This window comes from Acipenser ruthenus, chromosome 11 (assembly GCF_902713425.1).
Source record: "Acipenser ruthenus chromosome 11, fAciRut3.2 maternal haplotype, whole genome shotgun sequence".
Lineage (NCBI taxonomy): Eukaryota > Metazoa > Chordata > Actinopteri > Acipenseriformes > Acipenseridae > Acipenser > Acipenser ruthenus.
In genome coordinates, this window is record NC_081199.1 from 180,862 (window position 1) to 469,219 (window position 288,358).

Below are 288,358 nucleotides of genomic sequence, written 5' to 3' on the forward strand. Positions count from 1 at the left end.
AAACCTGCACAGGGCGCTGACCACAGCTGCTCCTAATAACTAGACTGGCACAGCTGTCAGCTGCCTTGAGCCAGTAATAATGGGGCTTGCTCCTCACTGGTGGTAATAAACATATCAAGAAATATATGGTGCAGTGCTGAGGCTGAACATGTTCAGATTTGTGTTGAAATGTTGCTGCAATATATAACTGTTTGTTATGGTCTTTTCCAGACTTAAACCTAGACGTATCCCACAATACAAAGCCACAGGAGACAATTTTATTGCATTTTTTTAATTGCACAAGTAGCTTAACTATCACATGAAGAAAGCATCCCCTGAAAACAATCATGAGAAATCAACAGCAGTTACAGAGTAAAGTCACATGAAATAAAAAAACACACACAGGACACAGACAAACATGTATGCTTTATACATGCTAAACTAAAGATTGAATTGACAGATCAGGGTATAGTGCTGGACAGCATAAGCAACTCAAGAGGGGACATTACACAAAACAAACCGTAATAAATAGTTGTTTCATTCCATATAGATGTGTCCGCAGGACTTATAAAAATGGACGGGACACTTACTCACTTAAAAATAATTCTCATTTATCTTTCCTTTTGGACTTGTAACATTTGCTTCTCTACTAATTTCAAGCTTTGGGAAACATTCTTACAACCCATACAGAAAGCTAGACTAACATCTGCTTCTTAAGGCTAAACAATGTGATCACTCCCAACTTAAAGTGGGCGATTCTTGAATCTGCGAGAAATAATCAAGGACTCTTATTTACAGTGTAATGGGGTTGGGATACCACCCCTGTCTGACACCTTCACAAATTATGAAGTTGCTGTCAACAAAAAAGGCAGATCTTGTTTTTGAAACGTTAAGACTTTATACAAGACTATTCCTTTTGGGTCGGTTGTCATTTCAAACACTGATTAACTGAGGAAAGAGTTCATTGGCAAACGCATCCTCCCACGAGCCATCTGAGCACAGCGGGGAGGACATGTTACTGAAGGGGGAAGGGGACCTCTCATAGCCCGAGTCGCTGTAAGCATCCAACATGTAGCCTGATTTGTCATGATCGCTTTGGGGAGCAGGAGGAGGTGCAGAGGACAGGAAGTCATCAACTCTCATGCCAGGGATCAGAGCCACATCAGTGGGCTCCTCCTTCACACAGACTGACAAGACCTCCTCCATCTTCACTACTGTGACACTTTCTTCACCCTGCTCAGCGCACACCACCTCATCAGCCAGGGGCTTGGTATAGATGTGGTCAAAGTGGATCAGTTCATTAATGGCTTCCAGCTTAACTGGTGGGGTCCCCAGAGACGGAGATGGGGAGGCAAATACTGAATCTCGTGCGCCCCCAACTCCTGGCAGCTCCTTAGGCTCTGAGTTGTGATACTTGAGAAACATTTCTGGGTCAAGGATGTCCAGAAGGCTAAACAAGAGATCAGACTGTGGAAAGAGAGAGATGGGGCACATTCAGTAACTTACCAAGCGACTATCATTTAACACTGAAAGAATGAGAAATTCAAATGGTTTCAAAATACAGATGTTCGGTAATCTTTAATACAACAGGCAAGCAATTGCTGTGGTCCAATTATCACTACTGTATAGGCTCTCCTACAGCTTACTATGCAACACAGTATGCCAAAATTGATTCATTGACCCTACCCTCACACACAGAAGGCTTGGTTCACAGACATCTGCCATTCTGCCCTGCTGCAAGCTGCTAATTTACTTGAGCTGCTCTCCACAACATTCTGCTCTACAATCCTCTATGGAATTGCTGATGGTTGCAGTAGACTACAAGACACTTGTGAATCCTATTAGCCTGCAAGTAATATTCTTCAATTGTAAAATGTAGACCCTGCACATACCCGTGTAGTTCAGCATGTGCAAGACAATATGTACAACAGTAGCACAGCGGGATGCTGTGTCCTGTACGCAAGCAGTAAGAGTAAAGGCAGCTCACCTCAGGGCCTGAAGAGTCAGGAATGTCAGCACCCATGTGGACTTCTTCAGGCTTGATGACATCTGGGCCTGCACCTGCTGCGGAGGCACACGTAGCCTGAGTACTGCAGACTCAGAAGACCCGCTCACCAAACTGACATCATCCACACAGGACTGCATCCGCTGGAGCTGCTCCAACTGAAGCTGCAGGGACAAGAACACACGGATCACTTCTACACATGAAAGGACCAAGGGCACTCCATACACAATCTATGTGCTTATAGTACAAGAACAATCCAATACATTTTTACATTGCTGGTCTGTCTGAGGCAACGTGCTGGTGAACAGGTTAACAGAACTGATGGAGTATTTGGAACCTTACTTTCAGACACATGCCAATGTCAGTGAATAAACACAGCCTTTATCTAAACCCATCCAGCACCTCAGCCATTGAATTACTGAAAGAAATTAGTGTGGTTACCTTTGTCTCTTTCTCTTCTACTTGCAGGGTATCCAAACCCAACCTTTGACGCAGTTCCTCATTCTCTGCCTGAAGACCCTCTGCCTTCTCAAGTAGAAGTTGATTTTCAATGAGAAGTTTATCATTCTAGAAGAGGAGGGGTAGAATGTAACACATTATTCAACATCTTAAGTTGCACAGCACTTCCCCCTTGTAATGCATACTGCATGATGCGTTAGCAATGTCCAATTAAAACCGTTAGTTACCTTGTAAAAAACGACATCTATATCTAAATATGCAAAAGTGAAAGACACCCTTCTTACCTCAATCTCCAGCTCTATAACTTGTTGTTCCAATTCACCCATTTTTGCTTTCTTTCTGTCTCTAGCAGTCTGTGCTGCTACTCTGTTTTTTAATTTCCTATTGAGGGAAACAGAATGACAAGGATCAGCGAGGGATACACAGGAAGAGCAGCGAGGCTGCCCTAATGGGTTTATTTGAATGTCGGCCAGTGAGCCAGTCAGAGTTCAGGAGGATATTGCGTAACCACACAGCCATCTTGCCACGCAGGCAGACAGACCAGGATGTGAATCCTGGAATTTATGAAAACGCAACTGTGTGGTTGCTAATCAGGAAATGCTGTTCCTACCGGTCTAACGTATTTAACACACACGGAAAAGCATACACATTTAAAATGAGTACCCTAACGATTCCTGCAATACGAAGAACTGACAATGAAACTCACAATGCAGTATGTGTTATAATATTGTTACCGGTAGGCATTACAAAAATACATTCTTAATGTTAACTATTTCTAAATCTATTTTATATTCATGAAATACATGACGATTGTCTGAAGAGATGTCCAGCACATTATAATAAGAGATACGAAGTAGATTCCACCGGCCTTACCTTCTAAGTGATTTCTCTTCCGGGCTCAAGTGTGTGAGCCTCTGTCGTTTGCGGAGAGGCTGTCCGGATCCATTTGAATCTGAATCCGATGAAACCTGAGAAGCCGACGGCAGCACCACAGAGATGGACCGGTTAAACCCACCCTGTGCTCCGGCTGCTGTGCCAGCCTGTTTCCCGGAGATCAAAAGCACTTTATGGGCTAAACCTGCCCCAGTACCTACGACAACCATTCTGTATTCCTGTTTGGGTCTGAATTAACCCTAATTTGAGGGAAATTCTGAGGGATTATAATTTAATAGACCGTAATCTAAAAACCCCAGCGCCTTCCCTGTTGTCAATTTCTGTCTGTTCTGATGAATTTCCTGTTGCGTTCAATTTCTACTATCGTGTTCCGAAGCGATTGGCCAATGAGCGCTCTGACATCGAGGGGATCTCTGATCCTATTGGTCGCGGAGCTGATGTAATTTACGTCAGAAATGGAATCAGACGGTGTTTACCTGAAAGACTAGGCGTGTTTGTTTAGAATGGTAATGATGGTGGTCTGTCTGGCAGTCTAAAAAATCTTACTTTTTGAAACTACGCCAGTAATAATTGTCTCAAAGGCCATACTTAACATACCTGTTTATAGTATATAGCACAAACCCTTTAATATAATGACTAACTGTGTAGCTTTTGAAACGGCTAATTATATATCTTGGATAAGCTAGGCTTTGAAAAACAACGTCGTCTTGCGTCAACAGTGTTAATTTCCATTGTGATTTGAAGGGAGTTTTAGTTTCAGTGCGGTGGTCGGCAACATCTGAATTTTTAAAGCTTTCGGGTATACATCTGCTTCTCCTTGCAGTTTCAGGGCTAATTTTAAAGCTTCACGGCCCATTATTTTGCTTAAAAATAACTTCACATGAAATGTGTGAGTTGCAGTTTCATGTTCTTTACATATCAGTATTGGTAAGTTCAGATTCTGAATGTGCACGGAACTCAATGTAATGCAGTTAAGTTTATCTCAGTGCTTTTAAGACACACGATACCACGCAGTGTTCGTAATCAAGGCATGTTTTAAAAGATGTATTATTATGGGATGCCTATATCGCTGTACCATAGTACTGATGAAAGGTCAACCCCATTGTATTTAAAATACTTCAAACCCGTAATTAAAACGACTCGAACAACGTCTTGTCTCACTGTTGGGTTTGTAAATCTTCTCTGATGCAACTTCGTGAAACCTGTCAGTTGATGCTTACCACGAGCTTATCTGGACAGCAGTCCGGATTTCATCATCTCTTTATTAACTGACTCGCTCGCAGCCTGTGCTAACAACAGATAATGTGCTATAAAAATAAATCAGATGCCTGTGGTTTTATGTTTTTTGCCCCTTACCTAGTGTTTAGAGTTGAGGTATCAGTGACACAAATGAAACATTTCATCACCTATAACAATGTTTTAATGGTAGTGTTGCAGTTTACTTTGCCTAACATAAGCAATATTTTACCTATACTTGGACATGCTTTAACTTGAGCCTTTTGATAGGCACGATTTAGCAGTTCTACCCATTCACAGAACAAGCCTGTATCCTGGTCTTCTTCTGCATTACTGTGGTGCTTTACATTAAGCAGATCCGCCCATATAGTAAATATTGACAAGTCTGGCAAACAGGATTTACCACAATGCTGTTCCTGATTTGCATGTATGTCTTTGTATTTTGAGGGGCTGCTTCCACCCCTTAAACACACCCCCACCCCCACACCCACACCCACACACGCACACACGCACTCACACACATGCACATGCACACCCCTGCACAATTCCTTATCATTTTTTATTTGAATTCCTCCTTGAATACATGACCTTACTCCCGTCCTCTCTACTTTAAAGTTGACATTTACATGAACAAAAGAAGCATCATATAATGAAATGCTAACCCTTTCAGGCGCTTGATTGTTGGAGACCGTGTTTCAAACCCATTACTTACCAGCTAGCAGGCATTACAACCTTTTCATTATTGACCTGAACTTTGTCCAAACGCTGTTTATGTCAGTACTGATACTAAGCAGAGAATGACTGCAATGCAAGGTTGAGAGAATAAAGTGACCCATTCAACCCCCTTACCTCCTGCATTTAGGATCACTCAGCCCCAAGTTATCCATATACAAAGAATGATCCAAAGTGATCGTGGGATGTCACACTATATCTGCTATGAAATGTCATTTACATCACAGTTTAGTTTTAGTACAGATTTAGCTAGATGATTAAACGTGGGTACTCCCATAGGCAAATGCAGTGTGAATGCAGTATAATTATATGACCTTTGTGCATTGTGTTACTTAAATATACGCTACAGTCTTCAAGCTAAACATTAAAGCAAAGCATTCAGTACATTAAGTATAGGGTGTCTTGCAAGGGACACACAAGTAGACAACAATACAATCAGGTGCATTACATGCTTGACTTGTATAGCAGCTGGTATGTGCTAGTATGCACAACATCTTGAACCAGAGCAATCTTGGCTGTGCCCAGCAGTCAGCCTGACTCCTTTTTATCTTGAGGCATGGGACAGAGTTCCAAAGGTTAGGGTATACAAATGAAAAGCCCCTCCCCCATTGCAGTCACACATGTGTGATAGATAACATGCAGTCTCATATCTGAAGGTTCCAGGAATGGCCTGGGGTGTATGCAAACAGCAAGTCATAAAGACAGCCAGGGCAACAACCTTACAGGACACTAGGGTACTGGATTTAAAAGTAAGATTTTATAACGCAATCTTGCTTTCTCATCTACACAGCTTCTACACTCCTACTCTCAGCTCCCTGCTGCTGTAACTCAGTCAGAGATACTTTACAGGATGACACAGGGGACGTTTTAAACTGCGTAACGCAAAGAAAAACAAGTTATCAACCAAGATCCTGTAGAAAAGGAAATTAAACAGCATCCCCAAACGCACGCACGCACACAGACACACACTCACACAGAGACACACAGAGACACACGCACACAGACACACACAGAGACACACGCACACACACAGATACACACAGAGACACACACACACACACACAGAGACACACACACTCACAGACACACACAGAGACACACAGATACACACACACACAGAGACACACACACAGACACACGCACACACGCACACACACACACACACAGAGACACACACACTCACAGACACACACAGAGACACACACAGACACACGCACACACACAGAGACACATACACTCACAGACACAGAGACACACACACACAGTCACAGACACAGAGACACACACACACAGAGGCACACACAGACACAGAGACACACACGCACACACAGAGACTGGCTGCTCCTAGTGTATTGTGTTCCTGTATGGGTACTGCACAGTACATGTGCCTTGGAATAATCTTGCCTTTTCTTCTGTTGTCAGTTGAAATAGTCGATATGAAGAGGAATTGTTGTGTAAGAAGATGGTTGTTATCACATCATTTGCATGTTGTATTGGTCGCCTGGTCGTTTACTTTCTTCTGTTTTTTGGTTAGATGGTAGAGATATCAATCAGCCCCACACCAGGGGGGCAATCTAATTCTAGGTGAGGTTCATTTCTCTAAGTATAATGCATTTTACCCAGGGCTAAATGTGATCCTTATCTGAAACATAAAGAGTGTCAACGCTACACAGCTGGAAACTAAAGGAACAATATGCATACTGTAAAATGCTTTCAATTACGATTCTGAGTCGTTTATAGAAATAACAGGTTAAAAAGGGGCTTTATTTAAAACAAAAACAAATAACACAGCTTTGTGACTACACTGGGTCTTGTAGCAGCTTCCAGCACGCTATTGCACTGGGTCTTGTAGCAGCTTCCAGCACGCTATTGCACTGGGTCTTGTAGCAGCTTCCAGCACGCTATTGCACTGGGTCTTGTAGCAGCTTCCAGCACGCTATTGCACTGGGTCTTGTAGCAGCTTCCAGCACGCTATTGCACTGGGTCTTGTAGCAGCTTCCAGCACGCTATTGCACTGGGTCTTGTAGCAGCTTCCAGCACGCTATTGCACTGGGTCTTGTAGCAGCTTCCAGCACGCTATTGCACTGGGTCTTGTTCAGTGCTGAAGGTTTCTTTGGTCTGGGACGCTGTGTTGCTTGTCACTGAGAGAGAGTCTGTAACTGACCAGGAAGAGTGCAGTGACAGAAAGAGAGAGAGTCATTAAACTGACCAGGAAGAGTACAGTGACAGAAGGAGAGAGTCTGTAACATTAAAGAAGCGCTGTGAAATTAAACAGAGCTTTGTCTTAATGAGGGCATGCTAAGATCTAGGCCCTGCGTATGTTATGCTGACCTTGGCTAGTGGAGTGTACATATTTATTTATCCATGGAAAATTCAGTGGGCTGGTGCTTCAATTAGAAAGATAAGCGAAGCAGGTGCTGAATGTCACCTGTATTAAGGACAAAATAGACATGCTTATGTGCTGCTCATTTTCAGAGCTGTTTTAGCTACAAATACTGGTAACAAAATCAAAGTTACAACACCCATTATGGCTTTCCTCTGTTATACCATGGTGTAATGCATAGGGAAATATAGTATAACAACTTAATAACTTTATTCTGTAACATTGCTATAACCATGCAACTCATTTATTAAAGTAAAATAATAGAAGCCAACATTCTTAAAACACAGCATACATATAGATAGAGCAGATCCAGCATACATACATACACACACACACACACATACACACACACACACACACCCACACACACACACATACATATTCACAGGGCTCCTGTTTAACCCCGTGTATTTGTTTAATTGAGTACCATTCCTTGAATAACAAACTGCTTCCCTCATCTAATTTCTTTGTAAGATCACACAGTAATGTGGACATTGCTCATTAAGCTGGTGTAATAAAGGCGCTGGCAAACACGTCCAGGATCCCCTGCCCCTGTAGCTGAGGGGAGGGGTGTGAGAAAAGCAGCTGGGACTTTATCCAGCCAGCAGTGGGGTGCAGGGCCCGGTCCATGCTGATTCAGGGGCAAATCTCCCAGGCCCAGAGAGTGTTTACCCAGCCTTGTTCTTTCCCACCCTCTCCATTCAGGGAGGGATTATCACAAGTACATTTACACACAGGGTACAAACCTGAAGTGTAACTCTCCTCAATGAGGCCATCCTGGTTTGAAAACGTTAGCCCTCCTGCTATGTTTCGAATGAGGTTCCCATTTAACACCTTCGCCAGCAGTATAACCGTTCTGCATGACACTGTGAGTGCCTCTGCTGATCATATTCTACAGGGCTGCTATATTTATTCTTGGGTTTTCTAGATTTGAAACCCCATTGATTCACATGCCTGGAATACCTGAAAAACAACCTTAGTGCAAAACCAATAAAGAATGCAGAGCACATGAGACTTGCAGATTGCTTTTCCCATTTTCAAAATTCTCAGAGAGAGATAGATAGATAATTACCTTTTGCATTCAAAGAATGTGTGGTGGTGTGTGCAGGCTTTTACTTAAAGGGAATAACAGCGATGGCATTGAAACGAGCTTGTTTGAAGTGATATGTAAAACACTGTGGTCAGGCAGGTTAGACACGGTGGTGTCCCCTGCAGCAATGTCCCGGAGCAGGGCGGGGAAATACAAACAGCTCTATTGTTCCTTTACCAAAAGAGCATGTACCAAGTTTCTCAGAAATGAAAAGTGGTCATTCCCATATTACATGTGGAGGACAATAACGAAGAGCTATTGATAGCGCAGGGCACCTCCTCTTCTTTTTACTTTTTTAGATTGTTTTTTAATTAGTTTTTGCCAAGGCTTGAGCTTTTATGGACAATATGAATGTACCGAGAGTAAGAGTCTATGCTGAGAATTGTAAAGCCTAGGCTTCTAACAGCTGAATGTTCTGCACTCCATATGGGGTGTGTAGAGATGAGTAGCTCAGCCTCTGCAGACCTTCTCACTTACATATAGAGGGATCAGATTACAGAAATGACCAAGGCAGGGGCTTATACGTGGTTTTATAACTGATCAGCAAAACTGAAAATGTATTTAGCATTCAAATGGACTCCCCAGTCCCGTTTAATTTTGCAGAGGTGGTGGAGGGGGTGTGAAGGAGCAGCAAGAAAATACAGACAAAGGGTCAGGCTCAACCTGGGGATACACAAGGGAGCCCAATTATTATTACTAAAGGGAGGAGCCATTGCTCCACCTGCCAAACTGCGGCAAGACTTCCAAAGACATTCCAGCAACAATGGTGCACATTTAGCCCCCTTCAATACTTTTTTTTTTTTTTTTTACAAATATTTCTGATTGAGTTTTGCATATACCACAGTGCCCCCCTGGTTGCCAAAGGCAGTAATGGCAGTTAATTTGATTGAACCTTGGGGCACAATTGCAGCAGGTGGACAGATATTGAAAAAGCTGGACGGTCTTTTGCAAGAAAGTCAAATTGTTTTTAGGTGTTTTCGGCACTCCAAGATATTAAAGAGAGTGGAATATTTCCGTCGGAATGGTACCCTCTTATGACATCACTTTACAAAGCGTAGTGTGGTGCAGGAGTCAGTGCCCTTGGGAACTGCTCAGCCTATCAGACGTTGTATTGTGTGCTCAATGAGTGACTGTTACGGTAAGTGCGGTCTCTCTTCCTGTTTGCTTTGAACCTCGTCCAGATTGGAATTGCAGAACAGCAGCACTTTGCAGAGAGAAAACACTGATAGGGGTCTGGCAGAGAGCCACTGTTTCTTTAACACAGGCTACCAGTAACCCACGACAGCTTTTAAACAGAGTGCTCGGGAACTTGTAAAGCTACTCTTTCTCTGTATGGACTGAAACATGCCTGAGCATGGTTGTCATTAGACATCTGGTAGCCTCCATTATCTTCTTTTAACATCTACAGAAAGTTGCTCGGCTGTTAAGAGACATTCCTTCCCCCAGACAGACTGAGGTGTTTTAGTTCAGGTTTCAGTTACATTCCCTGGTTGGCTGCTGCAGCTCGCTGTGGTTTCTCTGCCAGTTCTCTTAGGAAGCTGGTGCTGAACCCATCAGACCAGTCGAACAATAATGACATGTTTCATTGTGCAGTAAACAAGTGCATGCCATGCAAACTATAATGAGAGAAAGCCCTTTAAAAGCCTGGTCTGTTAGTAACATACATATTCTCTTACCAGTGGGTTAACAACACGCAGTCCAGTACAGCATGTCTCAGTGAATTTAAGCACATGCTTTTGAAGAATACACAGCTTTCATGAAGCCTAGCCACCATGACCTAAATAACAATCCCCTAATTAACATGTGCTAAGAAAAGTCCATACCAGTGTGAGCTCAGTTAGAGAAGCTCTTCTCATGGTGATCTGGCTAACGCTGTGACTAGCGTGTGCATGTGCAGACACTGTATCAAGTTGCCTGGGATATTCATCACCTGTGGGCATGGTTAGCAGCTGTCAGCGTTAGTGGGCGCTGAAGCACAGTTTCAGCAAAAGTATAGGGTTATTTTAATGGAAAAGTCCCAGAGTCCTTCTTGTTATTTTTCTTTATTGGAAATCCACTGGAGGCCATTGGAGGTAGGCAGACATGCATCGCTCCTCGTTGAAAAACTAAAACAGTTGTGTGGTGAATTTGTAGACAGACCCTCAGTGAAGTGCTATTTACTGTCAATCTGTCTACAATGGCTGGTGCTCAGTAGCAACAGAACATGTAGTTAACTGGCTAGCCCCTGCTTTGTGTGAAGATCCGCTGACAGAACATTTCATTTGTTTAATGGGGATTGCTCACATATTATTTGCAAGCTGTGATGAAAATGCCACACACATTTACAGCTAAAAGGATTTGGGACAAAGGTGCATTCATCTGATCAGAAATAACAGCTTTGCAATCCAGTAGCCTACTCATCTCTTTCACTTCTCAAGCTTCAGTCCTGAGAATCTTATATATATATATTAAAAAAATAACATGGATTCAAAAGTGAAGTACGTTAGTCTGACCAGACACAGCCTCTTTTTCACTTTAGCACAGATCATGCTTGTAAATAGCAGATCTGCATGAGGAAGCCTGTAGGGGCTACAGAGGGAGGGCCCTGCTTAGCTGATGGTTCACTAGAATAGAGGAAGCACAATGAAGTCTATGAATAAAACGTGTTATGAAACAGGGTGGGGAGGACAGGTTGGGCAAGAGACAGAATTGGGTATATTGTGACGATGAATACATTAAAAAGATCGGGGCCGATCAAATTCAATTAGACAAACTGATACAGGCTTTAGGCAAACGTTTGTCATCTTTTTTTAAGTGGTTCTATGCTTTTGTTGGAACGTATTGCTATCCCTGGAAATCCTATTACTACCTTGCTGGGACATGGATCATTGTTGGAATATCCACGGTTACAGTTACTGAATAGCCCATCAATCAGTGAAGCATGACGGCTCATTCAAAGCGTTTACTGGCATGTACCTGTGTGGGTTTAAACCACTATTAATCTGCCAAGTGTTTAACCTGTAGTACTTTGTATTTAATCATATCCTGATGTAACTATCACTATTTAATCATATCCTGATGTAACTATCACTATTATCTGCTGTATTATTGAATTGTGGTTTGTCACACTTGTACTTTGCTTGAACAAAAGTTATTGTATTTCTTGCTCTTATTGTATTACTTGTATTGTAACACTTGAAATGTATTTGCTTACGATTGTAAGTCACCCTGGATAAGGGCGTCTGCTAAGAAATAAATAATAATAATAATAATATTACAAGCTGCAGTGTTATGCAATTAATAAGTATTGGAAGACAAGGTGACATGTATACAGTGTATATACCCTTCCAAACATGTCTTTAACAGCTAAGCTGTATTTAGATGAGGGTTGTCTTGTTGTGCCTCTCTGATATGCAGTCTTGAGCTGTTTCTCAATCTCTAACACATTGTCATGACAGCACGTGACTCAGCTTCAAACCGTAATTGCAGGAAATGTGTCGTTTTAAGACTTTTATATTGTAAATCACTCCGGCATTATCTGGTCTTGCTGAGCCATTCCCAGGATTGTATAAACTGCACTGCTACACGCTTGCCTGCATTGTAATCCCTGAGAAACGTTTGCATGGATCAGATACTGTAGTGAAGTTACATTCACAGAGGCTTGAGACGAGAGCAGACTTGGAATTGAGCTGGTATACGTTGTACAAAGTGCTTTGAGATACAACACAGGTCCAGGACCTTTCAAACCTTCCACATTCACACACAGAACCAGAAGAAGCTGTTCCTCCAGGACAGTATGACACTGCTTTCCCAAGCTTTTCCAAGCGCACTGTAATGGAAAATGGTGTTATTTGCTGCTGAGATGTGAGCAGGTTCATGCCAGATTGCTTACACACACACCCCCCCCCCCCCCCTCCCCCTCCCCCTGCTGTTACTATTCAAGGTCTATGACAGGTTACACTCGTTCAAATAATGCAAACACTGCATTCTTTCCATGCACTTTAGCAGACTCTTTCCCCCCCTCAGTAAAACTCAGTAAACATTTCTACAGGTGTAACTCTTGAGCCTCTCCACTGCCACTTATTTTATTACTTCCCAGTCGCTAATCCTCTCAGGTTGTTTTTTTTAGGAAGTCCTGATCCCTTTCTTAATCTGGAGGTGTCTAAACAGCTAAACAGAGACCCCGGGCAAAACAATAGCCTCCAGCCTCCAGCCTCCACCCGAAATAAAAACATTTACAAAGCAAATGAGGCAGATCCCGCTGGTGTAGTCTATCAAGTATACCAGTATGTATACTTATACCGGTGTGCACATGTTCTCACCTACCTTTGAGTATTTTACAGCATGCTTACTTACTGTCACTCACTGGTGCTAGTGGTGCCATACAGTTTGAAACAGGACTGTCTTGTCCACTGTACTCCCATGCAGAAAAGCACAGGTCAGAGACATCAGAGTCGGTTCTATAGATGGCGTGGGGAACGTTTTCAATAGTTTTACTATAGCACACACACGTGTTCCAGTGCATGCAGTGGAAATGCCTGTGCAATTGTAGATTGCTTGTTGCTGGCCTCCTCAGCACTACATTGTAAAGGAGTGAGTCTCAGCCGTGCTGGGGTATGACTGGCAGTCTGTTTATTAAAGCACTGCCTGTGGACTGTGGGCAGCAGAGAGATGGGTATATAAGTGCTGAGAGAGGTCCTCAGCTTTGTGCAGATAGATAGCAGGGATAGAGAGCACTCATTAACAGGCTTGGTAAGATCTGCTTCGCCCTCTGTCTTTGCCTCAGGTATTCATTGTCTATCTGGAGGGCTGCAGTAGTGATCCCTAAAGTTTAGAGTCTAAGCAAATGCCTCTGTTTAAAAGATCAACTCATTACAGCACCACTGAATTTACTGAATACACTGAGAAACCCCAGTCACAGACCAGGGGTAGCACATGAAACAGGATGTGGGAAACTGTTTTGCAGCAAAACATTTGCAGAATTAATGACAGAGACTATTCCTGAAGCTCAGAGCACTATATGAATGTGCGCTGAAGGCAATGCAGATTTCACAGGAATATTTAGATTGGACTGGTGATCTTCACGAACATCCAGAATCGACACCCCTGCAGGAAAGAAAGACCAGTCAAACTGTTTAAAAATACAAACACAATGTATACGATTGGGCTGCCAAATACTGTCTGTTCGTATCTTCATCACAAAACAGAAGACAGGGAGGCAGTGTGTATTTCAAGCTTTTATAACTAAGCACATATTGCCCTCCTGTGGTCAATTATAGGTACTGCATGAGTAACTATTCTATAGAGTTGTGGTATGTCAGCCATAGTAAATCAAAGTTAATCACAATGACTGTCATTACTAATTAAATGAGTTTTTATATATAGTTATCACATGGTCACAGTATTGAGATGCAGGTTCTATATATCATATTTGTAAAGCAAATGACATGGATTTTTGCTGTCTGTTTCAAAGAGCTCCAGGCTGTATAACGCCGCTCTGAAAGAACAAACTGAGCAGGTTACACAAATGTCACAGTGCTTACAAGCACAATGTTCTGTGATTTAAAAAAGAGAGAACAAGCCGAGATCAAATATAAAATACTTTTTAAACTCAGAATCAACAGCTGAGGTTCATTCAGAGTGCATCTCATTTAATTACCTTTAATTTGAAAATCATATTGCCCAATATTCAGATACATGATGATCATGATTCAACATCATAGAAACAAGCTTAATAGAATATAAAGGGACTATTCAGATACATGATGGTCATGATTCAACATCATAAAACAAGCTTCATATAATAATGATGTTCAGAAAACCAGATCAAAGCTCAAGCCAAAGAATTGGACTCCACAGGAGCAGTGGCTGACTCCCAGCCAGCCATATCGTTTCCATTTCAAACTGGGAGCCTCCCAGAGCTCATGCGTTTGTAACTGGGCCAGTCAGCTCCACACACTACTGATGTGGATCCTGAAATGGGGTTGACACTAAAGAGGAATAAATAAGAAAGCTGATGCTGCATTTCAACCAAACTTGTGTGTTGCTTTTGGGCCAAAAGATTTATTGGTTATGATAAAAACAAATTAAAAAAAATTCTTCAGGCTTGGAGTTTGCATTAGGACTGTATACATAAAGGATTGCAGTGCAGGCACAGTATATTGCAGTGCAGGTACAGTATGTTGCAGTGCAGGCACAGTATATTGCAGTGCAGGTACAGTATATTGCAGTGCTGATATAGTATATTGCAGTGCAGGCACAGTATATTGCAGTGCAGGCACAGTATATTGCAGTGCTGGTACAGTATATTGCAGTGCTGATATAGTATATTGTAGTGCAGACACAGCATATTGCAGTGCAGGCACCATATATTGCAGTGCAGGCACAGTATATTGCAGTGCTGGTACAGTATATATATATATATTTATTTACAGTGTGCAATTCCTCTTCTCTCCACTTGATGGAGACATACTGTAATCCAACTGTAATTGTCAATCTTAGCAATACCTCAGCCTCTCCTAATTCAAGATGCATTCAAGTCAACACATGACTTAACTATAAAATAAAATAAAAAGAACACATTTAAAGCACACAGCTACGTTAAATTGCTTAATGTAAAGAAATATATATATATATATATACAAGCGGCGCCCCTCAGTTAATGCAATAACATGTACAGCAGTTCATTGGCTGCATTAAAAAGACAAACTAGACAGATTTTTCGTCCCTATAATACGCCAGTTTCGTTACTATAATAGCTTCTCTTCAGTGCACCCCAGCAATAATATATACGAACTCATGTATCACTTCCCATTTGTTTTCAGTGCTTTTAAGGATTAACTGAGCAAACATGATAATGAAGCCTCCAGATCACTTCCCCAGTGCCTGGGAATTCATGACAGCTGTTAATGCAACACTCACTCCACCAGAGCCCAAATAAACGCTTCACTTTAAACTTGCATTGTTTATATTTTCCATCAGTCCCTAAGTGAGTTTATAGAGCGCTGCTGCCTTGCAATGCCCGCGGTTCATCTCATACAGAACACTCGCCTTCACCCCAGACGTGACTCATTCCCCTGTTTGACAGAAGCTGCAGATTTCCCTTTCTCACCTCTCAGACTCGCGTTCTGTCTCATTTCATACTCTGTTGGGTGTTTTACTGAAACACTGCCAGGTGCCAGCACATGCCATGTTTTGTCAACACAACGAGAAACGGCAATGTTATTCAGCCTGCAGAATTTTAAACAAGATGCAAGCAAGTCTGTCTGGAAATGCTTCTGTTATGATGTTTCAATCAGGACTCACTGAGCAGATGGCTTAATGTATCTTAGACTAGGTGGCTGAATTGCTTGCTTGAGCATGCATCCCTAAGAGCATTAAATTATGACAGGGTAAAACTGCATGCATACGAAAATATATGTAAAATGTATTGTTCCTTCTATTATATAAAAAAAGGAAACAAAACTAAAATCGCTCATCAGGTTTCCATTCACCATGAAGTGTTTTGTGCTCCTCGCGGTAGTGCTTTTATAAGATGGACTACCAGGGACCCAAGTGCTTGCAAACTCTGTGGATTTGCTGTGTTTCCAAGGTAGCAACCTATGTGGGAAACCAGTAATGATACAGTAACATATTCAATGGAACACTAATAACAATGTCTGTCCATAAACCTGCCGCAGAATTGCACATTATGCTGAATGATTATTTCATGGTTGTTGTTTGATGGCGAGTGGGATCCAGACTGAAGAGCAGCTGGTTTGTATGGAGTCTGCGTTTGCTTGGAAAACCTCTACTGAAAACCCCCTTGCACCTGAGCCTCTGAAGAGTACGGGTTTGACTCTGGGCTGTCTGCAGTCACCCCATTGCGGGTCCTTCAGATCTCACAGGCGTGATCTGGGATCTGTCCTCGTCAGCATAGATCCCGAGGAGCTCAGGAGCTGAAGGAAGATGAGATGGTGAGTATGAGCAACACTAGGACAATATTAAGGAAAGCATCAACACCTGTGTGCTTGAGCTGGGATTTTAACAATGATAACCCTGGGAGACTTGTATTTAACACCAGTTGAGACATTTTCAAAAAGTTATTAAACAAAAGGAGGGCTCCAGAAATCTGCAGGGGAATGGGTTAAAAACGTCTTTGCACAGTTAGCTCTTTCTCCCTGTTTAGATTGTGCAGCAGTTCCAAGAACAAGTGAAAGCATTTTTCAAGTGTTGCTGGTGGTGCAACAGGGCGACTTTGATCCAGACTTCCTTTGAAGTGGTGATCCTCACTGGCAACACTACACAGGGCGTGCTGCGCAGAACCACCTGCCCTGTATCACGAGCCACCAGGGAACTCGAGAAGAGTTTCACTTTTTCTCTTTACCCTTTACTGCTCTTGGAATGCAGCTATGCAAACGAGTTTAATGATGGAGCCTGGGCATTGCTGGGGCATGTTTAAAAGAACATCAATTTGGATTTGAAAAGAGAAAGTTAGACTGCTATTCTCACGCACTGATCTCCAGGGTTTTTTTTTTTCTGTTCCCAGGATAATGTTTCCCCACACCCTTTCCTGGTATGTTACTCAACTTTAAAGAAACATGAACAATGTAGCTCTTTTTATTTATTTACAGAAGCACTTAAAAGGAAGGATTCTAATGTTATTTAAGCATGGTATCTGCAATGACACATTGCTCCCAGTAGGGGTTGCTGTTGAGTAAGGTATACATCTTTCTCACAAGCCAGGCTGGTGTCCTGCAAACCCCAATTTCCACTGACAAAGAGCTTCTCCAGCCACCACAGTAAGGACATTGTGTGCCTATAAAGGCAACAGCATGTGCTGAACTCACAGCATATAACCCTATGAAAACACATCACTCATAGCTCTGTTAATCGAATTTCATAGTATTAAACAGAGTTTAATGTAATTAAAGAACACTATGTGTGAACATAATGATAATGGGCTTCAGCACATTGCACATAGATGTGATGACAATTACGGCTACAATCTTTCATTATTTATTTGTTTTGCATCACTGATGTGGAAGGACATGGTCACCCGTGCATTATATTTGTCACTCTTATTCTGTGGAGCTGCTGAAGGACACAGAGGTGTGGCAGCTATATCTCCATTGCCAGATTACATTAGAAGCAACCAAGCCTCATTAATATTAGAAAACTATGGAGGTTACTGAAGTTTATCATGTGATTCCAAAGTACAAAATTAATGTACCTCAGCGTACAGAACCAAAGTTGGGGTGTGAAAAGAGGTGGTCTATGGGAACAACTAGGAGAGTTTCAACATCTGGGGTGTTCAAATCTGGGGTGTTAAAATCTGGGGTGTGTTGGACCTGATGGCCATTCTGATCTTGTTTGAAGGCTTGTAGAACAGCAACTATTCCTTCTACCATCTCATACACACTGCTGGTGTCCAAACGATGGGGGGGGGGCACTCTCCCTAATGGCAAGCTTCTACTGCTCCAGAACTCAAGAGTTCAAACACACTCCAGACTGCTCCAGAACTCAAGAGTTCAAACACACTCCAGACTGCTCCAGAACTCAAGAGTTCAAACACACTCCAGACTGCTCCAGAACTCAATGGTTCAAACACACTCCAGACTGCTCCAGAACTCAATGGTTCAAACACACTCTAGACTGCTCCAGAACTCAATGGTTCAAACACACTCCAGACTGCTCCAGAACTCAAGAGTTCAAACACACTCCAGACTGCTCCAGAACTCAATGGTTCAAACACACTCCAGACTGCTCCAGAACTCAACAGTTCAAACACACTCTAGACTGGTCCAGAACTCAATGGTTCAAACACACTCCAGACTGCTCCAGAACTCAATGGTTCAAACACACTCCATATCATTTGTGCGGTGCTTACCTGTGCACTTCTGCATTAATTGATTTAAGAGACTCTTTGCAGGCAGAGACTTTCCTACTGAATTGTAAAGTAGGGAAGAGCTGGGATCATCAATGCAGGGTTACTAGCAAAGTGCCCACATCGAAACTGCAGTCAGCTGACACTGGGGGCATTCAGTTCTGTGGAAGGCCCTCGCTAATGACATCAGCATTGCAATGCCTCCCTTTCACCACACAGAATCTAACCAAGCTTTTAAACTGTTGTTACCACTGCTCTTTTTATCTCATGCACAGAACCTGGGCTTTAGAAAGCATTGATTGATTGAGCTCCCCACACAGGAGCATAGGTCAAGTGCAAGATTTAAAATAATGGTGCTTTGAGGGGGTATTCCCATGTCTTACCATTGCATGCTGCCCTTAACTTGTATAACAGTGCACACTGTTGTTTTGAGGCACACCACATGGAACCCCTAATCCCCACACCTCCCCACCAGCCCACAATATCCCACAGTGACTTGCTAGAAACCGAGCTGAATACAGTACTAGCACAGTGGTGTGAAGACTGCACTGGGCAACACCATACCTCCCTCCCCTTCCCAACCTGTTTGCAATAGACTGCTGGATTACAGACAATCTCCTGCAAAACTACTCCCCCCCCAGTTCTCAAAGGATATACAAACACTAATCTGTACCATTATATTCTTTTGTGATGCTGCATAGAGGTTTATGGGTTAAGCTGTCAAGAATATTTGCCTGAGGTAAGACTATTGAGTACAGTCAGTCAGGAAGAGCATTGAGTTTCCTTATTCTCTGGAAATGTACCTGCCCTTGCGTGCTACAAAGTAAGACATAACCCACCCACAGTAAAGGCTTGCTCTTCAAAACCGCTAGTTCCCAAGGGTAGTATTTGAACAAGGGTGGGGTGTATTCTGCAAAATTAGCATTTTAGGTTTCAGATCTTTAATATAATAATTATAACACTTTTTTAATAAACTTATAATAATGGAAAAGTTATTACGTGAACAATTCTTTGTTTGCTGAGATTCTTGTTTTTATGCAATGCACAGGTCAAATCTGTCCGTCTGTCTGTCACACAGCTGCGATGGATTTCCACGAAACCTCCTATTTTAGACTGAAGATTTTATACTAAGCTTACAAACACTGCAGAGATCATGGGTCCCTGCTGCACAGGGTTACCAGGTTTACAGAGTGAAAAAACAGCACCTTTTCTTTTCTTCAAATCAGCTCTGAAGCAGTTCAAAGAAGTATATAATAACACAATCGTAATTTAAAAATGAAACATTGAGGGTCTATTTACAGCAAAATAGCAAAATCTGGACGACTTAACAATGCTACTGTTTCTAAGCTGGAAACAGGGACAATCCCAGTTTTCAAAACCTGGATGACTTAACAATGCTACTGTTTCTGAGCTGGACAGGGACAATCCCAGTTTTCAAAACCTGGACGACTTAACAATGCTACTGTTTCTAAGCTGGAAACAGGGACAATCCCAGTTTTCAAAACCTGGATGACTTAACAATGCTACTGTTTCTGAGCTGGAAATAGGGACAATCCCAGTTTTCCTGGGACGTCTGGTAGCCCCCTGCTGTGGGGAGCTCTGATTATTGTATTAGCTGTTAGTAGTCACCAGTCAGAGGGTCCCTCTGGAACCCAATGCAGTCACAAACTATCTGTGCTTATCTGTAAATCTAAAAGACCTCTAGAACTACGTTTCTTCAAGAAGACTTAAAAGACATCACAGAGATTGTCAGGAGATAAACTGACAGCCTCACAAAGAAACCTGGGTTGAATTATCACAGAAACTGAAGTACCTTTGAACCAATTTCACAGGCGCTCCTTCAGGTCTGAACTGAAGTGCTGCTCGGACATGGTGAGTGATATTACCTGGTGAAAGACATTACAGGCATGCAACTACTTTACCTGGACTGCGGATAGACAAAGGGCTTTTGTTGGGTATGCTATTCGTACTAAAACTTGAATAAATACCAACCAGCTAAATTCCTTTCATAACATTAAAAAATGACAGCTTATCATCTTTTGTTTTTAATTTACATTAAAAATGATGAACACGTGTGAGAAACAAGTCAAATAAGTATGTTATTAAAAATGTTGCATCTACTAATGGACATCTGCTGCATGGTTATTGATAACAAATCCGGCTTTAACATAAAATGCAGCTGAAAGAAAAACTGCAGTCCACTTCGTGTCTCTCTGGTTGGTTATGTGGCTGTATTGAATTTAATTTGTTTTTCATATTCATGTCACATTATACAAACCACTGGAACCCTGCGCTGATCTGTTATACAAACCACTGGAACCCTGCACTGATCTGATATACAAACCACTGGAACCCTGCACTGGTCTGTTATACAAACCACTGGAACCCTGCGCTGATCTGTTATACAAACCACTGGAACCCTGCACTGATCTGATATACAAACCACTGGAACCCTGCGCTGATCTGTTATACAAACCACTGGAACCCTGCGCTGATCTGTTATACAAACCACTGGAACCCTGCACTGATCTGATATACAAACCACTGGAACCCTGCACTGGTCTGTTATACAAACCACTGGAACCCTGCTCTGATCTGTTATACAAACCCAGCAGTTAAGAGGCCCAGCCCCCTGATTGTGAATGTTTTCCCCGGGACACAATGAAAGATAACTGCTTGACTTCAGGACAAGTAAAGCTGGCTGAGGTGCACTTTTTAATTGTACATAATGTTGAATTACTGTGTCGGTTTCAGAAAGAATGTTCTCTTTGAAATAAAGGGATTTTTCATGGTTAAGAACTTGGGTGTGTACGCCTTTGAGGTCTGGTTTAAAAACTGTTCCTAAAGATTATGTGTAGCACAATACAGATTCCTAAGAGCACAGGATCAATGGTATTGATAATATCTGGGCTGGTGCCAGCCTCACAATGCTAGGCTGACACCAAGGGAATGTATCCAGGGCTGGGCAGGGAGACAAGCAGCGGGGTTCAGACAGGACGGGTGATGCTTCTTCTTAAAGTCAGTAAGAAGACAAGCCATAGGCACAGAACTATAGGAACCTAACCCTGATTGCACAAAGGCATGAATCATTACCCCAGCTGGGGTGTCAGACAAACAGTCTAACAGATTCAACGTGCCTGAATACAAAGATGGATTAGATGCTGCTGCCTGTCCCCCAGTCATTGCATTGAATCATTTTGGACCATGGGGTGGGCTTCACAGGCCAGCAAGAACATACATGTTCCTAGTAAAGTTTGAGGTAGGAGCTACGAAATAATGGTATTCAAATGAGCTGTGTGTATATATACAACACACCTTGATATATACTGTATGCATATAGGTTTCTAAAATCTCACGCCCTTCTGAAAACAGAAGCAAGTGTGGTGAGTCACAGATCCTGTAAGTGTGGTACAGCATGCTATTAATATTATTATCATTTCCTCTATATCTGCCATGACTGAAGGATCTGTGTCCTTTCTTGTTTTTGAAACGCAGGGATAGAAGTGAGAAATACAGTTTTTCCCCCTAAGGGGTTGTAGGACACAACAGGGATTGTCAGTGATTTGTCATCACAAACGAAGCTGTTGCTAGGGATTGATTCAGCCTGCCTCTCAGGAGGAATACCCTGGTTGAGAGGTGTGCAGATGTTATTCTAAACCAATGGGACTGAATATTCAAGAGCCCAGTGATCCATGCTGTTTGTAGAAAAGTGTACATTTGTATCCTGTTCTTTTCTATCTCTGTCCTGATAAAATCATCTCCATGCTGAGCTCTGTTAGTGCTCTTTCTTTATGGGATTCAAAAATGTGCCCAGATTCTCCAGTTCTCAAAAACAACTTTTTAAAATGTTAAAATAAGGTTCAAATGAAGTTCATTGTTTTTTTCTTACTGTGATATATTTTTTTTAATGCTTCTTGAATTATAATATTTGAATCAACTGAGCTTCAGAACAAAATCCCATCTAAAGGCATCTGTATCCAGAAGTGGATAGAAATTATAAACATGTCAGAGAGCTCAGGGTCTGATCATAATTCTCCTTTGTAACCCCAAGGAGCAGCAAGCCATTCATTTAAAACCTGGTTCACTCAACATTGTATCCACTGTTTAGATAGTGCTTTTGTCAAGCTTTGACGATCATATTTACAGCTTGCTGAAAAATCTGTCGAGTGTCTAATTACTTGCTCCTGATATTACACTGAAACTGTCATGTAAATTGCAGATTCACTAGACATGTGCAGAAAATACCAAACTGAATTTCCTTTTTAACCTTTACAGAACCTGAGAGCATGCATCCTGCTCTACAATAGCAAGGCTGCTGACTCTTCACTAATCACTGCAGAGCACAGAAAAGAATAAAGGGAAAGCCCACAATCAATATCATCTCCTGGTATAATAAGAAATCTCTGCACCTCACTGATCTCTTCCAGTATTCAGCACCTGGCTTCATTCTTCTTACTGAGACAGTCATTAGTCTCTCAAGCCTGCTTATGGATGTCAATGATGCTTCTCTCTCAAATGGATCAAGTCGCCTTCTCATGGCAGCCTGCTTAGGGATCGTCTTTATATGAAGCATGAGTGCACTGGTCAATCCATTACAGCCCATGCATTTACTGATGTGCTAATGCTGTGTGGAGATCGATTTATTCTCGAATAAATATACAGAGTCGGATTCACATTGGAGAAAATGGAATGCAGCCTAACAGATTCAAATTAAAAAACACGCAATAGAAGATACCGTTGTGCCGGTAAGTGGAAGTAAACACTACTGCAACACAACGACACTAATATAAACAGCATGAACACTTGCACTAAAATCACTAGATGCAGTGCATTTATACACCAGACAGGATCTCTGTGTATGAAAGTGAAGGGTTAAAAACGGCCAGATACCTTCTTACAAGCACCACTCTGCTCTCTCTCTCTCTCTTCAGTGGCACCACTGAGCATGACATGTGGGCGTGGTCAATTACTGATGACTGGGCAAATCAAAGCCATGCCTCTGCCAGAGCCTGCGTATTGCTAATCTTTATTAATCATCAAAGCACAGGGGCTGATTCCATTGACCTGAGTGTTAACTAAAGCATCTCCGTCGGTTCCTCGAGCACTGCTGCCCAAAAGGACCCCTGTTATCACTGGAATCCCATCACTCAGTCTTTGGAATGATGGACTCTGGGAAGAACGTTCTTGGTTACAAGACCAATCTCAGGGCTCTATATGCCTTGAACATTTATATACAGTGCCTCATCATGTGCAGACCTGCACATCAAGGTGCTTTGCACAGTTTTTAAAAAAATACAGTCTTTAAAAGAGAAATAAACAAACCAATCATAAAATCAGGACAAAAACCAGATTTGGCCATAAAAGCTTCTCAAGGGCCTTAACCAAATTCAAGACCAAACAGATAAGTCTTAAGACCTTTTCTAAATCTATCAACTGACTGGCCGTTCCTGATGTCAACGGGGAGGTCAATCCATAGCACAGGAGCCAGGTGGCTAAAGGAACAACCAGTGAGACCAACCCGTTTCACATCAGGAACAACCAGCGGGCCAGCCTGGGAGGATCTAAGGGTATGAACCGGCTGGTAAGGGCAAAGTAATTCAGTGAGGTAAGCAGGACCAGAGCATTGAGTGAGCGATACATCAGGAGAAGTAGTTTAAAAGAGATTCGATACTTGATAGGAAGCCACTGAAGTTCAGCCAGGACTGGTGTAATGTGGTGGTACTTTTTCATCAGTGAGAGAGAGAAAACGTTGAACTTTGGCAATCTTCCGTCAATGGAAAAAAGATTATTTGACAACAGAAAGAAACATGTGCCTCAGAAGACATTGTGGCGTCTAAGTGTACCCCAAGGCTTTTTACAGACGCTGGAGGCTGCAGTAGATAGGTACCATAACTAAGCTGAAAAGAAGTGAAAGATTTCAATTGAGCAATATCAATTAGAGGTCTCTTCAATTGAGCAATATCAATTAGAGGTCTCTTCAGCACTCTCAAGTTGTTCATTTCTAATTTTTGTGACATTAATGTTTTTTTCTCTTTTTCAAAATTTAGCAGTAAATTAAAGACTGGACCTTTGAAAATAAATTCCAACAGCCAAGCGAGTATGAAACAGACGTCCTGGTGTAACCTTAGTGGTAAAGCTTTAGGAATGCTCAGAGACCGCTGGAACATGTCCTTGTGCAGAGTGTTCAAGGTCCTGTGAATTTCAGGGGTAGAGCTGAGACCATGCACTCGGTTTTTGGCAGAGTGTTCAAGGTCCTGTGAATTTCAGGGATAGAGCTGAGACCATGCACTCGGTTTTTGGCAGTGTGTTCAAGGTCCTGTGAATTTCAGGAGTAGAGCTGAGACCATGCACATGGTTTTTGGCAGAGTGTTCAAGGTCCTGTGAATTTCAGGGGTAGAGCTGAGACCATGCACATGGTTTTTGGCAGTGTGTTCAAGGTCCTGTGAATTTCAGGGGTAGAGCTGAGACCATGCACATGGTTTTTGGCAGAGTGTTCAAGGTCCTGTGAATTTCAGGGGTAGAGCTGAGACCATGCACTTGGTTTTTGGCAGTGTGTTCAAGGTCCTGTGAATTTGACCATGCATGTGGTTTTTTTTAATTTCCTTTGTTCCCGAACTTCTTTTATTTGTATGTTATTTGTGTTACTCCAGTGTTTCTGTACGTGTCTGTCTCTCTGTTTGATTATTTGTATGTTATTTGTGTTACTCCAGTGTTTCTGTACGTGTCTGTCTCTCTGTTTGATTATTTGCATGTTATTTGTGTTACTCCAGTGTTTCTGTATGTGTCTGTCTCTCTGTTTGATTATTTGCATGTTATTTGTGTTACTCCAGTGTTTCTGTACGTGTCTGTCTCTCTGTTTGATTATTTGCATGTTATTTGTGTTACTCCAGTGTTTCTGTATGTGTCTGTCTCTCTGTTTGATTATTTGCATGTTATTTGTGTTACTCCAGTGTTTCTGTACGTGTCTGTCTCTCTGTTTGATTATTTGTATGTTATTTGTGTTACTCCAGTGTTTCTGTATGTGTCTGTCTCTCTGTTTGATTATTTGTATGTTATTTGTGTTACTCCAGTGTTTCTGTACGTGTCTGTCTCTCTGTTTGATTATTTGCATGTTATTTGTGTTACTCCAGTGTTTCTGTATGTGTCTGTCTCTCTGTTTGATTTGTTATGTGATGAAAAACAGATGTGTCTGTGACTGAAAACAAAAATCCACATGAATAACCAGCAAGCTTTATTTCAGTCCGAAGCTCTGGCCGCACTTCTCATCCCATGGGCCTGTTTTAAACGGCCTTGGCCATCGTGGCAGGTTGTCATTCATTTACTCTAAAGACATAAAAAGTGATGTATTAATGTCAGTTTTGACAGCTAACTGAAATTGTTGTGGTCTGCCTCCTTCTCCGCTAATAATCCTAAGAATTAAGGTGCAAGGAAACGAAACCTTTTTATAATCTATTTGCATCTGTCACATTTATTTAAGGGAATGCAATGAGGGCCCAGTGTGTGACTGTCAGTCTTGTTTCAGAGCGCCCCCAGTTCTGCTGTGTATGAATTCCCAATTACAGTCTGCCAAGTTCAATCATCTGGATGTTACCGATTCCTATGCGCTACATTCTCTAGAGATCAGTATCATTAGCAGTGTATTTGTGCTGTCTTTCTGCATGTGATCTATTATAGTCCTGGACACTGTATATCTGTGCATTGCAGCTCCCCATTCTATAACCTGTTCAGCCCACAACAATGAAGCAATACCAAGTCCCTGGGGTTCATGTATTTAGGCACTGAAAATGTACTTGCAAAACTGAGTATGGTTGTAAAACAAACATATGTAATTATTGTTGCAGTTTAAACTATCATCTTTTTGATAGTCGGTCGGTTTCTTTGATGGTTGTATTTACTAAATGCGACATGCATCCAAATACCAGGCAGTGCCAGTAATCCCTCTAACTGCCACTAGAGGGCGAAGTGCATCGAATCCTCCATGGGCTTGACTGGTACCACTGCTTATTTTACCTTAGGGAAAGACAGTTTACAGTGATTCCGTTTTCAGTTGTGTAAAAAGAAGGCCACAAAGATAAACACCCATGTTGGAATTAATGTGGACAGTTTCAGACAGTGTCTAAACATTCCCAGCGTGCATTGTAGGGTTTGTAAGAAGACAGTCGTAACTCTAGGGATGACAGGGGGACGTCATTGTCTCTTCAGACCAAGTGTTTTATTCACTGGATCTGCCTGAAGCTAAGGAGGTCTTTAGCTTCCCAAGTCATTCATTTTATTAACAGATCATTTCTTCTCATACCTCACAGCTATACTACATCCTATTGCCATGTTCTTTTCTATCAACACGATAGATTTCCACAGCAAACATAATAATACATAATACTATATGCTATTTTAATAATGCATGGAAAAGTAAGTGTACTGAAAAAAATATTTAGTGTACCATGACTGTAGTTATACCTATGGTACACATCTTTAACTAGTTTTAATAGCCATTCTGCAGATATACTCTCATTACAATGAGCATTAATCCAGGGTGGCAGCCATTCCCAGTTCCAACCCCCAGATAGGTCTGCAAAATCACTATCAACTGCCTTCTACCATAGGTAGTTTCTGAGGCCCCTCAGTTTGATAACGCCCTAAATGTGTCGTCTTTTGTAGTATTATTGTTATTGTATTGCTCTGTTACCGTTTCACTGTTACTGTTTTGCTTGTTTTTTAAAATGGGTTTTAAACACTAACCCCATTGGCCCTGCAGAAGATCCACTACTGCTGGGCAGGCAGCTCACCACCAGTCAGCAGCTACTGACAGCAGCCCCCTTGAAGAATGCACCTCATGCCAGGGTTTGGTGTGCTGTTCCACCCTGGGACTCTGTCACTAGGATGTGGTGCATTATTATTATTATTATTATTATTATTATTATTATTATTATTATTATTATTATTATTTTTTTTTTTTATTATTATTATTATTATTATTATTATTATTATTATTATTATTATTATTATTATTATTATTTATTTTATTTTTTTTATTATTATTATTATTATTATTATTATTATTATTATTATTATTATTCAATAAGATGCTAATGTTCTACAGATCTGGCATCAGCATTGCTCCACTGTACTGTGGCAAAAAATGGAAAGTTTAATTTAAATATAGAAGCCAAAAGAAAAAAAAAGCAAAAGACATTGAATTTTAAACTCTCCCACATAAAGCTTTCAAAAGGATTCATTCCGTTTTCCAAAAACAGGCTTTGAGGAATTAGTTTCATAATTTCCTCTTCGTGTATACCCACATAAAATGCATGTGTATGAGTCATATGCTTTTGGTGACTTTATAAGAGTAGGCAGAGCTAACTAAATTATAAAAGGAAATTAAAAAGTGGTTGTTTGCCAACTGTTCTGTATTTGTTTTGCTTTATTTTCGAGACAGTTAGATGGAGGGTCATGCCTGTCACCAAACTGCTGTTAACTGTGTCCCACAACCCCTTGGGGGGAAATGCTGTGTTTACTTCTGATCACTAAGTAAAGCAACCATCTTGATTGAAATGGATAAATGTTTCTAGTTTAGACCAGAATCTGTAATGATATAACAGGGATCCCCCATCTTCTAAATAAAACGACCTGTACAGGTCAGTCATACATGATGCATAATGCTTTATTTTACTGCCTGCCATCTTTAAACAAATGCAATATCTCTTCAGGAATCGGGTGCCTTAAAATAGTCATTTTCACATGCTGTAAATGTTTCAATAGCAGTGTGTGAAGGGACACATGGATCTGATCATGGTCCAGAACTCGATGATATCACTGAAACATGACCTGCAAATAACTGACGTGCTGCAGGCGCTGAGTCCCTGCTTCAAATTCTGCTTGCCTTTTCTAAATGCTTTGCTTAACTTAGCGTTCCCAGCAGAAACATATGGGTACTATTTGCAAACTCCTCTACCATTTATTTTTTTTAAGACAATTGCATTCTTGAGCTAAATAAGACCAGCTATTGTCCTGTCCAAATAGCTGCAGAATGAATCAAACTGATTCTAATGGGAGTCTCATGGATGCTGCTAAACTTTTCAAAATAGATGTCTAATATATAGCCCCCCCATGCCAGAGTTGTTGAGCGGGGATCCAGGGGTTCATGGGACCATGGAAGATCCTGGACTATTTAGCTTGCATGTGAACCTAGGGAAGGTTCTAGTAATGAATGGTTGCAGATTAAATAATAAATGGTGTCTGTTTATGATGTGCTGTTCTATTACACGCTGTTTGAAGTGTTTGCTTTCTAACACAATCCTCTGTGTTCTTCAGAAACAGACAGGCACTGTGATTCAGAAGCAGACTGTACCAGGACTAAAGAAACACACAGCACTCACAGTAAGAGGCACTGCTTGGTAACTAAGAACACAGGGACACAGGATCTACTTTAATGATCGAAACAGTGGCAGGTTTAATACTAACACTACATGTATACACCTATTGTGTAGACCTCTTTCCAGTGTCTTTAGTGGTGTTAGCAAGGGGGGGCAGCAACATACCACTGATAGAAAACCTCTGCTATAAAACAATACTTGTGTGCTGGTATGAAGACATGTGCTGTTCAGATCTTTAAAATAGCCCCCTTTCACCAATGTTGCACCCATATGTGATGAAACCCTGTAACAACTAAGTGTATTAATCACACAACAATACTGTGAACTGTGGTGTATAGTAAAGGGCTGGACTTTATTAAGATATTGTGAGGGCTGGTATATCTAGGAGCCCAAATGATTTCTCTTCGTGTTATTAACATGTAATAATACAACATGTGGTAACACTGTGGCACTGTATGGTGCTTTCTATGTAGTCTCGCTCATGTAGCTCGGGTACAGGTGTCCATAATAACAATTGACAACAGTGTGAGAGCATAGCGTGCAGTTTCTACACTTGGGTTCGCTAATGAAGAACTGCCCCATCTACTTCTAACCAATCAGAAAACAGAAAAAAAGCAAGTCACTCGTAACTTTATTAGAATATTCTGACCCAGTAACAAAACAGTGCAAATACAGCAGTTTAACACAGCACGTTTCATTTGAGAGAAAACGTTGTGTTGTTTTTTTTTTCTTGTTTAGAGACAGCACTTGTTTGTTTTGCCTAGTCGGACATGAAACACACATTGTGTATTATTTATTTATTTTGTGTTATTATTTAAACATTTTGTTTAATTTTTACCCGTGTTTTTTTAAGTGCATAAACGATTTTGTATTACCGACACAATGTATCAAGAGAAGGTGCTACTTTGTATGCGTTTAAGGTCGAAGGCGTGTGCTCCCGTTGATTTATATTGTTACATTAGGAATCTCTTTACAATTAATCCATCGTTATAGCCACCATAGTACAGGACCGGTATTTAAATCGAGTGCATACAGGAAGCGTGCATCTCACAAAATCTTATCTAGGGCTGCAAGAATTATTATTATGATTATGATTATGATTATGATTATTATTATTATTATTATTATTATTATTATTATTATTCAAAATAGAATATTTTGGCTGCTGCATTCAACAGCAAAAGTACGAGTTTGTGCTCGTTTCTGACACTGTTCAAAATGTGAAACTCATCTAAAAATGATTTAGTTGGATTACGTTACCTTATCGGACTGTGAGTTTGAAATATCACTGCGTCTTTATGCGTGCTTTTTAGAAAGATTCTTAAATACATCGGGGATGCTTTGAAGCTCGTTAAATATCTTGGGGCTGTGCATCTAAGCTTTAGCAACTGTAACCATGGTAAAGTGATCTCGTTGATTAAAGACGAGCTCCCTTGGATATATTTGGCAGACAGTTAAAAGACGCAAGCGATGCAAAGGCAGATCTTCGGACAGCGTTAGAAAAGTTTTGCTGGTGAAACTGACTACATTGTTTTGTAAAGGGATACGGTACATTTAAGATAGACCGTGTCAAAACAAAAATCCACACAGCCCCCCCCCCCCCCCCCCCCGGGTTAAACAAGAAAACCGTTATTAAATATTTAAAAACATTTGTTTAAAATAGCAAATTATGATTTAAATAGTACACCGCTATTATGCTTTAGTATAATTGTTTATCAGAATACAAACCCCAAACATGAAATGTATCGGTAGTTATCGATCACAATAACGTTAAAAATCGAAAATCCATTCTCGCTGGAAATAGTCATTCAAGCTGTGAAATATTTATAGAAAAATATCATGGCAACACAGATTTGATGTCTTTCTACCCGCAGCTGAACTGAAACTGTACAACCCTCCTTAACAGCGGAATGCATCTGTGATCTGGGAGTGGCGAGTGGAGGGGCAGGAAGATCAGTGGGTGGGGATAACCCTTTTGAAAAAAAAATCACGTGTTGGGAGATCAAAGGAGATCCGCTTTGTAGCGCTGGAAAGAGAGAAAGAGAGAGAGCGAGCGAGCGAGAGAGAGAGAGAGAGAGAGTGGGGAGCGCAGAGCGCAGAGCAGAGCCCAGAGCTTTGTAATTGACAAGGCTGCAATGGTGAAATAAACACGTTCGGTCCACGATGATGAGCTCTCTCGCTGCACAATCAACATACTAACAAGATCTGCAAACAGCCAATCAACTTTATTTGTTGGGGATTTTCTTTGTAAAATCAAACAAGAGCTTTATCCCCCCCCCCCTCCCCCCTCCCCTAAAAAAACAACAACTGGAAATTATGTTCCAATCGGCGCGGATCCAGCCGGCAAGATGATGATTTCACCGAGGAGTGGGGTACACTGCGTAACGGATTCGGTGGCGGTGGTGGTATTTCTCGTGGCTGCTTCTTTGGGGACTGTCTTGGCCAAGGATACTGCTTTTGTGGAAGTGGTGCTGTTCGAGTCCAGTCCCAATGGAGATTATACGACTTACACGACTGGTTTGCAAGGACGATTCGCAAAGGCTGGAGCCGTTATCAGCGCAGAAGGCGAGATTGTGCAGGTAAGGGGTGTGTGTATAAAGTTTGTGTAACTCAGGATTCTTGCTGTACCTGGTCTGTTTCCTTTGATCGTGCCCTGCATGAACTTTGCTGGGTCGGAGTTGCAGAAGTTGTGAAGAGAGGATGGTTTATGTGATCACAAGATGGCTCCTATGTAGAAGTCTAGTAGTGGGGAGTTGAGTGGACTTCAATTCACAATAAAACATGCACGTTGAAACTTTCTATTTGTTTGTATTGCAAGTAGGCGAGTTGGCTGCAGCTTGGTTTGTTTTGTTGAAGTTTGCCATGAATTCAAAGAGATGCCTTGGGTCAGCTCCAGGGACGCCAAATGTGTGAATGAAACAGTGTACCAGGAGCGGGAGTCCTCCTTTAACTTTAAAACGTGTATTGTTATTGTCCATAATAAGTTGGAAGACTGGTTTTAATTTCATTTGAAGTTGATCGCAGCAAGAAGGTTGTTCAGGTTACTGAGAACTCCGTTACATACCGCAGGGTAGAGCTGCATTCTGTGGTGCGGAAAGTTAAAAAAAAGATCGCTGTATTTCACAATCTAGTTTTTTTCATCTTCTTTTAGAGCTCGCTTTTCTTTTGGTTTTATCAAGACGCATCGTTTATTTACCCATTGTTTATTTACAAGAAAACGTGTTTCATCGTTAAGACACTTAGACAAGATGGGGCAGCAGTGTGGAGTAGTGGTTAGGGCACTGGACTCTTGACCGGAGGGTTGTGGGTTCAATCCCCAGTGGGGGACACTGCTGTTGTACCCTTGAGCAAGGTACTTTACCTAGATTGCTCCAGTAAAAACCCAACTGTATAAATGGGCAATTGTATGTAAAAAAAAAAAATGTGATAACTGTATAATGTGAAATAATGTATAATGTGATATCTTGTAACAATTGTAAGTCGCCCTGGATAAGGGCGTCTGCTAAGAAATGAATAATAATAAGAGTGAAAATCCGTGTTAGCTGTCATGTGGCATGCTTGTTTAGAAACGTCTAAAATACTTTGACAGACACATTCTCAACCTGTTGTAAAACCAGCGGTTACTATCTGCACTACATATATCATATTCTCATGTAAAGTTTCACATGCAATTTGTTTTAATTGACAATTACTTTTCAAATGTATATCGCCTATAATCAGATTATATTTTCTAAGCACTTTATTTGTTTTCTGAAAATTGCCATCAGATAAAGATTAATCCCCCCCCCCCCCCCCCCCCCCCCCCCGGGCTATAGTTTAATAAGCATCTTGGTGCATTTAGAACGGCCTTCTTGTTGTGCCTTCAAAGGATTTGACTAAATCCGGTTTGTCTAGACGAGTTACGAAGTAATCCTAATTCAAACATCAAAGCGAAAGAGAGATTTTTTTAAAAAAAGCTTTTCTTTTAACTCCGTCGCTTTGCGTTACTGTTGTACTGGGTGTGACATGCACCTTTAGTTTATAGCACCCCTCACCCCCGCCCCTGATACATGCACGCTGTGATAACATAGGCAACGCTACAATATTGCGCTTGAATCCGGGGAAAGAGGGAATGTAATGGAGGGGGGGACTGTGAGTCTGCCATCATTAAAAGGAGCGACGGGAGGAGAATTCGTTCACAAAAGCATTTGCCTCCAAGATAAAAGTTGAATTGTTAACTAGCAAACGTGTGCTGCATGAAGTGGGAGAGCTTAGTTAGGGGTTGAGGATTTTCAAGGTCAGCTTGTTATTTTAACACCAGAAAGCCTGTTTATATGTGATCTGTTAAAATAATCCATTCGGTTTGTCTCTGATCAGGAGTTAGTGTTTGAAGTTAGCATTCAGGGATAGTCCTCCTCGGCTCACACAGCCACTTTCTAACGCTCGGTTCTGACGACCCTGCACGCACTTGTCGTTAATTCTGCCTTTTTGTTTGTCGGCTTCCTTAATCAGCGACACAGGGATTTTTCTTTTAAAAGAAAAAAAAGTCTGAGGTGTGCTCACAACATTTGGTTTTCTGTGCTTTTTCTGCATGTCATGTGAACCCATTCTTGTGAAAATGACCTAAAATGACACTGCAAATTAGGAGACAACAGGCAAAAACTAAAATATATCTTAATAATATATAATATATTTATGGGTTGGGTTTCTTTATTTCCTACTCTCACAAAAAAAAACACACAAAGTATAATTGACGTTTAAAAGATGGTGCAAGAACACTGTTTCTAATCAAGTTCACAGCAATCCATTTACCAGATGAACCACAATAACACAATGCTGAAAAATAGGGACTTTCTCAATATTAACACTCAGCCCTAGCTATCATGTTGTCAGTAAAATGTTAAATAGTCAAAAGTCCCTGTTAGAAATGCTCTTATTTTTTTGACTGAGCAGTTATGTGTCAGAAAAGAGAGTTCAGGATGTTCCTTATGGGACCATATTGTTCCTTTTGGGCTTTCTCTGGGCCCGCATACCTTCTCTTTGTTATAAAAGGTTTCTGGAAATGTTGAAGGAAGCATGTGGTTCAATGCCCAGGAACCATTGTTAATAATGTATTCAAAGATAACTGTTGTGGTAAACCATGCTTATAGCTTATGTATATGGCTTTGGGTAAAAACAAACCGAAGTTCTGGAGAACACTTACAGCACACTGAACATCTTGTATATTCCTTTCCTTCTCTGAGTGTGTACACAGCACAGCATGAAATCCTGCTAACTTGAAATCAATCAGTGGATTTCTTTGTATTCTTTAACCTGTATCCAGACAGCTTTCATAGAATCTGGTACAGAGCCTAGCGTAGTTCCCTGGAAAAGGGAAGAATGGACTTTAATTTGACCCCCCCTTTCCCCTTTTGCACACGTGTGAAAACTGAAGAGGGAAGCGGAGCCAAAATAAATAAATTAACTTCATTTTCAACTCCCTTTACATTACATGAAAGCGCAATGACTTATTTTGGCAAGTACACAAGTCTTTTTTTTTTTTTTTGGCAAATCCTCTAATTGATTCTAACTGTGCTTCATAAATGACTGGGGATATCTATTTTCTTTTAACATCACTGATGTACTTCTCTGCTGTTTGCTTCAGATACACGTCTCATTTGTTGAGTTGTATGGAACGTTATCCTGACCCAACTCCCCATTACACTGGTGCCATGTGGCACAGCGGGTTTGTCCTCCGAGAGCTCCTTGGTGCATCCATGCAGTTTCTTTTCTGTTCTGCAGTATTCATGTGGATGAGGGGATCAGTGACTTATTCTCTGCTCATTCACACATTTCAAAACAAAGTTTCCATCTTGAAAGTCCTGTTTCATTGGTGGACTTCAGAGAGTATCGGAGCAGCTGTGTGAAATCCCCCCATGAGCTTTCGGGACTTTCCTGATTGCTTTAGGTATCATTTTATTCAAAAGCTGATGCTTAGCCCCTGGTAATAAAATATTATATTAAACACCAGCGAAGTGCTGAACTAGTTAGTGTTCTTAAACAGCTGTTTGGAGTCATTAGGGTATAATTCTATACTACTGCAATGTCTGCTGCCCAAACTAACCATTTCAGCGAATTGCATTTGGTGATTGCTAAGCCAATGATCTAACTGATGCTCCCCTTTTGAAATGCAAATGATTGCAGATTACAAGAAATTGATTAGCAGCGCCATGTGAACATATGAATAGTAAATTGGTACGCTAATCCCTGCGTTGCTGTCCCCGTACCGTAGCCTAGAAAACTGGGGATGCTGCTAATCCATTTAATATAAGGGATCTGTTCATTTACATTTGAATGATTGTGCAAGAACTCTGTTTCTCAATCAAGTCCCTGAGATGCACTTTATAATGTTTCATTTGCAATGGGATTTTCCACCATAGCACAATGAAACACAGAACAGTTTTAAAAGTTGTTTTCACAGGTGGTGGAGCCAGCAGAGTGGAAGTTGTAGTATTACCTGGCTTCTCAAGAAGACAACCCAGTGTGCTTCAAGTCAAGCTTGTTACAAACAGGGCTTGTGCTGTGATGATGAACACTGTGAGTGAAAGTGTGAGAATCAGTACTTTCTAGGTGTTGCCTCAGTCATTAGCGATTAGGAAGAGTGGGGACAGCGGTGTGTTAATCACCTGCCAGCTGCTCGTTTTAACAGGAAAGCTGTCAAAGTGGGAAAGTGACGGCTTGAGGCGGCTTGTTTGTGAGGTTCAGAAAACTGGGGAAAGCATTCTGTTACAAGACAATATATTTCTTACAACTGAGTAAGACCAAGACATTTACCTGTAAATTTAGCTGCAGACATGACCCCTTTTAACAGAGGAACTCAGCCACTCTGTTTTCTAGCTCTTATTAAAAAGGAGCGCGATCGATGGCTTCTCTTTTCGCTTGTTCCTGGAAGAGCCGCATGTTGGTGCTGGAAGCGCTAGAGGCTACTTTCGGAATATATGACAGCGTTTATAATTTAACAGGACCAGCTTTGATGTTTAAAGGCAGTTCCAGCTCCCTCCACTCCTTTTATTCATATATATATATATATATATATATATATATATATATATATATATATATATATATATATATATATATATATATAATCTATCTATCTATCTATCTATCTATATATATCCCCTTCTCCCCTTCTCCTTGGACTTATATTGATTTGTTGTCAAGTCAGAGTCAAATAATATGTGCTCATCCTGTGGGCTGAAAATGCTTCCTACAGGTCACAGCCACAGTGTTTGTCAAGGTAGGAGCCATGTTAGGTGAATTGATTTCAGGAGACCTTCGCTACACCTTGATGGATCACATTTCCTTTCAGCTGAAAATACTCAAGCCATTATCAAGCCGTGTCCGCTCATGTAAAACAAACACAAACAAGTTTTAAATACAAGTTTAACGAGCTGCAGACTGTCCTCCCAGTATGGAAGGGATGCAACAGCCAGGTCAGTGTGTAGTGATGGGCTATTTAATGATACTGTAACATTGCTTTAATCCATAATGTTCACTTGCACTTGTGTTCTTATGGTAAAGCAGAACACATGTTGCAGGTCTATTTATATGCTATAATATATATATATATATATATATATATATATATATATATATATATATAAATACTGTGTATATATATATGCATGCTAATGTAATTCAATGTTAACACTACTAGCTGCGAACATGCTGTTCTAGCTGTTAACCTGAGCTGGTACTGTGCAGTCTATCCTGTCTCCTCCTGTTTCAAATCAGACCCAGCTCCAGAGGAAACTTGTTTTTGAACTGCCCAGTGTGCACTTTGTCCTCCTTGAATGGTCGGCAGGCAATTTGAGTGTTAAAAACAATTGATTGTGTTTGTGCAATTCATTTAAACTTTGAAGCAAAGTTATAAGTAAATGACTTAAAAGCCTACCTTCCATTTCTTTTCATCCTTTCTCTCTTTTTTTGTTTAACTTTTAGTGCCATGGCTTGAAATCGGCATGTGTACCTAACATTGAAGAACAGACTGTATTGTTGTTTAGGGTGAGGTGTTGCAGCGTGGTGCACTTTGAGTGAATCAGGATGCTTTATTTCAGGGTCTGCTGTGCTTTTTGCAGTGCAATATATTTATGGTAGAATTCCTCAAGTAAAAGGAGTTACTCACATACTTCATTGGTCATTCTCTTTATAGTAATGTACAATACATACACCTAGTCTGATACACTGTACTAAAAAAGACTAGAAAAAAGACTACTTGAGCTGCAGGTAATGAAAATGCGTTTCCTTTAATGAACCCCAGTGCTGTTTGTTTTAAAGGCCCTATTCTGTCTCTGTAAAAGAAAACAGGGAGCATGTTATCTTCAGCTGAGCTCTGTGGAAGGGGTGAAGTCTACTTTAAAGGCAGCTGGCCAGTTTACTCCTCTTCTTTACACCCATTGCCATGCTTTACAAAAATCCTCCTCTTTTGAAATGTTCAGCAGCACTGCGGCTGGAGCCAAAACACGGAGAGCTGCGGATTCCGGACTGGATCAACATTGTCAGGATTCCAGACTAAACACACAGCATTGTGGAGCTGGGCCTTTCTGGTGATTCATACACTGGCTGTGCGGTGTGGCTCCTCCTCTTCGGGAAATGAAAGAAACAGGCGTTTTATGATATTTTTTAATCAAAGTGCATTGATGTCAAGCTTTTAATGACTTGAGTAGAAGAGATAAATGCTGTAGCGGTTAACCTGAAGCTACATTATTATTATTATTATTATTATTATTATTATTATTATTATTATTATTATTATTATTATTTCTTTATTTCTTAGAAGACACACTTATCCAGGGTGATTTGCAATTGTTACAGAATATCACAGATAAAAGCAGTTATAAAGTACAGTGTATTACTTGTATTGTAACACTTGAAATGTATTTGCTTACGATTGTAAGTCGCCCTGGATAAGGGTGTCTGCTAAGAAATAAATAATAATAATAATAATAATAATAATAATAATAATAATAATAATAATAATAATAATAATAATAATAATAATAAAATCAGTAGAAAAGAAAAAAGAATGAAAATAGCATATGTATCAACAATATACATTGAACAGAGTATTAAGTCTTCTGTCTTCTGAGATCAATCAGCTGCTAAGAACTGGATGAGCTTAGCTGGGCCGAATGGTACATGTTCTTATTATGTCTTTGGAGAGACTGCTGTTCTTATTGTTATTATTGAAGTGGTTTATGAGCAGCATTGAGGGAGGGGACTGTGTTGCTTGCAGAACAGTTCCACACAGCTCACAAAGAGACGCTAATATGTTCCGCATTGATAAATTCCTTCATCGCGGTTAATTAAAAAGCCCCCGCCCCCAATAAAAACCAGTTCTAAAGAAAGTTCTGGCATAACTGTGCCTTCCAGTAGCAGGGTCAGGGGACGGCATGCATTGGTGTCGGTCTGGAATGTGCTGAATAACGGCACATGCTGTCCAAAATGCGGGCTGCTTGTTGCTGTGATGAGCAGAATGGGGCTGAAACTAGGTGAGGCCCAACCAGTGAGGGGGCTCTGGATAACACAAGCTGGATTGGAGCCTGCAGGGTTACCTGACTATCCAGTTAGGAAGCTCTGGAAGTTGACATGTGTGCATTTTATGTGCAGTGTACATCCACAACCATCAGAAAGGATGAGATATTATTTCAAGCCCTGAAAAGCACCGGGTCAGGGGCCAGCTGACTGAGGCTTTTATTACCTGTCCGTTTCCAAGTCTTTCTGAGAGCTTCTTCCTAATGCTTCCTAAAGGAGGCTGCAGGTTATCGCAAAGCTGCAGGATGATAAATCGCTGTATCCTTCTTCTTTGCGCTTAATTCTCTAGTGATGACATAGAAATGAATAGCAGCTTCCAACACATTCATATGCATCAGTCATCAGTTAGGAAAATGAGATCCTTTTCCTTCAGGCACTATAGTCTCCTCCTCTGTATTCCCAATGAAGCAATCTCTCAATAGGTGGCATGTATTAATCAGGAGGTGCCAATCAGTGTTTCTGAGCGTAGTGTAAGCTCTGTGCTTTACACAAACCTATCAGTGCTTCTGAGCGTAGTGTAAGCTCTGTGCTTTACACAAACCTATCAGTGCTTCTGAGCGTAGTGTAAGCTCTGTGCTTTACACAAACCTATCAGTGCTTCTGAGCATAGTGTAGGCTCTGTGCTTTACACAAACCTTGCTGCGGTAAAGATTAACAATATATTGAGTGGTATTTCTCATCAGCTTAATTTTCAGTGCAATTTCTCAGTCAAGGAAGCGTAATAATTCTGCACTTCGATAATCCACGCCGTGTTGATTAATTCAGATGTGACCGATGTACTTTTCCATGAGACAAGGAATTGTTGTGATCTTTGCAGTAGCATCCAGATTTACAGGTTCAGGAGCTCTGGACCTGCAGTATTTAATACTGAGTGGATCATTGCTTTAGGTGGTGTTTAAAAAATAATAATAATACATTCAGTAAAAAGGTGTGTGTTATTAATACTGTATAATCAGTGTAGGAAACAGTAATGCCAATGATTTATTACAATGCAACATGTCAGTAAGTGGGTTAGGACTCTAACCAAACTGCAGTAAATTCTTTTTTTTTTCTGCCTATAGACAAGTGCAGCCAGTCAGTAGAACACATTGCTAACACTTTTTAATGTTGAGATATTTCAAGTTAATGCCTGGGAGTTCTTCATGGTGTGTTCTCTGTGCCTCACAGTGCTAAAGCTGCAGCCAAGTGAGTGAGGATTTGAACTGGATTCTAAAAGTGATGCTTCTCACAGTCCCATTATTAGATTTGTTTTGGTTTATTTGAGTCGATCACAAATTGATTATATTTAGCCATCTCGTCTATCTAAAGCTTCATTTATATAGAATAATAGTATACATAAAAATCCATATCAAGCGCCCCCCTTCTCTTTAATCCCGAGCCGCAGAATTCTTCCCGTTTTAAACGCGCTGGCAGGGATGGGCTAGGCATGAATGGGTGCAGGAATCCTGCCGCAGGGCACCACCCCAGTGTGCACAATCAGTAGATATTATCACCTGGCCCTGAGGCTCCACAGTGCACAGATCAAAGGAAAAGCACAGCCAGTGAGGCTCTTCAAAGTAACATTTGAGCACTGCATGATTGATGCAGAATGCTCCAAACTGCTGGTGATGTAATCATATCCTTCAAGAAAAACACAGCTTAGACAAAGGCTGCTGGTGTGCATTGAGTAGGTGGAAAAATCCTTTTTAAACTATGGATTATTTTTCTCTTTCGCAGCGTGTTTACAAATTGTTCCTCTCTTTTTGTGTGGGGGATGGGGGGATGGGGGGGTGGGAGCTGCTTTTACAGACGGGTAATAACAGTGGGCGTCGCCAAACAATACAGCAGGTGAAGAAAGTTGACTGCCTCCTGTATAAAGTTTATACAGGCTTCTTGTTTGCACTGTAGCTGTGCTGAATGCACTGCAGATACAGGACTCAGATAAGCACTGCTCTGTACCAGCGCTTTTATTGTTGTAATGTACCCAATGTGTATTGGTGTGTCTACACACTTAGCAATACAAGAACTAAACGAAATGCACCGTTTCTGTAAATGCCTGAACTGCCGACCAACTCTAGAGCATAGGAACCCCGAAGGCAAGGGGGGGGGGCGCACACAATGGAAGCAAAGAAGCAATACACATTGTGAGAGTCATCTGCAAAGGCCAGTAAAGATCTGTCTTCAAATCGAATGCCTTCCTGTATGATGACAGATTGAATCAACGTGCCTAACATTTTACAGAAGCACTGCATAGTGTTTGGTGCTGATATTTAAGTCTTGATATTTTCAGGTTAGTTTTAAATTTATGCTTTTTGAAGCATTTGATATTCTGACCTTTAAGTTCAGTGCCAGAAGTTTAGCTGTGAGAATTCAGAAGGATGGATTACTGTTGTGTATGCCAGGTCGAGTAAGGCACAGTGAGTCGGGGATTACTCTTTAGAGAATGAGGAATCTGGCTTGCCTCTGTGTGGTATGACTGTAAATGTGACATGAGGATAGTTGTGACATTCTGTTACCTGGATGCCGCCTTCTCATCCCAGAGATGAGATCTGAGCCATTGCTGGTGTAAATGCCAGTGCCATTCACATGCTTGGAGGGGCTCCACCCGCCTTTCTTCCTTGACAAAACTGTTATTGAGGCCATTTGGAATAGCTATACACTAATGTGCAAAACAAAAAGGCAATACGCAGAATTGTAAAGTCTGGCAGTGTTTGTGGAAAGCGGCAGTATTATACTGTAATCAGCGTGGTGTGGACTGTATTCAAAGTTGTGCCCTCCAGTCTTCCACATGTAGCTCACACAGTTTTGAATGTACATTTAAGGACAATGCTTTGGAGGCATCCTCTGATCCAGGAGTTAAAATTTGTGCTTGTTTGTTTTCTGGAACCCTGCACAAAGCTGTGAGGGATGAATCCGCCCAGTGTGTGCAACACATCAGGAGTAATACTTGATAGGTCTCGCTTCTTAACAGCCAGCATGCAGATTTAACAGCAAGCAGGGACACATCTGCTCAGCTCAGTGGCTGCTAGTATTATACTTGATTTGAAGGAACAGTCAGACAAGTCAAATCCCTGCAGAGTTCTGTTATCCCTGGGAATGAGCTTCGGATTACAAAGGAAGGTGTGAAATTGGGTGATCCGGTGGCCTGATCCGACTTGAATGAAATTGTCATCCTGTATGTAGCTAAAGCCTAATAATGTGATTGTGTTTGTTAAAAATTGAACACCTTTGTAAGCTGGTGGAAATGAGTTGGCTGTTCATGTTCTTGCTCAAGTTATGAAGGTACATCCGTAAGGATCAGTGGCTTGCTTGCAGTGCTTTTGCTGCTTCAGTGTCTGTATTTCTGCAGTTTAAAGGTAGACGCGGCACTGCTATACATACTGTCTTACTGCGGGTGCTTGTTTAAAGGTAGACCTGGCACTGCTATACATACTGTCTTACTGCGGGTGCTTGTTTAAAGGTAGACCCGGCACTGCTATACATACTGCCTTACTGCGGGTGCTTGTTTAAAGGTAGACACGGCACTGCTATACATACTGTCTTACTGCGGGTGCTTGTTTAAAGGTAGACTCGGCACTGCTATACATACTGTCTTACTGCGGGTGCTTGTTTAAAGGTAGACTCGGCACTGCTATACATACTGTCTTACTGCGGGTGCTTGTTTAAAGGTAGACTCGGCACTGCTATACATACTGTCTTACTGCGGGTGCTTGTTTAAAGGTAGACTCGGCACTGCTATACATACTGTCTTACTGCGGGTGCTTGTTTAAAGGTAGACTCGGCACTGCTATACATACTGTCTTACTGCGGGTGCTTGTTTAAAGGTAGACGCTGCACTGCTATACATACTGTCTTACTGCGGGTGCTTGTTTAAAGGTAGACCCGGCACTGCTATACATACTGTCTTACTGCGGGTGCTTGTTTAAAGGTAGACCCGGCACTGCTATACATACTGTCTTACTGCGGGTGCTTGTTTAAAGGTAGACGCTGCACTGCTATACATACTGTCTTACTGCGGGTGCTTGTTTAAAGGTAGACCCGGCACTGCTATACATACTGTCTTACTGCGGGTGCTTGTTTAAAGGTAGACCCGGCACTGCTATACATACTGTCTTACTGCGGGTGCTTGTTTAAAGGTAGACGCTGCACTGCTATACATACTGTCTTACTGCGGGTGCTTGTTTAAAGGTAGACACGGCACTGCTATACATACTGTCTTACTGCGGGTGCTTGTTTAAAGGTAGACCCGGCACTGCTATACATACTGTCTTACTGCGGGTGCTTGTTTAAAGGTAGACTCGGCACTGCTATACATACTGTCTTACTGCGGGTGCTTGTTTAAAGGTAGACACGGCACTGCTATACATACTGTCTTACTGTGGGTGCTTGTTTAAAGGTAGACACGGCACTGCTATACATACTGTCTTACTGCGGGTGCTTGTTTAAAGGTAGACGCTGCACTGCTATACATACTGCCTTACTGCCGGTGCTTGTTTAAAGGTAGACTCGGCACTGCTATACATACTGTCTTACTGCGGGTGCTTGTTTAAAGGTAGACGCTGCACTGCTATACATACTGTCTTACTGCGGGTGCTTGTTTAAAGGTAGACACGGCACTGCTATACATACTGTCTTACTGCGAGTGCTTGTTTAAAGGTAGACTCGGCACTGCTATACATACTGTCTTACTGCGGGTGCTTGTTTAAAGGTAGACACGGCACTGCTATACATACTGTCTTACTGCCGGTGCTTGTTTAAAGGTAGACTCGGCACTGCTATACATACTGTCTTACTGTGGGTGCTTGTTTAAAGGTAGACTCGGCACTGCTATACATACTGTCTTACTGCGGGTGCTTGTTTAAAGGTAGACCTGGCACTGCTATACATACTGCCTTACTGCGGGTGCTTGTTTAAAGGTAGACACGGCACTGCTATACATACTGTCTTACTGCGGGTGCTTGTTTAAAGGTAGACTCGGCACTGCTATACATACTGCGGGTGCTTGTTTAAAGGTAGACTCGGCACTGCTATACATACTGCCTTACTGCGGGTGCTTGTTTAAAGGTAGACACGGCACTGCTATACATACTGTCTTACTGCGGGTGCTTGTTTAAAGGTAGACGCTGCACTGCTATACATACTGTCTTACTGCGGGTGCTTGTTTAAAGGTAGACACGGCACTGCTATACATACTGTCTTACTGCGGGTGCTTGTTTAAAGGTAGACGCTGCACTGCTATACATACTGTCTTACTGCGGGTGCTTGTTTAAAGGTAGACCCGGCACTGCTATACATACTGTCTTACTGCGGGTGCTTGTTTAAAGGTAGACGCTGCACTGCTATACATACTGTCTTACTGCGGGTGCTTGTTTAAAGGTAGACACGGCACTGCTATACATACTGTCTTACTGCGAGTGCTTGTTTAAAGGTAGACTCGGCACTGCTATACATACTGTCTTACTGCGGGTGCTTGTTTAAAGGTAGACACGGCACTGCTATACATACTGTCTTACTGCCGGTGCTTGTTTAAAGGTAGACTCGGCACTGCTATACATACTGTCTTACTGTGGGTGCTTGTTTAAAGGTAGACACGGCACTGCTATACATACTGTCTTACTGCGGGTGCTTGTTTAAAGGTAGACCTGGCACTGCTATACATACTGTCTTACTGCGGGTGCTTGTTTAAAGGTAGACACGGCACTGCTATACATACTGTCTTACTGCGGGTGCTTGTTTAAAGGTAGACTCGGCACTGCTATACATACTGCGGGTGCTTGTTTAAAGGTAGACTCGGCACTGCTATACATACTGCCTTACTGCGGGTGCTTGTTTAAAGGTAGACACGGCACTGCTATACATACTGTCTTACTGCGGGTGCTTGTTTAAAGGTAGACGCTGCACTGCTATACATACTGTCTTACTGCGGGTGTTTGTTTAAAGGTAAACCCGGCACTGCTATACATACTGTCTTACTGCGGGTGCTTGTTTAAAGGTAGACTCGGCACTGCTATACATACTGTCTTACTGCGGGTGCTTGTTTAAAGGTAGACGCTGCACTGCTATACATACTGTCTTACTGCGGGTGCTTGTTTAAAGGTAGACCTGGCACTGCTATACATACTGTCTTACTGCGGGTGCTTGTTTAAAGGTAGACTCGGCACTGCTATACATACTGTCTTACTGCGGGTGCTTGTTTAAAGGTAGACGCTGCACTGCTATACATACTGCCTTACTGCGGGTGCTTGTTTAAAGGTAGACCCGGCACTGCTATACATACTGTCTTACTGCGGGTGCTTGTTTAAAGGTAGACCTGGCACTGCTATACATACTGTCTTACTGCGGGTGCTTGTTTAAAGGTAGACTCGGCACTGCTATACATACTGTCTTACTGCGGGTGCTTGTTTAAAGGTAGACCCGGCACTGCTATACATACTGTCTTACTGCGGGTGCTTGTTTGTGTACAGCATGTTCCATTGGAAAGCATTTAGTTTTGGGGTGTCTTGTTATACAAGTGCCTCAGGTAGGTGTGCTTCTTTCTTTCAGGTCTCCTCTCACCTCATAGTAAATCTATTTGCATTCTGATGTTTGTATTTGTCTGGGTTGGGGACTGGTCTTGTCTCCGCAGTAGATCCAGTGCATCTGTGAACCGATGACATCTTCAGTAGCTACAGCAAGGCTTTACAATATGTGCTGGTGCCAAAGCTCAGCAAAAAGATGGGGGGAAAAAGTCCCTTTTGGATGATGTAAAATTGGCTTTAGGTATGGTTTTGCTTTGAAGAAAGCTGCAGTCTACCAAGTTTTGTGTAAGGGCCAATCCACAGCTGATTGGAGGTCAGTTTGAGTTGATGCTCTGCAGTATAACGGCTCCTCATGCTCAGCTGCTGGAAGTGCTGCTTGAGGCATGTTCTGTGTCCAAATTCTACTTTACCCAGAAGGGACACGTCTGCCGGCCAGGTAACAGAGCACCTGCTTCATAGTGCTAGCTGTGGATACAGTCATGAATTCACTCATCAGGACCCCAAAAACAGTGCAATCTGATCTGTGTGCCTCTGGAAAGTTTAAACTGGGGCGCTCCGCACTGCAGGGAGATACTTTGTGAATATAATGTGAGCGCGTATACTTTAGAAGCATCCTTGTCATCATTGCAAAATGCTTCTTCAGGGTGAGCTTTTTGTTTTATTATTTTATTTTATTTGCAATGGTTTTGTGCCACTCAAGCTCTCCATTTAAAAAAATAAAAATGGTATCGCTGAATGTTTCACTGTATGGTGTATGTAATACAATCGGTATAGAAATGATATCAGAAACAGTGAAATGGTCATGCAAGTAAAGGCTTTCCCCTGTAGTTCTGAAGAGGAAGGCGGTGATAGCAATGTTTGAGGAGCTGAAGCTCTGTGTTTAATTGTAGCTGGAGGAGGATGATTGAGTTCACATGGTTTACCAGCTCATTTCCTTTACAGAATTGCAGAAGGCTGTTTTTTTGGTTAACCCTTTTTATGTTTACAAAATAGTTACATGATGACATAATGAGGCAATCTTTTGTTTTATTCTACGAAGAGATGCCTCTGTTTCCTGTAGAGCTGCGTTTAGTGACAAACTATACCGTCTTTCCTTGTTTCTTTTTTATTGTTGTTTGTTTTAAATATTTATGCTTTAAAAATATGTCCAGCAGATAAGCATGCTATACATGTCCATATCTTTAAGGATGGACTAGGTTGATAATAATGGATATATAGCACTGCATCATTATAATTATGGATGTATAACACTGCATCATTATAATTATGGCTCTATAACACTGCATCATTTGGTTGCAATGCGTACTTATAGATAAGGCTGCATAGTTACAAACTTACACAAAATGGCGTGTAAATCTTGAAAACCATGCAGTTATCAGTTGTGAAGAGCTTTTATTGTAGTGATAAGCACCTGTGGCATATAGTTCAGTCTATCATATACATTTTTTATATGCTTTTCTCTTGCAGTCTGCTGGTTAGCATCATTTTGCTTCTCAGCTCAAACCTTTTAAGCTTGATCTCTTGGAGGGAGCAAACCCCTTGTCTCCTCCGGAGCTGCAGCATTAAGAGTTGCTGTCTGGCAAGCTGTGTTCCTCATCACAGTTTGTATTTGCTCTTGTCTGCATTCCCTTTATGGGAGCCCTGCACACATGCCCTGAGCCCTGAGACTGATGCTATCACGGGCAGGGTATTTGCAGCAGAGCATGCAGTCTTTGGCACATCAAAGGGCCCCGTCCTCGCCCAGCAAAGCAAAGCAAAGCAAAGCAAAGAGGGGCGCCAACTGCAGCCCAGTGCGCTGCCTGCATTCTGCATGATCGGAGGCAACGGACTCGGGCTTGGCTTGTGTGGGAGGAAAAACAAAGGCTGCCCCCCCACATATTTATAAAAAGTGAAGGGAATAGACAGAGGGTGCAGTGAAGTAAAGATGTGAGATAAGCAGAGACAGGGAATGAATACAAAAGCCAGAATGAGATCTCCTGCACAGATCTGATTGGAGGGATGCTTTGGATAGCTTGGTGTACACTCTCCTCTTTGTCCTGGGCAGTCTGAACTGAAGGTCCAGTTTGATGAGGGGTGGTGGTGGGAGTAGAGTTGACTGGGACTGCCTTGAAATGTATTTAGAAATAGCAGGGAGCTGTAGGGGTGGTTTGTGGGGATTCCTCTACATGGAGTTGTTGGGATCCTTTTTGTAAGGAATGTTTCTTTTAATGTAGCAAGGCAATAAAAAGTTAGCCTTTTTTCCCCCCAGAGCTAGCATTACATACACTATGCACAGACTGTTGGGTGGAGTCTATGTGTGGAAGCAGGACATATTTTCTGCTATACCTCACATGCTTTAAATATTTAAACCTTTTCTTTTGCTTATATTCTAGGGGCTGTTGAGCTACATAAAAACCCTTTCTAGAATTCAATGTGTTTCCATGGAACATGTTTTCTTACTGTGAATTTTGGGTCGTTTTTCTTCTTCCTAACACACAATGCTGTTTAATATAGAGACCTGTCCTGCAGATTAAAATGTGCACTGGCCTTTTTTTATTTTTCTCTCCATGACTGAAAATGAAGTGGTGCTGCTAATATTTGACATTCTTGCAGGGTTTTCTAGGCCAGCTTGTTAAAACGTTAAGCACCTGTTAATTATGAAAGCATCTCTAGGTTCTGAGCTACAGGTTAATGAAAGCTTTTAGGTTGCTTGCCAAAATGTGTTTTTTTTTTTCCTCCTCATTACATGCAAATGGTTTGTGCAAGTGTTTTGAAGTTCATTTTGTCTGGTTGAAATGCAAATGACTATGCAAATGCAGGCATTTCTTTCCTTGTTATGTCGAGCTAATTGATTTGAAGTCAATATTCATTTTAACGTGTGTTTTTTAATAATTGTCCCTGGTTTTTGTTTGGTTTGTTGCAGGGTGACAGCAGTAAGCGAGCCCTGATTAAACAGAAATATTTCCTTTAGTTCTGCAGGTGGTGAAACGTTTCTCTGGCAGCACGTCGAGTGGTTATCTGTGGATTCTTCAGCTCTATATAGATCGTCTGTCTGGGGTGTAACCCTTAGCTGTTGAGTCACTCCAGGTTTTAATGCTGGCTCAATAAGACACATCTGAGATTGTAAGCCATGAAGGGTGTCTAATTGAGTACATGGAAAAACCTGGAAGGTCTCAAACTTCTTTGTGTTTTTGTATGTCTGTTCTGTGCCAGAGCCTCGAATGTTTACTAACTGGCCATTGACTCTTATCAACAGTCCTTTCTTAATTTCACTTCTTATGATTCACTTCGTAGTCAAGTACCTAAGACTGTGCTTTGTAAAGTGATTCACTTCCTAAAGGCCTACACGTTGTCAGCAGCACAGAACCCTTCTTGTTACACCAGCTCTCAGTCTAGTGGGTAGTGGGCTTCTATCGAAAGAACAAATCTGTCTTTTATAGAATACTATACAAGGTAATGGAATTATTTCCACACCAATTAAAATTTCTGTCTGTGCTACCATTCATCCATTGGTTTTGTTTGCTTAGGAACTCTAGGGTGCCATGAGCATATTTAATAATTAGTCTTGTGTCACATTTCATAGCAAATATACTGAATTCTGAACGATTTTATTAGTGGTCGTGGAAATTTTAAAAGTGTGTGTTTTGTAAAAGGGTTCTGTCAACTCCAGAAATGCTGTAGTTGTGTAGGTCACTACATTGACTAAAGGTTTGTGGTGTTGAGTGCTGAGTGCTGACCACTTGTTGCTGCAGTCCCACCTACAAGAAGGAACACAAGATAATAAAGCTGTATCGAACCCTATTCTGCAGACTTGTCCTTGAAATCTGCTTGAGCTTCTACTGACAGCAGTAGATAGTGAGTTAAACCCCACATTCAAGGAAGTGAAGTACAGTAAACAAGAACCCTAAAGCTTCGGACAGTCACAATTTAAAATCGCCTTGTTTGATTTGAAAAGTCGTTTTTGATGTTCAGTGCTCTCCAGAGCCCAGCAGCTTTTATTTTGTCGTTGTTGTTCTCAGTTATTTCTTTGGCCTTCATTTGGTAGCACGCTTTGGGATTCATCATAACTGCCTGACAAACAAGCTTAATTCCTCAGTGCTGCGACTGGGCTAGGTCACTGATGAAGCCTCACATTGAAATAACCCTTTTTCATGCAGTTCAGCTCAGCTGACCCAACACAGTGGGAGGGCGTTCTCTGTTAGAGCTGATTTATGGATGTTGCAAACTAAACAACAGAGATGGAGCCTTTGATTTTTTTTTTTTTTCCCTGACTCTAATTCAGATGTATGACAACCAAAAGAGGCCTGGGAGATGGAAGCTGATTTAATAAATTGCCTGGAATCCATTCCAATCGTGTCATAAAACCTGCCTGCCTGCCTTATACTGTAGAGAGTGCTGGGCCCGAGGCTGGCCAAATGTAACATGCATCTCAAACGACCCATTAAAGAACTTCTAGAGGCTCGAAGCAGCAGGGCGAGATCCTCTGGGCAGGGTTTCTTTTCAAAGTCTGATTTATTTGACACTGTTTAAAATGTTTTGATTCGCTTTTGTTTGTTTTTTTGCTGTTGTGAAGTGTTTATTTTACATCTTATTTTAATGTATTTAATTGTTATTGTAATGTTTTTGCTGTATCGCTGCCACTATTTAAGATTAAGGGGGCAATTGCTTCAAGCAGGACTGAAAGCTGAACAAACAGCACTCGTACCCCAGCCCTGTCCTCCTGTACCCCAGCCCTGTCCCCCTGTACCCCAGGCCAGCACCTTTCTCACTTTTATCTTCCCGTTGACAGAGCGTGGATGAATCAGGAATTGTTTCCCTCTGGTGTGCTTTGCGGTTGAACAGTAGCTGCAGTCGTCTGTGTCCCGGGAACAGTGTTTCTTGATTTCTTTCTTTTTGGTTGGGGGTTAAGGCTGTGCTACATTGAGGGAAGAGGGGGAAGGGGGGTTGGTCGCCTGTCTTCCTTCCTGCTTTTATCTCACAATTCAAAGACTTCACATTCTACTGGCCAGCTGCCTGCCAGCTCCTTTCATTGTCCACTTTATGACCCCAGGCGCAATGAAACTGCACCTCCACTGGGCTCTGCCAGCCGCTTGATGTGGACATTGTTACTGCCCTGTCTCTCCCTCACCCCGGCAACCAGGCCCTTTTGTCCAGTAGCCCTGGCTGTCTGCCTGCAGTCTCTTTCTCTTCCCGCGTTATGGATGAGTCGAGTGTTTGCCGGTTGCTGGCAGGCCCGGAATGGAGTTCCCAGCTCCTCATCTCGTGTTTGATCACTGCAGGGAGATGCATTGCGGACTGGGCTTTGATTCGCTGTCTTCCCAGCTGTTGCACTTGGACACAGCTGTGGGCTCTTTAGGAAAAGGTCATGCATTCATTAAATGTGTGTGGCTTTTTTAAATTTATTATTATTTAAGTAGGGAGAACATTTGGGATTGTAACGCAACAGTGTTTTACCTTGAACACTTACAACTAGTAAGCAAAGTTTCACATTTTGGAATATTAATGAGGAAACCAATTGAACCCAACAGGTATATGTTGGTGTTTAAGAAGCACCACAGCCACCCAAGTGTACACCAGTGTGCAGACACAGGCCTCATCAAAATAACTGAAGTCTCCTTTCATAACGAAAGCTTTTAGTTTTACTGAATATGCGATGCTGCAGTTCAGCTTTATCTGATTTGCCACCAATGGCAGTGACACATACACTTTGTATAATCCGCCACAAATCTCTTGTTTCTTTGGTGCAAGTTCAGTTTTGTACATTTATTATTTCATCTATTTTCAGAAGGTTTATAAAAATGAATCAGAGATGTCTCCATGAAGAAGGGAGACGCATGGCTTGACTTGAATGCAGTTCCTGAACATTATTCTGTATTATAGCAATATAAAGTCCTTGCATATCATTTGTGATGTTAATACCTGTGACATGCCATCTCAGATAAGAGCACATACGCCTTGAAATAATAACAGAACAGCAGAGACAATGCATAATCCTCATATATATATATATATATATATATATATATATATATATATATATATATATATATATATATATATATATACACACACACACATATACACAGTACTGTGCAAAAGTTTTAGGCAGGTGTGAAAAAATGCTGTAAAGTAAGAATGCTTTCAAAAATAGACATGTTAATAGTTTATATTTATCAATTAACAAAATGCAAAGTGAGTGAACAGAAGAAAAATCTACATCAAATCAATGTTTGGTGTGACCACCCTTTGCCTTCAAGACAGCATGAATTCTTCTAGGTACACTTGCACACAGTTTTTGAAGGAACTCGGCAGGTAGGTTGGCCCAAACATCTTGGAGAACTAACCACAGTTCTTCTGTGGATTTAGGCAGCCTCAGTTGCTTCTCTCTCTTCATATAAACCCAGACAGACTCGATGATGTTGAAATCAGGGCTCTGTGGGAGCCATACCATCACTTCCAGGACTCCTTGTTCTTCTTTACGCTGAAGATAGTTCTTTATGACTTTCGCTGTATGTTTGGGGTCATTGGCATGCTGCAGAATAAATTTGGGGCCAATCATTTTCCTCCCTGATGGTATTGCATGATGGATAAGTATCTGCCTGTACTTCTCAGCATTGAGGAGACCATTAATTCTGACCAAATCCCCAACTCCATTTGCAGAAATGCGGCCCCAAACTTGCAAGGAACCTCCACCATGCTTCACTGTTGCCTGCAGACACTCATTCGTGTACCGCTCTCCAGCCCTTCGGCGAACAAACTGCCTTCTGCTACAGCCAAATATTTCAAATTTTGACTCATCACTCCAGAGCACCTGCTGCCATTTTTCTGCACCCCAGTTCCTGTGTTTTCGTGCATAGTTGAGTCGCTTGGCCTTGTTTCCACGGCGGAGGTATGGCTTTTTGGCCGCAAGTCTTCCATGAAGGCCACTTCTGACCAGACTTCTCCGGACAGTAGATGGGTGTACCAGGGTCCCACTGTTTTCTGCCAATTCTGAGCTGATGGCACTGTTGGACATCTTCCGATTGCGAAGGGAAGTAAGCATGATGTGTCTTTCATCTGCTGCAGTAAGTTTCCTTGGCCGACCACTGCGTCTACGGTCCTCAACGTTGCCCGTTTCTTTGTGCTTCTTCAAAAGAGCTTGGACAGCACATCTGGAAACCCCTGTCTGCCTTGAAATTTCTGCCTGGGAGAGACCTTGCTGATGCAGTATAACTACCTTGTGTCTTGTTGCTGTGCTCAGTCTTGCCATGGTGTATGACTTATGACTAGCTGAGTTTGGCTGTACCTCACCCAGTTTTATTCCTCCTACACAGCTGTTTCTGTTTCAGTTAATGATTGTGTTTCAACCTACATATTGAATTGATGATCATTAGCACTTGTTTGGTATAATTGTTTAATCATACACCTGACTATATGCCTACAAAATCCCTGACTGTGTGCAAGTGTACCTAGAAGAATTGATGCTGTTTTGAAGGCAAAGGGTGGTCACACCAAATATGGATTTGATTTAGATTTTTCTTCTGTTCACTCTCACTTTGCAATTAGTTAATTGATAAATATAATCTATTAACATGTCTAACATGCCTATTTTTGACAGCATTTTTTCACACCTGCCTAAAACTTTTGCACAGTACTGTATGTATGTGTGTGTGTATATATATATATATATATATATATATATATATATATATATATATATATATATATATATATATATAATATATATAATAAATAAATAAATATTGTAATATTCTCCTCCTTTGATATCTGTAGCCATCTGTTACAGACAGCATCATGTCCCTAAACAATAATAGTGAATGCATTTCTGTATGCCGTTTTGGATAATACTTTCTATTTCTAACTTGGTTGGTTCACAGGACGTCCAGTCAAGAAAGAGGCACAATTTCAGTTCCCACCATCTCAACGTTCTTTCTATCAAGGTTTCGAGCTGCATTGCATCCAGAAATGTTGCTTACAGATGTGGAACCATTTCCTCTGACCTGGGCTGCTTTGCTGTGCTCCGCTGCTCAGCTCTCTAATTAGCTGCTGGAATATAACCCTGATCGGCAGTTTCCCTGAGCGCTGACGACAGTCCTGCCGGGAATAGCTGTGGTTTTACTCCTGACCTCTGGTTTTCTGGCTGTGGTTAGGAGAGTGCTGCAGGGTACAGGGAGAAGGGAAGGGGTGAACAAGGTCAGCTGCAGATGGACCAAAGAATGTCATCCTTACTAGTGTACAAAACCATGAGCTTGTAGAAAGAATGCAGTGTTTTTTGATTGTTTGCTTTGCTGTGTTCACCTCACTATATTGTAAGTGACTTTGTGGGTTGAGGTGAGACATGAGAGCTGGGAAATGGGGGGGTCAGCATTGTAAACCCAGAAAATAGCTGGAACAGTATTTGCTGATATTCACATAGACCTGACATTTCCTTTACATGATTACACATTCATTATTTAGTACTTTTAGCAGTTGTGGGATTCCTGCCAATGCAGTGTGTCTCCTTGAAAGACTCCCTTTGTAACAGTAGCACGTATTTCAGACGGTTCGAACACCTGACCTGACGGCAGCATCGATGGTAGTGATGACGACTATGTTGAAATCAATATAATAATAGTTTGCACGTTGTGTTCTGTGTTTGGGTGGAGTCTGTTATTAGTGTTTCTACATATGCATTGTACAGCGTTATAATGGGATTCAGTCTCCTGTATTTCCAGCTGTGCAAGCCCCAGTCCCTGCAGATAGGAGATTAATGGCCCACTCTATTGCTGGGCACAGCAAACTAAACTCCCGACCGGTGGGTAAACACTGATGAGTCATGCGCTTTGTGAGGCGCTCATTGCTATTCTAATCCAGGTTTTGCCCTTTTAGGAAAGAGGGCTTTACTTTTTGTCTCTGAAGGGAATCGTGCCTCAGTAATTCCGACCTCCCGGGTACATTGTGGGGTGCAGGAGTGACTGCAGTTCAATGACGTTTTCCATCAGGCGTGTCCTCGGTTAATGCAGTTTACTGAGAGTTATTATAATCAGTAGTGCCGCAGGGTGGTTGACTGGTTCAAATCTCCGATTTTTATTAACCTGTTTTTAATTCCATGTCCTCTCTTTCTCTGTTCAGTCATGCTAAATACAATCTTGATTAGGAGGACACGCGCACTATAATACATCTATAATGCACTTCAATACATCTGTTCAGAGTTTAAAAGAAATGAGCACGCATTTTAAATGCTTATGTAAAGTTATTTTCCACCCCTGATTTTAGGGGTACTGTTTTGTCTCCTGATTTAAGATTTATTGGAGGTTTAATGCATTAAACTGTAGCTGTTGCTACTTTTTAAGTAGCATTGTAATAATTTGTTCTGAAAAATGTGTTTTGAATGAATTAACACTGCGGGTCCCTTATCTTTAGCAACAAAGAATTTCTTAAGTAAACTATAAATTTGTTTTCATTCCAATCAGGATTAAGGCGCGGTGTGCTGAAAGCGTATTCGTCAGGTGAAATACTGAACAAAGTCATTGTAAGCTTTGACTTGTCCATACTGTACTGTAGTTGTTGGCAGCTCATTTTGTAATAATGTTTTCTGGCATTAGCTGGGATTGATTGAGTCCCATTGGAAGAATAGTGAGTTGACATCTGCTTGTTTTGTATCTGGTCATTTTAGATGGCCAAAGTGATTTGGCCACAAGCTATCTCCTCGCTTTCCAATAGCTTTGATTTCCTTGAGTGGACGAGAGGGAAGGATTTAAATTTGAACTGCAAGTCATCTCATGAGCTGAATTACTGTGTAAAACCAAACCAAACCCCAGGATAAGTGTACTGTACATTTATACAGATGGAGAGCACACATATAGTGTGATGTAACATGCACGAGAGGTGTAGTGCAGGGTTGGTGTGTGTGAATAAAGCTGTTGCGCGAGTCTTTTTATCTCTATGGTGTACCTCCCAAAAACAGTGAATTTGGAATCCAGAGTCTTTACTGCTACCTGTTTCTGTACGTACAGATCTGGAAGTTCGATTTATGAAAAATTATCTTTTAATTTGTCTCAGTGGTTGCATAATAAATAAAGAATAATGTCAGGTTTGGCACACAAAGTCTTTCCTGCGAAGGGTTTGACATTAACCATGGCTCCACGGCCCGGGGCTGCTAGGGATCGCAGTTTATTATAGTTATGAAGCACCACAGGCCCAGCTGGGCCAGTAACATTTTTTAACTGTATAATGTGTATATTGTACAGTGCACATGGCTTTGGTACCGTACACATTACTGAACATACGGAAATAAAAACCATCAGGAAAGAATATGCATGCGAGCGAAAGACACCCCCCCCCCCCCCCCCTTTCGGGTTTTTTCAGGACCGAGTCAGTTTGTGTTCACAATGCAGTTTGCAAGTGCACTCGGCTCGTTCTTATGGTGTGTGAACCAGATGTTTACAATATCCTGCAGGCATATTGAAAGATGGCAGCTATTGATGTATTGCTCCGGTTTTTGCGTGTTTTAGATTCTTGCATATTGCTGTAGAAGAAAGCTCTGCTGGAGCACTTCACTAATTTAATGAATACATTTCTTGAATGCCTACAGCAGGAGAATGCAGTTTACAAAATTCTGCATGGTTCTTCTAATGTCGGCATTAAACAAAGTAATAGGAAAAAAGATTGAATATATTTTGTGAGTTTTGCAAGATTTTGGTGTCTGACCAAAATTTCTACCAGAACTTCAGTTTCTTGCCCTATCCATGTAGTTTAGGATTACCAGGTTTCCACAGTGGAAAAACAGCAAGGTGTTGTTTTTGTTTTGTTTTGGGGTTTTTTTTGCCAAAAATAACATTTATATAAAATAACACTAATATTTTAAAAATTAAACATTGAGTGACTTTATTGCAGATATATTGTCATCTAGTCAAAATATGTTCAATGTACAAAATGTCAGATTTAAAAAATAGATCAGCTGTTACCTTTTAAACATATAGTATACACATAATCAGAATGGCTAAACAAATAATCCATAAGATTGTTTGTTTGTTTGTTTGTTTGTTTGTTTGTTTGTTTGTTTGTTTTATTTTTGAATGGCGCTAACACACAACCGAATACATTACTCTGCTATTAGCTTACAGTTTTGTACTTATTATTGGGCCAGTTAAAATTGTATCCAGGCCAGTAAAAACACTACCTCAGTGGCCCAAGGGGCCAGCAGTAAAAAATCTAAATGTAGAGCCCTGCAGCGCCAAGCACAAAAGAAACATTTAACCCTGTAGATCCCTTGAAGCATCAGAGGCCTGCTTTAGAACAAGTGGCTGCTGGGTAAGATCAGGGCTGGCCAATCCGGGAGCAGAGGGCAGGCTCTGCTGGGCGCTGCAACTTAACCTGGTCGATAGATGGGATCTTTTTTTGCTTTTGAAGATGGTCATGGCATTGGCTTAACTGCTTAGCTTTGAAGAAAAACTCTATTACCTGCTAATTCTGGGAGGAAAAAGTTCAAATTGAAATCCCTGGCGAGGATTTTGCTAGTGACAGAATGTAGCATGGACACACAGCGTCGTCCAGTATATTGGCTCTTACTTCATTCATTGTTAAGGGTTGCTCTGTGTATTCACAGCAGTATTTTTATTTGATTGTTTTCCTCTGGATCTGAGTAACAGCACTTCCAGTTTTGAAGTACTTCCACACAGTTTCCGGAGTTCCTGGTCGTGTTGTCCAAGGTTCTCCCTGAAGGAATAGAACCCACTTCCCTGCTGCCTCCATCTGGAATTCCAGACAATCGCTTTGCTCTGTTTATTCCCATTCCCATTTCCTCTTCAATATCCTTAGTGAAATTGGAGCCCCCTGTTTTCGTGATAATGCCGTCGAGGGTTTTGTCTTGGATGAGCTGTGGAAGGAGGTTTCCCCGTGCAGTGTGTTGCAGCAGGCTGTGATTAGTCTGTGGATGAATTGGGACCCCTTGGACCACCATTGCTGAGAAGCAGTGTTCTCCAGAAACACGACGGATACGAGGAACGCTGGAACAGCTCTGTAGACGGGCCGGGCTCTCCTCATACTCCAATCGCTTCATGCTGTTCTGTATTTTTCACATTATTGTTTAATGCTATATTTTTTCTGCTGCTTTACAATTGCAATATTGCATCCTAGCAGAACTTTGCTATTTTCAATAACTGCATTCTTCTGAGCGTGCAGTTTAATTTTCTGATTCAAAGCTTTGTGTAATGTATTTGCTTGTAAAACAGTGTTTCAGCTGAATTTAGGGTGGATCAGTTTTAGTCTAGATTCTCCCAAGCTAGCTAACACTTTGTAAACAACACAAGTCAAACTGGATTCCCTGCTGTAATCTTCCATTGCAAACCCTGCTTGACCTTCTAGGTTTTAACAAGGCAATGGGGACTGAGAAATGAGGTGCAGTCCCTACAGAGGATGATGCAGCTTCTACTGACATTCAGACTTCACATATCTTCACATCTCGAAAGTGTTACTGTAGCATCCTCTCAAAGCTGCCACAAGGATCTAGGGACTGGAACCTCATTACACACACATTTTCTTCATATTGAGTTTCCCCTCCCCCCCCCGGACTGCTTATAGTTTCATATTCTCTTAATCACACACTGTTGCATTTTATGGAATGAATGTGAATCCATTAGGAATACTTCCTGCAGTTTACATAACACATGCGCACACAAACACACAGGGTCAAAATCACAACGCATGTAGCTCTGTGCTAAAACCAAAACCAAACCTATAACTAGCAAGAAACATGAATGCAGTGCATACTGTGGAAGAGCCTAGGTTATTGGTCTGAAGCTTTTTAGCTCTTTTTGGGAATAGCATGCAAATATGGCATTTATGCTGTTTGTTGCAAGGATGGCGGTGTCTGAATATGTGAGTTTTTTATTTAATAGAATAATAGACAAAGGTCAAGCTCAGTTTTAATAGTGCTGCAGGTGGGGTGAGCCGCTGTAGCGCTGGCTCTGAGTGATGTTTATACTCTGTCAGCTGGAGCTGTGCTTGGATCAGCCTCGCTCTGTCACAGATACCATGACAAAATGACAGGCGAGCAGGAGGGAGAGCAGCTGGAAGGAAGATACACGGACGCATCTTTAGTACTCCAATGTGGAGCCGGTGCTGTAAAAACCGTATGATATAAATTGCTGAAATGTGTCATGTAGGTTAGCTGAAGACATGAGAACTTGTAACACTGGAAACCGTGACGATCGGCCTAGAAGGCATGATTTTTGATGTGATTTTTTTTAAGCAGCTAAAGAGGAAAATGGTCACCTGAAAGGGTTAAAGGAAAAACAGTCAATATTATTTTCCTGAAGAAAGAGGATTGTAAAATATGAAACGCTGCGCTTTCCAGCAGACATTGTGTCCTGCCATTGCAGCTCACCACTTCTTAAAGAAGTGCAGCGGCGTGACCTTAGTAGGGCAGACAGGAAGTGAGGCAGGTGAATGTTTCTTCCTCTGCAACACCAGCACCAGTTAGTGTTTCCTAAAGAAAACAAGCGTGGGAGCTGTGAAACCTGAGCTCTGCGGTAATCAGACTGCCAGCTCACATTCAGCTCCGGGCAGTCGGAGGCCAGCTTTCCTTAAAGACAAAAAGGGCTCGGGTCTTGTGTGCAAAGCCTGTATCTGTCCCAATCTTGAATGATACAGTGAAGGTGTTGTATTGGTGTTTGAGTCGGAAATCAAACCTTTTTAAACTTGTCCTGTCAGGGTGTGTTGCTTCCCAATTTCTAACCTTAAAGCCTGGAAAGACAACGCTTGGCAAGGCCTGCAAATAATAATAATAATAATAATATCTTTATTTTTATGTAGCGCCTTTCATAGTGAACCACCATCACAAAGCGCTTTAGAGGTAGGCTATGAACTGTGCATTATATGCAGAGTCACTTACAATAGGACATTGATTTAACATCTCATCTGCAGGATGGAACACAAGGAGGTTAAGTGACTTGCTCAAGGTCACACAGTGAGTCAGTCAGTGGCAGAGGTGGGATTTGAACCAGTGACCTTCTGGTTACAAGCCCTGGACTTTAACCACTGGAACACACTGCCTCAAACCTCAAACCCCTGAGTCTGTCAAAGGCCTCAGTTTTATCATTTGAGGAACATTTCCACATTGAGACCTGTTCCATCTGATAACGATGCTGGGATGTTGGTTTATGATTTTTGTTAGTTGTCTGTTAGATCACTGCAATGCTTTGTTTGCAGACCCGTACCCGATTTTACGTCCTGTTTTTGAACTGGTTCAAAATGCTGCAGCCAGAGTGCTGACTCCCACACGTCGTTCACAACACATTACTCCGGTTCTTAAATCACTGCGCTGGCCTCCTGTTTAAATCAGGATTCATTTTCATATAATGCTTACTACTGTACTTCTAAGGCCCTTGATGGTTTGGGGTCTTTATATTTACAGGAGATGTTGGTACCGCGTGCTCCTCGTCACACCTCAGGATCAAGTGAACGCTGAACTTCTGATGGTTCCTAGAAGCCGTCTACAATCAGGAGGAGCGAGGGCCTTCAGGTGCTCTGCTCCCTGCCTGTGGAACTCCATCCCAGGGCATGTCAGGAATGCTGGCACTGTCAAATCTTTAGAATCAAATTTAAAAACAGATTTGTTTGGTTTAGGTTATTGGTGAGCTGTGTTGATTGGCCGATGGATTTAAAAAACAAAACAAAAAAAGGTTTGATTGTGAAGTGCCCTGGGATGCTCTGCATGAAGAGAGCTACATAAAAGCAAACTGTATTGTATTGTATTGTATTGTATTGTATTGTATTGTATTGTATTGTATTGTATTGTCTGATGGGTCTCAAGCCATCCTAGCTGCTTCCACTGATATGTTAACCTATGTGCTGAAACGTCTTCAGATTAGGCACGGGATGGGTCTCTGCTGCTGTGCAGTTACAGCTGTCACTGTGAGCTCTCTGAGGGGGAGGGATGTCCGGGTCTTCAGACACATATTTGTCTTGGGTATGGTTTTTATTTAATAAGCAAAAGGGGGGGGGGGGGGTTCAGAACCAGCTTAGTTCAAACAATCAGTACATTATTAATGTATAATTTATGAAATATTGCAAAACTCTTTCAGGAGGAAGGGTAAAGTTGTATCATTCATCATGGTCCTGTTTATTTTTAAATTTGTAAACTGAATTCAAATTCCAAGGCCATAGGGGTTCCAGATTTCTCAGAACTGCAGCAATCCTCTAGGAAGTTTCAGAGGTGTAAACAAAGTCAAGTGGAGTGTAAATAGTTGTAGAGTGGATCAGGGCAGTATCCAGTAATCGCTAGAAACACATCATTGAGTCTGATGCTCTCTAGCGTGGGGGGTTTCACAATGAAAGCATAACTGCTGCATATGCTGGCCGTTTGGAAGAGACCGTTTCGACATGTACTGCATGCAGTGATCTGTTTAAAATCCAGTGCTGGCACATCAAAACAAGCCTGCAAAGCTCATGACAAACACCAAGGATTTGGAAGTGACTTTGAAGTGAGGCAGTAAGCAATATCACTCTAGATTGGCAATAACAACTGCTTTGGATTGGTTGAATATACATTCTGGGAGAGGTTTGTTTGTGTTCAATGTTCAGCATTCACAGAAAGATTGGTCTGTGCATACCTTGTGACAGCCGCTTGAGAACTAAATGTCTGGTGTTATTTCTCAGGGTGAGACGCAGGGCAGAAGAAGGCTTTTGCCGTGGTCATTTGGAACCATTTGGAATTTGTGAGCTCCAGCGAGTCAGTAATGTCCTTTTACTTTTCCTTTAATGCTGGTGCCCAGGCTTTTCATTCCTGGACCCAGAAGAACCCCCAGTGGGGCTGTGTTCTAATCGCATTCCGAAAGGCTAGGCAGCAGCTTGTGCCACATTCCACAATTCTGGGGGCTTTCCAAGAGACGAAGGGATGGATTTCTCCTAGCAGCAATGTTCAAAGGGAGGGAGACTTCAAAGGGGATTCAGAAGCGAGGTGTTGATGACTTCTGTCCTCCAGGGTACCGATTTAGCTCGTTCTGGACTTCAAGTCATTTTGTAGATCTCTCCCAGCCTTTGCCTTCCTATGGCATTACTCACATCCTATTAATGCAGACTTTAGCTTTGTTTTACACTGGCCGATTAGGCTTCTTTCCGTTTGTGCTAAAAAAGCAGAGCAGTGAAATTGCAAAGAAGCTTGATTTTATATTTTATCAATAAGAAATGGTTTTGTTAAGCTTGACGATATAAAATGTGAGTAGGCTGCCATGAATACTGTATTAGGCCGACCAAAACAGTAGGAGCAGCTGCTATCCCTGCATCCCGTTGTCAGCCCCTCTCACTCTTTTTTTAGTGACACCTGCAGGCATTATTTCTGTCATGCAGAGAGAAGGCAAGATTTACAATTAGAATTAATTTATCAGAGCTCAGATAATAAAACGTGTGTGTGTTTTTTTTGTTTGTTTGTTTTTTTAAACTCGGTATAACAGACGATTTCCTTGTGTATGTAAATCACCTGCAGTGTGTTTTGAATAAGGTAAATGACATCCCGTCTGTGGAGGAAGGAAGTGGCTTCATTAGTTATTGTTAATTAAGTGCTTGTGGGAAACCTTTCATGGGTAATGAGGGTGTTTTATCAGAAAGGGCTGTTTATTTGTTAATTTGCACCACTTTGAGGAAAGGAGCAGATGGTCGGAAAAACACAAAAGGAATTTTGCAATTCCCATTTCTGCCAGACAGTCTTGTTCACTGAACACGCTTGCTTAACAAGCCTGCTGAACTTTCGACAGTAAAGTTACCGTTGTGGTGCATAAAGCTCTGTGAAGCTGCTTTGTAGAGCAAACGCAATTCTTAAATATACATTTACCATAAGCACGGCCCAACCTAATGATAAACAACGGGAAGAACTCTTGTCAACTCTGGGGGGGGGGGTTGCACTGGCCCACTTCCATTCATAAACCGTTGCGCCCTAATATTGTTTTCTTAACATTTTGTTTGGCATAAACTAGTAGCATAGGTCACTTTGGCAATATCTGCATGTTTATTGGTTGGGTACTCTATGTTTTGAATAGAGTTCTAGATTTCTAATGATTTGCAACCTGTTTAATAGTATTAGTCACCTACGATGAATACATATTAACACCTATTTTACACAGATCTCTTGGTATTCAAAGCCATGGAAAGTGTAATGCATGCTAATAACATATGATTGTTCTGTTTATTGTTGCTGTGGAGCCAGAAAGTACTGGATTTCAAACTAGCAAGCACCACAAATGTTTCCTTGATGGATACAACCGAGCGCTCTCTTTTTGAACTTGCTGTACACGATCCACACAGGATGTCCTGTACTTCTGTTTGAAGTGCAATATAAAACCTTGTTTAGTGTTTCCACAGCACCCTGCCAAAGTATACATGACGGCACCCCTAGATCTGCCTGAGCCTGGGCACTGGGCTCTCTTCTGATAACCCATTGCTTTAGAGAATTGTCTCCTCCCTGCATTTCTTTTCCATAAATCTTGCTTTTAGGAGTAGCTATGGGTTTCCTATTGGCAGCTATTCTCAGTCTAGCTGCTTTCAATGTCTGCATGTGTATTGTGATTTCCTACAAGAAATAGCCTTCTGTTGATGTAATACAATTTTTTTAAACACAGATTGAGTTTTTAGAAGTTGTTTAAGGTGCCCAATTAAAGCACAGAGTGGTCTAACATTTTCACACACAAGTGCCTATTGTTTCTATATCACTGATTACTGACCGAAAGTTGAAATGCTCACACCTGTAGGTGTTCATGCAGGTAGGATAGGATATAAATGATCATTCATGAGGTGTTCTAATAGATTTGCACACTGCTGTATGTTGTGTGTGACATGGAAATTCCTAAAATCCAATCCCAGCTTTCAAGAAGACCTGCGTGAGGCTCTGAAACTGTCGACTGCAAGCCCAGCAATATATATTGACATATTTCAGGGATATTAAGTGTCCATTCGAAGTGTCTGCTTGCAGTATTGAAATCGCAGCAGTGTTTGCTTACATGGTTACCATGAGGACAGCGTCCAGTTGTAATTTCACTGAAGGCTGCGTCAGGGCAACAAACCTCCAGATGACAGGTTACTTGTGAGATTATGTTAACAACACCATTTTCCACATTTCTTGCGCTCATATTTGATTCCTAAATATGTCTTAATGTACGCCTCCCATGGTGTAATTCATAATTTGTATGTTTGAAAAAAATGTAGTGGTGATTTTAAAAGAATAAAAAAAAAAAAAAAAAAAACATCAGATCTAATGCGTGTTTTTCCAGGTAACCATTGTGATCTGATGAAGACAGGTAGTGATTTTTAAACAGCCAGAGAACATCCCTGTCGCTGCCAGTAGGGGGGGTAAGTGGAGTAAAGTCCCCCCTCTGTACAGTAAATAAAACACAGTGGCTATTAAGTTTAGAAAAAGCCCCAGTTCCTACGAGCAGAAATGCTGTGAATGCTTTTCACTTTTGTCACTGTGCCATCCTATCTGTTCTGTTGCGAGGACAAAAGAGAGGAAGTTTTGTTTTCTCTTTCTTTCTTTTGTTTTACTCAACGGAACCTTTCTGAGATAATATTACAGAGGGAATGCTGCTTCCACCTGTGCGGCTCTCCCAGCTGCGTTCTGTAACAGTAGCTGTGCCGTTCAAGGACACGCCGCCCTTTTCAACTTATTTCCACCACTTGGGGACCAGGCAGAGAGATCCTGTAACTGGGAAAGTCCAGCTCCACCCTGCCTACATTTCCATTTGTGCAGTTCAAACACTACAGTGCTTCCCCTTTATAAGGAGACCTTTTATACCACAGGTTTTGGCTCCCATTAGCCCCATAATTACGTTTCATTCCCATTATAAGGTGGAACACAAGCAGCATGGTCTGGTAACTAGCGAAAGCAACAATGGTGTGGTTTTTTTTTGTGTCCTAAGCTTGATCAAGGGTGGAGAGAGAGTGATCTCCCTTCTGTACAATCAACTGTTCAATCGTCTCTCTTACGAATTTGGATTTTCGGTGGGCTCTTTTAACAAAGCAGCCACAATTTCAAAGAGCTCAACACGCTGTCAGCCCGGGAGCTTCAGAAAGACAGCTTGGGTTTGCTTGGCAGGGGACACTTCACTCTTTGCCTGAACATGTTCAAGCTACTGGGCTCCCTGCTATCTGGGGGATGTGCTTCAAGCAGTAAGGGTGCACAGTTGTTCAAATAAAATATGTATGATCAATTTGACAGTGTGTCTGTTGTTAAGTTAACATAACATTGAATGTGTAATGAGCCATCCTATAAACCGATATTGCTGTAGTTTGTTGTCATCGTCTTTTACTTTGGAGAGAATATACTGCTGTCTCAAAACTGTAAAAAACCAAACAAAACACACACAAACTGTGTAAAGCACTACAGCTATTGCATCACCCTATAGAATGAACAAATTGTGCTATCATTTTTTATTTTATTTATTTGTTTATTTAATTCTGTATCAATCCTAAAATTCTAGGTGATGCAAAACGTTTGGTCATAGCTGTCTGTCCTTTTCAGTGACATGAGCACTGTTGTGAAGGGGATGTGATAGATTAAGCTGCTACAAGGCTAGTGGCATCCAGCACCACCCTCTCTGTAGCACCACTCTCCCAGTAAGTCTCTTGTGGCAGTTCTTCTAGAACACGGACCCTGTTTTCCACACAGTGCTGTGTTTTGCTTGTGGTTTTCTACAGCTGCTCATATCAAATGATTTTTTATTTCCTGATAGCGCAACGGGAATGCAGATACGAGACATTTTCTTTCATATCATTTTCCAAGCTGCCACAATGGCTGGCAGTGTGTCCCAGGGGGACTGTTTGCTCTCAGCGCTGTGCTGTTTGTTCAGTGTGTTATCATTTTTTATTTTTTTTTACACACAAGGAAGTGTTAAAATAGGTATGTTGCCTTTCAAGACTCGCAGATTCACAGCTGAACTATGTGCAGGCATCTCAGGTTAACCTAAACAGAGGACAGTAAATACTTACTTTAAAATACCTGGGCAAACAACGGCTGAGGGGCCAGTTTATAGTGACCAACCCTTCACGTGGGAAGGCCCTCCATGAGATTGGGAGTTGGGGTTTTATTGCACCTGACCTGTTTGTAAATCGTTTAAGTTACAGGCCTTGAGTTTTTGGCCAAATCTCCAGCTGCATCAAATTCTAAGACAGTGTTGTGTAAAATGAAAATGTTTTGGGGCCAGGACTTGACACCAGGATAACCCCTTGGTAACGATTTAATTCCAATGTAATATTGTTTTAATATCAATGGGTTAGGAGTTACCTACTGTATCATTTCTCTCATCAAGCTGTGGTATAACCTCAACAGAATGTGCTGGAAACTAGTCGTGACAAGCTGAACTTATTTAGCTTTTCTCCTTTTTTTTTGTAAAAAAAAAAGAAAAAAATGTGCTCAAATGCTGCAGTGCGTATTTCTGTATTTATGATTAGCTCCCTCAAACAAACAAAACCCAGTTTGTTAAGTCATAGAGGTACAAATAGAGTTTTGGCTGATGGAAATGTAGAGGAGTTTGAAAGAAAGAATATAAAGTGGTTGTGGCAGAGAGCATCAGAGTGGCAGGGGATTGTAGACGTGACAAAGAATAAGGGACTGGGTGGTGTGGCTTGCATTCTGATTCACTCCCAGAGGAAAACTCCAAAGGATCTCTATAGGCATGTTCTGAATCCCTTAAGAAGGACAGTCAGGTTAATCCTATGGGATGATGTATTTTTTATTTTTCTTGGTCCCAAAGGTTTGCTCCTTTTTATTCCTTCTAAGGAATCTGAAAAAAGGTCACCTCCTCCCGATGTAGCTCCCGTTTTATATTTTGTTTTACAGCTTTGGTGTGACACATTAAGAACTGTTTTAATAGTTAAAACCTTGGATACACACACCTTTTAGCTTTCCCAGTGACTGACTGATCGGATGTTGTGTCCTGTTCTTTCGCTTGGCGTGTTCCTCTGTTAGAAATCCAATTGCAAGCCTCCTTTGGAACCAGTGCCAGCTCTTAGACGGGGATACTGGGAGGATGGAAGGTCTCCTCTAGAGTGTCAGGAATGGTCTCAAAACCACGGGACAGGCGAGGGAGACTGCTCCTCAGTGAGCAGCTTGTGGGGCCTTATTGGGAAGGGGGGGGCGGCATTTATCAGAACAAAAGAGGTTGTGCAGCAGCAGGCATCGAGTAGAGAATGAACAGAAAGCAGCACCCGGGTCCAAAGCATTCCCCCATCTACGATGGGCTGTTCCCCTTTATAATCCCAGGGGCCAAAACATAGAGCAGTGATCCAATGACCAGTGCAATAACCAGCTTCTAAAAAAAAACAAAAAAAAAAACGAATTCTATGTAAGTGAAGGCGAGCACAATGGGGCAGTGTGTGGAGACCAGGGTGACAGGCGGAGCTCTGACATTCTGTTAGACTCCAAGCCAGAGATCACAGCACTATTTACTTCCTGTCCTTCTTTCCATTGGCCAACAGGCTTTTCAGTGTTTATTTGATCCCCCCCAACTCCCAGCCACCACCCTGCTTTGGATATTCAGAATGAAATGGGTTTAATCTTTGTCTGACTCGCCCTAGCTCTGTTCCAATATGCAATATATAATAGACTGTTCAACAGGTTCTAGAAACATTTGATTTTGTGAGTGCTGTGTAGCCTCGTGTTTTAAAAAAGTTTTTTTTTGTAAACGCATAGTCAACCTTTTTAGGACGGTAAGCGTAGGCGGGTAAGCAAATACATTTTAGCATAGTCTGCAGAGCCATGAGGTTTATAGCAGCATATCGCTGATGGCTGTTTCATTTACCAGCACAAGGATTCCACAAGATGGCAGGGATCCTGCATCTTTATCTAGGTTCTGGTCTATTAACGTTAGAGACATTGCTGTAGAGATAGGTGTATACTTTACTGCATGTTAGAGAACGGTGAGGAGGGCTGTTGGTATCAGTGGAAGTCTCTCGTGACTCTGCATCTCAGCTCATGTTGAAGGGGGTGATGCGCTGTTGGTACGCGTGTCTGTGCTTCACATTGCCTCTCCTCTATGAGGACGACTCAAATCCTTTGCTTGTGTCTCTGAGGGGATCGGTACCTCCAGGCGTGTCTGCACTGGGGATTTATACAAGAAAGATTACACGGCAGAGAGTTGGAACTGTCCTGATGAAAGCTGTTGAGATATTCTCTCTGAAATATTTTCAATTCAATCAATCAACCCCCAAGCAACAATATTAAAATGAATTGCAGATGCTTTAAAAGATTGGATCACACTTTGGTACAGTAGGAGACATTCCACTTCTGATAAAAGGCAGTGGATCAATCACTACAGTAAAGAGATGTTAATATTGATATTAATGAACAAAATGTACTCTCTGCAGATATTAAGCCAGGATGGCAGCTGGTGCACTTGCACAGAATTCATATCCAGAATGTTTTGGTTAGAAGTCTGAGATACTAGGGAGTTTCCTACGACAATGCAGTGAATAGCCCTGCATGTTCATGGTTGCCATGTGTTATCACAGTTTAGTTTTTTTTTTAAAGATGAAAATTGCAGCTAGATCTTGGCTCTCGTATGTTTTAATATTTAAAATGGCTAGACAGGAGTTCATGTGATGATAATGAGCTCTAGTGTAACAAACTCTCAGACAGGCTGCACTTGTTCTAGTCGGGAATGCCTGGTTTTGATGGAAGATAATCGAATACCTGAACTTGTCTTTTGAATTGGGGATGTTTTTGTTATCCTCTAGCTGGAGGTATGGTGTTTATTCCCCCTTTTTTATTGAAGCTAGCAGAAATGTCTGTCAATTCTACAAGCATGCACAGAACTTGTTTTGTTGGGTGGAGAATTTCTTGTACCACCCTTTGAGAAGTTTTAAAGTAAAAACCTCTTCTATAAAGAAACTTAAAGCTAAATAGCTTCATCACAGTGTTCTCTTCCCCAGTAAGGAAAATATACATTCCTGGGGCAATGCAAATGCTACACTGGTATGCACACCTGTTGCAGTACCATCAGTGGGTTCTTGAAAATCTTTAAAAGACTAAATTGTGGGAATCTCAAGACCGTACCATAAAGCCAAGGCGTTCCAGGATGTAAGACAAACACTCCAACACTATGCCATGGGCAAGGAGGTCATGCAGAATATCTTGTAGCCCAACAAGAGAGAAAGAGTGCAGGGCTCAGAAAGAGAGAGGGCACCTGGGTCATCCCTGCCCGGAGGCTGCAGCCATGTGTTGGCGCCAGAGTTTCAAAGCTGGTTTATTGTAGGGGTTGGGGATTGTTTGGTCACTGGACTAATAGGATCAATTGGGCCAGGTCATCATCTTGGCAAGTTTCATGCAGATGTGCGGTAACGTTTTGTGGTCTTAAACCAGGGAGAAGGAAATCTGGGAACAGAAGGCAGCTTTAGCCATTAATCTGCTTTAGAATTAACAGAGTATTTAATACAATTTGTTTCATTAGTTGGATTTTTTTTTTTTTTGTACCAGCTGGTAATTAGAGAATGTTTTTATTTATATTGTTTGTTTGTTTATTGAGTATGGCAGATGTATACATTTTTCTTCTTCTCTGAGATGATACAGTTTTCTTAATGTCTGAGCGTATGTAGCTTCTAACAGCACCTACAATGCATCTGTTAATAATGCACACAATGTGGTGCTCCCCAGTCTGTTTGCATCACACTGGATGCTGCCCTGGAGAATATGCTACAGTTCAGCCTTGCTTTAAATAATTTATACAAATCCTGTGTTCTTCAAAGCTAGAAGTTACTGAGGAGTATCAAAGGCAGGATCCCATTTATTACATAGCAATGGTGTTTTTGTTTTACATTCACGACAGGGTACTGCAGTTGCCATCCTCCCTGTTCAGTGTCATTGTATCGGGTTGGTACAAGTTTGAGGTCTGGAGTAAAGTGCTGCTCCTGTAGCTGGGAATGAAGTTAATGCAGTTCTTCCATCATCTCCATGTCCCTAAGATTCAGTTTACTACCCGTTTTTAACATCCTGCTAAACCTCCATTGTTTCAGCTTGGATCAATGTTTCCCATGCTTCAGAACAATTACTGAAAAAAACATCATCTTCTGACAGACTCTTCAAGCCTGATTGTGGGGGAATGGCTTTGACAATGAACCACTGGAAGAGTCTCCTGTCCAAGAAACCACTCCCCTTCTTACTTAATGTACCATGCAACAAAATTACAAGGAACTAGATATATATATATATATATATATATATATATATATATATATATACTGTATATGTGTGTGTGTGTGCATAATTTTATTTTTATATATAATTAAAGCTGTTCTCTAATTGTGTCTTTATTAAAATACATCTGCCCATCACGAGTCTCCTCAATTCAGGTCAGTGGTCATTCTTTAGGTACCATGTCATAAACAGCCCTGCTTACAGAGTCCTGTATTGAGTTTGGGGGAGTGCATTGGATTGTACATTGTGTGTAAAGCCCTGATTGCAGAGGAGGGAAAAACATTGTGTTATTGGCAACGGTCTACCCTTCCAAAAAGATTTGGGGAATAACAAATCAGTTGCATTACTTAACTGCATTGCAGGTATTTCTCTAACATTTCATGTATAAATGCAGAGGAAAAAAATCTTATTATTATTATTATTTATTATTATTATTATTATTATTATTATTATTATTATTATTATTATTATTATTATTTGGCGAAAGAGAAATCAAGCCGTCATCCTTTGTTGTGCCCAAAATCATTATTTTCCTTACGGTTAAACCAATGTGGAAAATGATCGAGAAGCGCAGAACATGTTGATGTAACTCTTCTGCTTTGCCATTGGGCAACGCTCCAAATAAGCGCCACTCTACACTTTGGGAGAAGCGACTTGCTGTTGTTAATCATTTTAAAGTTGAATATTCAAAAGGATTTCAATCTATTGTAAAAGCATCTTGACTTCCTTGTTTTTTTTAAAAGCGGGTTGTTTTAGATTGCATTCCCAGTCACTTTGTTTATCACATCTGACAAGCTGGGTTTGTATTTAATCAATCCAAGGTAATCCTGATGATGATGATGATCCCATTATTTGCAGTTTTGCTATTGATGAGATGATGTTCTAAGTACCGCTATTGCTGATTTTTTGTTTTCTAAGCCTTTTGTAGAACATGTTGATTTGAGTGTGGTATGACACCCCCTCCAGGGTATAAATAATATGTTCATTTGTGACAGCACTGTGACTGCGATGTTAACTCTGTGTGCTCTGCCTTGTTTCAGATGCACCCTCTGGGACTCTGTAACAACAACGATGAAGAGGATCTCTACGAGTACGGCTGGGTGGGCGTGGTCAAGCTGGAGCAGCCCGAGCTGGACCCCAGCTGTCTCACGGTTCTGGGGAAGGTAAGAAGCACTGGACACTGGGCTGGGGCTGGGCAGCAGCACACCATGGCGAGCTCAATTTAATCCTCCTTGCACAGCACACTGCTTCTCATCGGAAGTCATGGGAGTGATCATTGCAGCCACAGGTCTCTTGTAAACACGTATGCCTTCAGGGAAGCATGGCATGACACAGGATTGAAAACCACGCCTTTTTTTTTTCTTTTAACAGAATTCAGTCTGGTTTTAAAGTTATAGCAAAAGTAAGTGAGGATGAGTTAATGAGCTGACGGTGGTGCCAGAGGGATTGCTAAGGGGATTTCTAGAGGGATTCATGTTGATAGCTGCCTTTGTAATCGGATTGGACAGTGGAGAAGATATGTCATTGTAATATGATCTAGAGTTAGCATGTAATTCCTTTTGTAAAATGAACAAATACATCAACCATGCATTGCAGTTTAAAGTGATTCTAGTTAATGAAGTAATTCCATAAATCTTTCCTGTCTTTCCCGTTTGCTATAACGTGCTTATTTTTTATTTTATTTTTTTTTCAAACCTACATGGCGTGCAGGACAGGTAAGATGTATGGAATCCTTCCATTAGCTTTAACACAGTTTAATGGAATAGTCACAAGAAATCAAGGCTTAATGGAAGGGTTGTCCGGACACACAGATTGGTGTCTAAACTTGCTTGCAAGTCAGATGCTAAGAGTGAAGCTGAATATTTCCACAGCCATGCAAGGCATTTGTTTTAAGCTGTGCAGCAAAGGGACCTTGAAAAGCACAATTCCTGGAGTGCCTCAATGCACAGCTGGTATGTGCTTCATTAGTCAGTATAAATGAAAGAAGTGCCATTCAGTCTGAAAGAATGTGTCTGCGCAGGGTAACTGCAGGTGGGAAGGCAGGTGGGATTTGCTTGTGTGCTCCAGGAAGCCATTCATTCATTTCATTAATTGCCTCTTAATCTAATTGAAGTCTAGTTTCCTGGTAACAGATTGATGACCAAGACTTTAATGCAGGTTTTGAAGAATGATACCTTCTCAGTGTGTCGATCATATCTGTCCTGCTAGTATTATTTTGTTCACGTTGTCAGCAATTAAGATATTCTATATATAACTATATAAAAAGATGTGAATGTATTTTGAGACGCTACTCTGTTTTAGGCTCCTCATTTACAATATACACTGACATGGATCATACTGAATAAATATGAAGTGGATGGTTTGCAAACTGTGGTAAAATACGCAATCCCTGAATCAGGTATTTATCTCTCCCAAACAGTTTAATACGGTACCATTTGAAAGCAAAAAAAGTCATTCTAATCCCTAACCTCCTGAGCAGGGCCATCTTGCTGTTCCGGGGATCTTCGACTGTGTAGCATCGGAATTCCGGTACAAATGAATAAAGCACACTCCCTCGCTTCCTCTTGTTCTCACTGATGTAAGGCATCTTTAGCGACCTGCTTTTAGATGCGTTTGAAAATGATCTTCATTACGCCACCAGCCTCATTAGAACAGACAAAACGGTTTCCTTTTTTTAGGACAGTGCTATAATTAGAGTGGAATTCGCTGTCACATCTTGACAATCCCAGGCTGGGACCCACACAGCTGGGGGCTCTTTTCCCAGGCACATTTGCCAGATGCCCTAATCTGCCCCTGCCAGACTTGAATAAAGCTCCACTACGCCAATCAAACTCGGGGGGGCTACTGTAGCTAGTGCCCCTTTCCTGAACTTTCACCAGCGTTTTCAGGGGCAAACAGTGAAATAGCAGCGTGTTCTAAAAGTAGAACATGGATTTCAGTCATTTCAAGTGAGAAGTGCAATGAAGCAGCGAGCCAAAAGATGCCGTACTGTACAAAGCAGAGTTTCAGCTTTTGAATCATTCAGTCAGAATAACAGCACACCACTAGTCAATTAGCTTGCTGTGCCAATATTGTTTTTCAGTAGCTTGCTTGTTGTCTTCTTTACTGGCTTTTGCTTACATCCCAGTTTATGATCTGATGAGAAATATTAGCATATGCACAAAGTGATATGGATTAGAAAATGATCTACAGTTCCTGTTTTTTATTGACTTATCATAAGATGGGAGTCTAGCATCAATACACATGCTAAGAAAGAAGATTTTTGATTCCTGCTGAATCAAAAATTTGATTCCTGCTGAACAGCAGTGATTGCCTATCTACGGTACCATGGTGTTAGATTGAGAGTTGACACTTTTAATTCTGTACACCTCCCACCAGGCAAGGAGAACTCGGGAACACTGTATGAGAGATTTTAAAGCTCGGAATTGACGTATTGCAGCAAGATTTCAACCTCATATACGTTGTGCAGTGTAGACCCCCTGTGAGTGACCTTGTATGTACAGTAGTTATCTTACACAGAACGTGAGTCGGAATGGTAGTGCAGCTCTTCTGCTTTCTTCGTTCATGCTGTCAGAGTGGTGTGGTTTCTTCCAATGGTTTCACTGTAGTGTAACTGGCACGCAAGACAGCGACCTCGATCTGGAATACTTTTCCTGAAATGTGTCCCGTACATTTCTAATTACACTTGCAACTCATGATGACAGGACATATGTGTCAGTATGTGGGGATGGGGTTGTTAGTGTTAATCAATGTGAGCACAGCACAGCTGCACTGGGCCCTGGCCGGCACACTGTGGACAGTAGCATCCCCAGCAGCAGCAGCAGGGACTGGTGATCTCCGTTGTTCCCATGTGAATTTGCAGGGTTCCAGGCAGCTGTGTTAAGAATGCCTTTCAGGATGCCCTGAGGATTTCCATGCTCTCTGGCGGGGCCATCTGAGGCCATCAGAGCTATTCATCAATCACTATTAATTATAGATCATGTACTTGCCTGCTTCTGAGGGTAAGCGCCTCTGTACAGTGTGATGCATGTCACGGTGAACTCGGCGTGTCTAATGAGGAGGAAAAGCAAACAGCTGCTCCTTTTCATAACCAAGTGGCTTTCAGATCGTGATCTCTTTTGGCACAAAAGAGCAGAGACAGCAGTACAATAAATAAATACATACATACATATATACAGAACTAAAGGAGATGTCTAGTACAAGCTCCAAGGAATCTGGTTGGCCACATGTTGCATTTTACACAAAAGACTGCTTCACTTCTTTATTTCACATTGCTCTTTTGAACCAGAAGGCAGAAAACTCCACAGTGGACTTTCTACTCTATCTCCAAAGTGCGAACTTGTGAAGTGTGCTGGTTTTTAATTTTTAAAAGTTTATTTAATAATGAATGCCGGATAGCTCTAGCATGTAATCATGCATTATTAGGGAGCCGTTTGGTGGACTACAGGTTGCTATGTAGGGTGTCCTCTATTCTGATCCTTCATCACAGTTTCATACTGTATATCATGTAAAGGAAGCATCCTGGTTCATGGGTACACGGTTGAGAAAGAACCAGTCCCTGTCTATAAGCGGTAGGAAGTTCACACCTAGAAGTGTATTTACAGTAATCAAGGCCCTCTTCATCCACTCTGTGTTTACATCTCTGCATGACACAAGTCTCATTCTGGTCTTTACCAACCCAAGCCCTTTTAAAGTTATCTTTCAAAATGTTTGGCTCTCCAGAACTATAATTAACCAGAGTCTATTTTCCAAATCTAATCTCTCTGCCCCCCCCCCCCCATCCCATCCCACTCCCATCTATAAAGCTTTCTAATCATCCATCATGACAACCGTGACTCTATAATGACTTGCTATGAAGGCCAAATGCCATCTTGTAAAAATAAAGAGATGCTTTTCTAATGGTGCAGACAAGAAGAGTGTGTTCTTAAAACTTTACTGTGGCAAGCTGCCGACCAATATACTCACCCTATTTCTTGGATGTCTCCCAGTCTTCCCTAACTGGGCCTAGTGGATTTATTGGGGGAATAAAACTAGTAGAATCTCAGCAATGGAGGGGAAATGCATGTCTGTAAATTACAAAGCTTTGGGCTGGCAAGTCTGCATGTAAATGTATAGCAGTTTTCACTAGGACTAAAATTCTGCGAGATTTCCCATTTTTTATTCTACATGTGTTTATATTTGAAACCGTTTGAACAAGCGCTCGATTCCTTGTGTACATGAAGGGGATATAAACCCTGCTGCAGCCTCTTTAGGCTTCCATGGGTCTGGGAATGGGAACTCCTCCTGGGTTTCGATGGGACTTCAAAGCTGCCAGCATGTTATCATGGAAGATGGATTTATTAATATCTTTTATGTAATTCATTCCTTTGTAATGCTAATGGATGGTCTTAATGGTTGAGTCTGGAAATGTATTTCTTTAACCTTACTGGGTTCATTGTTGGTTAAGTGGGATAATGATGATGTTAAAGGTAGATTTTTATATTTTATATTTTTTGGTGGGAATAATCTGCTGTGATTCAGGGACCTCAACCTTGCGTTTATTTACAATTTGGTTTAAAATGTATTTACCATGAATGTCCCAAATAGAAACATCTAAGCCTCCCATTCTTTGTGGTGTGTAGTGATGTTAAACTAGTAATGCTCAAGGTCGTGTACGTCCCAGTTTGGCCTCTTTTAAAAAGGCAGCTTGACCTCCAGATGTATTTATCTGATGAGCTTTTGAATAGGTCCGTGGGTATCCGGACAAAAGAAGAGGTAGAAATCTGAAAACCCCAAAGCAAAGGATCTAAGGAGGGAGCCGTGCCTCTTGGGCTTTCCTTTCACATTTGTGTGCGCCTGAACGCTGCGATATTATCTCGCCGGATTTTCCTAGCAGGGTGTCATCCATTTTCTTGCCAGGCTGAGGCTCTCCCCATAGGCCGCGTTTTGTCCGCGCGGCCCTGTGTATGAAATCATGGGTTCCCAGGCTGGGAACCCACTGAGCCTGTTGCCATGGTCACTGGGAAGCTCCCAATGTCATGTGGCTCAAAGTGAGCCGCCCCCCTAGTAGAATTACTCCGCTTTCAATGGGAAGCACAATGGCCATTATTATACCTCGCCGCCCGGGCCTCAGCATAAAAAGAAACCATGGGGCTTAAAAAAATAAGAGCGGGGTGAGAAAAGAATAAAAAATGAAAAAGCACAACATGCTGCTACTGAGGTAAACTTTTTAAAGATAAAAAAAAAGTCTTCAAATGACTGGTGCACACAGATACTGTTTAGTTTATAGAATGATCCGATATATTCACACACGTCTTTGTCTCATTTATGGTCTTCTGAAGTGCAAAAGCAACAGGATTTTACTGGAAGATCTGCAGGAGGCCTTTATTAAAATATTTAACGTGCCTTCCTTTCTTCAAACTCTCTCTGAAGCACATTGGCTCAGAGATCTGGTAGCTGCCCTCAGAATGGACGCATACACACTTGGAAGATGTCTCACTGAGAGCTCGTCCGGCTGTAAATGATATCAGAGAGATGGAAAGAGCTTTGATGAAGCAGCGAGCGCACAGGTGGGGGAGTGAGATGGGGGGCAAGGCAATAAAGAGAGAAGTTTAATCCATCTTCAGTTCAGTCGCGGGAGATGCTTTCAGCACAGGCCAGAGCTTTGTCTTCCCCCCGACTCCCTTGCTGTGAATCCCTGTCGCGTTGCCTCATTCATCCCGAGTCCTGGTCCGTGCAAACCTGCTTCACAGGGATGGATTCCCCAGGGGAAGAGGGCCTGTTTTTTAAGCCCCTCTTTGTGATGCAGAGGGGAGTGGGCAGGCCAGCTGTGACCTGGGAGCCTGAGCTCATGGAGGAAGAGAACATTGAAGGATAAAGCGCAAGCACACCTGGCATAGTGGAGAAACTGGGATTTCTTTATTTGGGGTCCCACGATGGAGGGAGGGGCCATGGTACAGCACATCACCCGATTGTCTCTTTGGGGAATGAGCTTTTTACTTAGGAAAAGGAGGGGGGAGCATATTATAATATACTGGTGTCTGTTTCATTAGTGTAAGGATCTCCAAGCCTAAAACAGTACTTAAGAGGGAACTAAAATTTCCTGCGCAGGTTCACAGGTTGAGGTTACAACGCCTCTGCCAGCCTTCACCCCATTATTTTAGTTTTTTTTAACCATGCTAGCCATTCCTCTGTAAACTGTGTAACACCACACCAGGGGTAAATGTTTTTTGTTTTTGTTTTCCATACTCTGATCTGCTGCCTTTGAAGCTGTTTTCATATTCTATGTGGATCCTGCTTGAGGTAGCAGTGCCTCAGGGGTATCTCCAGCAGTTCATTCCAATTGGAACCCACAGATTCCTCACGTAACTGTTTATTGTTGCTGTAATAAAGTGTTCTGATGCTGGGGAGACCATAAAACCTTTGTGCGCACTCCTAGATATAAGAACACCTGTGGTGATCTCCCAGATCACTTATCTTGCTGTTGAAAGGTCAGGCGGAGCTGAGATAACAACTACGGCAAGGCAACCTCAGTGGATTGTGGTAAACACGGTGTGTTTGGCTTACCTGAAGAATAAGTCTCCTTTGCCAAGCTTTTAATTAAGAAGGTGATGGATCTGTTTGGCCCTCGTCCATCCTCACTTACATAAGCATGTAGAGATTTGCATCCGTGTTTTTAAATTAACCTGATTTAAAGCAATATAATGTTGGCTCAACTCGTTTTCCCATCTAGTTTTAAGAACAGTGATGCTCCACCTGTTTGGTATTCCTGTCTCCTTATTATTTCTGGTACTTTTAAATTAAAATGTTTACCCCACATTCTTTGATCATTAGATCTCATTGTCTCCTTTTTATATGTTGTTGCCTCCATGATGAACTCATGCCAGCTGCAAAATAGACATGAAACAAGATGTTTTTTTAAAAGATCTATAGCGATCCATTGAAACTGTCTGGATTGTGGAAAAAAAAACCCACACACCTCCACCACCACATTGCCCCCTCTATTGAATTGCTCTGACTATGTCCATAGCGATACATTGTATACGTGTTATTTAGACTCCATTCTGTGCTAGATAAACAAACAGATGTTAAACCGATAATAGTTTGACGCAGTTTTTACAGAAAAAAAAGAATTACATTTAAGCGTTCAAGTTGTATAATTGTAGCAGGCAATTTGGAGCCCCTAATTAAAGGGGGATACAGCCTGCCGCCTTCTTCTCCTAATCTTCTCCCCTGGAGCAGTCCAGGGCGCTCTGTCTGTGCTTGCATGAAAGAGGCTCCATGTCCTTTGTAATGGAATCCGCTCCTGGGAGGGAGGGCTCTTCCTGGGCTCTCAGCAGCTGGCCAGGACGCTGCCTCTGGAAGTGTCCTCTTTCCTGGGAGCTGTTAACTCCTGAGGGGCCGCATACATCTCAATAAGGAACCCTGTCACTTTTACAGCAGAGTAGACAACAATCCTGTCTAAAAGAGGGTTTACTATCTGTCTCCATAAACATTCGGACATGTGTAAGCCTCTCATAGAGACATTTGTATTAGTTTCATTCTGCATGTATTCAAGATTGCTGGGAGTCTTCTGTAGTACCTGAAATTGTTCCCTCTACATCTTTAAACACATATACAGGTCAGTTCAGTCTACTGCCGCCACCGTTTCATATATTAAAATACACTTTGAGAGATGCTGCTTTGTCAAAGTTCCCCTTCTTTTAAATCATGGCTGTACTGTATGTCATCCTGTGGCCGTTTTGGTTAAACTGAATCTCTGTCTTTTTACATCATCTTAATGGTTCATTCTTTTTGCAATACTCTATCAGTTTTAAATCCTGCATCCCTGAGCTGTTTTGTAGATTTATAATGTTGTTTTATGATGACATTGCATTAGAATTAAACAGTATCCAAGAGTCAGATTAATAGGATTCACGCTGGTAGGGAGCGTTCATTAAAAGCAGTGAAACTATACTGTAATGCGGCTGGAGTCCACTGGCACTGCTGTCAAGACTTAAAGAAAAAACACAAACAAGTGCAGTCTTTGATGTGATTTAAGATCTGTATTAAAGAGCCTCTCTGTTATGTTATACGTTGCCTGCTGAAGGTAACCCTTCCCAGCTGTGAATTGCAGTTGCTCGGGGATTTTCTTTATGTTGCTGGGTTTGTGAATTGGAAATGGGATTGTAATCTCAGCCTGGATCGATGTTGGCACAGTAGCTTCTGAACTGTACATTAACAGGTGAAAGTCCCTGATCTGTTAATAAGACACTTCTCCAGTTAATGCAGGGACATTGGAGGCAACACACACCTTTACAAAGCTGGCCTTTTTAATTTGTATTTATTTTTCAAATGAAAGTTGACATGATCTCTCAGGTTTCTGTGCACGGTTGTTTTAGCGGTCCAGGGCTAAATATCTGTTTTTCAGGAGAGATTTTTTTCTAATAACAGGAATGATTGAAAAGCATTCTTACTTGGTTGTGGCTCTGCTGGTGTAATGTTAATTGCAGTGCAAGCAATGCTCTTCTTTTTGAACAGAAAAGGGTTTTGAAAACGCTGCTATCAAGCACATTCCAGTAGATTATGTGCTTATTTGATGTGCACATTTAATCACATCACAGGGTTTGCCCAAAAGGCATCTCTCGCAGTTCAAAGTATCGTTGCTGGCTGAATTGCATGAAGAGTTTATTCATTCCTGTAAGGTGATCTTTTGGTTGTATGGAGAAGACTAGTCTTGCTTAACAATTTACTGAGGCCATCTTTTTACTGGGAATTCATTCCAGTCTGCTGTAGGCAAATGATTTTATACTGATGAGGAAATGTATTCTTGATGAGTTTTCTTATTAAAGAAAAGGGATAAGAGCATTATTTTTATTATTTATTGATTTTTTCTTATTTTTTGGGGGGGTTAAAAAGTTTCAAAGTGTTTCCCAGTTGTCAATGTGTTTTAAAATCATTCCTAAACCCTTTGTTCATAGTTAAAGAGTATGAGTAATCTGTTTAAGGTGGAGCAGGTCTGTCCGTTATCATAAAGAAACAAACAGGAAGAGCTTGTTTGGTCCTTGAACACGGGGTGGTGGTGGGGGGGGGGGGCCTCCAGAAACACAAGAGGAAATTTAATTAGCAGTTGTCCATTACCGGCTGTCTAGTTTCCATCAGGCCTCATCAATTACCAGTTTAAGGTCTCTGCCCAGCCTGATTAGCAATTGTTTTGGAATCTCGGATTGGGATAGAGGGGGGTGAGGGGGTGCTGCGGCTTATTTTTATATTCTTCTTATATCCAGTTTGAACAGAGGAGGACAAAACAAGACTCCTTTACTCACTCACCCACACACCCACACACACACACACACACACCCACTCCATAAACACACTGGAACCGCCCTCTCGTATGTAAATTATTTAAGTAACTGTTTACTTCTCTTGTGCTCAGTCATGCATAAGAAACAGGGTTGAACTTTTAACACAGCCCACAGAGTGCACGGTGGGTGACGGCTCCGAGAGGCATTTTCTTGGCTCCAGTGTGAATCCCCCTCCCATGAAAACACATTCCAGCACCTTTAATTAATGTAGTGCTGCCTGAGCCACAGAACGGGGCTTCATCGAGCGAGACAACGGCAGATTTTATTTGGTTCTACAAAAAAACAACAACACATAAACGGCTTATTTAAAGCGAATCTCTCAGAAATCCCTGTTTCTAAATGGCCTTGTGCTGTCAATTGATTTTTAGCTGTTCTGCAAGCTTGCCTAATATGGGTGGCATCTACATATTGAGTGTAATCGTTCATTCCTTCTTTTCCCTCAATCATGAATTTATTATTTCCTTTGTCTGTAATCAATGTTCTGCACCTTATTTCTCAGCATGGTATTCTAGCGAGTGCCATTTTCATAGAGGTGGGGAGGGTAAAATCTAAAATGAACGAGATGCTAGTCTTGCTCTTACACTGAAAAGATGATTAATAAGAAGTTAAATCGTACATGTGCTGTCGCTTATGGTGCAAGGTCGCCTTATTACAACAAAGACTGAACCGGGCACATTGCCATCCACTCATATAAACAAGAAGAAACATGGTCCGCGTGCAGCTTCTCTCCAGCAGGAGTGTATTCTCACTGTAAAGACTTCAGAAACGTGGTCAGCGTGCAGCTTCTCTCTAATAGGAGTGTATTCTCATTGTAAAGACTTCAGAAACGTGGTCAGCGTGCAGCTTCTCTCAAGTAGGAGTGTATTCTCACTGTAAAGACTTCAGAAACGTGGTCAGCGTGCAGCTTCTCTCCAGTAGGAGTGAATTCTTACTGTAAAGACTTCAGAAACGTGGTCAGCATGCAGCTTCTCTCCAGTAGGAGTGTATTCTCACTGTAAAGACTTCAGAAACGTGGTCAGCATGCAGCTTCTCTCCAGTAGGAGTGTATTCTCACTGTAAAGACTTCAGAAACGTGGTCAGCGTGCAGCTTCTCTCAAGTAGGAGTGTATTCTCACTGTAAAGACTTCAGAAACGTGGTCAGCGTGCAGCTTCTCTCCAGTAGGAGTGTATTCTCACTGTAAAGACTTCAGAAACGTGGTCAGCGTGCAGCTTCTCTCCAGTAGGAGTGTATTCTCACTGTAAAGACTTCAGAAACGTGGTCCGCGTGCAGCTTCTCTCCAGTAGGAGTGTATTCTCATTGTAAAGACTTCAGAAACGTGGACGTACTTTGTTACTGTGTCATACCCATGCCATGTGTCTGAGAAATCTGGTAAGTAGAGTTCTAAAGTCATGGCTGTTGGATCCGTTCCTGGGTCCACTTTTTTTAATGACTCTTTGCTTGCCAATAGCCCTCGCTGATGCCCCTACTGCACATGCAGGGTGAAATTGAATGGTATGATTGTTGATTATACAACTGCAGTTGAATAGCAACATTACATGGTGTGCTTGGGCCATGGCAAGGAGAGGAGCCATGCCACTATTGAAGGCTGCATCAGAGCCCTCCTGTGGTCAGCCATGTGTCCACAGCAGCCCAGGCAGTGCCCTGGGAAATGTAGGGCAAGTCGCTGGGCAGTTGTAAATAATTACTCCAGCATTCCTCAGATTCTTTTTAGTCCAACCTTTTTTCTAAATAAAAAAAAAAAACACAATAATTTGTTTTGTGAAGCTTGCTGATTTAACAAGCCAATGCAGAGGAACAAACTGGTAAACATTTAGTACTGCTGATAAGAAAAGTGCAGTTTTCTTTCTTTTTTCTTTTGTTTAATGTCTTTAAAACAATTGTTATCTGTCACTTGGTTCAATTTCTGACGGAAGACAAATCCACTGCCCTCCTCCCCACTTGTAAATGCATTAACGCATCTCCAATAAAAGAAAAAGAGAAGAAAAAACCCTTTTTGGCTAAATGAGTGCCCCCTGTCCCCCCTGCAGGACTTTCCAAGCTTGTCATATCCTCCTGTCAGAGTGGAAATGTGACACTTCTAAAAGCGCCTGATATGATGAACAGCCGGTCCCTCCCCTCGGAATGCATTCATCTCTCTCCCTGTGGAGGGGGGAAAGCTGGAAGAGTCTTTCATTAATAAATTCCTTGTGCTTTTGATGGCGAGCAGCATTTCCCTTCAAGCTCTTTGTTGTATTCACAACACGTACAGTATCCCTCTCAATGCCAGGGCTTTGTGACAGCTTTTTATTTAATAATGTAAATCTTCAAGGGTCTGTTTAGCCATGACGGCTGGTAGTCCACGCTGGCATTAGGACTTGCTCCACAGCTCTCTGGTTAAAGTCTTGGTGCTTGGCCAGTAATTATTGTTCATTATTTCTGCACTACTTCACAAGGCTCCAGCGTGATTGGCACCTCATTTGGATGTGTCAACAAGTGTAACAGGCCAGTGGGATGAGCAAGATTAGAAATAACTTTTATAAATGTAATACGATGCCTCAAAGAACTACTTCAGCAGTCCTGGCGAAATGTATGAGGACGTGTTGCCATGTTTTGTCATTTGTTTTTGTTAACATATTTCCCATTTAATATTTTTTTTTAAGAAAATAAATAGGATGAGCTTCATAGTTTTGTTTGTTTGTTTGTTTGTTTGTTTGTTTGTTTGTTTTACCTGCATCCCTCTTTTCTTCACCTCTGTGGGGGAAAAGGCTAAAAAAAACCCTCCTGTCACGTTTTGTAAGCGATGTCACCCCACTGTATCCATTGATAGTGACATGGCTGCCCTTCACAGATAGTGTTCCATTCTGCTGTGTTACACAAATCGGGGAGAATCACTATCAAACTACGTCATGGCTTTTTTCCTTTTTACAGCTTTTTAAAGAGCCAGCAGGGCCCTTTTTTTTCGAAGGGGGGGGGGGGGGGCTGAGGGGGGGAGGAGTTGATTCAGCACAATGAAACTTGCATTGCTGTGAATCCACAAATCAAGGGCTGGATCTTTTGCATTTAGGAGCCATGTGTGGAATGACTGTGATTGTGCTGCAGGTGCAGAGCGCATGTGTGGAATGACTGTGATTGTGCTGCAGGTGCAGAGCGCATGTGTGGAATGACTGTGATTGTGCTGCAGGTGCAGAGCGCATGTGTGGAATGACTGTGATTGTGCTGCAGGTGCAGAGAGCATGTGTGGAATGACTGTGATTGTGCTGCAGGTGCAGAGCGCATGTGTAACTGATTGAGCATCGCAGTCATGTCATTCTGATCACATTAGGTCGGCTGGTGGCTGTCAGATATATAATTTTTTTTTTTTCTCTGAGCATCATTGTTATTGTGCCTTTTCATCACAGCACACCAATCTGTTTTATAAGCTTCGTTCCAATCAGCAGTCATATTTTAAGGTGATTTGAGTAGGTGATTTGAGTAGGTGTGTTCCCTGTAGAAATCATCAGTTACTTTGGCAGCTCAAAGGAGTTCTGGTGTTCCTGGCTGTGGCCCTACAGAACAGGTGTCCACCAACACAAACTCCTATCACTTTTGGCACAAATCAACTTGCTTGTTTGACCAGGGCTGGATGAGCATGGAGACTGACCAAGTCCAGAGTCTGTACAGAGCTTGATGTTTAAAGAGCCTCTGCTGGAGAAATGACAATGCTTTGAACCCCTTCTGATTTCCACACTGCATACTGAACCTCATGCTTCTCTTCCAGAGCACGGGTCCCATAAGAAACCATGGAATAGCCACTATTCTGTACAGCGCTTGCTGTACTATGCAGACGCACAAGCCTTTACAGAGATTGGATGGTTACAGCTCTGTTCTGCACAGATGGTTGTGTCACAAGTGGTTGTAGGTTTAGAGGTTAATGGGAGCTTAGCCACGCCATGGAGCACTACCAAACAGTCAAAGGGACCAGCCCCTCTTTATATTATTAGCTTAATCTTGCTGAATCCAAGGCCACTCAAAGTCCAGGTGGTTGTACTTGCTATTGCATCAGAGAGTAAACTCATTCTGTTCTTAATACTTTATTATAAACCAAACCGAAATGAAACAAATAATAGCAATGCAGCTTTCATGAAATATCGCCCCTTGCTCATAAAGAGATTCGAGGTATTTCTCTCTCTCAGCATTATGCTCTGCAAAACCATTATAGTTCAATAAATAGAAATGTTAAGGCAGACCTGGGACTGGGACCAGTTGACATGTCCGCTGTGTTGAGCGGAGTTATTTTTAAACTGTATTCCTTTACAAACGTCTCTCTGTTTCCCTGGGTGCAAGAAGCTGGAGGATCGAGAAGCCTCGTTAGCAAGGTTCTAAATGGAATATTTAAGTTACATGGCTGTATCTACTCTGACAGTTCTGCGCAACCTTTTAAGTGGTATAAAAATGTACGAGGGGGGAGGAAGGGAGTAAGGTAGGTAGGTGGGGAGGGAGGGAGGGAGGGAGGGAAGGAGGGAGTAAGGTGGGGAGGGGGTTGTATTGGTCCAAGAGGGGGGACTCCATGCAACCTTAAAGAATGTCTACCCCTGTCCATTATGTCCTAACCCTCAATTTCACTAACAGTACTAACCAATGCAATGGAGTTTATTAAGCACTATTTAATAATGGCTGTACATGCGTGTGGAGCCTGCGAGTTCTGTAGTGAGCCAGCATAGTGTGTAGCAATAGGCGCTGAAGCAGTGGCCTACTGTAGGTACTGTGTGTGCAGCACAGCACTGACTGCACTAGTCCAGGGTTTTTTTTATTGGATTTTGATAGTTCAGCCTTTGGGGACACATTCAGATACTGTGCAGATTAGTGTTCTTACTGGATTTGAGGGCTTTCTTACTTCTCTAATGCCCAAAACTTTATAAAGTGGTTACAATGACACTAAAAAGCAAATCTCTCAAAATCATCTTGCTCTATTTATTCTTAAACTTTAACATCATTAAAAATTGAGCGATTTTGAAAAAATGTGGTCAGCAGTCAGAAGGTTTTTGTTTTTCTAACTAAAATTGTAAAAGTTTTGTGTGTCAAAAGAAAGTCTGGTTGGGCTGCTTGTCCCCACACCTAAGTCTAATTAAAGTCGAGTCATACGAGGGTAACAAGTTTCATCCTGTGTCTGAGAAAAACCTTTTTATTACGAAAAAACTAAACATGAGAGAAAAGGGTTAATTACAACGCTGTAAGCATTGTTTATTCACAGCGGGAGAATGTAAATAATACCCCGGCCCCTATATGTGTATATTTACAGTATAATATATCAAACCCTCATAGATAAGACGTGACTTATACAAGTTCACCTTCATCTTTTAATACACAGAACAGCCAGGAGGCAATATATAATCACAGCTTAATGCCCTCATTATACCAGTGGATAGAGAGTGAGAGAGAGCTGGATTTTAAAAGCATGCTTGTGTGACTAGAAGCTGAGTGGTGGAGGTGGAGGGGGGGGGGGGGGAGGAGTGGTGGAACAGTCCATTATTGTGGTGTGAAAGGAATGTGCCGTATGGCACAGCCTAGCAGACTCCCCCTCCTCCTCCCCCTTTCTGCAGGTGTGTTTATACGCAGCTAGTTTTCGGTGTGCGAGATTAAAAAGCACTTCAAGTGCACAGGCTGTGGCCTGCTCGGTTTTCTGAAAGAAGGGGTGTGTGTTTTTAAAGAGTGTGTGTGTGCGCGCGTGCGTGTGCAGAGGGGGAGGGGAGTTGACTGCATTCTGTAGTGAGTGAGTTTGCAGTTTAACCGCTTTGATCTCCTGCCAAGAAAACCTGGAAGGTCAGCTCCGGCTGGAACAAAAGCATGGAGAGAGAGTGAGAGGGACACAGCCTTTGGATTCATGTCATTCTGAGCTGGGTGAGAGAGGAAATGTTGCAGCTCATATGCGCTCAAGACACAGTGTCATAAACAGGATCCCTCAACTTCATGGTACTGGATATGAGCTGTGGTGTAGTGTTACTACTGCAAACTTTACAACCCCCCCAAGAACCCCTGCCTACACATGCATGTACATACATTATTATTAGTGTCAGTAGTAGTAGTAGTATTGTTATTTTAAGGAGTCATTTTCTATACAAAAGTGTATGGTTACACCTGTGTTGCAGATACAAAGAGTAGTACAGAATCCTAAATGAATGTAACAATGCACAGGTTAAAGTAACTTCTCATCAGATCGTCCATTTGCCTTGTACAGGGCAGCTTGGACTTGGAACTCTGACTAACTCTTTCCACTCTGCCGAAAAATATTGATTTGCTTACAAAATGGTACCCGTCCCTGAACCCTCTCCCCAAGCACATCTCCACACAATCCCTCCATTGGAAAGGTGTTGGTGAAGGAACGAGCCAGAAAAAAGCAATGGGTGGCCTGGTAGGTGCCTTCAGGGAAATTGTTGCTGTCATTCGGCAAGTCCCTGCATCAAGGGGCTGCCTGAAAGTGGATTTTCTGTAAGATCTTACCAAGAGCTATTCATTATTAACCAAGAGAGCAGACATGCAAGGGAAGTGGACAGGCAGTGCTCGCTGGCCTCCAGCAGGGTAAAAGAGACATACTGTAGAGAGGCTCTCTCCCTGCTTATTAATTATCATTACGTATATCAAATACAAATAAGAAGAGTGGAGCAAACATTCATTCTTTATGATGATAGCTTATTCAATACAACCGTTTGCCTAACTTTGAACCACTAGCGTCAGTGCTGTGGTTTTTCAGAGCCGACCTTTTTAAAATCTCTTACTGATGTATTTCTATTGCCGTCTCCTCATGTCAGGTCTTGTTGGGAGGATGGAAGTCACAAAGCCTCCCCAGTACAGTTGCACTCCCTGTAGCTCCGCCCCCTCTCCTTCACTTCGGATGTCTAATCCCGCTGAGATTATTGACATATCTGAGGTCTCTGTGGTTATTATTATTTTTATTCTTATCGTTCTACCAGCTAGATGCAGTCTGCTCAGCCAGAGAGCGTTGGTATCTCTGCATTGTGACATTTTAAAGGAATTATTCATGAAAAGCTGCACTACACATTAAAGCATATTTCCATCCTGCCTGACATTTCAGAAGCTGGGCTAAAGAACCAAACCACATGGGATGGGGAACCACAGTCTCAAACACTAAGAGCAAAACTCTATTGAACAGGCACAAAAATACACTCAATTAGCATCTTGACAGTGCTGGAGTGTTACGGCTGCAATTCCTTATTCAAGCAGCAAATGAAACGTCAGTCCTGGAAATCTGCACTACGTATTGCCTGCTAATTTCGAAGGCATGCTGTAACAAATCCATTATAAAATCTGCCTCCTGACAGACACAACTCATCATCCGAGTGATAAGAGAATGAAGGCTCTTTGAACTGGAAACTACAGTGTGTAGGTCTGCTAGGTCTGAGCAATGAAAAGAAGCTGTGCTTTAATAGTTTTTATTGCATTGTGTTCCTCTTTGCACTCTCTTTATTACACTTTTTGTTGCGAAGAGTAAAAGTAGAATTTAATGAACGAGTCTGGATGGAGTGACTTAGTTTGAAAAAAGCAAAGAGTGACCCCTAGTGGATAAGATTGGGACGTGTTTACCTCAAAAACTTTGGGCCAAAACTTGCAGACAGTAACACTGGTTTACTTTTTCTGCAGTCTATAATTACGAATGGCATACAGATCATACTTCCTGACCTGATGCTTTGAGACCAGTATCTTCTTACCCGTCGCCTTGACTTCATTTGAATATTGCAAAGCAGCGCAGTTCTCACATAGCATGGTATGCAGCAATGTATCTGCATGGCTTTGAAGTGCCAGCCTGAATGTATCGTAGAGAATGCTGACTCTGAATCTGAATAAGTAAACTGGAGAGAGCAGCAGGAACGTTTCATGTTTTAAGTCTTTGTGCTGAACTGGACTGTGCTGTTACTGAACTATGGGATTTCCACTGTGTACTGCAACCTTCACTATTACTATTGCACCACCAAATTTTTACTTTATTTTCTGCAGGCAAAAAGAGCAGTCCAAAGAGGAGCCACTGCAGTGATCTTCGATGTCTCTGAAAACCCTGATGCGATTGATCAGGTGAGCTTCTGCACCGCGTGCTTGCGTGCTTGTCTGTGTGTGTGTCAGTCTAGTAAATTCAGCATGCCTGGTCTGACCTGTTGTTCATTATGGTTTAGTTATGCAAACATGATACTTGTCTCTTGGGGCATCCTGTACAATAGGAGCACAGTGTCTGGAGGCAGGTTTAACACAGCACTATATGGATCTGCATCATTCACAAGGGGATATCCAGGGACGCTCAAGTAGTTTTCTTTCGTGTTTTGTGATTCCTTGCATGTAAATTAAACAGTTTATTGTGTACACATAGTAGACTGTGATACAACACAAGCACTATTTTACCTCTTGATTGGCTTTTCAAACGATCCCTCTGACAGCCACATATTGATAGTTCTTATGTTCTGTGTACTACAGAATGTGACTACGCTTCGTGGATATACACACGCAGTACACGCTAACCCCATGCAGTATGTAATTACATGTGGAGACACGCCATTGCTTGAGAAAATATCAGTCCACTAAGGAAAATCTATTTGCCCTTTTTGCAGATTTGGTTTTGTTAATCCATCTTGGCTGAAGCTCAGCTGTGGGAAGGCGTAACAAATCTAGAAATGAAATGCCCTGCAATACAATGACTAAATGCCCTTGACAAGTTAGTGCTGCAGCAGCTGTGTGATGATAACCTACAGAGATACCCCAGAGCCAGAAAGAGCTTGGCTCCTGTGATAAAGTAATATGCATAGAGGAGAGGAATGTTTTGAAACAGTTTACATTTTCAAAGGCAGCATTGTTAACATATATTTAAAAGATGAATAAACGGAGACAAGCTTTTTTTCTAGTCAAAATGTTATGTAAAAGAAACAAGCAATATTAACTGGTGGCTGTAATTTCTTCTTATTTTTTTTTGGAAGGAAGATGAATTTGAATGAAGAGTTTTTGCTCAGATCGTATATTCAATCCTGACTACCCCTGCTATCCAGTCCTTGGCCTTTGCCATTGCGTCTCTTCTGAATTGTATTGTGGTATTGCAATGTTGAATATTGAACCGTGTGAAAGCATCTTGCCAGGTTCGAATGTGCCTCCCAGCCCCCTTTCCAGTCCAGTTTCAAATGAACATATAAAGCCTTGTAAACAAATCGTTGAACTGTGCCTGAATCTTTTTTTCAACTCTACTTTTGTTTTTCTTTATTAACTTAAACTTTAGTTGCTGTTAATTTTAGTGGGCCAAGTCCAGGCAAGTGAAATGTTGGGAGCGGTACTAATTAAACACCCAGAATCATTCTTCCAGCCCGCTCCAAACACTGGTACAGCTGAAAACACACAGAGCAGACTGTCATTAGCTGTGTGAGGCTTGCCTTCACAGCTCTTCCGGGAGCGGCCCTTTTATTTCCAGAGAAGCGAACTCACTTAAACCCACTAAACAGGTACAGCATGAACAAAGCAAGCAGGAGAGAGAGAAAGTGAGAGAATTACAACAATGTGTTGAAATAGAAACCCAGCCATTGAAAAGCCTGCGTTTCCTTGATATTTTCCCTGGGGTTGTTTAATTACAGACCTTGCTGCAAGACTCGGCAGAAGCTTCTGTTTCTCATTGCAGAAAATGTGCTTATGTGCAGACTCCGTGTCCGCGTTGTGTCTGTCGGAGAATCCATCCCCTTTATTCAGAGCGGAGTACCGTTTACTAAACGGTCTGTCAGAGAATCCATCCCCTTTATTCAGAGCGGAGTACAGTTTATCAGAGCTTGTTTATTATAGTGTTATAATCAAGGAAGCAGCATGGCTCTGCCAGTTCAATCTGTACCGTGATAATGTCTTGAGGTGGTACTAGCTGAACTTATTCATTTATAAAAATGTTACAACTTTATGGAAAGTAAATGAACGTCCATGTGTCTCTCGGTCAGTAGAAAGAATGACTCGGGTGAAGCTGTAAAGCAATACCGAGTGCTTCTTTCCTTTGATAAGTGTGGACACTGCTTCACAATGTGGAGCAGCACCAGTTACTGGTGCACAGTCCAGTGCAGCTTGCTCTGCTCACACAGCTGTTTGTTTCGATGCTCCTTCTAACATCCTGCCCTTTGCTCTGCAGTTGAACCAAGGCTCAGAGGATCCACTCAAGAGGCCTGTGGTGTATGTGAAAGGAGTGGATGCCGTGAAGCTCATGAACATTGTGAACAAGCAGAAAGTGGCGAGAGCGAGGATCCAGCACCGGCCGCCTCAGGTAAGAACTGGACTGTGCACAGTGATCACAAGTGATCCGGTACCAGCAACTGCTCATCTATAGAGATCTGCACATTGCATATGAACTGGACTGTGCACAGTGATCCCAAGCGATCCGGTACCAGCAACTACTCATCTATTGAGATCTGCACACTGCATTGCTTCAAACATCCAGGAATAAAGGAAAGATTAGGGTTCCTGTTCAGAAGTTTAGAACCTTAAAAAAAAAAGTGCTTTTATTAGCTTCCTTTTTTAATACTGTGCTCCTTCAATTATTTCATTATTTGCTAGATCATGAATTCACGGTTAGTCCATATTAACAATAACTTGCATATAGTTAGTTGAAATCTGACAGGTAGACTGGCATCTGCAGGCTTTTTGTTTCTTGTTTTGCTCATTTAAAGAGAGTCGGCTCCCTGGGAATCATGGGAAAGGGCGCCCTGTGGGGAGGTGTTGCCGGGGGCGACGTTCAGCTTGCAAAACAAACGGAACGAACAAACAAACACACACAGGCTCTTTGATGCTGCTGGAAGGCCGCATGCTAGTTTAAGTCATCTCTCAGGGTACGCGGTCTAGAAGGGGTCAGCAATCGCTGTCTAGAAGGGGTCAGCAGTGTTTGTAAAACCAGGGAATGTGGAAAGAAAAGAAGGCAACGGGGAGAAGGAAATTGTAGAAGAACCCCAAAACTTTGAGACCAATATTTGCCCCCTGTCACAGCAAGGTTAGAATAAAATAAAAGTAGGTAACAGTTAAAGCATGCTAAAACATCTTCTTTTTAATGGTCTAGCTTCAGATAAAAATGTCTGAATGTTAATTCTGGTGGTGTTTTCCCCCCTGTATTTTATTTTTTTTATTTTTCAGTGATCTAGCTCTTTTTTTTTTGTGGTTTCATTTCTGCAGACCCTTTTTCGTAGAGAGCGGATTGATCCTTTGTTTCCTGGCCAGGCTATAGAAGTTGTGAAAGTGTGTTCTTCTTTTTTGTTCCTTTTTTTATTATTAAATCCAATCGTGTCTGGATAGCTGTGGTTTTCTTTTTGCCATGGGCCCTGTTGCCCCCTCTGTTTGATTTGATAAGAAGGATTGAAGATGAAAAGAATCCTTTTCAAAGTAGTGGTTTGGAACAGACATGAATTGCCTGTGCAAGCTTTGCAGTGCGCTCAGAGAGAGAACCTTGACACTCTGAAAGGGGAGGGGCCCCCAGCGCCTCCTTTGACTGGTCTGGAACAAGCAGGAATTGGAATGCTCACATACGTTTGGGGGCATCCGATTGGACAGGATCATGAGACACACATATGGGCACTTTACTAAATTGTGAGACAATCAGGCCAATTTGGAATCACGCTTTTAATCGATTTTAAAGGGATTTCTCATCCTGGATTCCTCTAACATGATAGATTTTTTTCTCTCCTTAAACCCATATGTTGTGTAAGTATTGTTTCCACACGTGTAGGTGTAGGAATGTACACGACATTTGTTGCTGTTGATCGGTTGTAAAACATCCAGTTTATTGACCACAGACCCAGTGAAGCCCTTCTCTATATAGACAGTGCAGGGCTCTGAAAGGAACAGTAAAAATAGGCAGAGCTTGTGAGCTCCAGTAATGCTGATCCCACAATCCTATTTCTCGGCTTGCAGTTGTTTCATCTCCCATGGGGTGCAAACAAGATTGCAGCGTTCATGTTCTGGATGTATAGGGTTCTACTATTTCATGGTGCTCCGGTATTTGGAGAGTGTGTCTTTGATGGGGGATATATGATAATGCATAAACCCAATGGCCACAGCCAAGTACACACAGTGAATAAAATAGAGAAAACACAAGCCTTCATAGGGAGATGCAGATTAGTCTCTTCTGGCGTTTGCTGACGGATCTGAAATCATATTTACAACAGCATCACTCATGTAGTATAAAATCTATAGCATACAGGTTATTACATTACCCTGCAGTTAGACAGAGACAGATACACATTATCGGGAGGGCCTGGCAGCTACGTCTCACTTGTTGTTTCAGACAGTGTGAAAAATTCACACACACTGACAGTAGATTTATATGGAAATTGGTTTCCCACCTGGAACGCAGAAATAAACGGCTGTGACAACAAGTGAAGCGTGTTGATGACAGCGTGATCATCTGCTAATCTTATGCAGGTGTCTGGTGTAGCTACAAACTGTATTTGAAAGCCTCTCTTTTATTACTTGTACATCATTCCTGGGCCAGCGTTACAGTGTTCTAGCAAGTAAAAGCATTGCTGTCGCCGCTGTTGTTGTTCAGTTCATTTTTTTAGCAGGCTCACAGGGAGCACATTAGCTGGATTAGCTTGACAAATCCGATTTTTAAGAAACTTTTTATTTCTAAGCTATTTGCTGGCCACTGTTAATATAGAATTTATTATTAAGCCTCTAAGTCCAACAGCTTTGAATTGAACACACACACACACATGACTCCAGAATGAATGTGACTTCTCTCCACTGTGGTTGCAGCACACGCACTCCAACAGGCACGAGGGACTGAGTGTATAATAATAAAACCGTATTAATAAATCCTGCAATCTTTACTCCTCCCCCAGTGATCTGGCTGCCTGTTTGGTGATGAGTGGATTAATGCACTTGCCTTTACCTGTGGGTTAAAATCCTGCACATTGCAGGTCACACCAATCAGCACTACACAAGCCCTTCCAAAGCACCACACCGTTCAACCCACTTTGCTACTCTTTGTCGTAGACTGACCAACAGACTGGCCACTAGACTGACCAGTAGTGAGGTCCTCAGGCCTGGATTGTGCTGCAGTGGCATCAGTTTTGTGAGTGCTGCATTACTCCCCCCACTGTTCTTCCCTGATCTTGACCCCTTGTATTTTGTGAGCTCTGAATTCATAAACACCTGACGTGAAAGACCAGAGCAGCAAATGAAGCAGTCCCCTGTTCTCTTCACCAGCAACCCACAGAGTATTTCGACATGGGGATCTTCCTGGCCTTCTTCGTGGTGGTGTCCCTGGTCTGCCTCATTCTCCTCATCAAGATCAAGATCAAGCAGCGTCGGAGTCAGGTAAGGCTTCTGAAGACCATCAAGAACATGAATGTGTATATTACTGTCAAGACGTGGCTTGGGTGCAAATGTAGCCCGCTCTTTGAGTTTAATTGTATAAAGGAACCGTAGCGTCAGCTTTGAAGAACGTTGATAATCCTGATTCTCATCCACACACCGTCTCTGCTGATTTTGCTCCTGTAGTTTCAGATGTTTCTGCACAGGAGTGTGGAACACAAACAGTATTTGCGACAAACCTTGAAAGGATGCTTAGCTTATAATGAAATAATATTGTAAGTTGGAGGGTTTTTTTAACCAGTGTTTGAATGTTTGTTTTGTTTTATGATGCAGAGTTCCATGAACAGAATGGCTATCCAGGCGCTAGAAAAGATGGAAACAAGAAAGTTCAAGTCAAAGAGCAAAGTTCATCGAGAGGGTAGCTGCAGCGCCTCGGACACACTGAACAGCAGCTCCACTGCCGACTGTGCCATCTGCCTGGAGAAATACATTGACGGAGAGGTAGGGAGGACATGTACTATTCTACAAGACATTGAGAACCTGAACCCATCACCTGTCCATTTGAATTCTGAGCAGCAAGACCCTGGGGCCCAGAGCTTGTGATTTAATAACAGAAAACAAGAGCAGGTTGATCATTACATCCCTCTCTTTTAGAGAAAGCAGAGCAGCAAAGACACAGTAGAAGGATTACGTTGTATTTGCAGATCCTTTGAGCTGGCTGTTTAACACTGCATCCTTACTCTGGGGGTGTGATAAGTATATAGCAGTCTAGCTCTGTAAGTGCGATGTGTGTGTGACATAGAGACACAGTTCATTGTCTAGATGGCTTGTGTGTTGACATTACGTTTTTTCTAAATGTTCCCAGCAATCATCTTTGAAATACAACCGTTAAAGTGATAATAACTGGTAAAAGCAGTGTATGTATGATGACGTTGGCCCATAAACGGAATATCCCACCGTGGGCCGGTTTGATGGCCAGACAGCCATGGTTCATAGAACTCAGTTTCTTTTTGTGGTCTGGTGTTGTCATGGTCAAAATTTTAAAAAGCAACAACAAAGAAAAGGAAAGCAACAGCAGAGAGGAAACATAAAAGGAACGAATAGCATCAAAGAGCTAAAAAAAAAAAAATAAAAAAAAATTACAACAGGAAGATGCGATGAGTCGTTCAGTGGGTCTCTGAGCCTCTAGAAACCACACTGGCAAGCTCTGAAGTTGGCTCCGTGTTTTCAGAGGAGAACTGCCACATCCCAAAGAGCTGCTTTCGGCTGTGCTCAATCTGTTTTCCCTTGAAAGCAGAGGAAAGTTCACGTTCAGATGCCCTGTCTTCTCACATTATTTGAGGGGCATGTTACACTGTCACATGCTAGTAAATAGACATTATCTCTATCTCCCCTCCCCTTTCACATCTGCACACCCTTCGTTGAGACAGTGTTACAGTGTAATACTGAATAACTCTTCATACCATTAGAGGTAAGCTACTTACTATTGCTTGGGCATCCTCAAGCTGTAAAAGGAACACACTGAAAATCTAAGTAAAGAGTTGCAGTCAGTTTTTCCAGCCTTCTGAAGTGAGGAAGAATACCACTTACTTGACAGCATTGTTTTCCTAAATACATACTAAAAACTGTATTTTACTTTTTAACTTGTTTCTTTCGTTATCCAGACTCTAAACCAGTTTCCATGGAAACCTGACTAAATCCAAGTAGATATAAAGGAAATCCCCCCCCCCCCACCACCACACATTCACAATGAAACGATTCTAGCAGCATTCGAGGGATTAAATTCACTTGTTTTTGTTAATTCACATTCAGTCTTTGGATCTTGTGAAGCACAAAGAAAAAGAGCACAATGTTGAAGCTTGCGTGAGGAAATCTGGGTTTAAACTTCTAGAAGTCAGGAGAGACTCTGACTGATCGGATTCCTGTAAATAATAAAGAGATGGACACAAACACCTCAAGGGACTGCTAACCAAGGAGCCACGTTCTTACCTTACTTATTTGCACTAGCAATATTCATCTTAAAAGCTTTCACATAGATTACTATCCAGTGCCTCTTGTAAAATCCTGTTATTACACCATATCTGAAGTGGCATGGCTCATGGATAAACCTCTATTAGTTGTTATATGGTTGCATCGCAGCACAGACCATTCTGTGATGGTTACATCTCAAAGCGCATTTCCCAAGAGAAAGACCTGAGCTCCAGAGTTTGTTGAATTTGTTCTTTGGCCTCGTGCTGTGATCACTAGCCTGCAGCTTTAGAAGTAATGAATACACGAGATATAAATATGATTGAACAAAGGAAATATGAAAATAGAACGGGTGTGGATGAAACGGCGTGCTTCAGAACGTCTGTGTGGGCTTTTGAACTTAAAAGTCAAATTTGGAAACACTAGCTTTTAATTCATTCTGAGCCACAGAAACATTTTAAGTACTTTCTTTTATTTGTATTGTGGAGTGACATTTAAAACAAAAAGCAAGCACCAGGATGAAAGGGAGAGAAAGTGGCTGTGGTGAGCTTGCGGGCTTGTCCCTTGAACCTCGAGCCAAACACTGTCTCTACCAGGGCAGTGTCTACAGCGGCAGTTTGACTGGTCTGTGAACCAGAATGCCAGCACTAGAAAAGCACATCTTTGAGCTTTCTCTTTCTGTATTATTATGGATGACTTGGATCCTAATGCCACTTTCAAATGAACTGAAGCCATCTGAGTGAGTAATAAAAAGAAACAAAGTGTTTAAGAACATTTCAATTAAACAGAAAGAATGCTGGGGTGTTTTTTTTTCGTTTGATTCAACACTTTGATAAGAAAGCCAAATAAAAAATAAAAAAACATTCTTTATTTCTTAAACCCCTTTTCCTCAGTACATCGAATCAGACCCAAGGAACGAAAACCTCTGTTCTGAGGAGTTTGATTCTCTGACTTTTACAAGACAAGCCCTGCGCTCACACTGCTAGATCATTTGCTACATGTTTAGAATGCTGCTTGATTCTCGGACTTTTACAAGACAAGCCCTGCGCTCACACTGCTACATGTTTAGAATGCCATTCAGCAATAGCATTTTGGGAAGTGTCCTGTGTGCAATACGAGGGCTCGGCTATCAAGTACCAAGTTCACATAGTTATTTTTTCTGACTGGAATTGATCCACTCTGCTCCAGAAGCAATCCGTAGAGGAGCACTTGGCACACAAGTGTAAAAGATCTTGTGTCATTCCCAGGAAATTCGCTAATTTAGGAAACGGCAGATGGCTTGAGAGCCTGTGGTAACCATGCTAAGCCAGAAGTATGCTAAGAAATGAGACAGGAGTGCTGCGGAGGGTTCCCGGGATGGGATAGAGGAAAGATAGGACTGCCATGTTTCTCATCTCGTTGCTGTTGTGTTTGACAGGAGCTCCGAGTCATCCCCTGCGCTCACAGGTTTCATAAGAAGTGTGTGGATCCATGGCTGGTGCAGCATCACACCTGCCCGCACTGCAGACACAATATCATTGGTGAGTCCACTTAGTTACACACGCAGCATTTACTGAAGAGCTGCACACATTGGCTTAGTTTGCTTGTTTTCTGGGAATCGTGTTGTTTAGGTGATTTAATTAGCTAAATTTAAACCAACTTCAATGTTCGATAAATCAACTATCCCAAGATTCGACGTACGCATTCTTCTATTTTATTGAATTGAGCCGTATTAATAAAATGCTGGTGTGTTGCAGTGGTGTTATTAAATCTTTATCTCTGTTCACAGAACAGAAAAAGGGAAACCCTGGACCCATCTGTGTGGAGCCTGGCAATCCTCCCCACAGCCGGCAGCAGAGGGTTGTTCTTCCGGTCCACTACCCCGGGCGAGTGCACAGGACCGGCCCGATCGCCTACCCAACCCGGACCAGCATGGATCCCCACGGAAACCCCATCACTGTCCTGACAGTGGACCAGCACAGGGAGCAGAACCTGTACCCGGCACAGTCCTCCGGCTTCGTCCAGAGCTACCCACCCATCCATCTGGACCGCTCTATGAACCCCCACCACTGCAGCGGGGAGCACCGGCCCGCCTACCCCCAGCCCCACACCTTCAAGAGGCGCAACTTCTCTCGGCCTGCCTGCTTCTCGCAGTACGAGACCATGTACCAGCACTACTTCTTCCAGGGCCTGAGCTACCCGCAGACTGAGGGTCAACCAGGAACCGGACCACACAAGGGCCCCGCCCAGGCTTTCCAGCAGGGCATGCTGTTCCCCACGGTGGTCCACATGGCCCCCGCCACATCTTCCCACCTCGGGGAGAGAGGCAGCACCTCCAGCTTCAGCTGCTACCACGGGCACCGCTCGGTGTGCAGTGGCTACCTGGCGGACTGCCCTGGCAGTGACAGCAGCAGCAGCAGCTCGGGGCAGTGCCACTGCTCCTCCAGCGACTCCATGCTGGACTGCACCGAGGTGAGCAACCAGGGGGTCTATGGGAGCTGCTCCACCTTCCGCAGCTCACTGAGCAGCGATTACGACCCCTACGTGTACCGGAGCAGGAGCCCCTGCCGGGGGGCGGCTAGTGAGGCTGGGACTGGCTGCCCACCCGCTCCACAGGACGATCCTTCTGCCTCTTCCAGCCATGACTGCCTCCGGCCCCCACCCCGGGCTACATTTTTCTCAGGGGACCAGCTGTCCGGCTGTAGCCTGGAGCCCAACTATAGCAGCCTCTCTTCTCTGGAACCCAGGGAAACCAATACCACTACCTCAAACAGTGCCCTTGAGGGCGTTGAGCCAGAGCTCCAAGGCTGGAAGAAAGGGGCTGAAGAAGGGCAGCAGGGGCCAACCTGTAGCTGCTGTTTCGAGATCCCACCCACTGCTGCTGCTGCGGCCGCCTCAGAGAGCAAAGGGATGGAGGTGGGCAGGGCCTTGTTTGTAGACGGGGCTCGTTGCAGCCGGGGGGTGGAGCCCAGGACCCATTTAGGTTCCGCCCCTCAGAACTTGTACAGCGTTAACATGGACCACTTGTGTCGGGCAGAGCCGGGGAGTTCTGAAGGGCTGCCTTGCTGTTTCTATGAGGAGACAAGCGTTCACCGGAACAATGGGGGCTGTTACACAGAGGACTTTGCCATGAGTGTCCAGTACCCACGGACTGACGTGGAGCCCGCCTCCTCACAGAGCCAGCGCATACCCATCATCCCAGAGGACACGGACTGTGAACTGGGTCAGGGACCTGCTCAGGCAGGAGAGGGCAGGACAGGGGCCCGAGGCGATCCCAGAGAACTTTACTTCCCCTCTGAGACATTCGGCAGCCGGATGTGCCCCCTTGAGGAAGAGGAGAGGGCTCTTTTTCACAACAACCGTCACAGTTTCCATGAAGCACAGGGGAATGCTGCAGGTGAGAGCTGAGCCTCATGGGGACTCAGACTCGGGGGAGCTGCGCAGATTACAGTAACCACGAGGGTCTCCTGACCTTTATGGAGGTCACACTTATAAACATGTTTCAGCTTTTCAGCAAGCTAACTCCCATCCACATGATAGTCAATCACCTTTAACACAATGAATGCACTTAGCTATTGCCATTCTGTAGGGGAAATAGCAGGGACAACCAGTGCACTTGAAACAAAACTTTCATTAAGCAGTCAATGTGTTATTCTATTCCACAGGTCCAAGGTCAGTTCACTCCAGCGCACCCACAGTAACCATTTAGCCATTAGGTTGGGAGTTTGCTGCTGCATTGATCCTTTGCTCCTATACTATACATGCTGCTAGTCTGACAAGTGATGCTTTAACAGATATGCTTTGACAGATACCAGATATATATTGTGCAGCAGTTGACGGATTGTCTGGTCCTTCCTAATTAATCATGGTCTCATTTGAGGGGGTGGGTGCTGGGTAACTGCTTTTTAACTTTCCTTGGATTGATTGCTTTAACATTGTTTGACCACAAGGCGGCACACATGCTTTGCTAAAAACTTTTTTAGAGAAACTGCAGTTCTTAGATACTGCCACAAGGTGGTGCCTAAGAGTCCATGGAGTTTCCTACCACTTTTTTTTGTACCAGACTGAACACATTTTTGAATGTTTGATTTAGTGTTTCAAGTTCTAGTGACTAAAATGCAGCTTTAAAGCAATTATACCCATACTACGGAAACTGAGTGTGTTTAGCTACAGACAAAGATCATTTATCACTGTAAAGTTCTGTGTTCTGTGTTGCTGGATCCCAGTCCAAGGAATAATCCACTCCTGTGCATTCTGCAGGGCGTCGCAGCCTATCAAAGTAACTGAAAAGGGAGACCGCACAGGAAAGGTTTGAGAAGGACTGGTCTGGGAGGTGCTTTCTTCTATTGACCTCCCTTTTCCTTTGCTTTCAGGGTCATTAACATCACACCCATTGGAGGAAGAGTGCCCAGCAGCTCCCACCCTGTGAAAGTGCAAGTTCACTCATACAAGATGCTTTCAATTTTTTAATAAGACTCCAGCTCTTAGGGTTTATATTTTTGTTTTTGTTTTTTGTTTTGTTTTTTAGCTTTGAAAAAAAACAAAAAAAAGTGGTAATATGGAGAATTTCCAAAATCTCCCTTCAGCCCGAAACTGTGCTCCCATCTGTCCTCGTTTCTGTCCTCCGTCCCGAAACTGTGCTCCCATCTGTCCTCCGTCCCAAAACTGGGCTCCCATCTGTCCTCGTTTCTGTTTTCTGTCCCGAAACTGTGCTCCCATCTGTCCTCGTTTCTGTCTTCCGTGGCTTCTAGGAGACCAAGTCGTACCGATGTGCTCTCCTCGTTTCAGAGGGAAACTGAACTGCGAGATGAAAAAAGGACCAGGCCAGGACTTCAAACTTCAGGCTTCAGGCTTTCTTCAGAGAGTCTGGGCCTTCCCATGTACACTCAGGGCTACAGTGGCCTTAGTAGCTAACCAGCAATTCATATTGTACACACAGAGATGTGGAATAGTCTAGTTCTGTTAGGGTCCTCTCCATGTGAACTGAACAAGCTCTCTGAGCTAGGTGCTTTCACTGGTCTGATTGGGGATGGTCAATAATAATAATAATAATAATAATAATAATAATAATAATAGACTATATATATATATTTTTTGTAAGTGTGATTGCAGAATAACATCTTTCTGATATTTTCTAAACCAATGGAGCCTGCTGCCCCCAATCTCCCTCCTTCTTTATGTATGTTTTGTGCTGTTGTAATAAATAGGAACGCAACTTTGGATCTGTGTGTGTTGGAAAAAGGGACACAGTTAAAGAAATGATGTAAACGGTAAGAAAGATGAGAACAAACGCTGGCTTGATCAAGAAAGAGAACAAACGCTGGCTTGATCAAGAAAGATGAGAACGAACGCTGGCTTGAGCAAGAAAGATGAGAACGAACGCTGGCTTGATCAAGAAAGAGGAGAACGAACGCTGGCTTGAGCAAGAAAGATGAGAACGAACGCTGACTTGATCAAGAAAGAGGAGAACGAATGCTGGCTTGATCAAGAAAGAGGAGAACGAACGCTGGCTTGATCAAGAAAGAGGAGAACGAACGCTGGCTTGATCAAGAAAGAGGAGAATGAACGCTGGCTTGATCAAGAAAGAGGAGAACGAACGCTGGCTTGATCAAGAAAGAGAACGAACGCTGGCTTGAGCAAGAAAGAGGAGAACGAACGCTGGCTTGATCAAGAAAGAGGAGAACAAACGCTGGCTTGAGCAAGAAAGAGAACGAACGCTGGCTTGATCAAGAAAGAGGAGAACGAACACTGGCTTGATCAAGAAAGAGGAGAACGAACACTGGCTTGATCAAGAAAGAGGAAAACGAACGCTGGCTTGAGCTAGAAAGAGAACGAACGCTGGCTTGATCAAGAAAGAGGAGAACAAACGCTGGCTTGATCAAGAAAGAGGAGAACGAACACTGGCTTGAGCAAGAAAGAGAACGAGCACTGGCTTGATCCCCAAAAGTGGATTTAGAAAACAGTGTCTCTCTGAAATGCTTGTCAGTGTTAATACTGTTGTCTGCTTATGCCTTTCTTGTTTGTTCTGCAGACTTGTATACTGTTTCTATGAAATGTATCCAAGCTGCAAAGAGATAAGCAGTGAAATCCCCCTATTTAAGTGACCTGGAATTCACTAGTATATCGTTTTCTCCCTGGCTAAACCTGATCTCACCTGTTGCTTATCCTTCCTGCTAGATAATATACAGTTCTGTTGGGTTCTTGAGGCACCATTTCATTTTTATTTCTTTTCTTTTTTTTATTTGTAGCACTTAAAGGATTGTATAAAAAAAATGGTGTACAAAAAAGTTATTTTATTTTCTCCTTCATTACCATTTTTTGTGTTTTATGAAAGGCTAGAAAATCAATGTGTGTATATTTGTGTATATGTATAACAGCACATTTCATTTCTGGAAATATGTTCTCGGAATATTTATTATTTACTAATATATTTATCTTTAAGCCATGTCTTATGTTGAGAGTGTATGAGCGTTATTGAAATCATTTTATCTTTAAGCCATGTCTTATGTTGAGAGTGTATGAGCGTTATTGAAATCATTTTTTTTTTTTTTAATGAGAAATCACTATCATGAGACTTTGTAAATACATAATAATTGCACACAAAGATTAAATATTCTCTGACCAAAAAACTGATTTTTAAATTTTAGTACTATACAGTTTTGTAACAAAGTGTACAAAGGTCTGTAAAAATACAGTTTTATTCAAGTAAAACCAAGTGTGGGCTCTTTCCTTTTATCTTTCCTTGTACTAGAGTGCAGATTACATTTTGAAGCAAAAGTTTGCCCAGTTTATCACTGAAAAAACATTCTTTTAAAACTAGAAAGAAAACAGCTTGGTTTTTTCTTGCTCTCCGGTTGTGTTTTCACATATCCAAGCCCTTTTGGGCTCAGATTCCGATCTCATGCTGTTTGAATCCGGGATCATTAAACCAGAATGCTTTTAGTCACCAGCAGAGATCTACAGTGGTCGCGTTTGATCTGTTTGAGATATATATATATATATATATATATATATATATATATATATATATATATTGCACATTGCCCTGTAAAAGGATTAACAACTAAAGCAATAAGCTCTGTTTTAAGGAATGCTTTTGTTAATATTGTACCACTACATGTGATCCACAAGGTGTCAGTGTTTGCACATTTGTATCTGTCAATTGAAGCATTACCCACATTCCTTGCATTTGTTCATGTTATAAAATAATAACCAAAAACAAATGATCACAAATACAGAGCATGCCTGACTTGATGGAACCTGCCCGAGTCTAGACTTTTATTAGACAGTGAACATTCCCATGGATATTATTCAATGAAATGAGACTTTAAATAAATAAAGTTAAAGCATTGTGACAGTAATTCACGCTGTCATGTCATTACTGCAAGGTGATTGGATTAATATGATTTTTTTTTTTTTTTTTTGGTTGAAAGCCAAACTGTTGGCACCCCTGACCTCTAACGTGGGTGTGTGCTGTACTGCACTTCAGTCTATGGACAGCAATGGCGATGTTTAAACTAAAGCTTACTCTCTGGGTGCTTTGCATGTCGTGACAGATGCCTTTGAACCCGCGCCTGGCCGTACAGCTAGGGGAGGAATATGATGGCTCGTCTTGATTTGATTTCAATGTGTTCTAACTTGCGATGCTCCTGTCATGAGAAGGACTAGATCCAAACCAGCCAGCTCTGACAAAGACCCGATCGGCTTGTAGTGCACAAGTTGGTTTCTGGTTCGCCTCTACATTCAGGCTAACAGCTGTCCCTGATGATGCTAATAGGTAATGCTAAGAGGTAAATGTGTGCCTGGCTTTGAGCTGGACAATGTATTTGTGGGAGTGGTGTTATTGTTATAGCACTGTTACCCACTATATTCAATGTGTGCTTGATGGCAAGGTGTGGCACCTACACATTAACAGACAGTTTTAACAGTGTGGGTTACAAATGTCCCTCCACAATCAACTGCACTCACCCTTTATTTTGTTATTAAGTTCTGCTCATTCATGTTTGAATTGTGCTTTTCTGTGTGTATTTTAAGCCAATACTGTTTGACTTTTATAAAATACCCCCTGTCAACATCTCCTTTGTGCTCACACTTTGCATGAGGACTTTTTTTTGGTGTTTTGTGCATGATTTGTTGCTCATTAAGAAGTCATTTGTAAGATTTACTTGTTTGTCTTGGTGGTTAATTATATTTGGACATTGTTACCACAAAGAAAATAAATGATCCCTCTGTCATGAGTAATTGCTGACAGAATACTTACCTTGAAATGCTATGCCTCCACTGAGCTGGCATTGTATTTAAGGTAATCAAACGGATATTGTTAACATTCGTGCAACTCCTGCAAAGCCAAGACATTGAGGCTCTTGTGCTGCTTTGCTCCCCAGCGCCTGAGTGCTTGCTGGCAGCAGCGCTAGCTTTGCCTGTTGAAGGATAGGCGCTCCTGTTGGTTCATCAGTAATAATGAATTAGTGGAGACAGTACAGTGCTAGGGGGGGTGAAAGTTTACATCAGAATAGAAGCTTTGCACAAAGTCAACCTGCTAGAAGTGGAATCATTTCTGCTGCGCAGCTTCAGATTCCACAGCTTGACACAATATAAAAAACAAGGTGGGGGTGTTGCTGCCTGAGATAAGAGGAAGGTGGCAAACTGTACGTTTCCACCACTTGCAATTCTCTTTTTAAAATAATTGTTTGCCTCTTCCCTCAGGCAGCAACACGTTGACCTCCCACTCTCCTCCCTGCTGGGGGGGCTTTGTTTCGTTTGTGACTTGAACTGGATTCAAAGCAAAACTTATACGTCTATAAGGTACATGAAACAATATGTTTGAAAATGAGACCAAGCTGCTTAACTCCCTTGTAAAATGCCAACCAGTACTTGAATTAATTCTTTGTACCATGTGTAGGGGCAGATTGAGGCTGGATAGTAGTTTTAACACACAAGCCAGGGCCTGAACCACAACTCTGGTGTTAATTTATCAATTTCTTGCTTTTGTTTGTATCTCTTAAGCAGAGAAAATCAGTTGTGTTGAGCGTTTGTGTTGTTCTGGTTGCATGTATTTGTTCCGATTCCTTCCTGGCTATTTGCTTCCAGAACTTGACACATTTCAGTGCAGAAGATGTTCTGTTACTGTCCACTAGGTGTTGCTCATTCACAGTTTTATATTCCCATAAAAACGTGAGTGCTGCTCTTCTAAACAGCAAACCCAAGAGGCAAGACAGTACTTTAACATACAGAGTTGTGCTCTTGATGAAGCAAAATGCACTTGAGGCTAAGCAAGCTGTCTGCTCTTTCATTTGGGCACAGCGTATGCAATTTCTTGCTTTCCCACAACACTCTGTTTGGCAAGGTGGCAGATGTTTACCTTGTATAACTCCAGCCACGTCCATAAAGTTATTAGAAAAAACAAACCAAGCATTATTATAAACAGCATTTTCAGTGCATTCCTGCATAGAACCCGTTTCTCCACTAGGGTGTATATCGAGTACATCCTGTCAATATTGTGTGAAAGCCTTCTCCTCAGAGGTACACTTTCTACAACAAAATTCAAAGAACAATAGGACACTATCCTGTGGCTTTAGAATACTTTGAAACATTAGGGAACCCTTGAATTCCTAGAACCAACTTCCTGCTTTGGACTTCAATCCACAAAGCTCATGGAATTAGCTATATTGTTGCAACTGCAGAGCCTTTGTCAGGTACACTGTCCTTGAAGCGCAATGCTTAGGTGATACTACAGAGCTCCAATTAGGTTTCATTTCCAAGCACAGAAAAGAGGTCTGACAGTGTGAGCTGAAGTCCTCATCGCCTCCGCATGATCTGGCAAGCTTTGTTCCCCACTGTGATGTGATTGGCTGCCCTCAAACTCCCCTGTTGACACCAGAAACCAGGTGTATTGTGGAGTTAATCATGTTGCGTTTTATTCCGGCACGGAGAGCTGTGCTCAGAGCTTTGAGAATCTTGGGTTTCTCTGTGGAGGACAGAAGGATGATTGATCATTGCTGTCCCTGGGGAGAGATATTGTACCTGCTGCCCTTGGTTGGGGAAGCAAATGTCCCACAGTTCTCAGAGTTCCAGGTATTCATGATTGCAGGCCGAAGGGCTCGGGTTACAAGCTTGGTGCCTGGCTGCTTTCACCTCTATTGCAGGCAATATCACCTTTGGACATAGTGTGGGAATTAGAGAGCAGGGCTTGTGCTCATTCCTCTGAGGGTCTGATTTGTTCAGAATTGAAGGGGTGCTTGATAAGATGCAGCAGATTCTACAGTATAGAATGGCAGATAGGATTCCGGTTCTGAGGGTCTTTTTTTTTTTTTTTTTTTTCAGGCTATAACATCAAAGTCAGGTTTCAGGAGTCCACGTCTCTTTCATCTTATCAAAGGTAGCCAGGCTTACTGAAAACCAATTTAAACCCATGTAATCTAGAGCTGGTTGATATAGAGAAGCAGGTGAGGCTACCTGCTCAATTTAACCATCAGGATAAGGTGATTGTGTGCTTTCTTGACTCAAATATAGATTGCATTTTAATGATCTTCGGTGTTATTTATTTCATTTTTTTTGGTGTTGAATGAGAGCTTAAAGGGGAAGCCAGATTCAGATCCCCCCCCCCCCCCCCCCCCCCCCCCCCCCCCCCCCCCCCCCCCCCCCCCCCGGCATGTATTCCCATTCCCACCTGAGTATCTGCACAGGTAGAGACAGGTAAAGAGGTGGGACACCAGCACTTAGCCCTCCACCCCCCCAGCAGGTGCTGAGGTGCTGAGGTGTGGCACAGCGAGGATCTCTGGATTAACAGGGCCCTGCAGGGGATATTATTCACCCATCTCCCATTACTAGAAAAGTAATCGGATTGAAAATAATACAAAAATAACCACTCAGAGGAGTTGCATCTGTTTCTACAGGGGGGCAGCTGGAGCAAGGTGTTCAAACTCAGAAATGTGTTAATGAGATTCACATGCCAGTAAGAGGCAGACAGGGATCCATACACAAGATGAACCAGGAGGGTTTTAATAAAATAGGCAAAACACATAGAAAAATGCAATCCTTATAAAACATGCATATTTATTTTACAGTCACATTAAATAAATCTACATTTTAACTTAACTCGTATATAATGTCCCATTCACATCCAAAATAACTGAATAATTTACTGTATAAATTAAAATTCTCACTAATTCTATATATACAATTCGGTCAAAAATAATAATAATAATAATGATAATACAAGCTTTATGAACTCAAATTTCTACATTTGTTCCTCGCAAAATCTGTACATCTAATCACACCTGCAATCGGTATGAAAGAGCATGACTGCTGTTTAACCAGGATCAAAAGCACAGGGGGCCTCATGTTGAAGTGTAATCCTATCTGAACTGAGGAGGGCTTGGATTGTAGTCAGTGTGCAAGCTAAACTCCGTGACCTAATCAGGACCGCACTGCTTTCTATGCATACATAACAGTCCACATGAAGAACTAGCTGACAAACAGTTAAAATGCAACCACATGCCTCCACACAGTGATACGTTTGCTGTACAGCAACATTGCTCGACTCACTGAAGAAGACAGTATGACATCACAGACAGAATGGACAGGTGTAGTGAGGTCACAAGGACAGCAGTGTATGGATCCGTGCAGTAAGCAAAAAGAAGTTTGAAATCACGCTATTTAAAAATAACAATCTGCTCCCTCTTATGTTTCATTGTACCAAACCAGTATTTTAAAAACACACTCTTCAAAAGACAGGGTCTAATTTGACATGCAAGCACTGTGCTGGACTTCTGGACAGTGCTAATAGATAGAAGTGACTAGTAAGTGCATTTGTATTGCTATATTCATGTTTTATATGTACAGTATCAATATAAGTACCACAATGGGGGCAAGGTTTCCAAAGTCACCATGCTGTGGGGAGAATGTTTTCACTCTGGTCACTGAGCCTTTTTGTTTTTAAAACGTTCATTTATGGAGGAACGTGCTGTTACTGACTTGGAATGATGCTCAATTTAATGTCCAAAGAGATATGAATGAACACGATAACTGGCTACATCAAACTGAAAAGACAATACCTATGGTGTTTATAGAAGTCCTCTACAGATGATGAAGCTAGTCAGAAAGTGTTCTCTATCTAAAGTGATTAAGCCCCAGGATTTGGGGAATGCTCTGCTCTTTGTATTTACAGCACATACAAATGGTTTCAAGAAGTCAGCAGACTAATCCGGCACTACATGCTCATGGAAGCGGTTGCATATTTAAAAAATCTGAATATCCTTGAAAGTGTGTCCTGTTGAGAATCCTTCTGTAGTAAATCTTTCTTTTATTGCTGCAATAGCTGTTGGAAACTCACATGCATGGTGAGCACAGGGTCACATGCACGTCTTCTTACCCTCCGTTTGAGGGTTCATTGAACTAGTAATGCCCTCTGTTGCACCCGCTCTACAAGCTGTTTGATGTGACTCTCAAAAGCTGGTTATACAAAACCCAAGAAGCATTTTCCAAAGTATGTGCATTCCTGTCTCGTCATGTTGGGTATTTCTCCCGGGAAATACTGTGGCGTTTACCTTCACACCAGTGACTGCAATGAACTAGCAGTGCACCAGACAGTGTGACTATAAAACTAGCACGACACCACGAGGAGGAGCAGTTCACTTACTGTTCTTGCTTGCTTTATACCTTTCAAATTATTATAGTTTCTTTCTGAAAATGTACAGTTTCTTGAAAATAGGACCCATTAGTGTTTCTTTGCTTGAAAACAGGTCTTGATTACTTCAGGTTTTATCAGCCTTTAAAGCTTAGCATGGGTTTGTGAGCTTTTACAGAGGTGATCTGAGTCTGAAATTCTCCTCTTTTCATAGCTTGTGGCTGGATCTCATTATTGATGGTATCAGTGAGATCTACATGGTTTCTACCAGGAATAAGAAATCGTTCATCCTAAATGAGATCCTGTTGGACTTTCCTTGTTGTTTTACCCTTTCCAGGGCAGTAATATTACCCTTGGGAACAATGACATATTATACTGTCCTGTTTTGTTTGTCAATGCAATTCAGCACCTTGTTGACTTTCTCCAGCTATTTACAAAAAAATATATATATATCAACAATTTTGTATTGCAAAATAAAACTGCAGACTATTGGACTGTGTTTAAAATGCAGTCCTTGTGATGTCACAGTGCAGACACAGTATAAGTGCTGGAAAAGAGAAACGTGTTACTGTGTGTGAATAAACTATCAGAGTGGTTTTAACTACAGTGTTCGCCTTGTTTAGATTCACTGTTTGTATAATTTTCAGTCATCACATCCCCTGTAGTCTCAACATACCTCTCGTAATCAAGTCTAACCTCCAAGAACGCCTGGAGTGTGACCTTTAACCCCCTGTGACACTCTAGTGGATGTAAGAGGTATTACACAAGCCTGACCCACATGTAACTAAAAATGAGTTTATAAAGAAGGTGCCTCGGAATTCAGACCTCAGTGAAATGTAGTCCCGTGCCAATCGTCCGTTTCTTTTTATCCCCGATCATTTTCTCAGAGGTCCTGTCGTTGTAGTCCCGTGCCAATCGACAGCGTCGGTGGCATGTTAGAATTGATATCAGCATTTCTGGGGTATTCGCCTCAAAGCAATACCAGCCTTTACAATAATGAAGCATTTGAAGGTATACATGGAAATGCATATCAGTCAACGGATGACGTGGTTATTTGACATCATCACGGCGCTGATGACCTTTGGAAAAGAAGGTACAGTGAAATAAAAAGTCACTCTGTGGTACGATTTGTTCTTCCTCCATCTTGCAGAAGTTATTTACAAATCATGCACAAAAGCGCCCTCTCTGGCCACAGCATCGCATTTCATTTTGAATTTACAGACTTTCCTTGAAGAATACTAGTCCACGTCTTGGAGGTTACGAGATGTACTTTGCCTTTGACCAACTCTGAGGACACCTCGTTTTGAGTCCCGTGCGAATCATGCTATAGATGCACTACGTAATTGTATTTTTCTTACATCCACTAGAGTCTTTTTCTTAATTGAAATGGATTTTGCAGATCAACTGCATTTGATTTTTGACTGACGTGATGACCAAGTTTTGCAGTCCTTGGCTTTTGAGACACAAATTAAAGGGAAGCTCCCTAAAACCCCACCGTGTATTATAGTTGAAGCTGTTTCCTCTCTGGTACTGTCTGTTTTATTATTATCCTCAAGGCACTTGAAGGAGTTTAAGCAAAATGCTTACACTTCCCAGCAGTTACAAAGAAAGAATGGAATGTGTCTAGATAAGATCTAAGGTTGTTCTAAACGTCAGTCACTTAAATAAAGACCCCCCCCCCCCCCCCACACACACACACACACCATGGTCACGTACATTGTCTGTAGTTCCAGAGAGGGGAAAAGCTTGTTATTTGTTGAGAATTCTCTAATTGTATCCATTTGGCACTACAGTCTGTGCCCAGCTGAGATAATAGGCATTTGCTGCTGCTAAACTACTGGCCCTATAACAAATAAGAACAAACCAAACATTTGGATTTTTGGGTAACAACAATGGCAATGACCTTTGTGTTGTCCTCTGATCCCGACTTGCTGTTGTTAAGTATGCTGTTTTAATGGATCCCAGCTCTTTCTGTTTTCTTGTTTCCTGGAGTGCTGTGTGCGATCGGCTGTACGATACACTGTGAGAAGTTCTGTTGCTATGGGAAGATTTCTCTCTTAACTGCTCTGTTCAAACCCATCGGCCTCTGGTGTATTGGGTAAGTGCTCCGTTTGACCCTGGGAAACCATGCATGTCCCTCATGAGTTTAAGGCACAGAAGTTCAAAGGCAACTGTAATAAAGGAAGCATGAAGTCTAGCAGTGATGCCACCACTGTAACAACTGCCTGTGTTCCAGAAAACACTGTTGAGAACCGATTCCCACATGTTTTTTGGACCAAAGATTGTTCAGTCATTCAGTTGATTGGGTGTACGGTTGATGCTGATGGCTACCAGTCTGGTAGATCTGTCCTTGATTCTCTCAAAAGTCTTAACATGGTGGGCCTGTGCTGTCTCTTTCCTCGTGGAGAGCATTTCTCCAGGTTTCTCCAGCGCTTAGTTGCCGACGAGGGGACTGAGATCTCCATGGTGGTTCTTTAGCTTTTTCTTGAAGAAGGAGATGGTGGAGGGCCTGTAAAAGATGATCCAGGGTTCGGATGATGTATTTTGGTTGCAGTCTTCAGAGCTGGTGATTGGTGGTGATCTGAAACACAGAAGCCCAATGGTTAAATAATAGTGGCAAGGAACAGTTTAACACAGATTTGTACATTATAAACGATGAATTGAATCAATTAAATATGAACATGCAGACCAGATGGCACAGCTAATGGATAGATTTTATGAGGGACCGGCTGCCTAAAAAATTCTCATTACCGTTGGGTTGAAACAGAAACACAATTTCTTGCCTTCTCTCATATGGGGATACTTTACTTCTTTATAATAAAACAAAAGTCTGTATGTAATATTCTGTACACCATTTTTCAGCCAAGCAACTGAAAACCCTGCACTTAAAAAAACCTAAAGACTCCTCACTCGTAGAAATGTGTGTTTAGTTGCCATAGCTATCCACTTGGAAACGTATCTGGCAGTGTCAATACTTACTTAACAGTTACATGTAGAAGCATCTTTGCAACCATCGCTATGACAGTCAGGATTAGAAGTGTAGCCAAGGCATAGATAGTCCACACTGCAGCAACAATAAAAAAAAAATATATATATATATATATATATATATATATAACCCATAATACATCTATCAGAACGTAATATATCAGCAAACAATGTCATAACAAAGAGATGCTGAATCTTGCACCTGTCTTATCTGACTTACTTCATGCTTCCCTTTAAGGATTGCAGCAAATACCCAGCAAGTATGGAGTTTTTGCTGCCCAGCGTGGCCAGGAACCGTTATGTTTAACCCTGTATAAAACGTAGTGTCTGTAATACAAACCCCCTGTTAGCACAGCTTGCAGGAGCAGCAACTAACCTGGCATGGGGTGATCCTGTTTGCTGGGGCTGGAAGTAATGACATAAAAGATCTGTGAGGATCTTCCAGAATTCAAACTCAGATTGGAGCCCTCGGTTATCACTTCCGACTCGGGTTCAGTGTGATTGATCTTCTCCTCGATCACGTTCGGTGCCTGAGCCTTCATAGCTGTCAACACAAGACAAGGTTTGAAATACAATACAAACTGGGCTCTGTCTTGACAGTATGGTCAACAGAGAGGACAACTGTCCATCACTTTCATTGACTACCCCTTATCAACTCTTGATTTGTACAGATCCTTAAACTAAAATGTTGAATAAGAAACCCTATTTTCAACCATAACCCAAGGACATTTGTGAAAGGGAAGCTATGAATTCAGCTGAAGAGTGATGATTTAGAAGACTGAACCAACTGAATCTCAAACCTACACAAGGACAACTTAAAACATCAGCTATCACTGGTGTGGACAACAACTCCTCAGATCCGACTGCCACCCACATGCAAGGATACATCCTACCAGTGCTTTCATCGATCGGTTCATTGTAGTCCACAATTCTTTTTTGAGTTCATAAGAAGTATGCTCAAGCAAACCTTTTTTGAGAATGAGTCTTTACTTCACAGAGTTGAAACGAATCTGAAAATAATTTGATACAATGGTTGATTGCATTCCCATGGTTCTCCACCATCTGTATGCACTGCCCTGTAACACACAAACATGTGCGTTCTCAAAATCCTAATTCGAGGGGTGCAATTAGAGTAATTGAAGTGCAAGTTCTGGCATTCCCATGAAAGAAGTAAAAGCATGTTAAATATTTAGCTTAATGACACAGATACACTGACTTGTTTTTATCGGTGATCACTGCTGGCGGGCATATGCCAGGTCTTTAAAGTTGGTATTTATACTTTTCAAACATTTATTTGTACTAGGAATTCTATCCACAGCACTTTAACTAGAAAGAACCTAGACAATTTAGAAACCAAAATGTCTAATGAGATTATAAATTACTGATTTCTATCCAAATCATATTATTCCCTAAAAGCCTGATAAATCTTTAAGTGGGTTCATTTCTTTATGCTTCAGTGAATGGGCTTACCATTATCCTTTACATTGACAAGAATGATCCTCAATGACGTAAACAGTCCCACATTCATAATTAACAATACCCTGCTAATCCATACTAATTCTTGTATACATTACAGAGTTTTTATTCACTGTTGTTTCGACCGCGGGGAGGTACTGTAGTACAGCTCTGGACAAAGGTTTTGCATCACCTAGAATTTTAGGATTGAAACCTAGTGGTCTTGTTGTTGTACAGTATTTAACACCATCATAACAACAACATATTAGAAATTTTGACAAACTGCCTGAACTCAAGAGTGCAATTTTCCTATAGACTATTGGATTGATCTATACTAAAGTGGCTCATAACCTTAGTACACAAATATCTAAACAGTAACGACATCTTGCAGATCCCAGAGATTGCTATTCAATCAAACAAGGCTTACCTTGGTATAACATTGCAAATCCCTGGGCATGGTTGATCCGATCAGAGTAAAAGTACAAGATGACGAAGTCGGATGAAACGTTGACGGCGCGCTGGGGGGGATTGCTGCCGTCGAACCGAGCCTCCACCTGATTGGTGTACCCATCCAGCAGCTCCACCATGTCCGAGGGGTCCCTGACATCAAAGAACGTGAAGTTGAAGAGGATCAGCGATGAACCCGGAACCTGGATGGTCCAGTAGCACACCCGACTGCTCCCGTAGTTATCCGGGAAATCCGGGGAGTAAATCACTCCTGTCTGGCTGGTATAGTTTCCTCCACAAGCTCCTACTAGTGCTGAGAAACAAGCAGACCAAGACAAATACGACCGTTTTTAAAACACTGACTACCAGTGAACATTTCACACTTGAGAAGGGCAACCGATGTCACGTTTTTATGGTTTTTTTTTACAACAGATCAACTAACAAGGCAACAATGCCTGAACATTTTTTTTTATTATTAAAGTACAGCTCGTTAGGTTTGTAAAATGTGTGTCAGCACGTATGTGGGAATGTATATTCGAGCACGGCTCTAATGTTTTATGACCCACGGCAGTGAATGAGGAGTCGAGGGGTGTCGGTGTTCGAGACTCACTGTCGAAGATGATGACTCTCCCATCTCCTCCGCAGGGCTGGGTATGATCCCCGAAGCACACGTGATTGCATTCCGTGCTGGCAGCCTCCCCTTGTCGCTGGTAGTCTGGATTGTTCCCACAGAAACAGGCATAGCCGGACTCCATCCCTGCAAGCTGCAGCAAGTCACATTCACATCACCACCATCAGGTGGAAACACACAGTGAAAGCTAACACAGTAAGTTATTGTTCTATAAAATAAGCTATATTATAATATTTATAAAAATATAAATATTATTTGTTTAGAACAGCCAGACACTTGCATTCTTCTAGCTGTCTGTTGAGGTTCAGGGACATTTTTAAACTGACTAGTGACTGAAGTCTACCCACATAGCGAGTATTGTGCAGTTCATTCCTCTCAGCTTAACCACTAGGTTACAGTGAACGTCTGGATACCATATGCTTGTTTTTTACCATATAAAAGCCTGCAAATTCATGAACACTTAAAGCTGTTACAGTGGGAGGTCTGTGAAGGTTAACAGTTGCATTGTTTTTTTCTAGTTACCTTGTATCTTTTGCTTCTGCAGAAACTGATGCAGTTCTGAATGGTGAGTTTGTTTGAAGTCTCGCTGCTGCCTGTCAGTGCAGGAGGGTCCCCACTGTCCTTGAAGCAGCCCAGGTTTCCTGGCACTAAGAAAAGAAGTGGAAAGGAACGCGTTAGTATTATTATTGTTGTTGTTGTTGCATGATATATTTTTGTAATGCTAATACAGGGCCACTCTAGTGTGCTGTAAGTCTGTTGTTTATTATTATTTGTCATATTTAAATATCTGTATTAGAGACTACTCCAGTTGTCAAGTGACCCAGTGCCTCCTTGTTATATTCTTAAGGGGGCTGCATTATCTGCAGCCACCTGTGCCCACCTTTTTGGGGACTGTGTAGATTTTTTTTTTTAATAATAAACACAAAACAAATCAGTCAGACAACCCATTTGTACAGTAAAAATCACCAGTACAGGACTACACACAAAACAAGACAAACCACCTGCACTGCAAACATCACCAGCGCAGGACTGCACACAAAACAAGACAAACCACCTGCAATGCAAACATCACCAGCGCAGGACTGCACACAAAACAAGACAAACCACCTCCACTGCAAACATCACCAGCGCAGGACTGCACACAAAACAAGACAAACCACCTGCACTGCAAACATCACCAGCGCAGGACTGCACACAAAACAAGACAAACCACCTGCACTGCAAACATCACCAGCGCAGGACTGCACACAAAACAAGACAAACCACCTGCACTGCAAACATCACCAGCGCAGGACTACACACAGAACAAGACAAACCACCTGCACTGCAAACATCACCCGCGCAGGACTGCACACAAAACAAGACAAACCACCTGCACTGCAAACATCACCAGCGCAGGACTGCACACAAAACAAGAAAAACCACCTGCACTGCAAACATCACCAGCGCAGGACTGCACACAAAACAAGACAAACCACCTGCAATGCAAACATCACCAGCGCAGGACTGCACACAAAACAAGACAAACCACCTCCACTGCAAACATCACCCGCGCAGGACTGCACACAAAACAAGACAAACCACCTGCACTGCAAACATCACCAGCGCAGGACTGCACACAAAACAAGACAAACCACCTCCACTGCAAACATCACCAGCGCAGGACTGCACACAAAACAAGACAAACCACCTGCAATGCAAACATCACCAGCGCAGGACTGCACACAAAACAAGACAAACCACCTCCACTGCAAACATCACCCGCGCAGGACTGCACACAAAACAAGACAAACCACCTGCACTGCAAACATCACCAGCGCAGGACTGCACACAAAACAAGACAAACCACCTGCACTGCAAACATCACCCGCGCAGGACTGCACACAAAACAAGACAAACCACCTGCACTGCAAACATCACCAGCGCAGGACTGCACACAAAACAAGACAAACCACCTGCACTGCAAACATCACTAGAGAAAGAAAACCGATTCTTTATTTATTTTTCTCTTTAAACAAAGGATGTGATAAAAGGCAGAGAGAAAAAAAAACAACAGTGAAATTCAAACTAAAAATAAAAAGGGCAGAACAACAAAGAGATTGTGCGCTCTCACTCCTCAAATGGCACGAAAGCCCACAGCCTGTTTTAATTGCTTGCCCCTCCCCCGCTCTGCACAAGGTTTCAACTAATTTAATTTTTCAAAGTAAAAGGAAGGAAAACGAAATACAAATGCCTTTAAAGTCAAAATAAATTGTAATGAAATAAAGTGTGTTTAAAAAGAGAAACAAATAAAATAAAACACAGAGAACACAGAAATGTCCCTCCTGCACTTGCAAACAAGCTGGGAGAGAACAAAAGAAAAAGACAAAAACTAACTAAATCAAATATTTTTTGACAAAAAAAGGGGCACTGCTACTTTAGAAAACAAAAATATACCAAAAGATTTTAAAAATAAAAAAAAAGTTTAAAAACGACTGTTTTTCTTTGGCTGGGTAGCACCAAAAACATTTGACCTCCCAGTAGTATTATTTGATCATTTTGAAGAAAGCACATGGATTAAAGAATATGGCTTTTGAACCAGACTTCTATGCTGACAAAGGAAAGCTCCAGTCTTTCCCTTGCATATGCAGTCAGATGGACACAAGAAGCCACCAGATGGACGCTGCAGACAGAACTCATGGACTGCCAAGCAGCACTCCAGCCATGGCTTTGCTGCCTATAGCAAGAGCAATATTGATAAGCTTTGAGTGATGCTGAGCGCATCTCTGCTGGCTGGCTCCTCTAAAGGAAAGACATGTGACGCACAGAGAAGCCCAGCGCTCATACAAGAAGGGGGATTACTAACTAACACAGAGAAATACTCACAAAACAATGCACAAAAGAACATACAGTAACTGCTCGAGACTTTGAGGCTTGGTAAAGCACAACCTCACGTCGTAGTGACATTGAGAAAAAAACAAAAAAGCCAGAATCGACACGGTGACCAGCAAGCCACATTCAGCCGCGCTTCATGCATGTTTGGCTAGAGAAAAAGGAAATGGGTGAATCCACAATCTTTATCAAGTCACACCTTCAATTTATGAGCAAACAAAGCAGCGTTTTGACCTTTGAGTTAAGAGTGATTGCAAAATGGCAGTGATTGCATCTGGATGTAAAAAAAAACACTTCCAGGTAGAAACCACTGACAAAGAACATGCTGTTTATTGTAATGGTGTTATTTACACTCTCAGAATATGCAAACCCAGTATCGGGTGTGTAAACGCCAGCTGGCACCGCAGTGCGGGATTGGGTTCTATCAATCACCCTCCACTGCATGTGAAACATATTAGTTGTTTCTCTTAGAGTGTTTATACAGCTTCCTATAAAGGCCTCACATGTGCTAATTGCCACTTTGCCAATGCAAACTATTGGCTTATACAATGCATTCTTTAAGTAAATAATACAGACTGCAGTCCATTCAGTTGTGTAAGCTGTGTAAGAGGAATGGTTGGAGGAGTGTACTGTTGGTAGCAGACTGGACGTGGTTTGCTTACCTGGTTTATGAGAAAGCCAGTCTAAGACAGCTACCTTCAGAGAATCGCAACCTTATTAGTATGCACCTATTGAACTCTTTAACTATGAACCTTCAAGCATTGGCAAGACTACAGACAAGTGCAGTATGGTTAGCAAGCACCAACCCAGAGAAATGATTCGCTACCAGAATAGAATGGTATCACACGAGGGGACCGAACACCAGGAAAATAAGGACCAGCGCCAAGACTAGGCCTTCTTAAAACCAAAAACACACAAAGAAAGCACAAGCCGGAAAACAAACACGACAACATCAGAAAGGGCCGGCTTGGCAAGCATGGCGGTGCTTCTGGCAGCATTACTGGCCTAACATGTCTGCAGTCAGCCTCCTCTGTATTATTAAAAAGAAAAAAGGTAATTACAGACCTAAATTCTGTTGACATCTGGAGAGAGTTCTGCGGAAGACTGTGGGCGTTTCTCTTTTAAAATACATTTCGCTAAGCAGGCGGCTTCTCAAGAGTCACACCCAGGTTGGGCTGGCAGGGCTCAACACATTTTTTGTAAAGAAAAAAAAGGAAGAGGAAGAAGAAAAGAAAAGAAAAAAAAACTTGTTTCTGTATTTTCTCTTATCTCGGCAAAATATCAGCAGTGAATTTGTATGCAAGTCCGTACTGTAAATGTGTAGTTTGTCTACTGCACTGTATGCTCATCTCTTTGTTATATTTACTGCCAATGGAACTTGACCAGCTTTGAAGAGGAATAAGCCTCGTCAGGTGGTTAGTGCAGAGGTTCAGAGCCAGTCTGAATAACATAACAAATAAGAGTCAAAACTTTGTAGATATTCTAGTTGAGGATTTTTCTGTTTTTTTGTTTACGTTGTGCAAATTTCAGTCTGTAACAATGATACTAATCTTGTCTCAAATAAGACAAAAGAAACGTAAAGGATTGCTGGGTTGGGTGTGGCAGTCGCACTCTCCTTATTGGGATGTAATAAGTGTTGTGGAACAACGTGCATGTCGAGGGTGGCAAACAGACAGATCTACATTTTAAATGGATTCATCATATTCATATTGTCCTAACACCATTAATAAACTCTGCAGAGGTACCGAGCTGCCATTGCAGTCAATGATCTATCCAGAATACCTTATCATTGTATCAGAGAGACCAGTATCCTGCTTAATTCACTTCCTAAACACTGACTCATTGTTGTGATGTATTCAATTCACATAATGCAGGGTAACATGGTGAAGAATGCTCTTATTTTATATAACTCGGCTCAGTCAGGTCATGTTGTCAGATTATTTTCCTTGCTTCGGGGGATTCCGTGAATGACTAAGTGTTTAATTTGAAAATGAATTATTAGACAAAGCGACAGAGCAAGGGAGTAAAGAAAGAAAGAAAAAGAAAGAAAGTGCATTTTCAGTTTTGAAACTGTGGTCTCCCGATTTGTGTCAGAGGAATTTAAGTCTGGTCTGCTAACGATCAGCTGCTCCTTTTTGAATTCCGGTCTCAACAAAAGGGATTTACTCTCTGTTTCATAATGACTTTTCAATCCCTTCCACCTGCTTTGAGGAACTGTCACAACTTGATGTATTTAAGATCTCTGCTGCAGGATAGACAGACCCCTCTGAGGTACCAACACATTGTTTTAAAGAGGGTCTCTGTGTCAGAGAAGGGGCTGCCAGGAAGACAAAACAGTCACCTTTATATCATGAATAGAAAAACCACCCACCAGTTCAGCTTTTATAAACTAGTGCTTTTCTTTTTTCTTTCAGCTTTTGACATCATATGATATTAAACTCAGCACAGTTGCACTTTGTAAATTCAGACAAGTGCAGTAAGTGGTCAAATGTGGGGCTGTTTTCACCTTGTGGTGCAGCAGCTGTTCAAAGGGACTGCATCAAATGAACCCAATTCAACAAGCACTACACACACTCTAACCCTAATCTCAGTCTACCACATCCATCTCTGCACTGGAGAAAAACATCTACACAAACATCTGTAGAGAGCATCCAGTTTGGCTAAAGCAGTCACAGCTTGCAGCTTTCTATTTACTTAGTTAGCCCATCGTCGTGGCTAATCTGTATACAAACAGCTCTTCACATTACAACACACAGCCCTTTCAAGTGTTTTAACCACAAGATTTACTTTTAATGCCACATCTACCCAATTTCTGTGACCTTTGTTAACGTCTCTGCTTAGATTATATCCTGCCCTTCCCCATAGGCACTGAAATAACAAAGGAGGCACAAAAAATAAACATCACAGCGTAACAGACTAACGGGCGTTGGGTCGTTTCTCCTTTCAACAACGAGTCTCTTTGATCAGGGAGACGTGTGGCATGCCTGTGCACTTACTGCCTTCATAGACGAGCCTTGACTCAACCTGCCCATTGTCTTCTTGGGAATACTTAACCACACAAAAGGGATCAGCCCTTAATGCAATGAACCCTTCACTGCTCTGCACTGCGTTTCCATGCAACCCTTCCATGTATCCGTGTTTCTTATTTCTGAATGCCCCTTTGAGCAGATACTGTGGGTGTTTGAAGACACTCTCAAAAACCCCAAGGAGGACACAGATCGGATGGGCATGAGGGAGACTCTACAATCTCGACCCAATATGGAGCTCCCTCTGGGGCAGGCTTGAGTCACGATCACGGGGCTCTGAGGTAAGCTCAAATGTAAAAGTGAATCATGCCAACAAAAACAGCAAACAAAAAATAAACCAAAAGGGTATTTGCGGATCCCTGCCTACTAGGATCATTTTAAGACCAAATCATTTTCTTTACTGCTTCATATGAAATCATGTTACAGCTAAGCCCCCCCCCCCAGTTCCCCGTCCTTTCCTTCACAAAATAAGCCTTCCTTTGTATCGGTATGTAAACAGTCAGACATTTCAGTGCTAGCTCTGTAGTTTTAGGTTATGAGGTTCTGTTTGAAATCCCTACATGCACCACCACCTAGTTGCTTATCCAATCCCCAGCCTCCATGCAAATGTCCTCAACATCCCAGAAGGGTGTAGATGGATGTGTACTTACTTCTGAGCTAGCAAGGAGGACCCTTGTGAATACGGCACATTCCGAAAATGATCTATTCAGAAAAAAGCGATACACAGTAGCTCCACTACACTGTGTCTTACGTTACAATACATTAGTATAAACACTTTGAATGTATAACATGCATGTTAGAATACCGAATGCCAACACAAAAAGGTAGAAGACGCTAAAGGTTAATGCAGTTTGTGTAACGGAGAATTGTATGACTTCAGGGCAGAGAATTTTCAACAGTGTGGGGGGAAAAAAAAAAAAAGAAAATGTACAAAAACATTTAAACAGCAACTCAGTGATGACTTCAGAACTGTCTTTTACATGTATTTATAGACACACACACACAGGGTGATTAGAAAGTAAGTAAGCATGGTGCTTTGATGTCGTAAACTTTCTAATCACCCTGTATATATATTTTACATTGCAAGACATTACAGAAATAGTATTATATTTAATCATAAAGATTTAAGAAGCATTTGGAAATATTACTTTTTTTATTTCTATTTTTTTATGTCTATAATTTCTTATTACTGAAGTGTATATGAATATAAATATAAGTTTGAAGACACAAACCCAAATACAACTTCTGCCTTTTCCAGTCTAGTCTATACAGTAATGTGACAAAGACAGAAAGAAAAGGCTTCTTAGTCAACATAGGGACTTGTTCAAAGTAAGGGGTGAAACCAGATTTCTTTCTTGCACAGATTTCACCTCCTTGTGTTTTACAGCCAGTATAAAACCCGAAGGGTCCATTCATTGCATTCCTGGTTTTCGTTTTTTCTTTTCTTGTCGGTCCTGTTGTCTCTTGTTGTTGTTTCATTAGTCTGCTCATACTTGCAGAGTCTTCCAATACCTGAGGCAAGGAACCTGATCTCACACGACCTGTTCACTGCCAGTGACACAGTGCTAGGTAATGATTCCTTTAAAGAAGAGGCAGAGAATGTATTCAATAAGGCTGGCCTTTTTATGAATGAAGATTCATGAAAGTAAGTGAGGAGCTAAAGAGTGCAGACTGGTAGGTAGGTTTTAAAACACCAAAAGCCAGAAAACCCATTACATAAACTAAGAACGAAGAGGGTTTAACTGTTAGATCACAGTGGTATACCAAACAAGACCAGAGAAGCTGTGACTCAAAAGGCGAAGGACAGTCCAAGCTGCGGAACAGATTCAATTCGTAAGCAGACACAGTTCCAATGGACCTCTAATTAGAGAAGCTGTCTTATAGATTGAAGGCAGTCATACAGTAGTATATTAGGGAATGAAACCTGCAGATGGATTGTAACTGATGGTCCACGCTGTTAGAAAAGAGTCATGGGATGGCTGCAGCTCAGGACAATAAGAGCACTTGAGTTTGTTAAGAGGATAATAAAAAGTAAACGAGAGACCATAAAAACAGACGACCGTGGTAGAACATACAGGGGTGTATCACTTCTATCAGTGGCCTTCACTTGATGACACAAGTCTTGCACTACAAAGACAGTTTATGATACCCATGACGTACAATAGAAGGTTGGTGTAGCCACAGAAGAGTCTCTGGTGGGGCTGTGGCATGAGAAGAAACCACAATTAGAGAGGAACGCTGAAGGAACCAGGGATAGCCTCCTGCACTTCAAACTGCGGTCCAGACACAAGGATGTAAGAGATACCTCCAGAACAGAACCGGGGAATACCAGAGGAAGCATGGCAGTGCAGCCAGCGTGCTGTGAATCTGAGGACAGACCACAGACAATGGGACTGGTTTCTACTAAAACACGCAACAGCAGCAGAAATATCACCCTGCTATATCTCCTGCATGGGGCTAATCTCACAGTTTCAACAAACATGGGGATCTGATAACCAAAAATGAAAAAGGGCACTTGCGTGTGCGAAGTAGGTCAATTGTAACTGTAATTAAAAATGAAAAATTGGCCCCAATACATTTGAAATCCTCATTAATGATTGCGTGGCTGCACGGATGCCAGCTGGTGCAGCGCTGATAACAATAGCAATGCAATCTCTGTCCAGTTCAGATCACTGAGTCTGCAACAGTGCCTTCCTTAGCAAAGGGCTGGCACAGATTCCTCTTGGAATGAGAAGAGCGCAATGCTGACAGCAGACAAAGAGTGGGACCCCCAGCTTTACAAAACCACAACAACCGGGACCCTTTTCTTAGTGTGATGTGGCTGTCCAGGGATAATGCTGTATTTTCCACTAAGGGTGGGTGGGTGATTGGGACACTAATTTGAAGTTAATTGGTTTTGCGAACTTGAAGTAAGGAATCAAGTTCACACACAGCATTCAATGGGGGCTAGGCTACAAGGTATCCCTGCCCAAACAGTAGTTTATTTTATTGGGGTTACAGCTAATGCTTCAAACTTCATGATATAACAGTTTGAGAGGATAAGTGCGCGCATTTTGTTCGACTGAGTGCTATCCTCCTTGAGAATCATCACACGGGGGTTGAAATAAAGGGGTGTTGTGGTTGACACTTACTCTGGCATGTGGGAATGTCACAGTACTTCCAGTAAACACTGTCCTCGTGATCGGCGATGTAACACCAGGGCCTGACGTCTCCGTCTGGGTTTCTGGGAATGGAGAAATTTTAAAAAGTTAACAAAAAGAAAATTCTTTATCTAGCGCAATACCCTGTTTTTTTTGTTTTGGTTTTTGTTTCATTTTCTCCTGGACGGTCCTCTTCTCTTCCTCTTTTAAACCCTCTCCTCCCGGCTCTTGGGTGCCCAGTCATCCGTGTCCACCTCAGAAAGAGCAGCCCAGAGAAAAGGCCCTTACAGCCAGCTGGGAGCGTCTTTGTCAGCAGCATCAGGGGAGGCGAGGATTACAATCAGAGCGTCAAAGGGGCCTTTGAGTTTTCTAGTATCCTTAACCCTTCTGTTCATTGCTAATCATGAACCCTTCTCTGCTCAGTCCTAGTTTCAGGTCCAGACTATTCATGACCTATAGTCTGCAGCTTGGGGTTTATCTTTGATCAGCAAATCCTTCACTTTTGTCCTGAGCTACTGAAGCCAAAGCTGCAAGGTGAAAGGCTACTACTTGAATGTGCTGCTTTACGGTGGGGATCTTTTGTAGTGCAAGCATGAGCAGGTAGACAGTAGATTAGGAAAGCTGTTCATGACCCTGGGCTGAGAGAAGCAGTTTGAATGATAGTAGGGAAAAGCTCGGGTAAACTCCACTGATTCTGTTAGTGCATGAATATAAAACACTGCTGTCATCTACCTTAATCCCTCAATAAAGGAAGACAACCAGGTTCTAGGTTGAGTTTCAGAGGAGGGATTATGTTATCTCTGGAGGTATATTTAAAGAAGGAGGTAATGGATCTGGACAGAAGGCTTGCCAGGTCTCTACTTTTTTAAAGGACGGTGTCTGTTTCCCAAGAATTCATTCAGCAGGATTTAGGACATTTGGTTACCTCAGTCTAATCAGGTTGAACCGGCGCTGCTCAGACCAGGAAGCTTGTTCATCAGTCAGTCAAAAACACAATTGATGTTCCAGCTACTTTTGCAAAGTAGATCAAAACTTGCTTTAAAACCTGGAGAACCAGAAACCAGCTGCTTTGAATCAATTTCTCAACAGCAATTTCCATATAGATGTATTTGTTTTATTTTGCGGTTATCCCCACTTTTTGCTCCCTTGAATGTTGTAGCATTTACAGACTTTTTTGGCTTTATGTATTTTATGACATGCAATAAAAATAAACTATGAAGGCTATTATTGTTTTTCTTTCAAGTCAAACAGCTTGAGGCAAGCCAACAATAGCACTGCGATCTCAATGCTCCCCCAGGAGATTTTCAGTCGTATTCTTGCAATAAACACCAAGGCTAGCTCCTGCCTCTGCAGATTTACACCTGTGAAGGGATCTTGGGTTTTGTGCTGCCGTAATCAAACAGAATTGTTGGGACTTCATTCGGGGCTAAACAGCTGTACTCCCATTCTTACAGAATATATTATTTAAAGGAACTTTAAAAGCTATGTTATATTGCTATATTTGCTACACACACAATACAGAAAGTGTTGAATCATGTGCTGAGATATATTCATTGTATTGTTTCTCTGTATACACTTGCATCAATACGCTGCCCAGTGGCTCCTCTCCCAGGAGAGTATCATTAATATCCTCCTTTTTAAAGGGTGGATGCGCAGTGGGAACGCTCTGCCTTTTTCAGCTGTGGTTTGATACAGGGCTGTGATGCAGTGCGAGGGCCTCAGCTCATGACCTCATGTTGTCCTGTGCTGAGCCCCACACCGACTCATCTCATTGTCTGTCCACCATTCAGACTCTTTCATTTCCATCATATTTATTCTGCGCTATTTTCTCTAAATCCAAGCCTGTGAAAACACCAGGGTGCCGCACTCCCATTTTAACGTTATGGAAATAACAAGTGCCAAATGATTTAAAAAAAAAAAAAAAAAAAACAGCTCTCCATCTGGGCCCCAGCTTCACATTCATCAGACGGCTATGCAGTGTTTTTTTTTTTTTTTGGATTACATGGTCACTAGTCAGAAACTGAAAAGATGTATTGCTAAAATAAATCCTCCAGCAGTCACCTGCTGTGCTGGATATTGCTTCCTGTTGGGAGGGGCTTGTTTTAATGTTCATTGTTTTGCAGCAGGTATAAATCAATAAGAAAAAGCATTGCTGCCAAGCAGGGCAATGGTTAACGGTGTTGGAATTAAACAGCCTCTTTTACACTGAGCTTCAATACAGAGTCACACAAAATATCATTTCCTATAGAAATGTTACCGCTCGGAATCTTAATTTACCAGAATCGGGACAGTTTATTTCAATGCCTTTTACAGCATCCTTAAAGGGGACTACGTGAGCTGCTGTAGGTTTGAGTCCTCTCTCATATAAATAACGGCAGCCTCTCCAGATAAGTGTCTACAAACGATGTTTAGAGGTTTTACACAGAGCAGATACAAATCAAATTTCTCTCCAATATTATCCACTGAAGTTCACTAAATCAGCTAATCTGCGAGCCATTCAGGTCTGGAATCCCCCCTGCTTTACACAGGTTATAAACTTGCATACCTGGCTGAAAAAGCTTTGGGCTGAACCGAGCTCTGTTTAACTTTGACAGTTCTGGTCATCAGTCAAGTGGCCTGTTCTTGTATATTTTGCTCAAGCAAATCTCTTCTATTATCAATGAAAGTAGATACAGCAGGGAGCTAACTATAAATACACCTGCCTAGGTGTACATTGTGAACAAAGACGTGCTGTTGACTATTCCAGTAATTTGTTTAGATGCAATTATTTATCACATTTGTATTAACAGCCAATTATTAAGTAATAAAAGTCCTAAAGCTTTGCATCATGATGAGTTTAAACTTGCGGCGAATCCTCTGAATAAAGTAGCTAGTTTCAATGCCTGTGGGTCTGTTTAAATGAGCTCCAGCATTTCACACCTTACTGGATATTCTGAATTTGCATTCTGCACTCTTCAGAACACAATATGGACGATCTGAAGGGAACACATGGGTAATCCAAAACCACTGGGCTCAGCTTCCTCCTGTGTATGCAGTTTACTGAAATCCTGTTATGTACTGAATAGATCCAGTATCAAATGACCAGAAAAAATGCAAATATTTACAAAATAGGAAGACATATTTACTATCTAATTCACTCATATTCACAAGCCCTGAAACATGACACACTGCTCCTCTGGACTGGCTTTCTGTGCAAAAATAATGAACCCTTTCCAGGCAATGAAACTTGTGTCGTGCCGTATACAGTAAAGACTGCTTATTCATATGAATTCCCTTTCGTGAGGCACGGAACGGGTCTGAATTGCACTGAATTACCTGCAGTAGTTGTGTTTCCCAAGCCCACCCTCTCCGTTGGGGTATTTCATTGTGTTGTAGGGATGTTGGAAGGTCTCATTCCAGTACAGACAGGGCTTCCCTCCTTGAAGACAGGTCTGGTTCTGCTTGCCTCTGTAATCTTCTCCATTCGCCGTGTAACACTCTGCAGAACAAGGTGCATGCAGCACAGGTCATTAACCTGCCATGCAATGACAATGCAATGTGTGGAAAGGTGTGGGTCGGGGATCACTTAAAGAAAATAAGGAAACACTGGGGTTGCAAAACCAAAAGAGAAGCACACATTATCAGACCGATGCACATGTCTGTACTGTAGCAATACATATACAACCTCATAGATTATACTGTAGAACACCAAATACATTTATTTAAATAGATTTTAATAGATACTGTATGTTCATATAAGGCTGATTTATATATTTTTTTATCTTTTCACCAACCACGCATCATACAGACATTCATCTCCCCCACATTAGTTTCCACCATAACCAAGCTAAAAAAAAATAAAAGAAAACATCAAAAATGAAAGCAGCATGTAATGCAAGACTGAACTCTTCAAAAGAATGGAACTACAAACATATGGGAACTTGATAGCGCTTCAATCCATTCCACCCAATACCTGGTTTAAAATGAGATCCACTGCAAAGCAAGAAGCCAGTCAAGCTCATAAAATACACACATCCCAGCACAACAAAACGCTAATTACACACAAACAGTGTTTGAAGACAGTTCACTGCGCTTGGTGCTTTTAAAGGACTGCGTAGGAGTTTGTTACAGACCAAGGCATGAGAAATCTCTTGTGCTGTAACAGACTCACTGTGGCAGAAAACAACAGAAGTTTCTTCTTATGTCACAAAGTCTGACTTAGATCTTTGAAAATCAGATCAGATCGTTGAGAAAACGATATCTCCAAGCTGCTTAGCTGCATTTCCTTTGAAGGCTGAGGAAGTTAATCAGTAAAAGACAGGCTTCAGGGTTTTTTGGCTATGCGATTATTTTACAGATTGCAAAGCAACATATTTTCTACTAAATCAAAAACAGTTTGCCTCCCCGCTCAATCCAATAATCTGCTCATGGTATGAATCAGAATTCCACAAGCATGTGCTCTACCACACAAACAAATTGCTTACTATCATATGAAGTTTACATTTCTATAGTTCAAGAGCTTGTTTGCACTTGAGTGCCACTTTAGAGAGAGTGAGATGGCATGATTACTAAAACCTAAGCACTGTCTTTATTTGGGTGCTTAATAATCTCGGTTCCAACAAAGTCTTGCTTAATAACAGTCTAACAGCTGAAAAGACCATGATCAGCACAAAGCAAGTGGAGGAACCAGGACAGGACCGTGATCAGCACAAAGCAAGTGGAGGAACCAGGACAGGACCGTGATCAGCACAAAACAAGTGGAGGAAAAAGGTCTCAGACCTAAGAACTTCCGGCTCTGGATCAGTTGTTTACTGTGATCATTTAAGATGATTTTATACCAAAACTAACACTGCACTTGCACTAGAAAAACAAAACGACCTCCATGGTTTGAGGATTCCAGTAGCATGACTCACAAATCCTTCAAGAAGCCACAGGTTCAGGACTCGTACCTAGAGGGTATTTACAGCTTTCCTGAAGAGTTCAGAATCGAGATGGTCTGGCAGCCAACACACATCAATCCTCTGTCATTCTTCGAGCCAATGCCTTTTTTATTCCTTAAGCCAAGCTTTGCTTTCTGTCTGCAGACTGCCTGAGGAAGCGCTTGTTAGTTGCCTTGCCACCCCCTCTGAAAGAGCAAGCAGGACTGCTTGTTTGAAGTCCTATCACAGGTTAACCCTTTGAGCTTGATAATGATTTAAACATGGGTCTCTATCTCCAAGCCAGAGTTAGGTAAGTGAGGAATATGATCAAAAGGTCTGAGGTCATTACCCCAGTTCATCTTTATTATATAATTCTTGAGAAGGCTCCATCCGAGTTGGGTGCGTTATTTAAAGGACAGTAGCTCTTTCTGCAGCGCATGGGCTCCTAATTACATTCAAGGAAAATGAGAATACCTGACGGCTCTTCTACAAAATCCATAATCACAGCCACCAATTCATACGAGTTCAAGTGAATTACTAGAAGGATGTTTGTTTAGCATGTAAAATCAAGCCAATGTATATATAAGAATATATACACAATGCCAATAAATGCATAAGGAATTCAACGTGAATAGCATCGTGTTGAATTCATTATGCAAAAAAAGAAATAATAAAGTGCAATGCAGCCTAAGAACTTATATAAAAAAGTGGAACTGTTCTATACATTTAGATGACATAAACTATCACCATTTAATATGAACACATAATGCCACTGATGTTTGATGTCACTCTTCTTGAGACGCCATGCAGAGTGCTGCCTACTGAACCTTTGACATCTCATCGTTGGAAGAGCTGAGAGCCCTAATTAAAGTACCAGTGATTCAGCCTCTTCACAGTCATGACTCTCAACTCCTGACAGGTACTTCTCTGCAATCCATCACCAATGCACAGATATTAAGTTTCAATAATTGCAGTCTGCTAACATCAAACAAACCGTCACCCTCCCCTGACAATTTACAGTCTCCTCTAAAAACAACAGCTTATGTTGCCTGATGTGTTTTATTAGGACTTCAGGCCTGCATCTGCTCCCCCTCCCAACTGTCTATTCAAAGTGTTTATTATTTACTTGTGGCATGGATAGTTCCCTGTCTATGAGTTCAGAAGTCTTGTACATGGAGCTGAAGCTGGAATTCAACCCTCATCTGTCCTCTCTTGTCAGAATGTGCACAGTACTGCCATAGTGAACCATTACTTTATGCATTATTATACAAATGAACGATGGCCATTACATCTTCTGCATGGTAAGAGGCGGCCAATATTAATCTTACCAATGCTGAGCATGCTGAGTGTTAATGGTCTGGATCTAATGGTGCCAATCCAAAGCTCACTTGCTTGCTGCAGCAGTGGTTGACTCAGTACATGCCGTGACTTGCCTTGATTTGGGGACAGTGCAAGCCAATGTGGTTTCATTGTGGTGAAGGAGAATCAGCAAAAAAAAAAACAACAATGTGTGGAATAAGTATTTAGCCTCCCAATCCCCACACACAAGGTGTTTTTTTTTTTTTTTTGGGCTCTGTTTGCAATAACTCTGCCTCCGATTATTCCCTTCTATCATAATGTGATGGCTTTGTTGTGGTTTGATCAGAGGCCTTGATTGAAAACAGAACTACCACCGCATGAAGGGCAAAATCCCTCTGAAGCATTTAAAACTACAAGCAGCAAAGATCAAAGATGAAGCACCAGATATCTACAACCAAGCCGATCAAATGAAGTGGATTCTTCCTTTGCATCTAATCGCCTGTAATTATTTTCTTGGGATTACAGCTAATTATTGCCATATTATAGTGTTGTTTTTAAATTGGTTTCTTGAGTGAAGTATGGGGGGGTAGTTGCTGTCCTTGTCAGGTTCTTGCAAGATCAAACAAACAAACTAAATAAAAGCTCTTGCCTGCAGCTAATTGCAGAATACTGTATGCTTCCCCATGCTAAATAACTGCCATGCTAAATAACTGACAAACAAAGGAATCAGAGGCCTCTCCTCAGTCTGCAGCAGGATGCCAATTGAAGGAATGCCAGTAGTCCCAAGTTGCCAGTCAATGAGTTACTGAATTCACTCACTGGCAAGCATTGCTGGTACTGCGTAAGGAATATGAAAATGTTTTGTTGTCAAACACAATTATTGTGTTCTCGTTGATGAGCACCAGTTTGTTCTAAGAATTTAGAATTTAGAACACGGCCCCCCGGCCAGACTGCAGTTTGAGAAGGATGTGCAATGAACATCAACCACTTGTATCCAACTGCAGCAAAAACAAGAACATCAAGTAAACTGTTTTTCTTTTAAATAAACATCCCTGATCTGAGGTGCCTGCCAACGATGGAACATTTTAATTTCCATTTCTTTTTGTAAAGGAGAAAACAAATCAAAATAAATAACATTCTGTGAAAGCTGATAAAAAGGAACTTCAAATAAATATGAGAGGTGAGCGTGACGGGTGACTTCAGCTTTTTAAACCCCATTTGAAAAAGCCTTTGTAGTAAAGCTCTTAGAAAGCACTTTTAAAATGGGGCTGGTGGCTGTGGCAGCAGTCAAGTTATTACAGCGGTTATTGGGCATGTGGGTGCTGTGGTAAAAGATATGGGTGTAATGTGGCTAATGGGTACTAATGCAGTGGATGTGGGTGCTGCAATGGGGGCCCTGCAGTGATTAAGCAAATGGTCTATGAGACAAAAGATAAAGATGGCAGCAAAATTGAAATTCTCTGGCTAGACCCCTGTCATTTATATATTGATGTCTGTAGTATCCAATTGTTGTGGTGTTAAGTTTCACTACAATTAATAACATACCGTTTCGCCCTTGGTAGGTATTGTTCCAGACCTTTATAACAAGTTGGGCTGCATGTGTTCTCCCTGAAGCTGAGCTGTTTGTCAGCTGAAGAGGCAGTTCAAATCCATTTTTCATGTGTTTCTTTGTTTTAAGAGAAGTCATGTTCTTGACCTTTGCACTGTATGTAGCATCTCCCTGCAGCACATTCAAAAAGCCTGGTATGGAGGAAGAGAAACAATGCCTGGTTTCATAACAAATGCATTGCATGACAGAGGCTTGCTTTTTATAAACTCCGGGACAGTTTTGGTTTAGTGTCAGTAATTCAAATAAAATTATGTATGAACTAACACGCCTCCTATTCGTAAATTCTGGGTAAGTTCAATTGGTGATATTTTAAAACGCATGCTTATCAGTCATGAATTAATGTTAGCATTACGGTTCTGAATGAATTGTGGTTTGCTTCATTTGAATCCAATAGTAAAGATTATGCTGAGACCTCTTTGTGTGGTAAGTAACAACACAACCCTATTCACCTGAAGCAAGAATGCAATATCCAGGGCATTCTGCTCACACCTGGTTTCAATATTTTCAACAGTGTTTTGGCGTGATAGGAATTCAACCTGACCATGGCTTCAGGCTACTCAGGAGGCAATGTTTTAGTAACTGACAGGCCCTCTAATTGTAAGAAAGGAGGGCCCTCCAGTTAAGGGAGATCATTTTTAGGTCTACTGTGATCTGTGGACAAACAGATGGCTTCAGTCAACAGGGCTGTCATCATATTACCTTTCATGAGGACTGCATCAATTAGAAAGATGCAATGAATAGAAATGTATTCTGTTACACGCAGTCATGGGCATCTTCCCATCCTCATTCAGTAGCAGTTCAAAACATGACCAGTTTGCACAGCATATTCTCCACAGATGACAGTGAGATCTTGATCTAAGCAGATCCACTGGAGAAACGGTACCCTGAAAATGATATGCTGTGTGGTCAGGTCAGATAATTAGGAAGCACGGTGCATGCTGTTGATACAGACAGTGTAAATCCCTCTGCATTGCCCTGCTCAATACAGTGCGCTCACTACATGCATTCCAGCTTTTTAAAGACATGCGAATTCATCATTATTCACCAGTGTCTTATCAGTTCACAGTGAAACGCCTACAAAGCAAGTCCTTTCCCAACAAATGAGCTCCTCCTGTTTGTTTTGTCTATCTCTATAAACTACCCGTAAAGATAGCTATCACTGGACTGAGCCATCTACAAACCATCAGAATTCCTTGCTGCCATCAGATTGCACCCAGCTATCATCTTAAAAAGTATTTTCTTCATATCGAAAAAAGAGTGTTTATCTCATGTGATGTGTAGCATTATTGTGACAGTCCTGAAGGCTGATTGCAGGGCAGCGTATTGAAGGAAACTGCACTGATATGCTGAAGGCTGATTGCAGGGCAGCATATTGAAGGAAACTGCACTGATATGCTGAAGGCTGACCCCTGCGCGCTAATTAACAGTACCGCCTTGTTTGAACTGAGAATCCATACCTATTCTTCACCTCAGGCAGCACAGGGGTAAGTACGGGAGCTGCTCTTGTCAATATATCTGCATGTCTTGTGATAACTCGATTACTTGAGAAGGACTGACAATAATAACAGGCTCAAATAATAATTAAAAAATATGTCTATGATAAAGAAATGAGAAGCCAGAGGATACCCAAAGGATCTTCCCCCCTAACCTCAGGGTCCCTTACTTCAGATCTGCTGCCACAGACTTCTTTTTTATCACTCTGAAAAGGGAAGGCGACAATTTGCTTCTGAAACCACAAAGTGGTTCTGTACTCTTATCAAGAATGAAAAATTGTAGCAAAGTGGCTTTTTTATGTTTTGAGGCCACCTCAACAGCATAACGTAGTGACTTTGTGAACTCAGCAACTTTTGTACATCTATTCAGAAACAAAATTGCACTCATTGCAGCTTTGTTATTTATCTACAAGTTTTAGGTTAATAGAGAACTAATACTAAATGGAAAGCTTACTCCTGCCAGACCAGACCTGTCACTTGCTATATTATAACGGATCCTGAAACTACATAATCTTATATACACTAGGATGTACGTTTAGTACATTCTGAATGATGTAACTATGAATTAAAACCAGACTGTTCCATCCAGGAGGCTAATTCTGTCCCATAAATACTGAGATAATTACATTTGGGAAGCAGGGTAAGGAGATTGTCAGTTCCCATGTACTAAACACATGATGATGACCTCTTTAATGATAGTCTCATGTAAACTGTCATACCTTCTAGAGTAAACCAAGAACCATATGGATGTTTGTTTTGTAGACAGTAACATACGCTGGCATGCATTAAACATTCATGCTCGTCTCATATGCAGCACAGCAGATAAGCGGTTCTGCTTGCCAGCCAGCTCTGCTTTGACAACAGGTGGGGGAAACTCTATCTGTTGAAACTGGGGGACTTAAAAGTGATGAAAACCAATCACTCTACCCTAATAGGGGTGTAGTGTTTGATCCCACAGTCATGGGATTCTTATTCGCAGTACTCCAGTATTACTAAGCCCCGAGGTCTAGCTGGCAAGGTGAAGCAGTACGGATAAGCCTTTCAAATCATGGTTAGGTCTCAAGTGAATTGAGGGGGATGATCCCGATTTGGCCCCCAGTGGTCAGTCCATAATATAAAACCACCTGAACAGGGAAACTGGACTGACAAGAGGGTGGATAACACACAGATCAGTGCTTACATCTAAACTGCACATATCGCTATGGGATATATACATTCATTTAGACTTTCTTAACATGAAATTTCTTACCTGCGTAACTTCATAACTTTAACAACATCTGTTTACTATTGTAACAGGGGAGATCTGGACTGACTGTCTGGCACATCCGTATTACTGCAGGTAGAGGGCAGCAGTCTCGTGGGATCCGCCTGTCGGTCATGGCAATGACACGGAGAGGTGGGGAAGAGGGTGTGTGTGCTTTCCCTCTCTCTGAGTGGCTGAGGGGCGGGCCTTGGGAGACTGCTCGGCCCATAAGATCTGGTTTGGTTGGGTGCTCGGGTGGCCGTGTTTGGGGAATACCCAGTGACACTGACGAAAGACGTCAGTTTTAAAATAAAACGAGGCCAAACTGGCTGAGAGAAACAGCCGGCCTTAAAATAATTTATCGAAAAAGACATAACAGAAATCACCACGTACCCGAGGGGACGTGCTTAGTTGTACGGGGAACTCCGGCCATCCCAGTGTATAGAGGGTAATTGAGCGTAGGACGGAGGCCCGTTCTGACCGGCTTAGCGGCAGTGGGGGCACTGCGTAAGCAGCACTTTTTGTTTGTAGTTTTATTACTGTGTTTTATTTTCCCTTTTTCTTTCGCCTTTGGTTTTCATTATTATTTGCGAGCACTTGTTGTGCCTATACCTGTATTGGTAAACGCCGTGATTCTGGTTACTGTTGTCAGTATCCAGAACACGGACAACAGCGCCATCTACTGCATCAAATAAATCAGTACGCCTGAGCGGCGCTACAAATAAAGTACTGTCTCCTTGTGTCAGTGAATTGCCCACCACCCTTCCACACGTGGTGTCAGAAGTGGGATTCACTGGCACTGCCCACATAAAGCAGTGCAAAATCAGGGAGCAGAATGGATCCCCAGCAGTTCACCACCTTAATGGATCTCCTGCGGGAAACCCTTACTGCGGTGGTGCAGGAGAGTGCAAGAGCTGCGGGGCCAGACCCATGGCTACAGCAGCCCACGAAAATGACGGCAGAGGACCGACCAGAAGCATACCTGGAGGTATTTGAGGCGATGGCGATCTCTGCCGGGTGGGCCCGCGAGCAGTGGGCTAGCTACCTCCTGCCCCAGCTGACAGGGGAGGCACAAGCGGCGGCGAGGACCCTGGATCCGGCGGCAATGATGGAGTACCCCACGCTGAAAGCTGCCATCCTCAACCGCGTGGGTGCGACTCCGGAGGGCTACCGCCGCAAGTTCAGGGAGGAGAACTTCTCGGCAGAGGAACACCCCAGGGTCATCGCGCATCGTTTGCAGGATTACGCGCGGGGATGGTTGAACCCGGGAGCCACCACCACTGCCAGGCTGGTGGAGGTAGTGGTGGTCGAGCGGTTCCTGCAGTGCTTGCCTCCGGAACCGCGGGTGTGGGTGCAACGGCAGGCACCCGCCACCCTAGAGTTGGCGATCCAACTGGCAGAGCAATACCAGGCAGCGGAACCAACGCCCGCTAAGCTGCCTGGAAACCGTGCTACACCAGCATCACCCCCTCTACTGGCCCCATGGAGGGCGAAGGGACTGGGGGGAAGGGGTAGCAAAGTCTTTGGACGGAGTGTGGCGGTGGGAGCTCCCGGCCCGAGAACTGGGGCAGAGTGGGGTCACCCACGGGCTGCTGCGGTGTTGGACCGGGGTCTCGCGCGGCCACCCTACCGTCGATCCCCTTTGATGGGTCCTGTGTTTCGACCTCCTGCTGAAGCTTCATGGCGAGAAACTAGTTCACTGATGTGTGGAACAAGCTGGGAGGTGAGCCACATCGACCGGGATTGCCCCGCTATGGGATGTGACGTCATTCGACCAGGTAAGACTGTTCCATTACATCAGTCACTCCAGCAGACGGGTTTTGTGATTCCTGTGTCAGTGGATGATACACAAACCCAGGCTCTCTTAGATTCAGGGTGTAGTCAGTCCCTGATACAAGAGAGCTTAATCTCACCGGGGCATAAGCAAATAACGGGACAGGTGCATATAAAATGTATTCATGGGGATGTGCGCACTTACCCCAAAATGTACGTAAATCTGAAAATTGGCCAGCAGGTGACGCGAGTGCAATTGGGTTTGTGTCCTCGGTTGCCGGTACCGGTAGTTCTGGGACGGGACTGCGAGCAGTTTAAAAATTGGTTGGCTGCTGTGGCGGCCCCGTCCTCCTTATTGGCTAAGAAAGAGGAAGTAATTGGCGAGATCTTTCCCTTTCGTGACCCGGATTGCTATTGCCACAGATTTAGACCCCGCAAAACTAAACGGGAACGCCGGGCCGCTAAGAATGAGGGCTGGCAATGGAGGGAGTCCGAGAAGTTTCAGGTGGGGGCGATTGGTGAAGAGACTGGGGGGGAGGCCGCGGAGTCAGCGCAGGGGACTGGCTCTGCTGCCTCCGCTCAGGACCGACCTGATCCCGAGCTGGAAGCCATGGGAGCTGATTTTCTAGCTCGTTCCCGTGACTTCCGACTCGAGCAAGGGCGTGACGACGTGCTGGGCAGGCTCTTTGACCAAGCAGCGGTGGTTAATGGTCGTGTGGTCGAGCCCAGACGCGCCGCCACGTACCCTCACTTTGAAATTGATCGAGACCTGTTGTACCGTGTTGAAAAATTACCCAGGACGGGGGAAGTGCGTCACCAGTTGCTCATTCCTCAGCCCTTTAAGGAGGATTTGTTGCAGCTTGCCCACGCTATTCCCCTGTCTGGTCATTTGGGAAGGGACAAGACTAAAGCGAGGCTTGTGACACGGTTCTATTGGCTGGGGCTGGATGGTGACGTCAGACGTTTTTGCGAACGCTGTGGGGAGTGTCAGAAAGCTAGCCCTAGAGCCGTCCCACGAGCCCCACTGGTGCCATTGCCCCTAGTGGAAGCTCCGTTTGAGCGTATTGGAGTAGATATAGTGGGACCGTTAGAAAGGAGTGCGGCGGGATACACACACCTATTGGTCATTTTGGATTATGCTACCCGTTATCCAGAGGCCATTCCCCTCCGATCTGCGTCTGCTAAATCTGTTGCCAACGAGCTCGTGAAGGTTTTCTCCCGGGTGGGGATCCCCAAGGAAATACTGACCGACCAAGGCACCAACTTTATGTCCCGGCTAGTCCGCGGAACATGTAAACTTTTGGGGATTAAGACCATTAGGACCTCGGTTTTTCACCCCCAGACTGATGGTCTTGTGGAGCGCTTTAATAAGACCCTCAAAAACATGTTGCGCAGATTTATTAGTAGTGACGTGCGTTACTGGGACCAGCTGATTCCTCCCCTTCTCTTTGCGATCAGAGAGGTACCCCAGGCTTCCACGGGTTTTTCGCCATTCGAGTTGCTGTATGGTCGGAGACCCCGGGGTGTGCTCGATCTGGTCAGAGAGATGTGGGAGGAACAGCAGGACAATTCGACCAATACTGTCCGGTATGTGTTGGACCTGCGCAAACGTCTTGAGTCTGTGGGAAAATGGGCGCATGACAATTTGCAGCAGGCTCAGCACAGACAGGAGACCCAATATAACAGGGGGGCTCGGTTGCGCACGTTTCAGCCGGGGGATAAAGTGCTTCTATTGTTACCCAGCTCTGAGTCCAAACTTCTGGCGAAGTGGCAAGGACCGTTTGAGGTTACACGCCGGGTTGGGACGGTGGATTATGAGATCTGCCAGCCGGAGCGACGGAGAGAAAAGCACATTTACCATGTAAACCTGCTGAAGCCTTGGTTACAGCAGGAGGCTTTGTTAGCGGCGCCAGCAGATGACGTCACCGACCTGGGACCTGATCTTTCTGTGTTGGCGAAACAAGGGTCGGTACAGATTGCAGATAATCTGACACCAACACAGAAATGTCAGGCGCGGGCGCTGGTGGCGGAATTTCCTGATGTGTTTTCTCCCGTCCCGGGGCAGACTCGAGTAGCCCACCATCACATTGAGACTGAGCCGGGGGCGCTAGTTCGCCAGAGGCCGTACCGCATACCTGAGCGCAAAAGGCAGGTAGTAAAAGCGGAGATTGACGAGATGCTCAGACTGGGGGTAATAGAGGAGTCCCAAAGTGACTGGAACAGTCCGATTGTTTTAGTGGATAAGCCGGACGGGTCAACTCGATTTTGCATTGACTTCAGGCGGGTTAATGAAAAATCGAAGTTTGACGCTTATCCCATGCCTCGGGTAGATGAGTTACTGGAGCGTCTGGGCACGGCTCATTTTATGACGACACTGGATTTAACGAAGGGGTACTGGCAGATACCCCTGACCCCGGAATCCAGAGAGAGGACGGCGTTTTCGACTCCCTTCGGGTTGTACCAATTTAGGACCATGCCCTTTGGGTTGCACGGAGCACCAGCCACTTTCCAGCGGATGATGGATCGCATTTTGCGGCCCCATCAGCAGTACGCCGCTGCTTACATAGATGACGTGGTTATCCACAGTGAGGACTGGCCGAGTCATCTGTGTAAGGTAGCGGCGGTGCTGCAATCCTTGCGGGAGGCTGGGCTCACTGCTAACCCAAAGAAATGTGCCATTGGGAAGAGTGAGTCGGAGTATTTGGGGTATCGAGTAGGGAGCGGCCAGATCAGACCGCTGATTGCTAAGGTGAAAGCCTTGGCTGACTGGCCGGTCCCTACGACCAAAACCCAGGTGCGCTCTTTCTTGGGACTAGCGGGCTATTACAGGAAGTTCATCCCGAGCTTCGCCACGCTCGCTGCTCCCTTGACAGACCTCACCCGGAAGGCTGCCCCAAATACGGTTCAGTGGACGGAGCCGTGCCAGAGGGCCTTTCTCGCTCTGAAGCGAAGGCTGTGTAGCAAGCCAGTGCTATGCAGTCCTGATTTTAGTAGGAGGTTCACCCTGCAGACGGATGCGTCAGAGACAGGTCTCGGGGCAGTGTTGTCTCAGGAGGTGCGGGGAAGCGAGCACCCGGTCCTGTACATCAGCAGGAAGCTCCTTCCCCGCGAGAAAAACTATAGTACCATCGAGAAGGAGTGTCTCGCAGTAAAATGGGCAGTCGAGTCACTCCGGTACTACCTCCTGGGGCGACACTTCACCCTGATTACGGATCATGCCCCCTTAGCATGGCTTCACCGGATGAAGGATAACAACGCCAGAATCACGCGGTGGTACTTGGCCCTGCAGCCCTATGCCTTCAGGGTAATCCACCGAGCAGGGAAACTGCATCAAAACGCAGATTTTTTCTCTCGGGAAGGCATGGGGTTGTAGGATTTTCGAATGGACCGGTGGTGCCATTCTGAGGGGGAGGATGTGTAACAGGGGAGATCTGGACTGACTGTCTGGCACATCCGTATTACTGCAGGTAGAGGGCAGCAGTCTCGTGGGATCCGCCTGTCGGTCATGGCAATGACACGGAGAGGTGGGGAAGAGGGTGTGTGTGCTTTCCCTCTCTCTGAGTGGCTGAGGGGCGGGCCTTGGGAGACTGCTCGGCCCATAAGATCTGGTTTGGTTGGGTGCTCGGGTGGCCGTGTTTGGGGAATACCCAGTGACACTGACGAAAGACGTCAGTTTTAAAATAAAACGAGGCCAAACTGGCTGAGAGAAACAGCCGGCCTTAAAATAATTTATCGAAAAAGACATAACAGAAATCACCACGTACCCGAGGGGACGTGCTTAGTTGTACGGGGAACTCCGGCCATCCCAGTGTATAGAGGGTAATTGAGCGTAGGACGGAGGCCCGTTCTGACCGGCTTAGCGGCAGTGGGGGCACTGCGTAAGCAGCACTTTTTGTTTGTAGTTTTATTACTGTGTTTTATTTTCCCTTTTTCTTTCGCCTTTGGTTTTCATTATTATTTGCGAGCACTTGTTGTGCCTATACCTGTATTGGTAAACGCCGTGATTCTGGTTACTGTTGTCAGTATCCAGAACACGGACAACAGCGCCATCTACTGCATCAAATAAATCAGTACGCCTGAGCGGCGCTACAAATAAAGTACTGTCTCCTTGTGTCAGTGAATTGCCCACCACCCTTCCACAACTATCTATTCCTGAAAAGTCTTTTGAAGGCTGATTTGCTGGAGTGAGGTAGGCAGGTACTGCAGGGAGCCTGTGCAACACTGATCTGCCTCCTCAAAAGAAAACATAGCATTGAGGAGTCTTTTCAGAAGCAGGCTTTGCCAGGTATGATCACAGCAGAAACAACAGTAGAGAATCGTAGGGAACACTGGATTTCAAACATGAAACTCAACATCAGGAAAGTGCATCCTGTAAAGGGTCAGGTTTCCGAGACAATTTTGGGGAAAGCTTGTTCCTCACAATGAATAACAGAGAGCATTTCTGCTTCCAGTGCTGCTAATCCAGAACCTTTTTAACTGAGAATTCAAATCCATCTCTAAAATCTAAATGTGACAGCCCTGACACAGACGTGACTCCAGAAACCCCAGCACATGGTTCGTATGAGAGAGAAGACGGGCACACATGAGCAGCAGACCCTCTCCTTCCTCTGAGATCTCTGCCCTGTCTCCACTGGAAGCAGTCCTTCCTAGTCCTGAACCTTTACTCACAGTCTGTGCACACATTAATGTGAAATGGCCTGTGATTATCTTCCAGAGATCTGTCATCTCTGAAACAAAGATGCCTCTGTTTCCATTACCCAGAATCGGCAGGAGGACATCCGTAAATAAAACAGGCTTGTAATTTAAAACAGAGATCTATAATCGAAGACAGATTCTGTGGATTAAACGCGGAGCAGCATATCAATCCAAACAGCCAATGGTCCTGAGACTAAATTGGGTCAATGCACTTATTGTATGGTGCGTACTCCTTGGCCTCCTTCATAGGTGCATGTACTGTAAGGGTGTTTCTGTGAAGATACTGGATACTGTCACGGCTTAGCTCTCCGATCCCTGATTAGCAAGCAGGATTCTGCAGTTTTCTTAACAAATTAGAATAGGAAATAACATGGGTCTTAAGTGTTGTATATTGAGACTGAATCCATCGCCTCCAGGCACACAACCTGCTGCATACCTCCCTAGATGAAGACGGAAATCTCAGTTCAAATTAATCCTACCTGAACCTCAGTCCAATAGACTTAACAAGACTGAAAAGGGGCTGCCAGATATACAGAGTAATATTAACCACAAACTCCCTTGCTACTGCTACAAATGCAGTCATCATGTTTCTCTGTCGGTTCAGGTTCTATGGGAGCTGTACTTGATGACACGCTTCCCTTCTTCTGCTCTGGATGAGTTATGGTGAAACGGGACAGGTTCAAAGACAATCCTGGTCTTTCAGATACAGAGCAGAAGGAAAAGCACCCTGGAGGAAGAACACGTGCTCCCGCCTGTGCTCCCCCGGACCGGGAGTTTCAAAGCACTCTGGAGGAAGAACACGTGCTCCTGTCTGTGCTCCCCCGGACCGGGAGTTTCAAAGCACTCTGGAGGAAGAACACGTGCTCCCGTCTGTGCTCCCCCGGACCGGGAGTTTCAAAGCACTCTGGAGGAAGAACACGTGCTCCCGTCTGTGCTCCCCGGACCGGGAGTTTCAAAGCGCTCTGGAGGAAGAACACGTGCTCCCGCCTGTGCTCCCCCGGACCGGGAGTTTCAAAGTGACTTTCACTGGAGATTAGAGGAGAGATAATCTCATTTGAGAGTTGTCATCTCACACGGAAAAAGCCTGACAATGTGTTGCACGTAATAAATCACAACGCATTAGTGTAAGTGTTTGCTATGACTCTGTCTATAAGACATAAGAATATATTAGCTGTCATACACAGGCTGGCACTGTCTGTAGATTGATGTGAGCAGGGTCACTTTTTAACGATGAAGCACTTATGAAAATAAAAAAAGGAAAGAAGGTACAATGGAAGTACGGTACGTGAGCACATTGCTGTACTACATACTAGAAGTGGCATAACTTAACTTGGTGTGCATTAGAGACACATTCATATAGATGAAGGGCTCTAGGGGTCAATTTCAATTAGATATGTCGGTGCAAGGAAGCATCAAAGAAAATGATATGTTTAATAACAGAACAAATGGAAAACTATACCTTTTAGGTTTCAATTAAGATGTGATGTTTAGCTCTACATCACTGCATTTTTAAATCTCAACAGATTAGTGTATTTTTCATTAAGATTGCTGTAGATGGATTTAGTATCTCTTGTGCTGTGGTAAGCTTGGTGATACTGGGGAGATGCAATTATAACAAACTTTTCTGCCACTAGATATAACTGACCAGACTTTGAAGAGCTGTTTGGAGGGTTGAACGTGGTCTATTCTTTATTATTATTATTATTATGTATTTCTATTCTTGTCAAACAAACTACATTTCTCTCTGTATAATATTAATAATTATCCACACACCACCCTTAAAATGGCACAAAGTTACCAGAAGCCAAAATACAATGTAACAATCTTTTTAGGTGTTGAGGTGACATTTTCTACATTTGTATTGCAATGGTAGCAGCACAGATTACATTGGCCCTGCAAGCGAGAAGCAATCGCTGTGTCTCTAACGAGTCACATGACTGGAGCAAGTGGCAAGCTGCACAGATTCACAGGCAGAGCTGGGGATTTTTAAGGACTTTCTGCTGATTATAAACTATCATTATGAAATGGTTCTGTTCTGATTTAAAAAAATAGACAAACATGGTGAATGGCAATACATTCAATACAAGATTTGTGAAACTATTTTTTATTTTTATTTTAGTCCTGCAAGTGAAAGCGTACAGTAAACCACAGCTTGTGCTTTTTGTTTAGTTTTTCCTGTCCAAAACGCTGCATTCCTCTTGAGACTTGGTCCACTGGTTAGATACAATGCTTTGTTTCTTGCGATTGTGTCTCTGGGCTTTAAGTAATTAAAATAACATCTGGAAGAGTGTTTACTAAAAAAAAAAAAAGAAACACTTTTCGACCCCTTGAAACAAACATGATATATAAACCAACATTGATTTTTTTTTTTTGGTTGTTTTTTTCTTATTTTTCAAATGAAAAGCGAGCATTCAAGGACACCTCTGTGAACGGGGGTTTTATAAGAATCGTTCGTGGGACTCTTCATGGAGAATTTACTGCAAAGCTGCTTTCGTCATAAATTACAGTCATTTCTAATGCGCTGAAAAAGGAGTTCCTCTTCTAAATAACACTCACAGGTTAGGTTTCCAGACAGTTTGTGTTTGTGTCTGTGTGAGTGTGTGTGTGTGTGTGTGTGTGCGCTTGCTCAAGTCTACAGTAATATTTTTTACCACCTCAGTTGTGTTTTGCTTTGTAATGATACACTTCAGAACTCAATTACAATCCGTCTGCACCAGGTCGTCCTTCTGTAATTAACCGGGTTTCTTTTTATGCTGGTGGAGGGCAGATTCCGTTCAAGACGCTCCCAGATTTTCAAGTTTCAGCACTCCATAAACCATACGAATTGCGTTCATTTAAAAGAAGCTTGGTTGACCTGTGTTAAAATTAAACTCAGCTTTTCTTTCTGCTATGCTTCTTATTTAACCCTTTAACCTAAGCAGTCTATTTCATTTACCAATGTATGTTCTATTTGTTATGAACCTCAGATAACTACAACACTTTGCATTACAGGTCCAGTCAGACAGCAGCCTACAACAAACACGTTCACTCCGGGAAACACTGTGAATATGTAGGTGCAGATGGCAGCACTCGCTGCCCAGATGGTGAAGTCTCTCATTTAAATCAAAGGCTATATAATTAAGTAACAAAAAAAATTAAACAGCATAGCAAAGAGATTTGGGTTTTAAACATGAAACACGACGTAAACTACAGCAAGAGAACTTTGGTTAATGTGGTCTTTTTTAATTTTTTCAGTGCACATATTTATTTCATATATATATATATATATATATATATATATATATATATATATATATATATATATATATATATATTCAGTACCATGTGTGTAATTTGGAAAAGCTAACCCAGGGAGGTATGTTCATGCAGTATGACTGAACAAAAGATGAAAGATGATATCTGGACTGACGGATTGAATTAGCAAGGAGTAAACAGGGGCTATACAGTATATGGGCATTACAGTTCTTAACAAACCATCAGTCCTGTTATTGATTGGTTTTGATAGCTGTGATCTTGTAATAGGCCTGGTTATTACTTGTGTTTGATGCAGAAGTAACAAACTTTGCTGATTGAAGCTATAAACTGCATGAAGATTTAAAAACAAAAGCACTCAATCCATGCAGGCATTTTCTTCATTTGTAATCATTTCTCATTTCTAGCTCTAATTATGTGTATGAGGTGTGAATTTACTTCTCTTTTTGTAATGTATATAAATCTGTTTTTTTTTTATATAACATGGATAATCTTCAAACTTAATAAAAAATACAAGATTTACAGTATAAGCTAAATGAAACAGTGTACAGTAAGTACAGACATGTCAAAATTACTGGGGATTCCACTGCGGTCTTGGCACATACAACATACATGTGTGAAATAACAATGATCATATAATATAGCTTTATGATTTTGACTACTTTTGCTAATAGCCTATTTCATATATTCGTCAATAATCACACACATTTAAACGGATATGCAAACTGCAGTTATGTATCAATTGTGTAGCTTGCGTAGCCAACCAAAAAAAGTTGCTGCTGCTGTCATAAAAAGTTGCAGTCTGTCCGTGTCTAGTTACTGTACTAAGCGTGGTACAGAATAATAATGTACACGTTCGAATAGCCTCCGCCGTGTCCTGTCTGCAGAACAATCTATTGAAACCCGTTCATGTGAAATGGGTCAGTGCTGTGACATGCGATGCACGTTTCTGTAAAAACCAGAAAGAAGTGTTTTAACTTACCAGTTTCAAACTGTGCAGCAGAGAGTGCGAGCATAAATCCGGCTAAAAGGAGGACGGAAACTGTGAAAGAATCCATCTCCAAATTTCACAAACTGCAGACTTTGAAGACACCGACAGCTTGATCTTCGTAATGGTTTTTGAACAGGAGTCGCCGCAGGTGACCTGTTACAGACGCAGCACTGCCCTGATCTGAAAGTCAAGTTGCGAGCGATTTAAGTTAAAGCTACCTCTAACCACATCTGGTCTCTTAACTTCACTGCGGATCGGAATCATAGAGACACGAGAGATAGTAGAAAAGCAAGGATCCTATTACCAACCATGTGACAGGAAATCGGGGCGAGAGCTTCAACCTGCAAGCCTGGGCATGGAACATGGAGCACTCACAATGCCATGCGCTGCTGGTGCCGGCGTGCAGAGAGAGCTGGCAGCGTTCAGGTGGGAGTCACTGCAGTGAAGTACACGAGCCTTCTTTGGTCAGCTCTGTAGACCTACATTGTTCACCAATACCGTCGTTTAAAAAAAAAAAACACGATTACGTTAACGAAACAGCTTGACATTAAAAGTTTGATGGCTAATGTTTATTTTCTTTAAGAAAAAAATACTTTTTCGTTCCCGACGAATTTGCTGCAGTTTTTCTGAACTCGTCTTAGGGGTAACTGTTCCATGTTGTAAGGGACTGAATGTCATTGATATACCGGATTTGTATCTACATGGCATGCAGTAACATGTAATGAACTGCAGACAATATCAAACTACCCGACTCCATTGCAAATGCTCACACTGCTCAGTACTTTTTGTTGTTGTGTTGCTGTTTCTCTTTCAGAAAGATACAATAGTTCTGACCCTTACAATTAAATTCGTATAGTTTCTATTTGATGCATAATGAAGTATGCCGACATCCCCTTCTAGGGAGCGAGAACATTGACTCTAAGCACCCGGGGGTAGGTGAGCGGCGGCGCAATTAGAGGGGAACTGCTTCTTAGAACCACTGTACTTCTCCGATTTCAAAGGGTTTACAATACAGGGTGCAATTATGTTTGGATCTGGAATGGGAAGTCTTTCAGCTGCAGAGGAGTTAATAATAAAAAAAAAGATACAGTAACCCCCCCCCCCCCGCGTGTTTAAATAGAATAAGACACTGTATGATACAGTAAGACATTGCTGTTGGGTCGGCTTTTCTAAAGTTTCACTTCAAGATAAAAGGCTATACATGAGTTAATGTTAACCAAACTAATAATAAACCATGCAAGCGTTTTCAGCTTAACCTGCTGTGCTTGTTAACACCTTCTGATTCTGAAGCATGTATAATGTTTTGTTAGGAGTAATTGAATCCGTTCACGAATGGAATACAACACTGTTCAGTAACCCGACAACAATCCTAGTCATATTCAAAGATTTGCGGAGCTGCGTGCGGTTTTAATGGAAGCTGCCAAACATTGTCCACTGCTTCAAGTCTCCTCTGGAAACAAAGGGTTACGTTTTTTTTAAATAAAGAGATCATCATAGTCAAAGTGTGTTTTCTCTTTTGTCAATTTGATCAATGTTAACCGGCTACTACACAAGAGGCACCATAGATCACGTTGATTAGATAGATATACTTGAAGCACTTGCCTCTGTTTACTTCAGTCAATACTGCAGAATGGCACCCTCTTGTGTTCGTGTTTATGTTATCCAAAAGCCTGGGTGAAGAACTGCAGCATCGAAGAAGTTTAAGTGCCCAAATGAACTATTGTAAGAATGAATGTTATTGTTTGCACCCAACAGACAGTGGAAATACTCCCAGACAACGAAGCATTACCTCATAACATAGAGTAAGGAAGTCTGGAAAACAAAAATGAAAAAAGGATTTGTTTACAGCAAGACACAGCTAATATTATTATTTATTTCTTAGCAGACGCCCTTATCCAGGGCAACTTCCAATTGTTACAAGATATCACATTATTTTTACATACAATTACCCATTTATACAATCAGGTTTTTACTGGAACAATCTAGGTAAAGTACCTTGCTCAAGGGTACAGCAGCAGTGTCCCACACATGGGATTGAACCCACAACCCTCTGGTCAAGAGTCCAGAGCCCTAACCACTACTCCACAGTGCTGCCCACAGCTATGGGTTATTGAGTAACAGGTGAAATATTTATAGCAAAGTGCAGTGAAAACCTGGTAAAGCTTAAGCAGACGTAGTATGTTCAGAGATACTGGAGAGAACTTCACAAAGAGGCTGGTGGCTGGACCTGAATCGACGCTGAATTATAACAGTTACATAAACAGTGTAGAAAGGAAGAGAAGCTAGCACATTCAGGAGATATAAAATGCTTAGTTTTTTTTTTTTGTCCAGTAATTAATTACAGTATAATGGCTCAGAACTTGTATCCTGCCATGAAAGGGCAGTCCAGCATTTTCCATTGCAAACACAACATGCCCACTTCAGAACCACACTTTCTGTTCCATAATCAGGCTTCTCCTTCAGCGGTATCTGATTGCACCACAAGCCGCGTCGTTCCTTTGTGACCCACTTCCTTAATGTTGATTTTGAGTTTCTTAAACCATCTGTTCTGGTCTGCATCCATTTACTCAAGGGCAAAATGTCACAAGAAATTACAGAAGATGTCTGCTGGCAAAAGAGGTAGAGGCAATGCAGCTTGGCAAAGGAGGGGGGCAGTAAGTAACTGTTTACAGAAAGTGGAAGGTGAGGTTTGCCAGCAGTGTCATTCACAATGACAATCAATTGTAACGTCCCTACTGCACCAAAAACTGCGCCTTTTTATAATGTGTTATAAAGAGTGCAGGTTCAGCTGCAGCAGCAGTGTTTGAATGGCACAATATTATGCATTGGTGCCATCTTCCCCCTTTCCTATTTACTCGCATGGAGCAGAGCAAATCATACCTGTAACAGAAGAACAGACTTCCCAGTATCAGCCAAAGGGGCTGCAGAATGTATCATTTATAGAAACATGTTAAAAGGTAATTAAAAAGGCTGGCTGAGGCATGTTCAAAAGGAGTTTCTAAAGCCAAAGGGCTGGACTTTGTAACATTAAAACATTTGGGGCTGTGCTTGCAGTAGCGGGTGTTCCTTGTGTCTGTGTAGCTGGACTCAGTTCTGAAAATTAAATATGCCCTTAGATTTATTGAAACATTTCCTCTCTGCTTTTCAAAAGCATGCAAACGCAGCTGACTTAGGTGGCCTTGGCAACTCTGTGTGTTTATATGACCTGCTCTCTGTAATAATACACCAGCATGCCAAATTCAATTAATTTGCACATCTTTCTTTGGTGCAAGCACAAGCTCTTAAAGAGCCAGCAAGGTGGACGCTGTCACTAGAGCACGTAAATACAGTCCTTTCGTTGCTGAAGACCTGTGTTTACTTGAACAGAAAGGCCTGCCTCCAGGGAGCATTGCTGTACTTGCACTTTACTAAATCAATTATAGCAGAGAAGGGTGTGGATCACTTCACTCGGGCTCTGGAAGCTGCTGGAGTGCTAAAGTTCTTAATGAATGTGTTTATTTGGCTGCATCACCTGCACATAAATCAAGATAAATGAAAGAGCTAGCAGTGGATAAGCCAGCATTAGCTCATTCATGTTTTTAGTTTCTATTTCGTTTTTCACCCAGGATATCAGGATGAAAGTATAAAATAGTAAAGGCTCTCTCTTTTCCATTTCTCTGGCTCAGCAGGTAAAGGAAGATCATGCTGTGGCAGCCCAGTCATCCATCACAGAGCGAAGCGCTCACGTCATCCCATCCTGTCAGGCAAACTCTGGCAGTGTATTCATTATCATCTCTACTGAAATCCCCTGCTTAGGCAAAACTCACCGCATGATGTGCTAAGGGTGGCATCTTATATTTAAAAAGAGACCTTGAAGCAATAGATTGCGATTTACACTAAGGATTTATGCAAAGGTCCACAAAAATTAAAACCATTTGGGGGTGGGGGGGGACACTCCTACTCTAAGATATCATTGATGACCTTTAACCCCTTTAACACTAATCGCAATTTATAATGTTTTATTTTCATACTATATTATGATCTTGATTCACAATTAAAGTGGTAGGTCGGACTATTTTAAGGTCATCAACATTTCTGATTTCGTCAAATGTCATGCGCATTTAAGCCCAGTTGCCCATATTCTAATATGTCATATTTAATCATACGTTGCTCATCCAGCAGGGTTCGCCGTAGCGCCATGAGGAGAAGCAGTCCCTAATGGGAGCGCCAGAGCCAATGAGACGCTCCTTGTGGAATCCCCAGTGAAGACCGATGACTTCGCACAGCCAGGAACCTGCGCTCCGGACTGTCTGACTCACCCTGCGCCCCACGCGGCTGTGCACTTACCAGGGGAGCCACTCTGGGAACCCTCTTTTTATTTTTTTAATGGAATCTATCCCCTAGGTATGTTAATAGCTCTTTCAGTACAGCTGGTTGAGGTTTTCCTACAGTATTCCACAGAATTGTTAAGGACAAAACGCTAAAGTGTCCATGCATATGTTTTGCATTTACAGTTTCATGTGGCAATCCGTGCAGCACTTAATTATATCTTGTCTGGATTGTGTTTATTGCATTTCTGAGGAGTCCATCATTGTGCTCTTTAATTTCATTTCCATAGACTTGGTTAGTTCCTGTGGAGAGTCCGGATGACATGGATTGAAATAGTCACATTGCTGCCTGAGCACAAGTGAACGTCTGTGCATGAGGGCTGTTCCAACGTGCTACTCTGCATGTTTATTAAGGCTGTGTGTTGTGGTGCTGGAATTCGCTCACTTGATTTAAAAGTAAATGTCACAAATACAGCTATTCTCATGTTTAAACTTGAAATGAAAAGCTTGAAATTATAATTTCAAAGCACACAGAACTCAGTGGTTACCATATTAAGAATATTTAGAATTAAGGATGTCCTCAGTGCAAACATTTGTTTTCCGAGCCACTTCTAAGATCACGGACCAGCACAGGCGCTTTAAAGGGATCTACAAGTATTTTCTATCGCAACTATGTGCATACACTTGAAACATCCTAATAAAACAACTTGTGGAAATGAACCTTCGATAGCTAACCTCAGTGTTCCAAACATCACTCTGTTATGAAAGAACATTTTAAAAAGCTTCCCTGTTTCATGTGGAAATCCCCCCTGTGAAGACAGGTTGCTGCAGCATGCTAAGCAGCTGAGCATTACCTGGAGGTAGAAGAGAAGCCTGTAATTATAGAGCTGGAAGCTTAGCATGAAGTAAACACTGCAATGTGCTGCCAATACAATGTTCAGGCTGCGTTTCCAATACCAAACGCTTTGCTGTATGTCTTTCACTTTGGGAGGTCTGTGCAGGCAAGCCTCCAGTTGTACACAATTCACACTACTCCCCAGCAAGCACCGGGACACCAGGTAAAGACTGAGGCTGGTTATTCTTGACAGCGGACTTTAGCAGCAGTAACGGCAATGCCACGAGATAGTATCAGAAGTTGTATAGTTTCCTATGATATAGTACAGTATGTACAGCGTACCACTTTATATTTTTAAACAGGCTAGTACTTTAAAAGGAGAATCTCTCAGTGATGCATTTCAGAGAACGAGACACAACACCCCCCCACCACCCCACAAAAAAAAAACAAAAAAAAACATTGGCTTTAGGTTTTGCTTCAGTGCAAAAACCACAGTATTTATTTAAAAAATAAACTTAAAAGGCTGCTACATGCAGCTAGTCAAATAAAACAGATTCTTTTTTTGTGAGCAAGCTTTGCACTGAAGCCAGCACTTAGTGAATCTGTCTCTCTGTTCTATTAGGGGTTCATTTTCCACAGTCTGTTTTCTCTTTCCAAAGCAATGTATAGCCATGCTCGTTCTCCCAAGACCATCAACCAATGTTGTGGTCCAGACAGACTGGTGTCCCATAGAATTTCCAGTTCTTGACCTCACAAAGAAAATGCATTCCGGGAAATGTTCTCTAAATGATGGCATTCTATCCCCATTGGATTCTTCTCCCACACCCCTCCTTCTAGTTTCCATGAAGACTACACGTTATACTGCTACAGTAGTTATCTGGATAGCACAAACATGGATGGATATTAATGATATACTGCAAGTGTAGAAAAACATTTTATTGTTTCCCTCTGTGGCAGTTTGCAAAATAACCGTGTAATGCATTGCAGATATTGAGAAAGGATAAGGTAAAGACATAGCGCCGTGCATTCATCCAGCTGCAGGGAGGGATAAGGCAATATCTGGGTTAATGTTCCAAACGCATGGAAAAAGAGAAGAAAAAAAAACACAACTGTAGTTTTGTTCTGGTAGTGGACGGATGAATACCATACAAGTGTGACACTGTTCTCCCAGTTACTGGAAACAACATTCTTAGCAAGGTATCGCTTTAAGAGAGCAGCTGGGAATGAGGGTTGCATTTATTTATTTGAATTTTATTGTTTTCTTTGAAATACCGAACAATATGCAACTCGTGTTAAAATGCATCCCATTCCAAGACAAAAATAAAAAAGAAATATATCCCTATAGAATACTACCTTGCACCCTATTATAGTGTATCCACATAGACTCACACACTGTACACTCCTCTCATGACTGAAGGACTATATGCTTGGACAATTGTATGGCTGTTTTCAAAGCTTTTCAATAATAATAATAATAATAATAATAATAATAATAATAATAATAATAATAATAATAATAATAATAATAATGCTGCAACCTTTCAGTTACTTAAAACTGGAATTTCATAAAGCCATCAACACAGTATTAAACATCTCTACAGGTTTTATTGATATTGTAAATACTGATCAGGATAGAAAACATTTTGCAAACACCATTCATTGACAGCTGCATTCAAACTTCTTCAGGTTTCAAAACTATTTGAATGAGCGTGATTGAAATGAGAAGGGGCTGAACATAAATGACAGGTAAAGCCAGCTTCACATGCCAGTGTGTTCTGTATGTATCATGAATGACAGGTAAAGCCAGCTTCACATGGCAGTGTGTTCTGTATGTATCATGAATGACAGGTAAAGACAGCTTCACATGGCAGTGTGTTCTGTATGTATCATGAATGCCAGGTAAAGCCAGCTTCACATGCCAGTGTGTTCTGTATGTATCATGCTTCGCTGCTTCTTATTAAGATATTTGCACACTATTCCTTATATCCATGTGCATAAAAAAGTTTAAAAAGTTCACAAAAAAGTTAAAGGCGGCAGTATTTATGAAAGCTGCCAGTTAGATCTTTAAAAAGATTTTTTTTGTACGGCTTCAAACAAAAGTGATTTCATTAGAAACAGCCTCATACTTCCACAATAAATCACCACTCATCACCCCATCTATTTATAAGAAACAACGAGTGACATGCAGTTAATGCCTCCTGTTGTTCACACGACTGGATTGATTCAGAACCCTCCTTTCACTTGCAGGGATTGGAGCAAGGGCCCTCATCCAGGTGGGTGTTCTGGATAGAGCAACCTAAATATGGTTTGTGTTATTTTAACATATACTGAACCAAAACACAATTACGAGCAATTAACCCATTTTCTCCAAACAGCTTTCAAATGGAAACAGGAGATGTGTGCAGCTGTATAATAGCAACGATCCATCAAGAGCCATTCATATTGTACCAGCTGCTGTGCTGTACTTTAAATCAACATTGATGCACAGCTTGCACACAGGCATCGTGATTAAGTTTCGTTGACATGTGAGGTTTCACATTGTGTCATACATGGACAATACCATTATTACAATTTCAGTCAAGTTCATAGTCTGGGCTGCAAATAATTTGACCATAATGTATTGCATAGGCCAACATGCCATTATTAGGCAAAGGCTACTACAGTAGTCTCAGCGTACAGGAACACCTCCTAAGAGAACACTTTGCCTAAGGGAACACCCTTATGGTGTAATGGATTTTTCCCATTGTAAATGCTCCGGCTAAAGGAACAGGAACTTTGCTTAAAAGAACACCTTCTTGGCACCGATAGCGATTCATTCACAATGGATACAGTACGGTTTTGTAAAAAAGCGACTTGTCATAGCGAGAGTGTCTTGAGGGACACTGACTGGTTTATTCAATCTTTCCAGAACCGCTGTCATATCATTGAATTGTTTTGTATTCTGATTTCCACGAGAGCTCCTCATCGCTATAAAATGGCATGTAAACAAACAGCAAAATGCGCCGTTGTTTCTCTTGCTACACAAAGTTGGACATTTTTAGAGCTCTTGAAAAAAACCTGAATCAGACACAAGTCGCCGAGCAATTTGGTGTTTCCTGTTCTGGAGAGTTGCTTCTCCGTTCTGTTAAATAATGTACATGTCTTGTATATTGCTGCTGCATTTTATAATGTGTGTAGGGGGGCTGTGTTAATTTAGTTTGACAGTTTATTAAACACACCTGGCAGCTAATTTCATAGTACATGGCAACTGAAGCTTTTTGACCATGTTGTTTTGCTTTAGTTTTATTAATGTTAGCTTGTGTGTTACTTTATTATTATAGTTTATTAACATATTATTATTATTATTATTATTATTATTATTATTATTATTATTATTATTATTATTATTATTATTTATTTCTTAGCAGACGCCCTTATCCAGGGCGACTTACAATCGTAAGCAAATACATTTCAAGTGTTACAATACAAGTAATACAATAAGAGCAAGAAATACAATAACTTTTGTTCAAGCAAAGTACAAGTGTGACTAAACACAATTCAATAATACAGCAGATAATAGTGATAGTTACATCAGGATATGATTAAATAGTGATAGTTACATCAGGATATGATTAAATAGTGATAGTTACATCAGGATATGATTAAATACAAAATACTACAGGGTAAACACGTGGCAGATTAAAGTATTCTGAAGTACAGGATTAAATGCAGTAAAATAGGGGGCAGATAAGAGCAAAATAAAGCACATTTAAATGAAGGGTGATAGTGTCCCAGGATACAAACAGAGGAGTTCTACAGGTGCTGTTTGAAGAGGTGAGTCTTAAGGAGGTGCCGGAATGTGGTCAGGGACTGGGCAGTCCTGACATCTGTAGGAAGGTCGTTCCACCACTGCGGAGCAAGGGTGGAGAAGGAGCGGGCTCTGGAGGCAGGGGAGAGTAGCGGAGGTAGAGCCAGTCTTCTAGTGCAGGCAGAGCGGAGAGGTCGAGTGGGGGTGTAGGGAGAGATGAGGGTCTGGAGGTAGCTGGGTGCAGTCTGGTCAAGGCATCTGTAGGCTAGTACAAGAGTCTTGAACTGGATGCGAGCAGTGATCGGGAGCCAGTGGAGTGAGCGGAGTAGTGGAGTAGTGGAGTAGCGTGGGCGAAGCGAGGCTGAGAGAACACCAGGTGGGCAGCAGAGTTCTGGATGAGCTGGAGCAGCAATATAAACTTGCCTATTTTGCTTTTACTTATTCAGTTCATTTCATATGTTGATGCACGTGCGTCACGACAAGTAATACATATGTATTTATTTATTGAGTGATTCGTATTGTGTCTGGTGCCTAACTCCATCTTAGAGAACACTTCGGCTATAAGAACACTTTGTTTGCTTCCTGAGGGGTGTTGTCTTAGCCGGAGACTGCTGTATATCATAGACAAAACCAAGTAATTGGGTTTTCTTTGTTTTTCATCAAGGTGTACCGCAGTCTTTCTTCGGACTGAAGATTTTCAGCTGCATGGCGGAAGGGGTTTGACTTGATTCATTCAACCGACTTTGAAAGTAAGCTTCTGGGGTGTATAAACCACTCTCTCTGGGATTCCTAAAAAAACAAACAAACAAACAAACAGAGAAATAAATAGAAATTCCTCTAATCCCCTTTGCTGAAGAAACAGTATCCCTATCAATGGGAAACCGGCCCAGTCTTTCAGTTAGCAAGTTCTCTCTGTCTCCGGTGTTAGGACAGCAGACAGTTAAGGGGGATGTTTTTATCTGCATGTGTTAATGTAGAATCTATAGCCTCAGTGTGCAGAGCAATTCAAGCCAGGCATGAATCTGCACGCATTCTGGAAAGTCCCTTAGAACCATTATTTTACTGTGCAGTTTGTAGTGTCATGAAAAAGAGACACATTTACTGCTCTTTAGAACAAAATGGCTCCCTTACCCATCAATATTGCCTTTACTAGGGTTTTTTATTTTTTTGCTTTTGTCAACCAAGAAATACAATTTTATATGTATCCCTGGGGTGAAAGGTTGATAAATATATCTCAAATGGATCTCAGGCATTCCAAAACCAATGTAGTTTTAATATAATGATATACAGCAGCCAGACACTGCTCTCACATTCCTATGTTCTATGAAGGGGAGTAATAACAGAACGACAAATAAAGCATTGCTATATTAAAAAAAATAATAATAATCTAATTAAAAATAAACTGTAATTAGGGGCCCTAGAATACCGATGTTTAATATATATGCATGCTTTTAAATTGGAGACACACAGCACCAATTAAAGGGAACATTTAAACACAGGGACTTTCAGCAACTGTATGTTATATTTCTATATTTCATGTCTATTTTAAGGAGTATAACTGCAGATCGCTTCTAGAGGCCTGTTTTACATGGCATATGAAAAGGACACACATGCAGGATGAGAGGATTGGGCAGTCTGGTCTCATGGTTAGAGATCCTGCTTTTGAATGCACCTGCAATGCACTGTAATTCTATCTGGGTTTTGGTGGTACACAGTGATGGGCACGTCACACTTAAGGGTAGGTTTGATTGTTTTTTTCTTCAACCATGGATGCACCGCCAGTCAATCTGGTGTATCTGCACATACAATGCATGAGTCATTTCCACTATGCACTCAGGCATACATGCTGGTCCTATCTAGCATTGTTGCTACATAATACTAGATTGAAACAATACCATTTGTCAACTGCTGTAACCCATGAGGGCTCAGGTGAGTCTGACTCCCTGTTTGATCTTCAATGCTGTATAAAGGTAATGCCTTGCTCCCCTGTGGCAGGCAGCAGCAGTGTCTGCTTGTACAGGCAGGTACAGAAACCCAAGAGCTTCACAACACTGCTAGTATTAGGTACCCCAGAGTGATATCATCAGCGTACAAAGAGAAACCCAATTTCCACTGGGGGTCTGTTCACCTGATCTGAACACTGAGATGGGTTTAAATACCATCATGACAGATACAAATCAGTGACATGTGTTCCATATCGTTAGAGACAGAGACACACTAAAAAGGACCCACATGCACAGTCTACTGAGTGGAAATAAAATGTCTGAAATCAGGGACTAAAAATCCACTGCAATGGAGCGCTGCATTGTTCACATCATGAGACTAATACAGGTGCTGCTTCTCTTCAGTCAGGTTTTAACCCCAAAGGGAGCCCTCTGGTAAGGTTAGTTTAGTACAGCAGGGCTGTGCTGTAAAGCCCTCAGTCTGCACTGTACTGGTGTTTCCCAAGCTACTGATACACCTGCAGATTAACAGGATTTAGTCACTAGTTCTGTCAGTTCATCGCTATTGACAAGTGCTAAATACATGTCAAAACCAAAGATGAATACATCATAATGATGTGAATCTTTCAGTAGCAGAGTATTGTGCGATTACCCATAAACCGACTTCAACATTGTACAGCCACGGCTGCAGTGCTGCACCTGAAACACAGTAAGGTCCAGGCACAGCAGTAAAAGGAGACACCTATCCATGTAACCAAACATGCCTTGTCAAAGTTTACTCTGGCCTGCCATTGTAAAACAGTTTGGTGGACACATAGACAAGCATGGCGAGACTATGGGAAATCCATGCGAAAAATGTACTACTTTTACATGGGGTGTGTCAGTAACATAGGAGGCTGTGTGGTCCAGTGGTTAAAGAACAGGGCTTGTAACCAGGAGGTCCCCGGTTCAAATCCCACCTCAACCACTGACTCATTGTGTGACCCTGAGCAAGTCACTTAACCTCCTTGTGCTCTGTCTTTCGTGTGAGACGTAATTGTAAGTGACTCTGCAGCTGATGCATAGTTCACACACCCTAGTCTCTGTAAGTCGACTTGGATAAAGGCGTCTGCTAAATAAACTAATAATAATAATAATAATAATAATAATAACATAGAGCAAACCTGTGGAACAATGCTTACTCTATAAAACAGCAGACAGTTAGGACATACACATGCACGCACTCACGCACGCACACTCACGCTTGTCTTCCGTCACCATGCATTATCAACCATTGGCCCACATTCCAGTTTTTGCATTCAGCAGGGCAGTGTTCCGCTGCTGCTTGAAGGGTTCATTGACCTCTTACTGGCCCTTGTAATTGAAGTGCATTCTCTTATTCCACACTGTGTTTGACACGCCCATGCTGCATTCCTCCTGCAAGCTTCTAATGAAATCCACAGCGTGACACTGCTACTACACAGGCTTTCCCCTGCCAAACCAGTGCAGCAGGACCTGATACAAGGGTACTGATGGTCCCTGCATTCTCTCCACATTCAACTCAATGTCATCTCTGTCTGCTATGTTACATCAATTCAATGTATCGTGTAAATCCATACCTGAAAGGACATATGTTCTTTATGTTATGAAAATCTGTTTCATCTGCATGTCTGTCTTTGTACCTGCACTTCCCTTGTCTCGCACATGATGGCAACACTGTGCATTACCCTAGACAATATTTTAAACTCATCACAGAAACCAGGACCGGGGCACACAGTTGGAAATTAAGTGGTGACAGACTCAGGAAGGAGGGCAGGAGATACTTTGTTTTACACAGACAGTGGCGAGAGTATGGATTGGGTTACCAAACCAGGTTGATTCTGAATCATGGCGATGTTTTGGGATCTATGAGCTACTAGGAACCGTACAACTACTGACAGACCAAATGGCCTCTTTTTGTTTGTAAATCCTTCGCTGAAAGTCTAGTTTTCAAATCTTTCTGGACACTGCCTGCTCAAGGATCTCAAAGGGTTAAACTCGATTTAAAAGGATGCATTGTGGTTTGCATTCCTGTTTACAGGCTCCCTGGCAACGCTCTATGGTGCAGATAGGTCACAGGTCACTGACCTAGCGATGTGTGGAATGTCAAGAGATTAGTTGACCTAGACATCAAACAGCAGACCACATTATGAGATGATGATTATTATTATTATTGTTATAAAAGTTTAAATGAGGTGTTTAAACCTCAAACACCTAACCATCCAGGTGCTTTCTGTTAATGTCATTAAAAAAAGAAAATCTAAAATGTCAATCAAGACTCAAGCCACGGTTTCTTCTATACAATAGGTCACTCCCTCTGTTTTTTTTTAGATAACGGGAGCTGCGATTCCACAAAGAGCTCTCTCTCGCCTCGGTGTGCAGTCTGTCTGTGCAAGTCCTCTCAGGTTGACATATTCATATTTTCTAAGCCTTGAATTCAGCATGTTTTCTGGGTCCACACTTGACAGCAGGGTGTTGTGGTTTTCAGTGGCCATGCACTTTCTCTCTCTATAGGTCTATGGATTACATAGATCTTTGATGGCTGCAGTGACTATCAAACCTCAACTTGGGACGGGTTGCTCTCATCACAAAAGCCTTGTTTACTCAGAATTCCCAGGATACAGGAAGCTTCACAATCCCACAGGCAACAGGGCTTTTCTACACAAAAGCTGGATGCAAAGCTCAAAAGCATCACATAACCCTTTTAAATGCCTCGAACTTTTGATGGAGTTTTTGTTGTAACCCGTCTTAACCGCAGTCAGTTTGCTGCCTGTAAATCCCTCAGGATATCACAAAGGCAACATGCTTTCCTCCTCAATAAGCTCTTATAGAATATTGACTCTTTTATTTTTTATATATTGTTTTCTAGTTTTTTGGTGTAGTCTCAGTCATACTTTTATGATTTCAGTGTTTGAAATCATAGCTGAAATGATGTAAAGGTTTGGGAGCACTCCTAGATGTTTTCTTGTACGGATGGAGATTTCTTTGGATGTTTGTTTCAATGTAAGCTTGAATTCGCCTTGAAGGAGTAACAGAATTTGCACTGCAGTAACAAACGGTGTATGAGAATAATCATTGCCAGAGCACATTGGTGTGATGTGCTGCAGCAGGCAAACACCCATTGGGCATTGCTGCAATCATCTTAATCACTGACCGAAGAAATTAAACTGGGTGTGACTGCTGATTATGAAGCTGTGATGCTATGAAACTAATATACAGGTTCTGATATATTCTCATGAATCTGAGCCAACCTCGCCTGCTCGTGATACACATGTTCCTGCCTGAAAACATTCAAACTAATTAGACAGCAACAACTTGGGCATCGTAAAACTGAATTAGCATTCACAGACACGCAGAAGAAGCATATGCCAACAATAATAAAGGGAATCGTGATTATCTATCTTCCATTGTAGTCATGACAACAAATATGCAGTAAGAAGAAGATGGCTAAGGGTAAATTTATATATGTGTCAAACTTTACTTTCCCCAGAATCCCTAATGTACTGTAAGTTCAGAATAGAGGACATTCACTTTAAAAAAACAAACAAACTACAAACAGGCAGCTGGAACTGTACTTGGCAGTGCTTGGTCTCTAAAAACAGCCTGGTCTTAGAAGTGAGTTGTTTCTACCCACATTACAAAGACCCTTTAGAAGTCATTGTTCCTACTAATAAAAAGCATCTTTTTCAGGGTATCATGTGGAAAGATTTAACAAACTTTGCATAACTCCCACCACACTCCAGATTCACTTCCTGCGCAACAGGTATTAGAACCCCAAATGAAACACTGTGCACATTAGGTGGTATCAGGTGGGATCCCAATACCTGCTGCACCGGGAGTGATTCTACACGTATCTGTCACCGGATAAATAATAATTATAATAATAATTTCTTTCTTAGCAGACGCCCTTATCCAGGGCGACTTACAAGATATCACATTATTTTTACATACAATTACCCATTTATACAGTTGGGTTTTTACTGGAGCAATCTAGGTAAAGTACCTTGCTCAAGGGTACAGCAGCAGTGTCCCCACCGGGGATTGAACCCATGACCCTCCGGTCAAGAGTCCAGAGCCCTAACCACTACTCCACACTGCTGCCCACTACTCAAAACAGGCCTCCCACAGTTCAATGGGAAAACTAAGTCAATTAAACTAAGCAACAAACAAAAAATGTAATAGGGAATACAAACAAGGACTGCCAATGAGAGTCAAGAAAGAAATGTACTTTAATGTCATCTGTGGAGGCCTGAGCCACTTTCTGCGGGACCTGGTTTGCCTTGGATGCCACCCATCCAAATACACTTCAGGTCCAATCTTAATCTTAATAGACTGCGTGATCTCACAAGAACAGGATCCAAGGTGGTATGACTCCCAGTACTTAAACAAAAGAATGAACTCGCCGCCCATGCTATCAGTAAAGACAATAAATAGAACCAGCAACATGTCTCCAACAGAGCAAATCAATGCAATGAAGAGTAAGAAATCAGAAATCCAATGCCTTTGAGGACCAGGTCCTTCAGACACGGGAGGCTGAAGCTGACACAGCAGACAGGCAAGCTCTCGGGACTGCACTCAAGCTCGTGGAAACCACAGCACACAGCATGCTCTTATTCACCCAGCTGGATTGCAGAACCCTTTGTGAACGGATGGATGAGATCTAAATCAGATAAACCACAGCATGCTCTTATTCACCCAGCTGGATTGCAGAACCCTTTGTGAGGGATGGATGAGATTTAAATCCTGAAATGCATCCAGTAGATTGATATCAAAAGGAAGTTTCTGGCTGAAAAGTAATAAAATATGATTAAAATACGAGCACTCGTCTGCAGCACAAAGCAGATCGGGACATGAGCTGCAATCTTGTGCAGTGCGGTGAGCAGCTGGTTGAAACAAGTACAGCTCTTCAGCTCTCCGTTTCCACCCTGTCAAACAGCTCCATCTGCTGGCATAAGAGGTACAGCAGCTTGGCTTCAGTACATGCCATGAGCTACAAATTCCCTCCACATGCTGAACTATACCTGAGACACATTGGGGGGTGTTGCCCGACCACATGCCAGTGGACAGGCAGGTTTGCTCGGCAGACCCGGTGAGGACGTAGCCTTTGTTGCAGGTAAAGTTCACGGTTGATCCAGCCAGGTATGTCGTGCCCTCCTTCTTCCCCTTCGTAGGAGGAGCAAGCCAGCCACAGGACAACACTAAAGAAACAGCAGCCAGTGTAAAACTACAGAGCATGGCATACTTACATTTCTACAAGCATCTTGAAGTTATTCGAAATTCTGTAAATCAGGCATTTTGATATACTGTCCCATGACACCTCATTTGAAATTATTTTGTAATTAATACCACTTATCCAATTTCAATTGCACTGTTCATTGCCCTATCTTATCTGCAGCTGCCCAGCCTCCCACAGCCCAGTGTAATCCGCGCTCCTCTTTCTGAAGGGCCAGACATTCCATCTGCTACTCACCTGGTTCTAGATCCTTTACCAAGGACATGTGGCTCTGGAAGGAGATTTTGGTTGCGTTCCCCATGGCGAGATTCTTCGTGGTCATTGTATCAAACTTGCAGAATGGGTCCTGACCACAGAGTTTAGACATCTCCCCATACAAGGGGTCGTCTGGGTTTTCAATCACAGAATAAACAGGAACAAAGGCAGGGTCGTGCTTTTCGGCATAGAAGTATGTATTCAGCAGGTCAGCGGTGTCGTAGGTGAAGAGGGATGTTTCATTAGAGATAGCCCCTAAACAAAAAAGCATAATTAAAACTACTCTGCAGTATACTGAGGTATACAATGCCCCACTATTCTTTCCAGTTACTTACAGTCTGCCCCAAAAACAAACAGATCCTCCGGGCTGGAATCCCTGAACAGGACACTTCCGTTTTTGAACACAAAATCATCTTGGGGATCGTTGTTCATAGAGCCGAGGAGGCCAGAGGTGTGATTCAGGAACTCCTCCGGGAGCAGAACGCTCACTGTCATCAGCCCTCCCCTCCCTCGCACTTCCACCCCCGCTCCTGACGGGAACATCACCGAGACGTTCCCCCGGACGGAGGAGTAAAGGAACACTCCTGCAGAACCACAATCAGGAGTGAGGGGACTGCAGTTACACAATTAGAAAATCTCTCATCTTAAAATAGACACAGCCACATTTGCTGGAAAATCAAAAGCACAAGCTTCTGTCGACATTTGAGGCTGATCTCATCGAATCTTACCTGATCTTATCTTATCTTTACAGCTGAAATGACGTACCTTTCAGGTCCATCCAGCTCTGCTCAGAGAAGCTGAGAACTTGCTGGTTTCTCAACACCTCCAAATGGTCAGGGAGACGGGTCGTGCGCACCTCTATCACGTCAGAGCCACTCTCTTGCATGGCCACTGCTGACAGCCTGGTGGCCTTGGCTAAACTCCCTGCAAGTTGAAAATATGAGCTTAACATTCCTGACAAGAATCCACTGCTAGGAATCAGAGTACCATTGGAAACGTGTAGAGATGCTACTACAGTTCCATTCAACAGGGATTCATTAGAGGGCACATCTAACACTTGAAGTAAGCAGTTTCTTCACTCTGGGAATACAGTAAGCAGTTTCTTCACTCTGGGAATACATCTTCAAGGTAAATGACTGTGCAGTGATTTGGGGTTTTTTTGTTTTAAATTAAATATTGCTTTTTATTTTTTTGGTGACGTTTTAATTTTTGTACTAAAGTTTACCGAAACCAAAAAGAAACTACTGACCTGTTTGGAGTTTCTTGGACTACAGAGTAGAAAAGAATGCTGACCAACTTAGAGAACAAAGCTGAATTCAAACCAAAGAATACCGGACCCCGGAGAATAAAAGTGAATTAGTCTACAGTGGCTTCCCTATATAACAGGTACTCACCATTCTCCAATGACACGGGCTCAGTCCTCACTTGAACAGTCAGGGCTTTGTAGGTTGTATTCAGTAGGTAGTACTCGCCTTTCCCATTGAAGGTATAAGTAGAGCCATCCAATGTTATGAAATGGGGGTCTCCGAATACCATGCCTGTAAACGGAAAAACACAATAGCACTGGAGATTCAGAAACAGATTCAAACAGGATTGTGCACTGCTGTGGATGTGCCGAGACCAGTAGGATTTCAATACCAGTCACTCATTCTGCAATCATTCTTGCTGATCTCACACAACCCCTTACAGCATCAGCTGACAAGCCCTGGATCCGTTATCTGTGTTAAGAGATGACGCCACTTAGATCTACCAGCTCACCGACTCTGGGGGGCCTGTAGGTCCTGCAGTCGCTGGACGGACGGTGGGTGAAGTAGTAGTGACAGTTGTCAGACCAGAGGCAGCAGTAGTAGAACGTGATGACGTCGTACAGCCAGTGGGACACCCCGGGAACTCGGGGGGGCTTTCTGTACGGAGGGGAACCCCAGTCGTGCCCTCTGTCTGGAGTGCTTCCTCCAATGGAGTCTGCTGTCAACACCTGGGCCCCTGTGTGGTCATAGCAACACTGCTGCCCTGCTCCATACTTAGGACTAGAAACCACAAAAGAAATGCAAAGATGACATTCCGTGCAGTGACACCGGCAATCAATCTACTACAGGGGTAATGCTGCCCTCGGTCAGCCTCCGTTCCTGTGCCTCACCTGGCCTGGATTGCCCTCACGCAGTGCACAGATCCAGGATGGTAAGTACACACACTTCCCTTCTCAATATCACACCCATAGTCCGTCTGGAATGGAAAAGCAGAGTACAAATAAAAGCAGAGCCATGTAACCCTATCAGGCTTGATGGGTGTCTCGCAGATGGCCTTACATGAAACCTGCCCGTGTCAGCTCTGGACTGGGCCAGGGTACATGGGCAGTCGGCTATCTCGGACAGGAACTCCGGCAGGTCCTGCTCAGTTTCATGCCAGCTAATGCACTTGTCATACGCCCAGGCGGCCGAGTCTTTCCTGAACTTCTCCTCCAGGTGCCAGGCCAGCGCATGTACTCCAGTCCAGAGAGCTACAACATCCCTGAGTAAAACAATCAAACAGTACAGAAAGCAGGTAGAAACAGAAAGCAGTATTATGCAAAGGAGCTGAACCACATCACATGTCACAAGAAGCACCGCGCAGCACCCAAGGCAGAGAGCACCTAGCTGTCTGTTAGCTGGTTGCTAAATAGTTAGAAGCAGAGACTTAGGGTATCAGTTTAAAAGCAGGAGAACAGTGGTCGCCCAACTACCCTGAGCGTCTGCAACTGCAGCTGGGAAACCAAGGACCCCAGTGTCAGGCTTCTTCGAGGAGTGTCAAACACTCAAGCACTGATCAGTACATGTGCGTCTGGAAGGTTGCCAGCAACGTGTAAGAACAACCAGAACATTGCTTTGTATTGGTTTTCAAATTGCCCTGCTAGTGTAGACAAACACGACAGCACCCGCTAGTAAAACAGCACCGCTAGTCATGTTTTTACTTTGAAATCATGAAAATGACGGCTCTTGAGGCTAACAGCAAAGTAAACATTGCTTACCGGTCCCCCTCGTCCTTCATACTGGGGCTAACTCTTAATGCTCCGATTTCCCAGTCCGAGAAGGGTTTCTCAGCACAGCGGGGGACGAAGGTAAAGGAGCCACTGTTGGGAACAGCTTTTCCCAGGGAGTATAAAAATCTCAGTTCTGGGTTCCAGGAGTCTGAATAGGCCTCACCTTAGGACAGAAGGAAGCACTCATGTTATTATTCAGGAATTTAGTTAAATCTTGGAAAGGCTAAAGCTGATGGCTAATTCCACGTGCGCTACACTTCACTGTGTAAGAACACTTTACAAACTCAATACTCAGTATTTCACAATTCTGTGTTAGGTATAGCAGGAGGCAATGCATTTTAAGTGACATCAGAAGTCTGCACTGTTTGAAAGAAACTCTTGGAGGTTTGTTTGCTTCTCATTCTTGTAGATTCTCGCTCTCACTGTAAATATATGCTGCTCGGTTACAGGCAGTAGTAATCGTTTCTAATGTACCTGTTTCTCTGTAACCCCAGAGCTCAACGTTGACAGCCGCAGCTGTCAGTAAGGAGGCGTTCCAGCTCATGGTCAGGGACCCTCCAGTATTGGGTGTCCCATAGTATTGCCACTTTGTTGCATTGTGAAGAGTGATTTTAAATTCGGCACTCACTAATGAAAGAGAACAGAGTTAAGAAAAACAGACATGGCTATTGAGTTTATATAACAAAGGAGTACATGTGTGTATATTGACATGTGCCATTTCAATTAAACAATACCTTCAGAAGCAATAATAAAAACAGTAAATAAAATGAATACATAAATCAATGCATACCTGCGAGCCATGTGCCATGCCGGTTAAATGTTGCTTCATTATCTGTTGACACTTCAAAGGGAATCCAACCACTTTCATACAGTAACGGTGAAACACAATGACCTCTGTTTCCACTATCAACATATCCCTGTGTGTCGATCTCAGAATTAAACCTGACAAAGCAAGTATGTCAGTGCATGTTATCGTATAGTTTCACATCTTTATCTCAGAAAAACATCTTTAATATTGCAAATCTAGTTTCAAGCAGCAGTGTGTTATTACTGTATTTAAAAATACACAGCTGCACCAGTCCTAGCATCTTACAGAGCAGCCAATAGTGTTTAAGTCATGTGACTTTCTAGAGTGAAGGTTTTTAACCCATTCAGTGCCATTGTCCTCATTTCAGGACAGGCTACTTTGTAATTGTTTGGAGCATTGTTAACTGGCATCTACCTGTTATTTTATTTTTCTCTATAACTATATTGTTGTGATAACTTACTTTAATTGTGTTAAGTCTAAATGTAATGTAATATATCAAATTACATAAATGCAGCTTGTGTTGTAATTTTTTCAAAGAAAGAATAATTTGGTACTTAATGGGTTAAGTCAGCATAATAACATTTTAATAACATTGTCTCCTCATATCTCGGCACCGTCAGTCTACTCTTTACTGTGCACTAACCTGCAGACAAGTTTCGAGGCAGGATCAAAGGTTGTGTTCAAGATGACAAAATGAGCCCCGCCCAGGAGAGTTCCAGAGTGTGGAGAGATCTGCAGGCAGAACTGTCGATAATCTGCACAGCACTCCTTCAGAGACTCACAGGTAGCCTGGCAAGAGCAATCCCCGGAGCGCTGGCCACAGCGACTTTCACAAGAGCTCTGAGCAGCTGCAAAGGGGTTTCACAATGCACTGAAATCTTAACAGCTCCACTTTATACAAAGCGTTTCTTCTTGTCATATTTGCTGCATGTTTTACAAGCCTACTTGTGTTTCTTTGTGTGTGTGTAGGTGTTGTATTCAAGTAAACATGTGAGAGGTACAATTCATTTTCAATATAAAGAAAATATTTACAGGCATATCTGTGTTTCTTTGTGTGTAGGGGGTTGTATTTAAATAAACATGTGACAGATGTTAAGTAAACTTGCTGATATGCTATTCTGTTGTATTTCTCTACAGAACAGACTTTTAGAATTCAGCAAGGACATACTGTTGTTATCTTATCATAAGAAAAAGCAATAAATCTTCAGGACTGAAGCACAAGATCCTGTATCTGGGACACACATACAGAGAGACTGCATGCAGTCTAAATATCTGTAAAATGTGTATTGCATCAACATTATAAAAATGCAACCTGCAGGCTCAGTGTGAGGTTAGGAGGCTAGGATTACTGTGTGAATATTTGAGGCTCTTATCATGTTCACAATGTGGCGTGCGACAGACAGAGCACAAGGTGAGTCCACAACGTCAACGAGTCCCACAGGTGCAATCAGTACAGGGGTGCTAGTGGCTCATCCAGGAGACACAGAAGGCAATCAGGAAACCTGATACCAGACATCCAACAGGACACAACCACTGCCCCTTACTAGCTCTGCGCATCAACTAGTGTACAAGGTAGATTATTTTGTCAACTTTAAAAGTTCTGCCTGGTAATATTTAAATGAAAGGTGCTTCAGTTTCTGTATACCTGAATTGTGTGTGTGTGTACCTGGTAGTTTGGTGTACAACATAACACAGTTTGACACTTGAGCTTCAGCTGGTCTCGCAACGGTACAGTTCTGGCTATCTATAGCATGCACAAGTTCACATACAGGTTACTGTCACTGGTTTGCAATATACCACTCGAACAATTTCTATTAAATAATCATACAGCAAAGCATAGCGACTTCTAATAAATAGACTGAATTATAAACGTACCTGATAGCTGTGAAAACCATACAATTAAGACGATCGTAATCATAGGTGAGAACCTCTCCCAAACCGTCTTCCCGTTCATAGCTACAACGGCAGCAGTATAACAACAACAAAAAAAAACCTCTAGCTGCAATTCAGGTAACTTTCTTATGTTGTATTAGTCAGGAGATCTTAAATCCATTGCTGTATGTAACTAACGTTTCCAATGTAAAGAACAGCCCAGCCCTGCGTCTGGGTTTATCAGCTAAGAATGGGTAATGATGATGAAATATGATGTGAGATCTGCACTGACCCTGCGAGGATGAAGTGTGGCAATGGTATCAATGGTTACACTGTGATGAACCAAACATATCACTTTACTTGCATTACTTATGATTGCTAAGCCATGTGGATACAATACTTTATGACATACATGTCATAAAATAAATACACTCTAATAACCTTAAAATACTTGTGTGGCTCGTACGCGCTGATGAAATAGATGCATATTATTCTACAGCAGCTGTCTCTTAGTTTGTATTCACGTTGTTTTTCTGGTCTCGCGTGCTCATCATTGTCAGTCAGGTCAGATTTCTTTTTGCGCGTGCGTACTAGATTGAACTGTGCACAATAGACTTGTTCGTACTTAGTTAAAAAATACATTATGTATTGCCGGTGGTGGTAGTTTCATGACAAGTGCAAATCATACGGCTTGCACAATATAGCCTTAGCTTAGTATTCGTTTGAATTACTGTCGCCTGTGTTTATAACAGCAGCATTGTGAAATGTATGTTCTGGGCACTGTGGTTGCATCCTTGGTTTGTTTTCTGCTTTTGAAATGGACAAAGAAGAGACGATTCTGCCTCGATACAAAAAGACTACATGGCAAGACAGTACTTATCACAGGTGGGCAACTGTTTTTTTATTAAAATATATACGGGAAGACCGATTACTTTCAATTGCATGTTGAAAATAGGAGTTTAGGTACAGGGGTACAGTGAGAAGGACGTGTCACGTGACGACTGTAAATAATAGTGTATATATTTATTACACAAATAAACGTTATTTCACTAAAGCTATCAAGTAGTTTACATGCTAAAAATAAATCACTATGACGACAAGGTTATGTCTATAGTATAAGATCTTGACACAACACGATCTGTAGCTACAATATAATACGAGGCCTGTGCTGTGTGTTACTCCTACAGCAGGCTTGTTTAAACTAGTACATTGTATTTATCAGTCATGTGATGGAAAGCACAGATTTTAGGTTGACCAGACGTTAGGGTTTAGCCGGGACTGTCTCGGTTTTCCATCAAAGGACCCGGTGTCCCGACATTTTGTTCAAAATCTTTCAAAAGTCGCGGTTTTCAGCCACTTCCTGTAGCGGAACACACTAAATAACTTTTGTCAAAATAACGTAAACAACCGCTAGTTTTAGCTTATAGCACCTGCAGTGAAAACAACATTAAATAAAAATAAAACAAAACAAGGCACTATGGTAATCAAGAACATTATTCTTATAAAGTGATTAACACAGTCGTACGTGCTTATTGTAGACTATATTTGAATGGTTTAATTAGTCTTATCGGTTATTTATTTTGTTATATCCCGGTTTTGACCCTACCAGATTTACATAAATCAGTCACCCCGATCCCGATACGGCCAGTATCCCTAACAGCAGTGCATCACACAGCACTGCCTCACATTTAAATCAGGTGTGTTTTTTTCCTTCTCTGCTCTACCCCCAGGAGGACATTGTGGGATTGGGAAGGAGACCGCGATCGGTCTGGCTGTGAGAGGAGCCCGGGTGATTATTGCCTGTCGAGACGCTGGGAAAGCCGAAGAGGCTGTGAGGGAGATTAGGAGAGTGAGCTGCAGCATGAACGTGCAGCACATGGAGCTGGACCTGGCGAACCTGCAGTCCATCCGAGACTTCAGTGAGGCACTGCTGAAGAGAGAGAAGCGGCTGGATGTGTTGATCAATAACGCTGGTGAGAGACTGGCGCTCAGTGCATTGAATTTCACATCGCCCATAGCTACCATCTTATAGAACGTAGTGTAAGTAAATGAAAGTACAGTTAGGGCTCCGGCCATCTAAGGGTGGCATGGCTTTCTGATGACTCTGGATTCCCATAGCTAACTTGGTGTTAAATTCGGAAAGATAGAAAAACGGAGAGAAAACAAAAGCAGCCTCCCTCTGTGAATTCTACATTGAATTGCTGTGTGTGTATGGAAACCTAACGAGTTGAGTAATAGCCTCAGTAAGTTAAAGCTTGATTTTGAGTGTTGCATTCTGAGTATATATTAGCAGTGACTCATCTGTTCAAACACATCACGGCCCATGTTCACAAATCATTGACCTCGGCCCTGATTCTTTCCACCCCTGTCCTTTTCTCAAAAGAAACAAAGCGTTTATGTTACAAAGCTTCCAACAAATGACTGGGTTAGTGGAATCAGGAGCTGCAGCATTCACTTGTGTTGCTTCTTGCTAGCTTTGTATCCGTTTGATTTCATTTTGCTTCACAGATAAATGGTGCAAACTTGTTTTGTGAATATAGCCCATATGCTTTAGAGTAAATCTATTGATATGCGCACAGTAGAGACATGCTCTTCCCCCTGTCCCCTCGTCCAGGAATGCCATGTGTCCTGGACTGGACAGACGATGGCTTCAGCATGTGTTTTGGCTTCAACCACCTGGGTCACTTTCTGCTCACCAATCTCCTGTTGGGCCGCTTGAAGGAGTCGGCCCCGAGCCGTGTCATCAGCCTCACCTCCTCTATGTACAAGTACCAGAAACTGGACTTCCAGGACCTGAACTACAACATCGTGCCTTTCTTCACCTACTGCCGCAGCAAGCTGGCCAACATCTACTTCACTCAGGAACTGGCCAGGATGATGGAAGGGAAAGGAGTGACTGCATATTCTGTACACCCAGGTTTGTTTGTTTGTTAATTCCCATGTCCAGATTATAAAAAAAAAAGTGTTGTACTTTCCATGACATCGTCATTGCAATGAAATGTATTGTTTTAACAGATGATACTTCCTACTTCCTTCAAAACAATCTCTCAGTTAAAGAATTAAGATCAGGGAGAAAAAAACTAATCAGATTTACAAATGTGCAGCCCTTAGAATAAGAATCTTAAAATAGTAACATCCTCTATGCTTAATGCCTGTTGATCAAAAAACATGCTTTTAATTGCAGCTCCTTCCTTTTGAATCGCAGGGTTTGTTCACAGTAACTGGACGTCCCACTTCTCCACAGTGTTCCGCATGCTCCTCTGGTTGGTCATGGTCTTGTTTTCCGTGCCCTGTGAAGCTGCTGCTCAGACTGTCATTCATTGTGCTGTAGCAGATGAAGTCCTACAGCACAACGGAAAGTTTTTTTTCGACTGCCAGCCCGCCAAACTCCACCCCTTCGCGGAGGATGAGGGGGCTGCTAAAAAACTGTGGGAAGCAAGTGAGAGGATGGTAAACCTCACCTGACAGAACCGCGGTTTGATTTGGTGACTGATGATTAAAGATTGGAGTTCAAACCACTGAAGTCAATGGGACATGGTCTTAAGTGAATAACTACCTGGGTTTCATTGCCATCAGTGGTTTACACTCACGGGAAACGCACAGGTTGGAACGCTTCATTCTGTTAAACTGCAGTTTAAATTTACTTGAATGTTCCTGTGCTGACGCAGATCAAAGTGAAAATGAATGCACTGGGTTTGCTAAAGCCTGGATGAATGTAGAGGAGTCCCAGCTCGGAGTCTGCATTTCTTATTGATTCTCAGCCTGGATGAATGTAGAGGAGTCCCGGCTCGGAGTCTGCATTTCTTATTGATTCTCAGCCTGGATGAATGTAGAGGAGTCCCGGCTCGGAGTCTGCATTTCTTATTGATTCTCAGCCTGGATGAATGTAGAGGAGTCCCGGCTCGGAGTCTGCATTTCTTATTGATTCTCGGCCTGGATGAATGTAGAGGAGTCCCGGCTCGGAGTCTGCATTTCTTATTGATTCTCGGCCTGGATGAATGTAGAGGAGTCCCGGCTCGGAGTCTGCATTTCTTATTGATTCTCGGCCTGGATGAATGTAGAGGAGTCCCGGCTCGGAGTCTGCATTTCTTATTGATTCTCAGCCTGAATGAATGTAGAGGAGTCCCAGCTCGGAGTCTGCATTACTTATTGATTCTCAGCCTGGATGAATGTAGAGGAGTCCCAGCTCGGAGTCTGCATTTCTTATTGATTCTCATGCTGTAAAGTTCTTGTTCTTTACACTAAAATGCAAATGAACTATTCCAGCCTGTAGCAATACTGTTTAATGTATTTCTGGACTGTTCCTGCTGTATAACAATAGCAGAGTGAGTTTTTGGCGTGGGTACAGTATGATACATTACTGTAGGAGGGGGTCCTGCACCACAGTAAGACATTCTCAGGTTATTTACAACCCACCAGAATGTACTGTAATTGAATCTATATTGCAGTATGACCTCTGTGCTCTTTATAATAGTGTCCGTGTCTCTTCTCCTATAGTATTCCTTACTTGAATGAGTGGCTGTTCTGCTACAGTATTCCTTGCTTGCAAATCCACAGTGTCTCAGATATAGCACCAACTTTGTATTTTGTTACAGATAAACTACCAAAAAAGAAATTGCTAACTACAGCTGCAGTGGGATCCATATATAATGTACATTCGAATGCATGTGAAGTGAAAATGTTTTAAAATGCCAGTATATGTTGTGAGTTATGCATTATTCTCTTTTTATTTTTGTTATTTTATATAATTCTATGTATAAGCGCACACAATATGACTTGCATGAAATAAAAAATATATTTCTCAGGTTTAAAACTGATATTGTGCGTGGTCTGCTGTATATACAAGTAGAATGTGGGGCTTTAACCTAGTATTAGCAGCAGTTGTTTGTCACATCTATTTATACATACATATCCTTTACACTATTAAGTATGTATTTATTAAATTGGGACTAGAGTATCAAACTTTAAGAGGAACTATGTGTTTAGAGAGAGGATATTCTACCCACTCTACTTTGCTGCAACAGTAATCATTTGTTCATTAACAGCTCTGTCAAGTCAATCCGATCAGTTCTTCCAATGTAGTCCGATCAGTTCAGTGTAAATGCTGAGTGTTTCCATGTCTAGTGCCAGCAGTGTGTGTGACAGATGGTGGTGAGTTGCGAATGAGTCTCCTTGTTCCAGGAGGCACCTGTGGATACCGTCTTGTCTGAATGTTTTCAGTAAACAGATCACGAGGATCACAGAGACGGGGACTATATGGCCTCAGCTTGTAGCTGAGCCGTAGAGAAAGTGATACCTGGGCGTGCCCACGCTGTATTGAAAAGGGCACTGGCAGCCCTCCAGTTGTGTCTGCAATGATTACTTGGCACAGACTCAGGGCTGTGTCATGTCATTTCACAACATGTTGTCTCGGAGTGTCTTTATGAAGCTTCTCAAGGTTTAAAGTGACTTGGTTTTCTCTCCCCTTGTGAAACTGCTGTCTTGTGCTCTATGTAATTTAAAGCGTGTTGTTGTCTTCAGCTGCTGAATTCCAGTGCTCTGCTTGGAGTGCTGCTTCCACAACAGTGTTACAAAGTAGCATACTGGGGTGTGTTTGAGTGATCTAAACAGCAGTGGGGTCTAAATACAGCCACTCTTTAACTGGTATGATTTATCAACCCACTTATGAACATGACTACTATAATAAAAATAGAAGGAAACGTGGTCCTTGGAAAATCAGGATTATAAATCCAATTTAGGACTGGCCACTGTTTAGATCATCACATGAGACTCCATGGACTTTGTACATGTGCTTGAGTCCTGCACAGCTTCCACTGTGTACACTGCTTGAAGCTAGCTTTCAGTTGTAATTAAAGCTTGCCTGAACTATTAACTGAGTCCACTTGGGGGCACTCAAGCACTATGTTGATGTGACTGGAGGATAGAAGCACCCCAGGCTCTATTGTAATGAAAGAATGTGCATGCTGGTTGAGAAGTCAGTGATGTGCGACAGTTTTATCAGCTACAGTCTAGATCTCAGAGCAGCTGCAATTTTACAGGTCAAGGTTACACAAATGTGCTTATGATCCAAATAATGCATATGAAAGGTCTGATAAAAAGAAGTCATTTAAAACAGTATGCAGACAAACCACCCACCCAACTTTCCCATTCCGATTGTGTTCTGATACAATGTAACTGCTACAGCTTATCTAGCGAAGCAGACTCTCTCTGCCTCGGCGCCTCTCTGTGGGAATATAGATTAGAATCCTTTTAATCAGACTCTCTATAAACCCAGAAGCTTCCTGGAGATGGATGTAAATCACTCCAAGCATTGTGTTTGATTGATTTTCATCAAATATTTGAGTTGCATGATGGGTTTTTCATTCAGACACAGACCTGCCTGCCAGATAATAGACTAACAACTTCACCTCTCTGGAAATCAATTGTATTACACATCTACAGAAGAAACCAAATTGGATTTCAGTTTATGTTTGCATACTGGGACGCTGTCGCTGCAGCACCACAGCAAATGGTTTGCAATTAAAGCAAGCTCAGTCCTTCAAACTGGCAAACCCTCTAGTGAGATTGTCGTGCTCTGAAATATATATAAGATTGCATGATAGCTGTAAATGGAAAATGCATTATAATTGTTAACATGTCTGGTGCATTAAAACAGTTGCATATCAGCAGCTGTTGTCTGGGAGTCGTCAGCTTCTCTCCCAGGATGCGATAGCATCTACATACAGGGGCTGTGATCCAAGCAGAATCGCCTCCAGCACACAATGTCCTGCTTGCCTGCAGGTATGCAGCAAGCACAGTTTCTAAAACATGACCAGATATAAAGGGAATTGATTTGTTTATTCATTTTAATCACTTTATTTAAGAACATACTGTGATATTACCAGACTTTTAGAACTGCAGAAGACATTTAAGGCACTGTAAAGCTGACAGCCAGAGGTGTCATTTGTTTAATGTTACTCGGTACTGATATCTTACTAAAGGAAATCCATTTATTCTTCCATTTATCTCTAAATGTTCTTTTATATTATATCCTGTCCTTGGGAATCAGTTGGATCTAATGAAAGCAGACAGGTAATACAAGAAATGTAATCTAGTGATAACAAACTAGTCTTGCTGCTGTCTGAGACTCATCAAGGCCACTCGTTGTTTTCAAACTGCATTCCATGATGAGGTCATGCATTCCATGATGAGGTCATGCATTCCATACACATTGTTTTTTGTTGTTGGTGCTGCTCATAGTTTGATGCTGAGTTGCCTGTTTAATAAGGAAATGGGTTTGGGTTTAGCCTGCATTAGAGAAGAAAACAAAATGGACAGAATGTATTGAAATTGGTGCCTGTTAGTGCAAAGAACTGTGGCTAAAGTAACACAAATAACATTGGAAGCAGAGACTGTTGGGTCCCATATCCTTGGAGATCACCGTGCAGGTGAGTGGTCTCCTGTCTACCCATTGGAAGCAGAGCCTGTTGGGTCCCGTATCCTTGCAGATCACCTTGCAGGTGAGTGGTCTCCTGTCTACCCATTGGAACCAGAGCCTGTTGGGTCCCGTATCCTTGCAGATCACCATGCAGGTGAGTGCTCTGTTGGCTACTCATAGGGGTCCTGCTTCTGTGCATCATCTGAAGGAAGCATGTTCAGCAATACTGCGCTTCATTTCTTTCAGACCAATGTGGTTTCTTTGATAGAAGCTCAGCTCCTCCACAGCCTTGTCTGGTGACATACAGATTTGCGGCCTTGTATATGTGGTCCCATAACACTGTTCACCCGAGCCCAAACATTCATCTTCCTGAGGGAATAAAAACACATTTCTTGTCCGTGACCCCGAGAGTTGAGTCATAATGTTGCTGTATTCGGAGAAGCAGCTCAGCTCCTTGGGGGAATGCTAGCTGTGGCTGCAGAAGGATTTCATTGCAGAGTCTGTGCTAGGGAAAGAAATGATAGAAAGATGCGGATTGGAGGGGAGGCATATGCAGCTTTGAAAAGACAGTAATTGTCTTGGTAATTGGTTCTTCCTGAGTGGTTTTCATGCCACACTGGGTACATTCCTATAGAGAGTGTAGCTGTGAATCTCAAATTCTGGCTTTTCTAGCAGCTTGTTTGAAATCCACACTTTTTCAGCATCCAGCATCATTATATATTACTCAAGGCCCAATCTACTGCAATTCAGAGCCTTGAACAATGTCATGGAAATTGTGAAAACTGTTCCTAGCATGTAATATGATACAATAATACCGTCAAGGGAGTCGTATGATAATAGTTTTCTTTAGAGACGCCTGGCTTTTATATTCAGTTGATTTAACATGGGGGTTTTCAAACACATTCTTTTTCAATAAATGCTCGATTTTCACTGGGATTGTTGGAATGAGGATGCTGCAGCCCTTGCTATGATTAAACAGCTGGAATTAGTGTGGATGCCACTTCTGAACACCAGAGGGCAGTATTGCACTTGATTCAATGTCAGAGCAAGTCATTTTTGTTAGCAATGAAAATATTGTATTTAAGATTACCTTATGTTCACCTATAATTCGTTTCTCCCTCCAAGCACAGTAAAATAATTAAAACATGTCACTGCTTATGCTTCTGCTCTTAGAAGTGACACAGTTTTTTTCTTCTTCTCTAAAATACATGTTATTACCCAGCATCCCTAGCCGCTTGCCTGCATTGGATGCTGTTGTGCTCTGGATGTCACATTGTTGCGTGCGCGTGTTTGCATTACAGTTCTTCAACTAATCATGGAATATAAAAAGTGGCAGAGAAATGGCATGTTGGAATGCAGCAAACCAACATGGGTACTGTATTGTGTCACGATTATTCACCCATTAAACATTTATTTTACATGCAACACAACTATAAGATTGTTACAGTATACAGACCACACATCTCCCAAGGTAATCGCTCATCTACATCACAGTAGTAGAATATCATTTCCATTTGGATTCCAGCACAATATAGACTTCATAAGAACTGGCAACTATTGGAAAGTTCCTACAGAGCTCTTTGTAGTGTGGCGAGGCTCCCTCTCTGTAAAGCTAATATCTTAGGCTTATAACCAACACTGATTCTGAAGCAATGAGTTGTATCCAGTGCTAGCTCTCCAGGGGACAGGCTAAACTAAAACAGATTAGGGCTTCTGTATCCCAACAGCAAATAAACTGGATACAAGCTAAGCCTCCATGCCTTGGTCGTTATCTACAACGCACCTGGAATGAAGCTCAAATGGAGACATCACAGGCTAGAGTAATAGCCAACAAACAGATAAGTATAAATCGAGCAGTCAAACACATGTCTGAAAACCTGGGGCCCGTTTCATAAAAGTCCTGCGATTGCCATGTAGTTGCGATGAGGTTGCAACATCACAGAGGTCTTCACCGCGTGAGTTTCATAAAGCACTTCACAAGTGCTGTTGCTTGAGATCACTCTTTTGCTATAAATGAAATCAATAACTCTGTAATCAATTTTAAGGTGCAGTAACCAATTAGGTAAATACACAGTGGCAGGGTTACAAACGAAAGCAATTCTTTTAAAAAGAAAGTCAGGAAGAAAGAAAGAAAAGTTGCAGATGATCACTGATGCAGTAAACACTGTAGCAAAGAACAGCAGCCTAAATAAGAAAGAAATGGATAGATCTAGCCAGCAGAACAAAATTAAAATCTGAGGCTGTGTGGTCCAGTGGTTAAAGACTAGGGGCTTGTAACCAGGAGATCTCTGGTTCAAATCCCACCTCAGGGTCATTGTGTGACCCTGAGCAAGTCACTTAACCTCCTTGTGCTCTGTCTTTCAGGTGAGACGTAGTTGTAAATGACTCTGCAGCTGATGCATCGTTCACACACCCTAGTCTCTGTAAGTCGCCTTGGATAAAGGCGTCTGCTAAATAAAAAAAAATTGAAATCTATATTGTCACAGTCTCAGATAACGCAATTTAAACACTGGGCCCTGAGGCAGAAAGAAAATGTCCCTTTACATTTAAACAAGAATGTTTAATCCTTTTTTTTTAATACCCTTGCATAATTCATAATTCCTATTTGTATATTCTGAAGGTTAGCTTAGTGTAATTAAAAAGTTACTGTGCATTCTCAGTACAACAGGAGATTCCTGTTTCTATCAGTGTTCATAAGAGACTATCAATCTCAAAGCAGGAATGAGTTGCACCCGAGGGAAACGGATTGAAATCTAAATGCAAACTCCTTGCCCTTTTCAAATTGCAGTAACGTGAATGAATATTAATGAAATCATTTTGCCATGCTGGAATGTGTTTTTTTTTTCTGATGGCTGTCCAAATAAAATGGGTTCATGAATGTTTGTTTATTTTAAACCAGTCTTTCAGCCTTTTTTTAAAACATTAATACATTCATTTTGTTTCAAAATGCAGTAAACTGTGCTGAATTTCAATTTCAACAGAAGGTGTAACACACTTAGGGTCTGATGTTAAAGATACTGTATTTCCTCGACGTCTTCCCAATATTTTATTTCTTACCTGATTCTGAAGGTGAGTTTCTGAACTGAGGTGGTTCAAGAAATAGCTGTAATTTGTGTCTCCTTTACTGCAGAGCGTGTCCATTTAGGAGGCAGGAGCTGCTTCTACAGCTAGACAGTCTCCTCATTGTTCTGCTACAAGTGCAGTCATCAGCACTCCTGGTGCTAATCAGACTCTGGTGAGATCGCTGTCACAGCACAATGGCACAATCTACCCATACAATGGGTTTTTAATGGAATTCAGATTAACTACTGCTGCAATGGACATCTGAAACAAACCTTCTTCAAAACTTCAATCGAGAAATCAATTTTAGCTGAGAAACAAAATATATGAATAAATTACATTTTTTGAAGCCCTTTAATGATTTTCCTCTGCTAATCAATCAGACAGGCACGCTGTCTTTGTGGGTGACAAGCTGTAAAAAAATTACGTCCGATGCAATGAGTTTCGACAGTTTATACAACAAAGACGCGGGGCTGATGAAATGTACACACGGTGACAAGAAAGTAACCAACCTTGTCCATTAATCTCAAGATCGTTGTGCTGGTATATACATCAGGAGCAGAAGTGCTGTCTCAGCAGTTCAAAGTGAGTGTCTGTAAGGCTTTGAAAAGGTTGAAGTATCTGTGCTCTGTGCTGGATGAAGAGCACAGATCAGAGGGACAAGGACACGCTCTTCATCCTGTCACAGTCATTCTCGTGATTAGCAGGAAAAACATTCTTCTTTTTCTGACTTTAGACAGTACATTTTAAAAGGGTTTTGCATTTAGTTAGTGGATCTTCAGGGACTCTTTCTTTTTTTGGATTCCACTTGTCAGACTATTCACGTCACATTTAATGACTGGGACCGTCCTGTAAGAGACTTTTACTGTCACATCAAGTGTCTGTTCAGGTAATCCGCCTCAGCATACGTTATTTTGCCATTACGAGCGACCTGTAAGATGCTCTAGACTTCTGCTGCATCAAGCCTGAATGACAGGTGCTAATTCCATTTGGTCCAAGAACTTATAAAGCTCCAGCCATTTCTCTGCAACAAAAACATTATTTATGAAAGCCTGTAAGTCAATACAACATGTGCTCCTGCTTTGTGATATTTCAATTGTTTGTTTATAATAAATACAGATATATAGATAAGCATATGTTTGAATGATGGGACAGCTGTATTATGTTCCAATAACTATTCAACCCTTTGGGACCTGACACATGAAAGACATAAGACTAGGCATTCTAATATCTGTCTGTTGGGAACTGGGTGTGGGATCAGCCTGGACGGTCTCTCTTTCTCACTTGCTAGCTTTCGAGGACTGGTTTCAATGCATTGTTCATAGAAAAAGCTTTCATGCCTGATTCGGCATAGTTGGAAATTCAGGTTCAGGGTTCAGTTTCGTGCACAAGGTATATAGGAAGCACAGATGGCATTTTAGAAAGTACTACTTTAAAGCAAAAATGATATTTTCCTTTAAAAGTGTAACAAACCCCTTTTGAACAGAGCCTTGTACATTAGTAACAGTTGTAGAACACAAAATGAGTCAGTAAAAGGGTGATATTCATATTTGTACTGGGAGTTAATTCCTGTGCAGTCTCTGTATTCATCACAGAAATATTATCATTTAGTTTATCCTTTGAGCAACAGATTATTACAACTGAGTGGCGTTTATTTAATTAAATGTCCCAAAGCTTTGTTTACGGCTTCTTAATTTCCATTTTTGTTCTTGTAAGGTTATTAGAAAGTCGTGCTGTGTTGTCAGGGAAATCATTCTAATGCTGTAGAAAGAGTTTGCCAAGTGAGCTTTGTGAGAAGAGTTTGTGTACAATCCAATCCTGGAGGACACAATCCAATCCTGGAGGACACAATCCAATCCTGGAGGATACAATCCAATCCTGGAGGACACAATCCAATCCTGGAGGACACAATCCAATCCTGGAGGATACAATCCAATCCTGGAGGACACAATCCAATCCTGGAGGACACAATCCAATCCTGGAGCATACAATCCAATCCTGGAGGATACAATCCAATCCTGGAGGACACAATCCAATCCTGGAGGACACAATCCAATCCTGGAGGATACAATCCAATCCTGGAGGACACAATCCAATCCTGGAGGACACAATCCAATCCTGGAGCATACAATCCAATCCTGGAGGATACAATCCAATCCTGGAGCATACAATCCAATCCTGGAGGATACAATCCAATCCTGGAGGACACAATCCAATCCTGGAGCATACAATCCAATCCTGGAGGATACAATCCAATCCTGGAGCATACAATCCAATCCTGGAGGATACAATCCAATCCTGGAGGATACAATCCAATCCTCGAAGACACAATCCAATCCTGGAGGACACAATCCAATCCTGGAGGACACAATCCAATCCTGGAGCATACAATCCAATCCTGGAGGACCCAATCCAATCCTGCAGGACCCAATCCAATCCTGGAGCATACAATCCAATCCTGGAGGACCCAATCCAATCCTGGAGCATACAATCCAATCCTGGGGCATACAATCCAATCCTGGAGGACACAATCCAATCCTGGAGGACACAATCCAATCCTGGAGGACCCAATCCAATCCTGGAGGATACAATCCAATCCTGGAGGATACAATCCAATCCTGGAGGATACAATCCAATCCTGGAGGATACTTTATATACATTACATCCCAGTCCCCAGTCCCTGTTCACATGCAATTTGTTAGTGTAAAAAAGACCAAACAAACATTCTAGCACTTTACATTAAGCCTCTATAATTACTGTGTATTTACTTAGTAATTACTTGGTAAATACTTGTGTACTGACACATCATTATAATGTTATTATGCAGAGTTACAATGTGCTTAATGTGTACATTTGCATGATATTAACCCTAATCCTAACCCTAGCCCTTTTATTGTACAATTGTGGACTTACATATATCGTGCAGAAATATTTACATGTTAAGTACATTATTAACTATGCATAATAACATTGTACTTATGTGTAGTTACACATGCATTTACTAAGTAGCTACTATGTAAATACACAGTAATTAAAGACACAAAAAGGATTGCATTTCAGAAGCAACCTCTAGAAACCACAACTCAGCCAGAGTGCATGAGAATTACATGAAGGGAAAAAGAGTTAAATATTAAAAGATTGTTTTCAATTACTTTAAGATTAAGGTTTCAGTTTTTATGATTGTTTCCAGACGACTGTAACGAATACTTGTAAACACATTCGATGCAATGGCCTGTAAGATATATCAGCTATGGACTGATATTAAAGCGGTGATACATCTGAACACTTACAAAGCAAGGTGATCTTTAGACAAAAGCCAAACATGAACCACTGAGACAATTCAAAACACTTCTTTGTACAGATACGACATTGCTATGAAGACAAGTACTTTGTGGTATTTAGAAGTTAACATTAGATATTTGTGTCCTTGTAAATGAAGCACAAGACTTAATGTTCCCTAAGGCAGTGCAGGGATTAAGAGAAATAGATGTTATGCAGGGATTAAGAGAAATAGTTGTTAACTAAACTACATGAATGAAATGATATGTACTGTAACTAAGATTACATTGATTAATGTATTATACGGAAGTTCTTGTGCCCATGAATAATGATGTACCCTACATGGTAATTACTAAATGTTAGTGATATTTCCACACGTGTCAGGAATACATTCATCTTAATGGTAACAGAGATTCTTCCTCACATTGCTCTACATGCTGTTGATAAATGTGGTTCTTTGTAAGCTAATGTAACTCGTTTTTAAAGACACTAATTGCTTACAGTTGCTGTAAGTTATAAACTTGTACAGAGGCAGAAATCCAGTACAAGTCACTTAAACAAAGAAATGGCTTCTTTTAAAGGGGTAGCTTCGTACATCTTGCCTTAAATATTATGCCAAACAGTCAGCAGTGATGACCACTGCAGTGTAGAAAGCCTACAGGAAATATGAACAGCTAGCATGTAAGTTGTGTTGTAAATTATACAATAGAGGCATAAATGATTATAATAATACATAAGCACACTTCTGTAAATAAAGGTTCCCGTCTCATATGCAAATGGAATTCGTGTATAACAGCAAGCAGACTTGCAAAGCCAGTCACATTATTTAAAACCCAAAACTGATGAGAAAGAAAATTTGAACTGGAATATAATTACTTTGAAAATTGATATTATGCAATTACAGCTAATCTGCAGATTAATCAAAGCACATCTGTGCATGAAAATGAGGCAAACCGAGTTGATTTACAGTCAATTTTGAAATGGACTTTGAACGTAAATAATTACATTGATAAATTAGCATAAACTGTATACAATGAGAATTGAACTGCTTGATAGCACTAACAACTGCAAAACCATAACTGAGTTCATCAAAATGGGTAAATGCAGCAGCTCATGAAGGTGATCAAAACCATTCATATCATTTGCATTTATAGAGGAGGTTAACAGAGGTCAAATAACTGCAGTCGTTGCAGATTAATGCATGCTATTATTTATTCATTAATATTTCATGTTCTGGTGTTTTACCACACAAGTCATTGTACAATCGTCTGAGGAGTAAATTATAGGGACACCACTTATTATAGTTTCAGGTCTGTGTCTGTTTATCAGCTGTGCACTGTTCAGTGTGTGTAAAAATCATTAGAAATATCAAATAAACAAGAAACATTTACAAGTCAGTCTTTTAAGGGATAGCTACGTTATTATGATCATGAAATCTGTAATCATTTGGCAGGCTTCAATAAGCATGGGGGTGATCAGTTGGACTTCAGGATTGGGTTTTGATGTAGCAGATATAACATGTGAAGTTACAGTGCATTAACATTAGGGTATCAACAGATCATTCCATTAATGGATTTGGACAGAGGAGATAGAAGATGAGACTCGATGTCATTTTAGGAGTCTTTACATGAGCATTTACAGAGTTTATAAGCAAACTACTTTCAGCTCTCTGTTGCATTTCACTATACACAGCATAAGCCACGTCTCCATTAGAGTGGATTAGTTGTAACTACACACACCAAGATTAATGTCTGGAAGCATTGTGCATATTAGGCCTTCTATAGAGACGGCTTAAAATATGCTAATTAACTTTTTAAAATTCAAAATCAGAAGAGAACTAATTAGATTTTGACTACATGGATCGAATAATGAAAACGGAACTATTTATATCATTTTGTCTATATACTGGAAGTCCAAAACCTTCCAAACTGACCGCCATCTTTTTGAGCTTGACCTTACTGGACTTGATTTTGATAGCAGAGGTTTCGCTGTACGTTTATAAACGGCTGTTTTTCTTCCATTGGCTCTGTCTTGACAATAGCATGTGAAGATTAGCTTTTGCTTATCTGTGTGTTATCCTTTTAACTTTTTCTTAGAGTTTAAAACAATATTTGCCAGTCCTCGATGGCAAGGTTAATGCAGTAGTGATGTCTGGTGGAGATGGGTGAATTTCCATTGCGTTTCACCTCTGAAGAGTTGTAGTGTTCCCAGTGAGCTGAGGATCGGCATGTTCAATCTCTGGTAGGGCTGAAAGGATTTCTTATGTTCTTATATTTGCTTGTATTAATCTTTACAAAGCTGTGGCATGTTTGTCTTGCAGTGCTTTTCATTCTGGTAAACAGCGTGGTCCAATATCAGCTGCCAAACACTTTGAGTGGTCTGGACTTAATCTAGTCAGAGCGGGCTGTGTGTTCTGCCTGGTAATGCTGCTTTAATAAAAGCTAGTACAATATAAAGTGTACGTTTCTAAATGATGTACGGCTGTTTGTATCCTGGTTAGCTTCCAAGGTAAGGTAAATCAGTGTCACTGAAGCATAATAAAATACGACTTCCAAAAAAAACAAACATTTGATTTGAATGTGTACAATGCCAATAATTTATTTTATCGTTAGCAAATATTATTAAGCTCTTGTAAATGTATAAATTACAGCCCCAGTAAATGCACAGCATTAATTCAGCCGGCTTCGATTATACAGTTCTCTTGGGGATTAAAATTACACATTCTAATGCCGGTGTACCTGCTTTCCTGAGCATAAATCTAGCGAGGATTAATTATCCTCTAATTCTCCCAGCAAGTGGTGATATACCTGCTAGACAACTGATCGTCTGAGTGAAGCTGCATTATTTATTCTCTCGCTCCCAAGAGAAAGATAGACATACAGAATTAATTTGATAAAACACAGATTTAATTAGATCTTCAAATTCTTTAGCCTGCAGTTTTATAGCTACACCTCTGGCACACATTTCACCTATTAATGCTGAAAGTAATATGCAGGACTATAAAATGTTTAGTCCTCAATAGAGATGGGCAGATAGTAAAACACTCTAAATGCTACCCACAGGTATCTCAATAATACCCTGAAATTCCTTCAAACTATGTAGCACTACCCTTATTATGGCTTGCACTGTTTTGCCTTGAGTCTATTTTATCTACAAACTTAATGGGAAGATGCTAACTTTAAGTAATGCAGTTGAGAAGCGAAGGGGTTCCATATGTAGTGTAATTAGTTATGATCTTACCCATGTTTTATTTCAGCAGTCACGAATTCATGAGATGCACTCCACTGTGTATGAAGCCGTAAGCCTTATCCTTGTTCCAGACCGGATACACTTGTCATGCATTTACTGTGTTTTGCTCTCTGTGATCCATAAACAAATGCTCATGTCCTCAAATGCCTCTTCTGCATTAAACTCCTCTGTGTTTATTAAACACCTTGACGTTGTTGTGCTGCTACTTGGGGGAAGCTGGAATGCGGTCTTGTCTTTGGATCATTATCCCTTCGACAGAGCGTGCCTTTCCCAGTACGAACTACTTGGTATTGCAGTGCTGCTTGCGGCCATGTGGAGCAAACATGGGATGCCCACCCAGAGAGAACGGAAGACCATCCGAGAGGAGGCTTGCTCAGACAATGATTGCCACAAGACACATCGATCGGTCAGCTGTCTGGGAGTTTTGAAGGCTGTAGTGAAATCTATACACTATAATGGGCGGCCATTCCATTTTAGAGATCCTGAACGTGAATGGAAATCACTTGGTTTCAATGCTTGCTGATGACGTAATGTGTAGGTAGTGTGAACAGGGTGTTAAAGAGGTTCACAATGAAACGGTGCTGTATAAGGAACAGAGGAGCAACCTGGCAAGACTGCTGAGTGCTTCTGCATGTCTGAAGGCGAGATTCATGTTGGGACCCCCCTGATCTAATTAGCTGCTACAGGAATCAATCCAGGCTTTCACCTTCCTCCATTCCCCCCCTCTGAATAATACACTGACAACACGTGCTGGGAATGTGATTGTTCAGAGAGAAGAAGGATAAGGCAGTGTAAAAAGTTGGTTGCAAAAGAAAACATCAGGACAAATAGCACTCAAGGTGTTATGGATTCTGTTGAAACTGAGGTCAACACTTTGTCGATATGTGTGGCTGACTGTTGACACACAAACTTTCCAAATCATTAAACCCTCAGTTTAAATCAGTTCGCTTTGTACACCAAGTCGAATGGATTGATTTTTCAACCAGTAAAATCAATCTTGGTTCCTTTTCTTCATTAAGAATATTCGAGCATTACAGAACTTGCTTCATATGTATGTTGCCTCTCTACTTTACTAGCAATAGCTGCAAAGAAAATGTGTTTCTAACATGCAGGAACCGGATCCTCTCAGGTATACGCAGTGCACACATGCAGGAAATGGATCCTCTCAGGTATACGCAGTGCACACATGCAGGAAATGGATCCTCTCAGGTAGACGCAGTGCACACATGCAGGAAATGGATCCTCTCAGGTATACGCAGTGCACACATGCAGGAAATGGATCCTCTCAGGTAGACGCAGTGCACACAAGCAGGAAATGGATCCTCTCAGGTAGACGCAGTGCACACATGCAGGAAATGGATCCTCTCAGGTAGACGCAGTGCACACAAGCAGGAAATGGATCCTCTCAGGTAGACGCAGTGCACACATGCAGGAACCGGATCCTCTCAGGTAGACGCAGTGCACACATGCAGGAAATGGATCCTCTCAGGTAGACGCAGTGCACACATGCAGGAACCGGATCCTCTCAGGTAGACGCAGTGCACACATGCAGGAAATTGATCCTCTTCTGACCACAGACCATCTCTGTACCAGGTCAACAGCTACACTTTGATAGCCACAAGCATCTGAAAATGCATTTGCAGACCATCAATACTCACTCAGTGCTCCCAGCTTAATACACTTATTACAATGATACCCCAATGTTTTCTTGGGACTTTTCTGTAAGGTTTTTGCTTTTAGGTTCTGAAAGATTGTCCCTTTGTGCCTTCCATTGGTATAAATTACTTATAGAGTATATACAGATTACACCCCTACAGTACGTGTCTCTTAATTACAATGTAGTAACAATGTAGTAACACAGGCTTGTCTACCTGAGTCCAAATGCAGCTGATCACAGGGTGGAGATTTTCAGCAGTTTATGCATTTACACATGCGGCTGTATATTTCTTTACAATGTAATTACCAAGTAACCGTGTGTGTAATTGCAGTGTACTGGCTGTGTGTTTAGAGACACTTGTGCTTCTGACATTCATGAGAGCAAGGTTGGTGTAGGTTTGCATGGGTCTCAATATAATATTCCATCCACACACATTGTTTGAGATGTCTCAGGCCTCTAGATAATCTGACTTCTAGCTCACTGTTAGGGGCCATGCTCACTGAGCCGCACTGTCACTCTCCAGCACTCTAATTCAGACAGGCACATCTACCTCTATTTCAGGAGGGGAATAAAGAATGAGGGACAAAGTGCTGATAGAAAAGAGCCCTTTCAGATAGCCAAGGATATAGTGGAACACAGACAGTTTACTGTCCTACACACACACACACACACACACGCACGCAAGCACGCACGCACACACACACACACACACATGCACACACACACAGCTCTGGTCTAGTTGGCATGAAATCCAATTTCCCAGAATAATCCCTACAGTATATAGCATGATTTATTGTATCGATATCACAGCAGTGCCCTGACATCCTGAGCCTTGCATTGATTTCCCTGGTGCCGTACCTCAAGAGGATCTCAGGATGCCACCAGGAGTGCTTGTAAATATGCTGCTCAAGTGAGAACTTACTGAAGTATGAAGGTGCTTGGCCTGTTCTCTTAGTTGATGTGACAGCTGACCTCGAGGAAGGCAGCTCACAGTTTATTTGGAGCTAATAACTTGATCTGGGTGCGGAGCCGAGAAGGACCAATAAGAGGTGAGAGGAATCGCAATGACAGCGTGGTAAAGTCCAGTGCAGTATCAGATTGAGTGTCTTCCATCATCTGTGATGCTTTACCAGGACAGTCCAGCTTTTCCATTCCCATTTTTACTGTATTTATAACAAATGCAGATTACTGAAACAATCTTGACAAGATCAGTGTGAAGGTAATTAGAACACATCCATGTGAAGGTAATTAAAACAGATCCATGTGAATTAATTAAAATAGATCCATGTGAAGATAATTAAAACAGATCCATGTGAATTAATTAAAACAGATCAATGTGAAGGTAATTAAAACAGATCCATGTGAAGTTAATTAAAACAGATCCATGTGAATTACTTAAAACAGATCCATGTGAAGGTAATTAAAACAGATCTGTGTGAAGGTAATTAAAACAGATCCATGTGAAGGTAATTAAAACAGATCCATGTGAAGGTAATTAAAACAGATCCATGTGAAGGTAATTAAAACAGATCCATGTGAATCAATTAAAACAGATCCATGTGAAGGTAATTAAAACAGATCCATGTGAAGTTAATTAAAACAGATCCATGTGAATCAATTAAAACAGATCCATGTGAAGGTAATTAAAACAGATCCATGTGAATCAATTAAAACAGATCCATGTGAAGGTAATTAAAACAGATCCATGTGAAGGTAATTAAAACAGATCCATGTGAAGGTAATTAAAACAGATCCATGTGAATGTAATTAAAACAGATCTGTGTGAAGGTAATTAAAACAGATCCATGTGAAGGTAATTAAAACAGATCTGTGTGAAGGTAATTAAAACAGATCCATGTGAATGTAATTAAAGTCAGGTTCACTGGACCAAGAAATGGAATGCAAATTTTTCGGTTTCTGTGCGTTAGCCAATTTGTTAGATCTCTTCATTTGGCCAGAGAGAAACTGATTTATTGCCGCGGTTAAAATGAAATTCATCATTTCTGTTTTTTTATAGCATGTGTTCAATGGCAGTCGGGATTTCTACTTAGTTAAACAAAAATGAAATTAAAAAGCAGAATGCTTTTATTTCTCGTTCTAGTGTCACAGCTGGGTGGATATCAATTAGATCCTTACAATGGACTGTAATGAAACCAGGAAATCAGAAACAATGTGATACAAGATATCAAACCCCTCTGATTTATTGCAGCACAGCTAGAATACAAAGACAGGGCTCCCAGCAGTGTGAATTAATGACAGCAACAGCGGTCTGTCTTATTACTGCCATAGCACCCATACCTGATCGAGGGTGGACTTCCTTCCACTGCGTGCTTGAAAGTGGTCCTTGAAAGCTTGAAAGCAGTTCTACAGAACAGCTGAACTCAATCCACTGAAGAAGGCATTGCAGCTGGAAGTCAGGATGTTCCAGAGACTGTGCGCTTCAATTCCCTTCCAGGACTGTAACGAACACATCTTGTTTACACAGCCTGAACAGGGAGAAGAATGGTTCTCCCTTAATAAACAGAGGGGCACCATTTGTTCAAATTGCATGTCTTAGCAGAGAGCTGGTGTAGGGTTCTTCCACCGTGCCTGGTGAGACTCTGTCATCAAGGCCTCAGGAAGGGCAGCCTGGCAGGCGAGGGGCTTGGAGCTCACATTGTGTGTAATGTCTGTTTTAAAGAAGAGGCTGTGATCTCTGTGCTCAGTTAAACAGCTCCTGATCTCTTCACTCAGTGCTGTAACAGCGGTACAGTCAGTTCAGTTTTACAGCACCCATAAAAAAAAAGAAATCTCTACAGATAAGGTTATGTGACCTTCCACAATATTTAACTGGCTATTAAAGGTTATCCTTCAAGGGTTATTATAGAATAATAATTGAAAGCACATGGCGATGGCTACGGATGAGATTTAACTGTGGATACTGGATGAGGTCTTTTTTTTTTATTTAAAAAGGAGTGCTCTAGAGAGTTTCTTTTTTTTAACATAGTGAGAGTGATAACATGTTTTTTTTTTAGTTGCTGTTTTTAGAAATGTCTCACTATAGTAAACTATGTTCATTTTACAAATTAGGTGGGCACCAAATGATGGGCAATGTAGCATGACTGCTGTTGTAGGTCATAGAGGGTCCAGAAGCTGGCATTGAGATGTAATCGACTTAACATAGGTCACCAGAGATTCCATCATCAGGAAAGCATGCTTTTCTTACATGGAGGACGTCTGTCTTACTGGCTCAGTAAATCCCCAGGAATTCTGCTAGAATCCCATACATTTTTTTTTTTTTTGCAGAATCATTTTATGCTGACAGTACGGGGACATGTTCAGCTTTTTAAAAATAATTTATTTCACCTTTGAAACAGTTTTAAAAGAGCCGAGATGAGATGAGTTAAAAAAAAAACTGTCACCTGTCAAAACAGTTCCATGTCAATTTGGGTACCCTGTCAGTTTGGAGTTCGTCAAACCTTCTGAGATTCTGGAGAGCCATCAAGGTCCTGAGTTCTTTATGTAACACACAGCACATGAGCTGGCAGCTGAAATGATTTCTCCAGGCTCCCTGTTGTACCATGAAATGCATGAGCACTAGTCTGCCAGGCTTACAGGACTGACCCTTCACATGATGTTCTCTAAAGTACGCTCCCCACTCTTGAGCACATAGACAGCATTTCCACAAGGAAATAGCTCAAGCTCTCAGAATGTGCCTGAATGTGGGGTAGTTTTGTGATGTGGGTTCATATCCACAGTATTCATCTCATTTTAACCAGGAGGGTCTTTAATCAATTGTTCTTGTGGACAAAAGGACTTGGAAAGATCCTTAAAACACATGTTTTATGTTTACCCTGTAAGAGAACATCTTTACATGAATATGTTTCTTCACTAACATGTGTATATATGTATATGTATATGTATGTATCAATATTTATATCCATAGATATATTGATAGATATGTATTCTTATGGGGAATACACCCAACCTTGTTCCTATATAAACCTTGTCTATTTTAGATTTTCTTTATGATTTACTGTTGCTAGATTTAGAAAGGAGATTGCTAGTGTAACTCATGCAATATCGAGCTCATCATTAAATGCAGATAGAGTCTGGAAAGGACAGTGAGCACGAGAGCATTGAAAGGTAATCCCTCGGACCTAAAAACAAACAAACACAAAGTGTCAAAAGAAATCAGGTCCAATCTGGCACCTTATTCATTTCTTAATTAAAGTGATTTCATGTCGGGAATGTTAAGATAATTGTTCAGTAGGATGCAAGGAGGCAATCTGGTAAGGGCTCAATTCACGTAATCCCTTCGCTAAGACAGGAATCTGTTTACCTAATGAAGTCACGGCGGCTCTGCAGATTAAATAATGCTCCCGTAAATGAAAAGTCAATAGCACTTACGTGTTCACTTCTAATACCCTAAGTCTAATCACATGTATAAGTGCCAATTACCTTTAATGAATGGACTGTGTTTACAAGCAAGGCTGTCAAGAAATATTGCATTTAAAATAACATGATATTTGTACCCAGTGGTTTGCACACAGGCCTCAATTACTGTGTGTGAATATACAGTATATTCAACACAAAGATAGTCATGTCTAATGTTCATGTTGCATGAGCTTCACAGGGATTGGATTGCAAACAACAAGGTTATCAAAAAGTGCTTTGTGTAACCTACACATCCTACATGAGGTGGAAGAATTCACAGAACACACATTAGGGTTCAGTTTATCACATTTAGTTTATTTGTTACAGAAAATGTTTTGTGAATAGGGCCACTAAAGGAGACTTATGTAAATAAAATTGTGTTCTTGTTTTCTACTGTGTTAAATACATTTTTAACGAGCAATAATCATGTTTCCGAGGGGCTGTGGGAATAATAATATTTGCTAACAATCCTACAGCTGTGAGTGAATTGAATCAATGAAACTTGTATTTCAGTTACCCGTTTGCATATCTGTTAGAAGTGTTTCTCTGGGGAACAGGCAAGGGAGCAGATTCTGTGCCTCCAAATAAAATCACAACAGTATACGCTGTGAGGAAGGAGATGGGGGGCAGTTTACATGTAGTAAAAACCTTTTTTCAGACTCGTTAGTGTACAATACCCAATACTTTTTTTTGTTAGCCCAAGGGAAACTATACGCATTTGTACAAAGTGATAACAAAAGAGGAGTCTGTTCAGTGCTTAAGTAATATCCTGATACTCTGACACATATTTAAAAGAGTTTCTTGTCTATCTTAGTCTTGTCTAACTGCACTTTTGCCTTGATTTTTTGTTTGGGCACATTTCAGATGTTTCTTTTTTCACTGCAGCATCCTGCCCTTGCCTGACTCAGGTGCCTTGAGTATTAAAAGCCAAATATTGGTCTCCCTTCCCTGCATCGTCCCGGTTTGGCTTGAGGTCAGTTTTACAGAAGCAGTTCTGGACTGTTTAGTAGTGGAATGCTGGCAGTGTTCCAGGGCAATGTATTTAATGGCACAAACAGAGTGCAGCACATTCAAGTAACCCCTCCAATAAGGCATTTGTAGAACGTGCTAGTGTCAGTCAAGGGAACACATCCCTTCTTGAATAGCTGTAAGGAACAGGTGCCATAATATAAATTACACTCATGTTCCCCTTAAAATCTTTTAGCTGCACTTACAGTACGCTTATAAATCTTGTAGATGGGTCGCCTTTTCACAGAGACATAAATTTCATTTGCAGCAAACTGAGTTAAAAAGGTGTTTTTATTGGCTTGTGAGATGTTCTTTGTTCTCTTTATGAGGCCCCCCGCTGCCAGACGGATTCTGTGTATTTGCACAGAGCTGCCTCTTATCAATTGAAGGTGTGTCAAGCCTTCCACACATAAAACACACAAGGCATACCTGACCATCTGTAAGAGGTGAGTCCTTCAGCGTGTCTAATGACACAGCAGTGAAACAGAATGGGGTAAAGCAATGGGGCTTGGAAACAGAGCACATAATTCCAGCTAACTGAGTGCCGCAGCTTTGTGTTGCTGTGAATTGCAATGATATGCAACACAAGCAGTGTGACTGCTTATTAATACAGTGCCCTATACTGTACAGCTAGACTCATCCCACTATAACATGACACTGTCTGCTGAGCTCTGAGGTCTGGTCCTGATTGACTGCTTATTAATACAGTGCCCTATACATTACAGCTATACTCATCCCACTATAACATGACACTATCTGCTGAGTTCTGAGGTCTGGTCCTGATTGACTGCTTATTAATACAGTGCCCTATACTGTACAGCTATACTCATCCCACTATAACATGACACTATCTGCTGAGTTCTGAGGTCTGGTCCTTGGTTATGACTTAGGTTTTATTAAAAACCGGGCCGTGTGTTTGGAAGATGAAAATGAAGCATTTATCTATGTCAGTGATTTCATTTACAAAACCCCAGTTCTTGTGCTGGCCCGAAGCAGCTTTAATGAAAGTGTATACAATGAGTGTTCTTGTTAATGCTGCAGGAGAGAGGCAATGCCATCTCACAGCCAACCTGCAATACAGAAATACAATGGGGCTCTTGCAGGATGAAGGTGAAGGCAGGAAATGCATTAGGAAATGTGAGTAAGAGGTATAATAATAGAAAAATAAGGGTTTGAAATTCAAAATGTACAGTCCATCTAAACTGATCTCAACACAGTCAAATCTAAATCCAGCTCCTGTTTAGGTCATTTAAATTGAAGAAGAGAAGAGCATGTCTTCCACTGCACTCCGTTGCACTCCGTTGCACTGGTTTATTTTAAGTGTGTTAAGAGATAGGAATGGCCTTTATTACTGCAACAGTGGCGTTATTGAGACCTGCCGTTTCATTAGATTCACTGAGCACAGCCCTCAGTGTTATTAATAGTCATCTTTTTAATATTATTCCTTCAATTTATCAATCTGCTGTGTTAGCTGTAGAGGCCTGGAGTGAGATTGTTACAAAGACGCCAATCTGTGGAAACATATTATTTCCCCCTCAGAAACCAGTTTAAACCCTGTCTAGTTCCTTGTATTGCTTATGTGCAGGAGAGTTATACAAACACAACTCAGAAGCAGTCCATGTCTATAGTCTCCAGACAGCCCTTACACAGCGTGATACTGTTGATGTTATTAAATCATTTCACAGTACATTACTCAATGATACCTCCATCTCACACTTTCACACAGTTCTGAAAGCTTCTGACCTCTTTGTACTAAATAAATAACTCCTCATATTCTGCTTCAAAAAGCGTATTTTATAGAAAAGCAATACCCTGCAGAGATTTTGGAATTTCAAAGCATCAGAGAACAAACATATTTCAAGTTTGTATATATATATATATATATATATATATATATATATATATATATATATATATATATATATATATATATATAATGTGTGTTTTTTTTCATTCATGGCATTGAAAGTATATTTGAAGTACTGGCATGTTTTCTTTCTTAAAGTAAGGGTTTAAAATATCATTGAATTTGAACCTCAATGGCAGTGAAATCTCACTTGAAAGGAGTGCTATTTGACAGCCTTTCCCGTGAGTAGTTGATATTGACTCATGTAACCTCATCACCAAAAGGCAAAGTTCCCTTCCATTGAGCTTGTAAGAATCAAACAAACACCAGACTATGCATGCGTTGTATGAAACGCAGAACAATGCTTTGACTTCATCTGTTTAGGATTTGATTTGGCATCTGCCACTTCCCAGCTCCAGTAACTCTTTTCTTACCTCCTTCTTCTATATTTCAGTTTAGTTTCTCTGGCTGCTGGTTATTGATGAACCAGTTGCCATTTGCCTTTAGATTGAACGCTGTAGCCTGTAGATATATGCATGACTGACACTGCTGCATTGAAAACATTATTAAAAAACTGTTTATATTTTCACCAGCAGGTGGAGACCTCAACCCTTTGTAGATAAAAAAAAAAACATAGAAAAATAAAGTTTTATATTTTAATGGGAATCCTAACCCTAACCCCAACCCCCCTAACCCTAACTCTAAAACTAACCCTAACCATCTTCTGATACAACTGTGTACTTACATAAATCGTGCAAAAATATTCACACGTTAATACATTGACCCTTTGCATAATGACATTGTAATGATGTGTAAGTGCACATGCATTCACGATGTAACTACACTGTAAATACACAGTAATTACAGACACAATGTAATGTGTTACCTTTAAACATGCAATAAGAGACACAGGGTTAAGTTAATCAGACAGCATTTTTTTAAAGCGAATCTGCAACATGTTAAATATTCTCGATTAAGAGGGCTGCCTGCAAAATGCCTTTTTTCTGCATAGTGATTTACAGCATAATTATTGAGAATTTATATTAATGAATGATAGGCGGGGATTAAGAAACTACATTTATCAAATAATGTGTCTAATCTCTGCAAGCAATTATAAAGTAAACAACAGGGAACTAACAAAAGCAATGTAAAACACTTTGCTCAGGGATTAGTATTTATTCTTCAGGGAAGTGCTGTCTGCAGTTCAGAAATCTCATTACTAAACCAGAGATGTTAAAATAAAGGTCTGTTTGGAAATTGTAATCTTTTTGTTAAGTTCCCTTGGTACCACTGCAGCAACAGAGCTTGTCAGTCTAAATACAATACAATAAAACATCTGTGCAGCAAATATTAGGTTGCAGCATCTTATAAAAGGGTTGGTTCTGTTGGGAAGAAAGCGTCTTCAGAAAACACAGCACTTTCCATTTTCCATGATGCTATTTACACAGAAACTGCTTACACGTGTCTTTAAGTTTAATTTGAACAAAACAGAGGAAAAAACAAGGAAGAATCTATGGGCTTGTGTTAAGTGGAAAGAATACAACTTTCCTCTTACTGTGGTATAAATCTGTGGAAACTGGAGACCAAGTACAAAGTAATTACTATGTAAAGACACAGTAATTAGAGACACTTCATGTAAAGTGGTACCATTAAATGAATCACTGTCACCAAACGATTGACAGAAGCTACTACAATACTGTCTTTGCAATGTCAGTGCTATAATTGACCTATGAAACAAAGTGTATTCAGACTTAAGCAAATACATGTTTGAAAGCACACACACACGCTATTGCTTGCTCGTTGGTAACACATTTGTCATTTACTGACATGTGTTGTTCTTGCGTTAGATGAAGGATGTTTTTCTCAAGGGAAACGTGTGTTCTGGCTGCTGAAAGAAGCTCTGCCTTCTGGCCATGTGAGAGTATGAGAGAGAGAGAGAGAGAGCAAAATAACAAAGCTACTGCTTTCACTGGCAACATCAATCTTGTAAACTACCTGTCTGAACCACTGAGACTGGCAAAGATAACTTTTGATTTCAGATATTCACGTTATGGGACTATTGGAGAGATAAAGCATGTGCAGAAATGCATGTGAAAGGAAAACCTGGCAAACTATTAACCACGGTAACCTTGTAAAAGAAAGTAGTTTGTGGTTGGTTGCACCTGAGTGGAGTAACAGCTGAATACAGCAGACCCCCGTTAATCCATGCAGATCAGGACCAATTTGAGCCCGAATTAGTAAAAAACACAGATTATCCGAACTTGAGTTTACTGTTTTATTGCGTTATTAATTGAAAACTCGAAAAATGTAATAATACAAATAAAATATAATGTCCCATACAATACGATTTCCACACTAATAAAGAGTGTGAATACCCGCTTCCTCATAGATCAGGTGATTTCTGCACTCTTAATGATAATGTACTGTATTAAAACGCACGGATTGTCGAAACATCGAATTATTGAAAAACAGATTAACGGGACTCTACTGTAACTCATTTCTATTGATAATTAGTAAGATAACGAAAGCCAACTGTAGTCACATATGTTCTGAACTTGCTATATTATAAATACCAGGCATGGAGGCGACACAGACAGAGAACCCTCTAATACCTCCAGGATCATCGTGGACCATCAGTGTATCAGTCTGAGGGCTCTTTCCAGGGGTTCAGGTAATCTGATCAATTGCCTATCTCTGTTAATACTAGTGGCACATATTGTATCTAAACAACAGCGTTCAATGTAGAATGTAATGTGGGTATTTGGGACTAATTAATGATTAGAATTTGAAACATGGTCTGGTCTCATCCTTATATCATAATTGACTAGTTAATTCTGTTTACCTCAATCCATACATCTGACAATGTAAATGCATCCCTTTGTGAATCATTGCAGACTCATTGCAGCCCATCAATCACATCCAGGCAGGATCCGAGTACAGTAATTGAAAGACGTTCAGCATTTCCAGATGAACATTGATCTCCTTGAATACTCATTTCCACAGACCTCAGAAATGAGTTTATATTTCCATCAAACCCAATACTGAGAGTCTGAGGCTTGTTGCAAAGTGGCATTAAGTAAACAGGATTGTGTTTCACACTGTGTATCAGATCCATGAAACATTCCAGTTGAGCTAAAGCACATACCGTACGCTGGCATGGTAACCTTCCCAGGATGGGAAGACATGAGCCATAGCAATCACTGAAGTATTCATTTCAGTGTTGCTTTCACTAGTGTTGGCCACTATATTGTGGATTCAAATGGACCCCTTTGGAGTTCTGCGAACAGCTGCTTCCTATTTATAATATATTATTTTGGCTGGAGTGCAGGATTGCTTTAAATACCACAGGATTGCTTTTATTCTTGTCATGTTGTAACCAGCAGTACACTGGAAATACTGCTACACAACATCCCTCGATGGTTACCAATGGAAACTCATTTTCCGAGCCCCTATATACAGTGCACAATGATTTCATTTTTTCCAGTCTAATCAAAGGGTTGTTTTTGAAACACAAACAGGAAGCTGGGATTGTGCCACAGAAGTGCTTGCAGTAAATCAATACAGAACCATGGAGCTTCATTAAATGTACACAGGGAATAATACTTAACAAGGACAGAATCAATCAGTAAGCAGCTGTCATCTTTGACCCAGCTTCCAAATAGAGGCAATCATTTTCTGTGCCCACTGCTTTCTGTTATGTGCCAACACCTTCCACAGAAAGGTTGTTTTTCATGTGTAGTTTCTGGGCTCTCAGTCAGCACTCACAGACAGAGATGCCTCTGGCTGCTGCTTCTGCTTTCTTTTATGTTTTTCAGATGCAGAAATATACAGGGTGCTGTAAACTCTTGCTATTCTGAACCTGCTGAGGGCTGGAAATGTTCCCAATATTGAATTGTTCAGGGTTTGTAAGGTTAGATTTTTTTAAGGCTTTAATAATCTTTTTAATATTCTTTTTAATATAATTTTAAATATTCTTTTATATTCAAATATCAGTTTAATACACAGAGGTCAGGGTAATACAACCGCGTGGTTAATCTGATCCAGTTTAACACACAGAGGTCAGGGTAATACAACCGCGTGGTTAATCTGATCCAGTTTAACACACAGAGGTCAGGGTAATACAACCTTGTGTTAATCTGATCCAGTTTAACACACAGAGGTCAGGGTAATACAACCGCATGGTTAATCTGATCCAATTTAATACACAGGTCAGGGTAATACAACCACATGGTTAATCTGGAAGTTTAAAAGCAGAGGCAATGCTTGTTTACCTCCTCATTGCCGTCTCAGACTCTGATTTTCTTCTGCATTCTTGGTATGGCGTGTCAAACTGAGCAGCACTGCTTGTCTAGTTAAAGTAAAAAAGCCCCTGGTCTATCATGTAAAACTATTAATCTCATTCATCTTTCATAGACATTATAAAAGCTACTGTGCTAGTGCTATGTTCAAGTGATACTTTTCCTTCTCTAGTCAGTCCCAGGAGGTAAAACATGCATCTGCAGGGGTCTCAAGAGGAGCATCCTCAGCTAGCTGAAGCAAGGGTTGGCATGCTCACAGCTAGTATACTAATTACCAGACTGATTGTGAAAAAAATCTAAAGTGCAGCAATTGTGGGAGCTGGAAAACAGAGGCCAACAGGGATTGTAGCTCTCAGATTCTCTTCTCGTACAAAAGGGAGTTTGTTTTGACCTGCTATCTTTTGGTAAATGCTGCATCAGTCATCCAAACTCCTATCTCCCTTTTCAGTCTTACAGCATTTAGCCTGACATAAACTATATATATACATACACACATTGTGAAATATGCTGATGATTATTATTAACAAGAAATAGAAGTTTATTACATTTAATGACAGATTTCTAATGTAAAGATTTGTCAGGGTATATATCATGTATAAGGTTTCTTATAAGTTATTATTAGTAACATTAATACGGTTCATAACACCCTTTATAACACAGATGCATCTTTAAAGTGTTGCTTGGTTTTTGGAGACTAGACCTGCACTCAACATTGGCCCTAGAGGAGTTAATGTAGAGATCAGGATGCACGTTGCTGTAAACTATGGCTATAGATGGAGACACGAACCATGTCCTGGAAAAATACAGCAGTATCAGTCAAGAATAAATATTTCATGGTTCATCTTTAAATATTAAAATATTGATTCCAGAATGTGCTGGAAAAGGTTCTATAGTCAGGTGGCTTGGTTCAAGAAGTTAGGCTGTCAAATTGCTTAGCTGGGTTATTTATGCCAGCACTGAAATTTAAAGATGTACTTTTCAGACCATAATGAATGTAAGGGTCACCCGCCAGTAAACGACATGCCATTTAAGATGGGGGTTTAGTTTTTTTAAAGGATTGTGATATAATGTTGGTGGTTGAATTTACAATAAATAAAGTGGACATAACAGCCATTACAAAACCAGTGAACTCGTGACAAATAGCCATTCCTCTTAATAAAAGACCGGTCTGCATGAGATTAATGAATGGAACAATTTCAAATGTTAAAGCTGAACATAATAATTAACCCAACAGTGGCATTTGTTATTCAGCATTTAAGGAATCTGGTGCTGTTGTTCATTATTCATTCCTTACAGTTCCTTTCTCTCTGCTCTATCTGGTTGGATAAAAGGCTATTTAAATACAATTAAAGTACAGTTCTGTAAGCGTGTTATTAAAAGGAACTGACGTCTGTACAATTTAACCAAATGATACTCTCCATTCTACTCTGCAGCCCGTGCATTGCCTCTAAGGAAGCCTGTCTTTACTGTCCCTGATCCTGAGGAAACAGCACCTCTCAAATAGCACACTGAACAGCCTAATTATAATTCCTACATAGAGCTTCAACACAGATCAATAGAAATCTGCTTTTAGAATCACGTAGATAAAAAGGCCCTTTTCTGTTAAAAAAAAGAGAGAGGTTCAGAGGAACAATTGACTGAAAACTGAAACACAAATCCATAAATGTTATGCAATGTACTGGAAAGAAAACTCCAGACAAGACTATGAAACCTACACACACTTCCCATGAGTGTGGTACAGCACATTGGACATGCAGTATCCCGGTAGAGAGAATGGATCGTTCCTGTGGGCATCAGAAATATCTGGGAAGCGTAGGCAGTAAATAAAAGGATTGTGTTGTTCTTTTCTTTTAAAGCGCTGCATTGTCATAGTGGAGAGTGTTTGCTCGTGTGTCTCTCGGTCGTGTTCAGTGTAACACAGTGTATTCTGGGATGTTAGAGCAGGAACTGAAAAATGACAGCTTTCATGACATTGTTAAGTTAATCTGCCTAAGAGAATGTCTGACTTCAAGGCTGACAGTGATAAATAGCCAGATCAATTCAAGTGGATGGAATGAGTTGAGACAGTTAATATGGAAAGCTGGTGAGCAGATTTAGTTTATGTCTTGAGATGGGTTAAGATAACAAGTATTCTTCAATAAGCTATTTAAAAAATGAGTTGAGTTCACGGTCCTTACAGGGAAATAAAAATAAAATAAAATAAAATAAAAACATGTGTAGGTACCCCTTTGTTTAAGCAGAAGCTCATTTGAAAGATAATCATCTCTTCTGTTTCTAAGACTCACTAGAGCATGAAGGCCAACTTTTGGACAGTCTGGGACTCCAATTGCAATAATATTTGGGTAACACTTTACAGTGTGTCTCTAATTACTATGTATTTGCATAGTAGTTACTTAGTAAATAGCTGTGTACTTACATGTAACTACAATGTTATTATGCACAGTTACAATGTACTTCATGTGCACATCTTTTTGCACAATCTAACCCTATCTCTTTTCTGATACAATTATATACTTACATACTGTATATCCTGCAAACATAATTCCACATTGAGCCAGCATTGTAATTGTGTGTAAGTACACATGTAGTTACTAAGTAACTACTGTGTAAACACACAGTAATTAGAGACACTTAATGTTAAATGTTACCAATTATTGCAAGAGATGTCATGCATGTAAACACATTTCAGAATCCATATTCTATTCCTAACATTCACATTCCATTTTAGAATTCCCCTGCCAAACAAACCCAAGCTATCTTTCAAGATAGGGTGGAGGGGAAGCGACTTCCATAGCTCTTCAAACTGTCCCAAAGAACCCCAAAAGAATTGCTTCAGATTCATTCCATGCTTCCCCACTGATACTGGTGCCCCTGAACCCGTGCTCGCACATTGCACAAGAAGACTAAATGAACACTATCTGCATTGATCTGTGAAGACATGAGCTCATTTTAAATGCTAACCTAGTCTCAAAGGGAAAAGGCAAATACACCAACTAAATGTCATTACACCTTCTGCACCTCCCTCTCGAAGTAAATTCATTTAATGGACTGGCTAAAGTCCTTTGTTGATTTTCCTGTCACTTCAGTACATAGTTGAGAGAATGAATGAAAGTTTGTATTTTTATTTATTTATTTTTTTTTAATTTAGTCGTTGCCAATCAGTTTTTATTATTTTCTCCCCAATTTGAAATGCCCAATTTTTAGGCTCAGCTCACCGCTACCACCCCTGCGCTGACTCGGGAGGGGCAAAGATGAACACACGCTGTCCTCCAAAGCGTGTGCCGTCAGCCGCCCGCTTCTTTACACACTGCAAACTCACCGTGCAGCCGCCTCAGAGCTACAGCGTCGGAGGACAACGCAGCTCTGGGCAGCTTACAGGCAAGCCCGCAGGCGCCCGGCCAGACTACAGGGATCGCTGGTGCGCGGTGAGCCGAGGACACCCTGGCCGACCTAACCCTCCCTCCTCCCAGACGACGCTCGGCCAATTGAGCGCCGCCCCCTCGGAGCTCCCGTCCACGGTCGGCTGTGGAATAGCCTGGACTCGAACCGGCGACGTCCAGGCTATAGAGCGCATCCTGCACTCTAGCGAGTGCTTTTACTGGATGCGCCACTCGGAAGCCCCGAAAGTTTGTATTTTTAATAGTTTATTTTGCTTTAGAAATTGTATTTGTTTATCAATTCTGACTGCCTGCTATCTCTGTCACTCTACAAAGTGTTATGTTGTAATGTTCTTGCACTGTGGTTCAGTCAGTAATATCTTTTTCTTTCCCCTTCTGTTCCTTGTGCTTCACGCTCTGTTGAGTGGTCCTGGGATTGCTTGTCTAGTACATTACATACAGTACAGCCTTGGTTTGAAAAGAAAAAAAAGACCTTGCTGTGGCATGGCACTTAGTTTTAATATTATAAATCAAGATTTGATTCACTGCCATTAAACCACAACATGTAAATATAACCTGAATAGCATGATAGAATGTTGGCCGGTGGAATCTAATTTAAAAAATCAAGCCAGCAAAAACACACTGTATTTATGAAGGATAGATTGAAAACAGAGATCTGTCAAGTGTATACAAATTACTTTCATAAATCTTTTCCAATTAAAATTCACAAGCACATTTTTCAGGGCAGAATTTATTTAGGCAACCAAGCCGACGCTGATTCTGAAAAAGGGAATCATTTCACAAAGGGTTTATTTCTCTGGTTTCCTCAGCGATATCTTCTCAAGCAGCACATTGGAGGACAGCATTGTATCTCATTTCTGTCTAGAAATGTGCCAGTGCCGTGACGTTATCAGAAACTAACAAGTGAAGTTTATATTTGAAAAGGCAATAACTGATTATGCTGTCTTGTCAGGTAGTAAAATGATAGCGCCTGTAAAATCAACAGCAATGTGCAGCTTAAATCACTTTGAGTGCAATTGAAATAAACCCCTTACAATGGCACCGCCTGAGACTGAAATCAAGGTTGCAAATGACAGATATTGAGTACGCATTCCCTATTGCTCAGAAGTATGGCTAGTTAGATCATGCAGACCTCTAATGGGAAAAAATAAAACAGAACCTGCTTCTGGTCTATTCAACCTTGCCCCAAACCTCACTTCCCAAGGTGAAACAATCACTTAACATTGCAGCTGCAGTATGCAACGAATCTGACTGCTCCCTTAAGGAACCTAGTTGTTTGGAGTAATGAGCAGAGTGGCTACTTTTGAGTCACCCATTAATTGTCTGGTAAACAATTATGTATGTAAAATATGGGCAGTCTGTGCTACAAGTTAAGTAGAAACCAAAATCTTATTAATTTACTATCAATGCTGAATGATTGACAGGGACATCAGTCCTTGCTTTTACTCATCTTTCCACACTGCTGACTGCCAAGACTGGTGCAAAATTCATTAAGAAATGATTAATGAATTGATTCTTATTGCATTTCACTGCAGTGTGCATCGCTGCCATCAGTCACTGTTTATAAGTTGAGAAGTTTGCATGTATAATTTGACCATCTAATGCAAGTTGTACGGTGCTACAAGGAATTGAAATGAAGTGTATTTGCATATTAGAGTGTCAGGAGGCTGAGGTAAATATAATTGCATTTGAAGAGCACTGATCATAGTTCTTTTAGCCCCAGTTAGTCTCTTTGAACTCTCTACTGCCTGATCAAGCCCAGACAGCCTGGAAGTGCTCTGAATGGTGTCCCGAGACTGCTCTGCATTGCTTCTGCTAAGCGACCGATGCTTATTTCACTGGGGCTAACTGTGTTGTTTGTTGGATGTGCATGTTAATATCAAGGTCCTATATTGTAATCATCTTAAGGATTTCGGTTCACGCAGCACAAGCCACCTGGACGGAAATCATTTAGAGAGAGCTGCAAAAGATAATCGAGATGTGCTGTTTGGCTGACAGAAGCCTAAGGGTGAGTTTCAATTTAATGAAATAAGGTATAGTTCTATTCAATGAAACTTCAAGAGACTGGGAGGCAACTGGAAAAAATGTGTGTTCATATTTTATAAGTCTTTAATACACATTGTTGCCATATATAGAGGACACGGACAACATGCCCGACATGTCGACCTGTTCCTATCCAATTTTAAATAACTTTAGCATAACAGAGGCAGAAGTGTTAAAGGGACCAGGAGCTCTTAAAATAAACAAATCCCCTGGGTCAGATGAGATTCTCCCAATAGTACTCAAAGAAATGAAAGAAGTTATTTACAAACCGCTAACCAAGATCATGCAACAGTCTCTTGACACAGGGGTTGTACCGACAGACTGGAAAATAGCAAACGTAATTCCGATCCACAAAAAGGGAGACAAAACCGAACCAGGTAACTACAGACCAATAAGCCTGACTTCCATTATATGTAAACTTATGGAAACTATAATAAGATCCAAAATGGAAAATTACCTATATGGTAACAATATCCTGGGAGACAGCCAGCATGGTTTTAGGAAAGGGAGATCGTGTCTAACTAACCTACTTGACTTTTTTGAGGATGCAACATTGAAAATGGATAACTGCAAAGCATACAACATGGTTTATTTAGATTTCCAGAAAGCTTTTGACAAAGTCCCGCATAAAAGATTAATTCTCAAACTGAACGCAGTAGGGATTCAAGGAAATGCATACACATGGATTAGGGAGTGGTTAACAGGTAGAAAACAGAAAGTACTGATTAGAGGAGAAACCTCAAAATAGAGTGAGGTAACCAGTGGTGTACCACAGGGATCAGTATTAGGTCATCTGCTATTCCTAATCTACATTAATGATTTAGATTCTGGTATAGTAAGCAAACTCGTAAAATTTGCAGACGACACAAAAATAGGAGGAGTGGCAAACACTGTTGAAGCAGCAAAGGTCATTCAAAATGATCTAGACAGCATTCAGAATTGGGCAGACACATGGCAAATGAAATTTAATAGAGAAAACTGTAAATTATTGCATGCGGGCAATAAAAATGTGCATTATAAATATCATATGGGAGATAGTAAAATTGAAGAAGGGAACTATGAAAAAGACCTAGGAGTTTATGTTGACTCAGAAATGTCTTTATCTAGACAATGTGGGGAAGCTATAAAAAGGCTAACAAGATGCTCGGATATATTGTGAGAAGTGTTGAATTTAAATCAAGGGAAGTAATGTTAAAACTCTACAATGCATTAGTAAGACCTCACCTAGAATATTGTGTTCAGTTCTGCTCACCCCGTTACAAAAAGGATATTGCTGCTCTAGAAATAGTGCAAAGAAGAGCAACCAGAATTATCCTGGGTTTAAAAGGCATGTCGTATGCAGACAGGCTAAAAGAATTGAATCTATTCAGTCTTGAACAAAGAAGACTACGCGGCGATCTGATTCAAACATTCAAAATCCTAAAAGGTATAGACAATGTCAACCCAGGGGACTTCTTTGACCTGAAAAAAGAAACAAGGACCAGGGGTCACAAATGGAGATTTGCTTTTTCTTTTTCCGGTGGTCTTCATTGCAGAATCATGTCATGATATTTCCTTTGCGTGTTGCCAGTTTTGCAAGTAAAGAGAAGTGCAGCTGTTCTCTCCCAGACCCCAGATGGTCATCATATAAATAGAAGCAATGCAGAACAGAAGAGTGTCACCTCACTGCTCCTCACCTCTCCTCACCTCACCATGCTCATCAAACCGTCAAGACCCATCATGTTGAGGAATGCATTTGATTTTATTTCAACAAAATGTAATCTTCGCAAAACAATATTCAAATGAATTAACCTTCGACTTCAAATAAATTTCGCAACTTCTTACTCTTTAAATAAAGACAACAGAATAAAAATGTATATTAATATAATATTATAAAACTTTTTTTCTTACTATTGTTAGGTATCCTAAAGTGGCTTGAGCAAGTAGTGACTTTAATGTGGCTTTAGGATTGCTGGCTCAGTGGTACTGTATACAAACCTGGTTTGTTTCATTCCCCGTTACTATTACAAAACAAGACCAAAAATCTTACAAAGGTCTCAAATGTGCAGCTTGTAAGAAAGACACATTACAGCAAACCACATATCAAGTTTTAGAAATGAAAATACATGTGCATTAAAAACAGGGCTTTCTTTCCAAGACTGCACATTTGAGACCAAGGTCAATGGATGTGCACAACAACATTTACAGGGAAGACCAGTGTTTTAATGGGACAGGCTGCATCTGAATGGAATGCACAGATACTTCCGTTTAGAATTTCATCAAAATTCTAACAGCTGACAGCTGGAAACAGACATGTGAAAAACTACTTGCAATATATCTGCCCTCTGGAGCAGTTCATATTGTATTGAGAGAAAACTGGTCATAAGAACAAGCATGGAGGAATGGCCATGCTCCTCAGAGGACATCATGGCACCTACTGGTGCATGATGCTTTGATAATGATAACATTTAGAGTTGTTTAAAATATAGGGCATGTGTCCTGGGAAAAGCTTTCAAAGACAATGGCATGTACATAATACATGAGGCCGATCTTTTAACTGATTCCAAAAACTTGAAAAATGCTCCTAAGAAGCTCAGGTTTTAGTCTTCTAATTAGCCATTGTCAGGTAATATACCAATTTTATTTGCTGGATGCATTTATTATACTATACAGAATGAATCATCCAGAAAACACTCAATAATGGTGCTATATGTAGTCATATGAAAAAGAAACTTATAATGACAAGAAGTCTCTCAACGGCTTTGATTGTGAAAGAATGACTTGCAGTTCTGCATATTCCAAATGTCATTTCGTCCACCACTGATGACACTGGGACAGTTGAAGGGTTTGTTATTTCCACTATATGGCATCAATGTGTAATACATTTGATATTTACAGTACATTGAAAGGGAAGAACAAAATGAGCCTGCCCATAAAGCGTCCCTCCTGTGTTCCCAGCACCACTGTGATTATTGAACCAGTGTGGTAAAAAGCCCCACAGCGATACCTGGGAACTTTCATCTCGTACAGCATTTATTAAACTGCCTCTGCTGTTTGCAGCAAGATCAATTGGGATGCCTATAGGTGTTTAGTACCATTAATCATTAACCGTAATTAATGACAAATAATAATGACTGTCCATTGTCCTCTTTGTCTTTTATTAGTTTCTCTGATGTGATGATTTATTCCTATAGTTAGCACTTTCATTATTTTTCCAAATTACCTGCACCACTTCTCCCATCAAAGTACCGTCCACTTGTAACACATAATTGCTTCTGCCATAAATCAGGTTTTGTCAGTAATGCTCATGCCCTCTCAACAGTTTTCACTCCATTAATATAAACACCTTGTAATTCAGGGTGTTATGTTACTGTTGATACATTTCCTCATTAATTCTGATTTCATAGCTGGGTTGTTTTTGTGATGTCTATGTCCCAAGTTATTACTCACAGCTTTTCGTAGTTAAACTGCAGCGGTTAACATTCTTTCTGTTTTTGTAGTCTTCTGTTAAAAGCTATCCCGTTGCTCTTGGTTTCCAGAGCCCACGGCTCAGTGTTTTAAAATGCAAGCTCTGATTTATGGTGGCAGCATGCAGAGAAATCAAACATTGCATTCTGAAGTCCTGCAGAGGGGAACTCACAAAAGCTACAATTCAACAAGCGCAGACCAAGCTCAAAACCAGCCTGAGTTTCAAAATCCAAAAACTGCTTGTATGTGAGTTGCAGTGTGCAGTGTTCCCCTAATAGGTGCAGCAGATCCATTACGCATCGGTTCAGCTCTGGAGCACAATATCAAGGGATACACGTTCCAATGGTAAATATTACATACAGTGTGACCCCCGCGGAATTGAACCAAACCATTTTTATGTATTTATTTTTTTCACAGAAAAACAATTTTCTAGTTATGTGCGTCGTAAGGTACAGTAAGCTGAAAGCAGGATTCTTCTGTCACTTAAGTTCCTTTTCTATCATGTTTTTGTTTAAATGTTTTTTGGATTTTAAATTGAAAAATCCCAAGCCTAAGTGGTCTCTGCAAATGGGGAGCAAAAACAAAATCAGACAAATGTTACTTTCATGAAAAGTCGATTTATATTTTTGGATTTAAAATGGAAAACTCCTTGGTTTAAATGCTCAAAGTGATCATTCCAAATGGTGTGCAAAATACAATCCGACACATTGCTTTGGGGAAGGGGGGTCTTCATGATGCTTCCTCAGAAGACATTGGCAGCCAAATTCCTACTACTGTATTACTAACACAGAGACATGCTCCGGAGACCACTGACACAAACATGCTGAAACACTGGAAACCAGTACATGGGTAATTATACACCTACCAACAAAATAATGTTGTTTCTTGACGTCAGGTCCAAGAACAATGAAAGAGGATGAGAAGTGATGTCAGAGTTCAGTCTATAATAGTGATGACCTGCTGTCGGGAGGGGGGGGGGGGGGGGGTCTATGCTTTGGAAACAAAGACATTTCATGAAGCCTTCATTGTCTTATCTCTTGTGCCTTTCCATTTCAATATATTGAGCTCCGCTCTTTCCTACGACAGACAATTCCCATTGTGTGACTCTTGGTAACCTTTTGTCAAACTCAAAGAAGCCCTGTTCGTCAAGGAAGTGTGTTATTTGCACATTACCAGCCTAATAACTGTTTCTGATTCTGGATAGTGACAAGCATAATTGGAGGTCACAGGTGCTGCTGACTTGAGGTCATTTTGTATGTTAACAAGATCCTTTAACAAGGCTTTCAGGAAAGATGCATGCTGGGAAAAAACAAACAAGTGAGTCATTGCAGATGGAAATGGAAGGATAAGTGGATACATGTGGCACTCAGTTGAGAACACACCAATCATCATGCACACTGTATCACTATCTCAACACATACTCACATTGAGAAAGAGGGTTTTCCTCCTCTGCAATAATTTATAACAAAATGCATGGACTCGCAGTAAAACTAAATATGATGTTAGCTAAGGATGCTGAAATGTGCATTTGGTCATGGAAGTTTTTCAAAAACCACCACAATATTATTTTACAACAACAACATGTTTTTTATTATTTGTAATCGTCCATAACAGTAAACGCACAATCATGACATATTCAGAAGCTTTAAAAAGACAGTTACTGTTTATTTTTAGTACATCTGCTTTGTTTTCGTTAGTTTTGCATTGTGTTCTATGCTGTTTGCTGTGGTGTTGTGAGCCTCTTGCCAGGTCGTCATTGTAAATGAGCATTTGTTCTCAATTGACGAATCTGAATAAATAAAGGTTTTAATTGATGGATAATACTCACACGCTTGACCTTTCTTATCAGCTCAACCTTAGAATATGAATTTACATTTGATATTCTAAGTGAATGGGCAAACCAATTCAAATTTTTTATTATTATTGATCTCGCTGCCCTTGGACCTCGTGTTATTTTTCTTCTTTTTTTGTATCCAAGGTTAAGTTAATAGCTTGTGGGTGTAGAAACACATTGGGAAGTCTGTGTGATAATCTAAACAAATCAGATCAGGAATCCAAAGACATTGTTTAATGAAGGGGTAAACTCAAATACCCAACAGGGGAGAGGGCAGTCCTTGCTCTGCCACTGGATAGCTAAGATTACCGAGACAAGAATTGGAATTCTGGTAATCCAAATCAACTCCCTGGGTAACTCACTCAATCCTTTCCTGTAAAACTTTCAACATTTTAGAAGAAGACAGCATGTGTTCTAACCAAACAGTAATTATTAGTCATCATTCATGTAGGATTTGAGTATATTTGATCCTGCTCACATGGAATTGTATTTAAAGTTACAGGTTCAGTAATATTTAATTATATAAATTTTTCAGTAAGCTAATTGATATTAATAGCGTGTGTTATTTGTATGTTTCCAATGACTTCCCCAAATTGAGCCTGGATCTCCTGGTTTAGGATGTTATCAGAATGCCTTGAGTGAAATATGGCATTGCATTCAGTTTTATACAACCTCCCATCCTACCAGGAATCCTGTTAGAAGTCTGTCTCTGACAAGAAAGCTGTTTCCAATGTTATTCGAGTCTCCTGATGTCATATCTGCTCCCCAGTGGCATGGTAGTGGAGGCCCAGAGGCAGCCAATGTAATGTTTATCAACAGATGTTTTCATCTCTAAAACCATTGTGGAACAAAAAAACCCAAATCTCTTTCTGGAGGGATGCCATATTAATCCCAGACAGGTGGAAACACTTTTATAAGTCACTTATGGGGTAATTGAGGTTTTCTTCCATTTCAAGCCATTAGCAATCCTCTGTGGCTCATCACCATCGATGTACATGAGAAAATAACAATCGCTCAAATACTATAGCAATGGTGCCCACTATACCAAGTGGAGCAATTAGTAATCTGTAATGTTGTTGAAGCTGACACCCTGGGATCCTTCAAGAAGCTGCTTGATGAGATTCTGGGATCAATAAGCTACTAACAACCAAACGAGCAAGATGGGCCGAATGGCCTCCTCTCGTTTGTAAACTTTCTTATGTTCTTATGTTCTTATGTAACTATAAAATAGGAAGCGACTGAGAAAAAACAGTCAAGAGTGACTGGGTGGAAATATGAAAGAAAGAAACAACACATAACTGGATGTGCATACTGGATTTGAACATGTGTGTCATTGCTTTGTAGCAAGATCTATTTTTGAAGCAAGTGCAAATGCAAAAGGTATATACTTTATTTATCGCATTTGAGTGTATATTATTATTATTATTATTATTATTATTATTATTATTATTATTATTATTATTATTATTATTATTACGTGTACTATTATGTACTATCTCTGCATGTAAGTATTTCTTATTAGTTTTTCTTATATTTCACATGTTATTTGCACTCCTACAATGAATGTATGATCCAGGTAGTGCACACCATTTTCCAGTATTGTACTGTATATCAATGTATTCTATATAAGGGCTGCGAGAAAATGGCCATCAATCTACAAACCAAACCATACATCACACGACAACCTCCAGCAAACCTAACTAGACGCATCTGACCGGCAGTCCATGCAATGCGTGTTACCCCTGTCTGCTTAATGAGCATGCGTGTCTGCTGCATTGTGTGGATTGGGTCAGCCTACTGTACCAATAGAGTGTTTAGTACCAGGGAGAAAAGGCGCAGTTATAATGAAGCCCATGCAACTTAGTATTAGCTGATATCAAGTTCAATCAATGTGTCTGCTCTTTGTGCTGTGTACAAAATAAGAATTGTATTATTATTATTATTATTATTATTATTATTATTATTAGTAGTAGTAGTAGTAGTAGTAGTAGTAGTAGTAGTAGTAGTAGTAGTAGTGAGCGGACATTTAGCAGTAGGTGTGCAGTATCTAGTTGTAGTTGTATATCACCGTTAGGATGTTTTCCTATTTAGAATCCCTACGAGCACGGTAAATTGACTCCGAAAAAAGGTCCTTGAATATTTATGAATGTGCTTCTGTAAACGTCACTGTGCAGCAGTGCTTTGGATGCTAGTGACTGGAAGAGGCGGAGAGAGAGAGAGAGAGAGAGAGAGAGAGAGAGAGAGAGAGAGAGAGAGAGAGAGAGAGAGAGAGAGAGAGAGAGAGAGAGAGAGAGAGAGAGAGAGGGGCAGTGGTTGAAGCGTCATGCAGAAAGCAATCAGCAGCAGCACCAACACATCACAGCATCCAAACACAGACCTGCTTCAACTTTCTGCAGCCAAAAATGAACAAACCAACTGTTTCTGTTGTCGACCAATTGCACACCCTGTGTGATAGGAGTTAGAGGCAAAAAAATACAAAGCAAAAAAAAAGGATCATGTTGAAATCGTAAGCAGTTTGCAAAGGATCGTGTGATTAAAACGCCTCTCTGAGCCATAGGACTGACAATTTTTGATTGCAATGTAACTGATTTTTTTTTTTTTTAAAGCTGGATATGAAAACAATTGTGCAATATTTTTTGCTCCGTGGGTCCAACTGTTCTCTCTGAGATTTGTGCATCGCAATACGGATAGCGGGACCCTTTGTCACAGTGTAAACCCATACTGCGTGCAGGCGAGGGTGTGTTGGCGGTACGGAATTTAACATGGTGGGAAAGAAAAGTGTTTCAATAAGCAACCTCATTCACCTTGAAGTTGTGTTTTAATTAGACAACACGCTGTTTTGCTACAGTCGGAGAAATACGATATTTTGATGACACCGTTTTCACAACCTTTAGCCTTTAAGCGTGCAGCGTGGAACCTCCGGAACGGCGTGGTGCTGAAAGGATAGCGCTCGCTGTGTGCAGACAACCCGACGGGCTGGTGTTGTTGCTTCTCAAGCCTTACCTGGCATAGCAGCTGTACATTAGCTATACATTATTCATCTGAATTGATCGGATTCATCTTCGTTAGTTTGTTTGCGTGTTTGTTTTCTTCCTTCTGCTTCTTAGGCTGTGTACGCCCTTTGGTTGAATGTTTGCCGGGTTTCATGGCGGTGGCACGGAAGATCAAAACTTTGCTGACTGTTAACATTTTGGTTTTCGTGGGGATTATATTGTTTTCGATGTACTGCAGGATCCAGGACCGCTCAGAGGAGCTCGTTCAGGTCGGAAGGAGCTCTGATCAAAGGATCCGAAGCAGGAACGCCAAGGTCGGCAACTTAGTGGACAAACAGTCCATCCTTCAAAGACTGGAGCACCTGGAGGACGTGGTCTACAACCAACTAAATGGTACGGGATTCAAGATTATTATAATGAAATAGTATCATTTAAATATCGAGGTTAGTTATAACAACGTTAATTATAACAAGCTACTGCACTGTACCAGGCAGACTTGTACACTTTTTGTTTTCTCCAGGTTAAGGATTCTGTGGTACTTTGAGGAGACTGGTGTATAAAAAATAGTAATAAAATAAATAAATACAAAAAATGCAAATAATTTAAAGAAATTAAAAAATCTGTAGACTGACACATGTTTCCCGTCAGTGATATTAGTATGCCCATACCAAATCCATGCTTTTGAAATGTGTAGTTTGACACATAAACACATTAAATAACTACAATAAGAGTATGTCTTTGCTACTGTAGTTTTGTGTTAGAGCTCTGGTGGATTCAGGCTGAAGAACATGTTGTGTAGTGTATAGTGCCACACTGTTTAACAAGTATATTTATCTAACTGCAGCTACAGTCAAATATTAAGTATAACATATATAAAATGAAATGTAATTTAGTGCCATAGGGTCATGAATGTCTCCAGAATAGAGAGGACCTTGGTTTAACATGCCTACAACTGAGTGCCCCTTCTATACCACTACACCACCACACCCCACTCACCGGGTACTGTACAAGTTTGGTTAGGGTAACACTGACGTTTCATCCTTAGAGGGTGACATTGTGATCAGTCTGGTGTTGGGATGGAGCCAGTCATCATAATGCTTTGCCATTCCATAAAATACATTTACTGGAAAGCTATAAAACTGCTCAAGATCTAGTGATTGAATGAATGTGAACATTACAGATACACTAGGGGAACGATGTGATGATGTGTGCATCCAATCAAATGAGCCTGCGGCTTATCACTGCTGCTGACCCTGAGCTTAATGTAAAACCTCTCTCTCTCTCTCTCTCTCTCTCTCTCTCTCTCTCTCTCTCTCTCTCTCTCTCTCTCTCTCCACCACTACCCCTGTATATAGATGCTGTCACATGACCATCTGGTATGGTTAATCAATGACCTAATTCATGAACTCATTCCTGAACTCATTCCTGAAAGGTGAAAGCTTGATTCATCTGACTGCATGGTTTTTGCACAGTGTTCAAGAACCCTTTGCGAATGCTCAGAGCTCCGTAGAAGATGTTTGCACTGCTGGTCTCTGTTCAGAAATAGCTTTTTCAAAGCTGATCTGGCATGAAACCCTCTTCCATGTGTGTAATAGAGAATCAGAGTATCTGTATAACAGGAACGCTCTGACTTTTTTATTATTGCATAATGTATCGACTCATAATACCGACGCAGGTTAAAGAAGATGCTTTATGTTCAGTCCTTGACATCCTATGCTTGGCTGGTCCATTCATTTCTTCTCTTTGTCTTCCATATAAATTCACTTAACTGTTTTCTCTGTCAAAGCAGATGGATTCATTTTATCTCTCCTCATAAATTCTCCACTGTATAATGCTAGCTAGATAACCATTGTTACAGCTAGAGTAAATCAGAATTTATGACATTACAATTATGGCCAAGTAATGAAACGAACCACTTATGATACAAGCTTGTGTGTCAATTTACATATATTACCCAGTGCCAGTCAAAGTGTGTGTCAACTCACATATATTACCCAGTGCAAAGTCCATTGCTTTTTGCTTCCATGTTGTTACTGACATACTTGCATATTGTACACGACACAAAATAGGTACTTGGGTGTTCGCCTCAGAAATGCATTCAGCACCAATGGCAACCCACAAGAAAAAGCAGACTGGGAAATGCAGCAACAATTTTGACTGTTTAAAACATGCTTTCAAAAGTTCTTAACAAATGAATGCAATTGTAAGTGTTGCAATTGCCAGCAGCTTTAGTACATCTCATTATAATATTTGAGAACCCTCATTTGCACTATCCCCACCCCTTTTTTGTGAATTTATACAAGAACGCCCATAATTACATATTCATCTAAGGCTGAACAGCAAAGAAAAACTGCTGCCGCAAAGCATTCCCTAAAATGTTGCTAACAGCATTGCGCTTGTTTAGTACATTTCACCCTAGACTTCCGACTTGCTTGCAACTGGTTTGCGACTCGAGCGACAGCCGCAACACTTTAGTACATCTACCCCAGAATCCTCTCTGTTATTCCATTTCATTTGGATTCCAAATTATGCTATCCTGCAATAACTGGACACAGTGCAGTTTGGATAAGCACATGTCACAAAAGCTCCCATTGATTCACAGCACAGCCTGCTGTCGAACAGCTGATTCAGTTGAAGACACATAAAGGCTGTAACTTATAAGGGTGTACTTGGTGACCACCCTTATATTCTTGACAAGGGAAGCATTCAGGGTCTGGGTGAGTGGGACTGGAGGATGCTGTCTTATAAACAGGTTTCAAGAGGGTGGTATGCCTGGATCTCCACTTTCTAAATCGGAACTGCAGACAAAGAAACGCTAGAGACGTTCATTATTAACAGGTGGCTATTAACCTGAATTGAACTGCAGGTGGGGAATTGTTAGCTTGGTGACCTGTTCTCATGGGTTATTGCTCTACTGAGCAATAAAACCATTCTTTATTAAGCCATTTTACTGCCATGAATGCTATATGGATTGGTCACATTTTAGCCACTAAAGAATTCTTAAGGGAGTCATAATTTACCGTTCTTAAACAACAAGATCGCCTTGAGCACATCCATTTCATAAATATTTATCATCTCAGAGAGTCAGGTTTGCATGCACAGATTTATTTTAGCATTGAACAGCGAGGTATATTCTACAGGGCTCATCTAGAGTACAGCGTGTCCTACAAATAGCGAATGCATCCCTCATTGTGCCCCCTCGGGGGAAGCTAGTCTTTTTTAATATTGCCAACACCTTGATAGTTGGATTCTGTACAGAATATGAATGCACAAGCCTTGCTGTTAATAATACAGTGCTGTCACAATCCCAACTTCACAGAGCTCCCTGCATGCAGGAGCTTGTGTTCCTTATCTAATGGTCACACTTGTAAGTAAACTTAACAAGAGTCAGCAATGCAAATTTAATTGCATATGCACTACTTTGTCTTTGCCAAGCAAGTTTGCGATACAGAGTAGTACAGGATGTGAGCAAAGCATTCTAACTTTCTGGGTCATATTTCAAAGCAGAGCAGAGCAAAAGCAAAGGCACATCGAGCTCAGGTGTGTTCTGTTGTTTCTGTACTTTTATACTGTAAAATTATTGGATCCAATTTGCCATTGACTGTGCACTTGCTTCAAGAATATGTCTATGATTATTAAACCTGCTTAGTAATTCTAATTATTACTAGGTTAAGGGTGGGTGGATGAACTACGACCCAGAGCTCTGAACTCAAATCTCAACCAATAAAACTCTGATTAACTGATTCAATCAGAGCCAGGCAGTGGGTGCATTGAAAGCAGCAATAAATCCTGTTATCTAATTTGAAGCACCACATAATCCTGCAGTACTGTTTGGCATCACAGAAGAAGCAGGCATGATCACATCATTGCAAGCCTGCACCCTGTGCCTCATCTTATGTATGATTAAATTCAACATTTTGTTCTAACCTGAAACACCACATTAGAGAGCATGCAACGCCAATGCATTTGAAATAATGACCTGTATGTTTCACATAAAGAAGTACTTACTGTAAAGTGGCAGCGGTCTTTCAAATCCCAACCTGTGTCTTTGTTTCCCCCCTTGATTGTGACTGAGTGTGTTAAACACCCTAAAGAACAGAAGAATGATTTCTATCGCTCAGTTTATTGAAGCTTCAGGAAGTTTTACTGTACATGTTTTAATATCTTTCCCAAATCAATCGTAGTTTACAAAGTATAATCGTGAGCAGAAGCTCTGTAGAGCAGTGAGCTACACTAGCATGCCCTTCAGTCTGTGGAACGCCTGCATGTCTGCTTAGGCTGATACAGAGCCACCTACTGAGGCAGTAACTTTGCAGAACTCAATCATGCACAGTGAGAGGGTCACTCTTCTTGATACAAACTGTGGTGTTTGCCTTCCAGTATCTGGGAGCAATGTATTTGGTATCTATTTTTCACTGTCAGCTGTATGGCTTAGGCCTTACTACTGACAAGGCAATTGAAAGACAAGGGCAGAGGTATAAATGACCTTTTCATAGCTGAGATAGCCCTTCGAGCAGTTACCCCTTGATTGAGAGCTGGAGATCTAACAAAGCTTCGTCAGGGGAAAGAATTTACATTATGGGCAATTGTCAGGCAGTGATTGCCATACTAAATTTGCCATAAAAAAATGATGACGAACAACGTGTGTTCTTGTATTCCTCATTGTAAACCTAGTTAACTGACTGACTTGCCAATAACACCAGTTCTTTCCTCTCTAGTTAGTGCAGAGCTGTGTTAAAACTAAGTGAACCTCCAGAAGGTAAATTATAGGCAATATATTTCAAAGAACTGAATTGTCTTTAACCATGCCAAAAAGACCAAAGACTGACATTGACAGACTGCAGACTAAAGCTCAATTTTGGAACTATTTTATATATAACAAAGGACTATACCTGCATGTTAATTGCAGTACACAACCATACATCTTTATGATTTTTTTTTACTGTAGCAATTCCTACAAATGTAATGATCAACACATTTCACTGCCGTTGACATTGCCTGTGGAATGCTTTGACATTCAACTTGTGTGCTCTAACACCGCTGTGTTCATTGAAGCGGGGATGCTCTGCTGGGATACAGCACTGCAGCGAGTCATTGATTTACAGTGTCATGAAGCATCAAGGGAGACACATGGTGCAGTGGTAACGGACCGTGTTGTGGGATTCTGAACCATGCAGGTCAGATGAGGTAATAAAGCTCTATAGCTGTACAGTGGTTAAGACGCTTTTCAAGCAGGTGGGATCCATGTGACAGATCACTGTGTACAAGAACAGGGAGTCAGATCAATTCATTGTTGGACAAAGTCTCTCTGGTTTGTTTGTTTTTTTTAAAAAAAAGCCAAGTGCACCATGTTCATAAACATTGCACCTCAAAGGCTGTCTAAACTCGTACCATCTAAAGCAAACATTACTCAATCAAACTGTCACGCTCAGCTGAGGAGAGCTCTTTTTGTCAAGAGGCAGTTTGTCAGGATAGGGACCGAGTCAAACAACAGCACTTTACTGGGACGGATGTGCGGTCAAAACCAAGGACTACAGAGCAGAACCCCTCTCCGGGGCCAGGCCAGTGTGCAGGAGTGAGCAGCAGCACTCTGTGATGACACAGATTAATAAAGAGCTGCTGCTTATCACCTGTTGCTGCTAAATCAACATATTGCGTATTCATTGATGCGTTCATTAATATGCTGACTGGATATATCCAGTGAGATATAAAAGTATTGATACCAGCAGAAGATTACATACAATAGCATAGTACTGTACATAAACATGCACACAAGACAATACAAGAACAGCCTTTAAAACACAAAGGCAAGAGAATTCCTCTTCCAGCAGGCTGTGTTTAAGTGACTGATTGCTCTTCTAAGTCTCATATGCCACCCCTTGATTATAAAGCATAGCAGTGACTGGTGTTCCAGCAGGGCTGGCACTTGTTTTTATGTACTGATTGAGTGCCAGTAGACACACAGCAACCCTCTGGAGTTGTGCAGCGCACATTAAGAGAATCACACAGGATATGCGTTAAACAGCACAGAAAGGCCAACCGGAACTCATTGGATAAATATCAACAGCAATGCTTCCTGTAGCACCCAGTGAAGATATTTCATATTTAAAGCTTGTTTGTGATGTTGAATAGCTGGCTTGTGATTTTGAGTGAAGCGTTCCAGTTGCATACAGATTGTACTCATTGGGCACTATTCACAGAACTATAAGGACTCTTTTAAGAAATGTCTCATTTTGATAGTCCAATCAAGCTTGCAGATCATGAAACTCTTTCATAGAGTATTTATTAATTTATTCTTATTTTTCAAATCTTTAAAACAGTCCTTCGTGTGTTGTGTATATGGCCTATTATTTCACTGTATTCATTTAAATAACCTACTAAAGGTACTTATTTCATAGAGTGTTTGATGAGTGAGACTAAAGTAACAGCTCACAATGCATTCAGTCAATAGAAACCTGTCCTCCTCTAATAATCTTGGTACAGTTCGTAATGTTATTCATGCTTTTTAATGTATTTAATATCATTGCCATTTGAAAAACAAAGATGAGGAAGCTACTTTGATGAATACCTAATGGAATTGAACCTCAGATATAAAGACACTGATGTCAGTAAGTTACTTACTGTGATTGATTTGTTAAAGTAAAATTCAGTTCATACATTATACATTCATATATTACTCATCCCATGTGATTTGTAAATCATTGTATGTCTTATTGTGGGTATCGGCGGTAATTGTATTCAGGTTGTGTTCAGCTATTGTCAAGAATAATAATTGCCACAGACTTCTGCCATGTTGGCAGGACCCATCTTGAAGACCCAATGTGGGAGTCTCAATCTGCTTAAGTCAAGCTCTAATTAGGACACATCCTTAAAACATCTTCCATTTTAAATACTCAGAGAATAGAAACACATGCAAGGTCACTGTCACTGGAAAGAAGACCCACATGGCAAGCTCCACTCTGACCCAAATATCATATCATGTCTAGATTTCTATAAACAGGTTCAATCCTGGTTTAGCAATCATGTACCACGGTGAACTATTTCCAGACCATACTTGGTGCACAGTGTGGCAGCACAGGCAAGCCTTGATCAAAATGCATTTTCATTATCAGACCATGGAGTTTCAGAACATGGTTGTACAGTACAGTACAGAAGATCACAACCAATGACTGCCAACAATGGTGCCATGGTTAACGCTGGGTAACGTAAGGCAGAGAACGCACTCTGGCTTCAGGTAGATTTCACGATGCATCTTTTCTCTCCTAAAGGTCTTGCCAAACCAATGGGATTAGTGGAAGGACCTGGTGGTTTGGGGCAAGGAGGAGTCGCTGCCACCCTGAGGGATGACAGCCATGAATCAGAGAGCAAGTATGAAGAATACGGCTACAACGCCCAACTGAGCGACAGGATATCTCTGGACAGATCCATTCCGGACTACAGACCTAAGAAGTAAGTCAATCAATCAGCAATAGGCACACTATTGCTTATCCAAATACTAATACACTTTTAGACCTTTTTAGGAATTTGTCTAACTTAAGCTTGGCATTTGGTTAATGGCAGATGACATCACCAGTGCTATAAATACTGTGCTCCACTCACGATCAGATTCTGTTGTCAAATACTGCCCGGGGGAGGAGGGGTATTTAACAACCGGAGACTGACAATATGCAAAGTAACCTATTCTTAGACATGTGCATTTTTACACTGTGTTTTAGAGACAGTGTAGTTACTATTTCATTATTGTTATACTGTATTTATATATATATATATATATATATATATATATATATATATATATATATATATATATATATATATAGATGTAAACACTGAGCAGAACACATATAAGCTAATTTTCATTCATTTCAGTTCGTGAAACCGATAGCACGTTACAGACCTTGCGCGCTGGTGCTTAATTAGAAGTTAATTGCACAGGAGCTATCAAGCGGTGCTCTTCGATGACTAGGGTGTTTAATAGATGCTCTCCACATGTTGCCCATCAGATATGATATTGATTTCTCTTTTGTACAGATGCTGGGGGCCTTTCCTAACTAGCTATGCACTTGAATTAAAGTCTCTATCAGCTGATGGCATGGCTGGCTGGTGCAGGAGCTCCTACACTGGAGTGCAGAGGCGTCCGAACCATGTATCATGTCATTACCAAAAGCCATCCAGCGTGGATACATGTTGTATCTAAGAAGATGACATAACATAATAACAGTAATTACATAGCAATATGCTTTTTATAGACGTTATTCAAGGAGCAGATTGTATTACACAGTCTATAACAATCTAATATCCAACTTGGGGTCCAAGCTTGCGTTTGTGTGTAGAATGTGGTTTACAGTCTGAAGCACAGAATCACCACAGTATTTTTTATATTGTTTTCAACATGGATGGCACTCAACACTTTTATTATGTTATTTTTTATAATACACAACAGCAACACGGAAAAATAGTATCTCAGTGTCTCATATCTTATATATATATATATATCAGAATACCATTTCTACTCCATTTTCCTGACATCATACAAAACCCTATAATAGGAGTTCCATTTCAAATATTAATGTTACATCGCCAGTGTTGACAGGACCAGATGAAAATGAGTCTTTAAACACAGCTTTCACATCTCATGCAATTCAGCTTAAGAGTTTCCAATTCAGCTTGCGTCTGCCTCCATGACAGTGAGTAACAGCAGAGTGTTTTTCTGTATTTGTAAGCAATATATTTTAAGATTCATTTTTCTTACAGCTTTACAGAAAAGTACCATTCTGAGTGAAATCCCATTAGAGTCCCATTAACAGACCTGCATTGCATCTTCATTTCATCACGATACCACTGGTGTGTCAACAAAACAAAACAAAACAAAACAGAAAAACAATGTTGTGCCTTTCCACAAGCCTCATTCCATTGCAGATGAACCACGGCGTACTATAAAGGTTTTGTAAAGGGGGCGGGGAAACTTTGCAAAAAATCTGTGAAAATCTCATTCAAAGTAATACAGTCCCTTTTCAATGTAATTATACAGAATCGGGGGGCTGGCTAGTGCATGTAATGTAATGATCAGAATCGGGGGGCTGGCTAGTGCATGTAATGTAATGATCAGAATCGGGGGGCTGGCTAGTGCATGTAATGTAATGATCAGAATCGGGGGGCTGGCTAGTGCATGTGATGTAATGATCAGAATCGGAGGGCTGGCTAGTGCATGTAATGTAATGATCAGAATCGGAGGGCTGGCTAGTGCATGTAATGTAATTATACAGAATCGGGGGGCTGGCTAGTTCATGTAATGTAATGATCAGAATCGGAGGGCTGGCTAGTGCATGTAATGTAATTATACAGAATCGGAGAGCTGGCTAGTTCATGTAATGTAATGATCAGAATCGGGGGGCTGGCTAGTGCATGTAATGTGATGATCAGAATCGGAGGGCTGGCTAGTGCATGTAATGTAATGATCAGAATCGGGGGGCTGGCTAGTGCATGTAATGTAATGATCAGAATCGGAGGGCTGGCTAGTGCATGTAATGTAATGATCAGAATCGGAGGGCTGGCTAGTGCATGTAATGTAATGATCAGAATCGGAGGGCTGGCTAGTGCATGTAATGTAATTATACAGAATCGGAGAGCTGGCTAGTTCATGTAATGTAATGATCAGAATCGGAGGGCTGGCTAGTGCATGTAATGTAATTATACAGAATCGGAGAGCTGGCTAGTTCATGTAATGTAATGATCAGAATCGGGGGGCTGGCTAGTGCATGTAATGTGATGATCAGAATCGGAGAGCTGGCTAGTGCATGTAATGTAATTATACAGAATCGGAGGGCTGGCTAGTGCATGTAATGTAATGATCAGAATCGGGGGGCTGGCTAGTGCATGTAATGTAATGATCAGAATCGGAGGGCTGGCTAGTGCATGTGATGTAATGATCAGAATCGGAGAGCTGGCTAGTGCATGTAATGTAATGATCAGAATCGGAGAGCTGGCTAGTGCATGTAATGTAATGATCAGAATCGGAGGGCTGGCTAGTGCATGTAATGTAATGATCAGAATCGGGGGGCTGGCTAGTGCATGTAATGTAATGATCAGAATCGGGGGGCTGGCTAGTGCATGTAATGTAATGATCAGAATCGGAGGGCTGGCTAGTGCATGTAATGTAATGATCAGAATCGGAGGGCTGGCTAGTGCATGTAATGTAATGATCAGAATCGGGGGGCTGGCTAGTGCATGTAATGTAATGATCAGAATCGGGGGGCTGGCTAGTGCATGTAATGTAATGATCAGAATCGGAGGGCTGGCTAGTGCATGTAATGTAATGATCAGAATCGGGGGGCTGGCTAGTGCATGTAATGCAATGATCAGAATCGGGGGGCTGGCTAGTGCATGTAATGTAATGATCAGAATCGGGGGGCTGGCTAGTGCATGTAATGTAATGATCAGAATCGGAGGGCTGGCTAGTTCATGGTCTGTGATAACAATGTGGGTTAGGCTGTTTGTACAATCAAACTTCAAATAGTCTGAAAGTTTTTCATTAGTTTTCATTATTATTATTATTATTATTATTATTATTATTATTATTATTATTATTATTAGTAGTAGTAGTAGTAGTAGTAGTAGTAGTAGTAGTATTTGTACCAATAATATATGTAGTAAATGTTTACCTCTGTATAAATGACTGGATTTTACTGCCTTATTTTTTACAGTTATCCTGTGAACACTAATAATATTTTGATTTGTAAAGATAAAAGTAAAATCGCAAATAGAGAAAATATATATTCAGTCACAAGAAACACGTCGTGCAACGCTAGCAACCTTGTTTATGGTAGATTTTGAAAATGTAACAAAATAAAATCCGTAGGAGAGACAGGTACAGCATTACACAGAAGAATACAGAACCACCTCTCACCTAGAAATGAACTTTAATAAACATGAACACCACATGGATAACCTACAATTTGTAGTTTTAGAAGAAATTAAATTAGATCAATTACAATTGAAATAAGTGGATAAATAGACTCAATACCATGATGCCTGAAGGTTTAATAGAAAGGAATATTAGATCATTACATCATTAACTGTGTAGTAAATGACATCACAAACAAATCAGTAGATTTAAATAGAAACAAGTGAGTGCTGTTACCATGGCATCAAAAGCCCACAAGCACCTCCACTGTTTGTTTACAAACACACTATCCCTTGACAAAGGCATGTTAAACATACTGAACATTGGGAAATGGTCTCTTTTGAGCAAAAAGTATGTATATAAAAAAGGATAGCATCAGAATGATATTCGACAATATGTTTTCTTGGCAATGTGGTCTTGACTTGGAACAGTTTTCAAAACATCAGCAGATCAAAACATCATCCGGTTTTCAAATTATTGATTTATGAAGAGGTGTAATTAAATATATATATATATATATAGCTCTGGAAAAAATTAAGAGACCACTGCAAAATTATCAGTTTCTCTGGTTTTACTATTTATAGGTATGTGTTTGGGTAAAATGAACATTTTTGTTTTATTCTATAAACTACTGACAACATTTCTCCCAAATTCCAAATAAAAATATTGTCATTTAGAGCATTTATTTGCAGAAAATGACAACTGGTCAAAATAACAAAAAAGATGCAGTGTTGTCAGACCTTGAATAATGCAAAGAAAATAAGTTCATATTCATTTTTAAACAACACAATACTAATGTTTTAACTTAGGAAGAGTTCAGAAATCAATATTTGGTGGAATAACCCTGATTTTCAAGCACAGCTTTCATGCGTCTTGGCATGCTCTCCACCAGTCTTTCACATTGATGTTGGGTGACTTTATGCCACTCCTGGCGCAAAAATTCAAGCAGCTCGGCTTTGTTTGATGGCTTGTGACCATCCATCTTCCTCTTGATCACATTCCAGAGGTTTTCAATGGGGTTCAGGTCTGGAGATTGGGCTGGCCATGACAGGGTCTTGATCTGGTGGTCCTCCATCCACACCTTGATTGACCTGGCTGTGTGGCATGGAGCATTGTCCTGCTGTAAAAACCAATCCTCAGAGTTGGGGAACATTGTCAGAGCAGAAGGAAGCAAGTTTTCTTTCTTGCTGAAGCACCCCCAGATGAGTCCAATTTTCAGCTTTGCCCAACACCTGGTCGTCTAATGGTTAGACAGAGACCTGGAGAGGCCTACAAGCCACAGTGTCTCACACCCACTGTGAAATGTGGTGGAGGATCGGTGATGATCTGGGGGTGCTTCAGCAAGGCTGGAATCGGGCAGATTTGTCTTTGTGAAGGACGCATGAATCAAGCCAAGTACAAGGTTGTCCTGGAAGAAAACTTGCTTCCTTCTGCTCTGACAATGTTCCCCAACTCTGAGGATTAGTTTTCCCAGCAGGACAATGCTCCATGCCACACAGCCAGGTCAATCAAGGTGTGGATGGAGGACCACCAGATCAAGACCCTGTCATGGTCAGCCCAATCTCCAGACCTGAACCGCATTGAAAACCTCTGGAATGTGATCAAGAGGAAGATGGATGGTCACAAGCCATCAAACAAAGCCGAGCTGCTTGAATTTTTGCGCCAGGAGTGGCATAAAGTCACCCAACATCAATGTGAAAGACTGGTGGAGAGCATGCCAAGACGCATGAAAGCTGTGCTTGAAAATCAGGGTTATTCCACCAAATATTGATTTCTGAACTCTTCCTAAGTTAAAACATTAGTATTGTGTTGTTTAAAAATGAATATGAACTTATTTTCTTTGCATTATTCAAGGTCTGACAACACTGCATCTTTTTTGTTATTTTGACCAGTTGTCATTTTCTGCAAATAAATGCTCTAAATGACAATATTTTTATTTGGAATTTGGGAGAAATGTTGTCAGTAGTTTATAGAATAAAACAAAAATGTTCATTTTACCCAAACACATACCTATAAATAGTAAAACCAGAGAAACTGATAATTTTGCAGTGGTCTCTTAATTTTTTCCAGCGCTCTATATATATATATATATATATATATATATATATATATATATATATATATATATATATACACACACAAGCACCTGCCCAGGATATGTGGGTGGAGTGTACAGCATATCATGCTGCACGACAGGTAGTGTTCAGAATGTAAGTTGCCCTATTGCTCTGCCTACAGCCCTCTCTGCTGAGCGAGTCTGGTGGGAATTTGATTATGATTGCTTGTTGCTGCACAGATTCAGTTCCATCATCACAGAGACGAGCCACTCTCTAGTTCTCTTCACATTCTTTAAATGTACAAACCCTAAAACCCCTCCAGGACTGGTATGGTTTGCTTTTTAAAGTCTGCTCAATGTGGTTAACCATGTTTATTTGCAAGATGAAGGGATGCATGCTCTTTAGTTAACGTTGTGCAGCATTGGCTTCTGCTATGTGACTCATCAAGCTTCTGCATATCTTAACTGGTTTGCTGGATTCAGCACCTACATGTGCCTGAGGGCAGTTTCATATTGTAATGCTAACTGCATACTGTGAATGCAAATACAATGTGATGCACCCAGGGGGTCTATTTTAATGATCTTATTATTGAAATGTCTCGGTGTTTGTATTGTATAAAGTTAATTAGTGGGTCAATAGATCACCTTATAGGAAATCCCCAGTAGTATTGAGAACCACCACGGCATAGATATTAAAATAGACCTCCTTATGTAATAAAATAATAATAAAAAAAAAAACATTCCAGCTGCTTGACATGGCAAGGTGAGCGGTAACGCACAGAAACTGCAGAGGAGTGAGTGAATGTAACTTTATATAACAGAGGACAATATTCATATGGACTATGAGAATACAGTATTACAATGGCACAGTGGTGTAATCCTAAACTATTGATTTTATCAAACAACAATTATTATACAAACTCCCATTTTGTTGGTATACTGAAACACATATAATAGGCAATGCATTGATCTAATTTTTACATGGATTTCCACAAAGTGTCTTTCTCCATCTTTGTCAGCATGCTTTACTTTACGTGTGTGTGTGTGTGTGTGTGTGTGAGTGGCTTCACGTGTGTTTGTGTTGGGTATAGAAGAAGCTCCTATTGACTGAATCAGACAGCCATGCAGGAGATGCGACTTCGCCTACATCACCGCTGCCTATAGAATATATAGTACCAGAACAAGGTTCTGGCTCTTTCCGGCTTGACTTCACAACTGAAATATCCATGCGGGATGCTGCAGGCCACATATACATTTTGAATGCTCAGTGCTGTAAATCAATTTGTTCATTTGATTTTTAATAAGACCCTGAGATTTCATAAACGTATAAAACACTTGTTAAAGAATCGCTCTTTGAAAAGAAGATAATTAAAAATAATAGTATTTTCAAGTACTCAGCTGGCAGGCAACCTTTCAAGAGTATATGAAATGCAATGATTACAAAAAACAGTATATGAAAGAGAAGGTGAATTGCCACTTATTTCCCCTCTGTTCACCGTCGATTTAACAAAACAAGCAGAGTCTGAATTACCCAGCTCCGAACGATCCATAATTATATGTATTTATTTATAGATCCTCAAATCCACCCCCACCTGCTTTAATCTGACAAGCAGGGGTATTCCATAAGACATCCACTGTAAAACTCAATGCATGTGCTGGCTAAACTGCTACTGTATTGGGTAAACCTTAACCCTAACGCTAATACAACAGAACTATAAAACTCTAAAGCATAACCCCAACCCCAACCCCAACCTCAACCCCAACCCCAACCCCAACTCCAACCCCAACCCTAAACCCAACCCCAACCCCAACCCCATGCCCAACCCCAACCCCAACCACAACCCCAACCCCAACCCCATGCCTAACCCCAACCCCAACCCTAAACCCAATCACAATTTGAGAACCTCTTCAAACACTGAAACGTGACGATCCTGCCCGGATCCCGTGTGGTTCTGGCTCATATTTTGACAGGCTGTGTCTGCTGAATATTGTGGTAGATCTGTGTTATTGTCATGAACTGTATGTATGTTAAAGATGAACACCTTTGACACATGACAGGTGTTGTATTGCAGTGCAGTCCTCACACAACACTAGCAAAGCGATAAGCGATTAGGATATACCTAATGAAGGCACTTCCGATTATAATTACAATACAATCACAGCGCTGTATTGTAAACACTAGAAATAGAAAGAATGCAGAGCAGAAATGCACACAGGCAGACTACCGGGGGCTGATAAAACAACAGCAGTGTTCATCAAATGGAAGCTTGAACTATGGAGGTTTTACTCTAATATGGATTTTTAGCAAACATGTCGATATGCATTGTGTAACCCAGTCTAGTCAGCCACACAAATGTGTTGTAAGTTTTATTTTGTTTAAAATCATGTCCAATTTGTCCTTTCCTTACTCCGAGGGCATAACATGTTATCCAGTTTAAACGCAGCCATCATAGCAGGCTGCTGCAAGGTCAAATCCTAACAGGCTGTTTTGCTTGCTGTAAATTACTTCTAAAAGCAATTACTTAGACTAGCAACAAAGCCACCCTACAGTGTGAAATATGAATAGACCTGACATATATCAACGCAGCAGCATTAATATGCCTTATCACTTAAGCACCAGCGGAGTCATGCATTGGCTCAGAAAGGACTAGTGAGAAAACAAGGTGGTGTTTTCCCATTCTGTGAACAAGCTGTTGATAAATGGTTAGCCCACTGAAAAGTAAGGAGCTGTTGGTAGTAGAAAAACATTAAAAAAAAATCTTAAATCTTATTTCAGTATCAAGGATATTCGGTAGACAGCAATTCGAACGAGCGAGTGCCACTTGTTTCACGTTATATTGCTCATAAAACAAGAATTTCAGAAGCAAACAAAAATGTGAGAGTGCAATTTTATTTCTTCAGCGCTTAGCAGCATCAGCAACATCTAACATGCACTGGAAGAGGACCTTGGAGAGGATTGATTTACTTTTTCTAAAGCTTTTAGAGAAGGAATGCAACCATTTCTCATAATGCCTTTAAACAATGGCTGAGACCACTGGACCACTGTGCAATCTCTAATGGGAACAATTTGAGACAAAGTATACATGGCAGTGGTGGGGACAGTAGTCACAATATAGTCTAATTGGTTCACACCGCTAAGCTGAGGGCTACAGTAATGCTTTCCATTTTGGCACCAAGTGAAATATTGTATAGACTGCTTGAATATTGTATTATTTGCTTTTGTATTGCATTGCTGATGTGCTGTTCACATCTATTTCACTGTTAAGATGGGACATGTTTCTTTTTCTGGGAGCTGAGCTGAGCAATGATGAAGGAAAAAAACACAGTCGTGTGACACAGATATACTCAGCTGGGCTGAAATAAGCTGCCCAAATGTTGTCAAAGTAACTGAACATGCAGCCGTGTCTTTTGTTAGCACTGAGTGTTTCTGTTCACACAATCCAAAGTGGTGTGCAATTATACTGAGAGCTGTGCAAAGAACATGTGTTTGCAAGTCCTCTTTCAATATTACCGACGGTTTAGTTCTTTTTTTTTTCTGTGTATTTTTTTGGGGGAACATGTTTCCATTCCTCATACTGCAGCACACACACCCTGTTCTACTCGACACAGCCACATTGATTGAGCTAACGACACAAACACACAACCCACACTGCAATGCAGCCCAACAACATAGCAACCATCTTTACTGGGGTAGGCAGCTTGTGTCCAGCATTAACATCAGCAATTGTGCTACAAATCTTAAAGGAAGCACGCCCTACTTTTTCATTCATATCTCCCACTCTCCCCTCTTCACATACAGTTTACTTAAAATCTCTAGTTAGTTAGTTAGTTAGTTAGTTACGGACTTTATCGGTTATTGCAAATCATATAGTAAATTACTAAAAATCTAAAAATATTAAATGTGCTTTCTTGTTGGTAGAACACACACACACACACACACACACACACACACACACACACACACACACACACACACACACAACCTAACTGTATTGAAACCCATTCTGAATCAATACAGAGTAAATGTTGCTTGTAGGTAAAGTGTTTTTCAATAACCGAATGATGTAACCTCATTATCAGGTTCAGTAGAAAGACGCAAAATAAAAAAATCTCTCGGTGGTCTTGTTTTTGTGTGTTACTCCAAGGACAACATAATTACCAAGTGAAATAAATTGGCTATGTGGCCTCTAAAAAGGAGCACTCTTTGGTTTGTAACGGACTGACCCTGTGCCTTGTGTTTTTACATGGATCAAAAACAACAATCAAGCAGGATTGATTTCTCTGCAAAGACTCTTTACTTTGCATTTTCCATTTGTGACCTCATTAGCAGTTTCCATTTTCTTATTACAGGTAAGCAGACAAAAAACAGCCCACAAAGCTTTCAACCACTATAGTATATGGATCATGAATACAACCAATCTGGTGTTAATACTCAGCAACATATTTAACAGCTGGGCTGCTTATATAACCCAACAGCTGGTCAGGGTTGCTATTTCAGTGGAACAGCATGGAAGCAGACCCAACCAGGAAGCCCACTACATAGTGTGATCTTCCTTTGCATGGTGTGTGCACCTGGACCTGACCAATTAGCAAGTGTGGGTTTTGCTCCCATTTTACCCTTGACCCAGTGGAGGGACTTAGAGTTTGCTCTGTGTTTCTTTCACATCAATGCGGCACACCCACGCATCTACTGCATGCAAAGCTTATATTATTCCATTTAAAAGTGATTGAGGTTCCACTGTGTGTTTGTCAAATGGAATTCATTCATTTAGTCATCCGTTTATTAGTTTATTCGTTTGTCGATGTATTTATGTATGTATTTCATTGGTTAGTTATTTGTGTTCTTCTGTCCTCACAGGTGCAAGCAGATGACCTACCCAAGTGCTCTCCCTCAGATGGCTGTGGTCTTCATCTTTGTGAACGAGGCTCTATCAGTGATCCTGCGGTCTGTGCACAGCGTTGTCAACCACACTCCACCACAGCTCCTCAAGGAGATCATTCTGGTGGATGACAACAGTGACAGCGGTAAGACCAGCTCACCATCGGGTCAAACCCCAATTCATCCCCAGCTCCTCAGTCAGCACCGGCATTAGTATTGATCAATCTTAGCACCCTTAGAGTCTGTTTGATATTCCCTGATTTAGTCTTTTCGTCATCTGTGTCCAGCAGTGACAAGGGTCTTTATTGATATCTGTTAGGGTTGAAATCAATGGTGAATCATTCCTCAGGTTCATCAAGGTCTTTCCTCCAAAGTGCAGTACACATTTCTGAAAGCAGACCTAAGCAGCTTTGATAGAGGGGAGTGCTATAAATGTGATCACTATAATCAAACTGGCAACAGGATCTGAACATAACCGAGCCCACTAGGGCTACAATTAGACACACTTCAGGGCTTATGAAAAAATGATGGCTGAAGTGCGCCGATGAAGCTCTGCTGAGTCAAAGTGTTACAAACTGTTTTTTCTTCTTCAGTCTCAGGCAGAACCCAAAGGAGCTGGCATAGTAAACGCAGTCCCTAACTCCCCGAGACTGCTCTGATTTTATAACTGGGAAGCGGTGAGGGGAGGCTTGGCAATCAATTAGTTAGAATGTACTATTTGTGGTAATCCAGGCTTGCTGGAAGGCATTATTATAAATAATGCGTTTAAAGAGGGAATACGCTGAGTCTGTGTTGGTTCATTAAAGCGTTCCCAATACAGGAGCTGTTGTAAATGAGTTGCCTTTCGTCTTATTAAATATTGATTAAATACAGAAGTACTAGTTGCTAGCTTTTACTGTAAACTCATGGAGTTTTTTCAAGATGTATATATTTATTTATTGGTAAGATTTGAAATGGTCTCTATCTACATTGCGATTAAGGTATGAATTACACATCGGTTATATAATAATTGCATTGTAATGAACAAAAGATATTTGCCAACATTTGTCATTTAGTTGCTTCATAATTACACAATTACGAGAATTAAAGACACTTAATTTAAAATAAAACGTGTCCTTTTTTTTAAAACAAACCAGGGGAAATCTTCCTGTATTCAAGTCTTTGCATGTATTTAATTAAACTGTAATAATTAAAGTCAAGATTTTTGGCAGACTGCCAAGATAAATTCCTATTGAACTCCTGAATTAGTATTATTATTATATTTCCCTTACTTTGTTATGCATTTTTCTGTGTTCTGTTGCTCCAGTGTTTATTATCATTATGCTATATTTGTTCCTCTATTTGTCTTTTCCTGAATGTAAACCTGGGCATTGATCAAACATCCCATTGAAATAATGAACTCATTTTACCTTTGACACTGCTGCCCTCTGACCTCCCCTACACATGCTTATACAGAGAGAAGCACCCTTCGTGATGACAGGCATGTAACTGTCTGGGAGTCTCTCTGGGTTATTTAGAGGCTCTTTAAATAAACTCTTGTGTGCCTGGGTTGTTCAGATTTTTATTCACCAGCGTTTCAATGGACTCGCCCCCCTCATCTTGAAACATAATGCCACACGTTAATAAATGATTGTAGACTTTGAAACTGGCAGCTACACTATATGGCAGGGAAGCAAAGTGACAGAAACTCACTTCCCTACCTTGGATTATATTACTGAGCTGAACGGAGACGATTTCAGGGACCTGCTGGGAATATTTCGAGTATTGATCAGTGTTTTACATCCATGCAGTTTGTTCCAAGCAGGTAACAGCTGTATAAGTTAATTCTCCTACTACTTAGAGACTACCTTTACAAATAAGAAAGATAGACAATGTATACGAATGTTATTATGATGTAGTGCAGGCGTCCAAATGTATTGGTTTGTCAGCGATACAGTTTGTTGGAAACTGCTCATCCAACTGTGATCATACAGCAGCGTCATTTTTTATGTGATTATAACGAAAAAAAATTAAACTGAATTCAATAATCCAAGGCTTATTAAAGCTCATTGAAAAATGCAGTATGGCACTTAATAGTTGAGAGTTGTAGCATTGAATAACCTTGCATCTTAACTGTTATAAGGCAGCAAATTATAATACTGGAACAATCTGTACAATGTAACTGATAAAGCTTTTTAATCAGCCTGACAAGCTTAAGTCACAAACAGTTGGCCACATGATTGATTTTGAACTTGTTTCTCACAGAAAGTCAAGTCGCCAGGATGATTCGTTTTACATCTGCAGTTTCTTTGTCACTGTCTCTGCTGCAGTGGAGCTGAAATTCAACCTGGACCAGTATGTGAACAAGAGGTACCCGGGGCTCGTGAAAATCGTGCGCAACAGCAAGAGGGAAGGACTGATCCGAGCCAGGATCCATGGGTGGAAGGCAGCCACGGCTCCTGTCGTGGGCTTCTTTGATGCCCACGTGGAGTTCAACATCGGCTGGTAAGTCAAGCTTTCTTAATGTGGTGCAAATCTACTGTGGGTCTATGAAAGGCGGGCAGTGGGGTTTTACAGTTAAAAATAAAGGTCCGTTTGGCAGTAAAAAAGAAGAAGAAAATAAGGTTATGGGGGGTTGTAACAGGTAGTGTTATGGAATGCACAAGAAAGAAAGAAAGAAAGAAAGAAAGAAAGAAAGAAAGAAAGAAAGAAAGAGTTCAGCTGTCAAGGGCACTGCTTGGTTTTGTGTGCCTCTGGGGCCCAGCATAAGGAGCTTAATGAAATAACTTCAGAGGGTCTCAACCCAATTTCCAGTTGACATCCACGCTTATCACAAAACAAGCAACACAACTGGCCTTAATTGGCACCTAGTTTGAGACTGTCAGCTCAGAGAGCCCTGGAGACAGTGTGTGGTTGAGGCTGGACAGTGAAGAAATCCAGCATTTAACCTACACGAGATGCTATGCCTGACCTTGAGGGAAGTTCATTTTCGTACTGCCAGTACTGACACATTTAAAGAGCCCTCAAATGCCTTTCTGTGTAAACAACACAGGAAAAAACAAAGACACTTATTGTGCTAGCATAGAATTAGCACCATAGTCATGCCCTTGCCTGGTTCCCCATCTATCCTATAAGAATCCATGCAATACCAAGGAAATACCAATATACATTCCAATCATCATTAAACACCATACATTCTAATCATCATTCATGTGTTGTTTCAGCAGATCGGGAAACAGTGCTCATGCCAGAGCTCCCTGGAACGAGCTATCTTACATTGCATTCATTGTTTTTCATTTCTATTTACTAACATGTGTGATGCAGGCAGAGAGCAAACCAAATAAGTTAACAGCAATAATAAATACCTCATATCCTAACAGATGTATTAGAGCATAAGAAAGATTACAAACCAGAGGAGGCCATTCGGCCCATCTTGCTCGTTTGGTTTGTTAGTAGCTTATTGATCCCAGAATCTCACCAAGCAGCTTCTTGAAGGATCCCAGGGTGTCAGCTTCAACAACATTACTGGAGAGTTGGTTCCAGATTTCCACAATTCTCTGTGTAAAAAAGTGCCTCCCATTTTCTGTTCTGAAGGCCCCTTTATCTAATCTCCATTTGTGATCCATGGTTCTTGTTTCTTTTTTCAGGTCGAAAAAGTCCCCTTGGTCGACACTGTCAATACCTTGTAGAATTTTTAATACATGAATTAGATCGCCGTGTGGTCTTCTTTGTTCAACACTGAATAGATTCAGTTCTTTTAGCCTGTCTGCATATGACATGCCTTTTAAACCTGGAATAATTCTGGTCGCTCTTCTTTGCACGCTTTCTTCTTTGCATTAATTTCATCTTGAATTAAAACAAAGTGACTTGCATGACTCAGTAATCAATCGCACTCAGGTAGACAAAGAGAAGATTTGTCTCGTTAGGCTGGTGTTTAAATAAGTGATGTCTTGGGGTTGGTCAGCACTTTCGTTTCCCAAGCTCGTTATTGCTGTGGCTTCTCCTTGAACTCCTTGTCTTTCATATGTGCTTTTGCCCCGGCCGCCTTCTTTAAAGACACCCCTGGTTCATATATTGTGTGGTTTTGCGTCAGTGTGTGTGTCTGTCTGTTAGATCCAAACCATTTTTGGAATATATCAATATAGCTCTGCAATGATCAGCTTCTCCATCTTGATCTGGAACTGTACATGGTCCCTCTCTGCACTGAGGTGAATACGGCTGCCTTCAGGGGGAAGCTCATGGCTTCCTGCTGATAACAACAGGGACTTGGCAGGCACTGGCAGTAAAAGTGCCTCTGGATACTTTAACCCTGACTGCTCTTAATGTGCTCGGCTGGAGCAGGACTTGGGTTGCTTTGAAGGGACGAGACATTTCAGGCATCAGCTCTTCTCCTTATGTGATTCCCTCAGCAACACGTGATGCTCTATTTGAAAACTCAACCCTTATCACTCAGGCTTCAAAATATTTCATTTGAATCTATCAGCAGCTGTCAGCTGTGTGTGTGTGTGTGTGTGTGTGTGTGTGTGTGTGTGTGTGTGTGTATGTGTGAATGCATTTAATGCATTTTAAAGTCCCTACTGGGGAAGATGTGTGTGTTTCTGCATTACCCAGTTCAGTGATTTTGATTAGAAAGTTTTAACTCTTGCAATGCTAAGTGTTATTTTTGAGTCTCAGTTTATTGTAATGCAATTCAAAAATAACATATTAGAATGTGACAAAACATGGTTTTCAATCCATTTCTGGACACTGAAATGCTTCACCACAATTGACCTTCAGGAGTCTTTTTTAAGGTTATTTTTTGCTGGGATTGTTGGTTAGTAAGCAAAGGACTGGACTCTAATCGTAGAGTGCTTTTGAAAATCTCTCAGCTAAATAGACTGTATATCAATATGCATTCATCCTCAAGATAGTGAGTGCATTTTGCAGAATTCTCTGTATCTTCTTTTCATATTTTTTTAATGTAGCCAATTGAAATTACAGAGTGTTAATGGTAGTTGCGAAGGGTCAGTAGAGGCAGTTTATAAAGCACTCCAATGAAATCCAAGCTCCACAAACTGCAGGTGACCTTATTAAAAATCCTTCTTCCTATAATTATTCATTATTCCTTTGTGGTGTGGCATGCCTTTACATATCAAGCCCATCTGAACTATAATCCTGCAGGACTCCTCCAGTGTGCATGGTCGAAACACATGCTTTTGGATTGTGCTCAGGTTATTTACATTCAATAACATGCGTTAGACAATGTTCGCTTTCCAAAGAGGGGATTACTGTTCTTTCAGATTCTGTAAAGTGTTCTCCAAACCCACAGGTTCACTAGGGAACTCGCATCACATTGACATGGCTTTCCTTTGTGAGTGATTCCATACTGTAATTGGATAGATATGACTTGTTCAGGTGCAACTCGTATTTCTTGTTTAATAAAAGATGGTGCTGGCTTTCTCATATTCTTTAATTTCCCGAATGCATTGTTCTGAGCTCCATTGGCAGGTGTCTGTTTTTTTCCTAGGCTCTGGCAATTTGTTGAGAGACCTACAGTACTGCATCGTTTCTCTGGATAAACTGAGCTTCCACTGAGCTTCCAGGTGCAGTCGAGCAGCACAAGAAAATAAAACCCTTCTTGATGTCCTGCAGTCCTTGCTGGGAGTGAGCGTTTCATATTGCAACATGTGTCAGGCTAATGGGAGCAAATTGCGCCTTAAAGCATGAGAGAGGCAAGCAGAAATACACTCCCAGCTGGATTACAGCTGTCAGGATGTCTGGGGGGGTTGCTGTTGTAGAAGGTGGGCTTAGTCAGGACAATTGCTACATAAAAGGCTCTGCGTGATATAACCCTAAACATAACTTTAACCCTAACTCTAAACCTAACCCTAACCCTAACCCTTTTACATTGTAACTATGCATAATAACATTGCAAGTATGTGTAAGTACACATGTATTTACTAAGTAACTGCTATGTAAATATTCAGTAATTAGAGACACGATATAAAGTGTTACCAAATTTGAATTCACGGGCCACCCAACTTTGATACCATAGGATATTCTTCATTTTTACTTGCTTCTTACTTCTAAAGCCCTTCATTAATCTGGGCCTTTGTATCTGCAGGATCTGATTGTACCTTATACTCCCAGTGACACTCTGCGGTCAGCAGGTGCTGATCTTGTGCTGATTCCTCGCAGTCTCTTACAATCAGGAGGAAGAAGAGCTTTTAGTTGTTGCGCGCCTCGTCTCTGGAACTCTATTCCAATGTAATCTTTTAAGTCAGGTTTAAAGACGTATCTGTTTTCACGTGCTTACTGTTAGGCTGGGCTGTTAGCCGTTTGTTTATGAGTCTTGTTGTAAAGCGCCTTGGGATGCTTCGCATGAAGAGCGCTATATATAAGAGCAAATTGTATTGTATTGTATTCTGCCTATCATGCAAGGCATGTTCCTCAAATAAAGAGTTGTAAAACCTTCTGCTTTAATGTCTATGAAAGTAGTTTATTATCTATAACGTTTATTTTTAGCTGAAGGCTGTATTTGTGATTTTACATGTACTGTATCCATTCAGGATTCGGCTCAATGAGCTAGATTCTCAAAGCTTGTTACCAAACCATGTTTGAATTTTAAAACAGGACTTTTCACAAAGCTCCCTTTGTATTTAGATATCTGACTGTTAGTTGAATAAACGCAACTATGGGATGTATTCTCAATGCTCTTTACTCCAAATCATCAGTACACATGCAACCCCCCCAAAAAATTACCTAACCAGAAAAAAACGAAACCAAAAAATGGAGCCATTTGATTTAGGAGAGCAATGCAAACAGTGTTGAGCAATGTGCTCTTCGGCTTAGAATTGTAATTGGTGTTTGGAGTAAAACGCAGGCCCTACACTGCTCGTTGACCTACTGAACAATGACTAGCATTCAGTGCAGTAAATTGTGTACACAAGCTCCCAAGGACAGTGTAGGAGAGATGGAGGATTACATTAAACAAGCTGATTTGAAGGAGACTGCAATCCAGCGTCCGCTCCCAGCCTGGGCACTGCTCATGATAGATCTGCATCCTTCCCCATAGGGTAGTTCTATTGAGCAGCTTTGTTCTGTGCATACTGCTTCGTCGTTTCATCTGCACTCACAGATGTGTATTGAATGTGTCGTATAGGTTATTGCTTTCACTGGGACTGGCAATGTGAGTTCACCTGTCTCCTTCCTTAAGATTGATGTCACTGAAATCATCTCCTGAAATCATGGGAAGAGCTGCAACAGCAAGCAGCAGAATGACATTGGCAGCAATTAATAGGAAATAAACACAGTGTATTATTATTATTATTATTATTATTATTATTATTATTATTATTATTATTGAATTGCAACCACAGTCTTTATAGTTTGTTTCGGTCACAGAATAAAATGTCAACATTATTTAATGGTACCAGTCATTGGGTCTGTAAAGCCAAGTTAAAAAGGAAATCCTAGACCTGCTCTGGAGCTTCGGCTGCATCCTCACGCCCGAAACCTGATTTTCAGACTCTTGGGTTCCACTGAAACAGCATCTCTGTTACTTTACTGAGACCAGCCGTATACAGTAAGAATTCAACCATGATGAATCTCCCAATGGCAAAAATGCTTTCGGCTGTGAAGTAAACTGCTCTGACTCCTGTATGATTTTTCTTATTTCCTTCAAGCACTACAGCGTTGCACCTTGTTTCCATAGAAACCAGCTGACAGGGAAGATAATGGTGCATCCCAAATGTAAATACGCCATAATATTCATAGAATTCCCTCCATGTAAATGTCTCAGGATAGACTTTTAATATGACTTTGAGGGCCTGAGTGAGATCCCCAAATGCTAAGGAGCTTAATAAGGAGCTTAATGTATTCCCTGTTAGTAAAGGCATGATGAGGTCATACTTGGGACTGAAGTCAGAAGCCTGTATAGTACAGTATAGCTGGGTGAGCGATATACAGAAAACAACCAAGAAAGTAGCAAACATGGGCAACTGTCTTTTATATCAATGTCATTGTATTCAGCATCAATTCAACATGCCTGTGCTGCATGGCTAATGCAGTACGGTGTTTCAAAGGCAGCGGTGCCACTGATGAAGCATGGTAATAATGAGATGAAAACGAGACATGCGTTTAGCCTACCTGGCACTCAGCAGCAGTGTTCTGTGAGATCGGAGCCTGCAAACCCCTGAGAAATCTCCCTGACAACTTTAATACTGGATTGCAGGATGTTCCACAGTGCAGTGCAGTTTATCTAGAGAAAGGTGATGTCTGTTCATGAATGACTGCGTTGACATGCTGCTATTTTTGCGCTGCAGGGGTTTTGCTAATAAAGTCAATCTTGCATCCCATATGTAATGAGGGAGAAGGTGTTAAGATTACAGAACCAGTGTTGCAGATCCATTATTGATCCACCGCCTGTGGTTTTTTGACCAGCCTTTTGGATTTGTTTTTATTATTTTCGTCCCCATCAATATTGTCAATGCCTTGAGGCACAGCATTGACCTTTACAGTCATTAGGATTCAGCGGAAAGACAGTGCTGTGGATAATTCCAGCAACCTCTGAATTTTAAAATGCAGACAGTTTCTTTAAGGTTAAGTTGATTGTGTGTAAGTACACATGTAATCACTCAGTAACTGTCATGTAAATACACAGTAATACAAGACGCTTAATGTAAAGCATTACCATTTTCAGAAACGATTGCAGTTACATACTTGCAATAACAACCAATGCGAGCCTGGCTGACAGTAAACTACACTGTGCAGAGCTTCCTACAGAACTCCACATGGACTCTTCTGTCAGCAGTTCCGCTCCCCTCCCCTTCTCCTCCGTCCCGCACACATCTGTAACGCTACGCTCAGTTTTTAAGAGCCGAGACCATTGGGCCCAATAGTGGCAGTGGGGAAAAATAAAACGTTGAGAGCGCGCCAGAGGCAGTTATTCTTCACGCTGTCTCAGGAGCTGCCTTTGCTGAGGTCGTAAATTGAATTTGTATACCTCCAGATCCTCTCGGGCCGCATTTGTAATGGCCTGGTGACTAGTGTTTAATCCCTTTTCCTGCAGATTACTAGGATGCTTTATAGAGGGATGCTCTGGTGACAATTGGTGATGTCACACCTGAGAGGTTGACTCTGTGTGCAACCCTCTTGTTCATACTTTTAATCACAGGCACAAAGACAATCCAAGCCAGTCTTTGTTAAAGTAAAAAGCACACATTATGCATTGACTTGAGAAATGGTAGCACTTCAGGTAGGATATACCCGAGCGGCACATTCCCTCAATGCAGCTCGAAATCTCCTGCATGACTGCACAGTAATAGCTTGATACTAAATGGAAATGAGTTCTGGTTTCTCTGTCTCACAGTCTCGTTTACACAGCATTATATAGCTTGATCAAAGTTAGATGTGACAGCAGGGATGTGTTCTGAAATCAGTGCAACAGCGCCAGTAATTATATTAGCAACTGGCTTGGGTATCTGTAGGATTCATGTAGCATCCTCATTAATTGTAAAACCATAAATAGGTTTTGAATGTTAATTCAGAGGGTAACTGCACAGTTCTCTTAATTCTATTGACACAGCTGGTAAACCATTGTCTAGAGATCTTTCTACTATGTGTTTGCATTAATAGTCCTGTTGTTCATTCTGAAATCGATATACTGTGCCCTAACTTTGTGAGGGAGCAGCAAACATAACCTTCACGCATCGTACTTTTAATTTCACATGAGAAAAAAACAAACCAATAGCATTCAATATAACCCTAAATAGCATTACAAGAAGCAGTATTGTGTTATTGAGCCACAGCAATGTGTACTCTATCACCAGCTGTCCTTGTGATGAGCCTCACTGAATAAAAACACATTTCTGCATGAAGCAGGGATTGCAAGGAGTGTTGCCTCCCCTCTTGACAAGCTGCAATGTTCTTTGTCCTTTCTTTCCAGGGCTGAACCGATTCTGAGCAGAGTTAGGGAGGACCGCACCCGCATCCTCCTCCCAGCCATCGACAACATCAAGTACAACACGTTCGAGGTGCAGCAGTACGCCAATGCAGCCCACGGCTATAACTGGGGGCTGTGGTGCATGTACATCATCCCGCCCCAGGACTGGCTGGACAAGGGAGACGAGACAGCTCCCATTAGGTAAGGAGAATGAGCAAGGCTGAGGCTGAGTCCCTTTACAAAAACATACCGCTCCTAAAAACAATGAGCTTGCTAAAGCTTTGCAAGCAAAGGCTGTTCAAAAACCATTGCATTATATCATGTGATTTATTATTATTATTATTATTATTATTATTATTATTATTATTATTATTATTATTATTATTATTATAATCTCAAAATATCCAACTTCCCAATGTTTCGGTTTGATTGACACCTTTGTCAATGGAAAGTGTGTTTGGAAACAAACATGGAGGTGCTTTTAGGCTTTTGATGTCAAGGTAGTTACACTCATGTATTTATCTTTCTATATATTTATAACAGTGGGGTATGTAAAGGGATTTACATCAGCAGTCTGGTTGTGGTCTCCATCAAGGTCTAGTCTGCTGGCTCTCAAGTCATAATAGATGGGTTTGAAGTGGCCCTTCCACAGTCCACAGCACTGAGTGCTCTCCAAAGCACAGCTACCACATGCTTATGCAAAGGAGATGGTGCCTTATACCTGGCCTTGTTTGAATCGCCATGGCAACAGAACAGCTCTCTTAAAGTCAGACAGTCCTTCATACTGGTCAAGGTTGCAGTGCAGGAAGCCATCAATTCTGTCCGTTTGCGACTTCATGTCAAATTGGATAGGCTGAGAGTTCTGCAAGTTAATAAATGATGTCACATCTCAGGGGTTACCCTTAGTGTAACATGGCAGAGAAGGCAGAGGGTTAAAGCAGAGTGGACCATGGACCTGTGTTGATCTGCCAGTGATATGCCAGCGCTAGGTCGTGTGCATTTCTGATTGAACTGGTTAATCACAAAACAGGTGCACCATGTTCAAATTCACAGGGTAACTCCAGAGTATAGAGTTTATCAAAAAAACACTGTGTCTCTAATTACTATATACATAGTGTAAGTAGATTTGCACATTAAGTACATTGTAACTGCATAATACATTGTCATTGTGTGTAAGTACACATGTATTTACTAGGTAACTACTATGTAAAATCATAGCAACTAGAAATAGAATGTAAAGTGTTAAAACAACATTATTGACATTATACTGTTCCCTCGTTACAGTATTTTAATGACTTTTTTTACACAAAATATTTATGGCGATGCATTATCGAGTGGTCCTTACACAGTAAAAGTGTACTAATTACTGCAAACTGTGGCACATTTGTAAATGATTGAATCATAATAGGCGGGCATGTAGAATAATAGGTCCATTAATAAATAATATTAAACTGCAATACCAGTAAAGTGGACACAGAGTACCCACAGTACTAAGCTGTGTGGCTGAATTGTTCTGCATTAAGCAATGGGAAGCATTCTTTCAGAAACAAGCATCTCAGACCTGGTATTTAGGCATCTACAAGCTGCTTAAAAACATTTTCTAAAATTGCTTTTCATGTAAATGTGAAATGTCCTCGAAATAGCTTCACCTACAGCTTGTTCCAGCTTTTCCCGGATTCAAATGATCAACCATTTGCACAAACAAGAATCATAGCAATTCACAGAGACCCCCAGAATGTGCCACACTCAATCTCCATAATGAATTTGTGTTGATTTTTTCTTTTTCCATTCATCTTGCGATGCAGATCCTGCACATTGTCGTTTTGGTGGATGTATTGACTAGGGGGTCCTAGTCTAGTGCCAGTCAGATCTGTTTTTGAAATGTATTATTTTATTTAATGGGACTGTGCATTTCACCAGCGCATATGTTTTGTCGATTGCCTAATGCAGTTGTGATTGCTACTAGAGGCACGCTGTCAGTGTAAATAAATGAGATTCATGCAATTAGTGTGCTGTCAAAGCACCGTCCTTTCAAGCTCAGAGTGCTTTGTGGTCCGAGATTGGGTTCAACAAGCACCATGGAATCAGTTTATGATTCCCTTCATGTTTTCTGCCATGGGCTTTAAAAGGCATCTTTCGCAATGCAGTTGATATTTTCCAGTTCTGCTTGAGCAGTCGCATTAATATGGATTTTTAATTAAATCAGTGTTTTCCACAGGTGCAGCTTGTCTCCCATCAGAAGCCATTAAACAATAACAGTTGCTTCCGTGCTATTGAGCAAGAATTGCACGTTGTTTTGAGCTTCAGTGACTGTGAAGAGTTATTGACTTCACAGTGCAAAGAAGAGAACTGCTTTCAGGGTGCATGTGGGCTGTAGGGGTTTGTCTAGAAAACGGCAACCGTAACAGCAGGAAAATATGGCAGTCAGATTTTACAAATACGTTTTTTTTCCCCCCCTCGGCTCTGTTAAAGTTATTTGTCAGCCTGTCAAATAAAAGTCCCAGTTGTTATAAACAGCACTTTAGATCACAAATGGAGAATTCAGCTTTCCAATTTCTTACACCTATCTTATGCACTATATAGCTGAGAGTAACTGCCCCAAAAGTATTATGAATTCACAAAGGAAAGTCAATGCTGTAAGCGATTTCTTTAAAGAGTAATTCGATTGAAAGAGAGTCTCCAAAGCAAGAGCCCCTACTCTTCATACGTGGCATCCATTTGAATTGTGTATTCGTCAGCGACAGTACTGGTTCATTTTCTTTTACAGTTTGTTATTCTAGTGGCAGTGACTGGTTTATGATGGGGGCTGGCCCTGTATATTGATTAAAAAGTTTAAATCCCTCATTGGACAATGCTTAAGTGTATTGCCAATGCTTGGCTTCAACCATTCCACATTTTGAAAGATCCATTTTTTATTCAGTTCCATTAATGATAATAATAATAAAAATAATAATAATAATATCTTTATATAGCGCCTTTCCTAGTGGACTACCACCACACAGCGCTTTACAGAGGCAGGCTGTGAACTGTGCATTATATGCAGAGTCACTTACAACAGGACATAGATTTAACATCTCATCTGTAGGGTGGAGCACAAGGAGGTGAAGTGACTTGCTCAGGGTCACACAGTCAGTCAGTCCGTGGCAGAGGTGGGATTTGAACCAGTGACTTGCTGTTTACGAGCCCTGGACTTCAACCAGTGGACCACACAGCCTCCTTAGGCCAATGGGTTTCCCTTATTCTGGAGATACAGTGGCCCACTTTGAATTGAACCTCTTCAGATATTATACTCGTTATACAGCCCATTATACTAGTCAGTAACACTTTACATGAAGTGTCTCTAATTACTGTGTATTTACATAGTAGTTACTTAGTAAAATGCATGTGCACTTACATATCATAACAATGTTATTGTGCATAGTTACAATGTACAAATGAATTAACAGTGTGCTTATTACATATAAACCAGATCCACCATTTGCGCTGAAGCCTACCCCTAAAACATACCAAATTTGGGTATATTCAGCTGTTCTTTTATGACACATATAGTACATAATAAACCTACAGTCACAAGCTTTTACTAGGGCACTGCTAATAGAATTAATACAGTACAACATTCTAGAATTTGCAAAGTGGGTGTCTGATTGGAATGTAACAAAGAAGGGAAAACAGAATTAGAATTAGTTGGATGGAACCAGGGACAGCCTTGTACTCTTTAAGCTGCTGCTTGTGTCCCACGAGGGAGAGCAAGGCAATAGAGCATGTGAGGCGGCACTGCAGGTCAGCACTGTCGACACAAGCACTGTGTAGAGCTGGACTGGAGCACACTGGAAAATGCTTAACCTCACGTCTCAACACCAAATACAAATGCTTCGAATTTAACAAGAAATAAAGCAATACAATATCTGTTCTGTACCACTTCTTCTTCTTCTTCTTCTTCTTCTTCTTCTTCTTCTTCTTCTTCTTCTTCTTCTTCTTCTTCTTCTTCTTCTTCTTTAAAACCATGTCTGTCAGCCTACAGAGAAAGTACATATTTGGCATTATAAATTCATAAATGTCAGCCTTTTTTTTCCAGGACACCAGCAATGATTGGCTGTTCGTTTGTGGTGGACCGCAACTACTTTGGAGAAATTGGTCTTCTGGATCCAGGAATGGAGGTTTACGGAGGGGAAAACATAGAACTAGGCATGAGGGTAAGTGACAGGAAATCCATTTCCATATAAGACAAAACACCTGCCCTAACCGCGGGATCCATCCCTGATATGTTTAGCAAAGCGTTGAAATTGTTCTGGGGGAGACTCTCTGTGTTATATAACGGTAAAAAGTAAATGCATTCATACATAGGAATCCAAGTGTCTGTAACAGTAAACTTGCACAGTAAGTAACATGGCTTGCCAGTGTATTCAGGGTAGAATAAAGCATAGCTAAACCGCTTTGTCCAATGCAGTCAATCCATTCCTTTTTTCTTTTTTTAATAGATGGAAAGCATTTAAGCAGTTCAAAAGAATGCATTTTTCTCACTTGCTTTTATGAGAAGACCTGGCTTCTCCTGAATCTGTGAATGGAAATGATTGAAGTCTTAGGTTCACTTTAGCGCTTACAGATTAGGTTAAACTCAGAAGCTCAGCTCTTTCAGAATGGCTGGGCTTGATTAAACACCCACAAGTAGTGAACTGGCTTCATTAGATCTGGCAAGACTGAAAGAAACCAGTCGGCGGCCTCTTTTTTTTTTGTACAATCTCATTTGCCTGTAGCACCTGATGTGTGTCATCAAGGTTTTGTGACAGGCATATGTCATAAATGTTTTGTCAAATTAGAACAGAAGTCATTCTGCTGAGGCGTGGCAATCCAAGTTTGTAAATGTGATATACTCCCTGGCTTCTAAAGGATTCAAGTCTGCAGGATAGTTCAGATGAGTTAAGTGTTGGGGGGCTCATCCAGCATCGGCAGTATTGTATATGCTATTAAATACACCGTAATTAGAGACACTTAATGTAAAGTGCTACCCAAATATTAGAAATACAATGCTACAGAGATGCACTGTACCTTTGCTGTAGGTAGAGTATCATGGGGTGATTGCAGTTAGATCATAGGAGAGGGATTAGGGTTAGGGTTAGGGTTAGAAATACAATGCTACAGAGATGCACTGTACCTTTGCTGTAGGTAGAGTATCATGGGGTGATTGCAGTTAGATCATAGGAGAGGGATTAGGGTTAGGGTTAGGGTTAGAAATACAATGCTACAGAGATGCACTGTACCTTTGCTGTAGGTAGAGTATCATGGGGTGATTGCAGTTAGATCATAGGAGAGGGATTAGGGTTAGGGTTAGGGTTAGAAATACAATGCTACAGAGATGCACTGTACCTTTGCTGTAGGTAGAGTATCATGGGGTGATTGCAGTTAGATCATAGGAGAGGGATTAGGGTTAGGGTTAGGGTTAGAAATACAATGCTACAGAGATGCACTGTACCTTTGCTGTAGGTAGAGTATCATGGGGTGATTGCAGTTAGATCATAGGAGAGGGATTAGGGTTAGGGTTAGGGTTAGAAATACAATGCTACAGAGATGCACTGTACCTTTGCTGTAGGTAGAGTATCATGGGGTGATTGCAGTTAGATCATAGGAGAGGGATTAGGGTTAGGGTTAGGGTTAGAAATACAATGCTACAGAGATGCACTGTACCTTTGCTGTAGGTAGAGTATCATGGGGTGATTGCAGTTAGATCATAGGAGAGGGATTAGGGTTAGGGTTAGGGTTAGAAATACAATGCTACAGAGATGCACTGTACCTTTGCTGTAGGTAGAGTATCATGGGGTGATTGCAGTTAGATCATAGGAGAGGGATTAGGGTTAGGGTTAGGGTTAGAAATACAATGCTACAGAGATGCACTGTACCTTTGCTGTAGGTAGAGTATCATGGGGTGATTGCAGTTAGATCATAGGAGAGGGATTAGGGTTAGGGTTAGGGTTAGAAATACAATGCTACAGAGATGCACTGTACCTTTGCTGTAGGTAGAGTATCATGGGGTGATTGCAGTTAGATCATAGGAGAGGGATTAGGGTTAGGGTTAGGGTTAGAAATACAATGCTACAGAGATGCACTGTACCTTTGCTGTAGGTAGAGTATCATGGGGTGATTGCAGTTAGATCATAGGAGAGGTCCCAGCAAGCAGCTTTGAATGTACGATGCTGTCTTTGAAATAGCTGCATATTCTTAAATGATGGTCCAGTGATAGTATTGCTAACACTTATAGAAGGCAGGAGAATGGCTTTTCAAACCCTGGTTAGCACTCCTTCAGCAGTGACCCGCCGACACTATCGCCCTTGCAGTTGTATAGAGTCCTATCACACACTATCGTCCTTGCAGTTGTATTGTGTCTCATCACACACTATCATCCTTGCAGTTGTATTGTGTCTCATCACACACTATCGTCCTTGCAGTTGTATAGCGCCTCATCACACACTATCGTCCTTGCAGTTGCATTGTGTCTCATCACACACTATCATCCTTGCAGTTGCATAGCGTCTCATCACACACTATCGCCCTTGCAGTTGTATTGTGTCTCATCACACACTATCGTCCTTGCAGTTGTATAGCGTCTCATCACACACTATCGTCCTTGCAGTTGCATTGTGTCTCATCACACACTATCATCCTTGCAGTTGTATTGCGTCTCATCACACACTGTCGTCCTTGCAGTTGCACTGTGTCTCATCACACACTATCATCCTTGCAGTTGTATTGTGTCTCATCACACACTATCGTCCCTGCAGTTGCATTGTGTCTCATCACACACTATCGTCCTTGCAGTTGTATTGCGTCTCATCACACACTATCGTCCTTGCAGTTGTATTGCGTCTCATCACACACTATCGTCCTTGCAGTTGTATAGCGTCTCATCACACACTATCGTCCTTGCAGTTGTATTGCGTCTCATCACACACTATCATCCTTGCAGTTGTATTGCGTCTCATCACACACTATCGTCCTTGCAGTTGTATTGCGTCTCATCACACACTATCATCCTTGCAGTTGTATTGCGTCTCATCACACACTATCGTCCTTGCAGTTGTATTGTGTCTCATCACACACTATCATCCTTGCAGTTGCATAGCGTCTCATCACACACTATCATCCTTGCAGTTGTATTGTGTCTCATCACACACTATCGTCCTTGCAGTTGTATAGCGTCTCATCACACACTATCGCCCTTGCAGTTGTATTGTGTCTCAACACACACTATCGCCCCTGCAGTTGTATTGCGTCTCATCACACACTATCATCCTTGCAGTTGTATTGTGTCTCATCACACACTATCGTCCTTGCAGTTGTATTGTGTCTCATCACACACTATCGCCCTTGCAGTTGTATTGCGTCTCATCACACACTATCGTCCTTGCAGTTGTATTGTGTCTCATCACACACTATCGTCCTTGCAGTTGTATTGTGTCTCATCACACACTATCATCCTTGCAGTTGTATTGTGTCTCATCACACACTATCGTCCTTGCAGTTGTATTGCGTCTCATCACACACTATCATCCTTGCAGTTGTATTGTGTCTCATCACACACTATTGTCCTTGCAGTTGTATTGTGTCTCATCACACACTATCATCCTTGCAGTTGTATTGCGTCTCATCACACACTATCGCCCTTGCAGTTGTATTGTGTCTCATCACACACTATCGTCCTTGCAGTTGTATTGTGTCTCATCACACACTATCATCCTTGCAGTTGTATTGCGTCTCATCACACACTATCGTCCTTGCAGTTGTATTGTGTCTCATCACACACTATCATCCTTGCAGTTGCATAGCGTCTCATCACACACTATCATCCTTGCAGTTGTATTGTGTCTCATCACACACTATCGTCCTTGCAGTTGTATTGTGTCTCATCACACACTATCGCCCTTGCAGTTGTATTGCGTCTCATCACACACTATCGCCCCTGCAGTTGTATTGCGTCTCATCACACACTATCATCCTTGCAGTTGTATTGTGTCTCATCACACACTATCGTCCTTGCAGTTGTATTGTGTCTCATCACACACTATCGCCCTTGCAGTTGTATTGCGTCTCATCACACACTATCGTCCTTGCAGTTGTATTGTGTCTCATCACACACTATCGTCCTTGCAGTTGTATTGTGTCTCATCACACACTATCATCCTTGCAGTTGTATTGTGTCTCATCACACACTATCGTCCTTGCAGTTGTATTGCGTCTCATCACACACTATCATCCTTGCAGTTGTATTGTGTCTCATCACACACTATCGTCCTTGCAGTTGTATTGTGTCTCATCACACACTATCGCCCTTGCAGTTGTATTGCGTCTCATCACACACTATCGTCCTTGCAGTTGCATTGTGTCTCATCACACACTATCGTCCTTGCAGTTGTATTGTGTCTCATCACACACTATCATCCTTGCAGTTGCATAGCGTCTCATCACACACTATCATCCTTGCAGTTGTATTGTGTCTCATCACACACTATCGTCCTTGCAGTTGTATAGCGTCTCATCACACACTATCGCCCTTGCAGTTGTATTGTGTCTCAACACACACTATCGCCCCTGCAGTTGTATTGCGTCTCATCACACACTATCATCCTTGCAGTTGTATTGTGTCTCATCACACACTATCGTCCTTGCAGTTGTATTGTGTCTCATCACACACTATCGCCCTTGCAGTTGTATTGCGTCTCATCACACACTATCGTCCTTGCAGTTGTATTGCGTCTCATCACACACTATCGTCCTTGCAGTTGTATAGCGTCTCATCACACACTATCGCCCTTGCAGTTGTATTGTGTCTCAACACACACTATCGTCCTTGCAGTTGTATTGTGTCTCATCACACACTATCGTCCTTGCAGTTGTATTGTGTCTCATCACACACTATCATCCTTGCAGTTGTATTGTGTCTCATCACACACTATCGTCCTTGCAGTTGTATTGTGTCTCATCACACACTATTGTCCTTGCAGTTGTATTGTGTCTCATCACACACTATCGTCCTTGCAGTTGTATTGTGTCTCATCACACACTATTGTCCTTGCAGTTGTATAGCATCTCATCACACACTATCGCCCTTGCAGTTGCATTGCTTCTACTCAACACACACACAGTGCAGCCCCTAGCAGGTCATTGTCTATTATATTCTGCTGCTTTCATGCGATGTTTCAAACACAGCACTCAAAATCAAGACAAGCTGTGCTCCACATACTTTAAGTTGATACGTAACCTTGACTCTCTAGGAGAGGGCAGTTTTAAGGGTATTGCTTTATTAAAATGTCTACTCCAAAAAAAAAAAAACATGAAGGCTAAGGCTGTTGTTAGATTTGCTGTAAAAATAACATTTTGTAGGTAATTTTGAACAGAATTATTGACGCTGACATAAAACTACTTAACTGACCCTTTTTGGAACATCACAGTGACATGACATTTAGTTGATTGCTTTTTCCCAGCACCAGCATTTTTTTTTAGGAGCGGAATGTGTTTTTATCAGTTAATGGGACTAAGAACATATTTTCTAAAAGCTGTAACCTTTTTCATTTAAGGAAAAACCATGTGTACCATCCTTACAGGAACATTGTAATTATACATGCAATAAAAGATTGACATGAACAAATATATAGAAATGCTGCTACAATTCCTAGCTGAATTGTAAAGTTCTGCACTGTATACGTGACAAGAACAAATTGCTTTATTAGTACAATACAGAAACATCCAGTACTCACACATGAATAGATTAATCAGCCACGATGAAGCACTTTGAGAACATGCAGTCTGAGCATGCAGTTTTGTTTTTTACAGTATTCATTAAAAGAACATTTGGTATGGATCCACCATTTCTCTTTCTCAATTCATGAATGATTTGGAATGCAGGAATCCATTCCTTCACTTGATCGTTTACTTCTTGCTTTATTAAGGTATTAAAGTAAACGACCTCTCTAATCTGCGTAGCTGGGCTCTTACATGTTGTAACCATTGTATTTACACATGCCGTGTTGTGTAATGAAATGACGTATGCAATTACGATAATTACAATCTTAATGTAAAGTGTTACCAACTAACAAGTGTATTACGTTTATATCTGAATTGAAAGCAAATGCTGCATAGTCTGTTTAAATCTTTGCATTACAGCATGTGTTACACACCCGATGTACCTCTTGTGGTTTAACAAACTAGTTTTGCTATCAGAAGACCCTGTGCACTTGGTCGGCCTATTTATAACTGTACAAACCTTAATGAGACATACCAAACATTGTCTGAAATAACAGCATTGAATGGATGGCTAATATGGGCACAGATGCACTGCCATACATCACAGTGCTGTTAAGCCTTTCTAAAAAATATATTACCTTTCATTTAACATTAACATTGGGAAATGTCAAATGACTAATTGCTTCTGTTTCAAGCGTATTTTAAAATGAAATTGACAAGTCTCCAAGAAAAATCTGTGGGAGGAAAACAGGTCATTTTAAAGTCCTTGAGCTCTCTTCAAGGGATGCAGGCCTTCATTTCTCTTGCCTTGTACCTTTTTATAATTAGGTTTTACACTTGGATTGTGGTGGAACCTATTACTTTTATTTTAAATATTACATTTTAATTTAAATAAATCTTAATTTCCTAAAGAGCCTCCTGTTCTAAATAGAACGTCATGTGTTAGTTAAATGTCTAGCTTAAAAACACTTTTAATACAATGCTGAACATTGAAAACACTGAATTCATTCATAAGAATTGAATGCACTTCAGAAAGACCGTCATATAAACTGTCTGTCACTTTTAGAGATCCACTGACAATTCATTGTGCTCCACAGTCTAATACATTTCTATTCACATCTTGATGGCTTTTTTTAAAAAAAAACTGTTGGCAAAAAAAATGTGTGCATTATGAAAAGCTTTCGTGCCAAAGAGTGAAAAGAGCTAATTCTGAGAGCTTGTAGCAGAGAAAAACAAGAACATACAGTCCTTGTTAGCTGATGTACTGATTTCGTGTATAAAAATATCTTTCTAACCCACACCATGCCCCCTGGAGACTGTAAACAGCTTTTTGCTCTCACACATTCAGATGTTTATGTTTTTGAATGCTCGTCATTGGATTCGAATGGGTTGTTAATTAACACAGTTCATTCATTTAAGTGGTTTATTTATGGAGTGTATGTTCGGTATTATAAAGTTAGGTGCAAACCTCAAGAACAACATACCGGCATACAATATCAAATAAAATACAATAGTATGCAGGGCAGAGGAATAAGCACACAATGCAGTACAAGTACAGTACAAATCAATTGATACAGAACTGCATTCTTCTTGGTAATGAGTTTCCTCATTGACAGATACAGAACGGGTTCAGCCCTCCGTGCTGATTGTGAAACAAGGCCAGCAGCTTGCTTTATTGGAAATGTGTTGATAATTTATTTCCATCCTGTCCCAGCCTAAGGTAACTGATGGTGCGCAGTGAACAGTCCCAGTTGTTGGGGGTCAGAGCGTCAGAAAAAAGTACAAGAAATGTTGACATTTTTTAAAAGTAAGGGTTCCCGAGTCGCTGGTTAGCACTTTGTTGAAAGCTTCGCTTTCAGTAATTTTTTTTTTAAATGTCTGGGGTCACTGACAGGTCAACACGCTGTTAGTTTTTATGTGGAACTGACTTCTCTGTGAATTGATGTGAATTGAGTGCTGACACTCCACTGACACTGGCTGCGAGTGAAGGTCATCTAACACTTGTCAGGAGCTTCAGTGGAGAGACCATTGTCTTCTTCTGATAGACAGAACATAAACCCCGCTCCATCAGTGAGCTAGGGGCCCTACACTGACAGGATCCCAGGAGAGTAGCTCTAATCACTGTGCTCCTATTGAACAGGACAGAGACCCACACCAGAGGGGTAAGAACAAGTACAGTGCAGTATTTCTAGTGCCCCTGTCCACAGCTCACCTGGAACCACAGTGAAACCTCACGATTTCACTCTTACAGTATCAAACGTTATTGTGTCATACCGTGGGAGTGCTGAGGAATATTAGCAGTGATCCAATTTTATTAAATGACATGAAAAGCTTGATCTAGAGATTGCTGTGAAATTCAGCTGCGTGTGGGAGTGTGGAGCCGAGGAAACTAAACATATTGCTTCCACTAAGGTTTCAAGAGACAAAGGCCAGTGGTAAGTCAGTGCTGGTATCTACTGCAGCTTCAATTAACAGACTCGGCATTTGTGAGCTGTGCTGGAAACTCACTATATTGTTTAATACACAGCATTACAGATGTTACAGAAGATGTGACCTCAGCTCCCAATTGAGCAGCCAATGTTTATAGGTTCAGCTGAGAGGCGTGGCCAAGGGATCCCTGATCTATTTTCTAATCAGTTAGACTGTCATGTAGGGGGGATACCTGATACGAAACATACTGTTAAAGTAAACAATATTCTGACATTTTTAACGAAAGGGGGAGGGGAGTCCGGACCCCCAGGACCCCCACCCCCACCTCTGGAACCGTCCCATATATATATATATATATATATATACACACACATATCTCTGAAAAAGGCAATAGAGTAGGTGAGATTGCAGAATGGGAGACAGGAGACAAGGCACATTGAAAGTCTTTGCACATGCACTGTATGATGATAGCAGTTTGAAGAAGAAATGAAAGCACATGATTTCCCTTGGTTTAGATCAAGGTGTGTAAATGTCTTACTTTTCCTGATGTAACTGGGCGGAGGTGACCCTGTGCACCACAAGCGGCCGTCTAAACCAATTGGGCTCGTCTGCATCCGTGGTGTTAGAGCTTTTAACCTCATCTCATCTCACCGACAGGAGACTGGACAGAATCTGTAACACCAGTGTATCTCACAACACTGCCCGTTACACTGACTATATGAAGAAAATCCAGTGTTTCTCGTGTTACAATTTGCTGTGTGATGTCTTTCGGAGCCCCTGGGGTGTTGCTCCTATTTATTCATACACTCAATGTCATTCCGAGTTTGCTAAGTAAATCCACAAGGGAACTGAGAAGCTGGATTCAAACAAAGAGACAAATTATCCTCAGCAGGGTACATTTATCGGAGAATAACCATGAAGGATGTATTTTGTTGAGAAGCTGCTCTGAGGTTGTTTTTTGTTTGCTTGTTTGCTTGTTTTTAGATTATGAATAATCCTTTTTTCCCCCCCTTTAATTAAAAGTACATGGACGGGGGTGATTTTAACATTTTGTTTATTCCCAAAACCATTCGTACTTGGAATTAAAGATTGAACCCTTCCACCATGCTCATAGAAGGTCTTGCCGTGGTAAACAGACACGCCTGTGTGTTCACCTGGCTGTGCAGGGGTGTTAATCACACCCAATCCCTTTAATGCCTCATTATTCTTGAGAAGCTTATAATGCTTCGGAACTTAATCCTTTGCTGACTGTTTTTTTTTTTTTTTAAACACATTTCTTTATTGTTCCTAGTTTACAGCCAACATCATTGTAGCCCTAAAGCTGCTGGTTTGAATTGCTTTGGAGCATTCTTTGTGGTTTTGGTGTTGTGGCATGCAGCATCCTGTAGGATTGAATTGCTGTTAGGGGATCGGTCTGCTGCAGTGACTACAGGCAATATAAATTGGGTGTGTATCTGCTATCTTTACCGGCTCTGTGTTATTTATCATTTTCACATTGTTGCTTGACTTCAAACACCTTTTGTTCTTAAGCTTAATTTTCAATTTAAAAGCAATAAACAGCAGCTCTTGGAACAACTCTTAACAGATGGGCCAGTGTGAGCAATGTATATAACCATTATTTTAAATCGCCCAGTATTTGCACTGTAAATGTAATTTTAAAAGCTATAACACGTTTGAACTAATTATTGGAGATGGTATAAAAGGGTTGGTTCATTCTGTGCTCACACAGGAATTTCAAGTGCCCGCAGATCAGCACCAGTTGTGCCTCCTTTAACTCTTTGTTATCAACACCACCTTGCTAATAGCAAAAAGAAACAGTTGATTCGTTATTAACACTGAAGTCATTGCTGTTGCTAAGCTGCTATCATGGATGTACTGAGAACCGGATCACACTAAATGAGATAGGAGTACGACCCACCCACACAGGAGCTACTTGAAACGCTTGCTTTGTTATTAAAAAAAATAAAACAAATGGCAGATTGAACGTTCCCTTTCCATCAATAACCGATGTGACTGTGCTGAGATGTGTGTGAATATCATACGGTTTGCTAAGCTGGCAAAGCTATCAATGCAATTCAGATACAGCCATCTTTCAGTCTCTGCACTAATCAGAGTAGACTTCAATACCATAAGGAATGCTGTTTATAAAACCCCCAGAGCAGAGACTTTGTATACTTGGATTCATTTATCAAATGTTGTAATATGAAAGGTCATGCATGAGAGGCACAGACCCTTTCTCTTGTGTCTTGTCCATCTCCATTAGATCACAGGTGCTCTGCCATTCAGTGTGAATTTCTTTCCAATATACAGTGACATGCTAATTTCCTTTTAAAATCTTGAAACCATGCTTGTACCCTTTTGATTTTGATTTAATTTGATTTGACCTCTTTTCTTTCATTGCATGCCAGCGACCTTTCCCTGAGTGGGAAACTGCAATTCCCTACCAAGAATGTAACCCTTGACCCTAGCGGTCTGGCAGTACATCTCTTGCTTGAACATTTACGTTAGCACTATACATCCCCTGACAAATAAAGAGAAGCCTGTACCTTACAATGTTGCTTATTGTTTTGCCTCTGCGCTGTTCAAGCACGTCACTGAATTGAATGTGAGTCTGTGCTACATTGCCACGACATAGTTGTGTTTCATGTCATTCCCATACAAGTAAGCCCCAATATGCACACATAAACCTTTTCAGTCAGGACAATCTTGCATTAATTAACCACCTTTATTAGAATACAAATCTCACAGGTATCCAAAAACATTGACCCAACAATAGGTGAAGAATAATGCGTAGATTAAAAATAGTTGGAGCACAACCTCATCCTTCAGAGAATCCCGGTGCCGCCTTCTAAAAAAAAAAAAACAATAAAATAATAAAAGTGTTCATCCTGGTGAACAAAAATATTAGGCAGAGGAGCATCGTATACAACCCCCTCCCCCCGAGTGAGGCTAGGAGTGAGCTGGTGGTGGTTGGGGAGTGAGGTGGTAATTCGAAAGCATGGCAAGACTGAGTTGCGAAATAGGTTCATATACCTTGTAGGTTAATGGGAACTTGCCGGTAATACGCTTGTAGATTAACCAATGAATGTACTAGGTGTTTGTACTATAGATTTGCTGCCTGGAAATCTTGCAAGCTTTATATTAGCCCCTTGCTTAAAGCTGGAGCCGACGGTGCCCCGCTGCTGCTCTTCACTTCATCTCCTCAGATAAAATAACTCTGAATGTGACAAGCCTGCCGTCATGGAAACATGGAAGGAGCGTACTCAGAGGCACAGGAACCGACAAGTGGATTGAGCTCCATGCTACTCACAGCAGGGTTATGAAATGCACTGCCTGGTGCAGAAGAAGGCCTCTCGGTAATCACTCCATCACTCCCATAGTGATTCGGGGAAAGAATAAAGACAAACAGGTTCAGCTTCCAGATTACTTTGTTTTGTTTCTATTGTCCTCTTTTCTTTTTTTTGTACACAGGGCATAACGAATGCATGGCAGTGTATGTTCCTAGGAATATATAGTGCTGTGGATTAATATGGGGTGTTTTCCACAGTATCGCCAGTCATCACATACAAGTGCATAGCTGATGTTTGTTTTTTCTGTCTTTTGTTTTTCAAGTACTCACTCACACAAACATGAAGCACACTCAGAAACGGTACGCTTGATGCATCGTGGTCCATTCTAAACAGCAACACAATCCCATTGCAAACAGGCAGTGCTGGGGCTTGGCCTCATGTCAAGGCCATTGTAGCGCAGTGAAGCAGCATTGTAAACCACGCTGTTGCTATATCTTTATTTAAACTACCTAATACAGCATATAGCTAGCAACCAGTTCTCTGGAAAGCACACATATGCAATGCTCATATGCTATGATACATGCCAGGAAGGATAAGTGCACCTCACAAATTCCCAAATCACAGCCAAGGAAATCACAGCGCTGTGCTCTAACCAGCCTGAGGGCGAGAGCAGCTTGAGAGATAAAACATGCATTAGGTAGAGAGAATAGAACAGACCCGATTTAGCATCAAGACCCCCTACTTACAGCTGTCTATTACACACACCTACCCTACAGAGAGACCCCCAGCTCCCACACATACACAGTGTTCAGCCGGAAATGGAAATCACAGGCATCTTGCATTTTGCTAAGGCACTTGGTCCCTCACTTTGAGCTTATTCAGTCCCTTGTGTGGTTCTGAAATTACAGAATAACTCCATTGTTACTCAGTCATCAAAACGAGGTCCCTGAACAAACTTTGGAAGGTTGGCAAATAAAGGAGCAATGAAATGATTTGTTTAAGAAATACTTTTTTTGAACCAGTGTGCACACACTGTATATATTTAACTACAGATCTCACATTTGATATATTTAAGCTCAGCATTAAAAAGATGCATAATGCTTGTAACCACATTATAGACGGCATGTGATTATGCACCAGCATGCATTGTTTTCTTTTTCAGCCGTGAATTTGTTCAGAATTTTACAGTAAAGAAATAAAGCTGTTGGCCTTGGCCAGGTCAAATGGAAAGCAGCACCTCGCTTAATATGGTCTTGAATGTACCAGCAGCCAGGCTGGCAAAACTGGCAATTAACTGAAAGAGGCATTTCAATTGCTCATCACCTACTTGAGAAATTCAGTTTGTTATTGAAGGACTCAGATTATTTTTTTTTCCAAGCATTTAGAATTTCAACTAGTGAATAAATTCCCTTTCCCTTTCTTTTCTCTCTCTCTCTCTCTCTCTCTCTCTCTCTCTCTCTCTCTCTCTCTCTCTCTCTCTCTCTCTCTCTCTCTCTCTCTCTCTCTCTCTCTCTCTGAATCTACTCTCAGCCATTGTGCTGCCAGTCTCTAGTAAATGGCCTGAGACAACAAGCCAACTGTTCACACACACACACACACACGCACACACACACACACACACAAAGCATGTTTAATATACATATCGCAGCAAGATGGGTTGCAATAATATTTGTGTGGCTTTAAAATTGTAAACAAACTTACAATGGAAGCTGTAATTTATTATTATTATTATTATTATTATTATTATTATTATTATTATTATTATTATTATTATTATTATTATTATTATTTTAATTAAGGCACTTTCATAGCACAAATGCATCAGCAACATTGACTTCATTATAGGCTTAGCTCAAGTAAGAACCTGCTGCTAACGCTGGAATTATAGCGAGCTGTCTGTCCTTATGATGCATATGGTATGGCTAGCAGTGAAGGTATTTCTGACAACAGTACAAACAAAAAGTAATGTTCCTGCATATTCTCTATTACTATATAAATGCAACTCATTCTATATGTCCTTGAAAAAGCATGGCAGTGATTTCTTCTCTCTTTAGCACACGAATCCACGTATGAATTCTCCTGGATGCAATGCCTGAGTGCATTGGATACAACACCTGAGGATCTGGTGCCCTTGTTAGAGCCCTGCATGAGGGCTTGCTGTTAATCATCCTCACAGATTCATGACATCCATCACATATGGATGACAACAAGAGTCAGAATATGTGCAAAATAGCTTGAATGCACACAGATGGGCTCCTCTCACTACTGTGTCAATGTACACTGAGACACGGTGGCCCGCAAAGCGTCCTTTGGCATTGTTAACAGAGCTGAAAACCTTGCAGCATCATGAATGGTCTTGGACGGGTTTTTTGTGTTTTGCAATTTCTTTTTTTTTTTTTTTTTTTTTTGCTGCACTGCAGTCAAACAGTTCCAACGTGACAGCTGGAACACTCATATTCTGTTAATTTGTGAATTTCTGAACTTCAGCAATAAAAACTGCAAACTAATTGCTGCAACTGCAACTAATTGCTTCTTTGTAACAACTCTGCAAGTAATACTCTGCCAAAACAAACAAGAGGGTGCTTAAAAGAGCAGCATGCAACAAATAACAACAGACATACAAGGAAGCTGTATGTGAACATGTACGCCATCCACGCCCATTTACTGTATTATATTACATAATGTGGACCAAAGATTAGCAGCTGTGCACAAAAGCTCAATTTCTGGGTTTTTATTCTGAAATAACAGTAGTTATTGAATCTGCACATGTATGTCACACAGAAAACAACTATGTTTCAATAATAACATGTAATTGAAAGTCTAGAAGAAAACTTCATTGGATTCCTGCCTTTTAAGCTGAGTTGGGGTTTTGAATCCCTGCTGGAAAGATAACAGTATTTGTATATTTGTTTTCCACTGAAGCGCAGGTCTATTAAATCTTTGTTCCATTGATTTCCTGGGTTGGGCTGATTCTACAGAACTCGGACCAGGAATCTAATCTGATTGCCTCTTTCTCATATAACTGGTCTCACATACCCTGATTAGCACAGATCATGGACTAGAGGTTGAACATAAAGCACTCAAAACTTTTACCAACTTTTAAGTGTTATGCAACTCCTTGAAATGTTAAAAAAAATGTTCGTGTTCGGACTGCTGAAAACACTTTGTGGCGTGACATCTGCTGAGATTGCTGAGTCAAGCAAATTAGCAGAAAGGCAGGCTTTTGTAAAACACGTTTCTTGTTTTATAACAAGGCAACGCATGGAGACTCGTATGCAGTCTATTTTCAATGCCTCCTTATAGTAAAACAACGCCGCACGGAGACACTCGTATACAGTCTATTACTGTCCCACCTGTTGCCTATTTTAAACAAACGCTCCTGATCCGAAGCAGTGTGCTCAGATATCGGCATTCCAAACACAGAGCCCAGTTTCCTTGACATGCATCAATGTTAGAAGTGGGCACTTGTCTCTCTTTGCATCACGCAGTGTCGGTTCACACACATGTTGCAAGTTGCACATGATGCCTCTGGACCTCAAGCCATCTGCTGTTCTTTGTCTCTTTTGTTTTTGATATAATTGGCTTCTTTTAACTCTAGGAATTTACTAGCAATCTGTGCATGAAAATAGTCTTTGCACCCAATTGACAGTGTTGTGTTTCTGTGTAGGTGTGGCAGTGTGGAGGCAGTATGGAGGTCCTGCCTTGCTCCAGAGTGGCTCACATCGAGCGCACTAAGAAGCCGTACAATAACGACATTGATTACTATGCAAAGCGCAACGCTCTCAGAGCCGCCGAGGTGTGGATGGACGAATTTAAGTCACATGTTTACATGGCATGGAACATACCAATGAACGTGAGTATAGGGGGGTCCCAGTCCTTTTGTACAGTCAAAACAAGTATGAATAATTCTGCTCCGTTCCCCCCCGCCCCCCCTGTTTTTTTGTTTTCCCTTTCCCACATCACTGGACCCATCACACATCACTGCTAAGTAGTGACACCTGAATGTGACACTAAAGCAGCCGCCAGCTCGCATTCAGGGGCTGTGTGTCAGGCCCTGATTCCAGCTCACTGACTTTCACAGGCTTAATCAGGTCAGGATATCTCATATCCCAGGCAGCTCTGAAGGAGCTCTGCACTGAAATGGCGTGTCTTTAAACCGCATCCATGTGACATTAGGATGCTGTCTGTATAAAAAAAGGTCAGAGAGAAATTTTAAATATTTTTAAACAGACACGTACTGTACCTGCATGGAATATCTAACATTCAGGTAAACAATACATCTTTTATATGGTTTATTTTTATATCTTGTTAGGATGTGGCAGATGTAATTGTTGCTAACACATTATAAAAGCATTGGTTAAAGATGTGAAAATGATATACCTTCACTAATTTGTTAAGATGTCAGTAAGTTTCCACAATAATTAAAAAGGTAAGATCATTATATCATTGGAGGGACAATACAAATCAATTACTGCCATTAAAATCCACAACTCTTCGTGAATCCATTGATCTTCTCAGGGCAAATCCAATTTTAGTTACCAGGTATAAATCTTGGAAGTTCATACAGCACTATATCCTTATAATGAAGCTCTTTATTCAAATCTGCAAAGCACAGCATTGGAACTGATAGACGAACAATAAGATTACCATATTGAACCTGATTTTTTATAAATAATGAACAATCTGAAATCTCTGTATCAGTCAGTGATATGAACACAAAGTCACTTTTTCAGGACAGTAGCTTGAAACCGCGTCCCAAGAGACTGGGAGACCTAGTCTGAGGCAAAAAATGTTTGCATGATATAACCCTAACCCTAACCCTGAACCTAATTCTAAACCTACCCCCCCTAACCCTAACTTTAAACCTAACCCTAACCCTAACCCTGAACCTAATTCTAAACCTAACCACCTAATCCTAACTAAACCAAAACCTAACCCTAACCCTGAACCTAATTCTAAACCTACCCCCCCCAACCCTAACTTTAAACCTAACCCTAACCCTAACCCTAAACCTAATTCTAAACCTAACCACCTAACCCTAACTCTAAACCAAAACCTAACCCTAACCCTGAACCTAATTCTAAACCAAAACCTAACCCTTTGCTGATAGAATTGTGCACTTACATATATCGTGCAATAAGATTTACACACAAACTACATTGTTACTGTGAATAATAACATTGTAATGACATGTAAGTACACATGTATTTACTAAGTAACTGCTATGTAAATACACAGTCACTAGAGATACTTCATGCAAAGTGGTACCTTGATTTCTTTCCTGTAACAGAACCCTGGGGTGGATTTTGGGGATGTGTCCGAACGGATCTCACTACGGAAAAGGCTGCAGTGCCATAGCTTCCGATGGTACCTGGAGAATGTCTACTCCGAGATGCGGATTTATAACAATACCATCACCTATGGGGAGGTAAGGGATAAAACGGAAGTGTAGACCCTCTTACAGTATCATTAGTACCTTTATTGTCTTGACTTAAGATCCTGCCTGGAAAATATATTGTCTTAAAATGGCACTGATGAATCACAGAACAAACCTTATGTTAAGCAGCTAACAGTGTTTTTTTTTCATGTAAAAAAAGTGGAAAAGATTTTATAAAACAACTTCCTCATGTCAATATTGTCTGCTGGTTGCTAGGTGAGGAACAGCAAGGCCAGTGGATACTGCTTAGACCAAGGAGCTGAAGATGATGATAAAGCCATTCTCTACCCATGTCATGGGATGTCTTCTCAGGTGGGTGCTCTTGTTACGATCACTCAACTATGACTGGCTGTGGCAGTCGCCTGTGAGCCACCGATGTAGAAATCCAATTCAATTTCAGTCTTCGGCGGGTCATTTTCTTAGTAACATGTTCAAAAGTGGTTTAATTTGAAAAGCCATAGATTGGTGACCCTACCCAGGACGGTCTGATATTTGGAATGTGGTTTGGTTAAGTTTGGACTTTAGATTTGTGCTATGCAGATTCGTATAGAGAAGGGAATGTTCTTTCTCATCAGCCCTGGGAATGAGTTCCAATACCGCGAAAGGACAATGAGAGTCTTTCTCAGAATGCTGTGCTGTGTTTGGAGGGCGACTGTATTTATTCCGATGTGAATGGAAGTTAGAATCCTCTTGGTGTATGATACTGTATGTAAACCCAGTTATCTCAAAGTGAACTCTCTGACACTATCCAATGGGACGCTGATTATGATTTTACAAAGCTGTGCTACACTTATTTTGCACCTCGGGTTACAAATTAATAGGCATGAAGAACAGGCAAAATGAAACTGCTGTGATAAATTATAGGTGGCACAGTGGAGCTGATCAAGTAATTCAGGGACAGACTCTGAGGACAAGGTTTTTAACTCTTTATGTAGAGACTTGTTTCTGAAGGGGGTCTCTCAGTCATGCTGAAACCAGCATAAACCTACAAGTGTAAAGACATTGCAGCAGGGAATGACACAAATCTGAAACCAGCATAAACCTACAAGTGTAAAGACATCGCAGCAGGGCATGACACAAATCTGCCATTTCGAATCTTAATCCTGAGATCTTGTGCTTTTCCTTCCTCGGTGGTTGGCTGTAATCCCCTGCATTGTGGCATGCTTCATAATCTTAGTATAGATGGGCCTCTGAAAGGCTGAAAGCCGGGGATGAAAGCTCACAGGTTCTCCTTGTTCCTGCAGAATTACTGAGGAATTCACAGACAGAAAGCTTAAGCCCTGTAGTAGGAGCAAGACAATCAGAAGCTCCAGGGGAGTACAGGAAAAGTCAACCAAGTGCACTGGAACTTTTCAATTAGCTTTCTTTGTAGTACATTGTTTTAAATTGTGTTTAAGGAAATAGTATTATTTTTTGTTGCTACAATATGCTACTAATTGCGTTATTCTTTTGAAGAGAAACCTGAATGTACCGTACTGCTTTAACCAATCAGTTGATGATTGAAATACAATTCTAAGGCACTTGTACAAAGGGTGGATGACTCATCCCCACAGACAGAAACTATTTTTATATTTGTATTTAAACATACAGATTCACCCATGAGACATGTACTGTATTAGATTTCTAAACAAAACAATCATAACGTTTTATAGAGATTTTAATGCTCCCTTTCATATGGAAACAATTACTGCAGCTTGTACTTTTGTTGCTGTGTGGGTAATTCAATAGATTTGTTTTACATCTCACTTACATTTCTATGCTGTTTGCAATCAGTGGTTCTTATTGGAATTACTCATACACTGGGATTTCTTAATTCTGTTCTAGTTGCCTGCAGTAAACATACAGGCTCAATCAGCCAAACTTTCTGTGCCAGCACCATCTAGTGCTTAGCAGTGTATTGGCTGCCAAACCAAAGTAAACTTGAAAAGATCACTATAATGGGCTGGCTTGTATTTCTGTATGTACCTGATAGGCAGCTCCTGAAGTCAGGTGGACCTGAACACAGAACCACTCAGATTAATTGCCAACATCATACAGGGGGGCAGTCATTGTAAAACATATAAAGACATAGAAAACAATCAAATCATTTGGAAGCTGCTTACTCTTTAAGCCTGCTAATGTTAAAGTGAATGTGAATATGAGGCAGAGCAGAGAGATCCTTCTGCTAGAACAGAATCTGATGGCTTGTCAAGTCGCATCAGCATTTCTGTTTCACCAGCTCCAAGAATCAGAGGTGCTCCGAGCAGCAGCAGGGGATTGTTAATATTATTGACTGCTATAAGGCTTTGGGTTAAAAAAAAAAAAAGACAGATTTGGGAATTTGGAGTTTGAATAAGTAATTAAATAAACTCATTGTGGATGTCTATGTTCGATGATCTATCAATCTATATATCTAATTCTCTCTCTCTCTCTCTCCCTCTCTCTCTCTCTCTCTCTCTCTCTCTCTCTCTCTCTCTCTCTCTCTCTCTCTCTCTCTATATATATATATATATATATATATATATATATATATATATATATATATATACTGTATATATAGTTTATAGTGTATGGACATTGGTAAGCTATTACTAAACATATACTCCACCTGAAATTAAGATAAATTCATTAAACGTTCACAAGCCTGACAGAGCAATCCAGCATTAGTGCAGCACTGAGAAAATCGAGCTGCCTTTCCCGCAGTGTAATGCTTGTGCTTTCACTGCTTCGGAATGTACACAGCGTGAAGGAAAAGCAGTGAACATGCGTGTGGATTACAAGGCCACTGCACTGCCACATCACTGCTTGCCTGTTTACTGCCAAATGAGCTTAGCCCCCCTCCCGGGCTGGAGAAGGACATGTGCACTGCACTTGATGTGTATTGTTGGTGTTAAAACACAAAACCCAGCCCTGCTTTATAAAACCCAGCCCACATCACTCTCTCTGACCTTCTTTCTAACACAATTCTGCACGTACATTTTTTTTTTTTTTTGCGGTATAACTTATTCTGAGGTTGAGCTAAACCTTAATGAAGCTTGGGGCCATAGTCATGCAACACCCACTGCCTGCCAGTGACCAGTTAGAGCACAGACCTGATATGCATTTAACAGAGAGCAGGCATGATCCTGAATTTGAGGGGGTTTAGCCTTGGGTTAAGTCTGCAGCACCTGATATTCCCAGGGTCCCCAGAATCAACCAGGTCTCACCCTGCTTAGGTAATCTCAGAAGGTATTGAAGCCAAAGGCTTTCAATAGGGCACTAGAGCATTATGAATAATGAGATGTTTTATACCATGCAATTTACATACTATAGCTACAGTGCTTATTATACACTAATGTAATTAGCAGATTTCCAAAGTAAATAAATCAGCCTCTAAGCAATAACATTCTACAGTGTAATTATTATTGTGGGAGCTGCAAACAGTGGGAAATAAATGCTTTTAATGAAAAAACTAAATCAAGGAAACAAAACAAAATGAGCAGCAGTGCACAGTGCATCTCTCCATTGGAAACACCCTCTGATAAATGCATGGCACCTTGTTTCTTGTGGAGTCTTATGCTTTTGAATAATTAAATCCTTACTCCCCCTAGCATATCTCTTTTGATGAGTGCTGGGATGTGGAGACACACATCCATTATTGTTCAAAATGAAATTCTGAAATGAAAAAAAAAATACTATGGATTTAAACAGCCACATGTTTCAGTGCTGGTGCCTGTAGTATTTAACCTTCTTATAACTAAATATTAGTAATCACCCATCTCTTTATTGATTAGCTGTCCTTTCTTCCCTCCTTCTTACCCATAAACCCACTGCTTAATCTCTACATAGCTAGCACTGTAGCTCCACCTAGTGGCTTTGCCTTGTACTCTACCGCGATACTACAGCACCCACAGGCTTTCCGGGGTGTAATGGGTTAAGCTTCTTTAAACAAGGAGAAACTGTGCAGTGAAACTGATAAAGTGGCTGGGAGGCTTGTGCCATTTTAATTTCCTTCATAACAAAATCAGAGAATGGAAATTACACTAACTTTGATACTCCCCCACATGTGTCACTTTTCATTACTGGATTGTTACACTACAACCCTGACATGAAGACGTGTGAGTGAGTGAAAATGTCTTAAGCTGTTGATATAAATGTTATACAGAACAGAACTAATTAACATCAAATAATAAAAAAGGCAAACAAATATGGCAGTTATCTACAACCTAGTTATGGGAGCCTTGTCTCTTCTTCTTCTTCTTCTTCTTCTTCTTCTTCTTCTTCTTCTTCTTCTTCTTCTTTTTTACAGCCAGAAATGAACCCCAAAGAGACTAACCTCACTTTTGGGTGTCTGACTTGAATCTTGGACCCTTTATTTAATTGTTTCAAACGGTGTAGATCAATTGAATATACTGCCATGCATAACTTTAGTCTGCTTTATACAAAATATGAACAAGCAATTATTCATTTACAAATGCATTCTCTGCATTAAACTTTACTGCCTTGGAATAAACCCGAAAGTTATGCCTGTCCTTGTTGATTCACACAGAGAGAAGCAGACTTGTGCACCAAAGTGACAGCTCCACTGTTCCAGTTGTAGGAGGATGTTACAAAGTCCCCCCTTTTTCAATATAATTGTGCGTTGTTGGCATGTGTCCGCTGAAGCTTCTAAGTTGTGTGTTTTTCAGCTTGCCCGCTACACCACAGAGGGGCTTCTACAGCTGGGGCCCTTGGGCTCCACTACGTTCCTGCCTGACACCAAATGTCTGGTAGATGATGGGAGGGGCCGATCTCCAAGCCTACAGAAATGTAAAGACGTCTCAAGATTGTCTCAGAGACTCTGGGATTTTACACAGGTATGTGCTGGGAATGATCACACTGTGTGCAAGCCTGATGGGCATGGTGCTGGGAATGATCAGACTGTGTGCAAGCCTGATGGGCATGGTGCTGGAGAAAATCGAACTGGGTTAAGAGGTCAGAGTTACTGTTCTTTTCTCTCTTGTTGGTAAGGAGTGGTTTCTAAAAATGAACAGGTTCATATATGGCTTTCCACGCAATTAACAGTGGATGATTATAGAGTACAATCTGTCAGTGTACATTGGTTCTCTGTTGCACTGTAGAGACTTAAAGCAGTGCACATAAATCCGCCAGTAATTATGGGACCCATTTGAAATTGATTGTGTTGTTCTCTTGTCACTTCTTTGCAATGGAAGGCCTATACAGGCGGCACTAATTGACATGTGTACCTCAGCGGTGTCAAGGCTAAAAGAGGAGTGTGACACGATAACAAAACATTATAGAAACTGCAGTAATTGCAATCCATTCAAATCAAACCAAAAGTGTTCTATACAATTACTTCATTTCATTGTACCTGTCCTTGAAATTAGAGCATTAGCAGCCTTATAACACTGTCATTCTGCTTGTAAAGAAGCTCTGAGAACAGTTAAACCACCACAGATTTATACCAGCCATTAATTATCCCCAGAGCCATACAATGTGTTGTCTTTAAACACAATGTTAGAGGCCATCGTTTGGAAAGAGATCAGTAATCAGACTATTATGGTCTGTAATAACCCTTCGAAATCTCATTAAATAAATCACCAAATTCACCAGTTTGCTGATTAATTAAGAACATAACAAGTTTGAACTCTTTCCTGATGTTTGTTCTGCAAGGCTGCCACTGCCACAGTACCAAATCCTTGTATCTCAGGATCCATGGAGATAGTGACTTCATATATATATTTGGAAAGTATGTGATTAATGCCTGATTCATATAGAGGCATCTATTAGCCCCCAGCTTCATGCAGAGTCATTTGAAACAAGGACATAAAAAATCTGCACTTTATATTTGACACATGTAAAGACTTATTTATTTATTGTTTTCCTCAGAATGGTCCTATCATCAGCAGGGATACTGGCCGGTGTTTGGAAGTTGAAATGTCCAAAGATGCCAACTTTGGGTTGCGCTTAGTAGTCCAGAGATGTTCTGGACAGAAGTGGATGATCAGAAACTGGATAAAGCATCCCAAACACTAACATTCATCTGAGGATCCTCCAGGTGTCCTCCTTGTATTCAGGGAAACATGGAACCCAAACAGGAGGCATGACTGGGAAAACCAAAGGATAACATGGATGTGTTCATGTGTTCAGGCCATATTTAGCTCGCTGTGGGGAAGTGCTGAAAGAAGTGCTGGAATCCCAACGGGACCCTGTTATTAAAATGCCAAGATAAAAGCCGCTGTGAAGCAGGCCATTCTTCCAATGCCATCTGCTTGTCTTAACGACAGAGGGCTGAATGTGTCAATATGTCATGTGTTGAATGGTTTCTTTAAAGAACACACAAAAAGTACAAAGTACCCCATCTCATCTAGAAGCTAAGACAAAACTTGATGCAACATGGATATTTTATTTATTTTTTGCCAATACTTCAATAAAGTACAAAAACTTTGCATTCTAGAAAATAAATATCAGAGCTGCGTTCATATCAACTTTTGCATTGGAAACAGGGAGAACATTGGGCATCGATTCCATGTTAATGTCTACGGCAATCACTATGGCTGTAAACCAAGGCAGTCATGGGCTATTAACCACCCTGGATAATGATTGTGGGCTTACTCAGATGGGGTGGAGCCTTCCCGTAAAGACAAGCTGACAGGAAGATGCCAAGCTTTTCTTAGTTTTAACTTATTGACTGACGCACACATTTTATTAAGATTTATTATGTGCCTTTTTCATTAATATATGCTATGTCTAAACGGGGAACATCAATCCCAAAAGCATGTCTGATTACATTTATTGAAGAAAATATGTAAATGTTACATGTAATAGTAATATATTGTACAACTGAACCAGGCAGCTGCCTTAAAATAAACATGATCTGCTGTGAAACTGTGTTTTTAAGAGATCAGGTGCTGCAGATTCTGTTGCAGATTTTGCTGATGGGTTCGGTTTAAAGATGAATTTGAATGTATCATTTCTTTATAATCTTTGGAAGAAAGGAGGTAGTTGAGGATTTCCAGAGAAGCCAAACTAATAAATATGAAGCCCTCTTCATACAGCACTGGAATGTTGGCTGGACACATCATTGACATGGCGTTGAATAGAAGTTATATGAGAAGCTTTCAGTTTGTACAGCTGTAATGGATCTCTTCCTAGCAGCTGGTGAGTTAATAATACTGAGGGGAAAACTGCAAAATTACTGTGCAAATTTACAAGGGTACACTTTTATAAGGGGCTGTGCAAGTGGAGGTACTGTTCCTTCCTCAGGAAGAATCACTAAATATCCCATGGCTATCCTTCCAATATCATGGTAACCTGTTAAGATTTTGAAATCTTGTATAATGATGTAGTACTGTCAATACCTTTCTTAATGATAATTGTTACAATTTTCATTTAAAGCAAACCTAGAGATTATCCATATGTGCCAGGCGAAGAAAAATGGATTTTGAAAGTGTATACATTTTTATTGACTTAAAAGAAAATCCATACTCATACCCTTTACACAAAATGTTCATTATTCAAGAGAATCCAATATACGTCTCTTGAGGTCTCTGCGCTGCACTGCTGCATTGACCATTATGAAACTACTTTATTAGTATTTCTAGTGTGCTGTGTGACAGGATAAAGGTGCGTCATAAAAAAAGTAAGAAAAAGAAAGCAATGAGAGACTTTGGGCTAGATACTAAAAGCTATTTATTCCAAAGGAGTCATGAGCACTTCAGCCTATTCAGCACTTCAGTCTGTTTACAAGCCCCTCGATTAAATGTCTGGATTATTTCTAGTTCAGTAACTTTGTTTGGTGTGCTTTTCCTTGTGTAAATGTTCAAATGACTATGTGGAGTATGTATCTGAAACTGTCCTGCCCTTTGTGAGAATGTTGTTACACCAATGAGATGAAATGCGCTTAGCAGACTCTAGGTAATGCACACGTGTGTGTTTTGGTTAGTTAGGAAAGAAGAATGCAGAAGAAAAGTCTGACTTCATATATCAGTGCAAAGGCTCCGGTGCAACTGTGTCTGCAGCAGGTGTGAAGGGTTTGAAGTCAATAGACTTTTAAAAGAAATGTCCTACCATGCAGGTATTTGGACTCTTTTAGCCTTGCGATAGAAAGCAAGCTTTGCTGTTGCAAAGACTTTACAAAGACTTTGCAACTGACTGACAGAGAAACTAGAAGATAATTGTCTCTCTTTGTGAAGCTCCTAACAGTATGGTTGCTACCAGCAGACCTTCTATTTCTAAAACTGTACAAGTCCATCGCTAGATAACTGCTCTGCCGCTGGGAGAAAGAGATGTGATTTATAAAGCTCAGCAGCTGCAGTCCCACCTTTGCCACTATTTTCAGTAGCTTGGTATAGATCTGCAGCTGATCTTATGGCTCTAACAGCCCCATGCTGTAAGTGTCAGTAACTTTACTTCACAACAGCACCCCAAACTCTTCTATTTAATCACATGCAATGGGGTGCTGTTATTATGACTTGGGTGTCAAACAGAAAAAGCTATTAGCTTTATCATAAGGTTTACTTCCCAGCTCTGTTTCATTGATGTTATTAGTTATTTTCTCATCTTCTACTCACTGTTCTACTCTTAAAGTGCAGAGAAACACAAAAAGTCTACCGGTGGGACCAAGGAACAAGTGCTGCTTTGTGATAGATTACCTTTATATCCAAGGCAAGAATAATGTTTCTTGCAAGCCATTTAGTTTTCTTTTTACTCGCAATGATGAATTATGGTGTGGTTTACCAAGCTGTCACTATTGCATTTTCCCAGTCATGTTTTTTCAGCCCTATTCTATATGAGGGGGCACGCTAATGTGTACAGTGATTAATGTGATACTTTGTGTCATACATATTCTTAGCCTTTACATCTCTGGCTGGTTTGAGGCACAAAGGGCAAAATAAGATGGTTTGCAGGGAGAATGGCTACTGTAATAAGCGTGGTCGTTGTGTCCACCAGTGCACTCCTGAAGGCAAGCTCTCATTTGTGTCCAGCTGGTTTAGCAGAAGACATAGCAGGCATCTCTATCAAGGCACAGCTGTTCATCTCTAATCATTTCATAAGAGCCATGTATCATTTCTGTCTGCTCGTCTCAAATACATTGGTGTGTATGCTGTAATATCTTATTTAAGACAAGAAGGGTATTTTAAAAATACTGGTACAGAGTTTTCATAAATCCTTAGTAATGCAGTATATAAAGTAAACTGGTTATAGGGGAAATAGAAATACCATATTAGAGCGTGATACAGCCCGTTACTTTTCAAGAGATATGGACATTTCCTAAACATTATGAAACATTACAGATGAGATCTCCTCTAGGAGTTTGATCCCCGATGTGTTTTCATGACATTTTTTTTTTCATTTGTATGCGGTAATGCAGTTTCCCAAAAGGGGGCGCACAGTATATCACAGACTCAATGTTAGTGTTGTGTCACTTGTGTATTACTTTGGGGTTTATGGTAGCATACCCAGATCTATAGCAGAGAGTTTCTGTTTGTAATAATCTTAACAGTGGCAGATCTTAATACCGCCACAGCTTCACATATTAATTCAACTGGGGTGATTTATTGACCCACTTATTAGCATTACTATATGAATATAGTGAAAGAAGGTTCCCGAACAATCAGGTTTAGAAAACGTAGGGACTTGGTATTATGACCAGTCACTGTTTAGATCATTAAAATAGGAGCCGTCAGACTTTTTCAGGCAAGTTAGCAATGTGGTGTGCTGCTCTGTTGCACACACACCATTAACCAACCCGCTCTCCACAGCAGTGTCGAACGCAGTGACAGGATTGACTTTGAGACGAGGAGCGTGTTTACTGTGCGAGTTCATCAGCTGTCAAGGACAGCCAAGCCTGGATACAAAGCAGGGTCAGTAATGCGGTGGAAGGTGCGTTGACTACTCTTTCTTATCATAGTGTTGTGTTCAATCAATCTATTCAGGAACATGTAATTAGCACTGGGACAGCGAGGTAGGGTTCATTCATACACACCAGGACATTGTGATGAAGACAAAAGAATGCCACTGGCTGCCATTTCCCCGTCTGCAGGCTTTCAGAAATCTGTATGAAAAGAACAGTGACCTTGCAGCTTGTAGAACATGCTGTATCTGAAAGTAAAACTAGGCTGCACTTAGCTTCAGGACTGAGAAGATACTCAAGACACTAAAATCCCTTTAAATGTATCTGATGGTTTCATCAATTCTGAGCTTTGTCATTTTTTTAATTTTTAATTTTTTTTTGCACAGCGAGAAACAGCTAAATAACCAGAGAATACATATGTTCTATTCTCGAGTGGTATTTGTGAAGGAAAATGTTTCGCAAGCAAATTATTAAGACATCTTGTTATGGTGTCAGAAAAAAAAAAATACAAAAATCAGATTGTAATATTCTTAGTTCAGCAAATGTTTAAACTGTAATCCAATTCCCATTGTTTTTTCAGTCTGAAAATATCTGTACTGCTTAATAAGCCCTCTGTCACAGTCATCGATCAAAGTCAGTTATCTGTATTTCAGAGCGTTCCTTTGCATATCAATCGCTTTCTCTATTAATATGTAAGGATAAATGCCTCAATCATGCCTAGTGCCAATTTCAGTCATTTTTATCCTGCTGAGTTTAATGAAAGATAAAGGGATATGAAGAAAATGAACATGGCGAGCCATGGCACTGTGCTGCCTGTCTTCATTGGTAAGAAGCATTGCCACGGGCATAAAACAAAGCACCACAAGCTGCCATCAACTCACAGAGAATGTTCCCAGAAAATGTGTTCATATTTACCAACGGTCTTCTATTGCAATGAATGATAAACATGTATTGTGAGGGTTATTGTAAGAGATATTTCTGGATACACATGCACTAAAATCCCTGCAAACTGGACTGTAATTAAACTACGTGATTACAGGAATTATAGCGTAATAAGTCATGGTTTATATTTCCACGGTTTGAACCAGAACGCTCGGCACTTGAAAAAGCAAGGTCTTTGGGTGGTTATCAATCGTCATGAGCAAAAGCTCAAATCACATATACTATATTTGAAATGCTAAAGGCAGGGTTCATCGTACATTTAAGCAGAAATGATCTTGCAGATAAGTGGAGAGGCTGACTGTAGGGAAGCCATGGGCAGGGGGGGCAGGGTAGCAGCCCTCCCCTGTTAGACGAAGCCAAAAAGCAGGTGGAGGTTGGGGAGGAGGAGGAGAACTCTGATACACAGCAGGGACATAATGGATTAAGATAAGATATAAATATCATTGGACGTATTGTTTATAGAAAGTCAAATAAGATACAAGCTATTCGACTGAATGATTTGTTCTGGTATTGGAAGCAGCTAAAATATTCTTGATGTTTACGTGATTTAATCTAAGGTTAAAAGTGAGTTCCCTGCCTGAACCGCCTCTTTGCTTAATTGATTACAGATCAATCAGTTAAGCAATGGGCAGCCCGTTTGCACAATACGTCTGGGCTACATATTGTGGGAGTTTCTATTTTTATTTGTTCTAGTCAAACTCCTACAAGGTACGCATTTTGCATACATAAAAAATGCTGTACAGAACATCTGCAATAAATAATATGCAATAAGAGTACTGCACATCATGTTTATAACAGTCACATGAAGATTTGGAAGAAAGCACAGTGGCCCCTGGGAGAATGTATATTCTGCCTGTCTGTGTAAGATGGATAATGGAATCTCCATGATTTGTTCTCTACTGCAAAAGCAATTCTTTCATTTTTGATTGTATCTCTCAGGATATTAAAACATTCCTCTGCACAAGGCGTAGATATATTAATCCTATCTTTTCTGTTGTATTGATTTTAACATTACGGATGGCATTAAATGTCCAAATAATCGCAGTGAATGAAATTAATCTGAATGTAAAACTGACTATACTGTGTAAAATTGCACTCTCCTCTTAGAATCATCCTTCATTACTAAGGGATTTTTTGCAGGGCACACAGTGCCTCCTTGTGTCTTAATGATGTAATTGTGACAATATCGTGTTTAAGGAACTCTCTTAAAAAATTAAAAATACATTTTCAACTTATGTTATAATATTTGTTTTTCACACCAAAACAATGTAAAAGTACAGAATACAGGTGCATTTTGCAAGGACACCCTCTCCTACACTGAGCTGAAGCATGTTTCTCTGTAGCTTGATATCTCCGCTACACTTCAAAGTCCAACAAAGAGGCTCTTGCTGAAAAATGTGAAAGTGAATTTGATAGAACAAGCGTTTGTAAGATAAATGGTGGGCTGATTCTCAGTTGAAGCACTCAGAGAGAATGTGCTTGTCGTTGTTGTCAGGCAGCTTTGTTTACTGATAAACACATTTCTCAGAATGACAGCTTGCACCTTCATCTGTTTTCTGCAAAGTTTCCTCAGAGAAATGTGTCAAGGCTGGTCCTCAGAGGCAGGTTCAGTGAATGTTCACGTGTGCGACCCAACTGGGTATTAGATTTGAAATGGCTTTGAAGGGCATTCACTGTTATTTTTTCTAATCATAATCTGTTATACAACACAATACAAATGTATTATATAGCACTCTGCATGCCAAGGCTTCCCAGGACGCCTCACAATTACAAGCACACTCAAACAGTTAGGTCACAGTGAGTACTGGTAAGAGAAAACACCTCTAACTGAGATAGTGTACTCAGTGAGGTGCTGCAGGGCTCTGTCCTTGACCTGTGGTGTTTCTTATTTACACCAACAACTTAGATTGGGGATAATTAACAACTTTTCAAATTTCAAGTTGACAAAAAGCTTGGGGGAGTGGCCAACACGCCTACAGCCACGCAGAAAATCCAAAAAGATTGGTTACATTTTACATGAAGTGTCTCTAATCGCTGTGTGTGTACATAGCAGTTACTTAGTAAATACATGTGTACTGATACATAATTACAATGTTAGTATGCATAGCTACAATGTACTTCATGTGTAAATCTTTTTGCACATTAATATTTGCAGGGTTACGGTTATGGAATGGGGGTTATATTATGCAAAAAACAGTATGTGTCAAATATGAATAGCTTCCCATATACCAACATATGTATAAATAAATTAAATATATTGTAATCAATAATAAGATAGCATACTATTGAATGGTCCAAATGTTATCATGCTTTAATAATAATAATAATAATAATAATAATAATAATAATAATAATAATAATAATAATAATAATAATAAATCTGCATTCAGCATGAGAAGCAACATCACATTAGGCTTTTGGTCAGAGACATGTCTTTGAACAACCTTATATATTAATGAAGCCCTGATGTGAAGAGAAATTGTGAAGAGCAAGTCCAGCAGAACAGCTTGTGGAAGCCATAATGAGATCCCGAGGGAGAGGCAGCGGCTCCGAGACACAATTAGGCCCAGTATATGAGCATCTCAGATAGGCAAGGCTGCGGATGCACTTGAGAAATGAGCCTTTCAACTTCATTCAAGGCTGCTTGGAGTGTGTTGTCTTAATATACAAGTCATTACATGTGCTTAATAACCTTTTGATCAGTTCTAATTTGGCAATGCTGAATTCTTGGATAGCAGCTGTACAAAAAAGAGGCCCTTTAATAAAGTGAAATTGTGTAATGCGTGCTCCTGCCGAAATAGTACTGAGAACTCAGTGGGGATGTATTTGTTTATGTGCAACCATTACTAAATGAATGCCAGTGTAAGTGTTTATTAATTATAGTCTGGAGTGTTTTTGTTTTCAGATGGTGGTTGTCACTGTCATTAGGTCTATTGTCATTATGGTAACACTTTACATTAAGTGCTTGTGTAATTACAGTGCAGTTACATTGTTATTAGACACACTTAATTATTACCATCATGTTTTTAAATAATTTATTAAGATAGCCTAGTTTAGTGGACAAGCACAAGCTGATGAGGTAGCTAGGAGGGAAAATGCCATGGCACACACACGAACTTGACAGTAGCACACACACGAACTTGACATGACCTGTAATTAGGAATGCCTACATCACAAAGGTTTGGGTGACATAAAGGCATCTGTCTATTTAAAGTTGAAAAAATAATCTTAAATATTAGTCTTAGAAGTAGCTGAGGATAGAGCAAACATTCACCAAGTTTGATCAAGTTTAGCATTTTGAACAATGTCTACACAATCAGATTCATAGATGCCTGTAAGTAGGTTTCTTTAACAAATTATATTTTACATTGATTTATTATACAATAAGTACTAAGTACTGATTTCTGAAAGATGTTTAAGTAAGATGTATATATATCAGTCAGCGCCACTTTCTCAGGATGTAAAAATATCCCGAACAAGCGGCTGTCCCAATTAAACGAGAGGACCTGAGTCACACTTATATTCATGATTTACAACATGTGAAAGACAGAAGTATTTTTACTTTTTTAGTTATAAATGAAAAGAAACAGAATTAAATCACATCACATTGTGAATAAATGTTAAATAAATCATGTAAAATACGAGTCAATTATTTATTTTTTTTTATTCTTAAATAAAATGAATTGCTGTATTTTTATTTCAAAATTAAATAAAAAATAATTAAATCGCATCTTATCACAAGGCGAGGCCCCTGTGATATTGACACAACAACTTTATTTGCAACAGCAGCCTGAGAAACCACAGGAAAGTCCAGTTCAATGTGGTTTACTCAATATATGCAAGTCACAGCGAAATCATGTACTCACGTGATTACTGCACTGCGCTACGCAAACCTGTCATGCTCTGAAAAGCGATCTCCGTTCATCATTTGAAAATACTCTATCCCAATTAAACAGTGACGTCCCGATTAAACAACATTAATCCCCAGAGTTCTGTCCCAGTTAAGCAGAAATCCTGATTATCAGTATCTCGATTAGGCGGCACTGACTGGGTGTATGTATATATATATATATATATATATATATATATATATATATATATATATATATATCTTTCTCTTTTAATGCCAAGTGTGTTTTTGTTGACACTGAAGATTGAGTTTAGGTATGGTGAAGACATTGAGAAGCTAATAGTGTGATATCTGTATGATACACATCTGGGCATTCATCTCCATTCCTGACAATATTCTTCCCCATTGGAAAGACAAGAGTTACACAAAATAAATATATAAATAATACAGTAAAAAAAAAAAAAAAGTCTGAAGAATTAAAGCAGTTTTATTTCTATGATTTTTCTCTTTCTATTTTTTTTTTTAAGCAGACGCCTTTATTCAAGGCGACTTACAGAGACTAGGGTGTGTGAACTATGCATCAGCTGCAGAGTCACTTACAATTACGTCTCACCCGAAAGACGGAGCACAAGGAGGTTAAGTGACTTGCTCAAGGTCACACAATGAGTCAGGGGCTGAGGTGGGATGTGAACTGGGGACCTCCTGGTTACAAGCCCTTTTCTTTAACCACTGGACCACACAGCCTCCTATCTACTGTTACTGTTACGTATTGGGACTCTTAGTAGCGTTGCATATTAAGCCTAATTAATAATGGTTAATTACATTTATTGCATAAGCAGTAAGACCCAATGGAGCAATCTTTAAGACCCTGGGAAGTAACATCCTCGGGCTATCCACTTCCCAGTGGGCTGCAGTGCCTGCTTCTTCCACTTCCACTGCTTACATTTGTGAATTCTTTGTACTGCGTCTTGTTTTCCTTGTATTTACTTGTCTTGTTTTATTTAGATTCTAGGCCCAGGCAGCCATGTCATATCCTTCATCAGATCACCGTTCTTGTAAGTTATCCGTTGCTAAGCAGTTGTAAGTTTGCTATACAGTGTAATGCCAGGACCCTGAGAACACAGCATCCACACATTATGATAACCACTCTCCCTTAACGCTGTTATTTTAGTTACAGTCACTTCTAATGCTTTTTGAATTTTTGGTAGAACTTCCACTGCCATCTGCGGCCAGTGTATTTAATTAACTTACAAAGAAGTACCATCAAGAAAATTAAAAATTAAAAAAGGACTCGCGTTCCAGTTATAACACGGAACAGTCAGAGGACCAAATGCCTTCATTACAACTTTTCTGAAAGAGAAAGTCAAATGCCAATTTCCTGCACATTCCCAGCGCCCATAGGAAGTAAAGTGTAGCATCATAGCCACTGCCTGAGATTACAGGCTGAAAGAACTTGCTTTATTCAGGTGTGAAGACACAGTTACACTTGGCCACAGAGCCTCATATTTTGCTGATGGGATGTCATGTCATGTCATGTCACAGCAACGTGAACTCGTTCTTATAAACGTAAACAACGTCTTTTATTTTCTGCAGTTACCCACTTCCCTCGAGGGGTGCTAAGTGAACATCCTGAAACAGGAGTTGACTGTCGAGCAACAAAATGAAATTGTGCTTGCAATGGACTCAGCGTTGATTGAGAACCCACGGCATCTAAAAGCACTGTACACTAAAGGAAGGGTGAGAGAAGTAATTCAATCCATGCTTCTGATTGAATTCTATATAATGTTTACGCCATCAAAATATCCAGAGCAAACTATAGAAGAAACAGAGACTTCTTTATAGTACTTTATACAATCTGTCTGTGTTTTTGTCATGGCAGTATGCTATTTGAAAGGGTTTCAAATACCAATTCTTCCATATCATAAAGTCTCTGTTAAAGTCTATCATCTACTGGAATAAAAGAAAAAATGTACATACAGCATTAATTGCTTCCAATCAACATTTATTGTCTAGATCACAATACATGTTATTCATTGGCCAAGAGAAATACATCTCCCTAAGAATATATTCCACCCAGCTCCAGTGCTTTGTGATTGTTAACAAACATTCGATAGTTCCCCTTTATTCAGCATTTCAAGTCAATTTGAAAATAACTCAATCGAATGTGTAGTCAAAGGGATTAAGGAGTAAATGTGGACAGTGCTTCTGCTTACTGGTACTGGAAGCCTGCAGATCTGTCGTGAATAAAGAAGGTTCATTGGCATATCTGCTGAAGGCACAAGCTGTACAGTAGTTGGCAAGGTGAGTAAAGTAAGAAATCTGATCCAAACCCCCCACGAAACCCTCCCCAGCTGGAATCCACCAGGCACCGCTGTTGTGAAGAATATAAAGAAGAAAAGTAACTGCCTTCTCTCGTGACATTTTGAAGCATCGCAATTCTAATTACCAGCAACTGTTCAAATACACAGATCTTTATGATGCAAGGGAACCTGAACGAAGCTGAAAATGCATTAAGAGCAGCCTTGAGTCTGGCTGCAAACAGCAAGGTATGTAAACATATTGTTTGGGTTCATAAGAATAATTGACACACTGCCTGTATTGTGCATGTCTAGTGTATATTGTGTAATATAAAGCAAAATAGCATAGTGTTTCCTATAGGGGCTCTCCAGCTCCTACTGCTAGTAAAGTATTCCTCTTCAGTTGAAAGTCAAGCCATCCTTTAAACGAGGCCATGTTATTATAGGCAGGCTGCTCCCTTATGTTCTGCATTCAGGTTCCTGAATCAACATTGAGGGTAGGGGTAGCAGTACCTGTATCTTGATTGCATCCATGTTCCAACTAAGATGCATATTTGCTCATTTTTATTGAAATGAATGAAAGCGACTGGGGACAGTTTTAATATTTAATAGCCATATAAGATAGCATGTCATATAAGACCATAAAAACACAAAGCTAAATTCAGAGTCTATTTATATGCAAAGGAGTATGCTGGTGCACAACAATGTGTTATCTGCAAGGCTTCAAGCTATTTCTATGGCAGTAGAAATGACTAAGTAGAAATATGGATTTCCCTCTAAAATAATTGGAAAGAATGTTAAAAGTTCAGGCTACTCGATTGCTAGCTGAGCACTTACATAAGCATATACAGTGTGTATATATATATATATATATATATATATATATATATATATATATATATATATAGATATATAGATAGATAGATAGATAGATAGATAGATAGATAGATATAGATATAGATATAGATATAGATATAGATATAGATATTAGACCTGGTGTGGTGACTGAAGGGTCAATAAAGGTTACCATCTTTCTCATATGAAAGAATATTTCACTTTTTGCAGTATCACATGTAGTTACATTTTACAACAGGTTAAGGGATGTAAAGCACATCAGCAAAACCTTTTGCTTTGGCTTTGATTAGAGATCCCACAAGCATCTATAACCCTTGCCACATGTTTAATTATAGCAGAGAAAGTTAATTTGCCAGTCACCATTTAGAAAGTTAAATTGCCACTTTGGGTCATCGATATCAGGGAAAGTCAAGTTGACAATGCAGTTGGTTGTCTAGGGACCTGCCTTACTGTTTAATTGCAGTGGATGAGAGAAGTTCATTAAAAGAATACTGCTGGAAAGATCAGGCGTTCTGCATCAGCACAGCAGGATCTCATCTGGAAGAACTCCAACGGATCTACTTGTATTTATTTACTAATGTATTTTATTCTGTGGGTATGGAAAGTGCATTTGCTGGTCACATGAAAATGGTGGATTACAGTGTAGGAGAAACACTACATCTCTGTTGTTACTGTATTAAAATATAATTCTGAACCTTGATACCTAATATGGTACCACTTTACATTACGTGTCTCCGATGAATATTTACATAAGAGTTACATGGTAAATACATGTATACTGACACATCATTACAATGTTATTATGCAGAGTTACAGTGTACTTAACGTGTCCATCTTGTTGTATGATATAACCCTAACCTTGTAACTATGCTTTGTTATTAACCAGCAAGCTGATCTACCTTCATTTGAGATAATTAAACAGTATGCAAGAGGATAGAAAGTTTTGTTTCTGCTGTAAAAAGTGAAAAGTTATTTAAAAATATCAATATCTTTTTCAATCTCTTTTTGTCAGCAGACTATATTTCAATATTGATTCTTATTTGTATTCCTTTTTGCTAGTCAGTCAGCACTATAATGTTTTAGAGTTATATATTTTGTTATATATTGTTTCAAGTAGAAGATTGCAATTTAAACTCTCCTGTCGATTCCGCCCATCATTAGGAAGAAGGGACATATCAATTTGTATTCAAAGGTGAAGTCAAAATGTGCCCTATTGGGCCATGAAATAATTTAATTTGCGAACTTGTTCGTTCTTGTTAACATGATTAATAGATCTGGCCGAGGCTTAAATGTAAGTGCACTTTGCAATCAAGAAGTAAATGATGCCATCAGTTCCCTTGGAGTTTAGTGATGCATTCTCAGAGCAGCTGGCTGTGAAACATTTTAATTCAATAGACGCTGATGGACCACAATGTATTTGTTGGCTGTCCTTTTCTGTTACTACTGCTACACGCCTGCAAATATGTGCAGCTATTGCATAGCATTTGGTTTATGCAAACATTAGATCAATCTTGCAAGCGGTGAACATCAGTATCTAACGTCCTATGAACCCAACTGTGTGTGTATGTGTAAGATGACCTTTATTTGAAACAGGGTTCATTGATAAATCAGTGGACAGCTACAATGCCTGACTCTGCCTTGCAGTTTATCCTGTTTAAGCTAATTGACTATTTACAGGGTGTCACCATCTTTGCGTGTTATTGGTACATCTGGGTCATTTCTTATTGGCATTTCTCCCCATGCATTTTCCCCATTTCACACCCTCTTGTATGTGCTATTGAAGTGACAATGTCTTCTTATTGTATCTGGTAATGTTCCTGCTATGCTGTTTAAACACTGTAATGTTAGCTAACATGTTAGCTCTGCTGAAGGAAGGCTGTGACTCGTCACCTTGCTACGAGAGACTGCTGTGCAAACTGCAACGCTGCTGAAGGAAGGCTGTGACTCGTCCCCTTGCTGCGAGAGACTGCTGTGCAGACTGCAACGCTGCTGAAGGAAGGCTGTGACTCGTCCCCTTGCTGCGAGAGACTGCTGTGCAGACTGCAACGCTGCTGAAGGAAGGCTGTGACTCGTCACCTTGCTGCGAGAGACTGCTGTGCAGACTGCAACGCTGCTGAAGGAAGGCTGTGACTCGTCACCTTGCTACGAGAGACTGCTGTGCAGACTGCAACGCTGCTGAAGGAAGGCTGTGACTCGTCACCTTGCTGCGAGAGACTGCTGTGCAGACTGCAACGCTGCTGAAGGAAGGCTGTGACTCGTCACCTTGCTACGAGAGACTGCTGTGCAGACTGTAGCGCTGCTGAAGGAAGGCTGTGACTCGTCACCTTGCTACGAGAGACTGCTGTGCAGACTGCAACGCTGCTGAAGGAAGGCTGTGACTCGTCACCTTGCTACGAGAGACTGCCGTGCAAACTGCAACGCTGCTGAAGGAAGGCTGTGACTCGTCACCTTGCTACGAGAGACTGCTGTGCAAACTGCAACGCTGCTGAAGGAAGGCTGTGACTCGTCACCTTGCTACGAGAGGCTGCTGTGCAGACTGCAACGCTGCTGAAGGAAGGCTGTGACTCGTCACCTTGCTACGAGAGACTGCTGTGCAAACTGCAACGCTGCTGAAGGAAGGCTGTGACTCGTCACCTTGCTGCGAGAGACTGCTGTGCAGACTGCAACGCTGCTGAAGGAAGGCTGTGACTCGTCACCTTGCTACGAGAGACTGCTGTGCAGACTGCAGCGCTGCTGAAGGAAGGCTGTGACTGGAGTGCAGCTGGCCTGCTTGAGTTCCATTTCAGATAAGTTACACAGGCAAGGTGATTTTCCCATAAAGTATACATTGGCTTTATTTTCACATTGAAAGTAAAATGAATACCCAAACTCCCCCCTCCAAAGATTTACAGTTACTGCTAGACAGCAACCTGTGTTCATTATATGCTGCATCCCACTCTTCAGTTGCTTATTGACCTTCCTGAGGTGTACCAGTAGGTGCAATGCTGAGGTTATCGATGCATTTAAAGGGTCCCGTTCATTATAGTGTCACACATCACATCTCCCAGCTGTGTAAAAGGTTAACACAGTCCTGGCTGCTATACGGAAGTGGTAACTGTGCTTTATAACAGCAAACTGGTGGATTACAGCAATGCACTCTGAAAACTACTGGAGTTCAAGAGGCAGACAGAAATGAAGGGGTGGAAAACAATACATAATGAACAATCTGCTATCATCTTGCCAAGAATAGGACCTCCAAGAACAATGCAACTAACAGACTCACAGAGCAGTTCTCTCAGATTACCAACATATTCTCTGGGGACAGTGGGCAGCATTGAGCTCCTCACTATACAGATTTTGGCTCTGTTCATTTGGAGATGCACAGCGTGTGTTTTGGCTCTGTTCGTTTAGAGATGCACAGCGTGTGTTTTGGCTCTGTTCATTTGGTGATGCACAGCCTGTGTTTTGGCTTAGAGTGGGCAAACATTAGCAGCAAAGTGGAACAGACATTCAAATTCTCCTTTTTTGTAATATTGTTCTTATATATATATATATATATATATATATATATATATATATATATATATATATATATATGTATATATATATGTATATATATATATATATATATACATACATATATATATATACATATATATACACATATATACATATATATATATATATGTATATAGATAGATAGATAGATAGATAGATAGATAGATAGATAGATAGATAGATAGATAGATAGAATCAGCATTTTATCATACATTGCTCCACTATTAGCCACATTTTCCCAGTGACTGTTGCCTGACATAACTCTAGGATTCCCAACTGGAGGTCATGAATGAGCCTGCAGCTGGAATTATAAAGTGGTCTTTCTGTTCCATTCCATGAGGAAGATCCATGTGTTAGAAATATATTATAGGTCTGTTGAAAAGTAACAGCTTACACTGTCGAATTTATTCCAGCATATAACCTACACCATCCAGCATCAACCCAATACTTCAGACAGAATGCATTTTATTCAGTTTCCTCCTGAACTTCAGAACGCAGAACCGTTTGTCTGCTTGACCTAGTTTCTCATAAGTTTCCACTGATATAGTGTGTTTCAAAACAATTGATGAAGCATCGATTCTGTGTATGAGAAAAATAAGTGGAAGTCCACTAGCTTTATGTTTCACTGGTCTGTGCAAAACCATCGTTTCTCTGTGAAGACATAATTGATAATTAGAATATGCCAGCTGAGCCGAGTTATTTTCAATTAAATGACTGATTAAAGCTTGTATAATACATGTGCTTGCTGTTCATGGGAGCCGTATTGCTTCCTAACTTGATTTCAAATGCAAATGTGCACTTAGCTGTTTAATATATATATATATATATATATATATATATATATATATATATATATATATATATATATATATATATCTTAATTACATTTTTTTCTGCGGTACAAATGAGTAATCAGGAGTCAGGAAAGCAGAATGCTTGCTTTGTGCGTCAGTGTGTTGCGCAAAAGAGTCTAAATTAAGTGAACTCTGCATTTTAAGTGTGGTAAATGAATGCTGAAGTGTCATTGTAACTTGTTGTTTTTAAAGAAGGAATGCTAATTCCTGTGTTTGCACACGTCTGCATATTGGAGGTTACAGTTTAGAATGGTATGCCGGCAGGGTTATAATTTCTCTCTCTTTGTTCAGTAAATATCTTGATGCATGAATAATATTAAAATATAAACAGTGTGATATACTTGGATGGGTGACCTGGGTCCTTGACAGGGTAGCAATGGTTGATAATGATAATTGCCACAAGAGTGGACCAATACATCTCCACTTGATCATTGGAATAATGAGATGTGACAGGCTGTGTATTATAATAAAGCTTTAAACATATTGGACTCAGAAAATATACTGTTATCGATTTACATATGAATTTAAATGCATATTTTAGCTTACTGGCTAACATGTTAAGACAGCTAGTGTTTTACCTTTAGGGTAGTAATTCTGAAAGATGTCTTTGACGTTGTTTCTCTTATGCTGGAAGTGCAGTTATATAAAAGAAAGCCAGTTAGAGGTTGCTTTAGTTAGCTGTCATTTTCTTTCCTTTCTGGTATAGTTCTTCTGCCTACACCTTTACCCAATTCTGTATTGAATCTGCATCCAAACTTCAATCACTCATTCTGTAACCTCTCAGGCTCTTTAATTAAGCACATTACATTAAGTCTCTCTAACTACACTGTAACTGCATGTGTGGCCACATTGTAGTTACATTGTAAATACACAACCACTTGTGAAAATACAGTGTAGTTACAAAAAGACGTTACCAACCACCAACAAGCTTCATGTGGCAGAGTAACTACACTACCATGTGCACAAGTGCTGTCTTATTAATCAATAAGGGACACTGAAGAAAGTGTTACTGGTTCACAGTCCATTGTGTGTCAGTTGAGTTACCTTCTGTCTCCCAGCTGAACATAGATGGAACCCCAGATATTTAGAACCCTTTGGGTTTCACATTGGCTCCATTATACTGACAGTATACAATGTTTTTATAGAGCAGAAAGGGTTCCAGAGTAGCCTCACATATCTATATACTAAATGCACAGCTACTATATTTCCTGTGCTGTACTGTAAAAAAAAGGAAGCTTATTTAAGACGTGTTTTAGGCTAACTGCTCAGCAGTCTGGAGACTGTGAGCTGGAAAATTAATGTCTGATGGATGGACACACTTCAGAAACTTCATTTTAGAAGCTCAGAGCTTTAAAAGGGTCTGCTGCATTTCTCCATTTTTTAAATTGCTTTTAAAGTATAAGACTAATGAACCACACAGTGCAGCCTTAAGTGTTAATATGTGATATTCTATATTCATAAAAATAGCTTTTTATATTTGCATATATGAATGATGAAATATCATAATATTATGTTCTCAGACACTGGTAATGCCTCTGAGGTGTACAGGAAACAATCTGAACCTGAGAGATATTCTGAATACCTTGAAAGCAGATTACATCTACTGTGATCGTGAAGCCCCTTTAATTTAAAGATAATGAAACAGTTACAAAGTCTAAACGCAATAACATTTTGTTGATGGTATTTACATTTCAAATGAAATACAATTAAGATAATTACATCTGAACATGAAATGAAGGATGCTGGGATGGTCAAATGACAAAACTAGGACCAAGGTGTGATACAGCGTGACTTGATTCCATGCCCACGTGTCTTCAGTGTGAAACTTTCATTTTATTCAAGCCTGAGGTTATGCAAGCAGGGTGTACCTGGGCTGAACCAGACTGTGCTGAGCTCACAAGATCAGATTATACCTAAAACCACACAGATAGAAGAAATGAACTCTTTAATATCTAAAAAGCTGCAGATATTACATGATTGAGCAACATCTGATGTTACTCTTGAAAAGATTACAAACAGCCACACCTTCGGTTTGTGCTTCTGAGGAGAATGCAATGAAGCTGGAAGATTACAAACAGCCACACCTTCGGTTTGTGCTTCTGAGGAGAATGCAATGAAGCTGGAAGATTACAAACAGCCACACCTTCGGTTTGTGCTTCTGAGGAGAATGCAATGAAGCTGGAAGATTACACAGCCACACCTTCGGTTTGTGCTTCTGAGGAGAATGCAATGAAGCTGGAAGATTACAAACAGACACTCCTTCGGTTTGTGCTTCTGAGGAGAATGCAATGAAGCTGGAAGATTACAAACAGCCACTCCTTCGGTTTGTGCTTCTGAGGAGAATGCAATGAAGCTGGGAAGATTACAAACAGCCACTCCTTCGGTTTGTGCTTCTGAGGAGAATGCAATGAAGCTGGGAAGATTACAAACAGCCACTCCTTCGGTTTGTGTTTCTGAGGAGAACGCAATGAAGCTGGGAAGATTACAAACAGCCTCTCCTTCGGTTTGTGCTTCTGAGGAGAATGCAATGAAGCTGGGAAGATTACAAACAGCCACTCTCCTTCGGTTTGTGTTTCTAATGAGTTGCCTCCTTCTTGATGTCCGACTATAAGACTAATCTGAATGGTTGGAATGGTTGAAAACTTTCAGTGCTTTAAGGTTCTGTGTCATGAAAGTATCAGACAGTTCATAGTCCATCACGCTTCAACCAAGTGCCACTGATTTAACTTGACCTTCAGTCGCCCACCTGAGCATTTGATCCAGCACTGATGTTCATGATGACAATGCGTATGTCCTGTGTACACATTCCTCTCCGCTCTAATCAGGCGCAGCTACTTGATGTAATTACTTTTTCAAACCATGATCAGTACCATATGCCCTTTCACACTGTGGGGTTCTGTTCCCAATAAACTGCACCTATGCTAGTTTGCTGACTTGTCCTATCCGCTTGAAAGAGTTACTCATTTTAATGAATCGCTTGTCAAAGCTTAAGCGGAAAAATATCCAACACATTCATCTTTGATAAAAGAACAATCTGATGACTAATTCATATGTCATTTTTTTTATAATCACAGAAGATGAATAAATGTCATGCAGAACAAAAAAAAAACATAGGGTGCAATTCTCAAAAGAGAAGAATTACCGTCTCAGAATAGATGCTCTGTAATCTGTTTGTAAAATGCCTCTCAAAAATAATCTTTGTGACAAAGACGCATCAAAGATAAATCCTGTATCAGTAAACACATATTTACAGTGCTATTATGCATAGTTACAATGTACTTAATGTGTAGTGTTACCACATGGCAACCCACTAGACGTACTGTAGTGTAACTGCTAATTTTGGGGAGGTTTGTCTCACTGGATGCAGACTGATGGAAGCTCCCTACTGTGAGAAAGACGGTTGGATTTCTCCAGCCATTATTACTCTGATTGGAAAATCCTTCTTTTGTAGAGTACATGTAAGAAGGAAAATGATTCTCCAACGGCCTCCATGTAGCCCACAGCGTGTGTTTATTTGTTGGTATTAAACACAACGAGAGCATCTCAATGTACGTGATTGCATTTCACCTGACAGAACACACGGCTATTAGGGTTAATATAGCTTTGAATGTGTTTGTGATCCACATATTCATAATCAATCCAGTCGGACAGCAGAGAATTAACAGCTAATTCTTTGGAGAGATTTTGTTCTGTTTTGTAGTGTTCCTCAGTTTACCATGAATGCTGTTATCAAAGAATCTCACTTCTCTAAGACGAAAGACGAATGTTTTTGTGGTTCTGTTCAGGATCTCTCTGGGGGTGGATATCACTTTTATCACTTTTGTCTTTCTCAGCTTCATCTTCTGGCAATGTGTGAAACCACACAGACATTCATGGCATGTGGTGGGTTCTCTGTCCCAATCAAGGACCGTGGTCGAATGCACAAGCCCTGATGACTTCCCACGAGTTTATAATCTAAGAATAACCCCAACAGTTTTATATAAAAGTACCCCAGGATTAGTGCAACTGCATCAAATGAATACTGAAACCAAGTCGTGGATCCTCAGTTTAGGATCAGACAGGGCAGGGTGGTAACAATGTACTTCTTATAACCAAACTGGTTTACAATCTAAAAGATCTCCCATACGTTACCTATAGATACCAATCGGCTGTACCCCAATAAACAGGCAGCACGATACTGTGCAGAGGATTTAAAGCTAATGCTCGCCAGCAGTCATTGAGTGGAGCTGTGTTAAGTGCCCACTAGCTTGGTTAATTACCAAACACAACAAGAGCCCACTTGGTTGTATTATTATCAGATAGACCAAGCTTTTGCATGGCACAACATTTTAGTAAATCAGGCCCATTGCGTCTGGTACATGAATGCATGCATTATTTGTACTATGCAAGGAGGTGGAGATAGATGTTCTAATTAATCTTCTTTATTGTAATTTTTTATTGTAATGTGGATTTCTTTTTTGTAGCATTTCTTGTAATCGACTGTACATTTCCAACGCACTTGGGCTCTGAACAGCGTATCTGAGTTTCCTCTTTATAGCTGCTGTCATCCTCAAGGGATCTGAATTCAAAGAAGCCATGTCCGGCGTCATTCAGATAAGGAATCCGATGAGAATTCTTATCACTGGGACCACATGCATCATAAGATACAGTCTAAAAGCATGTCCCCCCAGGCTGCTTCTAAGGAAATGTTCATGTCCTTTAATGGCAGTGTTCTCAAGCAAGCACTAAGCCAGTGAGAATCCAAACAGATATAAAGGTGGCTATACGGTGAAGGGAGGGTGGATTTTACCTCCATACAGTCCAGTGCACACACACACACAAAGAGAGCAAGACACTGCAATATTGCTCCACGATAAATATGATTATTTCTGCTCTTTACCGCAGTCCGCATTGCTATAAAGACAAGAGACACATCAATTAGGTTTTCATTGACTAGTTAGATAAGGATCGCTCTGGGGTTTACAAGTAGGATCACAATTAAAATCTCATCTCCTATTCCGGATTACTCTTTAATGTAGGGGCTGGGTAACAAACAGAAGAAGGGATTGGAAGCAGTAAACCCCATAAATAAACCTGACACCACCGAGTGAATTGCTTTCATTACCGATTGCATGCACTTGTTGTGTTGTTTTTCAGCCAGGATAATCGACTGCAGATCCGACACGTGTGACAGGGTGAGTAACATACAGCTTATTTCATGCCGAGTGTGTGAATAATACATCCAGCAAAGGTACTGCAAGTATTGTGCATTCAGCAGTAATATAGCTGTGAAGAGGTGTGTTTCTTTCAGTTCGGTCCTATTTATTCAGCTATGTATTGACCTACAGGATCATTGTCATAGTGCTATGATTAATTTAGCCCCCAAACACGATTCAAACCAGATAGCTGTGGCTGGAAATTACAAACAGATAAACAGGGATTTATCTTTAAACAAGCAAACGAAATGTTCCACATTCCCTGCTGCGTATGTACGGAACTCTGCCTTGCTTTCATGCCCTTTTTGGAAGCATTGTTGCACTTTTCCTCTTTTCTCCTTTGATTGTTACAAAATGAGACTTTGATTTACACAAAGCGAAGATTCCCCACAGAGAACTCCAACCAGCTGCAGTCTTCTCTGAAATCATTAGCGTGTCTCAGAAGATTACCTTGATTGGCAGGTAGAAAGGGCTCTGGTTAATGTAACCCGACAGTGGCATTTTCTCCTTGTATGAACTGTCTGAATGTTGCCTTTCAAAACTCTTGCTGTCACACCCCTGAGACCAATCTAACAAAGAAATGGTCTTCTGAACAGCAACACATATTACTGGTGTGAGCCTGGGGTGCAGTGTATATAGTCCCTTTAATTAAATACGCTTACGTTGCTTAACTATACTCTTTCAGATTTCAGTGGCTACTCAAAGTTTGACTTTTTTTGTACTGGAAACAGCTGGCTTTTTAAATCTAGAATGCAGCACATACATAATGCATATGTTCTTGAAAGCTGTAACATGATACAGTACCAATGATGACAGTTAAGAAGATGCTCATGCTGTAAGGGTCTTTATGCTGGTAAAGTTGGCTCTACATATCTATTTCAACACTTTATTTTGTTTTATTTTAAATTTTACATTTTTAGATATAACAACAGAACACTTGAATATAATGATTTTTTTAATGAGCAATCTGATTGTGTTATCAATCTCCTTCTTCACTGTGGGGTAGTCCAATCAGTTAAATCAAAGTGAGAAGCTGTTCTAGCTGCGGGAAAGAGAAGAGACCAGCTGAATCATCTCAGGAGCTCCGCTGCCCTGCTTCATAAATACATAGATACAAAGTGAGAAGCTGTTCTAGCTGTGTAAAAGAGAAGAGACCAACTGAATCATCTCAGGAGCTCCGCTGTCCTGCTTCATAAATACAGATACAAAGTGAGAAGCTGTTCTAGCTGTGTAAAATAGAAAAGACCAGCTGAATCATCTCAGGAGCTTAGTAAGCAGTTTTTATGATGCTGTGATCACACAGGAGTGTTGTAAGCTCCAGGTGGAGGTAATTGGTTCTGTTTCTGATGCAGCTCTTCTGGCTTATTGGACTCTGCTGTAAATGGTAACCTTTCAGGCTCCTGTTGGTAAGTGACCTTAAAATATCATATTACTGAAAAAAGAGAAGTTAGATTCATCATCTAAAAATATGTTCTAGCTAAATATTATTGAATTTGAATGAGGTGGAAAAACTATGAAGATATGCAGTGAGCGCTGCCTCAATAAGACAGAGAGTAAAATCCATTGAGAAAGCTCTTCCATCAGGAACAGATGATAATGTTTACGCTGTAGGGTAAACAATGCGATGACCTTTAGATATGGAATGGAAGAGAGGTAAGGGTAAAGTCCAGGCTGCTCCGAGATTGCACTGACCTTCTCAAATACAAAGCTGCACCCCTGCTTCGAGACTGGCAGTAGGGGTGGCATTAATGGGAATTCTGTAATCTAAAAATATAATCACATTTTCTCTTCTGTAGCCTTCATTCCCAGAAAAAAAATTGCGATTGCAAACTAAAAAGCAATTGTAACTTTGTGAAAGTACGCGTGGCTCTTACCAAACTTCATGGACTGTTTGAAGCATGTTCATTTTATAAACAGTGTTTATAAACTTTCTCTTAGTTTAAACAGCTCTCTGGAAAATGAGAACAAACTAACGAACCCTCGCTGAAACAGCTGAATAAGGTTGCATGGACTGCATGGACTGTGTTGATAAACAGTCCTTAACAACACATTCCTTCAAACAGTCCTAAAGGGAATGAATATTCTCAGTAGGATGGGTTCTACCCTATTGCTAACTATCTATAGTAAATAAAATAGTTGTATAGTGAATGTGAAAGTTATAAAAACTGCACATGTCAGTTAAAGAGATGTTTGCTCACTGTGCAATAACCTTGAGCCTGGCAATCTAAAAAGGGACGTAAATAATGAGCACCCTTTTAGAGGCACTGTGTATACACAGCTTTCCTTTTGAAGCCAGGAAACCCGTACAGTCTGTGAAAGGCTTTGGCTCAACCTTGTAAATGTTTGTCACCGTTTACTGATCATAGATGGCAATCTGTGTTTAGCTAAGGTCAAATGATAGTCACCCCTTTCACAAACAATGCTTCGCCAGTGGAGCCTCCCTTGGCTTTGTCACTTCATTCTAATTACGCAGATGGTGTGTGCTTTAGATACTGAAAATCCCAAGAGAGATGGAACAAAGATTGACAAATTCAATATCAAATGCCAACAGACAGTACTTTTCACTGCACAGTGTTGGTGGTCTTTATAACACTTTACATTACATTACACAATATTATCTTTTTGCACACTATAACTCTAAGCCTTTTCTGATACAATGATGTACTTACATAGATCATGCAAAACGATTTCCACATTAGGTACGATGCATAATAACATTGTAATGATGTGTAAGTACACATGTATTTATTAAGTAACTAACATGTAAATATACAGTAATTAGAGACATTTTATGTAAAGTGTTACCCTATATTCATAAACTGCAAACTTCCATGTATTTAATTTAATTGAAATTCTATTAATCTACCAACAAGCTAAAGCTTTATGCAAGCAGAATGCTCACTTTGAATAGAACAATGGAGGCACTACTTGACAGCTTATCATAGCGACAAGGTCCTCTTCCTTCTAATCAAAGTTGCATTGCGATTGGGAATCTGTAAACAGTGCCATTATGGCTATTTTAAAGTCATCTAGTATGTCAGGCGTATGACAGGTTTATTGTACTCAACTGCTAACTATGCAGACTGGAACTCAGTTTGAGTTGTTCCTGCATGTATAGCTGACACCATGGGATCCTTCAAGAAGCTGCTTGATGAGATTCTGGGATCAATAAGCTACTCTCGTTTGTAAACTTTCTT

The 288,358-nt window shown here is 41.1% G+C and overlaps 6 protein-coding genes and 1 long non-coding RNA gene across 11 annotated transcripts; 4 read left to right on the forward strand and 3 right to left on the reverse strand.

Annotated features, from left to right (window-relative positions):
* Positions 1-1,125: 1,125 nt before the first annotated feature.
* Positions 1,126-3,682, reverse strand: LOC117426296 (X-box-binding protein 1-like). The gene is made up of 5 exons (XM_034043737.3): positions 3,317-3,682; positions 2,728-2,824; positions 2,426-2,551; positions 1,967-2,148; positions 1,126-1,446 (listed from the first exon to the last, which is right to left on the reverse strand). The coding sequence occupies exons 1-5, from the start codon at positions 3,544-3,546 to the stop codon at positions 1,272-1,274; spliced, it is 810 nt and encodes a 269-aa protein (XP_033899628.1). The 5' UTR covers positions 3,547-3,682; the 3' UTR covers positions 1,126-1,271.
* Positions 3,683-30,939: 27,257 nt separating this feature from the next.
* On the forward strand, positions 30,940-101,442 carry LOC117426168 (E3 ubiquitin-protein ligase znrf3-like). The gene is made up of 9 exons (XM_034924950.2): positions 30,940-31,574; positions 70,224-70,346; positions 87,475-87,549; positions 89,615-89,746; positions 92,677-92,787; positions 93,118-93,285; positions 96,170-96,272; positions 96,521-98,128; positions 99,105-101,442. The coding sequence occupies exons 1-9, from the start codon at positions 31,344-31,346 to the stop codon at positions 99,158-99,160; spliced, it is 2,607 nt and encodes an 868-aa protein (XP_034780841.1). The 5' UTR covers positions 30,940-31,343; the 3' UTR covers positions 99,161-101,442.
* Positions 101,443-105,716: 4,274 nt separating this feature from the next.
* LOC117426208 (kremen protein 1-like) lies at positions 105,717-143,466 on the reverse strand. Of its 2 annotated transcripts, XM_059032718.1 has the most exons (10): positions 143,162-143,466; positions 129,660-129,834; positions 125,233-125,395; positions 121,909-122,000; positions 113,403-113,527; positions 112,860-113,013; positions 112,230-112,562; positions 110,724-110,891; positions 110,339-110,423; positions 105,717-109,940 (listed from the first exon to the last, which is right to left on the reverse strand). In XM_059032718.1, the coding sequence occupies exons 2-10, from the start codon at positions 129,799-129,801 to the stop codon at positions 109,793-109,795; spliced, it is 1,410 nt and encodes a 469-aa protein (XP_058888701.1). In that variant the 5' UTR covers positions 129,802-129,834; positions 143,162-143,466; the 3' UTR covers positions 105,717-109,792. The 2 variants fall into 2 exon arrangements, with proteins under 2 accessions (XP_058888701.1, XP_058888702.1); XM_059032719.1 differs by lacking the exon at positions 129,660-129,834 and having other exon boundaries at positions 143,162-143,452.
* Positions 139,576-153,781, forward strand: LOC131739344 (uncharacterized). 2 transcript variants are annotated; one of them, XR_009330485.1, is made up of 3 exons: positions 139,576-140,208; positions 147,329-147,553; positions 152,764-152,884. It is a non-coding gene; the product is annotated as an uncharacterized LOC131739344 (long non-coding RNA). The 2 variants fall into 2 exon arrangements; XR_009330486.1 differs by lacking the exon at positions 139,576-140,208 and adding an exon at positions 153,650-153,781 and having other exon boundaries at positions 144,097-147,553; positions 152,764-152,848.
* On the reverse strand, positions 148,772-165,772 carry LOC117427843 (sushi domain-containing protein 2-like). Its single transcript, XM_059032716.1, has 14 exons — positions 165,248-165,772; positions 164,016-164,220; positions 163,355-163,506; positions 163,039-163,191; positions 162,553-162,727; positions 161,855-162,056; positions 161,686-161,771; positions 161,307-161,575; positions 160,943-161,086; positions 160,314-160,472; positions 159,884-160,132; positions 159,531-159,803; positions 159,082-159,258; positions 148,772-152,888 (listed from the first exon to the last, which is right to left on the reverse strand). Exons 1-14 carry the CDS (start codon positions 165,324-165,326, stop codon positions 152,833-152,835), a joined length of 2,379 nt encoding a protein of 792 aa, XP_058888699.1. The 5' UTR covers positions 165,327-165,772; the 3' UTR covers positions 148,772-152,832.
* Positions 165,773-165,838: 66 nt separating this feature from the next.
* On the forward strand, positions 165,839-170,061 carry LOC131739343 (retinol dehydrogenase 14-like). The gene is made up of 4 exons (XM_059032720.1): positions 165,839-166,129; positions 166,975-167,217; positions 167,859-168,161; positions 168,450-170,061. Exons 1-4 carry the CDS (start codon positions 166,009-166,011, stop codon positions 168,707-168,709), a joined length of 927 nt encoding a protein of 308 aa, XP_058888703.1. The 5' UTR covers positions 165,839-166,008; the 3' UTR covers positions 168,710-170,061.
* Positions 170,062-208,490: 38,429 nt separating this feature from the next.
* LOC117427083 (polypeptide N-acetylgalactosaminyltransferase 9) lies at positions 208,491-265,784 on the forward strand. Of its 3 annotated transcripts, XM_059032721.1 has the most exons (11): positions 208,491-209,582; positions 216,458-216,638; positions 227,007-227,173; positions 229,337-229,511; positions 236,932-237,129; positions 241,004-241,121; positions 256,048-256,233; positions 257,671-257,808; positions 258,034-258,129; positions 262,464-262,631; positions 263,665-265,769. In XM_059032721.1, exons 1-11 carry the CDS (start codon positions 209,342-209,344, stop codon positions 263,809-263,811), a joined length of 1,815 nt encoding a protein of 604 aa, XP_058888704.1. In that variant the 5' UTR covers positions 208,491-209,341; the 3' UTR covers positions 263,812-265,769. The 3 variants fall into 3 exon arrangements, with proteins under 3 accessions (XP_058888704.1, XP_058888705.1, XP_058888706.1); XM_059032722.1 differs by lacking the exons at positions 208,491-209,582; positions 216,458-216,638; positions 227,007-227,173 and adding an exon at positions 228,573-228,831 and having other exon boundaries at positions 263,665-265,784; XM_059032723.1 differs by lacking the exons at positions 208,491-209,582; positions 216,458-216,638; positions 227,007-227,173 and adding an exon at positions 228,728-228,831 and having other exon boundaries at positions 229,272-229,511; positions 263,665-265,776.
* Positions 265,785-288,358: the final 22,574 nt, after the last annotated feature.

Coding starts and splice junctions, on each gene's coding strand:
- LOC117426296 (XM_034043737.3), bottom strand. CDS start 3,546: ATGGTTGTCGTAGGTACTGGGGCAGGTTTAGCCCATAAAGTGCTTTTG. Junction 2,552..2,727: donor TTATAGAGCTGGAGATTGAG/GTAAGAAGGGTG, acceptor CTCCTCTTCTAG/AATGATAAACTTCTCATTGA. Junction 2,149..2,425: donor TAGAAGAGAAAGAGACAAAG/GTAACCACACTA, acceptor TTGTCCCTGCAG/CTTCAGTTGGAGCAGCTCCA.
- LOC117426168 (XM_034924950.2), top strand. CDS start 31,344: ATGATGATTTCACCGAGGAGTGGGGTACACTGCGTAACGGATTCGGTG. Junction 87,550..89,614: donor ACCCTGATGCGATTGATCAG/GTGAGCTTCTGC, acceptor TTTGCTCTGCAG/TTGAACCAAGGCTCAGAGGA. Junction 98,129..99,104: donor AGCACAGGGGAATGCTGCAG/GTGAGAGCTGAG, acceptor CTTTGCTTTCAG/GGTCATTAACATCACACCCA.
- LOC117426208 (XM_059032718.1), bottom strand. CDS start 129,801: ATGACTTCTCTTAAAACAAAGAAACACATGAAAAATGGATTTGAACTG. Junction 125,396..129,659: donor TACCTACCAAGGGCGAAACG/GTATGTTATTAA, acceptor CTTGTTCTGCAG/AGTGTTACACGGCGAATGGA. Junction 113,014..113,402: donor GCAGAAGCAAAAGATACAAG/GTAACTAGAAAA, acceptor GACTTGCTGCAG/CTTGCAGGGATGGAGTCCGG.
- LOC117427843 (XM_059032716.1), bottom strand. CDS start 165,326: ATGAACGGGAAGACGGTTTGGGAGAGGTTCTCACCTATGATTACGATC. Junction 164,221..165,247: donor ATGGTTTTCACAGCTATCAG/GTACGTTTATAA, acceptor ACCCCTTTGCAG/CTGCTCAGAGCTCTTGTGAA. Junction 162,057..162,552: donor ATGAAGGACGAGGGGGACCG/GTAAGCAATGTT, acceptor TGTTTTACTCAG/GGATGTTGTAGCTCTCTGGA.
- LOC131739343 (XM_059032720.1), top strand. CDS start 166,009: ATGTATGTTCTGGGCACTGTGGTTGCATCCTTGGTTTGTTTTCTGCTT. Junction 166,130..166,974: donor CAAGACAGTACTTATCACAG/GTGGGCAACTGT, acceptor CTCTACCCCCAG/GAGGACATTGTGGGATTGGG. Junction 167,218..167,858: donor TGTGTTGATCAATAACGCTG/GTGAGAGACTGG, acceptor CCCCTCGTCCAG/GAATGCCATGTGTCCTGGAC.
- LOC117427083 (XM_059032721.1), top strand. CDS start 209,342: ATGGCGGTGGCACGGAAGATCAAAACTTTGCTGACTGTTAACATTTTG. Junction 227,174..229,336: donor GGATGACAACAGTGACAGCG/GTAAGACCAGCT, acceptor TCTCTGCTGCAG/TGGAGCTGAAATTCAACCTG. Junction 262,632..263,664: donor GACTCTGGGATTTTACACAG/GTATGTGCTGGG, acceptor TGTTTTCCTCAG/AATGGTCCTATCATCAGCAG.